We start from the raw sequence: 244,782 nt of genomic DNA on the forward strand, positions 1-244,782 counted from the left end.
ACGCACATCTAGTATGAGAAAAATGAACCCGATGTCATTAAAATTATTTATTGGGGCGCCTGGGTAGCTCAGTCAGTTGAGTGTCTGGCTTCGGCTCAGGTCATGATCCCACAGTTTGCGGGTTCGAGCCCCGTGTCAGGCTCTGTGCTACCAGCTTGGAGCCCGGAGCCTGCTTCTGATTCTGTGTCTCCCTCTCCCTCTGCCCCTCCCCTGCTCACACTCTGTCTCTGTCTCTCAAAAATAAATAAATGTTAAAAAAAAATTTTTTTTAATTATTTATTCACAATCCCTGTAGTGATTCACTTATTAAGCCCTTGGAATAAATTATGCTTACTTTCTACTTCAAATACTGCAAACATTCACTCAATATAACTTTGTTATATATAACATCTAAGTTAGGTCATCCTTCCTGCTGTTTTATAATATGGGGAAGGGTAGACTGATCCCAAGGCATCATATCTTGGGTTGGAAGCTACTGTTGTTTGGCTATACTTTGAGGATGGTGTGGCCCAAATGGGTTGAGAGTGAAGACGGGGTCACCCTTGCAGGATCTTGATCCAGGCAAAGACTGGGGACACGCAGCTTAGACGAGTTCAAGGTCTTTGGCAATTGCATCAGTGTCCTGATCAAGAAATATTTACTCCAGGTTTTTGTCCCCACCCCTTTCCTGGCACGATCTGTGTTAGTGAACATATAAGTGACTACCTGTTGTAACAAACAACCCGATAAACTCATTAATCTCGGTAGCACAATACCAGAAAGTATTTTGTAGTGGTTCCATTTTTTGGTTTTGTTTTAGACTTTGTGGTGTGTGTTTCATGGCTCGGTCCTGTGCAGTCCAGATGGTTCTGTAGGCAGCTCATCTCCAAATGCTAACTCCCAAGATAGTTTCCAGAAAATGTGGTTTCTGGCGACATCTTTCTTCTGGGCTTGCAAACAGCCACCCCGCCGTGTCTTCATGTAATCTTTTCCCTGCGAGTGCACAGAGATGTGGCATCTCTTCCCCTTCTTATAAAGATACCAGTGCTATTGGATTGAGGCCCCAATCTTGTGACCTCACTGAACCTTAATTATTTCCGTAAAGGTCCTATCTCCAAATACAGTCACACAGTTCAGAGCATTAGCATATGAATTTCGGGGAAACACAATTCAGTCGGTAACAGCTGGCAACAATAATTGTAACAGTAACAACAAAACACCCAAGTAAGAGTATACAAGTATATTGCATTGATTTTAAGCTGTCTACAGGGTCACCAGTTAGAGAGGTCGTAACGTACATCAACACGAGAAATTAAGATCTGCATGAGGATAGATGCTTGCATCATAAAAAAAAAATGCAAAATCAGAAATATGTTTCAAGATTGTATGTAAGATATGTAATTTTTAAACTGCTGTCAACTTGATTATTGAAATTCCTACTGAAATTACTTAATAGGTTTCAAATTTCCTGTACGGTCACAACAGACAAAATATAGACTGTGCAATAGAAAATCTGAAATGACAGAAAAGGAAAATGCAGGTATTAAAAACCAACAACAACGACAACAACAACAAAAAACCAAATCAACTGAATTACCAAAAGCGAATACTTGTGATAAACACCGGGTGCTGTATGCAAGTGTTGAATCACTATATTGTGCACCTGAAACTGCTATTATACTGTATGTTTAACTAACTGGAATTTAAATAAATTTTTTTTTTAAAGCAAATACTGTGCGGTTGAATAATCACTGCCTCCCTTTCCCCAAAATCAGGATTAGGTCTTACTTTGTACTTATGTACTGCATTCAAAAGGATAAGAAGATAGTATTTTGATGTTTGAAGACAGAAAATAAAACTATCTCTGTCTCTTCCTCAGAAACCCAAACATTCTATAATAAATGCATTTTTAATTGACCACCCTATGAAATGTGGGATTTCGTTGCTGGTATAGAAGCCACGTGGTCTGGTTTCACGACTGTTCTCACTGACTTGGCTCCTTAGTCCCACTATAGGTAATATTATTGAGAAAAATGGTGGCATGAGTTTCAAAAGCATTTTATATCATGTCTGAGATAAGATATATTAATGATATAAAATATTATCTTTCAAACGAGGCAGAAGCTTAAAGAGCAACATAGGGTATTTGGCGCGTCAAGGGTCCTCCTGGGGGAGGAGCTTCCATCTAACTGAGGGGTCAAGTTCTTCGTCAAAGTCATCCAGCTCCTGCTCCTTGGAGAGCTCCAGGAACACCTGAGAGGGGCAAGAAATGAAGAGACGGGGAGGTCACGCTGCCTCCCGCAGCTCCAAGCGAGTGCAAAGCACGGGCACAGCTTGTACACTTCTGTCCCACGGATGGAATAAAGTCCCTAAAACGGACCCACCTGCTCCAGGGTGGACTGCGAGAGGCTGTACTCCTCCAGGTCGAAGCTCTGTTTAACTGCAGAAAGATGGGTGCACATGAGGGGTTCACATCCTTTTTATCTGGAGAGTTTTACCAAGCTATGTACAAAAATGTACATGCAAATAGATTTTAAAATCTAAAATATAAGGTAATAGATATTCTCGGATTAATATGGAAAGGCATGTGCTTGCTTCGGAAGCACATATACTGAACACAGAGAGGCAGATTCACCCTATGGTCGTATAACAAGCTGGAAATATTCTCCCATTGTCTTAGAGTTTGGGCAGGGCCACACAAGACTGGAACACAACGTAAGGGGCTCAAGGTCACCTATGCAGGGTAAGCTAAGAGATGGTTCCCTTTGGGCTAGAACACTACCATGTGCCCCTCTATGTCCGCCTTCCCTCTCCTTTACTCTGATCTTTGTTCCACAGGCTGACTTAAGAGGCTTTTTCTGGTGTTTTCCACCAGTGGCAGTTCATGAGGAGGGACAGAGGAGAGGGGGGCTCAAGGCCTTTATTCCTTCCTTCACTCCCTCCGTCACATCAACTTTGTGCCTTGATTGAAAGTCCCTGCTTCCCGCCAGGTGGAAATTCTACGTGATTCTACTCCTGGGTTCCAGCCACTGCTCCCTCTCTTAGTCTCTTTGGACCTAAGAATGGCAACATTTTTCCCGTTTCTAGCCTTGGGTACTTACGCTGAGCCTTGCCCCTTTGCAAATGGTCCCTTCATAGACCACACTTTGTCTAATTCCTTTTTTTTTTTTTTTTTACCATCTGTTATCCATGTAGACTGTGATTAAGACCTCAAACGAGCAGACACGTAAAAGGAAGAAAATAATGAACAGAGAGGTAAGACTAGAAAGCAAAGGTTTCTTGTGGACAGTTGCCGGATGTGGACAGAGAATGCAGTAGGATCGGCTTGCAATCTGGGCACGTGGGGTTGGTTGGGTCCTTGACTCATGTCTGGGAACATGTAAAGGATTGTGGACGGTGATGGCCCTGTACTTTCAGAGTGTGGAGAGGCAAAGGTGGTGCATCCCATGGGGGGTACCCCAAGAGACCTCTTGGAAGGGTAAGGGGATACCAAGAAGTGGCCCAGAGGCTGCAAGACACCCAGAGACCAAGAGGAGAAGGCATCGCCCACTCCAGAATGGAAGCTGTAGTCAGAGGTGGCAGACGGGAGGGGAGAGGGAGTCTTGAAGGAACTCACAAAAGCACCCTGTGAAAGGACCAGTGATTGATCATCTCTGCACAGGAGGCCCTGGTACCATTGTACAGCTCAAAGGGACTTAGATTAAGCAAAGCTTAATCTAATCAAGCATTGCTGTCATATTATTTCTTCTTCCCTCCCCTTACACTCCACACTGGAGAGGCTTAAAACATCAGCTTATGAGCAGAGGAGGGAAAAGTATAAGAAGGGGGTTAAGACCAACCATCCTACCTCCCTAGCTTCGGGTCTCCAAATATTAAGCAGCTCCGACCTGGAGTGGGCATGGGAGGCTGGAGTATTGCAGTCTGCAAAACCCCAGAGTGATCTGATGGCGTGGGAGAATGAGTGTGTGTAGCACGACAGAGGAATGGTCATGGGCATGCATTGTGCTTGCACACTATCGGGCCCACCTCATTCAACACATGTATTGCAGCTGAGAATGTGACTGTGTGTAACTTCACATTCGGAGAGAAAAAAAATGCTAACTTACATTTCCATGACACAGGGGAGCGGGAAGCTGTGATAAAAAGTTGGGTTTTTCCTCCAAGTGAGAACTTTACTGTTAGCAAATTAAACACGGCAGAAGGAACTCGAGGTGGGAGGGAACATTTTTAAAAACAGAAACATTAGAAGGCTCTTAAGAAAAGGCTCCATTGTACTCCAGGGAGGTGGCGTTCCTGGAACATCCCCCTCCCTGCTCCCAATTGGTTATGAAACACTTCATGTTGGTTTGAGTCTGTTGTGGGATTCCCTCCCACTGGAATGATGCAAAATTGATCACTAGGCCAAAAGGGCCCATTGTGAAAATGGATACATAGACCCTAGAGCAAGGGTGACCGGCAGAAGGAGAAAGTAAAGAGAAAAGCTATCTGGGGCGATCCTAACCTTGTGTCAAGGAGAAACATTTCTCTAAGAACTAGAATCCTGGGGCTTCTAATGATGGACAGGGGACAAGAAAGCACAGATCAAGAAGAGGGGGAGGGTGTTCAGCTTTTTATCAGATTTCGTACACTGGCGTGATAGGCAAATGCCGAGCCCGTGGTAGATCAAAGCAGTATATAAAGATCACCATCCAAGAGTCTAGAAAAGAATTATGGCTTAGCCCATATCAACAGAGAGGAACCTCCTTATCAACATCTAGTGCTGTTTAAGAGTACATACAGACAAAAACAATCATATATTGTTTGTTTGTATTTTTTTGTAAGAATTTGTGGACACTCCAGCCCCAAATGCCAACGATCTCTTCCCTCTAGAGCCTCATTCAATTAGGAGGGGATTTCTCAACCTTGGCACTAATGATATCTCAGTGTGATCATTCTTTGCAATGGGAGGGGCTGACCTGTGTGCATTACAGGATGTTTAACATCATCCCTGCCCTTGACCTGGGGGCGACCTACCAGTCACACCCTTCAACTCCACCCCCAGTTGTGACAGCCAAAGATATCCACAGACATTGCCAACTCACTCGTGGGTGAGAACCACTGGATTAAAAGTCTTAATCCTTTATTTATGGTATGGCAGTATGATTTCATGTCCGTGTAACTCTATGCTGGTTTTACACGAGATTTGAATTTCTCTGTTTTCCCGAGTCCTATCTCTCAATAGTCACTCTTACCTATCTCTAATTTGAAGAAAGCCTGTGATAAGGGTCGCACATCCTCAATAGGCAACCTATAGACCATCAGTGAGGAGTACCTGTGAGAAAGAGAGAGTGAGGTTGAGATTCAGGTTTCAAGAAGATAACCATGGACGAACGCATGTGGAAAAGGCAGCAACGATGTCGTCACCAATTTTGTATGCATCTGCAGGTGGACGCAGCCATCATGTGGCTGCTCCTTAATCAACAAGAAGTCACTTTACTAAAGCAGAAGCATGAGGCGGCTCTTACAGTAAGGGTCCCTTTTCCTCTTGGGGGGATTGGGAGACAGAAACGAGGAAACCGGCAGCATCTACACCTCAAGAAGGGAAGGAGCAGGATTACGTATCATCCCTCTTCGTGAGAAGAGAATCACGTTTAAGTAAAAAGGACTTCGTTCACCTCCAGGCTTCACTGTTAGGATTTGGCATTATCTCACCTACCTGAGCCTCAAACGCCATTACTGATAATAACAAAAATGCTAAGAGCCACCACTCACCGAGCTTTGACTGATGTCTAGTACTGGGCATGGGCTTTATACATTAATGCATTTAATGGGGATGGTTTTACCCTCTAGAAAGGATCGTGATGACCTAGGTCCTCGCGTGCATTGGGACCCGGCACGTGACAGAACCACCAGGAACATATGTGAATTCCCTTACAACAGTCAGCTTCCAAATCAGCACATTGTTCCCTTATTTCTTTGCTGGGGTATCCTTTGGAATTGGACCTTTCTCTAATAATTAAAGTACTCGCAATGACCATAGAGTTAAAAAATAAATAAATAAATAAAAGCTCAAGGAAAGCTTTTGTTTCTCTTCGCCATAATAAAAAAACACAACATATAGAAATAGGAAACGGAAAAACAAAACAATGAAACAAACTAACACCTATGTTTACCTTTCCTGCCGAGCAGCCTGGGGGAAAAGCCTCAGAATTTCACAGTGGAGGGGCTTCACTTGGGTGGGCGTCTTCACCTTCATCTCTAGCAGATAATCTTTGCCAAATTTGCTTTTCAGATGTTGTATGGAACCAATACATCTGGAGGTTGGAGGAAGACAAAGTCACGCAGGAGAAGAAGATGAATCTATTGCCGGTGAATTTCAGCCTCGGGAGGCCAGAGCCATGCAGAGGGGGAGCAGGCAGCCACTCCCGCCCCTGTATGGGGATAACCCGGTGCAGGGAAACGTGCTTTGCTCAGGTCCCACTGGAGACCAAGAGTGGGTGTGGACGGCCACCCACCTCAGCCTTCCAGACACCATGATGGCCACGCGGTCACACACGGCCTCAGCTTCTGCCATGTAATGCGTGGTCAGGAGGGCGCCTCTCTCCGTGTTCCTAAAGGTGGCCCGGATCACCTGCCTAAAGTTAGGTCAAGGGGCATGTTACCTAGTGGAAATGCTCAGGGCAAGACGAAAAGACTTGTAAACGCACCTCCATTGGCACCCATGAAGCAACTAGTGAATTCAGATTAGCAAGGAGTTTCGGAGGGACAACAGTCATGTAAATAACCAAACTATTGGGTAGAGTATATCATTCAGAGCATGGCTGGGGCTGAATGATCTTAGAATATTCCTAAGGACTTGGGATTTTTTTTTTCCTCCATAAGAACTGTGTATCAGGTGATGTTGCAGAAATCAAGCCTGAATAATAATAGGTGGGTTTGGTTGAGTATAAAAAGGGCCACGCATACCCAGAAGACCTACCAGGAAAACGAAATTCACTGAGTATTAAGGTGTTAGAATGATCTTTTTCTCCTGAATAAAAACTGGCTGTGATAAGACATTAGATCTTTCCCCCTTTAGTATTGCATTATCTGATAATGCGGTGTCTTTCACCTTATAAACAATGATTGTGAAGGTCAGTTGTTATAGAATTAATAAATTCACTTAGGGTTACTCATGACATCTCCTCACCACATGTGCTGCTGCCCCTCGGGGTCCATCCCCGTGGACGGCTCGTCCAGAAGCACCACCGATGGGTTTCCCAGGATGCTCAGCGCGAAGCACAGCTGGAACGAGAGGAACAGCGTGTCTGGGGCCGACATGTGGGGTGTGCAGAGGAACGCTGAGCCCCCTCTTACCTTCCTCTTTATTCCCTCGGATAAGGTCTTCACGGGCAGCTTCAGCTGGTCCTGGAGCTTGAGCACATCCGCCAACCTGAAGGGAGCGGAGCAAGTCAATCCATATTACCGCCACACGATGGGGAATATACGTAGAAGAATAGGCAAATCAGAGCAACCACTATATTAAGAGACATTTAAAAAAGAGTATTCTGAGTGATCGGGGTGCCTGGGTGGTGCAGTCGGTTAAACATCTGACTCTTGGTTTCAGCTCAGGTCATGATCTCACGGCTGTGAGATCGAGTCCCACATCAGGCTCTGTGCTGACAGCATGGAGACTGCTTGGGAGTCTCTCTCCCTCTTTCTCTGCCCCTCCTCTGCTCATGCTCTCTCTCTCTCTCTCTCTCTCTCTCTCTCAAAATAAATAAATAAACTTAAAAAAAAGTTTCTTTAAAAAAAAAGTATTCTGAGTGATCATAAATTGAAACTACCTAGGATACTTCATGAACCTTTCTTGGCGGTCAAATACATATTTTCAATGACTTCTTTCCATATTAAGAATAATATGAGGCAAACCATAAGAGACTCTTAAATACAGAGAACAAACTGAGGATTGATGGGGGCTGGGGGAGAGGGGAAAGTGGGTGATGGGCACTGAGGAGGGCGCTTGTTGGGATGAGCACCGGGTGTTGTATGGAAACCAACTTGACAATAAATTATATTTTAAAAGGAGAGTAATATGAACATTTTCTCTCCAGCTTAATGTGTGAGAACACAACACTGGACTGGCTTCTTGGTGACAAAGTCTTCTCCCACAAGAATGGAGTCATCAGTTAGGATCTGAATCTTAATCCTTCCTTAATGCTGGGTCAACGCCATTCCAACCACGTCCCTCCAGTAGTGAACGGGCATGTCTCCCCCCATGTACCGTGTGATGGTGACAGTGGCGTCCCCCTTCTTCAGCCCTCTGATGGCGGCAAACACCTCCAGGTGTTCCCTCACTGACAGGTTGGGCCAGAGCACGTTCTCCTGAGGACAGTACCCCAGGAACCCGAGGGAGGCTCCTTCGCCACTCCCTTTCAACACCACCTGCACAGAAAGTTCATTCTCACATTCAGTCCAAAATTGTGTATACCTGTGTCTGTGCACGTGAGGGCATATTTCAGGGATGCCCTTCTCTCACACCCATGGCAGCCAAGAGGGCAAAAGTAAATAAGGGATCACTTAGCTCTAGGAAAAAGATGGTAATGACGCCAGAAATCAAAAGGAAGACATCCCACATTGTCGTATCCCTCTACTGTAGTTTAGACTTTATTACCAAGTCCATTACCTTGATTGAGTTCAGGGTCGCTTACTTGGTTGTCCGTTGCTTGACTTCCTTCATTGATCCAAACATTCAAAGGATTTGATACTCATCGAGGATTCTATTTCCCCAATGTCAAATTAGCTATAATTATAGGATCTGTTTCACAAGTTTGTCGTAAAATAAGGCAGTGATCCTCAATTAGGGGCAATCCTCCTTCCAGAGGATATCTGGTAATGTCTGCAGCTGTTTTTGGTTGTTACACTTGGGTGCTGCTGGGATCGAGTGCACACAGGTTGGGGAGGCTGCTCGATATCCTACAACGCAGAGGACAGTCCCTCACAATAAAAATCGTCTAGTCCAAAATGTTACCAGTGCCAGGCTTGAGAAATCCTGTACTAAGGTAATAAATGAAAAGTCCTGGGCACTAGTCTGGCCCACAGGAACCCATAAATACCAATACATAGCACTTTTTTATTTTTATGAGCTAGTCACTGTGCCATATGATCGCATTAACAGGTCGTGTGTACCAGGGCTTATTAGGTGCCAGAATCTGAGCATCTTATGTGTTTTGAATCATTTTACCCTTAGAAAAACTGTATTTGACTCAGATATTAGTTTTATCATCCCTGTTTCACATAGGAGAAAACTAATGTGTGCATCGATTTAAAAACCTGGGCAGAAGGTCACACAAAGTAAACAGGGGGTTAAAGCTGGGATCTGCCTTCAGAATCCAAGCTCTTGACCTTGATGCTATATTCTCTCTCCCCAGTACAAAAGAGGAGACAACTAGTTAATGTGGGCTCACAGAACTTTCAATCTAGAGAGAGAAATGGGAAATAAAAGCACGACAGCACATATGGGGATGAATTCTAGCCCCCGCTTGATGCTTTCAAGGCAATAAATGTGATAAAGAATAAAAAGCGAAGATCCATTGTAGCTACGAGTGTAGTCGGGGAAAGTCCTTTTGGGGAGGTGAATTTTAAGTTGGCAAGAAGGAGGTAACCAAGTCTATGCAAAGCCGAAGGAAGAGCACTCTTTGCCAATGGAAACATCAACCCAAAGATCCTAGAGAGGGAAGGTGACCAAAGGCCAATCTGAGTAAGGGGTGAGCTGAGCCCAGATCTTGCAGGGCCTTTTTTGGTCATACTAAAGATTTTGGATCTTCCTATTTATTTATTTATTTATTTACATTTAATTTTTTGAGAAGCGGGGAGAGAGCAGGAGAGGGGAAGAGGGAGAGAGAATCCCAAGCAGGCTCCACGCTCAGCATGGAGGGCTCAATCCCACAACTCTGGGATCATAACCTGAGACGAAATCAAGAGTCGGACGTTCCACCGACTAAGCCACCCAGGCGCCCCAAGATTTGGGGTCAAATCTACCTGAAGGATGCTAAGTAGGATAGAGACATGATCTCATCTGCATCTTTTAAGGACTGCTTTGGCTGCCGTGTGAGGCAAGCGTAGAAATGGAAAGACAGCTTGGAAACCTCTGTAGCAAACCACACCACTGCACAGCCTCTCTTCATGATTGCTCCCTGGGCCCTGGATCTTGGCAATTCGATTCAATAAGCCCTCAGGATACAGAAGTCAAAACAAAACAAAACAAAGCAAAACCAAAACACCCCAAATCATTTGACCACGAATAAAGCTAGTGTTCAGCTTTACTGACCCAAACATTTCCTTTTAGTGACCCAAACATTTCCTTTTAGTGTCGCTACCTCTCATTCCATAAAAAAGATATTAGCGATACTATGTAGCCCTTGTTCAGCACCTAACTATTTTTGGAATTAAGGAGAGAAGTTGTTACTTAGTTCTCTTCATTCAAGGCATCAATCCATGGATTAATAAGAAAGGATCCTTTACGTGTTTTTAAGATTGTCATCGGTGTTCATTAGTTCATGCTTGTTTTAAGCGGCATTAATGGCCAGATTTCTGTGTGTTTACTGACCTGCCCTGAGGTTGGATTTGTGTCTCCAGTTATCATCTTAATCGTTGTACTTTTACCAGCTCCATTGTGTCCTAAGAACCCTATGACTTCACCTGAAAGAGATAGGTGGGCTCAGCGTTATTGCTTCAAATAATTACAGCGCAAACAAAAACAAATACTACTGGAGGGCTCACAACGTGTCAAGCTCTGTGTCAAGTGCCCGAATGTAGTATCTCACCTATCCCCCTCCTCCCTCCCACACACACCTAGCGTTGTTACTGGCTTCCTTTTATAGGCAAAGAAACTCAGGAGGGATATGTAAGCTGCCCATGGTCGTAGAGCCAATAAGATGCCGAGCTGGAATTGAAACAAATTTTGATCCCAGAGTCTGTTGCATTTAAGGGACCCTTGTCCAACATGTGCTGTTTGCTTGAATGCACAATGTACTGCTGGGCCCCAGTGAGTTCCCTCCTGTCCACAATCCCTGGATGAAATAAATGATATTACTTTAAAAGCTACCCCAGCCTTCTTAACAGGAAGACTGCCTCTTTTTGTTTTTTGGTGTTTTATTGTTTTTTGTTTGTTTCTCCCGCTGTTACGCTTTTTTGTCTATTTGCCTGTTTTAATAGAACAGACGTAGCTGTCTTCTTAGGCAAAGAAAAAAAACCCCACTGTTATATCATCACTGAGGCTTCTAAGCAGGATGGATGTGCCTGTGCCTGCTGACGAGCTGGCTGCTTTGTAGAATCATCAACAGAGGGCCCCATATTCAGGAATTATTATTCCCTCCCAAAGAACTCATCTCCAGAGGTCAAGCTAGCTCTGCAAACAGTTGAAACTGCTTTCTCCAACCTTTTTTAACACAGAAGGAGACATTTCTTATGGCCACTTTTTTCTTCCTCTTGGCAAAACAGTTCCTCTTCTTGCCCGCATACTCCTTCCGCAGACAGCTCGCAATGATGACCGGTTTCTGCAGAGACAGTCAAGTAACAACGGGCCTTTCTTCTCACCTTGAAATGAGGGAGTGTTCCACACTCCCTCCAGCCACATTTTTTCCCTGTGCAGAGTCATGACTCAGACAGGTCCTTTCCCCAGAAACTGCCATTTTCAAGTGAGCCCTCCCAGTCTGTCGCCCTGTAGGAGATAACATTTGCACCGTATCGCATGATCTGTCCTCGCCCTTCCTCTGGGAATAGGAATAGACACACCCACCAACCCAACAGGGTTGTTAAGACACACACACACGTACACACATGCACACAAACACACACACGCCCCGGATAAACTGTCTCCTCTTGCAGCAAGCTCTACTCAGCTCACAAAACTCACAAAGCCTGACTTAGGTTTTGTAATGTTTAGCTTTGCTTCCCCAAACTGCGACCCTGAAAACTAAATTAACAAATCTGTGTCTGCGAGCACGTGTGTGTATCTCCCTTGTTCTCTTATTGTTGTGGGCATTGCTTAGTCACTGATGTCAAGTACTGAGCTACGTGGGTGAGGATGAAAGAACCTCAAAGTGTTTTTCAAAAGACTGAGATGGGGAAGTAGCCCCCTTTCTTGGATGAACATGTTTAGTGGCTCGACCTCTTCGAAATCTGCAACCGTCACTGCATTTGTGGTTCTCATTCTTTCCATCTGAACATCTTTATCCTCCCCTTCGGGTTCTTCAGGGTTTGGACAAGTATCACTGCCTCTTGGAGAAATTCTAAAATCAAAACAGTCTGTTAATAACAGGTTTCCAGTTGAAAAGCTTGTCGCAAAAATAGTGAACATTCTGCAGAATGCTCAATCATTTGAATAGATGAACTCTGAGTACAACGCAGGCTCCATGTTTCTGCTCTCTACTGTCTGCCTTGCAAACAGCCTGGTTTCCATCAATGAGGCAACTGAGGCTACTCTTACATCATCCTTGCTTTCTGCCTAGGTTTAATTTTCCTCGTCAGTTGTGGCTTTTTTTTTTTTTTAGTAATAAAATAGTACATTCTCTCTGGCAAAGGATTTGGGGCCACCATTTGCACGAAAAAGGCACCTAGCAACTGTAATTTTGACATGGATGGAATTCTGAAGACCTTGCAAGAACTGTGGATTAAAACAGTTGGAATCAGGGATGCATCCCAGAAAATCCAGGGCACAGAATCACCAGTAAGTGAGCACTGTCTTTTCTTAGGAATAGGTCAGAATCCCCCATTCCTGATTGCTACCAATTCAATTCAATTCAATTCAATTCAATTCAATTCAATTCTTTGCTTCATCATCCCCACCACTGAGGACTGTGGATTCTCATCTCCCTCCTTCATACTGTTACAAATTACTGCTGTAAACAGATTTCCTAAAACGTGGCTGTCATCTTGTCATACTCCTGCCCTAACACCTACTTCGCACTTGAACTTGATTCATATTTTGTAAGTTAGGCGAAGTTTCCAAACCACACCCGTCTCGGTTTCCCGTTATGCAATCTGCAAAATCTCCTCTATGCTTCTCTATTCCAAAACCCTCCAAAATTTAGCTTCAATTTAATTTTCTATTATCATTTGACACAAACGTAAAGTTCTTTCCAGCTGCCTTCTCAAATCTATAGGAAGGTGGTGTTTATATAATTTTTTCTTCTTTTGCTCAGACTATTCTATCTTCCTGGATTGGCTACACTTAGCCATTATTTTAAAGATTTGACCTCTCATATATAACTTTCTTCTAGTATGTAAGTGAAATTATGGTATTCCTTAATTTTTTGGCGTCTTATGTGTGCTAATGTGGCTTCTCTCACTGTAGCAAGCTCATTAAAATAGCATGAATTATAATAATTTTGTATAGTACACAATTCCTAGAAAACAATCCCGTGCAGTAATTTTTACATAATCAACTTAGGCATATTAAAATGTTTTCCGCAATGAGTATTAAAATAAAACATGAAATTTTCTTTGAATTTTCTCAACCTGAACACAGGATCTTTTCTCATTAATTTCTTCCTGAACTTCATTTCCAGACACCGGAGAACAAAAACAAAAATGCAAAAGTGAAGGTAAGGCTAAGGGGAGAAAAAGACAATTAGTATTAGAAATCGCCATAAAAACAACAATTTCAGCGCTGGAATTTGTTTAAGGAGTTTGAGCATATGTACAAAGGTAGGTCTGATAACATTTTCACAAGTTTGAAAGAGAATCTAATGTCCAATGAAACTGTTTTCAGAGAAACCACAACAGACCAGGTAGTAGTAAGTTGGTACTAGGCTATTCATGCCATCTGAACTTGGACTTCATACTCAGTGTCAGATGATTTTTACACACATAGTGGTCCAGATTTTAAAGCCCATGTGTGCGTGCATGCGTGTGTGTGTGTGTGTGTGTGTGTGTGTGTGTGTGTGTGTGGTGTTGTTTCAGATGCCTAAAATGCTGGACTTTTAAGGGCCAATATCAAACTTTTTAACTCAATGCTAAGCATCCAAATGTGTCCCTCTCATGCAAAAACATTTAAATGGAAATGTATTCTTACTATTAGCAGGGCCAGAAATACAATCTGATGTTCTGAAGCTCCTAAATAATCCGTGGAGTCGGGAGAAATCTGCAAAATGAGGCAAAGCATGTTTAGATGAACCTCTATCTGTTCTTGAATCTCATCTCATCTAAGATAAACGAATGTCCATGAAATGACCTTGCCAGAGTTTTCTCTTGTGCATCAGGTAAAAGTCAATTTCTGTGTAATGTGTCTTCCTTGCTTTCAAGGTCACTCAGTGTCCTGTTATCCTGTGCTTGGCTCTAAGCTCAGATGCTTCTCTACACTGCGTCAGCAGGATTTGTCCTGACCCATCAAAGCCATGGGCAGGATTCATCTTAAGACAAACCCTCTCCCCTAATTTCACCTGCCTTGCTCTCTACATCTGCATTCCTTCTGTCTCTTCTTCTCCAACGGCCCTGGAACCCTTATGTTGCTCCGTCCCTTGCTCCACCAGCTCTGAGAACAGTCCTGACAACCCCTCATGCTAAAGACAAAAGCTATTCGCCTGGAGTTTTCCATGGTTGTCATTAGATTTACAATACGTGCATACATAATACACAGGCATAATACTTAAGGGCATGATTTTCACGAGAGTCACAATACGTTTTGAAACATCCCCCAAATCTTTAGTAAATAAAGAGTAAAGAGCCAATTTTGTTTCTTGAGCTGTGTTTCCCAGGACCTTTTTCTGAACAATTTTAAGCTAAGATAGTGAATCTCTACCACCGCCATCCACCGTCACCGCCATCCACCGTCTAGAAAAGATGGCTTTTTTTTTTTTTCTCATTGAACAGTTTGCCAGGACCCTGGCATTATTTCAAATGATCTTGCTCTCCTACGTGCCTTGGTCACCCACTTTCAATAACTGGACCACATCCCAAATCAACTTCAGACCCCCTAATCTTTGCCCTGTCTACCATGTTTTATTTTTTCAGCTTCCTTGCTCTACTATCCTTATTCCATGATATGGAGTTGGTGACCCTCCAACCCATCGACCCAACCCCTTTCTCACTGTCCACAAACCTCCTAATTTCCTTAACTGCGTCATTCCCTGGTCTGTTGTTACAATTCCTCCTTATACAGAACTGCTGCTCCTTTATCCTTCTCTTTGTCGGACTCACGCGGCAAAACACTAACCCTGATTGAATCCAATGCCGAGGAGGAGGCCATGATAAAACAGCAACAACAAACCAACAACAACAACAAAGCCATCAACTTTGCTGACTTCACGTGAAAAGTAGGGCAAGGAGTCTTTTAGTACTTCCCATCGGTGCTACTGACTACTTTCTGAAATGATTGCTTACTATTCTCCTCATTCAACTCCTTTTCCATCTCCCCGTTATTCTTTTTAGCAAAACCAGAAGTCGCTGTCTCTAGGCCCTGTACCCCTTCCTCATTTCACATTACCGACTAAGCTTCCTCTTGTTGGGTTTTGTGTTCAACCTCCATTGAGTTCTATCTTGTTAATATCACCAATGGCTTCCATGTAGTCAAATCCAGCGGTCTCTTCTCGGTTGTCAACTTTTAAGACCTCTGTGTTAATGGCTGAATCACTCCCTCCTTCCTGAAACATTCTTTATTGCCATCTGGCACACAACCCAGTGTACGGATGCTTTTAGTGTTTAAGGAGGGTTTCTGAGAAGAGATTCTGGCACACAACAGTCCCCCATTTTTTCTCCTACCTCATGGGCTCCTTCTCAACCTGACTTGCTGACTCTTCCTCTTCCCAATCTTTAAATTTTGGAGTTCAAGGCCAAACCCTTGGCCCAGTTTTTATACTGACTCAGGAGGTTATATAATCTGGCCCCATGGCTTTAGATATCACTTATATGCTAATGAATCTCAGTAACCACATGCTGAATTTCAGACTCCAACATCCTACCGGCTACATATTTCCCACCGCATGCCTATTAGGAAGCTTAAACCTAATATGTCTAAAATGAACAGAAAAAGCACATCTCATTGGCCTCCCACTGGGGTCATTTGTTCCCACGAGAGAGGGTTATCATGAGAATTATAACATTCCACTACTGTGGAGTTGCCTTTGACCTTCATGAACCAAGGCAGAACTTCCTTATTGACTAACATGACCCTTGCCTATGATAAGAGAATGGTCTCTCCAAAGACAGAGGCTTCAAGTATTGTACAGATAAAGACTCCACCTACATTTTTACAATGTTCTAAGCTATCTCCAATGGCCACGCATTTCATGACCCTATGGCAGGTGTGAAATTACTTACCTCGGAGAAAATGAATAGAGAGCCAATCAGTGTGAAAGGTGGTATTAATATGGTGCAGAGAAATAGCCCCAGAAATCCATATTCATTTAGATCCGTAGCAACTATCGAGAAGATGGTGATCTAAAAAATAAAGTGCAGCCTAATTTCACTAACGTGAAAGAATCTGAATTCTAGGACGTTTTCCGAGAGAGAATTCATCTCACGAAGGTTCCCATTTTCAACTTTTGCCTCCTAAGGCTATACTGCCACCATGTTTGCTTTCTTTTTTTTCTTTGTGACACAAGATTGTGTCACAATTCTGTATTGGAGTGACTGACATTTGTAAGACACAACAGGGCTTCTCAAATTCAACGCGTGCACACATCAGCTGGAATCCTTGCTGAAATTCGGAATCTGACAAAAGGGCTATTTCTTACACATTACTCTGGATTTTTTTTCCCATTTCACAGCAGGTCATAGACACCTGTTTGGGTTTAGGCACACCAGCTATTCCACCTTCATAGCTGCACAGTATTTCCTTGACTGGATGCGCAAGGATTCAACGGTTTTGCCTTCATAAAGTGTGTTGTTTCCATGTCTCTGCCCCTGTAAATGATGGTCTACACAAACCCTTGTAGATCGACACTCACCGTCTTCAAGGAAACGTTCTGAGATTCTGAGAAGGGTAAATGCAGGTTAACATTTATGTGGATTCGAATTTTCAACAGTTACTAACAGATAATTTTTCAAAACGATGGTGACGCTCTATTTGCTTATAAACCATGAATCCGTGTGTATTTTATGCCTCCTCACTGACGCAGGGTGCTATAGTTAATTCCTGCAGGTGTCTTTGTCTTATTGCTGATATTAAGCAAACAGCTGTATAAGCTTACTATGTTTTTTGGTTTTAGTTTTATTTTTAGTAATTTGTCCTTCCAGTGTTTATACTTTTTGCTGGGCATTTTTAAAGGAATTGTATGGTGTTTTCTTAATTCATGCAGTTTTCCTCTGTTGGTTTGATTGCTGCTCATACTGAACCATCATCACAATCTGAAATAAATCACTGGCCTGCTTTTCCTCTTCTTTCACCTTCCTTCTGGGCGTTTTCTTTGTCATGTTTTTGTTTGGGGGACTGTCCTTGATTCTCCAGGCTAATTTGATTTTTTTTTTTTTTTTGCTCTTTCTTAGAATTTGTTATTAAAGTTATGCTCACTTTATAAAAGGAACTATTACACTTTGTGGATTTTTAAAATATAAATATGTTATAACCATGATTCCCAAAGCTACACAATCTTCAGTGGTCCCGACCAGTGCTTTTATAGCATTTCTTATTTTCTTAAGTTCTTTATTTTAGCTTATTTCTTGGTTGGATTAGTTTCATCCTTAAACGGTTCATCTTTCTTCCACCAGCTTTATTGAGATATTATTGACATATAACATTGGGTAAGCTTAAGATGTACAATGGGATGATTTGACACACATATATATTGTGAACTGATTACCAAAATAAGGTTGGTTACCACATCCCGAACTTCACACAGTTACCATTTTGTTGTGACAATGAGCAGATTTAAGAGCTACTCTCTTAGCAACTTTCAAGTAAATGGTACAGCCTTGTTAACTATAATCATCATGCTTAAATTAGATCCCCAGAACTTACTCATCCGATAACGAAATTTGTACCCTTTGACCAATATCTCCCTATTTCCCTCACCCACAGCCCCTGGTAACCACCATTCATTTCTCTGTTTCTACGAGGTTGGTTTTTTAGGTTCCAGATATATGTGAAATCATACAGTATTTGTCTCTTCCTGTCTGACTTATTTCACTTAGCCTAATCTCCCCAAGGTTAATCCTGCAAGTAGCAAGATTCTTATGGCTGAATAATATTCCATGGTATGTATATACGACATTTTCTGTAGCTATTCGTCTGTCAGTGGATAATTAGGTTGTTTCCACGTCTCGGCTATTGTGACTAAGGCTACAATACACATGGGGTGCACGTATCTCTAAGAGGTAGTGATTTCATTTCTTTCGAATAAATACCCAGAAGCAGAATTGCTGGATCATATAGTACTTCTATTTTTTTTTAATTTCTGAGGAAACTCCATACTGGTTTCCACAGTGGCTGCACCAATTTACATTCCCAGTAACAGTGTAAAAGATTCTCTTTTCTCCATATCCTTGCCAGCATTTCTTATCTCTTCTCTTTTTGAGGATAGCCTTTTTAACAGGTGGGAGGCGATGGCTCAGTGTGGTTTTGACTTGCATTTCCCTGATGATTAGTCACATTAAGCTTATTTTCACGTACCTGTTAGCTATTTGGATGTGTTCTTTAGAAAAATGTCTATGTCCCTTACCCATTTTAAAATCAGATGATGACGGCGATGCTTACTTCGCTATTGAGTTATATAGGTTCCTTACGTAGCTCGGATATTAACCCCTTACTAGATCTATGGCTTGTACATATTTCCCCCATTCCATACATTGCCCTATCATTTTGTTGATTGTTTGGTTTTCTGTGCAGGAGCTTTTTTAGTTTGATATTCTCCGCCCCCCCCCCCCCCCCCCCGTGGATTTTGCCTTTAAGACATATATTCTTAAAATTATTTAAAATGATTTAAAAATAAAATAATGTGTACTGAATGCGTACTTACAATTAAGAAGAAAAATGACCAGACGCCACTATTTTTCCTCCCGTTGCGAAAAATGAATGAAATCACATATGTCAAGAAAACCAGGGAAGAGACATACCCAATACTACACAAGATCTGAAAACAGAAAATATTAAGGTTGGATAACATAACTACTATCCAGGAAAGTCGTCATCCTTAAGCCTCACCTTTCCAAACCATGCTATAGGAAAGGTAATGTGAAGTTCTTTAGTTTAAGATTAATCATGTTACGGCATTCATGAAATGCAGACTAATAAAAGTATCTCATAATTTTTACCACTTACCTGAACTAACAGGTTTTGAATTACAAATACAATCTCATCTGGGCTGAACACGTAATCCATTATTTGCATGAGAAGGAGGATTAAGAAGTAGAGTGAAATATCCACCAGTGCCTGGCCAAACCAGTAGGCAGAAGGGTAGAGGCCTGAAATCCGGAGCTGGGAGTGAGCTTTGCTCTGGTAAAGGAAAGGAGGCATCATCAAAACTGCTGAACAGTTGAGAAATTGCAAATACGTGGTCACAAAATCATTCACTTTTGTCCTGTGTCCCTTTCGTATATCACACCGATTTAGTAAATGACACGGCCACTTGCCATACTCCTCTGTCAGGGGGATCAGTGGTGTTCCGGACCGTATGGTGATGTCACCGTCCAAGAGAGAAATGCACTCACATAACCAGCTCACGCTCCGCCACTGAACGACTGGGCATTGCCTCAGTGAGAAAATTCCTGTTCTTTTCTTTGCAATGCTACTCTTCCTTTTGTGAGAACACAAATTGTACCCAGGTTCAAAAGATGTAGGTTTACAATTTCCTGTAAGACTCTTAAAATTTATGCTGGATGTGAACAGTCCATTTATAATTGGCATTTTATTTTAGGTCCAAGGAATGCTCTTCTAACAAGTCAATTTCATTACACGCTCTTTAGGTTGGCATAAGAAGACGTCTGCTAAAATTAATAACATAAAAATGGCCTTGATTTATTGCCTTGAAGTAAACTACATCTTTCGTTATTACACAGGAAAACGAGGAAGTTGATTTTGATATTGTGACCCACTATAAGCTACATCGTTGCAGTGACTGTCTTAACACAAGGCTTAAAATGTTACTTGAATGTTCCTAACAGTGAAGCACAAAAGTAATAAAAAATTTTAAATCTAAAATTGAATCTATGTAAAGACATTCGTTAGGAAAACAGTTGGAATGGAGACAAATATTCTGGAAAGGGGAATGTACCCAGAAAAAAAGCAGGAGAGAGAATAATAGCGAGGGTGTATTAGAGAGCTGGACATTTTCTGTTCGTTGATGTGTTTGTTTACTGAGCATACCATGTGCCTGACTTTGTGTTGGTCATGGGGTTCTTGGGGAGTTTGACTTGCAGTGAGGAAGGGGGATAAAAGCAACATGCAAATAAATGTAGCAAAAGCTACATAATCAAAATTGTTCACATTAAAATTTAAGAAGTGGGGTGCCTGAGTGGCTCAGTCGGTTGAGCGTCTGACTCTTGATTTCGACTCCGGTCATGATCCCAGGTTCATGGGATGGAGCCCTGCATTGGGTTCCGCACTGGGCACGGAACCTGCTTTGGATTCTCAATCTTTCTCTCTCTCTCTCTCTTTCCCTGCCCCTCTCCCGCTCTCTCTCAAATATAAAATAAAATATAAAATAAAATAAAATAAAATAAAATAAAATAAAATAAAATAAAACAAAATTTAAGAAGTAAAATTAAAAGTGTTAAGATAAGGATCACGTGAGAGCCTTTAGGAGGGAGATGAATTGGGGGCACCTGGGGGGCTCAGTTGGCTAAGTGTCTGACTTCGGTTCAGGTCATGATTTCACAGTTTCGAGAGTTCGAGCCCTGCGTCGGGCTCTGTGATGACAGCTCAGAGCCTGGAGCCTGCTTTGGATTCTGTGTCTCCCTCTCTCTCTGCCCCTCTCCCACTCACGCTGCATCTCTCTAACAAATAAATAAGCATTCAAAATTTTTTTTAAAAAAGAAGGGAGGTGAATTGTAATTAGTGTATCTGTCAGAGAGGGTTCTCTTGAGAAGGACCCGAGTTAGGATCTAAGCAGTGAGTGGGAGTGATACAGGTGACTGGTAGGGAGCATGGCAGGCAGACAGAATAGGAGAGAAGACTTGCGCGGGTACAGGTGATGCTCTCGGGAAACTGGAGAGAAGCCAGCAGGCTAGACACAGTCATCAGGTCGACAGTGGTGTCATCTCAAAATGGAGAGAGACATCCAGGTCCAGACCATGCGTGGCTTTTCAAGCTGGGCAGCAAGGGTTTCATTCTTACCCTTCGGTTTGGCAAGAAACCACAGAGGGGACTTAGGTAATCAACGTGGCCAGATGTGTGTTTTTAAGTAATTGCTCTGTCACACGCTGTGGAGAGTGGATACGAAGACTAACGAGGATCCACACACAGTGAACAGCGGGAGGCTGATGTGCTCGTTCAGGAGAGAGGTGTTAGTGGCTCTGACTAGGGTGTTGAAGGAGAGGGTGGGGGAACGTGGAAAGATTCTAAACATATTTCAGAAGCAAATTCCGTGACTTCGCCATTGGCCGGCTGTGGAGGTTAAGGAGAAAGCCGTATCAATACCATGGGACTGCCAATTAAATTTGAATTTTAGATGAATATCTTAAAAAAAAATGTTTACTACAAGTATGTTCCAACGGAATGAAGCTCGAATGAACCTTTAAAGGGGCCATCTTTTCCAACAATAAGGCAAAGTGCTGTGCTGAGTTGGTTAGGACTTTGACTGAGTAACTTGGTGAAGTTTCTGAAAGTGAAAACCATCCCTGAGTGGGGCATTGTGACGATGTTGGAAGGTTGTGGTCATCCATAACAAGCTCAGTGATGAAGACTGCCATTCCCTGTTAGCTGATGGTACCTCCCAAGCTTCCTGAGGTCCCAAATTTGTTTAAGAGAAGTAACCTTTGCTTCATATTTGTCAACCTTTTCTTAAAATGCCTGGCGATGCATTGTTGCAAGCACACAAACTGGGCTCCCCACCTCCGTGTAAATGTAACAATCATAGTGGAGAAGGGGTCTGTGAGTAACAGGAACACATAAGGACTTTGTTCACTCTTCTTACTTTATAGTCGCTGATGCTGCTCATTGCAATGTAAGGAGTAAAACAGGCTGCGACAGGGATCCAGAAGAAGGCGTTACTCAGGTACTCGTGGTCATAAGACACGTGCTCCTGAAATCGTGCAGAACACATGAGCCAATGGCGGTTGGATGTATGGTTCATCTGTACGTCACTAAATCATTCAAATAAGTGAATTGGTCGAACCCCCCAGAGCACTTCCCAAGGTCCCATTTGCAACTTCTCACCCACACTCTTTCAATCCCGTGGTGCAGGAACCTGGACATTTGGAACATATATCCTGCTTTACTGGGGAAGAGGCGAACTCCACGGAGTTGTACCCATTGGCTAAGGTCCCACAGCTAATAACTCGTGAGGCAGGCACAAAGCCTCTGTGCCTCTGACCTCATCATGATGGCAACATTTAGCCGATGTTTTAATAGACAACAGAGTGGGTGTGCTTTCAGTGGAAGAGCTATCTCGCTACGCTCAGCAACTGGGGCCAAATCAGTTCAGTCCAACATTTACTAAGAATTGTTCCTTTAGCGCAACGAGGTGTGGAAGTGGCAAGTTCAAATGCCTTCAGGGACCTGGCAGATATAAATTTCTTTTGCTAAACAGGTGGTGGGGCCGGGAGAAGAATGGTCAGCACACCTCTACATACGGGCAGCGAATTTCAACAATTAAAAATCCTATGCAGGGTAAGGAGGGCCTTGCGCTTTGCTAGAAGCCTTAGTTTAATATGGGATTAGTTGTCTCACTACACGGCACGTCATCTGAGGTCAGGTATCATGTGTTACTTCCCTCTCCTCTTAGCCCCGCCTAAACCTCAGTGCCCTTCTGAGCACATAAAAACTGCCCAAGATGCTTATGCAGAGATTCAGCCCCGGACACGGTAGAGAAGACACCAAGGACCCATTTCATATCTTTCCCTGTGGTCACCCTTGTAGGTTTTCCAGAGCTGGGAGATCTTTGGGAATGGAAAGATCGCAATTAGTCTAAACAGCCAGCCTCCTTCCTCGCAACTTGGTTTGTAAACGACATACTATGTCCATGTTAGATCATACCCCACCAAAGTCAGAGTTTTGTAGGGGCTCAGCCTGGAGGGACCCCCAGGGACACCGGACGTCACTGGGTCATTTGGTCAGTTGAGGACATGCAGGAGTGGCTGGTTAAGAACGCTCGGGAACGTCGAGCTCTGTGCTTTAGATCCAAGGGGGGATGGGCTTGCAGAAATGTAGGAGAATGCCAGAAGCTGGGTGGGGAAATCAGCAGGGGATGCCCAAAGAGAATTTATCAACCATGAACTCGAGGTCAGCTAGGCTTAACTACTTTGTAGTTAAGACATCTTTGGAAAGGCAGGAACTCAGGGCGGGTTATCTGTTCATTCTTGGGAGTGCTCTACTCTTGGCTATCCAGATTATTCACTAGCCTCTTCAAACATAATAGCCAAGGACACATATCATCACTTCTTTATGTGGCAGTTTCCTTAGATGTGTAATATAATAACGATAATACTGTCCATCTTAAAAGTCTTATTAGGACATTGAAATATGATACTACATGTAAATCACACGGTAAATGTTCCAAGTATCTGAGGTTAACTTGGAGCCTCCTGTTGTGGGGAATAAGTTTAGGAATTCTCTGAGCCCCACGTGGATGGGTTCACAAGGCATAAAGAATTACAAAGCCACAGGATGCTCACACCCAAGTTTGGGTAAACAAGATTAAGTAAATAGGTATCGAGAAGGCGGGGCAAAGACCCCAATGCAAGGGTATATGAGGTAAAGAAGATTAGGGATTCTGGACGGATACACCCCGCAATTTAGTACCATAGCAGAAAGCTGCTTTCACTGGAAGAAAGGACCAAATCAGGTAAACAGGTAAATAGGGCTATTGGCTCTGCCTGGTGAAGCTGCCCAGAGCTAATTAGCAAAAGAAAGGTACCTTGTTGACCCTGAGGTTACCTGCTTTATCTGTCTTATCCCCTAGGCTGGCTAAGATAAACAGACATGGCGCCTCCTGTCTGCTGTTAACAACCATCTGCCCGGCGGCAGGATTTTGTTTTGTATTGACCCAAACCCCTAACACCGTGTATCTTCCAAACCCCCTTTCCCTCACACCCACCAGTTAGTGTTCACAGATTTATTGTCTCTTTGTGCCCGTCCATCACCATGTTTGTAAACATGATCCTAATAAAAATGAAGCAAGGCCCTCTTAATCGGGGCTCTTGTCTTCTCCTGGACATTAGCCAGCTCTCATATTTTAATCCTGCATCCAGCTTTCTTGTCTAGCAAGACAAGAAATTCTAGACCCAAAGTCTATGACATCCTGTGAACAGGGAGACAGTTATTTCTGCTCAAGAGATTTCAGGAGGAAAGACTCTTGTGATGTGGTTGGAGAAAACGATGCCATAAAGTGCTTATGAGGAACGTGGGGCAGCCCTCATCACACCCCAAATCTCTATAGCTTTCCAACAGCGGGCAAGAGGCACTCAACAGTCCTCAGAGCTCTTTCTGAAGAGGCACAGGTTACAGCAGGGGCGGAAGTTGTTAAACTACCCGCATGATGGGCACATCAAACAATGAACAAGGGAAACTGGAGCGAACTTGGCAGTGAGGACATCTCGGCAGCAGCTGAAGGGAAATTCTGCTCGGCAACATCAAGCGCATCTTCATCTACAGAAGGGACGGGGGTCAAAGCCAAGCACTACTGGAGACAATCACACAGGTCACCAAGGCTGTGGTGACAACATATGTAGAAGCCAGCAGTGGCAGATGCAGCTAGAGAAGGAATCAATGTCTCCACCGCACCATTTCTTTCTGTCTTAATCTCTCCATCCTTCCTCCTGGCTTCCAACGCCAGCAACATTTTACTCAGAAGGGAGCAGAAAGAGGGGGTGGGGCAAGGCGTCCAGAGCAAGATCAACTGTCTCCTTTCTACTCCAAGATGTTAAACGATAAAAGGGGAAAATAAACGCCAAAGTCCACCGCAGCTCACCCACGCCAGTCCACATCCATTAGGTCAACAAAGTGACCCCGTGGTGTTTGAATTGGAAAGGACATTGAAGCTTTGGACAGCACGGGAATCATTCTTAATAATAAAGAGTGACCTGGAAACTACAGAGTATTCCCAAGGTATCATATCAAGAAGGTGAAGGGAAATTCAACATGGCGGGGTATTAGATCCGCACACCCTCCCCCACTGTGGAGATTCTGACTCAGGATGTCAGCAGACCTGGAAAATTATATTTTATTTTTTTAAATTTTTATTTATTCTTTATAAGTTTATTTATTTGTTTTGAGAGAGAGAGAGAGAGCATGCACAAGCAGGGGAGAAGCAAAGAGAGAGGGAGAGAGAGAATCCCCATGGTGACGGTGCAGAGCCTGATGTGGGGCTCGAACTCACCAACTGTGAGATCCTGACCTGAGCTGAAATCAAGAGCTGGACGCTTAACTGACTGAGCCACCAGGCGCCCCCAAGGGGATTATATTTTACACAAGAACTGCTTCTAGTTTTAATTCAGCCTGGCCTCTGATCTAGTCAAAGCTGAACGTTCTTTAATGGAAACTTGGTGCACTCCCCAGAAAAATAATATTAAGAGTAGTTGTGTTCATAAGCACAATTTACTGAGTGCCTGTGGTTTTCTATGTTTATGTGCTTATTATTGGTCTTTACAATAACTTGGTTAACTGAACCTGTTGCTTGCATTGCCTTATTTACTTCTCAAGAAAACTTGTGATGAAATTTTTATCTGTATTTTTCTGTGGATTGCTGACCCAAAGCCTACGGAAGTCGAGTTGTTACAAAGTCCACAGAGTCTGGTCTTTAAGACTGGCTGTTTCAATGAAGTCCCATTACCACAGATGTGACAGGTGGTGACAGATCTAAGAGGAGAGACCGTCATTTCCTTCTCCCAATTAATTATATTTTCTGCTGTTCCATTGACTCTAAGCCACCCAATTCAGGTTGCAATGTTACATAATCATTGCTAGATAGTGTGTGTCTGCATATATGTGTGTGTATGCATGAACGCAGAAACGTAAACTATACGTATTTAAAACGTACATGCATTCAGGGTGCCTGGGTGGCTCAGTCGGCTAAGCGTCCGAATTTGGCTCAGGCCATGGTCTCACGGTTCGTGAGTTCGAGCCCCGCATCGGGCTCTGTGCTGACAGCTTGGAGCCTGGAGCCTGCTTCAGATTCTGTGTCTCCCTCTCTCTCTGTCCCTCCCCTGCTTGTGCACGTGTGTGCGCGCTCTCTCTCTCTCAAGAATAACTAAAACACTAAAAAAAAAAAAAATTTAAAACATACACGTATTCAAGGACAAATTCACAAAAATTAACATGATATTGGGGCACGTGGGTGGCTCAGTTGGTTAAGCATCTGACTCTGATTTTGGCTCACGTCATGATCTGATTGTGAGATTGCTTTCCCTGTGCTGACAGCTGAGAGCCTGCTTGGGGTTCTGTCTGTCTCTCTCTCTCTCTCTCTCTCTCTCTCTCTCCTCTGCCCCACCCCTGCTCATGCTTGCTGTCTCTCTCTCTCTTCCCTCTGAAAGTCAATAAATAAACATTATAAAAACAGACAACCAAACATATTATGTCAGCATTTCAAGGGTGTTCTTGAAAACTTCTTAGGGCTCAAGGTAAATGAGATAATATTATACTTACTTCAAAATAAGTACTTCTGTCGGTCTGAATGCGCTCTGAAGAATTAAAAATCCCAAGGAGCCCATTGCTGATGATATCCATGAGGACAGGAAAGCAGTTCAGCCTTTTGGTGTTACATGCTATCGAGAATCTGTGACCCTACAATATAACAAACATGCATTCTAAGTCCTCAGGAAGCAAACACAAAATTTAACGAAGGGATATGGTAGAAAATCATTTGACGTATTGACAACACGAGAAAGCCAAGGCACCGGAAGTGATTAATGTCACCATTCCTCATATTATCTGATTAATTCCTGATATACCACGAGGGGCATCTTTGCTCTCTACTGGCCACGGCATCAGCCAGGTGGCTGTTGATGCCTAAATTCTCACAACACAAAATCCCTCCAGTGATTTTTAGCAACGTCACCATAAAAGTCCACAGAACAGCGTGTCTTTAACATGACATTAGGCTTTCTTTCCAAATGCGACACATTCATTTTATAAACTACGAACGTGTGAATCCTTGGAGGTAGAAGGCAGGTGGTTATTGTAACGAAAGTGTAGGTTTTCACAACTACGGATCCTGTGGTGGCAACGTCGCATGTAAAATCTCTTTTAAAATGACATTTTGAAATCATTTCACCGAGTATGTCAGTCAAGCCATTATGCTGTATACCTTAAACTGATACAGTGCTGTATATCAAGCATATCTTAATAAAACTGGGGGAAAACATAAGGTAAAAAAAAAAAGTTACATCTGTTTCTGTATCTATCTTTAAAAAAACATAGGACATATATATACATATACATAATATAATTACTTCTCCCGCAGATAAAAAGAATATACGAGGGGCGCCTGGGTCGCTCAGTCAGTTGAGCATCCAACTTCAGCTCGGGTCATGATCTCTCAGTTCATGAGTTCGAGCCCAACATCGGGTTCTCTGCTATCAGTGCGGGGGGAGGGGGGCCCGCTTTGGGTCCTCTGTTCCCCTCTCTCTGCCCCTCCCCCACTTGTATGCACACACTCTCTCTCTCTCAAAAATATACACACATTTTTTAAAAATCCGGCAAAAAAAAAATAAGTAAATTATTATTTGGGCATGCAGTTTTGCAATCATAAATAAATTATGACTTGCATCTTATCTAATTACTTTAAGCAATGTTTATTGATATTAAGAATGCCATTTTTTAAAAATTGTTTTTCTGAGCACACTGGTAACTAACTTGATTAAGACGTACTAAGGACTAGTTTGATCGGAGGTAATTTCTACTAAATATGTTTTTAAGTTTATTTGTTATTTATTTTGAGAGAGACAGGGAGAGTGAATGGGAGAGGGGCAGACAGAGAGAGAGGGGGACAGAGGATCCGAAGTAGGCTTTGTATTGACAGCAGAGAGCCTTATGCGGGGCTCAAATTCATGGGCTCTGAGATCACGACCTGAGCCAAAGTCTGACACTTAACCGACTGAGCCAGCCAGGCGCCCTGAAGGTAATTTTTAACTTTATTATTGGCATGGAAATTATTTCTGAAAATTAACTCTGACAAGTTGCCAATGGTCAAGCTTTGTGAGACTTACATGCCGTGATTTATACATATAACATTGTCTTTTCATCTTTTTTCATTTGTTTACTACAAGGATCTCTCCCCAAACTCCCATGGGGTCTAGGCAGATAATACACATAAGTGAAGTCGTGTGGAGAAAGAGTAACAGACGAATGAAGTCCAAGTCTAAACTGGGCAACTGTTTCACAATTCCAAATGCAGACTGCCAGAATTTGCACATGAAGGGTTTTTTCAAGAGTAGCCAGAAATTTCAACTAAAAAAAAAATTTTTTTTAATGGTTAGTTTTGAGAGAGAAAGAGAGAGAGAGAGAGAGAGAGAGAGAGAGCACGAGCAGGGGAGGGACAGAGAGAGAGGGAGACGCAGAATCCGAAGCAGGCTCCAGGCTCTGAACTGTCAGCACAGAGCCCAATGTGGGGCTTCAACTCACAAACGGTGAGATCATGACCTGAGCTGAAGTCGGACGCTTAACTGACTGAGCCACCCAGGCGCCCCATAGAAAGTTCATTTTTTATATGAAATACACCAATCTTAAATATTGCCAAATAAGGCGGTCCTTCTCAAACTTTGATGAGCATACTGATCCCCTGCAGATTTTATTAACGTGCAGATACCCAGTAGGTGTGGAGTGGGGTCTCAGAGTCTGCATTTCTAACCAGCTCTTAAGTGATCCACTGATGCTGATTCATGAACCACAAGTTGCAGGAAACTAAGGCATTTTTTTTTAAATATCAGATAGTTGAGGATAAATACTTATCTGAAGATTTGACTCATTTGTGTAGAGTTCAGCAGGTAAGACTTGAGCTTTTTTCCCATAAAAATATACAAAAGCCTCTTGTAAAAAATCGAGCACTGATTTTTTTTTTTGGTAACAAAACTGAAGTTCATAATAGATATTAATCAGATTTATTATTAGAGGATTCATCAAAATGACATTTGAGTTGAAATCCAATTGAGAATACAATTTAAATTAGTGATTCGAATGGAACACAGTAGGTAAGATTTAAACTCATTATTAATAATAGTGCATACAATTTAATAAAGAATGAAATCAAATAGCATTTCATTATATGTTGCTGTGTAAATAATTATAGTACAGCTTCTCCTCTAAAAATAAGAGATATCCCACCTGTTTGTGTTAAATCGGCCTTGTATGTCAGTTGTTAGGTGTTATTCCGATGGCATTCATCCCCCATCTTTGGTGAGATCAGAGCCCAACATACCTTGTCGTCACCTGACACAGTGATAGCACCATTGTATGATGGCTCGTTCGGGCCATTTCTAGTTCCAAAGGCATCCACTTCCAAAGCTATGTTCTGTTGCCTCAGTGAACGTACGAAGTTATCAATGTTCGACCCTACCATGAAGGTAAAAATCAAACGAAGCAAAAGTGAAGTCAAACAATGGTCAAGTAATATTTAAAAAAAAAAAAAAACAAACGCAAAACAAGACTAAACTAAATGGTGTCACCCAAAGCCTACCATGATGACCATCTAAGGATTTCCTTAGAAAGGCAGAATTGATGTTGTGATACCCAAATCCATTCTCATATCGAAAGTATAACAAGATTACTTTACCTAGAGTCTAGCTATTGACATAGAATTTCTGTTCATGTAGAAATACTACTCAAAATTACCATCATAATCCTTAAAGATCTTCTGTGTTCTTAGAAATTTAGAACAGATTTTTTCCCCCAGACCCCAAGAATGCATAACACTTAAAACGTGTTATGGAAAGACTTCAAAGATCAGTCAGTGACCTACCAACCACCCTTTTTGTTGCTTGATGTGATACACTTTAGGATTTAAGTAACCTCGCAAAACGTGTTTCTAAAAGAAACTCCCCAGTCTTGAGTTTTTCACTTTTTAAATTAATTTCTTGTTTGGCCTCATATGTGTTTTCTAAAACATACAAGACTTTATTTTTCCCCTCATGGTTTATGCTGCCCGGGGAATCCTTCAACAGGAGCGACACGGAAAAGTTACATTTGAGCCTCATGTTTACCTGTTTTATTGATGACCAGTAGGGGGGTCAGAGGAACTTGGGGTGGTTGTCCGGGAGAGAGGAAGTACATATTAGGAGCCAGTCCCCAAGAATAACTCTTTTGATATAACTCATAGAATAGATGTTCCAAAAGCTGAGGGCAAAAGCTGATGCCAAAAAGCAACAATCTATATGGAGGAGAACGCAGAAGAAAAAAATTCACCTATAGCGACTTTTGTAGACTTTTCAGTTTGAGTAGATAATGGGTATGATAATAGAAATACATTATAGACACTAACCAAACAAATGAATCATGCTTCCCACCTCCTCCCCGTTTCTTCTTTCTAAAATGAAATGGCTTCTACATATTTATGCTTGGCCTTTCTCTCTCTCTAAATGCCTCCCCCCAGCCTCCCCCGCTTTTGGAAATGTCATTCAAGCTCATGATGTTGGCTGAGTAGGACTCTTATTTATTTTTGAGAGAGACCTCAAGAGGAGGAGGGGCAGAGAGAGGGGGACAGAGGATCTGAAGTGGGCTCGTTGACGGCGAAGAGTTCCATGGGGAGCTCGAACTCAAGAACCGTGAGATCACAACCCGAGCCAAAGTTTGCCATTCAAGTGACTGAGTCACCCAGGCGCCGCTGGCTGAGTAGGACTCTTAAATCTCTCTCCAGTTCCCACTTCTTCCCTCTGTTTCCCTCTTGCATTTCTCCCTTTTTCTGGACCACCGTTGCTGGCAAATCACCAATGCCCAGGCGTATCACTACACTCTGAACTTTTTCCCCCTCCTGTTCCCAATTACAACATTTTCTCATAAACCCAAGTTCCAAGGACCAATCATTTTCTGCTCATTTGTCTCTGGTAAAGTCCCTTTTCTGAATGGTTGAAAATGTCTATCGTAAAAAAAAAAAATGTCTATCGTATCGTCATTATTACATGCCTAGAAACATTTTCTCTTCCCCTTTTCGAGTCTGGACCTTAATTATCTCCTTCCTGACCTCTTTCAATATTGTCCTCAATGACTGTTTTTCTTGTCTCCAGAGTCTTCTATTTCCAAACCATTTTGTGCTGTTGCCTAATTAGGTTTCCTGGCAATCTGTGCTAATGATGTCAATCACCTTTCCAAATAAAAACTAAAATGTCAGTATTTCCTCATTATTCACAAAGCCCAGCTCTTCAGCTGTATGTAATATAGCATCAAAGTTATTTTTACTTTTCCGTGTACTTTATGTTGTAATTCACTTAACTCGATACCAATCGACCTTTGGACCTTTCAGGTGGCTCCAGACTTAGTACTGCCCCCTCTGCCTGAATTTCCATCCTTCTTTCTTTCCTTAACTAACTGTTATGTTTTCCTACACCAAATTCAATTTCTCCCCCGTAGAAAATTGTTCTTTTCCGATGCTCATATTGGAGCATAATCTTTCTCATACTGAACACTCTGCTTGCCGATATTGCCTAATCTTGTAGCGTGGTTTTTAGTGTATGTCTAATCACCCCCCCCCCCCAGAGCCAAATCTCACGCCTGATTTATTTTGATAAGTGTGGCAGATATGCAAACATAGCGTGTTAGACAGAGGTGCTAACAAATGTTTTTTTCTCTGAATGAGTCCCGCCTGGAGAGTAGGGTTTTTGCAAGGACGTATTACTCAGCGAAGACCCCGAAGCTATAGGGAAATCAAGCGGGTTCCAGACAGCAGCATGAAGCTGGGGCAGAGACACAGGCTGGCACAGGGCTCCTTGGGTCAAGAGGCAAGTCTGGGGGATGGGACCTACGTGCTAACTGCCACGCTTCTGAAACACTATTTCAACCCTTTGGGGAGAGCAGGTTCTGTGTGAAATTAACAGAAACCCCCCAATCGGTTAACCTGGTTTAATTACATACCCACCAAAGTAATTAGAAATCGCTTTCTGTGTTGCGAAAGACCGTAAGCAAGGGCTCAGAGCACGGACCAAACATATCTGAAACCCTCAGGTACTCACATGGTCAACAGAGTTTTTTTTTCACTCTTTAACTTCAGGAGGCGAACTTTTGCTATGGCACAGAGCTGCTGCCTCCAGAGAGCCACGCCACTGATTAATTTCTTCGTCTCGTTAAAGGAGGACAATGCTTGCTCTAGCTCAACAAGGCTCCCAGTGTCTTTCGTCCCAGGACTTTGTAACTCTCCCCAAATTCCAGTGTCTATAAAACACAAAATCAGGAATTTATGCTGCGTCAGCTTAAATGCGCTTTACTTACGTGTTTCTATGACTGTATCTTTTCACCAAATGGTGTCAGAGTAGAAATCTTGGGCAAAGATGTGAATAACCTAATTCATGGCATTTCTAGAGCAACTTAAAAAAAATTTTTTTTAGATGTTTATTTACTTTTGAGAGAGAGAGAAAGAGACACAGAGTGTGAGTAAAGGGGGGGCAGAGAGAGAGAGAGGGGGACACAGAATCCGAAGCAGGCTTCAGGCTCTGAACTGTCAGCACAGAGCCCGACGTGGGGCTTGAACTCACGAACTGCGAGATCATACCCTGAGCCAAAGCCCCATGCTTAATTGACTGAGAGACCCAGGCACCCCTAGAGCAACTATTAAAGGAAACAAAGCAAAATAAGTAAGTCAGTAAATAAGGTATAATACAAGAAGAAAAACTAATGACATAATAAAAGAAATCTTGTATTTTATTAAAAAAATTCTTTTTGTAATCTTTATTTATTTTTGAGGGAGAGACAGAATGTGAGTGGGGGAGGAACAGAGAGAGAGGGAGACACAGAATCCAAAGCAGGCTCCAGGCTCTGAGCTGTCAGCACAAAGCCGGACATGGGGCTCAAACTCACAAACAGTGAGATCATGACCTAAGCTGAAGTCGGATGCTTAACCAACTGAGCTACCCAGGCACCCCTTGTATTTTCTTTTAAAAAAGCTTTCTGTCTACAGCTTTAAAGGGCTTCGTTCATTTTAAGGAAATCAATGAAAAGAAATCCATATTTAGCCTAGAAAAATCTACTCATTGCAAAAAGATAAGCTATTTAGTATTTCTGACTGAGGTGGAAAAGCTGGTATATATAGAACCCTCTCCAGTCACCGCCCCCCCCAGCCCCAAAAATACGAAATTGGTAGAGACAATACTTTTTTTAGTAGTCCTGATTGAAAATTAAAAACCAAAGTTACCTCTTTTGGAAGACAAGCCTAGAGCAACTGATCTACTCTAGACTTTTAGAAAGCAATAATCTATGTCTATTAAAAGTTAAGTATAACCATAAGTATATAACTTCAAAAGTGGATAAAAGGGAAAAAGAGGTGTTTTTTTAAGTTTATTTATTTATTTTGACAGAGAGAGAGTAGGGGGCAGAGAGACAGGGAGACAGAGAATCCCAAGTGGGTTCTGAGCTCATAGCAGAGCTCGAACACATGAACCGTGAGATCATGACCTGAGCTGAAGTCTAAAGTCAGATGTTTAACTGACTGAGCCACCCAGGCGTCCTGATTTTTTTTTTTTAAGTTTATTTATTTTGAGAGAGAGAGAGAAAGCATGCATGTGGGAGGAGAGAGAGCATGCATGTGGGAGGAGAGAGAGCATGCATGTGGGAGGAGAGGAGGGGCAGAGAGAGAGGGAGAGAGAGAGAATCCCAAGCAGGCTCCATGCTGTCAGCCTGGAGCCCATGCAGGGCTTGATCTCATAACCATGAGATCGTGACCTGAGCTGAAATCAAGAGTCTGAGGCTTCACCGACTGAGCCCCCCCAAGGATCCCCGAGAAAGAGGTGATTTTAAAAACCCGCTCAATCAATTAAAACATAGAAAATGAAACAAAATAAAAGAAGCTAGTAAAGAGTACGCCAAGTAGGATGACACATAAACCAGAAATAAGGAATTGCCTTAGATTAAGTAGAGACGACTTTCCAAGGAATGACAATTATTCTGACAGCAAACCTTTCAACAGCAACGATGGAACCTGAAGGCGTTGGAATAATATCCTCAAATTGATACGAGAAAAGTAACTGTCAACATGCTATACCCTTAGTAAGACATGTGGTACAAAATCAGCAACTCAAGAATGGGGGCCAGCATGGAGAGAAAAGGGAAGAAGGAGACAGAAGAGATACCTCTCTTCTCTGCTTTAAGTTTACCCAAGACCAGACTGAATCAGAGCAGCTCCAAAAGCATATAACCTCATCATTCAAAGTGTATTTTCAAGATAGGGTAGCCTACAGAAAGATAAAATTAAAGCTTCTTTTTGTTTTGCTTTTTTACCTGATTCACCAATAGCTGATTTCCCTTCTAATTTCAAGAATACCTCATTCAACGTTGTCATGGAAACACCATAATCCTCAATGCCCTGATTAGAGCATCTATCAAGATCCCTGTAAAGATCTAAAAGTAAGCACAAAAATACATCAAAAGAACATAATGTGAAATGAGATTGGTAATAGCTATATTCTTCAACAATAGAAAACGTGTGATAGGCCAACAGCATTCATAAGAAACAAAGCTATGGTACAGACATTCCCTTATTTCTAAAATAACCTAAACTACAATGTGTTTCTGAGTCTTGAGTATAAAATTGTAAACATCTGTGTTTCATTAGAAAACTACATATGCAGTGTTCTTCAAAAAAATCTTATGTTTTGTTTACTCTCTTTTTTAAAAAATTAATTCTGTTTGATTATGGGGAGTTTAATAAATGGACTGAATGCTTGTGTCCCTCCCACAGATCCATATGGTGAAACCCTACCTTCCAGTGTGATGGTATTAGGAGGTGTATAATCATAAATGAGATTAGTGCCTTTGAAAGAGTCACAAGAAAGCTGGCTTCCCCTCCCTGCTCCCTGCCATGTGGGAATACAAGGTGAAGTCAGTACTTTGCAACGCCCAAGAGGTATCTCATTGAACCCAACTGTACTGGAACCCAAATCTGACACCTCCCAGCCTACAGAGCTCTGAAAAATAAGTGTCTGTTGTTTGTAAGCCACCCAGTCTATGGTATGTGTTACAACAGCCTGAACTAAGGCAGGAAGTGTTCAGTCTTAAAACCCCATTAATTCAGGAATATTATCCCCAAAGCTGAGAGAAGAATGCTGTTAGGAATAACTGGTAGGCAGTTTAATAACACATGCAAAAGAACTAATGTTTATAGAGATAATTAGGTGCTATGCAATCATCCTTAGTTTAAAAATATATATAAATTAAAGGGAAAACAATGTATATAACTTTGCATTCACTCTCTCTCTCTTATCCAGTGTCTGACCATGACATGAAGATTACACAGAGTTCTCAAAGAAGGTAGGTCTTTTTAGGGATTTTGAAGGTTATTTTTTTTTTTTAAAGATACTGGAAATAATTTTTGGGTAGTTCAGGAAGGTTGGAAGTGGAATAAAAGATAATTCAAATATTGGGAGAAATGAAAGGTTTCTATCTTAACGGTGTGTTAGATAAATAAAAAATACAGATGTAGTCATGATTTCCAATGAGTTCTAAGGGTTGGTTCTTTTTCAGCCTTTTTCTAAATTGTGCACCCCTCCTTTGAAATGCATTTAAAACATAATCATGGAATGCTTGGGTTCGTGGGTTTCATAAAGATTTCTGTTTTCACAAGCATACGTGTATCCAAGACGTGGTGCATGCGTCCAAGAGTACAGTTACTTCACTGATTCTAAGATAAATACATTTCATCTTTTCTCAACATATTTGAAATGAGCATGCATCAGGAAATGCTGGCGTGTCATTTTATTTATTTATTTAAATTTATTCTCAGGTTAACTAACATACAGTGTAGTCTTGGCTTCAGGACTGGATTCCCATGATTCGTCACTTACATATATAACACCAACTGCTCATCCCAACAAGTGCCCTCCTCAATGCCCATCTCCCGTATACGCCATCCCTCCACCCCCTACCGCCATCAACCCTCAGGTTGTTCTCTGTATTTAAGGGTCTCTTATGGTTTGCCTCCTTCTCTGTTTTCATCTTATTTTTCCTTCCCTTCCCCTATGGTCATCTGTGGCAGCATTGTTTCCTTCCGTGTCTTTCTGGGTAGCACCTCCTACAGCTGAAGCTGTCTTAGATGCTGTGAACTTAGATGCTGTTCCATGTCAGGTGTTTTTCCAGGTGCTGTGTTTATATTTAATATTTTAATAATCGATTTAAGTATATTAATCATTTAATCCTCATAACTGAGGAACTACAAAGCTCATACTATCGCTATCCCCTTTTTACAAATAAGGAAACTGAGGTACAGAAGAGTGATATAACCTGTCCAGGATAACAGAGCTAGGAACAGCCTTGCTGCGATTTGAATCTCCCCAGTCTGGCTCTACAATTCCAGCTTTCAACCACTGCACTCCACCGTCTGATGCTATATTTCTATATTAGCCATGATTATTAATGCAGGCGTATCGATTCAAGCAGGTAGCAATGGAGCCAGTATCCTCCATTAAAAGTTGGCAAATTCCTTGAAGCCCAAGTACACACATATTCATGGTTACACTTCAAAAAAAAAAATGCAATCTACCTCAAAACTCTTGGCAAATGAAAGCATATTGGGAGACCAGGTAGAAAAGTGGGAACAGCAATGAGCTTCCGGGCTTTTGTACTTGCCTCAAAGTGGTGAATTTAGAATGTTTGGCAACACACAGGTGGATCGTCATTGCTATTCAGTTACTGAGATTACAACATTATGTCACGATGTTGATCATAAAACCATCTATCTGCATTTGGCATGCTATTCCTTTAGTCCCCGTTCAGTACTCTGCCCTCTTTTCACAGACCTCTCTTTGTCCAGACCACACTCTCTCATTCATTCCTGAAACAAATGTCCTGAATATTCCTAATTTTACCTTGATGTTCTCCTGCACCCCTTAACTGCACATATTTCCACTTGAAACATTGAGTATCTTTGGGCTCAGTTTACTCGTAAGTATTCTGGGGATACCGGGGCTAATATTAGCAGGGACTTTGGGGGATATTAAATGATTAATGCACAGTTCCATGCACTTAGCAAGCATAAAGATGTCAGCCATCATTCTTAACGCCGCTGTTATTGTTAGTAGCATCATTAAAAACCATTCCGTGGTGTCTACGTTCTGTTACCTGGAAATTTGTTTGTCCTTTCCAAGGGCAAAATATATACGAGCTTTTCTTCACTCTGCGCTGTTAATTTGGCCTCAGGGATGTGCTGCTTAACAAGTGATGTTATCCTGTCCGGATCGCACATTTCATTCAGGTGCAAACTGACGTTTAAAAAGAGTGTGTCAAAGCCATTTTTACCCACCACCATCTCTACAAACAATTGTGGTATGTTTGTCACTTCCTTAATATTTACGAGACAAAAATATACACGTAGCTAGGATCATGGAATAAGCAAGACTTAAAAATATGTAGTCCAGACAGAGTCCACAATGATATAGTCCAAACCGTATAATCTAGAGGCACTGGTGTAGGGATAATAACTCAAGGGTTATTCTCTGGAGGCAAGAGATGTATCAGCTAGATGTTGGCGGGGGTGAAGTGGAAGAAATGCCCGATTTGGTCTCCATCTATCCACAAGCTCAGTTTTGAACTTTCCCATTGCAATAAAAGGGTTTTGCAAAAACCACGAACATGGTGAAAACAAAGACAGAGGGGGTATGGTACAGTCATTAAGAACATGGTCCTATGTCCCACTGATATACATTCCAGAACTCAGGCTTAATGTCTTCCAGCATCGAGTTTCCCAATTTCCATCAAAATTCCATTCAGTTTTCCAATAGTCAGTTCTCAAAGAATCTCGAAAGACCGAATAAAATAAAGCATGCGTGTGATCATATCAAACCTTGCACCAAGTAAACCCTCAATAGATGTTATCTAATTTTTTTTTTTTTTTTTTTTGGTCCAAAACTTACTCAAGTCAAAGGTGATCTGCCTTTGTGGTGAGAACATATAAAGTTCTTCATGAATCATTGGGTTTTACACATTAAAAAAATTTTTTTAATGTTTTATTTATTTTTGAGAGAGAGAGAGAGAGAGAGAGAGAGAGAGAAACAGTGCAAGCGAGGGAGGGCCAGAGAGAGACACAGAATCCGAAGCAGGCTCCAGGCTCTGAGCTGTCAGCACAGAACCCGACATGGGGCTCGAACCCATGAACCTTGAGATCATGACCCGAGCTGAAGTCAGATGCTTATGGGACTAAGCCACCCAGGCGCCCCATCATTGGATTTTAGAAACACCATTTTTAGTCACACCCATTGAAATTTCCTGAGGCTATCGAATGGTGAGGGCATCACAGTTGACTTTGATGACATAAACCTGAAAAATCCATTTTAATTAAAACTATTCTGTGTTTATAAGGCCCTTATGTGATATGCTATCCAGGATCCCAAACAGAAAGAATACAGTACATTCCCTAGAGGAGTTAGGAGCATAACAGTAATATAAAGCACCAAATTATAGAAGAAGTGAGTGAGGGAAGTTGAGCTAAGTCAGTTAAGCACTTGGCACCTTGTCAAGTATTCATTCATTCAATATTTTTAGTCTTAATTGCAATGTGGGTATTATTACCACTATTACATCAATGAAATTACTGAGGATCAAAGAAGTTAAATAAATTGTCTAAGGCAACAATTCAAAATAATGTTTTCAGGGTTCCAGAAAAGAGAATACTTATTAAGGAGAAAATATTCAGAAAAGACCTTCAAGATTGAGGGGCACCTGGGTGGCTCACTCAGTTAAGCATCCAACTCCATTTGGGCTTAGGTCATGATCTCGTAGTTCATGAGCTCAGGCCCTGCATCGGGCTCCTTACGCTGACAGTGCAGAGCCTGCTTGGGATTCTTTCTCTCCCTCGCTCCGCTCCTCCTGTAAGTGCTCTCTCTCTCTCTCTAAGTAAATAAATAAAAGAATGGATAAGACGTGAACTTGGTTAAAATGGGTCGCAGGAGGACATGTCAAACAGACATCCCACTTTAAGCGGAGAGAAGACAACAAAACCATGGAACATACTTAGAAAACAGCGAGTGATTCATTTTATTTTATTTTTTTTAAGTAGGCTTCATGCCCAGCACGGAGCCCAATGCGGGGCTTGAACTCACAACCTCGAGATCAAGACTTGAGCTGAGATCAAGAGTTGGGCACTGAACTGACTGAGCCATCCAGGTGCCCCACAAGTGGTTCATTTTAGTTGGAAAGTATTGATTCCGTTGGATCATACTAAGCAATCATGATGGAATGATAGATTTGAACAGGTTAAACACTCAGACTAAATAATGGAGGGAATTTAACCACATTTAACCACTGAGGATGAAGTGATTTAAATTATGCTTTAAGAAATATTAATATTTTTAGTGGGAAGTATAGGAAGAGATTCACGCCACACCTAGAATCTTGGTCCAAAGATTCTGCCACTTATAAATGATGTGAGGCTGGGCAGGTTATTAAAACTCTCTGACATGTCAGAGGCTAATAATACCATCTTCTTACAGTTATCTGAGGGATTAAATATGATTATATGAATATTCCATACATAAATTATCGTAGCAAGAATGCAGAATACGGCCAACATGGAATAAGTGATAGACATTACTAAATAAGCATACTAATTATTATCAGGAAGAGAAGGAGATAGAAATGAATGAGGGGGAAGATGAAGTCAAGGAGAACAAAGAGGAGACTACTGAGATTGTCACAGTGAACAAAAGTAAGCATTGGAAAAATGATCAGGAAGGCCTGGAATGTCACTAAATTTCTCTTTGCAAGTGATATGTTGTGAAAACACTTTCCAAAAATTTTGTTTAAACTTAGCTCACTCATCCTTATATCCGTGCCTACGATCCTACCTGTTGCTTCATTCTTGCTAAGAAAGGTCAGTTGTGGGGTCATTCTAACACGGCTCTCTTGAAAAGGTCTTCATAATTTTGTAGCCTTTTCTAACCTACCGATACTGAGATCTCCTGTCCCCGACACGTTCCAACATGTCCCCAACAACACAGGCTGTACCTTAAATGGTAGCCGATGCCCCATTTTTTCTTCAGGAACAGGGAAGAGCCTGCACACTTCAGCCTCCCATTGGATATAAATACCTTCCTATCTAAGCGGAAAATAAAAACAAGAAATTGCATTACAAGGTAATTCTCTCATTGTTTATCAAAGAACAGATCCATCCATAAATAGTGTATTTTAGGAGCATGATCCACTCAGATACTTGCATTCTAATTCTAGTCATATGTAAGCCAGTTTCTTCATCCTCCAGTAACTAAAATGATACATTAGTTTATTCTCTAATCTCTCTAGAAAAGTTATCACACGATGAGAGGCTCTGTTTCAAGCCACCTGACATTCCTACTGAATAAAACAGAAGATATTTTTAAGAGCATGCTACATATTTACAACCGATGAGTTATTTTGCAACAGGATCAGAATCCATCTATGGGACAAGGTGCATGGAGATGTAGATGCTCAGAAGGGTGACAGCAAGTCTTCTGTCTTGGTTCATGACAGTCACACGCAAGGCAGTTGTGTTGGAATTTATCTACACGTACTGTGCACATCCTCCCTAATTTCTCACTAAGATACATGAAAGAAAACCAAGAACCACCATGAAATGACATGAATGGAACTTGAGGGCATTAGGCTAAGTGAAGTAAGTCAGAGACAGAAAAAGAAAAATACCATATGATCTCACTTATATGGGGAATCTAAAAAAAAAAAAAAAAAAAAAAAAAGAATTACCAGCCAGGATGTCAGCCTCATCCATAAACTGGGTACTGAAGAGAATGACTCTATCAGATTTCCTCTCTTTTAGAAGGTTCCATACGCGGTGCCTTGACAAAGGATCTGATCCGGCAGTTGGCTCGTCCAATAGTAAAACCTGCACCATAGAGAAATGTAAATCATTTTCCCCTTTCAGGCAACATTTTTTAAAAAAGAATAGACGTGTAAATGTATTTGGGAGAAATACCTTAGTCCGTAATTTTCCATTTGAACAGTTCGCTTGCATTTACCATTTGCAAATTCAGTCCAATTGAATACAATAGTTCCAGACTCCTCAATCTCATTCACCAGTAGTTTTGGCCCCACTTACCTGAGGGTTTCCTAAAATGGCAATCCCAAAAGTTAGTTTCCTTTTTTGTCCACCACTTAAATTTTGAGCAAGAATGTCTTGAATGTTTTCCATCTCCAAGTCCCTTAAAACTTGTTGTACCTAATGAGAGAGAAAGAAAGAAAGAAAGAAAGAAAGAAAGAAAGAAGAGTAAGAAAGAAGGAAGGAAGGAAGGAAAGAAAGAAAGAAAGAGAAGGAAGGAAGGAAGGAAGGAAGGAAGGAAGGAAGGAAGGAAAGAAAGAAAGAAAGAAAGAAAGATAAGGAAAGAAAGAAAGAAAGAAAAAGAGGGAAGGAAAGAAAGAAAGAAGAAAGAAAGAAAGAAAGAAAGAAAGAAAGAAAGAAAGAGAAGGAAGGAAGGAAGGAAGGAAGGAAGGAAAGAAAGAAAGAAAGAAAGAAAGAAAGATAAGGAAAGAAAGAAAGAAAAAGAAGGAAGGAAAGAAAGAAAGAAGAAAGAAAGAAAAGAAAGAAAGAAAGAAAGAAAGAGAAGGAAGGAAGGAAAGAAAGAAAAGAAAGAGAAAGAAAGATAGAAGGAAAGAAAGAAGGAAGGAAGGAAAGAATGAAAGAAAGAAAGAGAAAAAGAAAGAAGGAAAGAAAAAAAGGATGTTTAGTTTAAAACCCAACATTTTGTTTTAAAAACACTATTGGGGTGCCTGGGTGGCTCAGTTGGTTAAGTGTCTGTCTTCAGCTCAGGTCATGATCTCGCGGTTCTGAGCCCAAGCCCCACGTCAGGCTCAGTGCTGACAGTTCGGAGCCTGGAGCCTGCTTCGGATTCTGTGTCTCCCTCTCTCTCTCCCTGACCCCTGCTCGTGTTCTCTCTCTCTCTCTCTCTCTCTCTCTCTCTCTCTCTCTCTCTCCCTCTCTCAAAAATAAATAAAAATTAAAACAAAACAGCAGCAAAAAAAAAAAAAAACCCAAAACAAAAAAACACCACTATCGTTTTGCTGTTCGTTGCTAAGGGCCTTTTGCCGTTTACATGATGAACTGTGTAGAAATAGCACGTATACATCTAGAGTTTTCTAGATAAACAATTTCATGTTCATGGCTGTGTGATATCGAATATGTCCCTCTACCTCTTGTTCCACTTCATGTGGTTGAATCCCTTTTATTTTGGCAAAAAGCCTGAGATTTTCTCTCACGGTGAGGAAGCCAAATTGTACGTTGGTTTGTGGACAGACTCCAGTGAGCTTGCTGATGGTTTCCGAGTCCACCATTTCCGAAAGGCTGTGATTATAGATGGTGACTGAACCTAGAAGTAGAAAGGTTGATGGTTAGCGTGAGGATAACACTTGACGGTTAGCATCAGGACAACACGTTCATTTAAGATATTTTAAAGTGAAAAACAAGTGGAAAACAATCACTAGAATCTTCTATTTATTTTTGGGGGGTGGGGGTGGAGGGAGAAAGAATCTGAAGCCGTCTCCACGCTCAGCACAGAGCCTGATGACATCATGGGGCTCCATGTCATGGCTCCGGGATCATGACCTGAGCCGAAATCAAGAGTCGGATGCTTAACTGACGGAGCCACCCAGGCGCCCCTCACTAGAGTCTTATATGCAGATTTCCCTATAAGGACTACCCTGTTGACTAAAAATGTAATGCTCAAGATTCACTTGAACCAGTCGGAATGCCAATTAGTAAATATAAAGCTTTTCATCTTGAAATATTTACACCACAAAGATTTTCCTAATAAATAGGGCATACATTTATTAAAAGAATAATTTGAAAAAACCTGTAAAACTTTTCTCTTAAGTACCCGAGTGTGACTAGTAGTTAATGAAACTACGAACTATTGAAATGAACCAGCAAAACGAATTAGCTAATGAAATGCACAGTTCATTCGTTTGCCCACGTTCTTGCCCATAATTGTGTCTCACCTGACGTTGGGGACGACAGTCCACTGAGCATATTCAACAGGGTCGTTTTCCCAGCTCCACTGTGACCGAGGAGGGCAGTGATCTGGCCTTCGTATATGTCAAATACCAGACCTGGCATTATTACAAAAAAAAAAAAAAAAAAATCCCACTCAGAGCTACATATTAACCTTACGTTCTCCAAAATTTTTATAATTTCTTATAGCATGTGCATATTTGGCTAGCAGTATTCAAAATAAAATTCATCCCCAAATTCTTCCCTTTAAAATGGCATCTCCTGGGGCACCTGGGTGGCTCAGTCGGTTAAGCATCTGACTTCAGCTCAGGTCATGGTCTCGTGGTTTATGAGTTTGAGCCCCACGTCGGGCTCTGTGCTGACAGCTCAGAGCCTGGAGCCTGCTTTGGATTCTGTGTCTCCCTCTTTCCCTGCCCCTCCCCAGCTCGTGCTCTCTCTGTCTCTATCTCAAAAAATAAATAAGAAACAATAAAAATAAAATAAAATGCTATCTCCTATGATACACATTTTACAGCTGTAGCATTGTCATGGTGTATTATTACGTGATAAATGATTTTTTGGAGAAGAGCACTTTTCTCATTAAAAATGGGCTGACAATAAAGATCATTTAGGGGTGCCTGGATGGCTCAGTTGGTTAAGCGGCTGACTCTTGACTTTGGCTCAGGTCATCATCTCATGGTCATGGGTTCAAGCCCCACATCAGGCTCTGTGCTTATAGTGCAGAGCCTGCTTCAGATCCTCTGTCTCCCTCTTTCTGCCCCTCCCCTACTCGGACTCTGTCTCTCTCAAAAATAAATGTTCAAAAAATTGAAAAAAAATAAAGATCATATACTAGGACTAGGGAGGGGATGAGTTGAAAGTAAAGCGTATCATGACATAGTCATACATCTTTCAAACCCCTAAGGTATCTATGGCACACCTTGACTTTCTAAAACTGTTATATATTTTTTTAAATGTTTATTGACTTATTTTGGAGAGACAGAGACAGGGTACAAGCAGGGGAGGGGCAGAAAGAGAGGGGGAGACCTAGAATCCGAAGCAGGCTCCAGGCTCTGAGCTGTCAGCACAGAGCCCGACGCGGGGCTCGAACTCACAAACCGCAAGATCATGACCTGAGTCCGACGCTTCACTGACCGAGCCACCCAGGCGCCCCTCAAATTGTTATACGGTTTTTAACTTGCTTGGAAGGAAACATGATGTGTTCAAATGGAGGAGGGTAGTGGTATTTGGGACCCCCACGAAGACAATGCAACAGTGAGGCATGGTCACCAGATCAAACAGCCTTGTCAAATATGAAGTTAGTGTCTTACCTTTCAAGGCCTCTACTTTTTCGTGGTTTCCTTTTCTATATTCTTTTTTAAGATTTCTTATTCTGGAAAAAAGAGGAGAATGTCTTAAGGACATTGTAGAAGTAGATAGAGGATTGAGAAATCAAGTCTTTGGGGCTGTGAGAAAATCTGGGGGCTCTTTCCCTCACGCAGGCCCAGGTGGCCGGAAAGGATTTACTGAGGAGACACCAGCAAATGGCACGGTGAGCAAATTTGGGGCAGAGACCCGGGGAATTGAGGGATTTCTAGTTGTCTGGAAATACAGCAAGCAGCATTGAATAAAACACGGGCATCATCTCAGAAGGGAGGACGTTCATGCTGTGGATACCCTAACTTGGGTTTTCTTCCCATGTCTCTGGATGCCTGACTCCCCTTTTCTGCATCATCTGCCCCTTCCTTTTCATCTTATTAATCAGGAAGCAAGGAGGGGAGACACCAAGTGTGTCAGAGAAAAAGGAGATAAGCATAACAAGGGACACGATGACAGTGTCTGTTATAAGGCGAGGAAGCACAGAAAGAGAACAGCACAACGAAGAGAAAAAAAAAAGCAAAAAGAAAAAATGGAAACATGAAGGTTATTTATTCACTGATATTTGTCGTTCTGCATAAGATAGCAGTAAATGTAAATGGTGACAACGTTGCTTTTGACAAGGAGTGTGGCCTTTTGTAAGTACAGCAGCCCGGATGCATGCATGGTGGACCCAAAGAGGCCCCTGGGAAAATCCGTCACATCTGTGTTTTTCCTCCTAGGTCTCTGTTCCCTGACCTGTTTTCCATGTGCACTTTCACGCAATGTGTTTATTACCTGATGGCTTCTTTTCCATGGAATTCTGGAGACACTGGCTCAAACGAGTCATTAGGTGAAGAGTCTGAATCTGTTTCGTTCTCAAGGGCCACATGATCAGCCCTCTGGTGTAGAAACCAAAAAGAGGATTTCAGGAAAAACCAAGGAGAACGTCGATGTCCGTATTCACCTGCGCGAACAGGAGGCAATTGCATATCGGATCAGTCACCGCTTTAAGGATGAGTTGCCGTGGGACAGCTTATCAAGGCCGCTGCTTTGGGAAGCAGTTAGACACCCTTAAACCCAGTATCAAGCACTAGCTTTTCCATCTTGCTCTGATACAAGCACTAAGAGTATAATTATCCTTAATTTCTTATAAGCGTCTCTTTTTATTTTTATTTTGTTTTTATTTGAGAGAGAGAGCGAGCGAACGCATGAGTAGGGCAGAGGCGCAGGGGGAGAGAGAAAATTGAGGTAATTTTAAACAGGCTCCATGCTGAGCACAGAGCCCCACATAGAGATCGATCTCGCAAACTAGGAGATCATGACCTGAGCTGAAATCAGGAGTCGGAGGCTTAACCGACTGAGCCACCCAGGCATCCCACGAATCTCTCTTTTTAGAAAAAAAATCTAAAGCGTTGTGGTAGAACAAGATCTTAGAAAGCAATTCTCTAAACAAAGCGCAGAAGACCTCTGGGCTCATTTTAGAAATTTTGAAAGCGATGCTGGATAACTGGTATCCGACATATGGTAGAGAGATATTTTAAAGAAACGCACTGAGTGAAATTGCATTGAATTACAATTATGTTACTACTTACTGGGCAAAATTTTGTCAAAATACAATGTCAAGGCCAAATAGAGAAGAGCATCAAAAAGCAGCATGAATAGAGTCGCTATTATTAGGTACGGGTTGTCTGAAGAATCCAAATGGACGTTAGAATTCACGTCATAGTCCAAATGTATTAGCTGGAAGAAAGATACACCCATTGAATTTTAAAAGGGGAAATAGAGTAGTATTAAGAGTTATTTTTGTCTTGTTTCTGCTAAACACTGGGATTGAAAAGATAAACATAGTTCCTGTCTTTACAGAGCTCTAATCTATTGGAAGACATAGCAATGAAACCATCTAACTAAAAAGCGATTTGGGAAGTCAGTGGAAGGAGGTATTAAAGGCTTAGAGATCCATGGGCAGAAGTAGGCAAGTCCTCTGAGAAGTAAAAACTCAAAGGAGAGGCTGGCTGCCTACAGACTTCCTTCAGGTGTAGGATGTGGACAAAGGAGGCGTTCTAGACAGGGGACACCGTCTGAAAATAGAAAACACGGAGGAGCGAAAAGCACTTCAGTAGTTGGGCAGAAGACAGAAGAACATTTTTCTTATTATCGTGAGATACACGTAGCATTTTACGGTTATGATGTCACACCTGGAATCAGATTTGCTGAGAAGAGGTTCAGTTTCGTATACATCAGGCCAATTAGAAATAAAAATTTATTTCTACTGAATTCCTGGTTGTCAAATACTTGCGATAACATTAAAGGTCATGTCTCCTGAGCATTAAGTCAGTTAAATGTTCGCTGGGACAGCCCATGAAAAGTACAAGCTGGACCACATCCACAATACAGAATCAGTCTATATTTAGCGACTTAAAACCAAGCCACTTATGCTGAGAGAGAAAAATAAAACCTGTCCCATTTCTTAGATGTATCTGGAAGTGGGTGGAAATTTTGATGCTTAGAACACGTAGCATGAATTCCTCAGAGAGAATTGTTTTAATGTTTGTAAAAAACAAAAAAAATGAAATAGCTACATTAACTCTTACCTGGGCCATCCCAACAGTGAAAGCGAAAGGGCTAAGAAGACATAAGGTCCATTCCAAAAATGCAGGAAGATCTCTGTACAATGCAGTGAATCCCAGACTCCCCCAAAAGACAGTGAGGAGAAAGACAACCAAACCCGTAAGGAAAGGTTTCTTTATCAACACGCTCATCAGGAAAGCTAAAGTTATCTGAGAGGAGAGAAAAAGTTCAGGTAGTATGTAATTCTCTGAGAATCATCACCAGCATAATAAAAAAAAATTCATAATACAAAAGTATGTGATATCCATTCCTCCTCCCCGCCTCCCCCCGCCTCCCCAGACACTGTCCCATGCAAAGATTCAAATACCGTGAACAGAAACAAGTGTGATCAGAATCAGAGGGAAATGACTCTCTCAAAGAGAAGGAGAGGGGGGGAGAGAGAGAGAGAGAGAGAAAGAGAGAGAGAGAGGGAGGGAGGGAGAGAGAGATTAAATTCACCAACTCACCAAAGACAGGCCATAGAGGAGAAAGAGAGTGAAGATCACCACGAAGCCAGTTTGGACGACGACTTGGGCGGATGTTACAATAAGAGCCATCAAAGTGGCCACGATAAAGTTGAAGCCACCATACATCAACCCCCAGCAGAGCCTAGCACAGAAACTAAGCATCAGTTCAGAGGGCTGGTACTTTATCACTTTATTTATTCACGTACTCTGCAGATGATTTGGGAAGCTTACCATAAATCAAGAGTTAAGGGAATACAACAGCTAGTAGAGTAGAAAACTTCTCTGTCCCCAAAGGTCATAGGCGACCGGGGAAGGTAGACAATGAACAAGTAAACAGGTAAAATGGGTAGCTAATTGCAAAAGAAGAAAGAGACAGACTGGGTGATATAATGAGGTTAATTGGGAGACGTTTTCTGGGAAGACATCCATGATGATGTATAGTTTCTGGACTTCTTTCAGTAAAATATAAAGCCCGTGGACAAAAAAGCAGGTGATGAAGTGGGTTTCAGCAAACTTTTCCCCTGAAGAGCCAGGTAGTAAATCTCTTAGGCTTTTCAGACCATACAGTCTCTTAGAGCTACTCAGGTCTGCTTTTGCAGGACCGAAACAGCACGGACAACGTGCAGACAATGTGTAGACGTTGACATCTGAATTTCATAGAAACTTTTGTGTACCATAAAATATTTTTGTTCTTTTGATTTTTTAAGGCATTTTCGTAGAAGCCATTCCTAGCTTGCAGACGGTACATAAAGGGGCCATGGTTTGTTAACTCTTGATATCGATGACTAGATATAGAATAGATATAGATACAGATAGTCACACACACATAGGACATAGATAGATGCAGAAACATAGAGGGATATGAAAATACATTTTTCTTGCTCTCAACGGCAAAGTAACAGGAAGAAAATTCTTTATAGGGGGAGAGAATCAGCTTTCTAATCATACAGATGTGGGCTCAGGGTTTCTCTGTTACCTCTGTTCATTGTATCTTTATGATCCTGAGAGGTAGCTCTTTATTTTTTTTAATTTTTTTTTCAACGTTTATTTATTTTTTGGGACAGAGAGAGACAGAGCATGAACAGGGGAGGGGCAGAGAGAGAGGGAGACACAGAATCGGAAACAGGCTCCGAGCCGTCAGCCCAGAGCCTGACGCAGGGCTCGAACTCACGGACCGTGAGATCGTGACCTGGCTGAAGTCGGACGCTTAACCGATTGCGCCACCCAGGCGCCCCGAGAGGTAGCTATTTAATCTTGCTTAACTTCCTCACTGTCTGTTGAAAAATAATAACAGAATTAAGGGAAGTGTTGCACGTTATGTGGTTAATGTGGTAACTGGTTCATAACGAGTCCACAATGACCACTTGGTTTTCTTCAAAGTTTAAAATGCCATCATGTTTTTGAGAAGTCTTGCCTAATTGTAATGATTCCCTTTGCTCAATCACTCTATTTATCTGAAATTCTTCATCTCTCCATGTCCTACAAACTTCTAAATATCATTTGTGTGTGGTATTAATAGAATGTCACAGCCTTTTCCTATGGGGGAAAAGTCCTGATTTTTTTTTACCCCCTTCCTAATTGGATTTATTTGGTTTCTCTCTTCTTTTTAGCATATTGTTTGCTTTTCTCTGTCTGTAGATTTCTATTTTTTTAAAAATTTTTAATGTGTATTTATTTTTGAAAGAGAGAGACAGAGGATGAGTGGGGGAGGGGCAGAGAGAGAGAGAGAGAGAGAGAGAGAGAGAGAGAGACATAGGATCTGAAACAGGCTCCAAGGTCTGAGCTGTCAGCACAGAGCCTGACGTAGGGCTCGAACTCACGGACCACGAGATCATGACCCAAGCCGAAGTCGTATGCTTAACCCACTGAGACTCCCAGGCGCCCCTTCTATTCTTTTAAAAACACAGTGAGCAAAGTTTCCTTCAGTATTGAGTTACACAATTTTCATACAAAAAGAGAGACACCAGACAAAACTCCCATTCTAGACCAAACCAGCAATCCATTTTCTCCACTTCTGTACTCACTTAAACATTTCTGGAGGAAATAAATAAATAGAATTGGTATCAATTGGCAGCATTAAAACATGGGGTCTTCAGTTAAGAAATGGGCAGAAGACATGAATAGACACTTTTCCAGAGAACAGACACATGAAAAGACGCTCAACATCACTCATCCCCAGGAAGGTACAAGTCAACACCACGATGAGATACCACCTGACACTGGGCAGAGTGGCTAAAATTAACAACACAAGAAACAACGGGTTTTGGTGTGGATCTGGAGAAAGGGGAACACTTTTGCACCGTTGGTGGGAATGCACTCTGCAACACAGTACGGGAGTTCCTCAAAAAATTGAAAATAGAACTAATCCACAACCCAGCAATTGCACGACTCGGTAGTTATCCAAAGGATACAAAAATGCTGATTTGAAGGGGCACGTACTTGTAAAAGCATTATCAACAATAGCCAAATTACGGAAAGAGCCCAAATGTCCATCGACTGATGAATGGATAAAGAAGATGTGGTGTGTGTGTGTGTGTGTATATATATATATATATATATGAATATACATATATAGGAATATTACTCAGTGGTCAAAAAGAATGAAATTTTGCCATTTGCAACAACATGGATGGAACTAGATTGTATTATGCAAAGCGAAATAAGTCAGTCAGAGAAAGACAAATATCATATGATTTTACCCATATGTAGACTTTGAGAAACAAAACAGATGAACATAGGGGAAGGTAAGGAAACATAAAATAAGATAAAAGGAGAGAGGGAGGTGAATCATAACAGACTTGTAAATACAGAGAACAAACTGAGGGTTGCTGGAGGGGTGTTGGGTCGGGGGATGGGCAAAATGGGTGATGGGAATTCAGGAGGACACTTGGGATGAGCCCTGGGTGTTATGTGTAAGGGATGAATCACTGAATTCTACTCTGGAAAGCAATGCTATACTATATGTTAACTAACTTGAATTTAAATAAAAAAAAGAAATCTTTCCATTTGCAATGATGCGGATAGAGCTAGAATGTAATATGCTAAGCAAAATAAGTCAATCAGAGAAAGACAAATACCATATGATTTCACTCATGTGCGGAATATAAGACACAAAACAGATGAACATATGGGAAAGAGGGGAAAAGAGGGAAGGAAACAAACCACAAGAGACTCTTAACAATAGAGAACAAACTAAGGGTTGACAGAGGGAGGTGGGTGGGGGATGGGCTAGATGGGAGATGGGCATTAAGTAGGGCACTTGTTGGATGAGCCCTGGGGGTTACACGTAAGTGATGAATCACTGAATTCCACTCCTGAAACTCATATTGCACATACAATATTGCATATTTATGTTAACTAAAATTTAAATTAAAAAAAAAGAAAAAATATGCGGGATTTTCTTACTCAACTGAATAGTGCCTAACATTCTTTTAAAGACTACATGGCATATGTCTAGATCTATTCTGTATATTCTACAAATCTTGTTTACTATTGAGAATAACATCAGTGTGCAAAAAAAGCAAATTCAAACCATGACTTTTTTCAGTCCAGAACTCATGCTTTTACTATTCTGTATCTCAAATACACCCCTTGGCTAAACTCGTTAAAAATTTGTTGTTGTTAACTGGGGATTCACTCCTTGGTTTCTTCACTTACATCTACTGCCCTCTCAGACTGTGATCCTTCCCAAATTTCTATCGAGTGCCACCTAATATTCAGTTGACTTTTTGTTAAGCTCAATGCAAAGCACTTCAAATACATTCTCTTCTGTAATCCTCACAGCCAACGGAAATAGATGCTATGACCAATATTTCACAGAAAAGAACACTGAGGTTTAAAGAGATTAAGTAGCTTGCTCGGGGAGGTAACGCTCAGAAGGAGAAGACCCGTGATTTCCTGCCACCCAGGCCTCGGTTCTAACTTCCTCCACTCAGAAATCTCTGTGCTTAAAGAGCTTAATGGGCTTGTTCATTCAGTGTCATCAGAGTGTTGGTTCATTCAACGCATGGGCGATATCAACCACCCCATCTAATGAGACCTCTGAAATGTATATTTCATCAAACATTAGAAACCTCAAGTTCTCACACATTTGGGTTCACTCACGTATGGCAACTAGGGACTGAGAGCCATCATTTCTATTGCACAGTGACCCGGGTATCAGCAGACATCTATGGAATCAGGCTTTCTTTAATTCAAAGAAGTAGGAAAAGTTGCATTTACCAAACTTGCTTGAATCTATTCCATTCATTTATAATGCACTGCTTTCTGCAAGAATCAAGTTTAAATAGGATACTTCATAGGGAGTCCAATTGGCTAGCTTGCTGTGTTTATTTAGGTTGCGTGATAGATTGCACTTCACTTACCATGTAACTTACCAGAATGCTGACTCTCGAAGGCCCATCATTGTCATCAATGACTTAATGTATTGCCTTTCTTGTGTAACATTGACTGATACATAGTAAATGAAGGCAGAAAAAGAAATAATGCAGAAGAATATGAAAAAATCAGTCGCAACTCCTGCTTGGGCAACAAAAGGTAGTATCTTCATATTTATACCAGTAATTGACATCAGCTCTTCCATCACTGAGCGATTTGTCGTGATCTAAGGGAAGGTATCAGTGAACAAATTGTTATCATCAAGCTAATCATCACCTTGCACGTTGTCTCTCAGTTATAAGAAACGATGTGCATTCCACGTTTAAATATCCATGCTCATTCGTGATCTGGCCCCTTGTAGTTCCTGGAACTCTCCAAGTTTTGTCCTGACTCCTTAGAGCATGTCTATTTACCATCTTTAAGGGACACAATTCTACTCTTGCTCAAAGTCACCACTGAAATGTCACCTCTGTCAGTCATCTCCGCTGACATTTCTCATCAGAGTATCTCCTGCTTCGTTGTTTGCCTTGCACAGCATTTATAATTCCATCATTGATAGAACCTAATCTCTTATGACGACTCCATATCCATATTTCTATCCCCTCACTATCCAGCATCCCTGGAGAAAAGTGCCTGTATTGTCCTTATTTCCTGATCCTCAGGGCTTAGTGTCATGGCTTAAATACAGCAGTTGTCCAGTGCATTGTGCCAAATAAATTAAGTGGATAAATTCAATGATAAGATAGGACAACCCAATACAGCACCGTGCATCAAAAGTTAACTTACAGCGCGATTAGCCTTCTTTAACTTAATACTCACTTCAATGATAGCAGCATTAATGGCGGCCTGAAAAGCTATAAAGCCTTTCTCCCAGAACATTGAACCTTCACATGTGGTTTTTCCTTCCGTTACTTGACAGTGAGCTTTGGTGAAAGAAGAACACCACCATTTACAATGTCATTCTCTCAATTAGCCAAGAATGTTTTGTTGAGTTTTGCTCTTCTGTTTGCTTGTGCTAAGAAAGCGCTGATTTTTTTTTTTTTAAAACATTTGGTATTCACTGAATAAGAATCTCTCTTTCAGGTTATATTTAGCAGTAACATAGGAATAATAATAGCAAATATAATTTCTTAATAAAACAATATACCTAGAAACATAGGCTTTATTTAATAAGAATGAACCTTGGGGTGTCTCAGTGGCTCAGTCGGTTAAGCATCCAACTAGGGCTCAGGTCATGATCTCACAGTTTGTGGGTTTGAGCCCCGTGTCGGGCTCTGTGTTGACGACTCAGAGCCTGGAGCCTGCTTGGGATTCTGTGACTTCCTCCTTCTTTGCCCCTCCCCCACTCATGCTCTGTCTCTCTCTTCTCTCACAAATAACTAAATGTTAAAAAAATTTTTTAAAAAAGGATGAATCTTGGGGCGCCTCAGCAGCTCAGTCGGTGAAGCAGCCAACTCTTGATTTTGGATCAGGTCATGATCTCATGGTTTGTAGTTCGTACTGATAGTGTGGAGCCTGCTTAGGATTCTCTCTCTCTCTCTCTCTCTCTCTCTCTCTCTCTCTCTCTCTCCTTCTCTCTCTACCCTTCCCACACGATCTCTCTCTCTCAAAATAAATAAACTTTAACAATAAATAATGGGAAGAATGAATCTCATTTATGTTCAGAAATGAAAAGTACATGCTGGGTACAGAGTTCAGCTATCACATGCGACCTCTAGTGACTAATGACGTAATAGCAAAAAAAAAAAAAATTTCTAGTAGGAAAGTTACCTGAATGGTCTCTGTGTTCCTTCATCTTGGGGATTCTACTTCCCCAGAAAAATTTTAAATGGTATGAGAAGGTATCATTAAAGATGACTCTCACTGCATCTATTGAGTAGTTTAAATCCAATTCTTCCATGCTGTTCTCATCTGGCCACCCCGTGATTGTTCTTCCTGTCATATGAAAGAAAGAGTCATATGAAAGAAGGAGATAGCTAATAAGTAAGAAGATTTCTATGTGGTCCAAAGACAGCATGCCGTATTCAGTTATGCTTAAGTTATTTTAGGTGAAAATTCTTTATTTACTAAAGGCTGTGCTGGTCCTAAAAAAGACAGTTGTACTGGGGTTGGGGGTCTAAAATCTAGATAAAATCGGAGGTATGTGGCAATCACTTTGATTGCAAATAGATCACGCTTTCCCTGCAAAAAACACTTTTAAAACAATGGCTTAAAACACAATGAATTTGGAACAGTAGCATACCACTCCTACATACACAGATTTATCCAAAGTGGAAATACATGCTATAATTATAATATATAATTTCGTTTGACAATGGTGCCCCTGTGGCCAAACTTCCAAAGAGAGCGTAAAGTTGTTAAACTTGGAGAATGTTTTCTCAGGATAATTTGTTTATTCCAAAGATATAATGTAAATTAATGACTGTTACTGACCAAACCCAGGCCACTTAAACCACGCAATTTCCTGCAATCTGGCAGCTGCATCCAGAAACTTATCAGACTCAGGTCCAATACTTTCGTCAAGACTATAAGTGGTGTGTATTCTTTCTTCAGAGTGTCATGATTTCTGAATATCTGGCTGGTTTTGTTGTTGTTGTTGTTGTTTATTTGAGATATTAGCAGCCATGGGCGCTCAGTGCCTAGATCCAATAATTCAATGGCACTTTCAAAATGGTGATATTATATTCCCATCGTATGGTTTTTACTAGTGGAAAATGTTTATGGAACAGTACTTTCCATCATCTGTGTGATTATCCAATAATACACTTCATATAGAATAAATGCTGGTGTTTTCCCTTTATACACAGATTTTCATAATAGGAACTGATTTTGAACCATCCTCCCAAAGCAACATTTTTTCCTTTTAATACGTTACGAAAGCCTGGATTTCATGTATACATTGGATGTGATTCAACTCATTGCATTTATTATTCCTGTTGGAGCTCAGAGTATGCCGGGTTTGACCAGGGGGAGTCTCTTCCAGTTGACTACTGAGCCTTTCTGACAGAACCTTTTCTTCCTCGTAGGCTTCTATCTGGGGTGACAATATTCTTCACCCTGTAAATATCCCGTCCAAGACCTCTGCATCTCCTTTCTGCCAGAGCTGGGACTCCTGGGCTACCAGGACACGGAGGTGAGAGAAAGAGACTATTCCATAAGTACTTATTTGGTATATCCCACTTTCCATATATAACGGCTTCAGAATATATATATTTTTTATGTATTTGAAGAGATTTAAAAACCATGTGCTGTCCCACATTTCCAGAATCTTCTCACTAATATACATTTGAATAATACTGGACTGTCTCGTTTTGATACGGACTCTAATGAGGATAAAAGTTAATCCCAACATAAAGGGGTGTGTTTGGCAAAGACCTGCAGGAGAACATACCTTTCATGAATGGGGCCGAAGCCACTTTGTTCATGATCTCCTGGGTTGTTTTGGATTCGGGTGCGAACGCAATCACATAATTAGAATCGTTAAAATGATCTACACGTCCCAGATCCATTGCAGGCAATTGAGGAAAGTCATTAACTTGATGTAAATTGGAGGAAAGTCGGTATGCAAACAATACTAGAAGAAATGAGAAAAACCATTCCTACACAGCAATGAGAGAAAAATAAAGCAAATCAATAGCTGTTCAACCACAGATAAGTCATCCACGAACAACTTAAAACACTTAATTTTCTGTGTAGCTTTGACCAGTTTTCTCTCCCAGTTTCCAAGTGTTTCAATCTTCTTTTGTCTTTTACTCTGCATATTTTGAAATATGCGCATCCATGCATCAAGACAGAGTTATGGCATCAGGTCCCAATTATCACTGAGAATCTACATTTAATCACACTTTCATGTGAGTGTTAGAGGCTGGATTGCTTCATGAATGGCCTAATGGCTTATAGTCATGTTGAAACCCGAGCGTCAATGATAAAGAAGTGTCATATGTTATGAAATAGGTTACCAGCTTCCATCAACAGGAGGAAGGTCATATTTTTATCTGCTGCCACCCTGCATGTGGAAGAAGATAGTCCTAAAAAACCGCTCATAAAAAGAACGTTAAAAACCTTTGTCTTTGTGACAACATTCCGAAATGGGAAACGCAGCAGAATGCATTTGCAATCTGGCATTAAGAGCACACTTCACTATTTCCTTTCAATTCTAAACACATGGGAGTTAAAAGAAGTATATATCTTACTTACCATCTGATCTTATTTAAAAAAAATTCCTTTTTTAAGTGTACCCATCCCTTTTGAGAGAGACAGAGACAGCACGAGTCGGGGGCGGGTAGAGAGAGAGGGAGACAGAATCCCAAGCAGGCTCCATGCTGCCCTCGCAGAGCCCAATGTAGGGTTTGGACTCCCGAAACCACAAGATCATGACCTGCGCTGGAACCAGGAGTCGGATGCTTAACCGACTGAGCTACCCAGGCACCCCTGATCTTCTTTTAGTATATGTGTTGTCTATACCTACACCAAATGCATCTGTCTAGATGGATCAATTGATAGACACAATGCTTATGTCAAAAACAGTTAAAAGGTTGGAAGTAAAACACCTATATAAGGTAGAATCCAACTTTTATATTTATACTTATGTAATCTTTACTCCACGCAGGGGTTTTTGTATGCTTTATTTACTGCCAATCTAAGCATTCAATACATACTTGTTGAGACAACACACACACACACACACACACACACACACACACACAATGTTCATAAAATCAAATGTTAATAGATTAACCTTCGAACTATGGATATTTAGTGGGTGATTTAATTTTTTTATTATGTTTTTCTTAATTTACTTAATTTTTTATACAAAGCCCATCTGATCGTTCTCACTGGAAGAAAATACTCTCTTAATAGAGCAAAAGTTCAAAATGCCACTTTCTTGTCCTGTTTCTTTATATACCCATTATTTCTTTCAAATTGATGTTGTCTGTGTCCAAAGTATACTTGGGTAGAAGTGCTACAAGGTATCCTTTGAGTTGTTGGGTTTTTTAAATTTTGGATTATTTGTTGCATTAATTTTGGATTAAATTTACCTCTTTCTTTGACTTTGACCCTGAACTTTTATACCTATTCCTTCATGAGTTTCAAATGAGTTCAGATGTTAAGAAGTATGATGCCTGCAATGTACAGATGTGGCTTTATTTTTCAGGAAGCTTCTGCACATCAGTTATTTAAAGAATGCCTCCAGTAGGAAATCTACTAATAATATATTTAAAGGACTCTCAGTTAAAGTAATAGCAAAGTCCAGAATTTGAACAAAGAAATCCAGCCTGGTAGTTAAAAAGTGTATATATGTGTGTGTATATATATGAAACATTAAATAATGAAGATAAAGTGTGTACCACCCAGAAAACTCCCACAGTTTCCTCTTTGAAACATGAGAAGACGCTGAAGCATACCAACAAGGTCTCTCTTTTCATCCTCCATTTTTTAAGAAAGTTCTTGCAGAGAAGGGCGCACGTTTGCTGACCCACGCTTATGTGCCTCTTGCTCATTCTGCCCTGTTTATTTTGAAATAAGAAAGTAAAGTAAAGTAAGTGTGAAGGTCTGCTATAGGAAACGTGCAATCAAACCAAAAAAAACCATTGTAACAGCTGTTCTCAGCTGCAGGTATAGGAAAGGGAGCCAGAAAGCTAAAAACATACAAGGGGAAGTTGAAGCTAACTAGCGTGTCAATTATTTTAATCACCATGATAAACCTTTGACGTAGATCCTATTAGTCTCCCCATATTAAAGATGAGGGAAATGAGGCCCGCGGAGGCTGAGTGGCCAAACGCAGCGAATGATGGATAGCAGAATCAGAGCTTTATTCCGGAAAACCAACTTCTGGAGACCTCACTCTTAACCGGTGTGCCATGCTGTTGTCAAAATTCATCTAGGGGGTCGCTTGGTGGCTCAGGCCGTTAAGCGTCCGACTTCGGCTCAGGTCATGATCTCGCAGTTGGAGAGTTCAAGCCCTGCGTGGGGCTCTGTGCTGATGACTCAGAGCCTGGAGCCTGCTTCAGATTCTGTGTTTCCCCCTCTCTACCCCTCCCCCACTTGTGCTCTGTCTTTCTCTGTTTCTCTCAAAAATAAATAAACATTAAAAAAAATTTTTTTTTAAAAAAGAAATTCGTCTAGGGAATTTCCCACATTTCACCAGACAGGTGGTGAGGAGCTCTAGGAGGGATCCACTCAGACTACTTATCCATGGGCTTTGCTTTGTGTAGTAATTATCAGGAACTCCCAAATGCTGGAACATAAGGAAAGATTGATTACTCTCAGAGTAATCTCTGCAAAAGGCAGAGAAAATATACGATTTTTTAAAAAAGACAGCTTTATTACAATAAACAGAAGACAAGGTTTTAAATCTTCCATATAATGAACTATAGTTAAATTCAAGGAGAAAGGTAAGAAGAAATGAAAAGCCAATAATCCTACTTAAAATTCCCATCGAAGTCAGTAAAGAATATAAAATCTCCTATGATACAGAGAAAAATTTTTCAAAGAAAATTAAAACTCACTTAGAAACAATGAGAGAGATAAAACTACGTGAAGTAGAAACAAACAAACAAACAAACAAACAAACAAAGGATCCAAAGTAAAGTATTTGGTAAAGAGATACCCAAAAAGAAGAAAACACAGTTGCAAGAAAAATACATTGAAGAAAATAACATTGTGAAAAGTCCAATGGAAATTAATTTTTCAAGGTAGTGGAAAGATGCGTATTTCCCAAAAAAACTCTCCAAGTACCAAATACAATGACAGAAAATATCAAAAAGTAATGATTTTTTAAAATTAAAGGATAGAGGGGAAAGTTGGAATCAAGTTGACAGCATAGAGGTGTGGTCATGCAGGAAGGAATGAGTCAACAATGTATAATGGAACAGAAACCAGCCTGATATCTCCCAAGTGGAAGTGAGAAAATGATTTGCCCTTTTTCCTTTGAAAAATCTACCCAAAGGGACAAAAATAAAGAACACTGATGAAATATTTATTTGCGATAAAACTAGAATGATTTAACCCCAAACCACAGACACTCCCCCACCAAATTAAATTTTGCTTCAAATTAAGAAATGTACACAAAGGAGTGCCACAATGTGCTTATGAATCAAAAATTAATTGACAAAGTTAACTGAATCTAAATTATTAAGAGATCCCTGAAACCCACACAGTATTCTTTCCCTTGAAATGACCCGTAGGGTGAAAAGCCATGGCAGAAGCATGGCAGCTGGTTTCACCTCGTGGGAAGTCAAGGAAGGTGACGAGAATGTGCACGAATACAGTATTGTTGTTTTCTTCAAGTCCACAGCCGGGATACAGAAGAATGTGGAACATCTTTACACCAGTGGTAGAAACAACAATAACCCAAACAAAATGAAAACCACAGTCCCATGGCATGAACAAAAACCAACAGACGCAAGAAGACTTTGATGAACTGAATTGTCAAGAAAAACAAGCCCATGATGGGTGCAAAGAGAGCCAACCTTGCAGCTTCTGGACCGGGGGGACAAGCCCCTCATCTGAGTGTGGGTGGGGAGACAAGGTGTGTCCACGGCAAAGGGTATTTGCAGAGATGAGGAGGAAAAAAATCAAACCTTAGATGATGTACGTGTGGGATGCAAAACGTAGAATCTAAAAGAGTCTAAAATGCGAAGAATAAAAATAGCCTAACCAATTTTTCTTCACCCTACAGCCACATTGGATTTTCTCGGGAAAAAAAAAAAAGTGAAAGAGGTAAGAAAGGTCCTGAACAATAGAGAGAATCTTTGAAGTTCTGTGCCTTCTCGTGCTGTCTAGATTTCTGAGACCTTGTCAGAGTTGAACCCGGTGGTGTGAAAGTGCTCCTTGTTGGAAAAGTATGGACAGAAAGTTATAGTTATCGTGGTAAGGTCTGTTTGGTAAAGGGGTGTGTATGGTGTCATTACAGACAAAGTTGATTCTTGCAATGTGGTGGGACCCATTTTATTGCCAGTAGAAAAGATGCACCTAAAATAATTTTCAGATTCATGATGTTCTCTTACTTCCCCATGCGTACAAGTGGATAGGTGGGAGGTTGAAATAGGGATAAGGGGTGAGCAGACAATGGACACATGAATCAAATAAATTTGTAGTTGGAGTTCCTTGAGTTGGAAGCTCATTCTAATAGTATATTATCAGAGGCAACATACACCTATTTGTAGGCACCCATGTAGGCACTCTGCTGTTGTCAGTGGAAGTCCTCCATTTCCTCCTATTTATTTGCTCAACCTTGGCCTTGGGGGTAATCCGCACAAGGGCTTAGGCTCACAGGGAGAGAGGACTAGCCTTCAGGCTTACACACAGGTCTACCAGTCAGCCAGGCTGTTGGTTTCCAATAGGTAGGCCAAGTTATCAGCAACTCTATAGAATTGTTTGCAGAGGACATCATATACATAGAACCTATATAACAATAATTCAGGACATATCTGCCCAACAGCCATTAAATGATCTCTTTCAAACCTAGTGAAGGCAGCAGATTCTAGATATAACACTCAGTCTGGTAGTGGTAGTATGATGTAACTGTATGGTCGTCTTAGAGGAGCCCAAGAATTACTAGTATATCTACCATAATGAGTTACATAATTGAATTGCAAGAGGTCTATCTCATTATTTTCCCATCAGGAAGAGTAACAAAATTTCTCTGAGACTTGTAAAGCATGAATGCTCATGAATTATCTTAGTTCATAAAGAAACCATGAAGCGTAACCTTACTTAATAGAACCCAACATTCTAGGAGTGGGAGTTGGTCCAGGAAATGGTCCAACGGTAGTGGCTTGAGCCTTGGCACAAAGCTTAGAGCACAAGGTCGATTGGCCAATAAGATCTGGCTTTTCGGGGTGGTCGTGTTCTCCTTTCCTTTGGCTCTGTATTGAAAAGGGATGGAAACCATAGAGTTGTGTTGTCTCTTCCATCATATGAGTAATGAGGTTGTTTCTGGCTACTAGATTCATGGCCTAATGCTGATCTTATCCATGGGGTGAGAGCAAAGCCACAAATATTCTGGTCCCTACTGGTATTTAGGAGGTAACTCAAATGGGAAGATCACTTACTCAAGGCAGCCTCGGGAGGCATTGCCGGAGATAAAACCTAATCATTGTGTATTGTAAAGAGTATTGTGAATCTGCTCTTTCAGTCTGAAAGGCATGGAATAATTGAAGAGGAACGTGGTAGGCAGAATAATGGTTCCCTTCTAGTCCTGGAACTTGTGAATATATTACATTACACCACAAAGGAGAATTGAGGTAACGGATGAGAGTGAGGTTGCTAATCAACGGACTTAAAATCAGAGAGACGATCCTGGATGATCTGGGTGGACCCAAGTAATCACAAGCATCCTGAAAAGTGGAAAAGGGAGGTAAAAAAGGCAGCCAGATGAGGTGATGTTAAAAGGACTCAACCTGTTGCTGGCTTTGAAGATGGAGGAAGGTGGGCATGAGCTGAGGAATACGGCAGCCTCTGGAAGCTATAGGAGGCAAGAAAACAGAATGGCTCTGCAGAATCGAAGGCCCCCCTGCCAGCAGCCCGATTTTCATCCGGTGAGACTCACATCACACTTCTCACCTCTCAAACCGTCAGATGATAAATCTGTTTTGTTTCCCACCACAAAGTTCACGGTCCTCTGTCACAGCAGCAATGAAAATTAATACACAGAGCACAAAAGGGAGTCTGAGAGCGTGAAAACCGAGAACAAGACGAAGGCGAGGGCTTTAGGACACAAAGAGCTGCTTGTGGGACAAATGAGGGCGTGAATTTATGTTCAAAAACTGTCCAAAAATTAACAAAGGAATCCAGAAGCTATGTGGCTGAGTTCTTGACCATAGATAGCACCACCAGAGCAGGCTGTGACGGCCTGGAGATCCCAACTGAAATGACACTACGATGTCACCAATTAAGAAACCGGTACCCCAGTAAGCCATGGTATCTGAGAGGGTTAAATACACCGCCTACACGCCTACTCTTCTTTCTTTCTTTAGCAATGCATATGCTAGAAAATATTGATGAATACAAGAAATTAACATGACCTAATTGTCATGATTGTGGGTATTTCCTTCGGACTGTTAAGACTGATTTTTTTTTCCCGCTACACATCCTGATGTAAATGTCAGGGGGAAAAAATTACTATTCACCACAGTAGCACGAAACATCTAACTAGCTTACATTGCTCCGAATCGGAAGTTGTGTGATCTAGAAATAATAATGTGGCTCTGTAAAAAGCCAGTCACCTCCTGCCAGAAAGAACTCTTCATATTCAGAAAATAAGTACATTGCACGACAAATGAGATCAAGACTCCTATAGACGTAGTATATAAACAAGGTCAATGAAAATATTGCCCTAAGTTTTCTTGAAAATCCGCAGCCAGCTAAAACAATTCAAAACTCACTCAGAAAATCGTGTGCCCCCCCCCCACCTCCATGTTTACAAATACTCGGGCAGTAAAACTGAAAACAAACAAAAAAGAGTAAGTAATTCTAATAACTTGGGAAGCAGCCCCTATTTGCAAAGAAATGACAGAAAGTGACATTCCTTTCAATCCGTCTAATACCTTTTAGATAATAGATGCTATTTGTCCAAACACGCTTTAGTCATAGGGTAAAAATGAAAAAAAACCAAAACCACTTAGTTCCCCAACGGGTTATTTAGCCATACAATAGAAAACACTCAGCTGATTGGGGGAAAATCAAAACAACAAATAACTTACTGCCTTGAATAGTTTTCATCCAAATGTTTGGCATTCCCTATTCGAAGTCGTAAGTTATAGTTGTATATGCAAAACAATCACAATTTTAGAGATTAACTTACTCTCAGGAAAGCTGGGGCAAGAATCTAGAAACGGTTCATCCACATGTCTCTGCATGTCCTGGAGAAGAATTCACATTCCTTTTGGGTCACTACTACATCATGCTTTTAATTTCATGTTTATTGTGAATAGTTCCGTTTTAGAATGATTTCCGAAAAGGATTATGGTCTTAATTCAGCCAGCCTGCCAAAAACTCTCTGCTCACATCACATGGTGACTTCTCCGCAGTTTTCCATTTCTTTGTCTCCCAGCCAGCTCCTCAGCAGGGAGTTTGTAGTTGCAGATGGCTGGCTGGACGTATCAAAACATTAGGAACTATCAAACCAAAGAGAATCTAGTCTTTCTCAATTAGCTTTTTCATACAAAGCCCTAATGGGAGAGCTGGCCCCCAGCACAGTCTTTTTAAAGAAACGCAAGTAAAGAGCCAGTTCGGAGAAAAGCAGAGCCGGGAGAGGTTGAAAAAGAAAAGGTTTTAAAAAATGATAGCTGTAAGTATACAATCAGGTCAGAAAGCAACTCAAAATCTTCCACTGAAATTTAGCTCTTAAAACCGAGATACGGAAAGATGGCTGTGAAGCGATGTAATTTTTTTCAGGGTAAAACAATGAACTTTTATCTGCATCCCAGCTGCGTGCCAGCCGTCTACAGCATCTTCCTGGGAGGGCAAAATAGGAAAATCCTTTGAGCACATCCTATAAAAACACCTGCAATTCTCATGACCCACCAGCTTGCTATTTCTATAAGTCCCAGCAAACAAACCCCTTTCTCTGTAACCACCTGCTGGCTTTTATAGTATGTCCTGTTTTCCATATTTTTCTTTTCTTCTAATGCTTATTTATTTTTGAGGTGGGGGGGGAGAGAGAGAGAAAAAAAAAAAAAGAGAACGAGTTGGGGAGGGGCAGAGAGAGAAGGGGACAGAGGATCTGAAGCAGGCTCTGCGCTGACAGCAGGGAGCCCGGTGCGGGGCTTGAACTCACCAAACGTGAGATCGTGACCTGAGCTGAAGTCGGACACTTAACCCACAGAGCCGCCCAGGCTCCCCTCCATAGTTTTCAAGAAACATTTTGAACAGGTAAGAGGTGCCATTCTACCTTTTTTGAGCATTTCGTTTAGGTTGAAGACAAGGCAATTCCGAAACTCCTTGTAACGCACAGCGTCTATTTTTGGCTGAAGAAGAAAAGTGAAAAAGGACCACACTCTTTCTGCTTGCAGTCCGTAAGTCTGTTGGGTGCTTCTGCACTGTGATTGCTTTCTGAATACACAACGGAAGGAGAAACAATGTGCTGTGCACGCAGTTCTTAAACTGAATGGGCTCGTCTGCGTCCCATTGTCCACGATAATCACATGAAATCTTCCTCACCTACTTCCCATCCCTTAATGTTTATGCAATCATGTGTACTCTTTTGCTAATTGTGGGTCCAGAGATTGTTCAGGCAGCCAAATAGACGCAGATCGAACTCATTAATGCATGACACCATGGAAGTTTAAAAAAAAACTTGCTGAGTGTTTCTGCAAGCCTGCTGTCTTCTGTAGAAGATGCAAAATTATCACTTTTAATAACCTCACCAGCATTTTGTAAACAGTATCATTTAGGAAATGCATTTCTTTCTTTTTTAAGTCTATTTATTTATTTTGAGACAGAGAGAGAGAAAGCACGCACAAGCAGGGGAGGCACGGAGAGAGAGGGAGAGAGAGAATCCCAAGCGGGTTCCGCACTGTCAGCGCCGAGCTCGATGTTGGGCTCGAACTCACTAACTGTGAGATCGTGACCTGAGCTGAGACCGAGAGTTGAACATTTAACCAACTGTGCCACCCAGACACCCCTAGGAAATGTTTCTCAAGTAACTTTTTCTAAGAAAAAAACTTGTTGGCTTCTGGACTCTCTTTCTTCTTCCTCTCTTTCCTCCTCCCTCCCTCCCTCCCTCCCTCCCTCCCTTCCTTCCTTCCTTCCTTCCTTCCTTCCTTCCTTCCTTCCTTCCTTCCTTCCTCTTTTTTAGTTGAAGTATAGTTCACACACAATGTTGCATTGGTTTCCAGTGTACAACATAGCGATTCAATAAGTCTATCTGTTATGCTGTGGTCATCACAAAGTAGCTGCATTTGTCCGTACAACAGTCTTATAATACCATTGACTATTCCCTATACTGTCCCTCTCATCCCCGTGACTTATTCATTCCATAAGTGGGAGCCCGTACCTCCCACTCTCCTTCAGACACTATTTTTTTCCTTTAGAATCTTGGTTTCTTCCTTCAATGCGGCCACGTCGTAATCTCTCTACCTCTATAACAGAGCAACAGCACCGTCATTAATCTTCTTTTCAACATGTTCTTGATTAACCCTACGTCTTTACTCTTCTAAATAAGCTTCAGAATCAGCCGGCCGATTAAAACCAAATCCCGCCATTGGCATTTGGAAGGTGGAATGGCACCGATTTTATGCAAAAGGTAATTACTAAGCAGCCACATATGGCACCTACAATACGCAGGGCACACTTAAATATGAACACAATCACATAATAGTCTCCTCGGGTAGGTGCTATTTTACCGATGAGAAAAATGAAGCCCAGAGAGTTTAAATAATGTACCCAAATGCACACAGTTGGCGAGTAGCAGATCCTGGGTAAAAGCTCGGACCATCTCCAGTCTGTGGCTTAAATAACAAGTGCTCTGATGTCTCATTTGTGTGTGTGTGTGTGTGTGTGTGTGTGTGTGTGTGTGTTCATTCAATGATTCTCATTGTCAAGTAGTATTCCATTGTATATATAAACCACATCTTCTTTATCTGAAATCTGGCCCTTTGTAGCAACGTGGATAGAACTGGAGAGTGTTAGGCTAAGTGAAAGAAGCCAGGCAGAGAAAGACAGATACCATATGTTTTCACTCATGTGTGGATCCTGAGAAACTTAACAGAAGACCATGGGGGGGGGGGGGAAATGTTACAGAGAGGGAAGGAGGCAAACCATAAGAGACTCTTTTTTTAAAAAAAATTTTTCTAACATTTATTCATTTTTGAGAGAGAGAGACAGAGTGTGAGTGGGGGAGGGGCAGAGAGAGAGACACACACACAGAATCCAAAACAGGCTCCAGGCTCTGAGCTGTCAGCACACAGCCCGACGCGGGGCTCGAACTCATAAACCATGAGATCGTGACCTGAGCCGAAGTCAGACATTCAACCAACTAAGCCACCCGGGCGCCCTACCATAAAAGACTCTTAAATAGTGAGAACAAACTGAGGGTTGATGGGGGGTGGGGGCGAGGGGAAAGTGGGTGAGGGGCGTTGAGGAGGGCACCTGTTGGGATGAGCACTGGGTGTTGTATGGAAATCAATTTGACGATAAATTATATTTAAAAAAAATGATTCTCACCTTAGATGCACACATTTTACAACTCGCCTTGCCTTTTGCTTCATATATTTGGTGACAATATTCTCCAGTGCCAGAAACTTTATAGATTTCACGTGGTGTAAAGCATTCTATTTGAATTCTTTCCTGGCTGATTATAGCGCCATGGACTTGTGTATAGCCCTCAACACTGTGTGCAAAAGCAAGAAAAATAAAACCCCGATTTGCAAAGAATGAGGAGTGGAGCCGCCCAGCATCCAGAAAGAGAGAGAGACGGAGAGAGAGAGAAGCTGAGAACATCTGCTTGATTCCCAGGGACTTTGCTGTTGTTTTTTGTCCTTCCTTGGACCCAGCTGCATGGCTGTATTTGAGTTTTGGCAAATACTCTCCAAAACTTTCTCTCTGTCTTTTCTTTTTAAATATAAGAAACAAACTTGGTTCTGTTTTGTGCTCTCTCTTCTTTGCCTTGAAACATCCTTTGTGTGATATATTCCTGCCCTCGATGATTACTTCCATTTGCATTTCTCAGATATATTTTTACCTAATTCTCTTATCTGATTACAGGATGTCTCTTGGAGCAGTAGAATTTTGTTTTTCTTTTCACTGGTCTGCGAATCTTCTACTTTCTGTGAGAGATGTAAATCCCTGGGATAACCAAGTCATTTTATCCAGTCATCTCACTATGCAGTCTCCAAATTAAGCTTTCCTGTGGTTTTCCTGTTTCTCCATGTCTACTGATCACATTTGTTCTCTGTTCCCTTTCTTAGGTTCCACTTGTCCTTTTCTCGTCTCATGTGGAAAGCCCCAGGTAACAAGTTTCTAGTCTTTTATTCTACTAGTGATCACCCTTAAATGCTGACAAACATACTTGAACCTACCTTACTCTGGCAAGGGAAAAAAAAAAAATCAACCTAAGTCTCTGTCTTCCCCCCAACGACCTGCTATTTCTGTGCCTATGCTCCACCCCATATGGATAAGTCTGCCAGCATATCTGACCTTGAAACCCGAGCTCTACTCCTTACCAGCTGTGCAATGCCGAGCAAGGGACTCACCTGTAAGAGACAGAGAGTACGCTACTGTGCAAAAGAGTCTTTTAGGATTTGAAACTTTAGAATTTGGGGGTAGAGTAGGGATTAAAGGAAACAACACACGTAAAGTATTTTGCACAGCATCTAGCATTGAGTGAGCACTCAATAAAATGCTAGCTATTATACTCTCCACAGCCTTGGCAAAACTGGAACTTATGGGTATTTTTTTATTCAAGTATAATTCGCATACACATTTCAGGTGTACAATATGGTGATGTGACAATTCTGTATATTACTCAGTGCTCATCAAGGTAAATGTACTCTTAATCCCCTCTGTCTATTTCACACATCTTACCCTGGAAATTATAGTTATTTTTAAAAATTACTAATCTGATTGATAAAAAAAAAATAATACCACCTTAATGACTTACCGTACATCTCTTAGGTTACTTGTGACGTCAAGCATATTTTAATACAATCTCTGGCCATTTGTAAATTGACTAATAAGTTCATTCGTTTTTTTTCTGCCTGTATTTCTGTTGCTCTGCCATTCTGGATTTTTGTTTGTTTGTTTATGCCTTTGTTTTTGACTAAGACTGAAAATGTCTTAAATCATTTATTTTAAGAATAAGATGTTACGAGGAGGAGTTCAGATGGCAGAGTAGTAAGGGGACCCTGGGCCTGTCTCGTCTCTCGAACTCAGCTAGATCAACATCAAACCGTTTTGAACACCGAGGAAATCGATCTGAGGATTAATGGAACAATCTGCATAATTTGAGGGAGAGAAGGCGGCAGGGACATGGTGTGGAGAGGTGAATTGGAGAGAGAAGAGCCAGGATGCCACAGAGGGGAGGGAGCCATTTTCGCAGGGAGGAGAAATAAAGAGGGGAGACAGAGTAGCTCATCCCCCGGTAGAGGTCATATGGCCTCTCTGTGAGCCAAAGGCCCAGCAGGCACCAACCATCAAGGCTCCATACCCACACAAAGACTCCAGCGGAGGGCAGCAAACTCTGGCTCTGGCTGTGTGTTGCGATTTACCGTAAACTCTGAGCTGCTGCCACTGCATTGTGGCATGACCATTTCCTGGGAGAAGCCGGCCACAGCATGATGACACCCTCCCCCAGAAGATCACTATGGGTCTGAGCTGCAGGGGTTTCTCAAATGGGGTGTATTGAAACATAGCCATGCCTGTGATGAAACTCTGGAGGGAGATGCTGCTTGGTAGGCAGACAGCTCAGACACAAACAGAGAGAGACAGAAACAGGGGACATAGAAGAGGTGACTGATCGTGCACACATGAGGGCGCAAACTTCCTGCTCTGGAGAGTGGGGTGAAGTCATTTTCACCAGTTGCCCACCAACACGGATTGACCCCAGTGAGCTAAATTCCACCATCAAGTGGAGAATGGAGCCACTGCACCAAGCCCCACACCCCTGTGCCCTCCAAGCTCACCTCCACTAGGGCAAGTCCACCTGAGAATCAGAGCAGCAGGCCCCTTCCCCAGAAGACCAGCAAATCCCTTCCATGCACTTAGTCCACTGATCATAGAGTGCTGCAAAGTTTCAGCTCTAGGAGAAACTGGATCTAGCTTTATTTGTTTTTTTGTTTTGTTTTTGTTCGTTTTTGTTGTTGCTTTTGTTTTTATTGTTGTTTTCTTTTCTTTTGTTTCTTGGACACAGAAAGAGCAAAACTTTTTTAATTTTTTAAAATTTTATTTTATCATTTATTATTTCTTATTCTTTAAAAATTTTTCCCACTCTTTTTCTTTTCTCTCTCTCTCTCTCTCTCTTTTGTTATCAAGCTTCTGTCAACAAGCAGACCAAAACACACCCAGGATCTAGCTTCCTTTATTTGATTTTTTTTAATTTTTAAATTTTTATTTCATTCTATTATGATTATTATCATTATTTTCATTGTTTTTGTTGCTGTTTTCTTCCTCTAAAATGATAAGCTGGAGAAATTCATCTCCAAAGAAAGAACAGGAAGAAATAATGGCCAGGGATTTAATCAACACAGATAAAAGTAAATGTCTGAGCTAGGATTTAAAACAATGATTATAAGGATACTAGCTGAACTTGAAAAAAGCATAGAAGTCACCAGAGAATCCTTTTCTGCAGAGAGAAAAGAACTAAAAGTCAGGCCAAAATTAAAAATGCTGTAACCGAAAGGCAAACACAAATGGAGGCCATAAACATAAGGACGGATGAGGCAGAGGGGCGAGTCAGCTAAATAGAGGATAAAATTATGGAAAATAAAGAAACTGAAAAGAAGAGGAAAACAAAGGTCAGGGATCATGAAGGCAGGCTTAGGGAACTCAGCGATTTATTAAAACATAATAACATTCATATCCTAGGAGTCCCAGAAGATGAAGGCAGAGAAAATAGGGCAGAAGATTTATGTGAACAAATTATAGCTGAAAATTTCCCTGATCTGGGGAAGGACACAGACATCAAAATCTAAGAAACACAGAGAACTCCCATTGAGTTCAACAAAAGCTGGCCGTTGCCAAGACATATCAGTCAAATTCACAAAATACACAAACAAGGAAGGAATCCTGAAGGCAGCAAGGGAAAAAAGTACTTAACCTGCAAGGGAAGACAGATTAGGTTTGCACCCAGTCTGTCCATAGCAACTTGGCAGGCCAGAAAGGAGTGGAGGGATATATTCAACGTGCTGAATAGGAAATACTCTACCATCAAGGCTGTCATTCAAAATAGAAGGAGAGATAAAGTTTCCCAGAGAAACAAAAACTAAAGGAGTTTGTGACCACTAAACCAGCCCTACAAGAAATTTTAAGGGGGGCTCTTTGAGTGGAGAAGACAAAAAAAGAACAAAAGCAACAAAGACTAAAAAGGACCAGAAAGCATCACCAGACTCACCAACTCTACAAGTAACACAATGGCGGTAAATTCATATCTATCAATAATTACTCTGAATGTAAATGGACTAAATGTTCCGGTCAAAAGACATAGGGTATCAGAATGGGTATAAAAACAAGGTTTATCTATATGCTGCCTACAAGGGACTCGTTTTAGACATAAAGTCACCTGCAGATTGAAAGTGAGGGGACGGAGAGCCATCTATCATGCCAATGGACATCAAAAGAAAGCTGCAGTAGCCATATTTATATGAGACAAAGTAGATTTTTATTTTATTTATTTATTTTTTTAATGTTTATTTATTTTTGAAAGAGAGAAAGACGGAATATGAGTGGGAGACACAGAAGCCAAAGCAGGCTCCAGGCTCTGAGCTGTCAGCACTGAGCCCCATGTGGGGCTCAAACCCATGAACTGTGAGATCATTACCTAAGCCAAAGTCAGAAGCTTAACCAACTGAGCCACCCCAGACAAACTAGATTTTAAACCAAAGACTGTAACAAGAGATGAAGAAGGGCATTATAACATAATCAAGTGGTCTATCCATCAAGAAGATCTAACAATTATAAATATATAGGCCCCCAATGTGAAGCACCCAAATATATAAATCAATGATAACAAATGTAAAGAAGCTCATTAATAATAATACAATAATAGTAAGGTACTTTAACACCCCAGTTACAACAATGGACAGACCATCTAAGCAGAAAATCAACAAGGAAACAATGGCTTTGAATGACACAATGAACCAGATGGACTTAACAGATATATTCAGAACATTTCATCCTAAAGCACCAGAATATATATTCTGTTCAAGTGCACCTGGAACATTCTCCAGAATAGATCACATGCCGGGTCACAAATCAGCCTTCAACAAGTACAAAAAGATCGAGATCATACGTGCACATTTTCAGATCACAACACTATGAAACTTGAAGTCATCCACAAGAAAGAAATTTGGAAAACCCTCAAATACATGGAGGTTAAAGAACATCCTACTAAGGAATGAATGGGTTAACCATAAATTAAAGAAGAAATTTTAAAAAATACATGGAAACAAATGAAAATGAAAACACGACAGTCCAAAACCTTTGGGATACAGCAGAGGCAGTCCTAAGAGGGGAGAATATTGCAATTCAGGCCTATCTCAAGAAGCAAGAAAATTCCCAAATACACAACCTAGCCTTACACCTAAAGGAGCTAGAAAATAAACAGCAAATAAAGTGTAAAGCCATCAGAAGCGGGGAAATAATAAAGATGAGAGTAGAAATAAATGATGTAGAAACCAACTAAAACCCCAGTAGAATAGATGGACAAAACTAAGACTTGGTTCTTTGAAAGAATTAGCAAAACTGATAAACCCCTGGCCAGACTTATCAAAAAGAGAAGAGAAAGGACCCAAATAGATGAAATCATGAATGAAAGACGAGGGATCACAACCAACACCACAGTAAAACAAACAATTATAAGAGAATACTATGAAAAATTATATGCCAACAAACTGGGAAATCTGGAAGAAATGGACAAAGTCCCAGAAACTCACAAACTACCAAAACCGAAACAGGAAGAAATAGGAAATTTGACCATACCCATAACCAGCAAAGAAATTCAATCAGTAATCAAAAATTTCCCAACAGGGGTGCCTAGATGGCTCAGTTGGTTAAACATCCAACTCTTGATTTTGGCTTAGGTCATGATCCCACAGTTTTGGGGATCAAGCCCTGTGTTGGACTCTGCACTGACAGCACAGAGCTTGCTTGGGATTCTCTTTCTCTCCCTCTGTCTCTGCCTCTCCCCCACTTGTGTGAGCACTCCCTCTTTCTCTCTCAAAATAAATAAATAAAGTAAAAAAAAAAAAAATCTCCCAACAAACAAGAGTCCTGAGCCAAATGGCTTCCCAGGGGAATTCTACCAGACTTTTAGAGAAGAGTTAATACCTATTCTTCTTAAACTGTCCCAAAAAATAGAAATAGAAGGAAAACTTCCAAACTGATTCTATGAATCCAGCATTACCTTGACTCCAAAACCAGACACAGACCCCACTAAAAAGGAGAATTACAGGTCAATATACCTGATGAGCATGGACGCAAAAATTCTCAACAAGATATTAGCAAATCAAATTCAACAACACATTAAAAGAATTACTCACCATGATCAAGTGGGATTTATTCCTGGGCTGCAAGCCTGGTTCAATGTCCACGAATCAATCAGTGTGATACACCACATTAAAAAAGGAAGGATAAGAACCATAGGATCCTGTAGATGCAGAAAAAGCATTTGACAAAAAAAAAAAAAAATACAACATCTATTCTTTTTATAGGGGTACCTGGGTGGCTTAGTCAGTTAAGCGTCCAACTTTGGCTCAGGTCATGATCTCATGGCTTGTGAGTTCAAGCTCCATGGCGGGCTCTGTGCTGACAGCTCAGAGCCTGGAACCTGCTTCAGATTCTTTGTCTCCCTCTCTCTCTACCCCTCCCCCACTTGCATTCTCTCTCTCAAAAACAAATAAACATTAAAAAATTTTAAAAATATATTTGTATATTTATACAAATAAAAAATGTTTAATGTTTATTTATTTTTGAGAGAGAGACAGAACACAAGTGGGGGGAGGGGCAGAGAGAGAGGGAGACACAGAATCTGAAACAGGATCCAGACTCTGAGCTGTCAGCACAGAGCCCCACGAACCATAAGATCATGATCTGAGCCAAAGTCAGATGCTTAACCGACTGGGCCACCCAGGAGCCCCAAAATCCATTCTTGATAAAAACCCTCAACAAAGTAGGGATAGACGGAACATTCCTCAACATCATAAAGGACATATATGAAAAAAGCCACAGCTAATATCCTCAATGTGAAAAAAAGGAGAGCGTTTCCCCTATGGTCAGGAACAAGAGAAGGATGTCCACGCTCACCATTTGTATTTAACATAGTACTGGAAGTCTTAGCCTCAGCAATCAGACAACAAAAAGAAGTAAAAGGCATCCAAATCATCAAGGAAGAAGTCAAACTTCCACTATTTGCAGTGGACATCATACTCTATGTAGAAAATCTGGAAGATTCCACCAAAAAATTGCTAATTCAGCAAAGTCACAGAGTATAAAAATCAATGTGCAGAAATCTGTACAACCAATACAACGTCGATACACCAATAATGAAGCTGCAGAAAAAGAAATCAAGGAATCGATCTCATTTGCAATTGCACCAAAACCAGTAAGATCCCTAGGAATAAACCTAACTAAAGAAGTAAAAGACCTATGCTCTGTAAACTATAGAACACTTATGAAAGAAATTTAAGAGGACACGAAAAGGGAAAAGCATTCCACGCTCATGGATTGAAAGAATAAACATGTTAAAATATCTATTTTACCCAAAGCAAACTACACATTCAATGCCATCCTATCAAACTAGCATTTTTGGCAGAGCTTGGACAAACAACCCTAAAATTCACATGGAATCACAAAAGACCCCAAATAGCCAAAGCAATTCTGAAAAAGAAACACAAAACTGGAGACATCACAATTCCAGATTTCAAGCTATATTACAGAGCTGTAGTCATCAAGACCGTATGGTGCTAACACAAAACCAGACACATAGATCAATGGAACAGAATACAAATTTGTCAACTACCCTTTGACAAAGCAGGAAAGAATATCCAATGGAAAAAAGATAGGCTCTTCAATAAATGGTGTTGGGAAAACTGGACAGCGGCATGCAATGAAATTGGACCACTTTCTTACACCATACACAAAGATAAATTCAAAGTGGATGAAATACCTGAAGGTGAGACAGGAAACCATCAAAATCCTAGAGGAGAACACAAGTGGCAACCTCTTTGACCTTGGCCGGGGCAACTTCTTACTACACACGATGATGAAGGCAAGGAAAATGAAAGCAAATATGAACCACTGGGACTTCATCAAGATAAAAAGCTTCTGCACAGCGAAGGAAACAATCAACAAAATGAAAAGACAGCCTACATAATGGGAGAAGATATTTGCAAAGGACATATCTGACAAAGGGTTAGTGTCCAACGTCTATAAAGAACTTATCAAACCCAACACCCAAAGCCCATACAACCCAGCTAAGAAATGAGCAGAAGACATGAATAGACACTTTTCCAAAGAAGTTATCCAGATGGCTAACAGACATATGCAAAGATACTCAACATCACTCCTCATTAGGGAAGTATAAATCAAACCCACGATGAAAAACCACCTCACCCCTGTCAGAATGGCTCAAAGTAACAACACAAGAAACAACAGATGTTGGAGAGGATGTGGAGAAAAAGGAACCTTGAACTGTTGGTGGAAATGCAAACTTGTACAGCCACTCTGGAGAACAGTATGAAAGTTCCTCAAAAAATTAAAAATAGAACTACCCTATGTTCCAGTAATTGCACTATTAGGTATTTATCCAAAGGACACAAAATATGGATTTGAAGGGGTATGTGCACCCCAATTTTTACAGCAACATTATCAACAATAGCCAAACTATGGAGAGGGCCCAGATGTCTATCAACTGGTGAGTGTATAAAGAAGATGTGGTGTGTTTATATACATATGTGGTGTGTGTGTAAATATACGTATGTACATTCCATTATATGCATATATACATACACACACACATCAAAAAGAATGCCATCAAAAAAGAATGAAATCTTGTCATTTGAAATGATGTGGACGGAGCTAGAATGTATTGTACTAAGCAAAATAAGTCAATCAGAGACAGACAAATACCATATGATTTCATTCATATGAGTACTTAAGAAACAAAAAAGATGAACATTTGGGAAGGTGGGCAGTAAGAGAAGAGAAAGAACCAAACTGTAAGAGACTCTTGATAGAGAACTCTACATGGGTTGATGGAGGGAGGTGAGTGGGAGGTGGGCTAAGGTATTAAGGAGGGCACCTTGTTGTGCTGAGCCCTGGGTGTTGTATGTAAGTGATGAATCACGGAGTTCTACTCCTGAAACCAAAAAATAAAAATATAAATTTAAAAAAATAAATAAATAAATAAAATTAAAAATGCCAAAAAAACCAAAACAAAACAAAACCATGTTATTGCCTTCTCACATCTAGTTTTGCTGATAAGAATGCTTATATAACTGTGGGGGCGCCTGGGTAGCTCAGTTGGCTAAACGTCTGTCTCTTGGTTTCCGCTCGGGCCATGATCTCACGGTTCGTGGCGGGGAGCCCCACGTCAGGATCCACACTGACAGTGCGGAACCTGCTTGGGATTCTCTCTTCCTCTTTCTCAATAAAATAAAATCAACATGTAAAAAAAGAATGTTTCTAGAACTCTGATTCTCATTCATTTATTTTGTTGTTCCTACTAGGATATGTTAGGATTTTCTCTTTAGTCAGAAGTATATGAAGGTTCATGCAAACGTGCTTAGGTGTAGGTTTTGGTTCTTGGTCCTACGTGGCACTCTGTGGTCACTTGTAATCAAAGAACTTGTGTTTTTGTTTTGTTTACGTTCTGGGAAATTTTCAGGTAATATTTTGGCCCAATACTGCTTCCCTTTTAGCCTTTCCATTCTTTTTTTTTTTTTTTTCTGGAAGTTTGTTGGGTATTTGAGATCTATTGTCTTTGTCTTGCCTTTGGCCTATCTACTGTCTTAAAACTGGAAAGTCATCCATTTTCATACCATGTACATCACTCCAACATATGATTTTTATTATGTCACTCCCATCGATGCCTTCACCGGCTTCTTCGCAAAAATACACAAGGCTTTTATCATCGGTCAGTGCTCCTCTCTCCAGCCTGCCTGTGCCTTAACCCTCACTCCAACTCCAGTCATAATTTAGACATGACCTTTGAAAAAAATTTTTTTACATGGTTATTTATTTTTTGAGAGAGAGAGACACAGAGTGCCAGCAGGGGAGGGGCAGAGAGAGAGGGAGACTCAGAATCTGAAGCAGGCTCCAGGCTCTGAGAAGTTAGTGCAGAGCCTGAAGTGGGGCTCAAACTCACAAACTGTGAGATCACGACCTGAGTGAAGTTGGACGCTTAACTGACGGAGCCACGCAGGTGCCCCATACGTGATTTTTTTTTTTTTTAATGAATTCGTGCACTGTATTCTCATTTACCTTTATTTGCTCTCCTGGAATTAACTCCTCCTCTCAACTGATCTTCCCATTATAACCTTATAAAGTTAATTATAAGGCCTGACAATTATAAGTAATAATTGATAATTATCTGTCTAATTCTTACTTGTCCTTCAGGTCTTGGGTCTGGCCTCCTCCTGGAGGAACCTTTCTGACCGTCCTACATGTGGATTAGATAGATGCCCTTCTCAGGTGTTCCCATGGCTATGGTAATATGTACCTCTTAATACTTTAATTATACTCATCTCTCTCCCACCATAGACTGTAAAAATCTTAGGGGTACTGTGGAATCCTCACCATGGTTCATATCAGAGAGCCTAAAACATGAAAGTTGCTCAATACATATATTTTGAGTTTCAGATGTAGAATATTGATGTGAGATAGGGAAGCAAAAACAAAACGAAACCCTCAGGGATTCTTTCTAGAAGCCTGGTTATGAAAGAAAGGCCATTGATTGGGGGGTAGCCAAAATGAATTGTCTGGGCCAAGGGTAGGTATCTTTTAAAGATGGTATTTTGGAGGGGAAAGTAAAAATGGAAATGCTGAAAATCCAGGAGAAATCGAGTAACAGAGGGAGCATTGCTTTTTCTTGGTGGGAGGTAGAAAAGGAGGGCCTGGGTCAGAACCCGATGAGACTCTGAGACTTGAGATTTTTTTTCTGCAAAGTGGAAAGCGAATTCTAAGAACAGACCAACAGACGTGCTTGGCCACTGAGGATGGTGTTAGGAGTTTTGACACCACTGTCAAAAGAATGGAAGACGTCTTCCTTAGGCATGTTAGCAATTTTCAAGTCATGCTGAGAGCGCTGCAGAGGTTGGTAGGACTCCTTAAAACAGAAGGAAAGTCTGTGAAGTTTGCCTCTGAACTGACGGCCCCAAATAGCGTATTTTCGAAAGTTGTTTACCAATGACTAAAATCATTGGTGGATAGATAAAGGTATCGATGGCTACTGAAACTAAGTCATGAATTACCTAAAGACTTGAAGATGCTTAACATGAGCAAGAAAGAAAAAAGTTCGTTATCGAACAAGATGAGTTATTCAAACTCAGGACATGAGCGTCCGTGCTAGTGTCTCAGTAACAAAAATAGCAATACAAAAAGTGTTGAATTTTGTAATATTTTCGCGATGTCATTCTTTTCACAAAAGGTAATTTGCTTACTGTATAATTAAATACGACTTCCTATTTTTATTTATATTCACCAATTTTGAATTTATAAAGTCGTTGGGTCTACACAGGTTTCTTTCCCACCCCCCCCCACCTCTTTTGTTTTATTTTACATAAGCCTGTTACGTCTGGGGCTTTTTGGACATAATCATCAATTATAAGTACATCACTCAAAGCTGTCGATAGATTTATAGAAGCTGCACACAGCTCATTGGGTTTGAAAGAACTGAGCAATATTGCCATTGATTTTCTCCTTGACTTGGTCGACAGTGGGGGAATATCTCAGGGGAGGATGTGCAAAGGGGGTGTGTTAGTAATGGTGGATGCCAGTCTCAGTGCGGAATGCCTGAATGGAGCCGGGGGAATCTGGTCTCCTTCTCTCTTACAGATTAGAAAGATCCAAGTCTCAAGCCACAACATTTTTGGCTACAAGTCTTTCATGTATATAGATTTAGATATGTGATTACATCCAAATATCCAGAAATTATTTACTATTATGTAAGAAGGTCAGATGCTCAGCCTTTTTGTAAAAAATAGTCGGTAAGAACTTCAAACAAAAATCTGTTCTGTTACCTAAAAGTATTTACAACGCACAATTGTTACTCTTCTAAACCGGCCCCTGGAGTACTTTTGCAAGTTTCCTGGTTTGCTTAGTGTAACACTTAAAAAGCTGGAGTAAATGTTGGAGCAGCTACCTTTTAATTGATCATTTGCATCGAAATAGCACATGGTATAATTTTAAAAGACCATCACAAGATTTCTACCAATAGTTGGGTGATGCTGATGTGTTTGTTCCCTCAACAAAGACTTAAAATGCATGAATAAAATATAACAAGAATAGAGATCAAATTCAAACAAAAATAAACACCCGGATGCCAGAAATGAGACAGGAAAACAGAGCTAAAATAAGATTGTTATTTTAAGCCAGTTAAATTTTAGGTGGTTTAGCAAAGGCTGATTGATAAAGCCAGCTAAAATATAATTCACGTGTAAGGATAAAACAGTCATATCTTTAAACAAAATCTGAGATTGTGGCTTTTTTAATTTTAATTTGTTTTATTTTTATTTTTTTTAATACTTATTTTTGAGAGAGAGAGAGAGACAGAGGGTGAGTGGGGGAGGGCCAGAGAGAGAAAGAGACAATCCAAAGCAGGCTCCAGTCTCTGAGCTGTCAGCACAGAGCCAAAGGTGGGGCTTGAACTCGTGAACCACAAGATCATGACCTGAGCTGGTCAGATGCTTAACCGACTGAGCCCCCAGGCGCCCCTGAGATTTCTCTTTTATAGATATCTCGGAAGGAACTAATAGACACCCCTCAAGGAGAAAAAGATTGAACAGACAAGGAAGTAGTTGGATGTTGAAAACTAATAATTATATTGATAAACTAAATACATATGATTTTGCAAAGTAATGATGACAAAGATTAACTCGTGTTTGGGGTGGGAGGGACATGTTAGTCACAGTAGGGACTAAAATATCAGGCAGCAATTATATGGAAGAAGAGAGAGGGATGATCAGAACTCAGTTCCCTTGAAATCTTATCATTTAGGATGAGGCCAGAAATCCGGATTAATTTTAAAAACGCATTATCCAATATGGTAGCCACTAGCCTGAGGTGGGTCTTCAAATTTAAATTTTAAGATTTAAACTGCTAAGATTTAAAATTAAGTTTCTTTACCTCTGACAGGTCAAACACTTTTGAAGTCATCTGGTTTCTAACAATAAGAAAAAGCCAAACAAACTGAAAATCAGTGATGTTTCCTGGACCCATCGGAGATTGAGGCTTCAGGGCAAACCACAGCCTTGAGATCTGGAATCCTAGGAGAGACCTACCACTTTTTACAATTCAGATATGTCATGCTTGTATTTAGGTCCCCGCGCAAATATGGCTTTCTTTCAAGGAGCTGGCAATATTCTTAGATGTGAAATACGCATTCCCCCAAATCCAAATAAAGCACCAAACACTGGGCTTCTTGTTTGGTCCTAAGGGTGGGAAGAAACAGTCACTTGTGGAGCATTCCATGGGGCTCCTGCCCAGGTTATTCCCAAGAATGTTATCATCAGGGCAGGTCCTTGGACCTTCGCTGGATTGATTAACCAGTCTTGGTTGCGTCTGTGCATCACCATTGCATTCGAATCAGTCCCAAGACTTCTCTTCAGTATCCAATACTATCACATCACCAAGACGGTGTATTTTTACCCTGGAGACCTGTATCAGGTCCGAATCCCTTCCGACCAAGTCATGGCAGTGAGCTGCTGAGTTCAGATGACCCGTGATGGCACAGTAAACGTGAACTGGGATCCTTTCCGTGGGAAAACGAACTATGGTTGGCTCTCTTCCAAGACTGAGCTAGAGAAGAAAGCATTTGGAAAAAAAAAAAAATCCCGGGGTACCTGTTGTGTTTTGTGGGTGGTTGAAGCCATGTCTGGAACTGCCGATGTATTGGACAGTACATCTTTATTTAAGCCTCAGTGGTCCACTGTTGGTCTCCATGAGCTATAAAGACTTTTCCAAAGGCCACACAGGGCTATTATACAGAGAATTCGTTGATACCTGTGCTCCAGCTGCTAACATGTCATTAATTAAAGAGGTAATCCCTTTGCCCACCAGGTATTCTGCATTGTTTTAGATTAACCACCTGTGTGGGCCCGAGAAATTCTAGTGGTTTCCATTTACTGTGCCCAAGGGGGACTGTCATGCCTTCTGTTTACAGTGTTAGGTAGGGGAAGTAATTGCTAGTTGGACGTAGTAGTCACCCCAGTGATACATTCAAGTAGAGGGGAACCAGCCACCTCACAAAAAGTTTGCTCAAAAATCCCAGTTTTCATCTAACCTTTCGCCTTAATCCCCTCCACCTTTTAATTTCTGTATCTTCCCGATCTAAATTAAGCTGCTGTGAAGGCATTACCCAGAGATTTCAAATCACAGTGCATTGGCTCCTGTGTTAAGGAGTCCCAGAAAAGATTTCTTCTCCTCCCCTTCAGCTCCCTGGCCATTTCATCCACACATGTGCGGGTGGCCTTGGGTCCCCACCAGGCTTGGCCAGAAGACTCTGCCTCTCCAATATTTACTTGGATTCATCTGCTTACCCAATACCCCAGGCGATTCTGGGTGGCGTTTCTCACATAATCTTTGCCGCCTGGCTTTTTGAATTCCTTCCAAGTGGGGTAAATGGAGAGAACTTGTCTGGGGGCCTTCTAATGTTGGGGGACCCATGGGGAGTCTCACTGGCCCACACAAGCTTCCATAATGCTGCATCAACATCTTTGTTTCAGTACCGTCTATGTCCGCCACATTCATCCCCCTTTTCAACAACCATCTAAGCCGTCCACACTGCTGGGTGGAGTCCCTTGATTCTCCTTTCTGTCTCTCCCATTTCTTTTGTAATTCCTTTGGTGACCTTGGTATCGGTAAGATCCAAATGGGGCAGCTGAGAGAGCAAAACTGATAAAACTTCTGAGACCATTTGGTTTTGCAAGAGTAGTGTCACATGGGATGCCCATGTGACAAGGGGCACCCTTAATCACAGCATTTACCATAACCTGGTAACAGGCATATTTAGTGGGTGAATATCCTAGTCACCATAAAGCCAATCCCACGTGGCTTGCCCACAAAGCACATCTGCCGCTTCATCTGAAGTGTTCCACTTGGCAATTGGAGGGGGAATCAGGCAGCCCTCCTTCTCAGGTAAGCACACCTCATGGTGGCTTTTATCCAGTCTCCTAGGAATCGATTCCTTAGGAATAACCTTCTGCGTGTCTGAATCACATATAACCATCCGGGGTTGTTCAATGGTGGACTACAGATCCTGTATCAAACCACACATGCTCCTCCACTCTGCACCATTCGAAACCAAAGACATAGCCCCCAAATTAGTTACCCCCGCAGTCCATTTTAGGAAAGGTTCCTCAGGAAGATGATAATGTGATCCACAAAATGAGACATCTCCTCCACACCATATCCCCCGGCTTTAGTAGTTTTCTGGTTTTGCTCTCCACCACTCTGACTACCTTTTTGGTGATCAGAGGGCTTAGAGGTAGTTTCCTGGCATAATTTCCCCCTCTGTGGGCAGCTTTGAGGCTAGTGGCCAAAGCTCAGGCTGATCCAAATTTGAACTTGGTCCAGCATCAAGTTCCAACTCAGAACTCTCTCTCATTTTAGCTGTTACAGATAATCTAACCAAGAGGTTGCGTATTTCGCATGGTCCTTATTTTGCATTTCCTTGGGTCTATTCTTATCTCTAATTCCACTGGTAACTTTTACCCTTAGTAACTGATCAAAGAGCTGTTACAGTTTTATACCACAAGTGCCTAGGTGGCCATTCAGGGATCAGCGTTCCTCATCCCTGCCCTTCTTTCTTTCTCTTTCCAAACCATATGTTTCCATATGTGCCAGAGCTGTTCTAGCAAATTCCATTTCACTGATACCAAATGTCTGGGAAAAGCAGGTTTGTTTGTTTTTTTCCTTTGTGTTTTCTTTTGCTTTCATACTTCACTTCTTGCCACCAAATGTGTGGGGATTTTTCCCCCCCATACTGACCAATTCTCCAACAGCAGCTGGGGGTCCTACAATTTGATTTAGTGCTGACACGATCTGTCTGTAGTGTCAGATCCCATGAGTTAACAGCCCTGTCTCACAAGACTTCCCCAAGTCCCATGTTGCCTTCTCTGATTCTGGCCTTCCAGCTCTCAATGGGGTTCCCATGACCCCATCCTTGGGTTTGACAAGCTAGCACAGTTCAAAGACCTCCAGTGGGGGGCGGGGGCGGGGCATGCCTGGGTGGCTCAGTCGGTTGAGCATCTGACTTCGGTTCAGGTCATGATCTCACAGTTTGTGGGTTCGAGACCCACATCAGGCTCTGTGCTGACAGCTTGGAGCCTGGAGCCTGCTTCAGATTCTGGGTCTCCTTTTCTCTCTGCCCCTCCCCCACTCACGCTTTGTCTCACTCTGTTTCTCAAAAATAAGTATGTGTAAAAAAATTTTTTTAAATAAAAGACCTCAGGGGAACACTTACTTACGTTTACTGGTTGATTATATAATAAATTGTATGATGAAGGATTCAGATGAATAACCAGATGAAGAGATACATGGGGTAACTTCTGGAAGGGTTCCAAGCTCAGAAGCCTCAGTCACCCAGGAACTAGGATGCACCCACCACCTTCCCAGCACATTGATGTTTTCACCAGCTTGGAAGCTCCCTGAATCCTATATTTTTGGGATTTTTATGGAGGCTTCATCAGATAGGTGTGATTGACTATTAACTCAATTTCTAACCCTTCTCCCACCTCTGGAGAATAGGGGTAGGGCTGAAAATACCAAGCTTCTAATCACGGTTTGGTCTTTCTGGTGACCAGTGCTGATCTTACAGCCCACCAGAGTCATCTTATTGGAACAAAAGATACTTCTATCATCCAAGAAATTCCAAGGGTCTTAGGAGCTCTGTGTCAGGAACTGGGGTCCAAGACCAAATGTTAGAAGGAACTGGGAGCAGAGACATTCTATATGTAATCTTATTATTATTTTTTTTGCAAGTAAATATAGAGAATTGTAGCCAAGATCAGCTTACCTGAAGCGGAAGCCAGTTGTGCCCAGAAGTGGTAGGAACAAGCACCTTAAATGGTAATTTGGTGAATTGTTGGAGGCTGAGTGAAGATTAGCCAAGAACTGGTAAGAACAAACACCTTAAGTGGTAATTTGATGAATTGTTGGAGGCTGAGTGAAGATTAGGTGAGAATAGGACGTTCCTGGGGTCAATAGTATTAGAGGGGTCAGAAGCAGGTGCATGTAACTGGCGGAGGGCAAAAGCTATGGGCATGGAAGGATACATCTACTGCTTGACATCTGGAATGAAAACGAGGGCAAGAGGGAAGAGATCCTCTGATCTCTCCCCTTTTCCACCTTTGCGTCTATTGTTGCTCTTTCCTATTGGATTGGTCAGACCCAATTGGAAGCCAACCATGAAAGCAGGGAATTGGTGATACAGTCCACAGCGGTCAGCCTCCCCTGGAAAGGGTACAGTAGGAAAATAAAGAACAAAACCAGCGCAAGACCTGTCTACAATAGAGTTTGAGATGATACAACTATTTTTCCTTTAAAAAAAAATTCCTTTTAGGGGCGCCTGGGTGGCTCAGTCGGTTGAGCGTCCGACTTCAGCTCAGGTCATGGTCTCGCAGTTTGTGAGTTTGAGCCCCGCGTCGGGCTCTGTGCTAATAAACAGCTCAGAGCCTGGAGCCTGCTTCAGATTCTATCTCTCTCTCTCTCTCTCTCTCCCCCTCCCCTGCTCATGCTTTGCCTCTCTCTGCCTCTCAAAAATAAATAAATGTTAAAAAAGTTTTTAAAAAAATTTGTAAAAAAATACCTTTTGTTTTATTCTGATCTCCTTCCATTTTCATACCCACGTATCTGCTTTGGAACATATTCCTAATAAAAACCCAAGTTTTCAAAAACAAGCATATCATGATGGTTTTAGCAAATCATGTCCAGTTTAATCTTTTAAAATATTCATACATCATCTGATATTGGTTATTCAGTACTTTGTAAACGTATTTCTACAACACTTAAGAACATTTATAACTTATAATGAATAGAAGCAAAGATTCCATCATATCATTACGTGAATGGTTATGTATGTTGTGGTCTTGTACATCTGAGCAAGACAGGAGAATTTATTGCCTGAGTTTTAGAAAGAATTTAAATGCAACTCTCATTATGATATGAATTTGTCTTTACAGGGTGCGAAGGATCCTGAATAAACAGTGCGATCATTTATCATGGATTTAGAAATATAATGTTCCAGATATAATTTTGATGTATGTAATATATGCAGATAAATATTTAATTGTATGAAAGTTTACAAAATGGATATGAAAAAGATTAAAGTACAAGAGTAAATGAACAAAGAATACAAATAATTAACACAAAATAAAATGCAAACATAGAAAACTAGAACTCCACCATAAGTTTAAAAGTATATTAAAACAATTCCAATGTTTTATCAGCAAATATGCATATATGTTTAATTAAGAAGTTATGTATACTATAATGATTCCACCCCTGTAAAAGAGTTCACTAAAGAAAGAAGTTGATTTTTGTTTTTTTTTTGGTGTGGAGAAAGTGTGCTGATTCTTTTATTCAATTTTATTCCATTTCTATATTTTTCTCCGTTATGCAAATGTTCTTCAATGAGTATCACAATTTGTTTTAAGTTATATAACATATCACCAAAAAAAAAAAAAAAAAAGGACATCAAGAATACTGCTTGGTATCCAAAAAATTTTCTGGTGATATTCAAAATGAAATAACTATTGCTTAAGGAAAAAAAATAAAATTACATGTAAAGCACACACATATTTTTTAAAATTTAGTAATAAAAATGATACATGCATGTGTGTATACAGATAGAAACACATGTACATATACATATGTAAGAGGGAAGTGATTTTAAAATAGCAGAAAATACAGTTGGCCCTTGAACTACATGGGTTTTAACTGTGCAGGCTTACTTACATATGGATTTTTTATCATACAGTACAGACTATGTATTTTTTCCTTATGATTTTCTTATAACATTGTCTTTTCTCTAGCTTACTTATTGCAAGAACACAGCATATAAAACATGACATACAAAATATGTGTTTCTGGTATTGGGAAGGCTTCCAGTCAACAGTAGGTTATTAGTGGTTAAGTTTTAGGGGAGTCAAAAGTTATACGCAGATATTTGACTACATAGGGGTTTGGCATCCCTAATCCCCATGTTGTTCAAAGATCAACTGTACACAAAAAACTGCTAATGAGTTGGTGAGAAATCAACACCTCCCATAATCACAAAATAACATATTCAAAAATTTTAAAATCTGAACAAATGCTGTGATGCCCCTATTTTCAAAAAGTATGTTTGAACTGCTTCTCCGATGTACGTGCTTGTTCATTTGTGAGTCCAAGGGACTCCTCTGTCTGTGAATTTCAAAACAATTTCTGAAAAGGTTTCAGAGGAAGACTCTTGGGTTTTACTTGTGTTTTACAGCAAACCCATAAACCTCATGCATTCCAAATGGGCGTGTAGCACAATATTTCAGCAAGGGAATTTTTTAGTAAATGTCATATTTCAAAGTTATATGCCATGTTTGAAGTTATACTTCAAAAAAATTCCAAATTTGTGATCATATTTTCACAATACCTGGTACCTGGTCTTTAAGTAACTTTATCAATACTTTGTATTGGCTTTATCACAGATTTTCTATCATTCCTAAATTTAAGAGGAAGAATGACTTTGAAATTTATTCATTTATTAACTAAACATACAAAACATACCTGATATTGATGTTAATGATTTTTAAAATTATATATACTGCCAATTATAACATATAACATAAGCTTATATGACACAAAGAATTAATAGGTTTGAGCTTTTAAGAGTCGTCTGAAGGAGAGAGGAGTTCCCATCTCATGGTTGTATCAATTTCTTCTTCAAAATTCCCCAGCTCCTGTTCCTTAGAAAGCTCTGAAAATACCTAAAAAGGAGACATAGCAGAAGGAAAAAGAATATCAACTTGTTTATTGTCTTCCAAATTAATAAGAAATATAAATGGTACTAGTGTGTGAAATTTACAGGAATGATACAAAACCATCAAAGCTGACCCACCTTTTCCAATGTGCACTGGGAGAGGCTGTATTCTTCCAGGTTAAATTTATGTTTCACTGGGAGGGGGGGTGAAAAAAAAGGCAAATAGCAGATGCTTACAATTTATTACTAAGGATTTTTTCAAAGGCATACAAAATAAAAATACACACGATTAAAATAAATAGAACATAAAGCTGAAAAAAAACGCTTGGTGAAAGAATGGAGTCACGAAAAGTCATAGTGTTAATATAAATGCAAATTAAGACTCTTAAATACAGAGAACAAACTGAGGGTTATGGGGGTGGGGGGTTAGAGGGATGGGGAAAAGGGAGATGGGCATTGAGGAGGGCACTTGTTGGGATGAGCCCTGGGTGTTGTACGTAAGCGATGAATCACGGGAATCTACTCCTGAAGCCAAGGCTACACTGTATGTTAGCTAACTTGACAATAAATAAATTTTTACAAATGCAAATTAAATTAATCTTGATAGTAGAGTTTTCTCATATTACATTTTGATATGGTTTATTACTTAGTATATATGTCTTGGGAGACGTATGAATTCCTTGAGGAACTACATAATTGATTGGTACATTCTTACACAGAAGGAAGATTTCAATCCCATCCCTTCCACTTTGAAAGGACCCAATACTTCTGTGTCACTGTCTTCAGTCAGTTTATCTGCTGTACCAAGCTCTCTGCTGGGCCTTCCCACCGGGAAATCCTCGTGAGACTGGTCATCGAATTTACATGTTCAAGTGTTCACAGTTCACTACTCACCCAGTGAGAATCTTCTGTGTGTGAGCCACCCTTGGAACCATAGGCAAAGGAGGGGCGAAAACAAAACCCCTGCGTTCTAAGGGCAGGAGTATGGGCCTTAAATAAATAAGGACTTAAATATGTAATAAATGATGATTACTACTAGGGAGAAAAAATAAATCAGGTAAAGGAAACAGGAAGTGCCAAGCACTCTTTTTTTTACAGGATGGCTGGGGCTGGCCATAGTTACCAGGTAAGAATTGAGCAGAAACTTGAAAGAAGTGAGAAAGCAAGGTGGGTAGTTAGGAAACAGAATTTCACGAAGCAGAATCAGCAAGTGCAAAGTCCTGAGGCAGGAGTGTGCAAGTCTGGTAGCATTTAGGAAGTACTGGGAAGTCAGGGTGTCCAGAGCGGAGGGAATAAACCTGGGATTCGTATTCTCTCAAACACGACGGGCCAGGTACAGGTCTAGACACTTGACAAACGAACTCATTTAATCTTCCCAATGACCCTGCCAGGTGGGCACTGATATTACCTCTCATTTCTAATTTTTTAAATGTTTATTTATTTTTTTAGAAAGAGAGAGAGAGAGAGAGAGAGCAGGGGAGGGGCAAAGTGAGGGAGACAGAGGATCTGAAGCAGGCTCTGGGCTCTGACAGCTGAGAACCCGACGGGGGTTTCGAACTCACGCACCGGGAGATCGTGACCTGAGCTGAAGCCCCACGCTCAACTGACTGAGCCTCCCGGGCTCCCTTACCCCTCATTTAGAGATGGGTCATCTTAGACCTGCAGAGATTCAGTGGCTTTACCAAGGTAGAGGGGCTGGCACAGGAGTTGGGGGTTTTCACCACTGTGCTGTGTGAGAAATTACTCCATGACAGTCTGCTGAAAGCCGATGAAGAGGAAGAACAGAGAATTTCCAGTGGCAAGAGGAGCCATGCACAATGCAGGGGACAGACTGAGCAAGAGACACGGACGGTTCATTCACTGTGACAGGAAGGCAGAACACACAGGCACAGAGGCAGGTCTCCTGATGGATGGGGGCCAGGTTTTCCGCTCAGGTCACATGATCTTATGGTGGGTGGGATGGGAGACTTGTGTCAGGCTCCAGGCTGACAGTGCAGAGCTTGCTTGGGATTCTCTCTCTCCCCCTCTTTCTGCCCCTCCCCTGCTCATGCTCTCTCTCTCAAAATAAACTTAAACAAAAGAAAAATATATTACACAATTATCTACCACGAAATTATTACCTAAGTCTGAACAGATTCTTCCAAAATTTTATTTTATAAGGATAACTCTTACCTGCCTCTAATTTGTGAAAGGTCTGAGATAGAGGGTACACATCCGCCAAAGGTATCTTATAGGCCAAGAAGGACGAACACCTGGGAATACGAAAAATGTCATATTTGATGTTGAGTTTCAAGGGGAGAAGATGACCATCAAAATAAATACTGATATTAACATCGGTTTCCTCTGAAGAAAATAAAAATAATGCCAGTTAACGTATGGCTTACGTATAGAACAAATAACATGACCGATGGAAAATCCTTAAAAGGTCTTTGGTGGCTGCCTGTTGGAGTGAATTCTCCTAGAAATAATGCAGCTTATCTGCATATATGCTCAGTGTATGTAAACCTTTCTGTTATTGTTGTTGAACACGGGCGTCTGAACTGATCCCTTTGCTTAGTTTAAATTAGGTTGCAATTAGGGGAGCCTGGGTGGCTCTGTCGGTTAAGCGCTGACTTGGGCTCAGGTCACGATCTTGCCGTTCATGAGTTCAAGCCCCGCGTCGGGCTCTGTGCTGACAGCTCAGAGCCTGGAGCCCGCTTCAGATTCTGTGTCTCCCTCTCTCGCTGCTCCTTTCCTGCTCCTGCTCTGTCTGTGTCTCTCACAAATAAATAAACATTAAAAAAAATTTTAATTAGGTTTTAATTAATTAACTTAATATTTCATCTTTGTCACTAGAAATCTAAGGGAAGGGGGATATGAGGTTCAGAGAGAGGGACAGACTAGGGAAAGTTCAAAAGGCTTTAACTATAAACTTCCCTGAGCTCTGAGGACAGGAAGAGCCGGAATGGATTCGGATTAGTGGCGTCTTGTTTCCACTTGCCACTTCCAGCTGCATGACGTCGTGCCTAGTCTCAGCTCATCCTCCAATGGCTGTCTGATGCCCCCGGCTGGCCCTAGAGCTGCTCACACCTCCAGGCCCGGCCCCTTTCAGCCCAGCCCTTCCTCTTCCAGCCTCGCCACCCACGGCCATCCCACCTAGATCGAAATCGCTTCTTGGGGTTGTAACACCAAGAGGCTGGAAGCAGGACCGGGTTACTTGCCCTGGCACAGCCTTAGAGAGTTCCGTTATGTTCACGCTGGGCTAAAATGGAAACAGCAGTTGCTGTCCCTGCTTCTTTGGCGTGCTCCTCTCTCCAGGGAGTTCCAAACTCAGTTCTTGTCACGCCTCCTCGCACCGTCCCCCACCAACAGGCAGGCATACACAAACACACGCGGACGTACAGGTCCACACACGCGCCTTTCTGTTCTCCGCTTTGAGGCGTGAAAACTCATTAGAGGGAGAATGTTTGATGATCTCGACTGCTGTTTGTTTCCTAGCGGGGAATTCACCCTAAATACGTTACATCTCTTAAACTGTAAATATTTACATCTTTTAAATATTTTCAGGGAGGTCTGTGGAAAGCGCATGGGGCCAACCATGGTCCCATGTGGGTTCCATGCAGGAGAAGTTCCTTTCCCCCAATTTTTCCAAGTCCTGTTTTGGGTTGGGGCCAGCCCTGGATGGCTGAGGAGGCTCATGCAAGGTGTCCTCAAGCCTTCCCAGGGGACACAGCTTCCTGGGTGGCTCTCCAACCTCTTGCAATCTGGAGGGGTCTGTAAATCGGTTTTTGAGGTCCCTAACTGTTATTATGAAGTCAAATCATCCTGAAGTTCTCACAGAGCAGAAAAGAAACCACTTGAGTGGGTAAAGCCAACAGGTTTTTCCGTAATCAGAAGCTCCTTCACCTTTCCTGCTGTGCAGCCTGTGGGAAGAGCTTCAGAATCTCGGCTTGGACCCAAGTCACCTGGGACGATTCCTTCACTTTCAGTTCTAGAACGTAATCCTTGCCCAGTTTGTTTTTCAGGTGTTGGATGGAGCCGATGCACCTACGGGCAAGAAGGAAAACATGTTGGAAAAAATGTTACTCCTTAAACTTCTCACATTATTCCTTTTTTTTTTTTAATACTTATTTTTGAGAGAGGGGCAGAGAGAGTGGTAGAGAGAATCCCAAGCAGGCTCCCAGCCATCAGCGCAGAGCCCAATATGGAGCTCGAACCCACGAACGGCGAGATCATGACCTGAGCTGAAGTCAGACACTCAACTGACTGAGCCACTATTACATTATTTTTAAATTTCAGATGGAGGGAAAGGGGCATCCCTGAGCGAACTGAAGGAAAGAACTCTAGGTGCTCACAGCGATTTCGCCCTTCCTGTGGGGAATCTTGTTCTGAGGGCCAAGCACAGACTCCAGAAGGACACCCACCTCAGCCTTCCAGACACCATGATGGCGACACGGTCACAAAGGGCCTCTGCTTCAGCCAGGTAATGGGTGGTCAGCAGGGCCCCCTTCTCTGTGTTTTTAATGGCTGCCTGGATCATCTGCCTGAAGCACATCAAAAAATTACCATTAAAAAAGGGGTAGAAAAAAAGAGAAATGGAGGGAGAATTGTAGAAAGAAAACACAGTTTAGGAATCATTTTTATCAGGCAAGTTTCTAATTAAAAAAGCAGAAATGTGCATATCGATTAGGTTTCTGATCATATGAAGTGTTTAATATTTTTAACGCTTTGATATTAATATTTAATATTTTTAGGTATGCCAACGGTATTCTGGTTAAGTATTTTTGAACATTTATTTATTTTTGAGAGACACAGAGAGACAGAGTATGAGCAGGGGAGGGGCAGAGAGAGAGGGAGACAAGAATCCGAAGCAGGCTCCGGGCTCTGAGCTGTCGGCCCAGAGCCCGACGTGGGGCTCGAGCTCACAAACCACCAGATCGTGACCTGAGCCGAAGTCAGACGCTTCACGGACTGAGCCACCCAGGCGCCCCAAGGGTTTTTTTCTTTTTTTAATGTGAATACCACATGAAGATGATACAACATCAGAGAATCTATGTGTTAAATATTTATTTTCCCAATTATACCGATTATCTCCACTAGATTAGAAATGAGTGGATTTGGTGTCCTGAGATCAGTTTAAAAACACAACTTTTGCATAAAGGTTATACTCCTGGCTCTGAGGGTTATGATAATGCTCACCACATTTGTTGCTGCCCGCCTGGATCCATGCCCGTCGATGGTTCATCCAGAAGCAGGATAGGCGAATTTCCCAGGACGCTCAGCACAAAACACAACTGAAAAGCAGAGAGGCACCTTATTTCGCTGCTTCCATCATACCGGCCCTCAGAATAACATCACACATCACACACACCTTTCGAGTGGCTCCGGCCGTCAATTTCTGCACCGGCACATTTAGCTGTTCGCGCAGGGTGAAAGTATCCACCAGCCTGATGGGAAAAGGATGAGAATATCAGCGCAAAAGAGGATGTTTGGAAAATGTGATCCCACAGAAGAGTAATAGCTTTTGGAGGGAAGCCTGGCACTGTTCTTCTGAAACTCGAACGATCGGAGAGAAGAACAGTTCGTTTTGGAACATGGAAGGCTTTTCATCTGGTAAAAAGTCCTAGAGGGTAACTAGAATTTCGAACTTGGAACTGAAACGGATGCTTATTCGTGATCATTCATTTAACACCGTCCATTATTATATGCATTTTTGTGTTTTTTAAAGATCCCTCAATCAAGGACGCAGGAAACAGCTCCCGTCCTCCAACCCTGCCCTACCACTGACACTCTCTGAAAAGGTGGAGGCGTTGCTGCTTCTCTCCATTCCTTATTAGTGAATTCAGCATCAGTGGTACAGCCTCCCTCCCTGCCTTGGGACCGAAAGGAACCAGATGACCTCATTTTACCGTGAGATGGCAACAGTGGCGTCCCCTTTCCTCAGCCCTTTGATGGCAGTGAACACCTCCAGATGTTCCCTCACTGTCAGGCAGGGCCACAGCACGTTCTCCTGAGGACAGTACCCCAGGAAGCCCACCATGCTGTCTCCCTGATGACCCCAGCCTCTCAGCTCCACCTGAGAAAGTAAACCGGTGTTAGACCCACACGCCGCCTTTCCTCTCATCTCACGATTCCCCAAGACACCGCCACAAAGCTAAAAAATACCGCAAGTTTTTGAGCATCGACAGACTATTCTCAGATTGAAATCATAAAGGCTTTGTCTTTCTCTGTCTGACTCATGTCACTCATTTCACAGTATACCGTCTACGCCCAACCACGCTGTTGCAAATGATAGAGATATTGAAATCATTATATTGTATACCTGAAACTAATTTAACACTGTTAACTGCGCTTCAATAAAAAAGGGCTTAATTAAAGAGATAAATAAACAGACAAAAATTAAAAAGCTAAAAAAATGAATACAATAGACATCGGTTCATACATTTCTTCTAGAAAATCATTGAAGCTGCTAAAAATAGAGTCTCACGAAGATACAGCCTGCATTTATCACGAAATTTATAGTTTGGGAATAAAAAAAATCATTCTTCCATTCTTTACTACCTCTCCAGCCGTGGGCTTTGCGATCCCAGAAATCATTCTAATAGATGAACTTTTACCGGCACCGTTAGGTCCTAGCAATCCCAAAATCTCACCTGAAAGAGAACCACTGATTATCAATCTGGGAAGTGAATCATCACAAACTCCACGCACGGCACTATTTTGAAATTGATCACATACATGCAATTCATGTCGCCAAACCATGTCCTTTAACTCCTATAATTGTATGGAATAATAGTGAAAAGCTTGTGGGTTTGATGTCAATAAGTCTTTTGTCTCCCAGATTACTTTTTTCGGGGAAAAATGTGCCAGGTGCTTTTCGGTAGTAGGCACCAGATGTTCTGAGACCATGGTTGAGTGATCCCTAAACTTGGAAAGGCAGGGACATTTTTGTCCATCCCGAATTCCCCCACCTGCATCCAAGCCACCATTGTCTTTCATCTGAACTGATATAAGAGCCCCTTAACTTGTCTGGCACCCATATTTACAAGCCAATAATAGCCAATGTGCAATTTTTTTGCGACACTTAAGCGCTAACAAAAAGCTGGCTAAAACCTCTCTGGTGGCATTCTACTAACTTGGTATAAAAATCTCAACCCGTGGCTGTATTTCGCAGAGTGGCATCTAGTCTGGCCCTGCTCCCGACTCGGACTTCCTCTCTCCCATCTGCGGCTGCATCACTAGTCTCTCCGTGCCTCGACCATTCCAAAGGCAACCCCAGGTCTGAGTTCCTGCCCGTGATGTTCTCTCTCCCTGGGTGCTCTTACCTCTTCCTGTTCGCATAACTGACACCTTCTTATCACCCAGGTCTTGGCTTAAACGTTACTGCTCTTCCCTAGGGTCTTCCCTAACCCTAAGTGAATGTAGCCCCAAGCTGCTCATGCCATTTCATGTATCTGAATGCTCCACATAGAAATTGCTTGCTATGTGCTGGGGCGCCTGGGTGGCTCGGTCGGTTAAGTGGCAGACTTCGGCTCAGGTCATGACTTCATGGTTCATGAGTTCAAGCCCAGCGTTGGGCTCTGGGATGATAGCTTGGAGCCTGGTGCCTGCTTCAGATTCTGTATCTCCCTCTCCCTCTGCCCCTTCCTTCCCCCTCAAAATAAGCATTAAAAAAAATATATATATATATATGAAAGAAATTGCTTTTGTGCTGACACTTTTCTTGATAAGTTAGTTTTGTTTTTTGATCCTCTCTTAGGATGTAAAATCTGTGAGGATAGGGACTTGCCTATTTCTTTCATGATTATATTCCAGCACCCAAAGTAGTCCCTGGCATGCTTAAAAAATATATGTTGAATGAATGAATGAATGAATGAATGAATGAATGCTTCAGCAAGTACAATGGTGCCTATAAGATAGATGTTCAGTGGGTACTTTTAAAATAATGGTGAATAAGCTTAAGTGATTCTGCCAAACCTTTTTTAACACAGAAGGAGATATTTCTTGCTGCTATTTTCTTCTTTCTCTTTGAGAAGCAACTTTTCTTCTGCCCTGCATACTCTTTGTGGAGACAGCTAGCAATTATGACAGGTTTCTGGAATAGAGGACAGTGTGATTTTCCTCTTAAGCTTCAGAGATGTTATGTTCCTATGTTCTCACTGCTGGAATCTTTCTTACTCTATGTCATAAAACAAAGTATATTTCAGATTGACAGTAATCAAATCAATACCACTTGTTTCAAATGTAATGTGCATTCGTTGATGTCAACAATATTTCTTGCTTCTAAAATTAACACAGATAGCTTCGTGGAAACTGGCTCATTGCCTTCCCAGAAGTGCCCAAGCTCACGGGCACGTCATAACATCTGTCTAGCAGATAAAAGAGTAACCCTTTAAATCTTAATCCCTATTCAGCATTTTATAACAAATCTCACCTAAATTCCCCAACTTGGGAAATGTTTGGTTTTGAAATGATAGCTCTACCTATCAAAGCCCATTTTTCTCAAAAGGGGAATAGCACCGGGGCTCCTGGGCGGCTAAGTAGGTTGAGGGTCCCACTTTGGCTCAGGTCATGATCTCCTGGTTCCTGGGTTTGAGCCCCGCGTCGCACTCTGTGCTGACAGCTCAGAGCCTGGAGTCTGCTTCGGATTCTTGTCTCCCTCTCTCTCTCTGCCCCTCCCCCACTCACGTTCTGTCTCTTTCTCGCTCAAAAATAAACATTAAAAAAAATTTTTTTTTACAGTGGAATAAAACCATTATATTCTGTGTTCTCCTTTGACCTTGAGGACACCCCAAAGAAGCGCTTGCATATTTAAGAATTACGAAAAGGCACTGAACTCTGGGGCACCTGGGTGGCTCAGTCAGTTAAGCGGCCGACTTCAGCTCAGGTCAGGATCTCACGGTCTGTGAGTTCGAGCCCCGCGTCGGGCTCTGTGCTGACAGCTCAGAACCTGGAGCCTGTTTCGGATTCTGTGTCTCCCTCTCTCTCTGACCCTCCCCCGCTCGTGCTCTGTCTCTCTCTGTCTCAAAAATAAATAAATGTTTAAAAAAAATTTTTTTTTTTAAAAGGGCACTGAACTCCAAACTTTTGCTATGAAAACCAGCATATCGCCCTCTATTCTCAATAGCTCGTGAATATAGGGCCGTTAACATCCACTTTGTCACTTGCTTTTCTACCTCCTCTGAGAGTGAAGTGGCCAGGGCAGTTGCCGTTCTTATTCTTTCTGCTTTCACATCTTCATCCTCGTCACCAGGTTCTTCTGGATTGGGTTGAGCACCTCTATTTTGGGGGGAAATTCTGTGGACAAAACGAAATGTAGGACAGAGGTTTCTTCGTTATGAACGATATCCTTCAGTCAGCAGCTCTGTGATCGTGCCATTGTCCTTTCTTTCAGTAAACTGGTGATGATGATCATGGCCCTGTGAATACACTGCTTCCGCTTTCCCCAAGAGCTCCCATCTCTGTGGCCAGAATTGCTCCCTTCATGCCCTCCGTGCTGTTGCCTGTCTTTCACTTAGAATCTCTGACCTGTGCCAATGTGCTGACAAATAACTGCTGCTGCTTTCAAAATCAGGTCACCTACATCTTCTCTGTTGACTCTGAGCCCAACTTAAGGACACCTGACATTTGCTTCAGCATCTTTTACTGTCTGCCTTTCCTAGAGCTCTTCTAGAAGGTCCCTGTTATGAAACACTCTGGGCTACATTCCTCAACCAACTCCATCCCACCTTCTCTGTTCAAGGACACGTGGTCACCTGAGAGGAGAGACTGGCATATCTGAGTACTCATTAAATTCCGGAGGAACTGAAAACTTCCCTCCGCCGATGAGTGACAGAGAGTCCTGTTTCCAGGCAGTAAGTCAGCAATCCAGTGACCATCGTGAAAATCAGCCTGCTGCGTACGTTGTCAATATAAACCCACGCCAACAGGTCAGTAGTGCAGCCACTACGTGGGCAGGTTCAAATATGATACTAAGTTCGAAATTAAGTTGTCTCCCAACCTGAAAACAGGATCCCTTCGCGTTATTTTCTTTCCCCATTTCGCTTCCATGCATCTCAGGAGAAACACCAGTATCAACGTCTGAAAGTAGGGCTAGGAGCAAAGAACAGCGGTTACACGTCGGCATAAGTTCACAAATATCATTTAAGCGTCTGAATTAGATTGGTGGCCTTTGTCTTCAGGTAAAATACAGGTGAATCATTCTTACAAATCCGGGGAGAAGGCCGGCTGTCCGGTGACCATCCAGCTCCATGCCTCCTTTCTGCTCACAACCCACATCCTGGCTGTCAGCCGAATTTATCTGCTCTACCTTCAAAATCACCCGGAACCCAACTGCTTCTCACTCCTGCCTGTGCTGCTCCCCTCCAGGGTCCAGGCCGCCATGATTTCTTATCATGATATTACAACACCTTGCTCCCTGGTCCCCTTCTCCTTCTCCTCCCTTTGCTCCCAAAATCTATGCTCAACACAATAACTAGAACTACTCTTTTACAACATAAGTCTATAAATAAACTTAAAAGCAAAAAAACAAAAAAACACAGGGTGCCTGGGTGGCTCAGTCGGTTAAGCACCTGCCTCTTGATTGTAGCTCAGGTCATGATCTCATAGGTTTATGGGTTCGAGCCCCGCATCACACTTTGTATTAGCAGCACAGAGCCTGCTTGGGATTTTCTCTCTCCTCCTCGCTCTCTACCCCTCTCCCACTCACACTGTCTCAAAACAAATTAACTTGAAAACAATAAAATAAATTAAAACATAAGTCCAATCATATTGCTTTGCTTAAAACCCTCCAATGAGTCCTCAGTTACTCAAAGAAAAGGTAGTCCTTAGAGTGACCCAGAATGCTCTGTGTCAGCTCTTTCTGTCCTCTTTGCACTTTACCCCGTGACCTCTGAGATCTTCTCTTGTACCCTTCTCCCCTTGGTCACTCTGCCACAATCACACTGGCCTCCTTGCTTACCCTGGGACAAGCCAGGGTCCCTCGTGCCCCTATTACAGGAATGCTCTTCCCCAAGCTCTCCCTACAGCCTGCTTTCTTGCCCCACCTCCAATCTTTAGTTCTCAATCAGGCCTTTCCTGACTACCCATTGGACACAATATATACTATTTATTTTAGTTTATTATCTGGCTCCTTCAACCAGAATATAAACTCTACAGGGGCAGGGACTTCTGTCCAGTTTTGCTTCTATGTCTGGAAAAGTAATGACACGTTGTATCCAGAGACAGTAGCTTTCTTCAGCCCAAGCATACCAACAAAATCATCTTTCCCTTTCATTTTTATTATTCAACGTTGCCCTTTTTATCTCTAATGCAAAGGACTGAAGTTACATTGAACCTGTGTTTCTTACAAGCTCTCTCAAATTTGGAGGTGGCATAAACAGGATAAATAAACATAAAAAGTTAATTTTATATTAAATTCTGGACTTACCCAGTCCACTCAGGCATATAAAAACTAACTCATGATTTGGATTCATGTCTGAATTGTCTTATTCTGAGACTGTATCAAAAGGGCTTTCAAAGCTGGTACCCGTCAGATAAAACCAAATAGTTATTGTAGTAAATGGTAACTATAAAAAAAAAAATAGGTAAAGAGGTAGAAAGGCCTTCTTACTATTAGGCATACTAGAAGATCAACTCCACTCAGATCAAAATGGCGGTCCTGATTGTCTGAATGGTACGCCTGGGCTCTCTGCAAAGACAAAAAGAAAAAGAGCTAAGTGGAAATTCATCAGCTTTATGATTTGCATTTAAATAATGAAATTCCAATAAACCAACCAACCAACCAATCAATAAAATGAAATTCCACAAATTGCATATTTTCAATGCAAGCATCAAGCTTGATTCCTCTGTGTGCCCCGGTGACAAATATTCCACTGCAGGGAAGAGAGGGGACCGCTACTCAATGCTGTCTCCCAGTGAACAGGTGACCTATGTCTGTTCTCTTTTCCAATCTTTTGTTGTTGTTGTTGTTGTTGTTGTTTAATCTTTTGTTTTAACATTTGCTTCAGGTCTACTGAAGGCATCACAGAGAGAGGATCCTTGTGAAAAATAATAGGGATTGACAATATTTGTCCCAAATGCCCCTCAAGAGCCTTTTCTGGGCCCCTTCCTACCCTGATGGTGACTTTCCCACCATAATAGTTAGCCACATCATGCTATTCTTCCTTCATCAGTCAGTACGTTCAGAAAGTAGCTCATTCCTCCTAAATAACATACGACAGATATAAGTTAGTGTGGTTCACTCGGCAGGTCTGCTTATATTTTAGGGGATTGCTTTAAGCAAAGGAAGGGATTTCCAATTGAGAATTCTAAGTGTTCCTCAATCAATGGAAAAGTGCTTTTGCAGACAGAGGGCTTCCCAGGGGCCCCAAGAACATGAGGGATTAGGGCAGCTTTCTCTACTTTCTTTGAAGTATCATCCAGGATGATGTGGGGCCCTAAAGAGCATCTTCCTGGCTGAGCTACCCAGCACATCTATCTCCTCGTGCACTTCTTTCCATTTGAATCCCACTTTCTTTAATGCCTCCTGGTCTTTCCTGTTTCAGTGCCTTTGCCTCCCTCCACAGAACATGCTTACCTTCTGCCCCCCTCTCCTGCTAATTAATTCTGACTCATTCTTCAGGATCCTGTGGAAGCATTGCTTCCCCCAGAAGAATCATCTGACTCTCTAGATCATGTCAGCTGTGCTTTGTATCTTGCCCTTGGCACTTTGCCCTTCTCTTTTGGAACTTTTAAGCCTTTTGCACTGAGTCGTTTCACCAAGTGAATGGTGAAAGGATGAATTGTGCTATCTTGCTCATCAGGTGTCCCCAATGACCCGCACAGTACCTGACACAGAATACTGTTTCCCAAAGACAAGCACAGGGTCCAACACAGACCACTGGTTAATGTGTATTTTCGAATGAATAAATGACCCTGTATATGGTTTTATCCTCACAATGGATAATGAATACCTATTAAACTAGGCAACGGTTTTCAATCTGGCATTAGATTTGAATAGCATTTGACAATGCTTATGTTTTGCAAAGTGCATATGGCAAAACTTTATTGAGGTTAATTTTTCATGCCAGGAAATTCACCCACTTTAAGTATACAATTCAAGGATTTTCAGTAAATTTACAGAGTTGGGAGAGCATCACCACAATTCACCTTAGTAACATTTTCATCACCCCAAAGAGATACCTCATTTGCATTTGCTATCAAACCCCATTCCCAACCCAACCCAACCCCAGGAAACCACTAGCCTGAGTTCTGTCTTTACGGAATTGGGGCAAAGCACTTTAATAGGCTGCATATTCAAAATTAATGACATATTAACGGTTAATATTTCTTACCTCTGCCAAAAAAGCTAGAAATTCACCCATGGTGGATGAGGGAATTAATATCATGCTGGAAATCAAGACAGGTAAGTTGAAGTGATTCATTACAAGTGTGTCAAACATGATGGTTGAGGTCTACAAGGCAAGTGAAGATATATTACAGGTCAGACATATACAGTCCATTGATATTGGGGAAAATATTTAAAATGTAAATGTTATCATCTATATCAGAATTTCCCCACATACAGATTTACCACTTTCAGATGGAGAAGGGAAGGGAGGGGTTTTAGTTAATGAGAATAAACGTGACTGTGAGCTCCCCAACAGAAACATTTTACATAAAAACCTGGAGATTAAGGCAAAGACTTCCTAAGAGTGCATTAAGTGCAGTCTAAGACAATAAGATAAAGAGAGAAATCACCCTTTTACAGCTAAGGTAACAATATTGTGAATGTATAAAAACCTGCATAAGATGAGAAGCTATATGGGTAGTTACTTTGTTTTATTTTTTTATTTAAAAAAGTTTTTGTAATGTTTTGTTTATTTTTGAAGGAGAGAGAGACAGAGTGTGAGTTGGGGAGGGGCAGAGAGAGAGGAAGACACAAATCCAAAGCAGGCTCCAGGCTCCAAGCTGTCAGCACAGAGCCCGACGCGGGGCGCAAACTCACGAGTCCTGAGATCATGACCTGAGCTGAAGTCTGATGCTCAACCGACTGAGCCACCCAGGGTCCCCTATGGGTAGTTATTTTAAAAAGTCCATACTGCCTCCTACCTAGACTAATGCTTTCTCAATGTCATTCCTGCTCCATTTACGCCCCATTCCAAACAGATAATTTTATCTGCATTTTGATTACACTGATTGATTTTGAGACTCTGCATTTTGATTACAATGGACTTATTTGCTTTCAAAATACTGGTAAATGTGGGATGAGGGATAAAGATGATTTTTCATTGTTCTGTTTTAAGGATCAGTTTATTAGCCCACAGTGTGTATGGAGCACGATATTGAACATTTTCTGGATCTTATTAGTGTGAGAATTATCATAAAAATAGTAAAAGTTGTAGCTATTAAGTTCGCTGAATATCACACACATTAAGAACCTGGCATGCGTTGTTTGTTTTAATGCTCACAACACCATAATGTGGTCATTCTTCCTATCCCTTCCTTGTATGGGAAATCCAGGGTTTGGAGACCATAACTAACATCCCCAAGACCACACAGTCAGTCAGTGACAAAGTCGGAATTCAAAACCCTATGTGTGTGTGATGCTTAAGTCTTTATATCAGAAAACTATACTGTTTAGTGGGTTACATAAGGGAATGTTGAATGGCTACTCAGTGAATTTAGAGTTTGGGGGGAATGGATAATCTACACATAAAAAACAATTGGGAATACAACTAAAGAAGTTGTAATCAAGGGTTCAGTAAGAGCACAATAAGCATTTTAGATGGCAAATTCAAAAAAATTTTCTCATTTTACAACCAATAAGCTAAGACTCAGTGTGCCAAGAAGAGAGGTTACCTCTCTTCTTGGGCTGACATCATGGGCACCATCATGGGCTGACAGGTGCTTCCTTATTAGACAGGTACCTAAGAGACCCATGAGGTACCACACCCTGTGGGCTATGAGAACCCACTGGACTCCAGAAACAAATTGACAGCTGACTGTGGCTTCACTCAGTGATGGAGAGGCCTCGCCTACACTGTCCTTGCAAATATACCCAAGATCACAAAAGGACAGCTGCACTCCCCATCGTCCGATACATTTCTATATATGATCTGTGAGTGATAATGAATGACCTGGAGTGGTTTAAATGGATACTAACTGCGTCGTGCAAGATCGGTTCTCGCAACACACGTTGCCTCAACACATATTTCGAATAAAATGATAAGTTCTTTGTACCAGGCACAGAGGTATTGCAAAACAGCTTGAGGTCTGTGCGAAGATGGACGGTGCATGGCAAATCAAAGAGTTACGCCCAAATCAAGATGCTGATCAGAACAGACTTTAAATTAATATTGTCAACCTTGCTGCTACCTCATACCTTGTGACATGTGTAATGATGTGCGTGAGGTTGGAGGCGTCAATTTTATTCTTGAGTCGCCAATAGTTTGTGTGTGACCTGGAAACAAGCGACTCATTTTTCCTCCTCTATAAAATGAGGCGAATGATACCAGATAACGAATTTTTTTTTTAAATCTGACGTTCCAATATTCCATAAGTATGTAGCTTCTTTTCACTGATAGAAAAATAAAATGCTAGAGACCAACACACTGAAATAAATACAGATGAGAAAGGAAAAGGGAAAATAATCAGAAAGTATAAACCTGTATGATACTGGAATACTAGAGTATACATATATTTTTTACATCTTGGACAAAGAAATCTTTATTTTCCAAAATTTACTTTGCCTCTGCAATACTGCCTCATCTAATTTTACTCTGTAATAATTCAAAAATAGTTGGCAGCAAAGGAAAAAGCCACCCAATCATATGTAAATATATTTCTATTTGAAAAACAGTGTTTTAGAGCTGCGTGTTCAATTATCTGCTATAGCCCTTTATTTACTAGTTGGTTCATACCACAGTGTGAACGTCTTAACCATCACGTTATTCCACAATCCTAATAGGACAGGTGATTTGCACTAGCATGACTTTGCTTAGAAAGAGCAGAGTCAAATTTCTTCATTCGTTCATTTATTCACTTGCAGCTGAAAAATTATGCGAAAGAATTTATATGACAATGCAGAATCTATTTTGCCTTCTGCCATGTTTTGAAGGAAATTTGCCTTCACGAGACTTTCATTATTTATATCTTCCCCGCTCCCTAAGCCAAGCAGTGACAGCTATTGTTCTGGCAGATTCTGGTGTATCGAGTCTGGAAAGCCTTCATATTCTGTTGAACTGATACCCTTTGGGGGCACCTGGGTGGCTCAGGCGGCTGCGTGTCCAACTTTGGCTCAGGTCATGATCTCTCGGTCTGTGAGTTCGAGCCCTGCGTCGGGCTCTGTGCCGACAGCTCAGAGCCCGGAGCCCGTTTCAGATTCTGTGTCTCCCTCTCTCTCTGCCCCTCCCCCGCTCATGCTCTGTCTCTCTCTCTGTCAAAAATAAAAAAAAAAAAAGAAAGAAAAAAAAAGAAATGATACCCTTCGAAATCCTAGAACTTGGCTGACAAAATTCTGTCCACATTTTCAGCAACCTTGGGCATTCAGTAATCTTTCATTCATATTGACCAATAAGTTCTCTGGCGTAGGTACAAAAACATCTCCAATCTTGGAAATTATTAGCGTCTGAGGTTCAAGGATACCTTCTTGAAGCCTGTAGAAATGGACTGTGACATTTGACAGTACAGTCCATTTTTGCTGACAAATGTTACAAAGCCATTTTTTGTTCTAATGTCACCAGGAAGCCCTGTATTCTGAAGAACCCATAAACTCAATAGTAGCACCTTGCACTTCCGGTCTTCTGTAAGGTTCTCCAGAAACGCTGGTCAAAGGGTTGTACGTGACTTCTCCAGGAAGGTCACTGACTCGGAAACATGTAACATTTCCTCTCCTTTCTACAGTGTAATCGAAAGGTATTACTTTTTTCCCATTTCTCAAGGCAAAGGTGACCATATCTAACGTGACAGTGAAAGTTTAAAAAATAACTGTCTCTCTATCAATAGGTTTGTACGTGTACTTACGATAAAGAAGCAAAATGACCAAAGGCCACTATTTTTTCTCCTCTTGCGAAAAATAAACGATATCACATACGTCAAGAAGACCAGCGAAGCTGCATAACCGAGCGTAATCACAGCCTGAAGATAATACAAACAGTATCAGGGTCAAACCCTGAAGTATTAACCGAGGGAAAAATTAAATGACAAATCTTTTAAAATGTCTTATTGCACATGCACTTTGAATTTTTTTTGGTTTTAGTTGATGACAAAATGAAAATGTGTATGTCTTCTTCATAGAAAATATCAAGCGTTATAATTTATAAGATATCGTCTATATGGTGTGTCACTTACCAGGGCAAACACAATTCGACTTGTGATATAAATGCTCGTGATGTTTGCGATGTAGAAAATTAAATACATTGAAAGGAGAAGAAAAACGAAGAGGCTAATATCCACCAGTGCCTGCCCACACCAGTAGGCAGAAGGGTAGAGGCCAGAGATCCATAGCTGGGACTTAGCTCTCCTCTGATGAGAAAACAGGAGATACACAGATTCAGTTGAAATCCAAATCCAAAACAAACACACTGGGGGAGATTTTAAAGATAAATGGAATCAAGTCATTGTAGATCTTCTAATAATTTAATTATGCACATACTATTTAGAACCCGAGGTCTAAAGAGCCAATTCCATAATGGCGGCCATTGTGAAAACATGTTTTATTTTATAGGTTAGATTCTCACTTTAACACATGCCTAATGAATAGAAAAGCAGATCTCATAATGATCAAGGCATAGGCCTCCTTCAAGAGAGATATTGTTCTGTGACCTGAAGGACAATACCCATTACCCAAGTATGTTCTGGGAGTTCCAGGCTCAGAATAGGGATGGTGATTCAAAGTTCACCTGGCCCATTGGCTAAATCTGATTTAACTGTTTTGCTTTGGATCACAGACAGGAACAAATACAAATACAACCACAAATTTTATCTTTGTAAAATATAAAGTCAAATATAATTCAGGGCCCACTTCAGGGTCTACACCAAAAAGAATTGAAAGCAGGGTCTCAAAGAGATATCTGTGTCTATCACAGTAGAAAGGGGACGTAAGTCTTCAATCTGGTCCTCAGCGTGAATATCAACGATTTCTTCCTTTTCCTTGGGAAATAACGCAGTTGAAAGTCGTATAATAATCCCCTTTGAAAGTTTACATTAATTTGAGTCCCTGTAAAATTATTGCATTTTTCCTGAAATTTTGAAGTAAAAGATACTTTGTGTTTTGGAACTAAACTTTCTGACTTGATAGACATAACGCTTAACTATACTATCTAAATTAAATGCATGTTTATATGTTTTCCTCACAGGGAAACATTTTGAACACACACCATTTAGAACACAATTTCTGAAGTCCCCGCAGTTCCCCCCACCCCCCTTTCTTACTTTGTAATCGCTGACACTGCTCATGGAGATGTAAGGGGACATGCTGCACACCACCCAAAATAAGAACATGGAACCTTCTGGCAGCCCAATCCAGAATAACACGTAATTCTGCAAATGTAAAAAAGGCACTTTAAACTGGTGAATGTTTTAAAAAAAAAGAAAGGAACAAACGCTAATTATCATCCAGAATACGCTTTTCAAAGTCTTAGAAAATCAAAATAAAAGTGTATGCCTAGTTCAGCAACATCTATGCATGAAGGTGGGAGGGGAAACGATGTCCGATCATTTAACGTGAGGCTTCACCTTCTAGAAGAAAACAAGAAGCAAAATATAACTCGGGACCCACGTCAGGGTGTACATGGAAAAGAATGAAAGCAGGGTCTCCAAGAGAGATCTGCCCACACATGTTCATAGCAACACTATCCATAATAGCCAAGACGTGGAAGTAACCCAAATGTCCATCAAACAGAAGAAGGAATAAACACCGTGGGGTATATATACATACAGTGGAATATTATCCAGCCTTTAAAAGGAAGGACATCTTGTCACATGTTACAACATGGATGAATTTTGAGGGCATTACTCTAAGGGGAATAAGCCAGTCACGAAAAACTAAATGCTACATGATTGTCCTTATATCAGGTATCAAAAGTAGCAATAAATTAATAGAAACAGAAAGGAGGACGATGATTAGCAGGGCCTGGGGGAAGGGGAAAATGGGCTGCTCTTGTTTGATGGGGATGAAGTTTTAGTTCTGCAAGACGAAGAAGTTCTGGCGATCTGTTTCACAATAATGCAAATAGACTTAACACTACTGAACTATATACACTTAAACATGGCTAAGAAGACGAGTTTTATGTTATGTGGTTTGGCCACGATACCAAAAATAATCATTTGGGAATTACAATCCTGGAAACACAGATTATTCCGTTCTGAGTCACACGTCTTTCTCAGCAAACCCGGTGATAGATGTGTGAAGACACCAGCGTCTAGTCAGATGTATTCTGAAGATGAAGATGGCCCTTCGTGCCACCAAGCCAGTGGGCCAGGAGATGAACTTTGAGTCACTGTCCCCAAACCAGTGTCTGCCCGGGGCTGGGTCTATGCTCAGGCAGGGTACAGGCCTGCCTCTTGGGTATAATGACAGTTCAGCAGTACGGTAGGCTAACTCAAAATAATTCTACCACTCTCCACTTTACTTAAGGCTTGAGGGGCTTTGCCCATCCGTTCAAATATTTCACCAGGTGGGAAAATGCCTCACTGTTTTCATAAGAACGGCAGAGAGAAGAAAGGTATGTGCCGCTGGGGAGGCCTAGGAGAGGAAGCTTGGGGCCTTGTCTATTCTGATCCTGAATAAACAAGTAATGACATTTAGAAACTAAAAGATCAAGAGGGGATAACCTCTATCTCTTTCTACTGCCAGTTGATTCTACTTTCTGGAGTGTTCCCTTCAGACCACCCTACTCTTGCACTGTGCTGGCTCTCACAGTTAGTGGTGGCTTCACTCATAGATGCATGTGTCCATCGCTGGCCTCTCAAGTATATTCTGTCCATCTTCTCTTTGCACGTACCCCCAGCACCACTAACGCAGAGAAGCCAAAACTGAATTCAACCCCTTTGTCACAAAATGGGCTTCCCCTTTTGATGGCTCCATTTTTTTTTTGAGAAAGAGATAAAGAGCAGAAGCGGTTGGGGGATGGGCAGAGAGAGAGGGAGAGAGAGAATCTCAAGCAGGCTCCACGTCCAGAGCACCCGGGGCTCTATCTTACAACTGTGAGATTATGACCTGAGCCGAAATCAAGAGTCAGATGTTTAACCGACTGATCGGTGGCTCCATTTCGAATCCTGTTTTTTGTGCTTCCAGTCTCCTGGCTTGAAATAGTTTGAGTCAGCTCTTAAGAGATCCCTCTTGAGTATCAAAGTCTGACCAGAAAACCATTACCACCTTCAGTACTTAGAAAGAAAACAATCATGCACTGGTTACATGGGTGGACAGAGCAGAGAAGCCAACATGGATGATAAAGCAAGAAAACACCGTCACTTCTGGGCTGGAGGGGCAAAGGAAGGAAGCAATGTGACTGGAGACTGGACCCCTTGCTGCAGGGCCCTCTTGCTCTCCCACTACTGCTTCCTATTGTCCAAATCCAGGCTATAGCCAGCTGACAAGGAGCCGCGGAAATGTAGCCTGTGCACATCAGATACCCCTGGGATGCAGAGCAACTACGGGTTGATGAAGGAATTAATCAGGAGGCAGATAGCCCAAGAACTGGTTGATTCTCCTTCAGATCCAGCTACTATCCATTTAGTCAATGGGGGTCCACCAACAAAGTATATGAGATTTGCAAGATTCTAAAGCTGTTTTACAAGTGTTCTTGATTTCCGATTTAGCGTACACACACACACACACACACACACACACACACCCTCACTCACACTCTCTCCAATACACTTCTGCAATCAAATCTGTATCTTTGCAGGAGATTCTCTAGACTATGACAAAGTCTTGAAAAGTTCCCCCATGAGCACTCCCTGATAATAACAAGAAAACAAATTGTTATTTTGTTAGATACGGTGTTTAAAATGTTAGGACAAAAAAAACCCACTTTAGGATTAACAATCAATTATGAATATCTAAAAGCTAAAGAGGGAGCACACTGGTTGCTTGCCAAATTCCTAATTGTTCAGAATGAGTAAATCCAATACTTACAAAAGGATATGGGCTTCTCTCAATTCGAATATTTTGTGTAGAATTAAACATTCGAAGTAGTCCGTTGCTAACAATATTCACGAGAATAGGAAAACAGTGCAGCCTCAAGGTATTGCACACAACTGAAAATCTATAATCCTTTGAATAAAACAAAGACAAAGTAACGCTAATTCCAAATCACTAAAGAACAACAAAAACGCTTTCATATTAATATTCTCAATACGGTTGACCCTTGAACGACACAGGTTTAACCTACACAGTTCACTTACACGAGAATTTTTTTCCGATAAATATAATACAGTAGTGTGAGTGTGTTTTCTCTCCCTTATGACTTTCTGAGTAACATTGTCTTTTCTCTAGCTTACCTTATTGAGAGAACACAGTATATAATACATAGAACACACAAAGTATGTACTAATCGACTGTTTATCTTATCAGTTAGGCTCTGGTCAACAGTAGGCTCTAAGGAGATAAATTTTTAGGGAGTCAAAAGTTATACATGGATATTTGATTGTGCAGGGGCTTGGCGCCCCTAACACCCATGTTGTTTAAGGGTCAACTGTACATGAAAACATCTTTAGGGTAGTTAGCCATTGAATAGGATTCCTTAAAGTCATGGTTGGTGATTATAAGGTCTAACATTTTATTGAATCCGAATAATGCAATTACATTTAGCTACTTTCATATGTAGAAATCATCTAATTCCAAAGTTAAGATAGGAAACGTTTTACAAAAGCTCACTTACATTTCACAGTTTATTCAGTAATGATCCCCAAATGCTTTTAAATCAAGTTGAGTGTACTAGCTGGGTTGATGCCGTTTTTAAAACAGTTAAAAATGTAGCGCTTCGTTTTTGTCTTTTTTTTTTCATAAAAGTAAAAGCAAGAGACAAGAAGCAAACATACCTTTTGTTTACCGGAAACTATGATAGCTCCGTTGTATGACAGGTCACCAGTGCCATTTCTGTTTGCAAAGTCATCTACTTCCAAAAGTATATTCTGATGCTTCAGTGACTGTATAAAATCTTCAATGTTTGACTCTAGTATGAAATCAATAACAGAAGCCCACAGAACGCAAGAACATACATGTCAAGTCTTTCAAATAAACCACAACACAATTTAAAGTCAATACGTACACAACATTATGCAAAGTCATGTCTCTTTGGGCATCACAATAATGAGATTAGCCCACTCTACCATTTCCTATTTATCAAATCTTGTGCTGCGATGACTTAGCTTTACAATTCTTTTTAGGGCGAGTTAACATGTAACTATTAAAACAAGATTATTTTATGACTCTTGGCTACAAAAAATATACTTGAACTCAATAATTTGTGGAAATACAATCAGTACTTCAGATGAGCCAGCCTAAAATGGCCAATAATAATAATAATACTTCCCTCTCTGCCTTATTCTTCAAAAAACAGAAAAGTAAACATATCATATGTGTCTGTTAACATATACGTATATTTTATGTACTATCTATTACCTATATATATTATATATTTCAGGAGTACACATTATATTTTAAATTATGTAAATTAAGATCTATTTTATATAATATATTAATATATATTAAATATGTATAAATATAAAATATGTTAATATGCTTTTAATAAATAAATAAAAATAAAATTATATATATGTGTGTGTGTATATATATATATATATATATATATATATATATGTCAGAAATGAAAAGAGTGCCACTATCAGACCAAAGTTTTTGATATGCCCCTAAAGAAGAAAGCAGATGAGATTTGTTTGACAGAGAAAAACCCACAGCCTATTTCCACTATAAAGGAAACACCAATTTCCAGGATATCTAAACTCAGAGTGGACAAATTCAAGGGGGCAAAGTGGTCTCTGAAGCCACAGTCATGCTCATTAACCGGTCAACCCCACCTGAAACAAAGTGCCCACAGTCCTCTCCCATGTTCCACACGGAACAGCTGTCCCCAGGAGACAAGTCCCCAGATTTACTTGTTAAGAGATACTATTTGGGGAAAACCGCAGGGCAAGATTGAAAGTAACTCCAGACAATTAAAAGGACAGGATGGAATGGAAAAAGAAACAAGGGGGGATTCTCGTTTTTTGCTCATTTGGACTTCGAAATGGAGTTCACACTGGGACTCAGAAGGGGTTCTGGGATCAGAAAACTCATCTGGGTCAAGCCCCAGATGAATTAGGATTCCCACCAGGTGGGAAAGGAAACGTGTACATAGAAAATAAGCTTTCCATGCATCCTGAGAGTGTGACACTCCATTTCCACAGTCACCTGAGGAAGGAAACCTTAACGGTTACCCACATTCACTTAGGCAAACAGGGCTTCTTTGATTTAAAGATGAACATCTTACCAAGAAGCATCATATTTTGAGAAAAGAGGAGCAAGACGGCATAGAAGCCTCAAACTTAAATCACAAAACACCTCACAACTGAGTCCAGGGAAGGAAAATAAAACAAGTTAACCCAAGTATATTGCTCTTAGAACAACTGGAGAGGAAGCTTTACACATGAGACAACAATAGGCGGAAAGACAAAAATGAATAGGCTGGCAGTCATAGCCTGAAAATTTCTGGATCTTAGAAATAAAATATACACCAGTAGCAAGACTTCCCATTTTAAGGTAGCAGAGTGTATAAAATTTACTTTCTAAAACCAAAATTGAAAAGAGAATGAGAAACAGAAATTAAAAGGCCACCTTTGTTTAAAGAGGAGAACCTATAACCCCAGGTCACAGACATATATGAATATTGGGATGGACTGGGTTACTCATCAAGAGAGGACTCCTATGCTGAATGTGTGTGTGTGTGTGTGTGTGTGTGTGTGTGTGTGTGCGCGTGTGTTTGACATCTTAGGCAGAAACAAAATCTTTCTCAAAGTTAAATAAGAAGTTAGACAAAACCAATTACCCATAATTTAGAATAAATAAGAGCCTGGGTACCAAGCCGTCTTCAGGAATCTTCCTAGATCCTATTGGAGGGGCATAGGGTATAAAAGTGTTTCTTTTCATGTCAATCAGTGTGTATAATATTTCTGGAACAGGTTAGGCTGCGGCAACGAAGAGATTTCAAATAGAGTGGTTCAATCAATACATAAATTTATTTCCCTCTCACATAATAGCTTGGGGTAGTCGGGGAGATAGGTAGTTCTTCTTGAACTAGGTTAACTAGTGACCCACATTCTTTCTGTCTTATCCCACCATCACTATCATCTCCAATGTCAGAGCAAATATGCATAGTTCCTCAGCTGTTTTCTATAAATGAAGTCTAAATGCACATTTTCTTGTCTTACGATTTGGTTTTTTTCCCCTCTCCATAAAAATAACTCAGTTCTGGATTAAAGTCTTGTGTTTCTCTTCACCTGTGTTATTGATGATCAACAAGCTGGTACGAGGGTCTTCGGGGGGTTGTCCAGGAGAGAGGAAATACAGCTCAGGTTTAAATTCCCAATCACTCTTTTGAAATAATATGGCATAAAGTATCTTTTCCACAACCAGAGGGAACACTGCAATTCCAAATACCAAGAGTCTACCAATAAAGAAAAAATAACCATGTATCTGTAGCAATTTCATTTGCCGCCAGATATTCCACAAATATTTGTTGGGTGCCAACTCTATGCCAGCCATGATTACGGCCGCTAAAATGTTGAAAGTCAGACCTTAGCATGCCACACAGTACAAAAAGGTGTTGCTGTATAAACACCAGGCTGTCAAACCATAAAAAATTAAACAGACCTATGTATAAGGCCAATCAAGTGCTGCCATGCAGGCATTTCTGCTGCTGTCAGTAAAATGAAATGTTGTATTTATCCATTTTCTGGCAGGAATGTTGGGTACCATGTTCTAGTTTTAAATTGTCTTCTGACTCAACCCTCTCTTGAAACTCACTAACAAAACTGCGGTACTCTGATACTCACAAGGTCAAAAGCTCTTTCTTTCCATGTTTTAACTTCAAGAAACGGAGCCGTGCTATTGCGCAAATCTGCATTTTCCAGAGGCCCAAGTCGCTCATATTCTTCCGCGTTTCAGGGAGAGAAGACCAAGCTGGCTCTATGTCATGTAGGCTTTCTGTGTCTCTTATCACCTCTGCTTGTTCAAAATCTACACGCACGCACACACACACACAACACATTATTAATGCCATCCTTGGGCATCACAGTTTTCTCTTTTTAGTAACATTAAAAATTGTTTTATGATAGTTACAAAGGAAACAATATAAGAAACGAATTATATTTATGACATCCACATTCAATGAACTGAGTGATAAAATATAACTAAATTCATACCCAAAAAAACATTCGGTAAAGGGTGACCTCATTATGCCAAGCCTTTGATAAGGCATAGAAGGTTCCGTATGTAACAACATTCTGAGGGATTTCAAGAAATATTCTCCATAGAAATAACCAATCATTGATGCCTACATGTTGGCTAATAAGCTGTCAATAATTTTGAAATGGAGGCAAAAGATTACCGGCTCTGAAACCACCAGACGTGGACCTGATTCCCAAACACATGACTTATAAGTATCATTATTTGGGACCAATCACTCAAGTGCTCTTAGGTGTAGTTTTCTCCTATGTAAAATGATGCCAATCGCATTTTTTTGGGAAAGGTGATTGTAGAAAGCTAATGCACTATATCCATACATTGATCCAATTTTCAGGCATAGCATCTCCATCAATGACTGCTTTTATTATTATCACCCATCAAAATACATAGGAGATGATCCTGGCTTTTTCCCCATTAAGACCTTGGTGGAATTCTGTACACGGACAAGCTAAGAACAATTTTGGGGAGGCATCTGCTCAGACTTCATGACCTTGGTCAAGACAATTTCACATCCTCAACATATCCAAGAAGCAGCGAGCGTCTGGGGGATGGGTGAAAACTGCTGACATGGGAAGCAAGTTGTCCGCAAAATTTGTCCAAAAATTTGGTATATTCCAAGAAGGGAGCTGTGTTCAGTCCTAGTAATGATGTTAGAAAATAATGACAGCCTTTTCCAAACAGCAGAGTCAAATGTGGAATTATTCACATTCTTTAGTGTAAATCATGCATAAGACATTATCAAATACTAAATGAATACATGATTATTTGGAAACTGAGTTTCTGTTATTTATACAACAAATCTACCTTGTTCGATAGTTGGTTTTCCTTCCAGTTTCATGAAGACGTCACTCAGAGTTGATGTGGAAACGTCATAACTCATCACACCCTGGTCAGAACACTTATCAAGATCACTGAAAAGGTCTAAGGCAACAGATGGGAATAGATACATTTTAAATACCACATTGATAACAAAACCCAGTAAACTAATGCTTATTTAGGAGATGATCCAGAATGTTGTTCAGAAAATATATGTCTTTGGATTATCACAGTAAGCAAAAGCAACATTTTATTAGAATGTTCTCTGAAATGAGTATGTCAGAACTTTCCCCTCTATCCTCAAACCATCTGTACTCTACCTTCTATTCTCAGCTCATGAATTCCAGAAAACTTTGAAGAAATACGAGCAATCAGAAAGAACATTATCTTCTCCCCTCTACACCACAAATCAATGTGTATTTCTACCCATATTCTGGGTCTTCATTCTGTATGGGTGGAAGACGTATAGCTGTTCCCACCAAGGCTACCTCTTTGACTTGTGTTCCCAATTCCATCCCATTCGGGCATCTTGAAGACTTCCTAAAGCAATCGTCCCCCCTTCTCTGGCCTGTATCATCAATTTCTCCTACATCTACTGGGCCATCTCAAACAGCAAGCATAATGCTGTAAAGTCATCCAGTAAATAAAGACAAGTAACAACAACAACAACAAAAACCTAATCTCCTTCCCACTCCCCCACCCCCACCACACACGTGTACCCATGGCTCAAAGATTTGTCTACTCTACCACCTTCAATTTGTCACATCCTATTGAACTGAACTCCTCAAATCCAAATGCTACCCCTATCCTTCCACAGAAGCTGTTCTTTCCAAGGCCATCAGTGATTCCAATTTTTAAAGTCAATGGACAAAAGTTTTATTAAAAAATTATTTTACGTCTCCCTGCTCCATCTCTTTCTCTGTCTCTGTCTTGGTCCAGCTCAGTGACATTCACAGCTGTTGACTACTTCCTCTTTCTACAAACGTTGTTCCCTTTGAGTTAGTAAAAATGTACATATTCTTTTGTTTTTCCTTCAAGTTCATGGGGGGGGGGGGGGCTCTTGATTTCCACCATTCTCTGACTCTTCCTCTACTCTGTCCTGAGGGCTCAGTCCAAGGTCACCTTCTCTTTCCATACACTCAAATCCAATCCCTTTGCATTAAATCCATCTGTATGCTAATGATTCCCAAGTTCAATTCTTACTTTGAGTGTTCTCTGATGTCCAATATCCTATAATCAAATGTATAGTCCTTGACCTCTCCCCTTTGAAATCTAAAAGCATCTCAAAGCAAACTTGCTACAACAGAACGTCAATTCCTCCTTCTCATCCTATCCAACTGTCTCTCTCCTCATTTCACAATAAATGACACCACCTTCCACCTGGTGATTCAAACCAAAATTCTAGAAGTCCCGTTGGATTTTTCACTTTTCCTGATGCTCCACAGACTGGCCAACATCCAGATTCTTTGACTTTATCTCAAAATATGTTTCAGGGGTGCCTGACTCTTGGTCTTGGCTCAGGTCATGGCCTCACACTTCCTAAGTTCAAGCGTTGATAGTGCAAAGCCTATTTGGGATCCTCTCTCTCCCTCTCTCTCTGGCCCTGTCCTGCTCATGCTGTCTCTCTCTCTCTCTCAAAAGAAATAAGTAAATAAACTTAAAATATATGTGTGTTTCAAATCCACCGACTTTTATCCATCTTTCAACCAGTACCATGGTAGCCCAATGATCATCATCTTTCACCCATCACATGGCTGGTCTCCCAGTGTCTACTCTTCTTCCTCTATATCCAGAGTGCTCTTGTATAGCCCGAGAATGAAAATATAAGTCACATCACATCATTCCCTCATTTAACGACTTCCAGTGGTTTTTCAGTGCATTTAAAATAAAATTCAAACACCACATGACAACCTCTAAAGCTCTATATGAGTGAGCCTCTATCTACCCCTACAACCCTACCCATCCTCAGTTGCCAGTGTCCTCCTGCACTCATTGCACTCCAACATCTCTTTCCCTCCTCTGCTTGGAATGCTTTTGATCATTTTCTTCTTTGGGACTTCTGACACTGTATAAACCCCAGACTGACATTCGTCATCTTTGTAACCCATATGGCCTTGTTTCTTATTGTATTATAAAATTGTAACATAGCTTGGCTTATTGTGTGTGTCCACTTCTCCCCATCCAATGGAATGTAGGGACCCTCTGTGAGGGTAGGGACTCCTATGTCTTATTTAATTCTGCATCACTAGTGCCTCGAGAAGTGTCTTTTCTTTAGTAGTTCCCAATTAATATGTATTATTTATCTCTTCCATAATTTGTACAGGACATATGTGTGCCATTGGACTTGCAGAGGCTGGGGACTCTGGTGTGACATGTTCTCATGGTGGCGTCAGCACATAACTCACTCTTCTCCTTCCCCAACCAAAACAGAAGGTAGGTTAGTTGTATCTCACTGGACGTTAGTCCCAGAACAGAATAACATAGTACATCCTGGGGACGTGAGAACATCATCTTCCACCTCCTACAAGGACACAGAGAGCTGCCTTATCTGGGGGGTGAGACTAAATCTGAATTCCTGAGTATTTGCTTAATAAGATCCAGTCACCCAAATGAGTCTGTGTAAATCAGCCCCGCAGAGAGTTAAACCTTTAATAAGCTAAATGTTTAAACAAAAGGGAAGCTGCTTAAATAAAAAAAGACTGAGATATATCTCCTCATTGTTAAGACAGGGAAAACTCTAGCACCCACCTCATAGAATAGTTGTGAGGACTCAATAGTTGATATGTCCAAAACTAGTAGAACAGTGCCTGACCCGCAGTAAACATTGCAGAAAGAGTTAGCAATTATTAGAATTACTTATGGAACAAATCCTAGGTTGGGACTGCTACCCAACACACGGAACCCAGGGGGAACACTTTTGTGGAACAAATAAACTACGGGGTTTTTTTCTTCCTGCAAAGTAAATCTATGCACAATTAAATTAAAATACAAAAGGGAATCTATAGCAGACACCCCGATACCCCACCCCTATCTCTTCTGTACTCACTTAGACGCAGTAAATCTGCTTATTAACACCTGTCTGATGGCATTTTTTTCTGGGCTCTGAAGTATGTTGAGTTCATGTTGAGCACAAGCCATATGGGTTAGAAACGTAATGCTCCTGGAAGCAACCCTTCACTGATGAAGGATAGGGAGCGGTGAATAAACACCCCAGCTTTGTCACCCCTCTGGTGACATAACTCCAAGCCCCTTGCTCGTCGATTCATTTATTTATGCCAGTGATATTATATCTCACATTCTTATTGCAAACACCTACTCAATAATGCAAACTTCCCTAGCTTCCTTCCATTCCCTCTCTCATGTCCCATTTCCTGCTGGTGTTTCTAGACATCAATTACCAAACATATTGCACTAAAGTCTTCATCTCGAGTTCTGCTTTTCAGAGAAACCAAATCCAAATCCACTTAAATAATGAAAACTGTAAGAATGGGGTAAAGACTTGTTCCCAAATTTCATTCCACTATAATCGTACTAAAGTTACCTGGAAATTTATTTGTCCTTTCCACAGGCAAGGTATACACAAGCTTTTCTTTGTTTTCTGTTTTTAATTTAGCATCAGGGATGTAATGATTAATGAAGGATGTTATTTTTTCTGGATCACATATTTCATTTCTGTACAAACTAATATTTAAAAGAAAAGATCATTGATTTGTATTTTCTCTACTGCTGTCACAAAAGAAGAGCTTTTATTGAATACCTAGCCTTTGAGTACCGCTTTACTTGGCTTTAGGGGAGGGACAAACGAAATGAGTAAAATAATAATAACCACAACAAAAGTAATAATAATAATAATAATACCATCAGTTTGACAAGTCTTATGACCTATACAGAGAAGGTGTATAAATTCAGAACAACTACAGATAGACAAACAAATACATGCTGTAATTGAAACTATACTTCCAGTAGGAAGATAAGCAGAGACAGGTGAGAACATTAGGCAGAAGGAATTGCTTAGGGAAAATAATTACTATACCAGACTGTGCAGGTATCGGGAATTAGTGACTAACAGAGAGGTTTGGCCTATGTGTGTGTTTTGTTTGGGCATAAGGTTTTTAGGTTTGGGTTTTTTTTTTTTAATTCTTTTTACCTAGACACACTTTCTGGTTAGACACGGTACTCTTCCTCTCTGCCACCAGATTTATTCCCACATTTGATACTAGCTTTTGAAACTATTTCATTTTGTGCCCAATGAAAGAATGAAACTATGTTCCAGGATTGTATGAATCAGCCAGGGGGAAGTGGAGGGTGGAAGAAGACAGAGGCTGAGGATGCCTTTAGGATGCACAGAGCAGGTACCTGGAAAGTGGCCCAGCCCTCCTGGGAGCTGTCAGCCTGGGCTTATAATCTTGCAATTTTGCATATCATTAGCATTACTGGAGATACAAGGAGACAGGAAAAACATTCGGGGAGGACTAGTCACTGGTTTGGCAAATATGGAGCACAAGGACAGCTGGCCCTCATAATGGTCTGCCTTTTTGATATACCACCATTGAAAACGCAGATATGCGTACATCCAATCTACCCCCAAAGTCTTTACCTTAAGTGATATCCAAGACCCCATTTTCTCTTCAAAAAGACGGAAGATCCTGCACACTTCAGTCTCCCATTGGACATGATCACTTTTCTATCTGATTAAAAAGAAGCAAGAAAGAAAGGATGTTGGGAGTCATTTTTTCCCTCACTAGAAAATACAGGTGAGGAACCAAAGCTCAGATTTCCAAAGGAAAAGTGTTCCACAGGAAATGAATATATTGAATACGCCTTTAAAAATTTGAAATACCCATTAAAATTGATGCATTTAAAATGAAATTCTGAATTCTAGTCTATGTCTGCGCCCTCCAATAATTCTTGGAAAAAAAAAAAATTCCCAGAAATTACAGTGGCCCATTTTCTATTCTGGAGGCCAAACAATAAGTGGATATGTTTCAACCCCACATATGTTGATTTCAACGTTTAGACTCATTGAAAGCTAAAACAATCACGGTTTTTTTTCATGAGCGGTCATAATCCAGTCGGTGTGGAGTTCTATAGGGTATTAGACTCCCCAGACGGCCATGACACGGAAGGTTCGCCGAGGTCACGGGAGCACAATGCTTGCCCTAGAGATACACATTTCCCCAATTCTTTATCGTAATACTGAGATAACACCAACAATTACCAGCCAGGATGTCAGCCTCATCCATGAGATTGGTACTCAAGAGGATCACACGGCCTGCTTTGTGCTCCTTGAGGAAGCTCCACATTCGATGCCTTGAAAAGGGATCCAACCCAGCAGTTGGCTCATCTAAGAGCAAAATCTACAGAGGATGACAACGTATAAAATCTCTCTCTCCCGCAGTAACTATTTCCACATGGTAGCATGGAGAACAGTAAACAGCAAATAATAATAACTACCCAGCGTTTATGTTCCAGAATGCTTGCAATCGTAGTTTACCAGCGGAGTCTCTCTTGACACATTACAATGACACCTCTGCTACTTGTAGGGGTCAAAGGAGACCCCGACTTTTTACTAATATTCAGTCCACATTCCACGGCACGCATCGCCACACTTACTTGAGGATCTCCTAAAATGGCAATCCCAAAGGTCAGCTTTCTTTTCTGTCCTTCGCTTAAATGTTCAGCGAGGTTGTCCTGAATGTTTTGTATGTCCAATTCTAATAAAATCCTTTGTACCTACGCAAGAATACACACAACACTTAAAATCCAAGATGATGCGGACTATACGATTTTAACCGTCCACGACAGCAGTAGATCTGTATTTTTTACTAGGACCTCTTTGCCTAAATTTTGTTCCTGACCAGGTAGGTAAATCCCTGAGGGGAATTCTGTGGTCATGATTTAGCTTGGCAAATTTACCCTGTTAATCCAAGGCATGGTCCTTTACCTCTCGTTCTACCTCCTGTGGCCGAATCCCTTTTATTTTAGCAAACAGCCTGAGGTTTTCCTTCACCGTGAGGATGTCAAATTGAACATTGAATTGAGGACACACGCCAGTCATCTTTCTGATTTCCTCCAAGTCTTGCGTCTCAGAGGGATTTTTATTATAGATGGTAACTGATCCTAAACACAGAAGTCAAAAATAATTTAACATTGGGAAGAGAGAGTGTTTATTAATGCTTAAGATCTTCTACAGGAAAACATTGGCATTATGTCCACAAATATCTAAAATAATGACTTTGTAAGTTATCAACAACTCTGGATTAACCTTAACATAAATATATGTTCAGGGTGGTCTATATTTTCCCTGGAATATCACATAACAATGGAATAAGGATAATGCTTTTCACGAAAACCTGGGAAACATGAGATATATTCAAAATCATGGAGTCTGGCAAGCAATTTAGATAAACAAACAGTATTTGCTCTTACACAGTCAAATTTAACCTTAAAATAAGAAAGGCAACATATGACCTCATTCTATCACTGCACATATTGCCTTTGAGAAATTTCTTTTTGCTCACCTTCTGTTGGAACAGACGATCCATTAAGGATGTTTAGTAATGAAGATTTGCCAGCTCCATTATGACCCAGAATTGCTGTGATTTGCCCTTCATATATGTCAAGGAGTAAGTCTGTTTTTAGAATAGAATATTAACATTAAAAATAAGAGGGCGTTAGAAAGGGCTTGGTTCTAAACATAGAACAAAAAATTAATTTTAGTTGGATATTCTCAAGTCTTTCAACAGTTTATCCAATATTCTCCTGGCTGCTAAAATAACATGCTTCCTGTACAGTATTTGGAAATACAACCACCTAAGAAGACCAAATTAATTACAATTTCAAATATTAACATTGGAACACAATTACTTCCATTGTATATGCATGTGCATATGTGAACATGTAAATATATATACAGATTTTGATCATATTCTGTATTCTTTTCTAGCCTACATTTCAAATATTAAATGATAAACATTTCTCACGACATTAATTACCTTTTAAAATATATCAACCAAAAATTATATTTTCCCCTGTTATAAATTTTCTATTCTTTCATTACAAACATTTTGCACTTACAGGTCAGTAGAAGAAAGTCATTCACCTAAGAATCCTTTCCATTATTATTTTTTGTTTGTTTTCTCTACCACCAAGTGAAAACCACATTCTGTTTTGGAAAGTCGTTGGATGAAATTCTTAAGAATTTTATAATACATTAAGTCTAAAAGATCAGGTTCCTTCAGTTAAATTTGTGACCTACTTTCAGACATTATTGAAATTAATTAACAACTGGGATGAATTCCAGTTCGTTCATTTTCTATCTGGATGACCTTGGATGAACTAAACACTATGAGGTTCACTTTACTCAACCATTAAATGTACTAGGAATAATAATTACATGTAAAGCGAAAATTCTTCCTATTGTAATCCAATCCATTAAAACACTCACTTATGATTCGTTTCAAAGATTCTAAAAATCATTGGAAAAATAAGCTCCAATAATTAAGAAAAATGAAAGAATAGTAAGAAATTAGTCTTGGCCACATGATATTAAAATTATTAATGATCAAAATAATATGTTAGTATTGGAGAACTATAATAATTAAAGTAATATGTTAGTAATAGAGTAACACCAGTGGGATAAATATAATAATTAAAATAATATGTTACTGCTTTAGGACACACTGACTATGGAATGTAAAAGAAGCCTAAGATGGACCAAAGTAAACAGAAAAAATAAAGATTAATGAAACAGGCTTTTAAATTCATCAAAAAGATGAATTAATTAATAAATAATATTGGGAGAACTAAACAAGCACATTAACAAGTTTTACATTTACTGTTTATAAATGGAAAAAATGACGTTTTCAAAAGTAAGAGAAAACTGATGATCTCTATCCTGGAACTGACCCATATTAACTGGAAAAAAAGAAATACAAACCTCAGTTCCTCATCTGCAAAATGGGAGAGATACTATTTATCTGACAGGATTCAGTGAAAAAGTCAGTGTAACTCACTTATCATTGTTTCCATGGAAGTCATCTAACTTTAAGTGTTCCTATTATTACTGCTGTTGCTTTTAATTATTGCTTCTTCCCACAAGTGTATACATTTTTATTACCTTGGAGGGAAATGATTTGAAATATGCATAAAAATCTTAAAAATATAGTCCCTTTGAGTTATCTGCTTTTAGAAATTTGTATCCACAATTATACTCACAATGATTAAACAAGAAAGCCTATTATGGTGGGTTTTTTTTTAATGTTAATTTACTTGTTTTTGAGACAGAGAAAGAGAAAGCGAGTGGGGCAGGGGCAAAGAGAAAGGGAGACAGAGGATCCAAAGCCACTCTGAGCTGACAGCATAGAGTTCAATGTGAAGCTCATGGAACTGAGATCAGGACCTGAGCCCCTGCTGAGCCACTCAGTCACCCCCTAGTGTTTTTTTTTTTTCTTTTTATGAGAAGGACAAAATTGGAAACAAGCCAAATTTCATTCACTAGGGTCAGTCGATTGAGGTGTCCACACATGGGAATCCCATTTAGCCACTGAAAGGCAGGCTGCAGGTAAGGACTTCAAAGCGTGTTCCCAAAGGTGTTCCAAAGTTGCTACAGGAAGTAACTGCGAGGGGAGAAGGTTGAGAGCATGCAACTCCCCATTACTTCCCCAAGAGCCCCTGGAACTGTTGATTTCATATAGCGTTTCTACGCAGTGATTTTCATCACTTCTAATTTTTTAATTTTTTTGAAGATGTTGTAAAAAGTCGTTCATGGTTATTGACGAGTACAAAAGTGGTTCATAATGCATGCTGGAAAACTGAAATGACAAATTTGAAAAAGACTTCAATGTATCCTTGGCGAAAATTCAAGAAAGAAACCACAGATCGAGATGGTATTGGATGGGAAAAACCTGGTAGGCGGCGGGGCGGAGAACAAATTTGCTGACACGGGTACAGAAAATTCTCAAAGTGAGAAATGACCTCAGAGGGATAAGTGAGACTGAGTTAAGGCACACTACGGACTAAAAAGTAAATGCCATGAACCTTAGGGAAGGTCTCTGGCTCTTCTTTTGTAACTTCTCAGGTTTCCCGTCTCTTGTAAAAATCAGTCACATTCTTCCTAAAAATCATTACTAATAAACACAGGCTGTCCTCTATAAAATGAGGCCACTAACTTGGATCTTACCTAAGTATTTGTTACAGAAAACTATTTGTCAGAATCTGGTATCAGTTGCATTGGTTCATTCAAACTTCTGTGTTTGCCATAGAGATGGTCACTTGTGAAATTTCATTCATGGTCAATGGCGTTACTCACCTTGTTGTATTTATTTTTAATATTTATTTATTTATTTATTTATCTATCTATTTATTTATTTAAACTCAAGTTAATTAATTAATTATTTAAACTCAAGTTAATTAACATAAAGTGTAGTCTTGGTTTCAGGAGCAGATCCCAGTGATTCATCGCTTACATATGACACCCAGTGTTCCTCCCCAAAAGTGCCCTCCTTAATGGCCATCATGCATTTAACCCATCCCCCCGCCCACCTCCCCTCCAGCAATCCCCAGTTTGTACTCACCTTGTTTTAGTTAATCTCACCAGTACATAGAAACTATATAAATTCCCTGGCTAGTATAAAAAAATATATATCAATTTTACGTCTAGATGGTCTTTCCTCACAGTGCAAATAAAATACAACATTGTTTTTAGCAAGCCGTCTTTAAAAACAAAGTGAAATCATACCTTTCATTGCATGGCCCTATTCCTGTAAATTAGTGAATCCATGAAACACCTGGAAGGATTTTATAGCCAGTTCTCAATCACAGTTAATCTCCAAATGGTGGAGTTAGCTTGTTTGTATTCTGTTTTCTTTTTCTGTTTTGCTCGTGTGCATGTGCTCATTTTTCATGTGGAATTCTCCCCATTTTTTGCAATAAAGAAGTCAATGAAACAATGAAACGTTTCTCTTTACCTTTCAGTGCTTCTATTTTTCCAGACTTTCCTGTATATTCTTTTTTGACGTTTTTGATTCTGCAATGACAGAAGTAGTGTTTACTCAGCCAACGCAGAAGTGAAAGCAGCAGAGGTCAGGAACAACCCCAGTCACGGTGACAGATACACCAACCCCCTTATGTGAAATAAGGGATGCTATAACCAGTCTGCTCAGAAAGACAGAGACTTGCTTTTGAGTAAGCATTTTCCCCAAGAGAGAAAATAAAAGTCGCTTTAGAAAAGTTACAGTTAAATTATTAATGTTTTGCTTAGAGAAGCAGAACACTTTAGAATGGTTCTCAGCTTCTGTCTTTGGATGTTTTCTACTCTGTACACAATCAGCTCGTTAATCCGCACTCTTTAACTCTCCCCTCTCACCCTCTCCCATGCCCTCCCATCCCCTCCCACCCCTTTCAACCTTGTTCATTAATCAGACCCTCTGTCACCTGCATTTTCTATAGTTTCCTCTCTGATAGCTTCTCTTTGGCCTGTACTCTGCTTTGGATACAATCAGATTTCTCTCCTCCTCTTTAAAAAAAAAATTTTTTTTTAATCTTTATTTATTTTTGAGAGAGAGAGACAGAGTGCGAGCAGGGAGGAACAGAGAAGGGAAACACAGAATCAGAAGCAGGCTCCAGGCTCTGAGCGGTCAGCACAGAGCCTGTTGCGGGGCTCGAACTCATGAACCGTGAGATCGTGATCTGAGCTGAAGTCGGATGCTTAACCGACTGAGCCACCCAGGCGCTCCTCTCCTCGTCTTATTAAAAACAATATTTTCCGGGCACCTGGGTGGCTCAGTTGGTTAAGTGCCTGACTTTGGCTCAGGTCATGATCTCCTGGTTCATGAGTTTGAGCCCCTTTGAGCCCCGCAGTGGGATCTGTGCTGACCGCTCAGAGCCTGGAGCCTGCTTTGGATTCTGTTGTCTCCCTTTCTCTCTCTGGACCCGCCCCCCCCCCCCCCCCAAAATAAACATGAAAAAATGTTTTAAAATTTTTTTAAAAATAGGAGCAAATTCTTTCCATGTCCATTTTCTCACTTCCTCCTCGATCACTCTGAACCCACTATTCTAGTGAACCTCCTCATACTGAAATCATTAGTGGCCCCCTAATTATTAAATGCAACAAAGACTTCTCTTTCCTTACTTATTGGATTATGGGTCGCTATTGGTGTTGGTGTCCTGGTTGAAAATGTCTACGTTCAAGGTAACATTGGATTTACTGGCTTTCTTCCTATTTTCCTAAATGTTTCATCTCGGTTTCCTTGTAAGGTCCTCTTCTTTTGCCAGACACATTATCTTGGTGTTCCACAGTGTTCTCCAGGTACATGATGGTCTTCCCATTCTTGACTCTCTTGATGGGTGATCTTGTTGATTCTCATGGTTTTTACACCAACCTAATGCTAACCCTATCCTTTCCTCCCAGCATTAGGCTCCCACATCTAAAGGTTTCATTCGAATATCACACACACACACACACAACACACACACACACACACATACACACACACACACACCCCTCTAAATGGGTAATGACCAAACTTGAATGAACATTAGAATCCCAAAGGGAACTAATGCAGGAAGAGGCAGGAACCAGGCTCCAACAAGTTAGAGATGTCATGACTACATAAGATCATGTACGGTGGCATCTTTAATTCAAAGGGAAATAATTTGGTCAACCGCTTTTCTGAGCATGGATCAAAATTAAAGTAAGGACAATTATTCAACCAGGACACTGGCAGTGGGTGGGGTTACACCAAAGAGTCAGGAAATATAAAAGAGAAAGGCTTAAAATGGTGCTGAATCTGACCACAGTGGGACACCCATTGAAGTGGGGTTTTAATGTGTGTGGGGTTTTTTTTTTTTTGAGAGAGAGAGAGAGAGAGAGAGAGAGAGAGAGAGAGAGATCATCCATGAGCAGGGGAGAGGGGCAAAGGGAGAGAGAGAATCTTGAGCAGGCTCTGCATGGGGCTTGATTCCACGACTCTGGGATCATGACCTGAACCAAAATCAAGAGTCAGATGCTCAACCGACTGAGCCACCCAGGTGCCCCTTAATGTTTTATTTTACTAAAGAAACTTCCCTTTAGGAGCAGCCGGTTGTTTTTGGATTTCAGAGATGAAGATAGCCATTTGGGGCAGACATCCTGTCTACGCTCTGGGAATGTTGCACGAATGGGCTAAAGTTATAGGAATGGACAGTTGTGCATACAAGTGATCCCAGAGAAGGAAAAATTGGGAGGAGGCAGTAATGGGTGAGAGGGAGCCAGTTTTGAATAAATATAGATATTTTTACATAGCCATGATCTTGATTCTGGTTAGAGCTCTGCATGAATTCCTCTATACTTTCAGATATGTATAGCTTACAGGCTGCTAGGGAAAGAGGAAGTGTCCATTGGCATATAAAGGGGAGACCACCTGGGAAAAAGGGAATCATTACAGTAGTACCTTCTAGATCCATACAACATATTGGGATTGATTGTGATAGTGTTGACACTTGTCTAGTGGTGGGGAAGGCAAGGGTTTCCCTAAGAAAGGGTCGCTATGAGGAAAGAAGAGTTAAGACTTATGCGCTGGGAACAGTGTCTAATGTTGAGTGGTAAACAGTCAACTTGAGGCTGTCTTGAAGCCCCAGAACCTGCTTCACTGATGACTGAAATGTACAGAATCTTGTCACTGAAGAGCTACAAGGTTGGGCACCTAAGCCTGGTTTGCTACTTTGGTGTGGATCTGGGGTGAGTTGTCCTGCAGTGGAGTCAAACGCTTTAGTGTAGAGGTCTTGGATCAGATGACTTTTCTTTCCTGATTTGTTAGTGGCTCCAACCTCCACTTTAGTAAATAATCCAGACCAAGAGACAGGGACCTCCAGAGTTAACACTGCATAGATGGGTCAGGTTTGGGAAGTAAGGGGAACAAAGATGGCGGGTGAGGACATTTTACTCTTCTCTCTTTTGCAGAAGTAGAAAAACAAACATCTTTTGATCTACATAACTAACCTCAAGACTTTTTTGGAAGATTACATCTGAAAGTTATTATAATTTGAACAGTAATAGAGTTTATTTTTTGTGTTCTCAACCAGTGAAGAGGAACTGAGGACATTGAGTTTTGGGGGATTATTCCTCACTTGGCCTTTCTCTTTCAGATAGATGTTTTCAGGTAGGGGCTGTGGCCCCTCAGGAAGCTTAACAGAAAATAGGGTCTGAATTAGAAGGATGAAGTTCAGGTATGTAAGTTCACCTTATGCTCTTTGTCTTAGGCAGAAATAGATCACTTCCTAGCTATAGTGCCATTTTATTCCTCTTCCTTCACCTCCTGACATCTCTACAGTAGCCAGGGCTAAGAGAATAGACAGACTCTGGATTCCCATCCTGGCTCCCCATTTATGAATGCATGACATTGGACAAGAGACTTAACCTTTCAGAACCTCACCTTTCTCATTTATAAAATGGGCCAAATAGAAGTGCCCACCTTACAAGCTTTGGTTGAGTATTAAGTGCGTGTCTGGTTCCTAGTAGGCACTATGTGAATATCGGCTAAATAAGTGGTTTATATTTAAAACCCTCTGGTTCTTCAATTTTAGGGCACATTAGAAAAACCTATAGGGCTTCTTAAAAATCTGCAAATTCTTGGGCGTAAGCCCATACTCCCTGAATTAGAATCGCTTGAGGTAGGATCTGATGGCAGAGATATTTTAAGAACTCCTTATATGAATTTCAAACAATCCTACAAAGTAAATATTTCTCTTGTTCATTACAGGGCGGGAGATCCAGAGAAACTTACACATTTTTTTTTCTCAGATTACACATCAGATGAGAGGGCATTGTGGTATTGAAGTCTAAAAGTTTTTGAGTCCAAGTTTCTTACTTCTTCCATTATATCACATAAGCCAGACAAACTATAGAGGAAGGAATTTGGAGAAAGAAAAGAGTAAGCATGAAAGAGAGACATGAGACAAAAGTTAGAAATAGGGAGGGAGACAAGATGGCGGGTGACGTGGTAACATTATATGGAGCGAAGCAAAGAGAATTTTCCTTTCAAGGAGCAATCAAGAGCCGTTGGTGGTCATGTGGAAGAATTCAAAGTGACATTCACAAAGACAAATTTCTTCTTCAATATTTTGTTCAAGTTTGCCTTGCACCCATATATTGGTATAAGTGTGATTACCTGATGGCTTCTTTTCCTTGGAATTCTGGAGCTACAGGTTCGAAACAATCATCAGAAGGATGCTCAGGATCTATTTCTTTCTCAGTGACCTTATTATTAGTCCTTTGGTGTTGGAAACAAGATGAGTTCAGGAAAAATAATGGAGAGTAATGGCGTTCATTTCCACCTAATTCATCAAGAGGCAATACAATATTGGATCATTAACATTAGAACCAAGAGCAAAGAAGCCTTATTCAAAATAGTGCAGAGTGTCTTAGACTTAAGCATCATAGAGAAATTGTTTTCATTATAACTTCTTATTGTTGAAAAGAAAACTGGTCATGAAGTAAACAATGAAAATTCAAAGGAAATAATGTATTATCACAAAAGCCAAATAGTACCATAGAACTTTCAATAAATATACATATACAAAGGCTTGAATAAAATGTGGTCCAAAATATATTTAGAATGAATGAAACCGAACATTTAGGGGGGAAGGCCTTAATGTGGCACGTAAAAATAACTGGAAACATGTTTGTGGACTTCAGAAATCCCTTGATCGCAACAATACGACTGGACGTAGTACTGAAGTCCCTATGGAACGTGTATGTAAAGTACAGGAAGAAATTATATTTGTTCAGGATAAATACACTGTCATTTTCCAAATGTAAAACACAGAAGTAGTATTTGTTGCTAAGGGCTTTCAGATATTAAACCAGAAGTGACAGAAAGATAGGAACATATAAAATAATTGCATAGAAGCGTAGAAGACAGGGTTAAATACAAAGTGGAAAGAACATAAAAAGTAAGATAAATAAATAAGATTGTGCAAGAAAAAAAAGTGTTCTGATTCTAGCATGTGGGCAGGAAGTCTGCACTTGTGAAATTTTTGGTTGTTGGTAAGATAGAGAAAATTTAACTGGGTAATATAGTTCTGTAAATATGAACAACTGATTAAAAATTTTTCAGAATAAGGCTGAGAACGTCCTCTTTCATTTTTATTTTGTTACTTCCTTAAAGGATGGACATGTCACCTTGTGAAGTGGTCCTCCAAGAAGGAGAGGGAGTAGGGGAGAACCTGATTGTTCCAGACCTGGGGCCCTTTCTGGATGTTCAGTTCACACTCTGCCCCACATTCTTGTAAGAACTACTTACTAAACACCTTCCACCATACGATAGATCGACACTTGCCAAAACCATGTGGGGAATTAATTTGTTGCAGCTCATTTTGAAACAAGTCTTACATATCATTCTTTGAAAACACTTTCAGGGATTCTTGAAAAAAGTGCCATTATTTAATCCCTGAATATTCATAATGTGTATTATTAAAAGCAGAAGACTAATTGCTTTCCCATGAAAATTCCTTCAAACTGCTAAAACTATGAAGCAGGAATAAAGAACTCATTCAGTTTGTGATAGGAAATATTTGTTATTCTTTACTTCTTTTTTTTTTTAATTTTTAATGTTTATTTATTTTTGAGAGAGAGACACAGAGTGTGAGCAGGGAGGGGCAGAGAGAGAGGGAGACCCAGAATCCAAAGCAGGCTCCAGGCTCCGAGCTGTCAGCAGAGAGCCTGACGCGGGGCTCGAACTCACGGACCGCGAGATCATGATCTCAGCCGAAGTCGGATGCTTAACCGACTGAGCCGCCCAGGCACCCCTGTTATTCTTTACTTCTTTAAGTACATTTACATAACCTTAAGTAAAAACCTACAATGTGATCAACATGTGCAGAGGTCAAAGAAAAGCCACTTTTACTTACAGGGTAAGATTTTGTCAAAATATAATGCCAATGCCAGGTAGAAAAGCACATCAAAAGCCAATACAGAAAAAGTTGCTATCAGTACATAGGAGTCTCCTGAAGGGTCAGGAAAAATTACACCGTTCATAGTACCATCCAAGTGGATAATCTAAGATTCAAGCAAAAACAATAATTAATAAGTATTTAAATTAAACACAAAAATAATCCAGTGTGGCAGCAAGATTTATCATTTTATTAAACAGGTTTTTCAAGAAGCCCTTATAGTGAAGTTATTGGTGAAACTATTTCTATCTGACAACAAAGGAATAGTGGAAGGAAATACCGATTTTAAAAAAAATGTTCTAAAAGTAGGACATCTTCTTGTTTTCAAAAAGGCATTGCAATGTTGCAAAATATCTATTCTATGCAGCAAAAAGAACACAAGTTTTTGAAAGAATATGAAAAATTATTTGAAGCATCTTAGTTGGATAATGATAAGAGAACTTTTTCTAGTTATTACTGCAAATAAAGATATGTGTATAATTTTGTCATGTGACAATAGGTATAATGTTCTAGATGTTGTTCTAAGGCTTTTTATAATATCTCATTTAATCCTTATCATAACCTCATAAGGTAGGCCTTATTATTTTTTTCAATGTTTATTTATTTATTTTGAGAGAGAGAGGGAAAGAGGAAGGGGCTGAGAGAGAGGGGGAGAGAGATTCCCAAGCAGGCTGCCCATTGTCAACGCAGAGCCTAACGTGGGACTCAAACTCACAAACCATGAGATCATGACCTGAACTGAAGTCAAAAGTCAGACGCTCAACTGGCTGAGCCACGCAGGTGCCCCTAGGCTGTGTTCTTTTTATGTGCATTTTACATATGGTGAAACTGAAGCACAGAGAAACTGAGTGGCTTAACCAAGCAAAGTCAAAATCACGCAGGTGTGGCAAAGCTGAATTCAACACATGAAGTCCAGCTCCCAAGCCCAGTTCCTCACACTGGACAATATAAACCCCACTTATGTAAAATGTTAACGTTTCATGACAAAGTTGAGTTTATTCCGGAAATGCAAGTCTGGGTTGACATTTGAAGATCACTCTATGCAATTCAACATAAACCAGATTGAAGGAGAAAGTGAACTGGTTAGTAAAATAGGTGAGTAAAAAGCATTTGATACAATTCAATACCCACATATAATAAAGAAAGTCTCTTCGCAAACTGAGAAGATAAGCGATCTTCCCAAACCTGGCAAAATAGATGTACACATACCAATACCAAAAATCATCCTTTTTGTGAAATGTCGAAAGCTTTTCCTTTGCCTGCATTTCTATTCAACATTGTACTGGAGGTCCCAGTCTCCTCGATAAGGCAAGAAAAATAAGTAACTAGCATTAAAAACTGCAAAGGGAAAAAAATAAACTATCATTATTTGTAGACAGCATGATTATGCATAAGAAAATCCCAAGATAAAACCTAGAAAAATACTAGCTTTTAAAGTTTATTTATTTATTTATTTATTTATTTATTTATTTATTTTTGAGAGAGAGAGAGAGAGAGAGAGAGCGAGCGAGCATGGGAGGGGCAGAGAGATGGAGACAGAGAATCCCAAGCAGACTTTGTGCTGTCAGCACAGAGCCCAATGTGAGGCTTGACTTCATGAACCCATGAGATTGTGACCTGAGCCAAAATCAGGAGTTGGCTGCTTTACCAACTGAGCCACCCAGGTGCTCTTAGTTTTAAAGAATATAGCAAGGAAACTGGATACAGTGCTAATATACAGAAATCAGTTGTATCTCTCTACATTTATGACGAACATTTAAAAATAAGAATCTCAACACAGATGCTATTTATAATGGCATCAAACGTATTAAAAAAGGGATATAAAATTTGGAATAAATAAAAAAATGTGCAAGGCCCTCAATACTTAAAACAAATTACAAAGAGCAAATGAATGTGAAGATACATTATTCATGATCAAAAGAAAAGTGTCAATTTCCCTGAAACTGATTGAAAAAATCAAACTGCATCCCAACATGAGCAGCTTTGTACACACATACATATGCGTGTGTATCACTCAATAAGTTAATTCTAAAATTTACACCATTCAAAGAACCTAGAATAGAAAAGTCTCTCTTTGGAGAAGAAAATCAAGTGGTAAAACCGTTACCACCATATATCAAGACACATAAAGCAAAAACAATTTTAAGATAATGTAGCAACAGTTCAAGAGTAGACAGATGGGTTAATACAGGATTGGTTGAGCTCTGACAAAGGAAATATAGCAGTCTGTTCAGGGAAAGGATGGTCTTTTCAACAAATTAAGTGGAAGAAATTGGATATTCATGTAGAAAAATTAATATTGCTTCTACATGTAGATATCCGAAAGTTATTTTGAGATGGGTTTTATATCCAAATGTAAAAGTAGAATCAATTTAGCTTCCAGAAAAGAACATGGGAGACAAACTTCAGAAAAAAAATTTTTTAAGCTTATTTATTTATCTGGGGGGACAAAGCACATGTGCATATGTGCCACGGTGAGCTGGGTAGGAGCAGCGAGAGGGGACAGAGAGAGAATCCCAAGTAGGCTCCGTGCTGTCAGCTCAGAGCCGGATGCAGGGCTCGATCCCGTGAACCGAGAGATCATGACCTGAGCCAAAATCAAGAGTCAGAGGCTTAACTGACTGAGCCACCCGGGCACCCCTGGGAGAATATCTTTATGACCTTGGGGGAATGCAATGATTTCTTAAAGATACAAAAGCACTCTACAGAAAAGAAAACGCTCATTAAAAGCACCATTGAGCAAGTAAATATGTCAGCAACAAATGTCTCATAGCTCGCGTATGTAAGAAATTCCTACAAAGCAATAAGGAAAAGACTAAAAGTCAGTTTAAAAAAAAAGTGGGGGGGAAACCTGGATAGACACTTTATAAAAGAGAAAATCCAAAATGCCACTAAGTGTACGAAAAAGAATGAAATTTCATCAAACATCAGGAAAATGCAAATTAATACCCCAAGGATTTTTACTGCAGATCCACCAGAATGGCTACAATTTGGCAGACTAATAATACCAAATGCTGGTAAAGATTCGGGACAACTGTAACTTCGAAACATCTGGTGCAAAAGTAAATTGTTTCAACCGCTTTGGAAAAATACTTGGTAGTAGCTATGAAGATTAAGATATATGTATCCTAGATCCTACTATCCAACTCCGAGGTCTGTACGAACAGAACTGAATGCCCATATTCACTAGGGTAGATGCATAAGGATTTTTTGCAGCGTTAATAGTAGTCAAAAACTGGAAAAGATTTCCAGGCAACACTAAAAAATTAGGCTTAGGAACACACATTAGGTGGGGATGAGGAAGTGAAGACCACAAAACTTTTACCTTCAGGAGGAAAGAGTGGAGTTGTGGCATCCTTCTATTTCTTGATCTAGCTCATGAGCATTTTGATACACTTAGTACCTATTTGTTACGCTCTGTATTTATAGTCTTGACAACTTTTCAGATCTGAGGTTTCCAAAAGCGGTTTACACAATTTTTAATAGAGAATGCCTTCATTATATAAAGTAAAAACGAATATCGTATGATTTCATTCGTATGTGGAATTTAAGGAACGCGACAGATGCGCATAGGGAAAGGGAAGGAAAAATAAGATAAAAACAGAGAGGGAGGCCAACCATAAGAGACTCTTAAATACAGAGAGCAAACTGAAGGGTGCCGGAGGGGAAGTGGAAGGGCGGGGTGGGCTAAATGGGGGATGGGCGTTAAGGAGGACACTTGCTGGGATGAGCACAGGGTGTCATATGTAAGTGATGAATCTCTGGGTTCTACTCCTGAAAGCAATACTACACTGTGTGTGAACTCACTTGAATTTAAATAAATAATGAAAAAAAGAAAGGTGAATAGCTGCATATGAGAAACAAGAAGAAAATGCTTCCGAATGAAAATACACCTGAGAGGGGAAACTCTGTCTTATTCAAGATGTTCTTATTCAAACTTCCTTATGTGATGATGATTTGTCTACACTGGAATAATAACATTCTCAAATCTAGTCTTAGGCTAGAATTGTTTAGCATAAATGCTCCTAATTTGAAAGAACACTTAGGGGCGCCTGGTTGGCTCAGTTGGTGAAGCATCCGACTTTGGCTCAGGTTATGATCTCACAGCTCTTGGGTTTGAGCCCCACGTCGGGCTCTGTGCTGACAGCTCTCTCTGCCCCTCCCTTGCTCACACTCTGTCTCTTTCTCTCTCTCTCTCAAAAATAAGTAAACCTTAAAAAAAGAGAAAGTGTTTGCAACCATGAAGAGTTATGAAGTACCAAGTTCGTTTGAAAGTTCAATAATAAAGCAATTAACTAGGCTCCTACCTTACTCAATCCAGCAGTAAAGGTAAATGGGCTGCAGATACTCAAAATCCACTCCAGAGAGGAAGGGAGTTGTCTGTAATATGCGGCGAATCCCACGCCCCCCCAGAAGACAATGAGGAGAAACATAACCAAATTGGTGAGGACCGTTTTCTTTAGCAACACACTCATCAGGAACACTAAAGCTATCTGAAAGAGAGAGAAGACGTCTAGCCATTAAACAGCCATTACACAATAAATGGCCATTACACATTTACACAATAAATACAGATGTCTAGATCATAACATAAATATTTATCAGTGAGATGCTGATGAAGATATCAAGGCATCACAATGCTCAGTCCTTCCCTCAACCCCTTTGTAAAGAGGATCCTTATTTGCTCTCCTCAACTGCTAGGCATTAGTTGCTGAAGAAAGGGCAGGGGGAAAGCTGTGCGCGCCGAGGACAAGGATACACGTGCACGCTTGGAAACACCCAAAGAAACCACATTAATGTCTTAAGAAAGGACACCTATGTACCCCCTCCAGGAAACACCCTGGGAGGTGGGGGGGGGGGCGGTGTAGAGGCTCTTGCTTTATGAAGGAAGAGGGGTGACATGGGAAGAGAGGGCAAGATGGAGTGTCAGAGGGAGATACTGTGCAAGCCACCATGTTATGGGGAACCTTTGGGACGAAGAGACAGGTCCGTCCCTTAAGCGCATCCTCATGAACCATCTAGAAAAGTCTTAGAGTCAAAATATTTTTAGAGTCAAGGTTTTTTTTTCTTTTTGAGGCATTGTTGCATTAATGAAGACTTTATGCAAAAGAGAGGTCCAATTGTATTTCATACTAGATCAACTTCTCAACAACTCCTAGAGACTTTCTCAAGCAAGTACGCACACACCTGCACACAAAGCGGACACGAAGGAAATAATGAACTGTAATGACCTCCAGAGAACTTCATTTTTACTACATCTAGCTACGACCTAAAGCAGAGAACGTGGTAATAAATGTATACACTTACCAAGGACAAGCCATATAAGAAGAAGAGTGTACATATGACCATGAAGCCTGTCATGACTATAATTTGCGTAGATGTTATGACAACTGTAATGATTATGGAAATAATGAAGATGAAGCCAGCATAGATTAAGCCCCAGGAGAGCCTAAAAGAAGACAAAAAGTTATTTCAACTATTTTAACTTCATTAGGAAATAGTTAAAACCTACCAAAAATCTAAAGAATGATACAATGTTTACCGTTCTATCTGCCTACTTAGATTAGTAACTAAAATGTTATTAATATTACATTGGTAGGGCTGTGCTTCTGCCTCCTGGCTAAGCATCAGCTCTGCACCCACTTATTGTATAAATAGAATGAACACCTGCATACATGGCATCATCTTGTATGTGTTCTGCTGTTGCTCGTCTACATCAATGGACATATATTCATATTCATCAATGGACATATATTCACTGTTGTATAATAATATTTCATCATATGACTATATCCTAATGTTCTCCTGCCCATGGACTTCTAGGTTGTTCCAATTTTTGTCTCCAATTTTTATTTATTTGTTGTTGCCAAGACCACTCTCGTACTTATCTTTTTTGGGAAAATGCACAAAAGTGTCTCAAAGGGGTAAATGCTGAAGTAAAGAGATTAAGCTCTTTGTGCCTTCAGCATTATAACATATTACTGAGGTGTTCTGACCGTAGAAATGGGAGGGAATATAACTAAGCTGCTGATCATTCAGGGAACCACGGAAGCCCCGGGGGCAGAGGAGAATTGGACCGTTCTTGAGGATTTCAGCCGGCTGGACCTCCACACTCCCTAGTAGTAGAAAACTGAAATTTCATAATTCCTCCAGGACCATTCTTTTCTTGCTATTCCTGTTCATGTTTCCTTTTTTGAAAGCTGATATAAATGAGGGTACAGCCTTAAGTGCTCATTCTGTGTTGTTTTAGATGTGCTGGGGTTCGCATTTTTATCAGGTGGTTAGTAAGAAATAGTATTCAGTCTTAGATCTAAGAGGACCACACAAGGTGTTTGAGTCTGGGCTTCCTGTTTTACAGATAAGTAAACTGTAGGTCCTACTGTTACTTCATGGGCCTATTCAAGACCCACCGAATAAATCAGTAGCCAAGCCCAGACGACAGTGCGCGCTCTGCTCAGTCCTCTTGCCTCTACACGAAATTGCCCAACTGAATAAGAATCCGGGGCGCCCGGGTGGCTCAGTCGGTTAAGTGTCCGACTTTGGCCCAGGTCATGATCTCGCGGTTTGTGGGTTGGAGCCCTGCTTTGGGCTCTTCGCTGACTGCTCGGAGCCTGGAACCTGCTTCAGATTCTGTGTCTCCCTCTGTCTCTGCCCCTTCCCTGCTCACACTCTGTCTCTCTCAAATGAATAAATGTTTAAAAAAAAAATAAAAAAAAATTCAACAGCTGAAAAAAATAGTGAGAGTATTAAAACCAGGAACTTGCATCAATATGCCCCAGAACAACTGGTTTAATTACTGCTTATTCGACTTCTTTTTAAAGGTCGTGGCATTACAGTGATTCAGCCTTTGTTGGAAACATCAGCATTTTTGGAAAGCATATGGCATTCTGCAGAATCCACTTCCTGAGTACAGAAGGGAACTGCTACAGGTGGGAATTAAAATTCTATACAGTAAGAGAATTACAAATGAAGGAACTTAAAACATTACCTAGAAAAGGGAACTCACTGCAGGGAATTTGGCGATGGGGGGGGGGTGTGGGGGGATGTTAATAAAGCTGTGAAAGCCTTCATGATAAAAACAAATCAATTCAGTCATCACACTTAAATAATAAATGCTGATGACATTTCACAGTTATTTCACATTACTTAAAAAAAAAGGTTGTGATACAACTTATTTCCAGTAGACACCCTGTACTTGGCAAAAACATTTCAGATTTGTTTTTTCTTTTTTAGTTTTAAGGATATATATATATATATATATATATATATATATATATATATATGATACACACACACACACACACACACACATATATATATTTGTTTTGCTAACTTTACGTTACATGCATACTAAGAAGCATTTACCCTGAGAATGAATCCACATGTAAATATCCAATACCTTTCTGATTTTAATCCAGAATTGACTTGTGCCCCCCCATTCTCAGGTGACTACAGGGATATTGCCCCACAGGACATCCTCTGAACTAAAAAACAGTCCTATTTACACAGAGTCCCCCTCTCTACCCTCCTAACAGACTCCATTCATTCCTTTGCATTTGCCAAAGTTTCACTGCAAACCACTCTTTTTTTTTTTTTTCATTTCAGAAACACATTTTCCTCTTTTTCTGTTTCACAATTAAGGTATGTTAGAATCAAAACTCTCTCTGTTAATCAAATATACTTGATAGAAAATTTAAAATTTCCTAGACCATAATGTTATTTTAGGGAACATGTGACTTACAGATGATTGTTCAGTAAATAATTCCTCACCCATTCCAAATAGTTCCATAGCCACAAAGAGTAATTTTCTTGATGTGGGGACTATACAAAGACACATTTCCCAGGATTCAGTATTGAAAAATGTTAGTTTTTTTTAAGTTTATTTATTTATTTTGTGAGAGAGAGAGAGAGAGAGAGAGAGAGAGAGAGACAGGGAGGGGCAGAGAGAGAGAGAGGGAGAGAGAGAATCCCAAGCAGGCTCTGCACTGTCAGCACAGAACTCACGAGGCTCAAACTCATGAATGGTGCGATCATGACCTGAGCTGAAATCAAGAGTCGGATGCTTAACCAGCTGAGCCATCCAGGCGACCTCTTGGAAGCTTAGAGCTTGTATGATTTGTATTTTTATCTTCTAGTCTTACCCGTGATCATTCTGTGAGATCCTTGTTTCTATTCTTCAATCATTTGTTATTATAATACAAACACACACATACATAGACAGATAGACACATACATAAATATACGTGTGTTTAAATATATGTATTTAAAAACATCTAAATCATTTTTGAATGAGTCAAGATACAAAGATATCAATATATGAACAAATGTCCTTATTGAGCCCTTCCAACATGCCACCCTAAATGCTATATGCACTGGGCATATTTTATAGGACATCTCAAGTCCAACACATGGTACTTAAGTGCTGCAAAAAAATATATTCCTGCTGATCAAACCTCTGAACACAAGCTAGCCATTATAGGATCATACTTTCTTCAAGTATGAGGAAGTGCAGAGAAGTCAAATGATAACCATGGGCAGACCAAGCAGGAGGGGTGCAATCGGGGCCGCTGCATTGGAGTCTCAGCTGTGGCACACAGTTTTGGAAATAATGACACGTTTTTACCATTTCCTGATTTCTGATTATTCGTCGCACTGCTCGAATCAGTTACTCACCAGAAGGCTGAATCTTGTAGACCCATCATTTTCATCAAATCCTTCCATTTTTTCCTCTCTTTTGTAACGTTGAGCGATATAAAGTGTATCAATGGAAAAAAGTAAAGAAGGCAGTAGAAAATAAACATCTCCTTTTGAAGAATGTTTTTATGAATAAAAGGTAAAGTCTTCATATTTATAGCAGTAACTGACATCAACTCTTCTGTCACAGAGCGGTTTGTTGCGATCTAAAGTGGGGTTTAAACAAGGAAAATCATTATTGGAAAAAATAGGAACTGAACAGGCTATGGTGAAATCCACACAAGCTTATGAGGGCTAGACCAACATCAATTCCCTGATTTTAATATTGTTCTGCGGTTATGAAAGATATTACCGTTAGGAGTAACTGGGTGGTAGGTACACGGACCTCCATGTACATTGGTTTTTGCCATTTCCTTTCCCATCACTCTGAAACTCCTTGAAAATTAAAGTTAAAAACAAAAGCAATGGGTTCCTTCGCCCAAATCCAATCTCAGCCTTTGTATCCCTACTTCATTGTACAAACGTATGAAAACCTGAGCATATATCACCTTTCACCCAAATCTCGATACCTGTGGAACGAGTTTATGTGAATTATTAGAACTTTTCTTACTTGTATGATAGCAGCGTCAATGGCAGTTTGTAAAGTCACAAATCCTCTATTCCAGTATTTGGCCAGAGAACAGGAAAAGTCACCATGCATATTCCAACAATGAGCTACAAGCACAAAGGGAGGCGATACCATAAGCGACGTTAGCCGATGGACGTCATTAGAGAATAAGAAATGAGAACCCAAGGGAAAACAATCTAGAGGAGTCTCCACCAGTCAGAACTTATAACCACATAGGAAAAAAAAAATACCAAATAAAGTTCTTAATGAGGCCAATTTTATTCTCCGAGACTGTAGTATGCATAGGAAGTCTTAGACATGAAAAGAAGGTGAAAGCTGGGGCGCCTGGGTGGCTCAGTCAGTTGAGCGTCTGACTTCAGCTCAGGTCATGATTTCACAGTTCAAGAGTTCGACCCCCCCATCAGGCTCGCGGCTGTCAGCGAAGAGTCCGCTTCGGATCCTCTGTCCCCTTCCCTCCGCCCCTCCCCTGACTGTGCTCTCTTGAAAATAAATAAATACTTGAAAGAAGATGAAAACAAACATGCCACTCCTACCATGCTGGATTCCCTGCCGTGCCTCAAAATGCTTACCGTAGTCTTGTGCTAGAACTGTTTTTTGCTCATATGCTCATATGCTCTGTCTCTTGACGGATCCATGGCTCACTCCTTCCCTCCATCCTGATCTCTTCTCAAAAGCGATCTCAGCACAGAGGCCTCCCCTGGCCACCGTAAATAAACATATCTGGAAGAGCATTCGGGCTCTATCTTGCAAGCCTGCTCTATTTTACTTTGTTGTTTTATCGCCACTTGGCAGAGTGCATCATTTTTGTCCCACCCCCTGCCCCCGACTGGAATGACTCGTGCAAACAGGCTTCCCTCTGTGTTTTGCTCACTTTCATCCCCAGGGCCAGAACAGTGCAGGACACAAAGAAGACACTCAGAGAATGAATGGGAAAGAACCGATTCTCTTAGTCACATCAATTCTGCTTCCCGAAAGGCCCTCAGACCCATTCACTCTCCTTCTCAGCTGCCGCCAGTCATGTCCGAGCTGCCTTTGGCTCCCTGGTATGTTTGGCTGTGTTCTCCCCCACCGCTCTGCAACCCATGCCCTGGGCCATATCCAGAGAGCTCCCTTAGGCTTGGGGGTCTAATCTCTTCTCTGCCCTAATTAAAGTACCTCAATGGCTCCCCAACACCCTAGGTTTGTAGGACGTCACGGGGTCCAGCCCTTGGGTTAACTTCAGCCTCAGTCTCCTGTCACATTCCTTTCCATGTCCTCTGTTCAGCTATACTCATCTTCTTCCATGGATACAAACAGATGCCCTTGGCACCTCAGGACTTTCACACCTGCCCTTCCTCTGTCTGAAATGCAACGCTTTTCCCACCCCCATGTGCCAGTCCTTCTCATTTGAAACATCACTTCACCCCATAAGACTTATCTCATCTCACAGCTTATTAGGAACCCCTGGTCTAAGTCTCCCACCCGCTCAGCACCTCTCTTTGCACTTGTCATGAACTCATCAATGTCTGCCTTTCCTGCTGACCTGGAACCTCACCTGAGGCCAGGACCTCTCCGTCTGGATCACCCCGCATCCTTTGCAACATGCCCCTGTGTGCTCACTTTATCTCCATTGGATGACTCCATCATGTTTTATTGTGGGAAGGTATGATTGCCCTCGGAATAAGTTCAGCGATACAATGTGCTCTATCTACTTTATCATGTTTTATCAAAAGCGTCTCTGTTGCCCATCCCAACCTATTCCTTAGGTTGAAAACATGGAAAATACCACAATGATATTTTATATGGAAAGTCACCTGTGAAAAGATCTTCCTTCAAAAATGGAATGTTATATCCCTGAACAAATTTTAGCTTATAAGAGAAAGCGTCATTAAAGATGATTCCCACCAGGTCTGCAAAACTGTCTAAAAGTAGTTTATCCATGGATTTTTGATCTGGCACTCCGATGAGTCTTCTTTCTGTGGATGACAAGGTAAAAATAGACAGAGAGGGTTGCACACTTTCACCGCAACGGAATGTGATACCGAACCGTGTCATCAGATTGGAATGAAACTAAAATCATTTTCCACTTAAATGAAACTTATCTCAAAAGGCAGGGAGGGCCTTTTGAAAAAAAAAATGGTTTAGATTCTAGACTCAGGAGACATGCATGAGAACTGAGTGTTTTCTTTTAGTAATGACAAGTATTATGGCAAATTTTAGGTATAGAGAAATATTATACTAGGGTAAGTATGCATATCATACTTAGAGTAGAGTAGAGTCAGGGGATTCCAGATTTCAGGTTTACTGAAGCAAAGACACCTCATCTGATTTTTGCCTTATGTGGGAACTAAGATTGCCAGGTAAGTGTATTTCTCACAGCCAGCAAAGTCACCTGTGAGAAATCGAGGATTAAAGAGCAGACTACCAAACTGCACCCACCTTGCCCATGAGTGAAATACACATTTGATCTTAGTTATCTCAGTTACATAGTGATTTCACTTAGAGTGAAGACCTTTAAAGATGTGTACAAAGTATACCATATGCAGACAGAGTGTCTTTAGATTAGCCATCCTTACTTTTCATAGTTCTGACATTATAATTTAATAGCTAGATTTAATTTCTTTTATTTCGGTGTTTTTTTTTTTCCTGTGTTGTAAATCTTAATCACTGTATTTCCATGTTAAGGGCACCCGCACCCACAAATGGCATATTCTCCTAGACACTTTTCTGCAAATCTGAAATTATAAATTTATTGTTTTAAGTAAATTCCAATAGAAATGCAGACCTCCCTAATTGGACCCCCATCAAGCTGAAAGGCTTTAAAAAACTAATTGTTGCAAGAGAAAGAAAAAACTAACCAAATTTGTAGGCTATCTTGATAACCTAAATAATTAGCATGATAGATCACTGTCAGTTCGAATTCAACATGTATACATCAATTCAAAAAGATATGAAATAATACCAGTAATTCTTTGTTGCCATTAGTACACCTACCTTTCACAAAGGGAGCAAATGTCGTTTTATTCACTATCTGCTGTGTTATATCAGAGACGGGTGTATACACAACACCTATAGAGTTATTAAAGTTATCTGCCCTTCCCAGAGCTTGGGGAGGAATTTCAGGAAAATATGTCTTTTCTCTGAAGTGTGAAAACAGTCCCATGTACAGTCCCAGAAGTATTGGGAATATCCATTCCTATAACAGGAGGAAGAACGAATTTAGATTATATTCTCTTAAAAGCCTCAGCCAATACCAAAGACTGTTGAAGATAAATTCTGATTTTGCCACATAGTTGGCTTCTCTTTGCTCTCAACTCTTCAGAGCAAAGGGAACCCAACAAAAGATGCACACCGAGATAGTTGCCACATAGATCATTCTCCAACACTAGAACTAAACTTTTGTATTAAATCATGAACTACTGCAGAGGCCATCATAAAAACCAACAGGGTGACTAATAGGATGACACTTCTTAGGCCTGGGCATCGGACTTTATAGTCTCTAAGACACAGAGGGTCCCAGATAGAGTTCATGATGGCAAATAGCAACATTTTGGTCAATTGTCATATTCTTGTATTGGAAATCAAAAAAAAAAAAAACACGAAAAGGAACTGAGTGCTGGATATTGCCCAGTGGTTCACCAATATCAGTAATCTCTTCCTGCTTAAAACAATGCTAGACCACATTCCCAGCCTCTGGGAATGAAGTCAGACCAAGCGATTGAGTGATTGAGTTCCAACCATAGAACATGAGCAGAAATGATATGCAACCTTCAAGGCCTGACTTGTGGAACCATGCAAAACCTATATTCTGTCTCAGTCCCTGTACTTTCTGATGTTCTGACTAGATTCAGACGATCCAGGGGAGATCTCCAAGGCCTAGGGAGATGGCAGAGTCCCTAGATGAAGGAGCTCGGGTCCCTGACTGACTGTATGGAGAAGATTCCTTCACCTACCAGACCCACTTTAGTTTCACTGTCAACCTTATTTAGACTATGAGCAAAGTGAAAAACAAACTTTTGCTGAGTTAAGCCTCTGAGATTTGGGTCAATTACCTGTAGATGGCCCACCTACCTAATGCAACTGACAATCAGTGGTGGTACTTGGTCCGTAATTCGTGGAAATAGTCTTTACGTAGAAAATTTATGGCTTTGAAAAGAAGTGCCCCAAGTTAAAATTTCTCAATTTCTGCTGGGGCTCTTTTGATTATTTCTTTACTCTAATTTTGTTACATATGGTAGCAGCTTTAATAGCTGCTATAATTTCCTGGGGTGCCTGGGTGGCTCAGTCAGTTAAGCATCCAACTCTTGGTTTTGGCTCTGGTCATGATCCCATGGTCACGAGACTGAGTGCTGTGTTGGGCTCCATGCTCAGCATGGGATTCTCTCTGTCCCTCTCTCTGCCCTGCCCCTCTGCCTCTCTCTCGCTGTCTCTCCTTCTCAAATAAAATGAAATAAAATAAAATAAAATAAAATAAAATAAAATAAAATAAAATAAAATAAAAAATAAAAATCAGGGCACCTGGGTGGCTCAGTCGGTTGGATGTCCAACTTCAGCTCAGGTCATGATCTCAGGGTCTATGAGTTCGAGCCCCGTGTCCAGCTCTGTGCTGACAGCTCAGAGCCTGGAGCCTGCTTTGGATTCTGTGTCTCCCTCTCTCTGCCCCTCCCCCACTCGCTCTCTCGCTCACTCTCTCTCTCTCTCAAAAATAAATAAACATTAAAAAATTTGTAAATAGTTGCTAATAATTTCCCATACAATTAAATTCTCATTTATTCTGTTTTTTTTTGTTTTTTTGTTTTTTTTTAATATGAGGAATATTCTTCGTCTTTGCAATGCTACGTTATTTTTCAGGGACTGCTATGAGACTCAGTTTGACAAGTACAATTAGAGGCAACCTCAAAATCAATGAATCCAGTCTGCTACTTAAAATATAGAATAAGAGCATCGTTAGGGGATAAAAAAAAAGAATAAGGTGAGCTGCAGAAAGAGGGAAACTTTCAAACATACCAATAAGCTCTCTCTTTTCATTCTCCATTTCTTAAGAAAATTCTTGTGCAGAAGTGCCTGAGTTTGGTGGTACACACTTTTCTGTTTCATATTCATTTAGCTTTGCATTGAACAAACAAGGAGAAAATTAACAAGGTGTGAAATAAACCAGAAAAATAAGTGTAATAAGAAACATCTTGGGGAGAGTGGCGGAAAAGCAAAGAGAAAAAGCTTGATCATCGTTTGGTGGAAAATATTTCCTGCCTTTAAGAACTACAAAAAATGAGTTTAAAATATCATCTTAATAACACATGGCTGCAAAATTTTACATCACATATAATCACTGCAAGCTGTTTGGGAGAGTGGGTAACCATTGGGACATAGTGTTCAGTATCACAATTTTCCCGAAAAATAAAGAGCAGAACAATGGAAAAGATATTGTTAGTTTTCAGAACCTGTAAGCCACTTCCCATGTTTTTACCTCTTATACCAGAAATTCCACTATATGAATAGAGTAATTGAATTCTATCTCATCCGATTAATAATTTTTGTTCTTTGCATTTAAATAGAAATACCAGAGCTAATCAAATTAACCAAAATTCTGATTATTTCAATTCATTTGAATAATTAATTATGCCCAGTAAACGTAACCTCAGTGGACGCTTTTCCTGTAGCATTTCCCTTTCAGATGAAACTGAACAGCTTTTATCCAAAAGAGCTAGGCTGTGAGATAGCAATTCAGACCCAAACTACCTGAAACTTGATTGTGAGACACAAGAAGGACAGAAGAACTCATCTCCATTTTCTGAATTCAGAAGTCCTGGAATAACTGAGGAAACTAACAAGTAAGAAGAAAGAAAGAAGAAAGAAAGAAAGAAAGAAAGAAAGAAAGAAAGAAAGAAAGAAAGAAAGAAGAAAGAAAGAAGAAAGAAAGAAAGAAAGAAAGAAAGAAAGAAAGAAAGAAAGAAGAAAGAAAGAAGAAAGAAAGAAAGAAAGAAAGAAAGAAAGAAAGAAAGAAAGAGAAAGAAAGGAATCCCATGGAAAGTAATTTTCCCCAAATGCAAATAAGCCAACAGAGACGATTTTTTTTCAGCTTTTATCCTCTCAGAATTAAATTATTTTGGATTTGCATAACAAAATATTCAGACAATTCTCCCTCACCTAGTACAGAAGCAGATTTTACTATTTTCCTTTATCCTGCTGTTCTACCTGCACAATCCAAGTTGGTTGGGAATAAATTGGAAAATTTTATCATTAGGTCTTCAATACAATACATATGAGTATTTGGAAACATCTGAAAAAGAGACTGATTTTAAGCAGTGTCCACCCACATATTTGCCATAGCACAACTAAACAGCTCTACTTACCGTCTGGAAAATTACTCTGGAAACACTGTCAAAGCACAGTTCTGTTTTTGTGTACAGCAACAATGAAAATTTCCTTATTTCTACTTCTTCATTTATTCCTTACATGGGTGCTTTCCCCGGGCTGCTTTGTGAAGGGGTGGGGGGGTGTAGTCAGACCAAGCTGCACATAATGAACTTGTTTTGTTTTCTGCCTTTTCTTCCCTAAGCCAATTATTTGCAGGGAAATGATGGTTCAGTGGTTGGCTGGGAAGAAAACAAACCCTGTGTTTGTGCACTTGGCCTTTCAACTCCAGGGATGAGGGGTAAAACGGTAAACAAGGAAAACAGAACTAGCCTGTCGAACATGATGAGACCAAGATGGGGAAAGGGCAATAAATAAGTAAAAGCAACCACTAACCAAAGTGCTTAAATGTGTATGAGAAATCTTTAGCTAGTTTTTTTTTTGTTGTTTTTTTTTTGTTTTTTTTTTACTACTGATGTTTAAACCCAACTGCCAATGACATATTTGACTAATGTATACTAAATGGGCAGAATGTACTGGAACTGAAGGTTTTTTTTCCTAATAAAGCTAAGCAACCCAGAGTCTGCCGTAGAGAAACACCTAATTTGGACAAATGAAGAATTGTGAACAAATTCCTTTCTCCTGCTCTGTTCATAGGGAATGCAGGATTTCAGAAGGCTCATAAACAAAATAAAAGTAAGCAGATTGCCAAGGACTAAAAAACATATAAAAAGATTCAGGTCAATTTTTATGCATGAAGACTGGGGAAAAAATAAAATGTATTCAATTCCCATTGCATAGTCTATCTCAGTAAAGAGTTGCAAACTTTTCTTGACCTGCCAAAGTAAATGGCAAAACAGGAAGCCAAAGTCCATGAATTGGGAAATCTCAAATATTTGACATGGCTCCGAATCCACAGATGTTAATAATCATAAAGTTGAGAGTTGTTCTGGAAAAGAAGAGAATAATTTAAAAATATTTAAGCCACGGTATTATATATATGTATATTTCTCTCCTTGGTAATTAGTTCTATTTTTTTTAAGTCAACAGTGAAATATCATATGTATTTTACATTAAAAATTGGCAAAAACAAAGACAATAAAGATATTCTAAAGGTCTCACGGAGGGGAGGGTAGAGGGTCAAAAACACTGCTAAAATTTTGTATCAATAATAGGCCAATGATCCAAACAAAAATTCTGTTTCTTTTATATCACCTGGAATATAATTCAAGTTTTTATTAATTTTGCTGTCCTTGTTGTCATTGTTGTTTTAGACCCTATGTACTCTATTTTAGGAATCTATTTTAGGAATTTTCACTTTGCTTACAATGCATTCAAATTCACACTACAATATCAATAATTATGTTGATTAAATATATTTTATTAGTTTCAGTTCTTACCACTGTTACTTATAGATGCTTTGTGTCCCTCTTTCTTGACCTATTTACTCTGATTTATTTTTATTTAGGAGGTCATTCTTATTTAAGCCTGAAGATTTCCCCATAAATGGTAACCTAATATAATGAAGTACCCAACCAAACTCTGGCTATATGGAAATGGTGGGTAAAATATATATATAAAGTATATATATATATATATATATATATATATATATATAGTCAGATATATAACCAAGGTTTAAAAAGAAATAAGAAAAAGGTAAAGGAAAGAAACCAAGAAACAATGGAAGAAACAATAAGAAAGGAAGGTACTTCCCCAGGTATTAAAAATGAAAAGAGAAATTAAAAACAGAACTATGAATGGTATGCCAGCAATCAGCTGTCCAAAGAGGAGTTTTAATAACCTTGCGACCTAGACTCGATGGTTTACAAAGCTGGATTTCATATCTCTGCATGAATCCAGAAGCTTCACAGGACTGCTCAGTGCTAGAAATAAACAGAAATTAGCAAAACCACCTATTACCCCGAGGAAGAGCAAAGATGTGTATGTTTAGCCCCATCTCTGGGTTAAAAAATACATATACTCCATAGAAAATAAAAAACCCAAACATGTAGGACATGCCAGATACAGGAAATGGGGGAGGGAATCTTAATTTATTCTTCCTGTATGGTAACATGTCTAGAATATAACAAATGTCATAGTAGTTAGTTGCATTCTGAAGCCAAACTTGGGTTTGAATTCTGGCTCTACCACGTGTCAGCTATGTGACTTTTCACAAGGTATTTAACCTTCCCTCCCCCTTAAAATGGAGATAATAACAGGATATGTATGTATGCATGTATGTATGTATGTGTGTGTGTGTGTATAGTTACTGTAGAGATTAAATTTATTAGTACAAGTAAAGTTCATAAAACAATGCTTGGAAAATCATAAAAACTCAAAAAATGTTACTTGTTTCTGATAATGCTCCTCCTCCTATCCTTCCTCCTCCTCCTCCTCCTCCTCCTCCTCCTCCTCCTCTTACTATTACTATAAATCTGGAGCCCACAGAGAAGATGCAAACAATTCTATAGAGATGTGTCCAGGATTCAGGGCACAAACCAGTATCGTTAAAGAAAGATTCCTCCTAGCAGCTAAGCCCATAATCAAAAGTCCACCATGAAAGAGAATCAGCAGGCCAGAAAAAAAGGGGGGAGGGGGTTACTATTAACAACTGTAATAACTGAAGATAATAAAAATTATGACAGAGTCTATAAAATATATATTTAAAGTATTAAAAAAGAAATGTGAGATAGTTAAAATAGGAAGCAATGACAAGGAAGACTAATAGGAAAACAGCCCATTAGAACTTATAGATATTTAAAAGGATTAATAAAAGTTAAGATTAAAAACATAATGGATAAGTTTTATATCAGATCAGGCACGGCTGAGGAGACAATTCATAAACCAGAAATATATCTGAAGAAATTTTATAAAGTTTAGTGCAAAGACAGAACAAGATGGAAAAATACTGAAAACAAATTAAAAGACATGAAAGACATGTCTAATAGGCATTTTATAACAAGGAAAAGAAAGAGAATAAATAGGAGAGAAGATGGATGAACATTTTCCAGAATTGATGATATGAGCCCTCAGATTTAAAAAAAACCATAATGTGTCCTGTGAAGAGTTAAAAACAAAAATCCAACAACTAACTATTTTGCAGTGAGCTTTCAAAACATGAAAGAAAATGGAGAGAAAGAAATACTCAAAAACAAGTAGAAAAGACAAGTTATCAGTTAAAGATTAACAGTTAGCCAAAGGATGCCATAAAACAATGGAATAATGTTGTCAAAGTGCTGAGAGAAAATGAATGGTCAACCTCAAATTCTATACTCAGCTAAATGTGCATGGAATAAAGATCTCAGCGAGAATTGGCTGAACTAAAAGATGTACTTCCATTAAAAATAAGATTATTTGGGGGCACCTGGGTAGCTCAGTTGTTTAAGTATCCAACTCTTGATGTCATCTCAGGTCATGATCTCATCATGATCTTGAGATCCAGCCCTACATTGGTGTCAGCACAGAGTCTGTTTGGCATTCTCTCTCCGTCTCTCCCTCTCTCTCTGCCCCTGTCCCACTCACTCTCCTTCTCTCTCTTAAAAATAAACAAAATAAACATTAAAAAAATAAGACAATTTTAAGAAAACAGCAAGAGTTGAGTCTCAGAAGTGTTTATAAATAAGTTGCCAGTACTAATTATCTACTGACTGTACACAATATTTTGTGGAAGAAGAGGCAGAACCTCCCACCAACCTATACATTTCTTCAGTCTCTGTTAATGGAATCTTAGAGGTGTCTATAATGTTGCAGAGCTTTAATTGCTAGTTAAGAACAGAGACAGATTGGCACAGGAGCAGAGAATGCTGGTGATTTTCATATGGGTACTATGCCATTGGTTTTCTCAGAGTTTGCTGTGGGAGCCTAAAGTTATCGGGATTACTGTCCTTCTCAACTCTTGGTCACGAGAAATCCTCCCATTTCATTTAAGAAGCGGTCCTTATGGGCCATGATCTTACAGATAATGCAGGCAAGGGGCAGTCATTTGGCAGTGTGTTCATAAGCAGGGGAGGGGGATGACAATGGCATCACGTGGACAGGTGCGAATACTGGCCTTATGTAGGAATGTTGTTCATTCACAGTAATGAGAAGAAAGAGTATATGGGGTACATTGAAACCTGGTTGGTTGCTGAGATTGCGAAAGCTCGTGAAAACACTCTTCTAATTGCTTACACGTCAATAGTCAAGTGGGAAGCAAGGTCTTCTGCTGAAAGTAAGAGCGGGGAGAGAGAGAGAGATGTCAGAGTCTGAGAAGCAAGAAGACATGACAAGTAGGTTAATTAGTCCTCCAACCCAGTTCAAGAGTAAACAGATTCAGGGGATGAAGTGCAGTTGCCAGGTAGAACTAAGGCTCCGCTCGAAGACAGGTTGTAGCCATTCATTTAAAGTGAGACTAGTTATTTTGTTCCTGTGTACTCTCCACCAATGTTCATCTCCCTAATACAGGTTTAAAACCAAGATTGGGGTTTTTCCAGGCAATTATGATGAAGAGTGAGAGGATCAGGCCTTGATGGTATATATATATATGGGAGTGGCTATTGGCCAAGGTAAGCCTTTCTCTTGAAAGGCTCTAGCTTCCTAAGAGGAGATGGTAGATGCCTCTTCTTTCTTGCCAACTTTATTTGGTCCATTAGCTCCCAGATTATACTTTCAAATCCATGGCAGAGAGCTGAATCAGTGTGTCCTGAAAGGTTGTGAACTTGGGGAAGCTTGGCTGTCTAAGATGATAACAAAGCTTTATTGAGGTAAACACACACACACACACACACACACACAACAAAACAAAAACATATGTAGTTCATGATTCATTTTCTAAGTAAACAAAACTTTCAGGTAAACTTGAAGTACAAGTTCTCTGGAATTTTAGCTACAGCAGTACTTTTAGCTTTATTTTTTTTTTAAGTTTATTTATTGATTTTTGAGACAGACAGAGAGAGAGAGAGAGAGAACTAGAGGGAAAGGCAGAGAGAGGGAGAGACAGAGAATCCGAAGCAGGCTCTGCCCTATCAGCACAGAGCCCAATGCGGAGCTCAAACTCATGAAGCATGAGATCATGACCTGAGCTGAGATCAAGAGTCAGACACTTAAGCGAGTGAGCCACCCAGGCACCCCAGTAATTTTAGCTTTCCATTTCTTCTCCTTTTGCATGTTTTCTTCTTATTAGTTTCTCTATGTTGATCATTTGCTTTGTGAAGAAATAACCATTGTGTACACAAAAGTACCAATTGTGTACATGTACCCAATACACATACAAATACCCATTTTGTGGGCAGAGTGGCTAGAATCCACTATTGGGATGAGACCAGCATTACTCTAGAACAAAATCTCAGCACCAAGAGTTTGTGGACCTCTCCATAGAGAGGCGCCAGGCACCAGCCATGTCTGTTCTTGCTCAGACCTCTGGGACGGAACTCAAATGGTCCCTGGCTGGATTTGGTATTGCTCTGGCTCATCTGTTGCAATCGCTAGTTTGGAATCCCATGATGTAGCTGCAGCTGCTAGAGGCACCCCCATCTCCCCAGGAGCTGCCAAAAAAGAGATAAAGCTGTCCTTAGAAAAAGGAAAGTCAGAAGCTCAGCAAGCACTCCCAAATGTAACTAAAGCAAAATCTGAAATAGTATTTTAAGGTCTTCCTGTTTCTGAAGTTCGCTGTGTTTCTGTCTTTAGAAAACTTCGCTGATGATTCTACTAAGGTTCAGTCTGTTCCGAAGTCCAATTCTTCTCATCTGACTGATGATGTTTTCCACTAATGGCGCATATTGTAGGGGTCTAGATCGTGTAGCACAGTGGTGGGTTGTTGGTGGACCCTCGTGGCAACTGATTCGGTCAATGTTACCTTTTTTGTAACCTTTTGTGCGTGTGGTGCCCCTAACGTACTGTGTGATCGTCACATTGACAGTGTTAACCAGCCACGGGGCCTGGTGAGACTTTTTTTTTTTTTTTCCCCTCTCTGCTCTTGAGATAAACCTGCAGAGTACATGGTGCAGACATGGACCAGTGTCCCCACATGCAGAGGAGAAACATGGCTGAATTCTTATAATCCAAGCACTCATTTTCCATGCCCACCACCACTACCAACCTGCTCACACATGTTATCTTTTTCCGTCTCAGGACACTTTTAGTACAATTTCATTATAGATTGAGGTTTACCGATTCGTTTACACTGAATGCATTTCATGTAAGGTCTACCCTAACGTCAAAAGGGAATGTACAATAATTAGATGAATAAACTGGCCCCAATTCCAGTTTCTAGGAAGTTTGCCTGTAGACCAAAATGCCGTTGATGGAATTTAGACACTAGTGACCTTTAATTCCAAAGGGCCTGGGTATCCTTGACCTTATTTTCTTGACCTTTTCCTTCCGTTACTACGTCTGTACCTCCCTTATGGGGTCTGCAGCATTGTCCGCTAAACACAAAAGCTAGACATGAACGTTTTTTTTTAGTTGCATTCTGTATTTACCGCAAAGGCTCATATGGTAGGTGGTTAAATATTTGCCGAAATGAAGTAAATGTTTAAATGTACATATTTCATTCCAAAATGTTTTATTTTGAGAAGAAACAAGAAAAAAGAAAATTAAACCGCTCAAGAGAATATGTATATAAAGAAATTATAGAGAACCCCACGTCAGGCTCTGTGCTACCAGATCAGGATTGTTCAGGATTCTCCCTCTCACTCGCTCTCTCTGCCCTTCCCCTGCTCGCTCGCTCTCTCTCTCTCTCTCTCTCTCTCTCTCCCAAAAATAAATAAATAAACTTTAAAAAATAAAAAAAAAATTATAGGAATAGCCTCTCAACAGAAACCCTACTGTTGGCCCATTCCAAAGTTCACAAGGGTCTTAGGTTATAACATAATGGGTAAAGTCGCCCCCTCAATCTCCGATAGCCTCTGGCAATTTTGTCAAATATTCAGTATCACATTAACCCTTGGGTAAGCTTTCAAAGTTATGGACTCCTTTATGTCAGCTTCCGCTATAAAATAATGACCTTGGCATCTTTTGTTTCTTCGTCAATAAATCTGTGGTCGATTTATGGCCACAGAACTCATAGATTTTGGGGGTTGGTGTAGCATCTTGTGTTTACTGGCAGCTGCCTTGTTGATTTCTTTAAGAACATCATGCATTTAACAGTCGGTTAAGTGAGATTTCATATACTTAGGAGTATCACTGAACTCATCAGGAGTTATTCATGGCATTTCTTTAATCTTCCTGTTTTCGTTCCTTTGTTCATTTGGGGGTTTCTTTGTGGCTGTAGGTGTCTCAACTTTGTTTCTTCATGGTCAAGATTTGATCTCTTAATACAGCTCTAGGTATGTTACTTGAGGCAAATGGGGACGCCTATTTTTTTTTTTTTTTTTGAGATGTTCCACATCTTTATAATCTTCTTCAGGGGATTCACAGAGCCCCTTCCGCGAACTGTCAGTTTGTTCCTGACATGGAGTTGCCAATTCCAAGTTATTTATTAGCCCATTTGTTACAATGATCTCCTCTCCTATTTCATTTAACATCGTCTTCAAGGTAGGTTCTTGGCCACAGTTTCCTAATGATGGAGGTTATTCTTAATCTTTTCATGAATATGACAGCACAATTATTCTAGATCTGAAAAGGCCAGCCTGTATGCCTCTTGAACCAGTCCAGGAGCAAAGTCCAAAGTTACTTTTTTTTTCCCTAAGTTTATTTATTTTTAAGAGACAGGGAGAGACAGAGCGCGAGCAGGGGAGGGACACAGAGAGAGAGAGAGAGAGACTCTGAAGCCGGCTCCAGCTGTGAGCTGTCAGCACAGAGCCCGAACCGGGGCTCAAACCCTCAAACTGTGAGATCGTGACCTGAGCCGAAGTCAGATGCTTAACGGACTGAACCACCCAGGTGCCCCCATCTATGTATCTCTCCATTGATTTTTCAACTATAACTTTTTTGGTACATTCAAACATTAAAATAATACATAGATTGCAAACAAATGACATAGATATATAATAAACTGGGAAAGTCTGATGCTCATAGTATGTTATTAAATAAGACAAATACGAAACAGTAGGTATAATATTACCTGTGGTGTGAATATGCGTGAATGATACAAGAATGTATTAGCCTAGCCGGAAAAATCTTTTATATTCTAGACATGTAAACATAGTATGATTTTCTTTCAAATAACAGGTACTATGTGAAAATTACTTTAAATTATACTTAAACAAATTTTTTTAACATTTATTCATTCTTCAGAGTGAGAGAGACAGAACATGAGCGGGGGAGGGGCAGAGAGAGAGGGAGACACAGAATCCGAAACAGGCTCCAGGCTCCAGGCTCTGAACTGTCAGCACAGGGCCCGAGGCGGGGCTCGAACTCACGGACTTCAAGATCATGAACTGAGCTGAAGTCGGACGCTTAACCGACTGAGCCACCCAGGTACCCCTTAAATTATACTTTTAAAAATTAAATGGATTGAACTTGCCATTTTAACCATTTTGAAATATAAAATTCAGTGACATTAATTGCATTCATAATACTTTGCAACCATCATTACTATCTAGTTCTGAAACTTTTTCATTACCCTAAACAGGAATTTATAACTATTACACAATATCCTTCATTCACCCACTCTCTCAGCTCCTGACGACCTCTAATCTACTTTCGGTTTCCATGAATTTTCCTACTGTAGATATTTCATATAAGTGTTCATATTCATACAATATTTGTATCTAGTTTATTTCAAGCAAATTTTATGTTATACATGTGTTTACATATATTTACTTTACAGCATTTTTTTTTAAGTTTATTTACTTTGAGAGGGGGAGAGAGAGTGTGCAGGAGGGGCAGAGAGAGAGAGAGAGAGAGAGAGAGAGAGAGAGAATCCCAAGTAGGCTCTGCATTGTCAGTGCAGAGTCCAATGCAGGGCTTGAACTCACAAAGTGTGAGATCATGATCTGAGCCAAAGTCAGGAGTCAAATGCTTAGCCGGCTGAGCCACCCAGGGGCCCCTATTTTACCATATTTTTAAAAGATCAAGTGAATGGAGACATGGAAAATTTCTGGGCAATAAATGCCCATTTGTGTTACTTACAATCATTGGTATTTTTAAAATTATTATTATTTGAGAGAGAGTGCCCAAGTGGGGGACAGGGAAGGGGGGGAGGGAGAGAGAGAGAATCTTAAGCAGACTCCACATTCAGCGCAGAGCCCAACACAGGGCTTGATCCCACAACCCTGGGATCATGACCTGAGCCAAAATCAGGAGTCTGGCGCTCAACCGACTGAGCCACCCAGGTGCCCAGTAACCATTGGTATTTTTAACCTAATCCAGAGTAATCCTGCCAGATCTTCCAAGGCATTTTCAATGTGAGGAGAATCTGTGTTAAAAGACATGAATTCTGTGTATGGGTTAAACTCTATCGGTTTTATGGAATGTGCCAAGCATCGTACTTACCAGCTTCTTGCTGCTTCTTGAAAACTGCCTTCCTGAGGGATGAGGGCCCAGGCTGTTCTTAATGTAAAGTTGACCATAATTTGTATCATGGGTGCCAGACGATAGCACATTCAGCCTATGTGTTGTTGGTTATAAACAGCTCAGCTCAAATAGAGACAAAGCCAATCACAAGCTTTGATTCTCCAGAAATGGAGCCGGGCAATACAGACAAAGTTAAACAGATGCACAGAGAAAGGCAATGAGGTAGGAAGGACAATGGAGGCCATGGGATAAGTTAAAGATAGAGGTAAGCCACAGCTTTAAGTACGCAGAAGTAGTTGAGAAAACTAACTGGGGGAAGAAGCCCATATTTCAGGAAAGGCAGAGCTGAGCAAGAAGCTGAGCATCATGGGTAGAGTAAAATCCACAGTCTCCACTCTTATATGTATTTTTCTGGCTTAGCTAATACAATACACTCTTCTAAAGAGTCCTGTGGTTGTCTTGAATCCACAGTAACCTTCAAGCTGTCTCTTTCGGAACTCTCTTTCTTCTTGGATAGGCCGGGATTACAACAAGCCCCTCATTACCTGGATTAAGGTACGTGATTCCATTTCTTACAAGCTGGAAAATCCAAGGAATACAGAAATCACTACCAGGAACGAGGCTTTGTGCAATAGGAAATCACCAACAATGTAGACCTTTTGTGATTAGTTAAGACACTATGGCTGGAAAGCATTGAGAGGTCCTACCCATTCCAAAACTATGTTTTCCTGGTAGTCACAGCATGTGGCCAGAGAAGTTGAAGTTACGAGCAATGACTGCAAAGCAAAACTTTAAGGAATGAAACATACTACACTTGAATGATTTTCACCTATAGAAGCAGGAAATTTACAAAGTTAAAGTCCAGAATGCCTGCCTATTCAAAGCAGCTAAAGAAGGTTTGTTAGAGGAAGTACTTTCATCTGATAGCTAGCAGCACCCACTGCCAAACAGGTGCATCAGAAGACATCACAGAACCTTGCTGTATCCTTTTTGGTCAAAGCAAATCACTGTTTGACCAGAGTAAGGACATGGGTAGAAAGTGGAAGGTGTTATTTTTTTACCAAGCTTCTCTTTTTGACCAATTGTGATAATCCATCCCAGATATGAAGCAAACCCGAGAGTACCACCTTTTTCTCTGGATGAGCCATTAGGACCTGGAAGAAAAGACTCATACAAAAAAAAAAATTCCCTGGAGGATCACAGATGACATAGGGACGTGAGACAGTCTCAGATGCTGGGTGGTGAATAATCAGACCTAGAGGATGAGCTCACAGGGTTAGGCAGAATTAGAGTCTCAGTATGGGCACTAGTGACATTTTGAGCTGGATAATTCTTTTTCGTGGAAAGCCGTCCTGTGGATTGTAGGATGTTTAGCAGCATCCCTAGCCTCTACCCCCTGGATGCCAGTAGCAACCCCCTGTTGAGATAATCAAAAACAACTCCAAATAATGCCAATTGTCCCCTGTGTGTGTGTGTGTGTGTGTGTGTGTGTGTGTGTGTGTGGTGGGGGGGACAGGGGTGACTGCCCCCAGTTGAGAACCATTGAACTAAAGCAACTGAAGAGGTGTGGTAATCTAGGGATAGAAAATGACTCATCTAATGAAATCATAAATATATTTCTTTGTTGGTTTTAATGATGCAACGAATTGAATGGAATTTCCGTTTTAAGAAAACTAGAACATTACAGAAAAAATGCCAAATTTGTATGCATTCTAATTTAATTTTAGGCACTCCTACAAGGTAGGAGGATGTGCCTCTTTTATAAATGACCCGTGGAATGGCTGTTTGTAGGAATCAAGGTAAGGGGCCAGTTCTACCTTTAAGTCAAGGCCAAGGTGAAGGTTAAGGAACTGACACAAACCACAGACCAGACAACAGGAATTCAGCAGATGAAGGAAGTCAGAGTCAGGGATGAGCACGACATTAAAAGGTCCTGTGGGGGTTTCAGAAGCTTAGGATAGGTACTGAACTTTTCTGTTGGTCAGAGAACAAAGTTACCCAGATTTCATAGAGCAGAGAGCTATTTGTTGATATTGGAACTGCTTACCCAAGACTGTAATAAGAGAAGACTGAAGAGAAGTTCGTCACAGCTTTATTTATAAAAGATAAACTAGCATGTAAGCAAAAATGTCAGATAATAGTAAAAAAAGTTAAGTAAAACCATGATAGTACATCAAAGGAATCCAATGCAGCCATTTCATAACCCAAAGGCATTACAATGATATGGGAAATGTTCATGAACCGTGAAGTGGAAAAACATAGGAAATCACCATGCCCACTGATGTCAACTTTGAGAAGGTACTCATGAAAAGAGCATTGATGATAGGTAGCTAAAATATTTATGCTGGTGTTTTACTATAGGTTACTATTATCTTCGTCGATATAATTTCTATATATCCTTACATGAACATATCCTTATGTTATAATCAGAAAATTTAATTATATCTAAAGGTTATACTGTGTCATTTTATCCACCAACTTATTAGATCATCTTATGGTCAATATTACATTAAGTTGGTATCTGAGTAAATAATGCTTTAAAAAGAGCTGATCTATTTAAAGTTCAGGTTCAAAAATACAATGTTTTATTCATAAAATGTGTTCAGCATCCAGCCTTATTGGAAATAATAAAAAAGTGGACTAACATTATGATTTTTGAATTAATATTGAGCACAAAATAGGTCTTACTAGTGATTAGTATAATGTCTGATCATGTTACACTCACTATCTTTCCCTATCTTTGCTTCTCCCCTCCATTCTAGAATGTTGAAAGCCATTTAAGTTCTTAATCATTATTGGTTGTTTAAACTACTGAATGTTTTTGTTTGTTTGTTTGTTACCTGTGGTAATATGGCAGATCGTTCTAGAATTCTGGAAACTAATAATGTAGTAGGACCTAAAACCTAACATTAGGAGACTCGGGGTTTTAAGGCTCTTCTTGTGGGAGGAGTTTCCATCTAACTGTTGTATCAACTTCATCATCAAGATTTCCCAGCTCCTGTTCTTTAGAGAGTTCTAAGAATACCTAAGTGGGAGAAAATAAATAAGGAAACACACATGTCAGGGTGTTTCTGCAAGATGGATACACACAGAGTTTCACACAAAGGCTCCCGGATGATGCTCCCTGGTTTAAAGAAAGCTCACCTGTTCCAAGGTAGCCTGAGAGAGGCTGTATTCTTCCAGGTCGAAGGTCTGTTTCACTGCATTTCAAAGGGACTGACATGAGTGGCTTACATGTTTTTCACCAAAAGTGTTTTCAAAGTACATAATATAAGCAGTAACCTCAGGTCCATGAGACACTTGAAGATACAGGCCAAGTCATTACATTTTTTGGAAGGTTAACTTAAAGAAAAATGTCGATATGACCCAACAAAGAAGAGTAATGCATGAATACATAAATTGCCACAGACTTTTTCTTCGAAGAGCTCCTCGCGTCCTATTTTGGTATTTTGCCTTTTGATTCCTACATATGTATTATTGGACTCCAAATCGACTGGTGGGTATTGTTGGGTCTCTATATTTATAAGAATCTATGGAGGAGTACCCTGCATGCAGGTACCATTTGAGTGAATCCCATATTTCTACACGTCAAGGCCTCATCAATAGCCAGTGTGACCTCTAGTCAGTGTCTCTAGAACCAGTTCAACCCCTCCCCCCCCTTCCCCCCACCGATCCTAACTTGTCACATCGCAGCCCTGTGTACTGTCCTTCTCGGACCTTCATTTGAGCCTCCTCTCATTGTCTCCACATTCTTGCTCCCTACCCCTCTGACTATGCTAAACATGGAGATGCAAGAAGTTTCCCTCAGTATTCTCTGGGACATGTTGATAATTATCCTCCAATACTATACAATGGAACCAGGAGAGAACATTCTGGCTTCCCGGCAGCTGAGTTACCTTGTTAGCAGAGGAAAAATCAGGGGGAGTAAACCTGATCCTAGAGCCACCACTGCATTTCCGTCAGGGCTTGTAAGACTAGTCCAGTGGAGGTTGTCTAAGTTTTGCCTGATTATACGATCTTTCCACTTGAACTCATATAGTATATATTCCATGTAAAAATACGCACGATAAAGTCTAAGTATGTCTAAACTTACCTGCCTCTAATTTGAAAAAGGCCTGAGACAGAGGGCGAACGGCTTCCACAGGTAGTTTATATGCCATCATGGAGGAATATCTGGGGGAAGGAAAGAGTCCCACTTATCACAGTGTTATAACAGTGGGGAGAAATTGATGGCCAAAATAAATTTTCAAAGTTTTCTTTGAGTAAAAGTCTAAGTAGTTTAATTTGATAGTGCATGAATCTGAGCCGAATAACTTATCTTTAGTCATAAAAATCTGGTCGCAACCAAAATCTGGTTGCTCTAAATTTAATGTTCAAGATAAATACTGAAAAATATCTCTGATAAAGAATCTTTCATACTCAGCCTGTGCCGTCTTTCTTACCGTATTAATGCCAATACCTGAACATGCTCCCTGGAACCTTTTCATAAAACTTTCCCCCCTGCATTTAATTTCCAATCTTTCTTATGATATTGAAACCCGCCAAACTATCTCCTATTAAAAAACTTTTTTCTTGACCTCCAGCTTCCCCTTTCCCAAATAAGTTCGTCCATGACCTCCATGTGGTACAATCCAGTGAACATTCTTTAGTTCTTATTTTTTAGACTTCTCAAAAGCATTAAATGCAGTTGTAGACATCCTCCTTAAAACTAACACACACACTCTCTCAGCTTCTTAAACAACCAATATCTGTGACTTTCTTTCTGACTTTCTAGACCTATTTAATACCTTAGCTACTAGCCACATGTAGTATTTAAATTTAAATTGAGGTGCCTGGGTGGCTCAGTTGGTTGAAGCTCTGATTTCGGATCAGGTTGTGATCTCACAGTTCATGAGCCCCACATCGGGCTCTGTGCTGACGGTTCAGAGCCTGGAGCCTGCTTCAGATTCTCTGTCTCCCTCTCTCTCTCTGCCCCTCCCCTGCTCACACTCTGTCTCTCTCTCTCTCAAAAATAAATAAACATCAAGGATTTTTTAAATTTAAATTAATTAAAATAAATAAAGTGTAAAATTCAATCCCATGGTCACACTAGCCATGTGTGAAGTGCTCCATAGCCACATATGGGTATTGGCTACCATTTTGGACAGCACAGATATGGGCATTTCCATCATTGCAGAAATTTGGTAAGATAGTGCTGTTTTAGACACACTTTAATAATTTGTCATAATAGCTGTTGTGGTGATGGTGGTAGTTTCCCCACCAGCTTTTCTTCCTCAATCCAATCTCAACACAGAGAGTTCCTGGTGTTTCATCCTAGACCTTCTCCCTTTTCTATGTCCCCTGTTGACTTCACCCATTCTCCTAACTTAATGGTCTTCTATATAGTAAAAATGCCCATCATTGATGATTGCCAGACCAAATCTCTCAATGACCTTTCACTTTTCTTCTGAGCCACAGGGCTACATCTCAGTATTTTGGCATCTCCACTTGGAGATGCCACCCTTTACACATCAACGACATGAGCTTTTTCCCCCACTCTGCAGGTATAAAGTTCATTCTTGACTTAAGTTCTTTACACATTCTGTGTTCTCTTCTCCCCATTCTTCAGCAGCCAAACTCTGCTCAGTTTTAAAGTCCTACCTTAATGTCATTTCCTTATTTCTTTGTATCTTCATTTGCTTAATATCCTCGTCCCCCAAAGATGGTAAGCACCATAAGAATCTTCTCTATTTATTGACTACTCGATACATGGTCTCCAGCATATAGTAGGTATTCAGTAAGTACTATTTTTGAGAAATTAACAGAATAAATATATTTAAAAAACCCTGTAAATCTTTCTTTTTTTAATGCTTATTTATTTATCTTGAGAGATAAGGAGAGAGTGCCAGAAGGAGAGGGGCAGAGAGAGAGGGAGAGATAGAATCCTAAGCAGACCTCTGGCTGTCAGTACAGAGCCCACTGCAGGGCTCTATCCTATGAACCATGGGATCATGACCTGAGCTGAAATCAAGAGTCAGATGCTCAATTGACTGAGCCACCCAGGCACCCCAACCCTGTACATCTTTCAATTCAACTCCGCTTCATTCTGCTATTCACGTGGGTTTGGTTATCCTTGCTTGTAACTCATAGCTGACCACACACAAATTTCAAAGAACCATAGGGAGGATTAAATGTCCTATAATCAATTAATTTAGGATTGGCTCAATCTTTCTCAAGAATATGTATGTGTGTGTTATTGGAGCTCTAGACACAATTTTATATTCAGTAAAATGCTACATAGGTTGACACATAATTTTTATTGTCTATTAAAAAACATTAAATTCATGGTTTAGTTCATTCTCTGTTCCTATTTTTCAAACCATTGCATAATTTACACATCCATGCATATGCACACACACACACACACGCACACGCACACACACACCCCATCCACCTTTTCTGAGATATGAAACATCCACTGAAAATAGCTTTTCAATTGCTCTTTTTTCTATATATCCAAGTGACCTCCAAACAACTTGTTTTGTAACAAACAAGCCAGCTCTGCCTTTCTCTTCCTCTCCAGACTCATCCTAGACTAAATTATGTGTAGTGGAAAACCTATACACTTGCCACCCGAGCCAAAAACGTCCTTTACCTTTCCTGCCGAGCAGCCTGCGGAAAAAGCTTCAGAATCTCCGTGTGGACAGGTTCCACCTGAGTGGGGTCCTTTATTTTTACTTCTAGAATATAATCTTTACCAAACTTGCTTTTCAGATTTTCAATGGAACCAATACACCTAATCCAGGGAAGACAAAAAAAGAGTTGAAGGAAAAAAACAAACAAAACACTTATCTTTTAATTTCTTCCTCAACTGCAAATGCAGAGGTAGATATTCGATCATGGATCAAAAGATATTCGATCATAGATCAAGGAGCTGAAGAATACACGCTGTCACAGTGAACTGCAATTCTCCCTGAGGAACTTGGGGGCCGAGTGTGGTCAAGGATGGGCACCCACCTCAGTTTTCCGGACACCATGATGGCCACGCGGTCACACACAGCCTCAGCCTCTGCCATGGAGTGGGTGGTCAGGAGAACACCCTTCTCTGTGTTTTTAACAATGGTCTGAATTGCCTGCCTACAGATAAAGGATGGGATTGTTCACATTTAGAAAGTAACTTGGATATGTAAGACACGAATCACTGGGTTCTACTCCTGCAGCCAAGATTACTACACAGTATATTAACTAACTTGGATTTAAATTTAAATAAATAAATAAATAAATAAATAAATAAATAAGGTAAGTAAGTAAATAAATAAATTTTAAAAGAAGAAAAACTAATTTGGGAAAATAGATGAACAGAAAGAAATAGGAAGACTAAATAGAAAATTCCGTATTCAGCCACAAGAAAAAAAAATCTTTGCTCTAGAGAGAAAGAATAAAAATTGTACTGCATTATGTAATTATATTACAACATTCATTGGCTTCATAGCATGAAAAGTTGGGAAATAGTGAGTAAAACAATGTTTGTTTAAAAAAAGCTGGAGTACAGAGAAACATCACATTGTAGGATTTTCAACAACTGAAAAATAAAAGAAAAAAGAGGCAGAGGAAGAAGAGTAAGAAAAAGAAAATCCAAGCGAAGACATTCAAGATTCTATTCGATTCTTAACGTGTCTAGTTTTCCTTCCCTGGGGAATTTTGAATACTACATTAAGTTTCACTGAATTAAATAATAGACGATGTGAGCATCAAAGATAAATAGAGCAAATGTAGAAAGAATATTAGCTCCAGACTCATACTACGTAATCTGATGTCCCTCACCACATTTGCTGTTGCCCCTCGGGGTCCACCCCTGTGGATGGCTCATCCAGAAGCACCACCGATGGGTCTCCCAGGATGCTCAGTGCAAAGCACAGCTGGAACGAGAAGGAGAGGAACAGCGTGTCTGGCACCGACCCGTGGGGTGTGTAGAGTAACACTCAGCCCCCCACCTACCTTCCTCTTTACTTCTTGGGCTAAGTCCTTCACGGGCACTTTAAGTTGTTCCTGGAGCTTGAAAGCTTCCACCAATCTGACAAAAAAAACCCGACACTGATTTATACACAAGGCACATGTTCCTACCTACACCAACGATATAGAAAACCTTAGCACCGTCCACCTGAAAACAGTAGGCTGAAGGACCATTAACATCATCACAAATGCATAAACTTATGATTTGGTTCTTATTCAAATTTTCAGTCATTTGAATTTCCGTGAAAATTAAAAGATCTTGTTTATGATCTCCTTTCCATATTTAATCAGGAAATGACATGTTCCTCCCGTCTTCCCTCCACAAAGCTTCCTTCTGTACCGAGAACTACTCAGAGCAGCCTCCTGTTTGCTCATTCCTTTCACTGCTGCGTACAGCTCCAGGTGGTCTTTCCCCGTAAGACCGGGCCACAGTGAGTTCTCCTGAGGACAGTACCCCAAGAACTTGACGGTGTCATCTTCCGGTTGCCTTGGAGATGTTCTGTAGCCTTCTAAAACCACCTGCATCGAACAAGAAAAGTCAGATCCGCATCCAGCTTTGGCTCCAATCCTCCCTCTACTGAAGGAGATAAAAGTGGCTCCTCGAAAAATGAAAAACAGAATTATCATATGATCCAGTAATTCCACTACTGGGTATTTAACCAAAGAAAACAATAATACTAATTCAAAAAGATATACACCTCCCTCCATGTTTATTGCAGCATTATGGACAATAGCCAAGATGTGGAAGCAATCCAAGTATCCATTGATAGATGAATGGGTAAAGAAGAAAGGACAGATAAATTATATATATATATATATATATATATATATATATATATAAAATTATATATATACATATATACAATATATATAATTATATATAATTATATATATAATATAATATATATAATTATAATATATAATTATATAATTATATATTAATATATATTAATTATTAATATATAATATATATAATATTATATAATATATATAATATAATATAATAATTAATATATAATTAATATATAATAATAAATATAATATATATTATATATATACATTGATAGATGAATGGGTAAAGAAGAAAGGACAGATAAATTATATATATATATATAATTATATATATACATACATACAATATATATAATTATATATATATAATTATATATATACATATATACAATATATATAATTATATATATATTGTATCATTATATGTATTATATATATAATGGAATATATATAATGGAATATATATTATCTTATCTTATATTATATTATATACATATTCTATTATATATATTCCATTATATATAATATATATAATGCTATAATATATATAATGGAATATATATAATATTATATCACATATATTATATTAAATATATAATGCATTATATGAGATATATTATAGCATTATATATTATATATAATGGAATATATGTCATATTATACTAGATATATTATATATACATTATATATTATATATTACATTGTATATTATATATAATAAATTATATATTACACTACATATTACATTATGCATATTATATATTATATTATATATTACATTGTGTATTATATATAATAAATTATATATTCTATAATATATATTATAATACATATATTATATTAAATATATATTCCATTATATATTATATATATTATAGCATTATATATTATAAATAAAGGAATATATTATATTACATATATATTATATTAAATATACATTCCATTATATATTATATATTATAGCATTATATATTATATATAATGGAATATATATTATATTAAATATTATAAATATTAATATATTATATATAATATATTAATTAATATACTATATATTATATTAATATAATATAAAATATATCATTGTATATTCATATATTAATTAATAATTAATTATAATTATATAATTATATATAATTATAATAAATCATCTATTTATTCATTTTCTAAAAAATCATTTGATCTGCTGAAAGAACAATATGAGGACGATATTGACACTGCAAATGAAATTTCCCCTGGCAATGAGCTTGTCGCGTACCGTTCCTGCAGTTGGCTTTGTGTCTCCTGTTACCATTTTAATAGAAGTGCTTTTACCGGCTCCATTGTGTCCCAGCAACCCCAACACTTCACCTGGAAGACAGAGTCGTCATTGACGATATGATTTGTACTTCAAAGTTTGACCAGCCTAAATTCACTTAGCTTAGTAATATTTCGAAACAAAAGAACATCTTCCAACAACCCCTTTGTAATTTTCTATATTGCAGTGTGAATGGAAAGACTTTGGATTTATAGTAGAATGGTTTGGTCTTCCTGATCCAAGATGGGGTTTCTCACCATTTGAACTGGGACATGATTTTGAAACAGAAATTGTTTCTCTGCCAACATGTCAAGTATCTTTATAATTATCTGTTAACCAAGATAGGTGAACAGTCTCAAAGAATGGAAATTTTCCCCTTTTTCATAGCCCCAAATCTAAATAATAAGGAACATTCTAATAAAGGGAACGTTATCCAAACCTTTGTTAACGCAGAATGAGATGTTTCTAATAGCTATTTTCCTCTTTCTTGTTGAAAAGCAATGTTCCTTTTTCTCTTTATACTCCTTGTGTAAACAGCTTGCCACTACGAGTGGTTTCTGGAAAACATGACAAAGCATGATTTTCCCATTAAATTTCAGATATTTTGTGCATTCATGTTTTATCTTTCATGTCCTAGGCTATGAATCTAACCAGATTTTGTGACAGTGATAATTCAGCCTCTTTCTTTCAAATGAAATGCCTAAATGTATGTTCATGAATGAAGATTACTTTATCAACCACGGAGAAAACCAATTCCTAATCAAATTCATGTTTGCGTTATGCCATTGGCACTAACTTCTAGTTGATTTCTTTAAAAAAATTTTTTTTGTTTATTTATTTTTGAGACAGAGAAAGACAGAGCGTGAGCAGGGGAGGGGCAGAGAGAGAGGGAGGCACAGAAACCGAAGCAGGCTCCAGGCTCTGAGCTGTCAGCACAGAGCCCTATGCGGGGTTTGAACTCACTAGCTGTGAGATCAGGACCTGAGCTGAAGTCGGTCGCTTAACCGACTGAGCCACCCAGGCGCCCCTCTGGTTCATTTCTTATTGAAATGAACTAGGTGTAAATTCACCTGCTGATTACCGTTACTAATGTCACAATTCGAGATGAGGCAAAATGAAACTGCAAGTCTTGCAGAAGACGTGAACTTTTGTTAAGGTTGATAAAAATATCGGAGAATGTGTTGAATTGCAGTGACGCATGAAGACGTGGCCGGTGAAGACCCACAAAAAACCGAAGAAGAGAAAACTAGAGGAGTCATGATAAGATGCATACTGCAAAAGATGCAATTTAAATATGACATACACATGCAATGTCACAGAAACAAAACCAAGCTGCGAAAAGAAAAACCAGGAGTTCAGCTCTCCAGGACAAGCTACCGAGCTCAGAGTTTTGTGAAGGGTCAAGACACTTGTCACCTCATCCGGGTTCAGAGTAGTGAGTGCATTTGCTGTTCTCGCTCTTTCAGCTTGGACATTCTCATCTTCTTCTTCTGGCTCTTCTGGGTTTGGATGATTTTCCCTACTTCTTGAGGAGATCCTACAGAGAAAATGAAATAACGTACCATTCGATTCTAGCTGTACCACCTTATCAAGAGAACGTACGTAAGCCTCTATACTTAAATGACTGTCCTTGGCTTTAAGAGAAAAAAAAGTGATTTACTACCAACAAGATTCCTTCTGTAGGTAGCCAAGTCCCTTGAAATATTTTCTTTGATTATTGTCTTTAAGACCTTCTATTCCATCTGTCAACGGGCTCTCTAAATTCCCTCAGATGCACACTCATCAGTGTTTCCCGTCTGCCTCATCCACATTGTGCTCACATTACATCATCAGTGATCGCCAGAACTGGCTTCTCTTCTCTTTCCAAAACGGTCCACCCACATACTGAACGCACCAGCTCATTCTCACGTCTCCTCTTCGGGGACTGATACTTGCTCTTGGCAGGAGAAAAACAAACTTTGGTGCTTCCCCACTGCTAAGAGAGAGGCACGGAACAAACAAAACTCAACTTGCCTAAAATCTGTTAAGACCCAGGACTTAGAAATTATGCATGCCTGCATTCAATCTAATGTGGTTTGGGGTTGGTTTGGTGTTTATTTTTTCCCCAGAATAACGATGTCCAGTTTGCCCTGCTAAGAACTGACTAGTACATCTATCATAATAAATTGATGTTAAATGTACTGTCACCAACATTAAATATTTAAATTATACTCAGATGTTAAGAAATGTTCTCCTGACCTGAAGACTGGGTCTTTCCTCATTGTTTTTTGTCCATACTTCATTTCTAGACACCTTATGACAAAAAGGAAAATGATACTCTGAAGGTATGGCTAAAAAGTAAAGAAGGAACATTAGAATTAGCATCATCATGGGATTCAGATTCAGTGAACAATATTTGCCTTTCCTTATGGAAGATTTGATCATTTTCTTACAAATTTGACAAAAATCTTACAAAATACTTCGGACAGGAGTTTATCCAAACCAACCTTCCAATAGGGGAGCAGGAAAAACCCTAAAAGTCCTGCATTAAATTAAAACACACACACACACACACACACACACACACACACACACACACAGAAAAGCTGATGAGATAGTAGGGACAGTTTTTTAAAGATATAAGAACTTTTGGGCTCCCTGGGTGGCTCAGTCTGTGAAGCATCAGACTCTTGGTTTTGGCTCAGGTCATGATCTCAGGGTTTCATGAGTTCAAGCCCCACTTTGGGCTCTGCATCGACACTGCAGAGCCTGCTTGGGATTCCCCCTCTCTCTGCCCCTCCCCAGCTCACCATCTCTCTCAAAAATAATCAATTAAAAAGAAAAAAGATAGTAAGGGCTTTTTAAGCCCGATCTCAGTGGATGTAGGGGGTAGGCTTGACATCAAAGCATCTCTGCTCCTGGAGTTAGTTTTCAAACTTCAGATTTCATGGCACGTCCAGGAGAAGAAGACAGGAGAAAGTACACAACTCTAGAGTTTTCTTCCAAGCAAGGAGTAGAATAGGTGGTTTTTTCACTAATAAAGCACGGGTCTCAAAGGGTTTTACTCTTAGGGAAGGACATGAAGAACACCCAGGAGGTTTGTAAGATAATTGCCTTGAGTGTCAACCACGGGGAGTGAAACAGAATGAGAAGCCAGCTTTTACACATATTTGTAGCCCAAATTCACATCATCTGAATGGTCCAAAACACCTCAAGCCTGGAATTAATTAACTAATTAATTAATCTTTATTTTTATTTACTTTAGAGAGCAAGAGCATGAGCCGGGGAGAGGGGCAGAGGGAGAGAGAGACTCTTAAGCAGGCTCCCTGCTCCGTGTGGAACCTGATGCAGGGCTCAATGCAGGGCTCGATCCCACGACCCTGGGATCACGACCTGAGCCGAAATCAAGAATCAGATGCTCAACCAACTGAGCCACTCAGGCCCCCAAGCCTGGAATTTAGTTAAAAGCACTACCAAACTAGTAGCTATCCAAAGAATTTGGCAGAAGCATACAAATTGGAATAGATATCCCAGAAACAGACCCTGTATACATGGGCATTTTATATATGAACAGAGGCGTCCCTGAATATCAATGGAATGGCACAGGCTTTTCAATAAATAGTTCTGGACAACCGAGTATCTTTAAAGACAGAAATGAAATAGGACCTTTCCCTCACAACACAGAAATAAAATCAAGTGCGAGTGACTGAAGACATAAATGGGTAAGAAAATATAAGTCTTTTAGAGGACAACATCAAAGAATTTTAAGTAACCTCAGAGAGGGACAGATTTCTTAAATATGAAATATGAAATAAAATCCATTAATTATCTTAATAGATTTAGTAAAACTATTTGATTATTCTTGATACACACAACCTTTGATAAGATTCAAGATTCATTCTTGATAAATACATAAGCAAACAAAGACTAAAACCTCTAGTAAACTAGGGATCGAGTAATACTTTACACAGTTAATAGAATGCTTCATCGTTAAGTACTAAGATGTTTCCAAGTAAAATCATAAACAATGGAAGGATGCCTGCCAGTAACAGCATTAGGTCCCAGGGTTTCTGTGTTGTGTCACCCAGAGCTGCACATTTTAATGAATATATGTCTTAACCAAACAACTGTAAAACTTTAGGATTTGTTAGTGGTCAATTAAAAAATAATTGAATATGTAACATCTTTGCATATATTTAGAAAATAGGAAAGATACACATTCAATATACAAAGACTCATGTGGAAATGGATATAATTTTATAAATTTATAAAAACTTGGGAAACTTTCTCCCTCAAGAAACTATTCTTCTGCCATTAAAGAGAAAAAAGAGGTCTGTAATCCATTTTGTTTCCCTTTTCTGCCTCAGTTACCATATGCACAGAAATAACACTTATATTCTATCTCAGTATCTTTTCCCAGTATAAAATTCCACTTAATTTTTCACCTTTCTTTTTCATTATTCAAATTAGTTTATTTTTTCATCCATACTTAAATGATTTTTGGCCACATAGCATTCTTTATAAATCACCACAGGCAATCCAAATTGTCTTTGGATACATATCATGTCAATAATGTATAAGAATAGCAACCAAGCTGGGGTGCCTGGGTGGCTCAGTTGGTTAACAGTCCAGCTTCGGCTCAGGTCATGATCTCACGGTTCGTGAGTCTGAGCCTCGGGTTGGGCTTTGTGCTGACAGCTCAGAGCCTGGAGCCTGCTTCGAATTCTTTGCATCCCTCCCTTTCTGCCCCTCCCCCATTTGTGCTCTCTTTCTCTCTCTCTCAAAAATAAATAAACACTTAAAAAATTAAAAAAAAATAACAGCAACCAAGCCTTTAGTATTTCTGAACAGCAACCAAGCCTTTAGTACTTCTGGTGTATATTATACTGTCATTGATTCCATATAGAAAAATATCCTTATGTTTTACTGTCATTATATTTGAATGTAGAATATAATAGAATATAGTAAGAGCGAGTATTTTTAGGATACTTAAATTTGCCGTTATTTAAATAAGACTAGGTGTATTACACTGTTACGAATCCTAGGCAATACACATTCAGGTAGAAAATTTTTCTTACTATTAAGATTGTTAAGAGAATGCTCTGATTGCCTTCCTTTATTTCATCATTCACACTTTCCGAGTTTCTCACATACACATAAAATACCTGTTGAAGAAACACAAGAGTTAAATGAAGTTTCCTCTGCTTGATGCATATAAAATTTGTGCACTAAATATGCAAACGTTGAACTTGAATTTGTTCTCTGTTACTAAAGTCTGTTGATGAGCTGACATCCTTCCTTGGTTGTAATCTCCAACACTTTCTGCCTTCCAATTGTATGTGGTAGGGATTGGCAGATTTCGTCTTCTATTTTTTCATCTAGACTGATTTTATTTTTGACACATAAATATTACATATTTTGTTCGATGTATGCTAACATCTATGAACATTCTCAGTACTGAGAGGCCTTGCAGTGTTCTTCCTGGTTACAGTTCTGTCATCATTATCCTCACCTCCTTCTAAAAGCCAGCCGACACTGATCAGAATGTTAAACCCCAAATAGCGGGAGCTGTTTTGCAAAATAGCTAGAAATAGACGTGTTAAGTCTTACAATACGACTTTTCACAATTGTAAAATACCTAGAAATAGGTATTTTTTTCACAATTGTAAAATACCTAGAAATAGATGTGTTAAGTCTTAGAATAAGATAATTATTGAAGTTAAGCACCACATTTAGTTTTGCATTTCCCTCAGTTCCATAAGATAGGTAAACGAGAGGGAGTATATAATTCTCATTATTCTTTTTACTAAAAGTGAATGTTCTCAGAAGAATCTAATATTTTTTCTGCCAATAAATGCTAAAAGGGATATTTTAAAAATTACTACCATTTAGTGAGTGTCCACACTATGTGAGATCCTGGGCTTGGCAGAATACATATATTACCTTCTAAGAGCAAACATTATTTCAATCTTTTTATAATAGATATTTTATAATAAAATACCCTTGACTATAGTTTTGCAATTCTGATTCGTTCTTCAGATGAATATTTTTTAGCTGCCTCCTATTAAAAATACTATTTAATGGGGCGCCTGGGTGGCTCAGTCGGTTGCACATCCCACTCCGGCTCAGGTCATGAACTCATGGTCTGTGAGTTCGAGCCTCACATCGGGCTCTGTGCCCACAGCTCAGAGCCTGGAGCCTGTTTCAGCTTCTGTGTCTCCCTCTCTCTCTGACCCTCCCCCGTTCATGCTCTGTCTCTCTCTGTCTCAAAAACATAACTAAATGTTAAAAAAAAATTTTAAAAAATAGTATTTAGCATTAATGATTTTTAAATTTTTTATTTTTTATTTTATTCTATTTTATTAAATGTTTATTTATATTTATTTATTTAGAGAGAGAGAGAGAGAGAGAGCGCATACATGTGTACCATGGTGGAGGGGTAGAGAGAGAGGGAGAGAGAATCCCAAGCAGGATCCACGCTGCCAGCACAGAGCCTAATGTGGGGTCCATCTCATGAAGTGTGAGATCATGACCTGAGCTGAAATCAAGGGCTGGGCACTTAACCAACTGAGCCACCCAGGTGCCCCTAAGTTTTTATTTTAATTTGAGTTAGTTAACAGACAGTGTTATATTAGTTTCAGGAGTACAATACAGTGATTCAATAGTTTCATACATCACATGGTGCTCATTAAGAAGTGTGCTTGCACAGGGCGCCTGGGTGTTTCAGTTGGTTAAGTGTTTGACTCTTGATTTCAGCTCAGGTCATGACCTTATGGTTTGTGGGATTGAGCCCCATGTTGGGAGCCTGCTTGGGATTCTCTCTCTCCCCCTCTCTCTCTGCCCCTCCCCCATTCATGTGTGCATGTGCTCTCCCTCTCTCTCTCAGAATAAATAAACAAACATTAAAAACAAAAGGAGTGCACTTGCAAATTTCTTTATAGTGGGAGTGATAAAGTCCAGAACTGTGATGTAGATGACATTTATCAACAGTTGCCCCCAAATTCTCAGCAGTGCTTGGTTTCCCCCAGAAGTGCTTTGTAGCAACATGATTTCCTTCCCTTACCAATCACATCTCCAAAGCAATTTATTGACACTAAGTGGCATGCAATCAAAGAGTGCAATATGTCACATCTCCCATGTGATCTGATATTTAGGAAAAGGGACTCAAGCACAGTCATCAACTTTATTCAGTTTTGCAATCTTAGTTTCAGAACTTACCAGCATCGAGTAACTCCTAAATTTTATACTTGTTTCAACACTGGGCAAAGATTTCATTAATGGGCTACATGGTTAAGGCCAGTCACACAGTAGGTAATATTGCTTACCTCCATAAAAAGTATGAAAAATCTAATTAAAGTGTAGAAAGGTATTGAAATCATGCATAGAATTAAACTGGGGTCTTCAGGTTTGGCTGATGATTGGATGATGAGTAAAAATATGGAAATCTAGAAGAAAAATATCCATAGGTATTTTAATTTTCTCAGTCGTACATAATATTTTAAGCTTTTTAAATGAATAATCTGTTTTCCTAGGAGATATTCTCATTTTCACTTTATATATAGCAATATTGCTAGGTTTTCCTCTTTAGGAAGCAAGAAACTATCATTACAACTGAAACACAAGTTTATAATATCTAAAAGATAAATATCTTTTAAATATCTAGAAGATTTTGCACTATCTGATATGGATAGAGAGTAACAATAAAAGAAAGGGATATTACATTATTTACCCTGTTCATCACCAAAAATCCTCATATGCTTTTAGCACCAGCGTATAATTTAGAATTAACTAATGATATGACTTGGACTCTTAAAAGAGAAAAGGACAAAATAAACGTTGAGGTATTTATTGCCGTATGTAAGCAATAGGAAAGATATGAGAATTATCCATTTTGACACTAAGGTAGGAATAGTGAAAGGTTGAAAACATCCTGGGAGGAATGAATAAGTCAAGGGGATAAAAGGCACAGCAGAAGAAATATAGTCAATGGTAAGGTAATAGCGATGTATGGTGACAGAGGGTAGCTACCCTTGAGAGCATAGCATAACGCGTTAACTTGTGGACTCACTATGTTGTTCACCTGAAACCAATGTAACGTTTTGTGTCAAGTATACTCAAAACAAAATCCTCAGAGAAAAATAATATGGACAGCACCATACATGGCAGCCCATATTCCCAAGTCAGACTACTTCGGTGGTTTCCTAAGTGGACTCCCTGGATCCAGTTCTCCTTTCGCCACAGACCCATGGGGCATTCTGAAGAAGGATTTGGTTTGGTTTGAATAAGAATCACTTTCTTTTACATATTCCATATAAGTCCTCTGATTGCAAAGATTGTTTTGCTCGAGCAAAGTGTCTGGCACTTTGTAACAGAGAAATGCAATAAATATCAATGAATGAATGAATGAATGAATGAATGAATATTGGAAAGGCAGGAGGATTTCTATCTTTATGTTTTTATTCATCAAATAATCAAAAAGGATACATATTTAAAATTTTTTTAAATGTTTATTTATTTTTGAGAGAGAGAGACGGAACCCAAGCAGGGGAAGGGCAGAGAGAGAGGGAGACACAGAATCCGAAACAGGTTCCAGGCTCCGAGCTGTCAGCATAAGATATGTGAGCAAGATGTGACCTGAGCCAAAGTCAGATGCTCAACCACCTGGGCCACCCAGGAGTCCCAAAAAAGATACACATTAAGGGTTCAATTTATGCAGATCACTTTGTGGAGTGGTATTTTAGTTACTACAGTTGTAGGAATAAAAGAGGGTGAAAGACAAGAAGAGGCTAGAAGCTGTTACTGAGCATTTACTGTTTACCAAGGACTTTGATGAGCAGTTGACTAGCACTGTGATGGTCAATGTGCTTTGAAACAGTCAGTCCTAACCCTTTAAAGTATTATGGTTATTATATATATTTTCCGAGAGTCAGATAAATGAATTGACTTGCCCAGCGTCTTACAGCTATTCAGTGCTAGGTCAAGGATTCAAACCGGGGGCTGTCTGGCTCTAGAGCCCAAACTCTTAACCGCTATACTTTTATAGGAAGATAACCGGCCTTACATCAAGTCAGTGGACATGACGTCGGCTGCCATGATACATATGAAACACATGATAGAACAAAAACGCATATAAATAATGTTTCCTCCACAAGCACCAGACACATTTTCTGGAGGAAAAAGCAATATCAACAGAAACAGGTTCACTAGTTTATTTTATAACCTTGTATCAGAATCTCCTTGAAGATTTACTGTTCATGCCATTTATAAGTAATAAAGGTTCTGCTGTAACAAAGTATGCAGCAATATATCTTCAGTTATAAAAAACTGAAGTTAAACCTTCTAATTCTAAAAATGCAATTAAATAACTTATCTTTGACAACCCTACCTCTCTTCTCTTATTCCCTTAATGCACTAATTACCTCATCTATCTTGTCCCAAACATCAGAAAAATAAAAAGAATCCTTTCATTGGATCTTTCCTCTGGCAAACAATACCAACAACATTACATTTAAAGGAGTTGTAAAACACTTCCTATTTCTACTTCCCCATTCTATATTTATTCTTCCATCTGCTATAAACTGGATTCTATATTCACTGCTGTAAAAAACTGAAGTTTTTTTTTAAATTTTTTTTTAACGTTTTTATTTATTTTTGAGACAGAGACAGAGCATGAACAGGGGAGGGTCAGCGACAGGGAGACACAGAATCGGAAACAGGCTCCAGGCTCTGAGCTGTCAGCACAGAGCCAGACGCGGGGCTTGAACTCACAGACCGCAAGATCATGACCTGAGCCTAAGTCGGCCGCTTAACCGACTGAGCCACCCAGGTGCCCCAAAAACTGAAGTTTTAAAAGTTAGCTGTGGACTTCTACCTGTAGAAATATAGAAGAATAGGTATCCTGAAAGACCTTACCCGTGCCATCTAAAACACATGTCCTTTAAATACACTGCTAGTCTCGGGGAAAAAAGCGAGAGAATTCTTTGACAGGAAACACAAAGTCTGAAACCTAACTTGGACTATTAAGTAAACACTACATCTGAGCTACCAGGGAACAAATGTGCATTCCAGTTCAGGGATTGAGAGGTCCTTCCCTCCAAATACCCTCGATAGAATAAGTATAGAATAAATAACCCTCTTTAGGGGTATTCCTTGCAACCCCCATATTAAGGCATGACGCTCTAAGATGGTGAATGCCCTACATGGGCTCTACACTGTACTTCTTGCAAAAGTAATTGAAAATTCTTCTAGGATGAAAATATCCCCAGTATAAGATCTTGAGAGTTCCATACTTAAAGGTCAACTAAATATGTGCACCCAGCTAAAATAAATAAATAAATAAATAAATAAACAAACAAACAAACAAACATTCAAATATACAAAGCAGCCAGCCACAAGTGGCTGGGGGGGGGGATGGAGTTTGGGGGGGGGACAACCAACAACAGATTATAACTATTTGAAGACTGTTATCATTGTCAAAGAACAAGTACAAATATTATTTTAATTAAATGTATAAGTAAATCAAGTGTGGAATAAAGAGCACAAAAGCAAGTAACAAGAGATCATGAGAAACCGCTGGACATATCTGAAATAGAGCCAAATCGTTTTAGAAAACAAAGTTGAAATTTTAATAAGTTGATCAAAGATTAAGCGTGACTCAGAAATAGCTGAATCAAAAAATAAGTGAATTGGAAGGAGAGTCTGAAGCATTTCCCAGAATGCAGCAAGGACAAGGACATAGAAAGTTTGAGCAAAATGCTAAGAGATGTGGAGAACAGACTGAGAATAACACTAATACTATCTCAGTAGAGTCCAGGGAGCAAAAAATAAATATTTTATTCGCACTTTCATAAGAGAGGTAATATTTAAAGAGGTGCTGGCAGAGAAATTCCTGAAACTGACAAATGAATTCACAGATTCAGATGGCAAAATTCATTTGAAAAAAATGTTAAATACAAAGAAATCCACACCTAGAAACAATGTAATGAAATTAAAGGTGCGAAAGTCAAAGACCTTAAAAGTAGTCGAAGACGAATCCTCTACAAAGGAATGGCAGACAGTAATACATCTCAATAGCAAAAAGGTCAGCAAGAGGTTAGTGAATTTAGGTGATAAGAGAAAATAATTGTCAGCCAAGAAATTTATATGCAGTAAAATTAACTTTTAAGAATGAGAGTGAAAAATGGCTCTAATGAGAATAAAAAGACAAAATTACATGTGTGAATGGTGGACAAATGGTCAACAAAAAGTGTCTACAAATATTTTTTAACTTCTTAAAATAATAATGTTTATTTATGAGATTAAAAATGAGAGAACCAAACACTAGAGAATATCATGTAAGTAGGGTGAGCAATTATTGATCATAAAGTCTCCAAAATACAGTGTTGGAAGTAATTAGGATATTGATTAACTTTAGGCTCCATTAAGTTTGGCATGGGGAAAAGAAAATCAAGGATATTATGGGCTGAGTTTTGTCCCCTCAAATTCACATATTGAAGTTCTAAGCCCAGTAGAACATGATTGTATTTGGAGATGGGATCCTTAAAGAGGTCATTAAGATTAAAGACGTCATGGAGGTGGGCCCTAATCCAATGTAACTATTGTCCTAATAAGAGGAAATTTAGACACACACACACACACACACACACACACACACACACAAGATCACAGGAAGTCTCTGAGAGATGATGACCATCTATAAGCCACCACACAATGCACATCACAAATACAAAGCCATGAGGTAAAAAATGGTATCACCAAATTGAAGTGTATAAACAATCACAAGAAATTCATTAAATTAAACGCATAGATTGTCAGATTGAATTTAAAAATGACAACAAATAAAATCCAACTATATTCAGTTGGCAACAAACAGACACGAAAGCATGACACCCAAAGGTTGAAAGTAAACCCGTGGCAAAACGATTTACCAGGCAAAAGCTAAATAAAAGAAATCTGGTACACCTATATTAATATCTGACATATCGACTTTATGACCAAAAGCCATTATGAGAATAAATAGGGCCACTACCTAATGATTCCAGACTTGAATGATCAAATAAAATATGGGTTTGAACAACATGGGTTTGACCTGTGCAGGCCCATGTATACATGCACTTTTTGTTCAATAAATGCAGTCCTGGAAATGTATTTTCTCTTCCTTATGATTTTCTTAATAATATTTTTTTCTCTAGGTTGCTTTGTTGTGAGAATACAGTATGTAATACAGATACCATAATAATATGTGTTAATCGACTGCTTATGTTATCGGTAAGCCTTCCAGTCAACAGTATACATCTGGGGGGGAGTCAAAAGTTAACACGCATAATTGCGACCATGTAGAGGCCTGGTTCCCCTAACTCCCATGTTGTTCAAGGGTCACCTGTAGTCTCAAAATATATAAAGCAAAAACTGATTAAATGAGAGGATGAAACAGACAACCCTACCTTTATATTGGGATGAATAAGGGGAGAAAAACTAAACAGATCAAGGACTAATTCCAATAGTTAAGGAGGCGTTACCTCGTTACGGCATTTGACTATTGTAGCACAAGCACTTATAAAATCGACCCAACGAATGATACGATTGGGTACTGCAAGGAGGATACTTAGAGACTAAGAAGCAATTTAATAGCCTTTACGATCTCTGCCGGCATACTGAATTCTCCAACTAGCTGTATTTGTGACATTCCTGTCCACACTAAATCCAAACCTTTGGATATTACCCACAAAGACCAGCCACTGTGACTGTACCAGCCCCAAAGAAGTAAGATCTTGGCTCTCTTTACCCTAAACCCTCTGCCCTGTCCCCACATACAGGAGAAGGGGAAACCCAGAAGCAAATAGAAAAATTAAAAGGGTAGACCCTGCTCCCTTTCTTACCACTGGTCCCCAAACTAAAGGCATGCCTGAAGTGGGGTTGGGGATGGAGCTTTTGAGATTAAAGCTATGATTTGGACTTGGCTGGCCTTTTAAGTGAATCTTAATGAGCTATTTTACTATCTGAAATGGTCAGAAAGCTATGATATCTGCTCAAGATGTCAACAAGGCATAGGGAAGAGAATACAGCAGAGTGCCTAATGTAATAAATGTTTTTATTTATTAATCAAACTTTTCCATGTTTATTTGTTTGATTACATTACTAGTCAATATGGTCACCTATCACACTTTTTTTTTTTAATAAGTAGAATTATTCAGGAGAAAAACTACACTGAGTCGAGAGGCTTGGGTTCAGGTGTGATTCTTTTAAGTTCTTCCCACTCTGTAAAATGAGGGGACTGTCCCAAGTGATCTAGTCTTTCAGGTGAGCCCTGCCAGGGTTTCTACAGATATTTTGGTTCTCTCCAAAGAAACAGAGATATAAAAGAGAAACCTCAAAGAACAGATGGAAATAGGAGAGAGAAAATGAACAAGAAATACTGAAACCATGAACACAGTCCAACAGTAATGGAGGTACAAAAGAAGTGATTCCATTCTCTTCTAAGTAACGTATTTAGGGGTACCTGCATGGCTCAGTTGGTTGGGCACCTGACTTTGGCTCAGGTCATGATCTCATGGTTTGTGAGTTCGAGCCCCGCATTGGGCTCTGTGCTGACAGCTCAGAGCCTGGAGCCTGCTTCACATTCTGTGTCTCCCTCTCTGTCTGCCCCTCCCCCAGTCATTCTCTCTCTCTCTCTCTCTCTCTCTCTCTCTCAGTCAAAAGTAAATAAACATTTTAAAATTTTTAAGTATTTATACTTAACTTTGAATTCTTAAAAATAAGCTTTAAAAAAATTTAATATAAATGTGCATATGTATGCATAGATACTTACAATAAGAAACCCGAGACACCAAAGGCCATTATTTTTTCTTCTCTTGCAAAAGATGAATGAAATCACATATGTGAAGAATATAAGAGAAGCTGCACAACCAACTATGCAAACCACCTACAAACAATATATTTAGTGGCAAGATTAGAGATGGCAGGTCACGTATGGGACGGGGAACAGGGAGATAATGAGATCATAAGGCTGTGTAAGGCCATTTTCTCACACACGCCTTTCGTTAACGATACAACGCTAATAGAAGTGAATGTTTGTTTCTATTATATTTTGGCCTGGTGAAAAAAATGATCACTTACAAGAGCAAACATGAGCACCAGTGGGAATCTGACTTCCAAAACCGTGAGGCAGTTAATTAAATACACCGAAAGAAGAATCGAGCAGTATAATGGAATGTCCACAAGAGCCTGTCCAATCCAGTATGCCGAAGGACACAGGCCTGAAATCCATAACTGAGACTGAGTTTTTTGCTGATAAAGAAACAGAAGGGATACAGAAGAGTTTGAAATGTTGGGTCGAAAAGGTATTTTGTTTATGCGAAAATACAAACTTTTAATACATTTTAGAAATAGCATGTTGTAATTTTTTTTGTCTGTATTATTTTATATAGTGAATCTGAGCTTCAGTAACTTTCTAACCCAGGTCTAGGTAATCAGGCCTCAGGCAACTAATACCGTCCCAAAGAAACACCGTGTCACTGTGACTGCAGAAGGGCATGTCTCTAAGTATCTGATGTCCAATATGGGAATATACAGCCATTGGCTCAACAGGAAAAGTCTGGATTATTTGTAGAGTTGATTTACTCTTTGATAAATTTACTCTTAGATAAATGAAAATGATGATAACATAAAATTTTAAAGCTTGATTTACAAAAGTGTTGTTAAAAGTTCAGAAACATGGTGTATCTTACATTGGACACTCTATTTAAAAAACACACACACACATTCCTTTTGGAACTGTGAAATAACAACACACGGTCAAGAAGCACCACACTTTCACCTCTAGAGTTGATTCAGTAGGATTCCCTTAAAGGTGAGGCAATTTCATGGTGTTGAATAGTGAATTTTCTGACTCCTTTGACATTGTGATTAACCATTTGACAGAATCTATAATGAGACTAGAACAACGACATAATTTATGTGTAGACACATTTTTCTTGAAGAACTATCCTGTGTGTATACAGCAGTGAAATTCTAATTTTTGAAGTCAGAGAAAATCATCTTTGTCCTCCTCCCCTCCCACACCCCCTCTTACTTTGCGATCGCTGAGGCTGCTCATGCCAATGTAAGGAGAAAGGCAGTTTGCAAGGACCAGCAAAAATAAAGGCCCATTCACAAAACCAAATTCCACTAAGACGCCATTCTGGAAGTTCAAAACACACCTGTAAGCTATTGAAATTGTTACATATCATGCAATCAAACATAGTCGTAAGATATGAGATAGTGAGAACTTCAGAATGGAAGCATATACCTAATTTAAGAAGCAAACACAGACAGGGGTACCTGGGTGGCTCAGTCAGTTAAGTGTCTGACTTTGGCTCGGGTCATGATCTCACAGTTTATGACTGCTGGGCTGTCTGCTGTCAGCGCAGAGCCCGCTTCTTCCGATCCTCTGTCCTCCTCTCTCTCTCTGCCTCTCCCTCATTCGTGCTCTCTCTCAAAACTAAATAAACATTTAAAAAAAAAAAACAAGCAAACACAGGCAGAAGTGGCCATGTTTTGCTACCCTAAATAGCAGGCTCCATTCCCAGGAACTGCACGATATCAACAGAAATTCAAAATCTGAATTCATAGGCATGTATCCAGAGATTGTGAGCAGGTTCTTTTTCATATTTACATCTAGTAATTGTTAAGCAAAGACATATACTCTTTGGAGCTGCACTAATAGTCTCTGAAGCAGAGAGACTGCTTGTTCCGGTTCCCTGCTTCCAAGTAGATGAATTATAGATAATAGCCTCTAAAACTCTTGAACTTGAAGCTGTTCTTGTCCCTACCTGCGAAATATAATTAGAGGAGGGCAAATCTTTCCTGCGTAAAACACTTTTGGACATCTAGAAATATTTAAATTACTCTTTAAGGCATGGAAGGGTCTTTACTATAAATCTAAGTTGTTTTTCAGACAGGGTAATGTATTACTGTTATAACAATGGACTGGGAAAAAAGAAAAAAAGAGTACAGAAACGGCCTTATTTCATAGGCAAAAAAAAACTAGAGGTGCCATTATATTAATTTCTTACTATAAAAATTTCATTCTCTACAACCACTATGCATATACTTGTAAACATTCACCCAATTTCCACCATTTTTCCCTTTTTTATCTACAATAATTAAACACACCTGTTAGGAATTACTTGAAGGCTGAGGACAGTTATTAAAATCGTATATAATCAAAAACTGCACTGTATCTCATAAGACACAAAACAGAAAAGAGCCAAGACCCAAAAGGACACTTCAGAATTTAAAACAAAAGAGAAAAAATGGGGCGCCTGGGTGGCTCAGTCAGTTGAGCATCCAACTCTTGATGTGGCTCAGGTCATGATCTCATGGTTCATGAGTTCAAGCCAGGAATCATGGGCTGTGCTTGTGCTCTCTCTCTCTCTTAAAATAAGTAAGTAAACTTCAAAAAATAAATAAATAAAATAAAATGATAGAGAAAACACCACAGAACTGTTAAATAATCATAATTTTAGAGTTGGATTGTATATTCTCATAAATTTCAGTGTGATCTATCCGTCTATTTACTCTCCACATTTTCCCCCCTTAAACAAGGAGTTTAGTTTTATTTTCTCTGTGCATTTGCAAAACACTTAGGACCAATGCTTGGTGAGTTCAAGCCCCACACTGGGCTCTGTGCTGGCAGCGAGGAGCTTGCTTGGGATTCTCTCTCTGCCCCTCCCCCACTTGTTCTTGCTCTCCCCGCGCCCCCCCCCCCCCACAAATAAATAAATACACTTAAAAACAAATAAAACCTCCTGTGAAAAAAAAAATTACATTAAAAAAAAAATGGCCTAAGAGGGATTAGTGCCTTAGCTCTAGGGAGCTACAGCAACTGTGACTGGTCCAAGTAATTGAAAAAATATCGGGAAAATAGAATAGGAGGCAAGAGAATGAGAAATCACTGAGAAAGAGGGCCTTGAAGTGGGCCACCAGGGGGAACTGGAGGCCGGGGGTTGGGTCTGGATGGAGGGAGGGGCCCCCACTGGTAGCCACTGGGTGGGGGTTGCGGAGGCTTAGTATATCCACGAGGAGGTATCACTGGAGTAGGTCCATGCATCCCAGGTGGGGGCATAGGACCTGGGTGACCCATGGGAGATCCAAACGGAGGCCCTCGAGGGGGCATGCCCTTTGGAATAGGTCCGGGATGAGGCACTCCAGGTGGCCATCGGGATGGTGGCTGTCCCCCGCCCCCAGAGCCTGGGGGCCCAGCATGGGGGTGTCCTAAGCCATAAAGACCACGGTGGGCTGGCTGCATCTGAGACACCCTTGGATGGGGCATCCCACCTGGTGGGAATGGGTGAGGACGTGAGTGTCCATGCCCAGGATGTCCAGCCCCTGGGGTTCCTGCTGATGGTGGGCCAAGTCCTCCAGCTCCAGGAGGCACAGGTGGTGGGGGCATGGCTGGGGGGTATCCCAGGTGGAAGCATTCTAGGAGGCAGCACTGTGGTGTTGGGGGGAGGGAGGACCCAGGAGGAGGCATGCCTGGTGGAGGAAGCCTGGACCCCAGTGAGATACCACAGGATTGGGGGCTGGGGGTGGATGTGGCGTATACTTTCTACACTTGCTTTAGTCAATGTATGTCACATACTCAATAAACTCCCCTAGGGAGAAGTGATGTAAGATTAAGGATTTGCATTTGAAGCTTTGTAAGTGTTCTAGATTTCTAAGCAAGTCCATTCATTCACTGATTTTAGAAACTATGTATTAGGTACCTAGTTAAGTGTGAAGAGTTATTCAAGACAGATTCTTTAACAGACCTATTATTTTTCTCTATTATTTTACAGTTTTCAGTGTCTTTGGATCTTGGCTCTTTTAATGTTCTATGTCTTGGGGAGCTGTGGATAATTTTGAATAGACAAGATTTTATTTTATTTTTTTCAATGCATTTATTTAGTTTGAGAGAGCACTCATGCAAGCAGGGGAGCAGCAGAGAGAGAGGGAGACAGAGCATCCCAAGCAGGCTCCGTGCCGACAGCACGATGCAGGTTCGACCCCACGAACCATGAGATCATGACCTGGGCAGAAATCAAGAGTCAGACGTTCAAACACCTGAGCCACCCAAACACCCCGATTAGATAAGATGTTAGACTGGAAGGATGAGGCCAGTGATAAAACGAGTCTCTAAGTATCAGGTAGACACTCAAGAAATATTTGTAGAATGAATGAAAAAGGTCAGGCTTCTGTTCTAGGCACTGAGGAAACAGATTTAATCCTCACAATAACTATATATAGTAGATACAATTATATTCCCCATTTTATAGATGAAGACAGTAAAGCAAGGAATGGCTAAGAAAGTTCCTAATAAATAGCAGAAACAGGACTCAAACTCAGGTGGTAAGCTATAGAGTTCTCCCCCTTTATCCCTCATTAAATAGTCTCTTATATAAGTGAATACTGTACTTACAAAAGGAAATGTGCTTCTCTCTGTTTTAATAAGTTCAGTAAAGTTAAAAATTCCAAGAAGGGCATTGCTAACAATTCCCATAAGAACAGGAAAACAAGTCATTCTCTTGGTATTACACACAACTGAAAATCTGTAATCCTTAAAAAAAAAAAGACACACAAATATAAGTTTTAAATTCTTAAAGCAATCATACTTTCTGTACAACTTATAAAGGACCAGGGTGGAATTAGGGTGAGAAGGAGACTATTAGTTTTTCTTTGACACTTCAATCTTTTTGAATTGTTGTAAGAATGCATTATTTTGGTAATCCAAATGACTTATTCTGTAAATGAAATAGATGAACATTCACTAACATGAAAGGATGTCAACGATTTATATTTTATGTGACAGAAAGAGTTTCAGGGCCCTCTAATACAATTCCAACTTAGGAAATATGTCTTAGAATATGAGATTGTTCTAAAAATAATGTATTTTTATAAAGGAAAAGTGTGTAGAAGACATTTACCAAACAACAGTTAGAAATATAATATGGGAAAATAAAGAAATGAAATTATTTAGAGAATTTTCCCTTCTGTATTACATATCCCAGTAATGTTTTAATTTCCCTATTAAAAATGAGTTGCTTTTTTTCTGCTTTATGGAGGTGTAATTGACAAACAACATTTTAATCTACTTAAAATGTAGTTCATAATGATTTGACATACATATATATTGTGAAAAGATTCCTCCCATCTAGTTAACATTTCCATCACCTCAAATGTATATGTGTGTGCATATATATGTATGAACACTTATATATAATATATATGAACATTTAAGTTCCACTCAGCAAATTACAATTATACCTTACAGTGTTATCAACTATAGTTTCCACATTACACATTAGGTCTTCAAACCTTATTTATCTTTTTTTTATGTTCATTTATTTTTGAGAGAGAGAGAGACAGAGTACAAGTGGGAGAGGGGCAGAGAGAGAGGGAGACACAGAATCTGAAGCAGGCTCCAGGCTCTGAGCTGTCAGCACAGAGCCTGACGCGGGGCTGGAACCCACAAAACGTGAGATCATGACCTGAGCTGAAGTCGAAGTCAGACGCCCAACTGACTGAGCCACTGAAGCGCCCCAAGACTTATTTATCTTATAGCTGAAAGCTTATACGCTTTTACAAGCCTATCCCTATTTTCCCCACCCTTAGCCCCTGGCAACCACTTTTCTACTTTCTGCTTCTAGGAGTTTGACTTTTTTTTTCTACTTATAAGTGATACCACGTAGTATTGGCCTTTCTCTATCTGTTTTGTTTCACTTAGCCTAATGCCCTCAAGATCTATCCATGCTGTTGCAAAACATGCATTGCTTTTATAACAAATAAAATCATTAATAACGGTGCCTGGGTAGCTCAGCTGGTTAAGCTTCTGACTCTTGGTTTTGGCTCAGGTCATGATCCCGCAGTGAATGAGTTCAAGCCCCACATAGGACTCTGTGCGGACAATGTGGAGACTACTTGGGAATTTTCTTGCTCTCCCTCTCTGTGGCCCTCCTCCCATCCTCTCAAAATAAATAAACTTTAAAAAATAAAAAACAAATCACGAATAAAAGATGATCCCTTTAAGAGATAGAAACGTGTGCTCTTTAAAGGATTACAATTTCATACTTTAACTCAACAAGGACTCAAGAGTTGAGTTGCTTCTCTATAGATCTCAAGTATTAGAAGGTGGCAAGACCCCATTCATGATTCAACAGTACATGGATGCAAACATACCTTCCGGTCACCAGACACTATGATGGCTCCATTGTAGGAAGGATCATCGGAGCCATTTCTATTTCTAAAATCATCTACTTCCAGAAGTATATCCTGACGCTTCAGTGCCTGCATAAAGTCTTCAATATTTGATCCTAATGTAATCAACGAAGGAAGGCAGAATAACATCAAGGAAACCAACGTCTAAGCTTTAAAATAGCAAAGATGTCTCCTCACGTTAAGGAATGCCCAGGATAACATGATAAGGACCTTCACTCTCTGAGAATATCCTGAGATTAATTCCGATGCTGGGACGGGACAATGAAATGTGGTCTACTGTCTTGAGTGCAACAGACTCCTTTCAGAAATATGTTCGCGGATTTTGTACTTTTTTGAAGGGAAAAGGATTTATTCCTGAGGGCTAGATTTGCAATTCTCACAGAAATAAAACTTTTTATTAGCGATTTTTATAAACTCTGCCAGATGTCTGTAATGTTTGTAGCTACAAATACTATACACAAAATACAAACCTCCTAAGCTAGGCTTGTTCTACTGATGATACAAATCGGTCCTACTCATTATCTAACCTGTTGTATGTGGCCAACTCTGCAGTGATATTTACTGTACGAGGGACCCATTCAAGACATCTTCATGAGATGAAGGTAATTTGATATTATCCATTATGTCCATTACTTTTCTTGGTTTGAAAACATGTTATCAACTTCCTTAATTTGAAAACAAAGCAAGCTCTGGCACACACACCGCCTCTCCCCCTTGCCTCTCAAGCTATTTTTAATATAGGTCTTTTTTGCTGCTCGGGTTTGTGTTTCAAAAGATCTTTGATGATAAAAACCAAGAGTAGATTTAATCCCTATTTCTCACCTGTATTGTTGATGACCAATAGACTGGTAAGAGGAGTCTGTGAGGGTTGTTCCAGAGAAAGAAAATACATACTGGATGAGAGCTCCCGACAATGAGTGGAATGAGATAACGCAACCACTATCTTCACAAAAATGGTAGGGATTAAAGGAATACCAAGTAGTAGTAACCTAAGTAAAAGAAAATTAAAATGCAAGTCTAAAACATCTTCCCTCCAACTATTTAAGTCACAAAACATGCCATAGAAATGCCAACTTTTGGAAATTCAACATACAAATATGGCGGTTAGTTACATAAAATGACAATGACGTTAATCTGAAAGAGGGCTCAAAATTTTTCATAAATCATATCATACTGCGAGATTTCCAAGGATAATAAGAGCATCAAAAGAGAAGGTGAAATCCAAGTGGGTTCCTCTGGTGGGTTCGCTGGTTGATCAGGACAACAGGGAAAACATTGGATGGGATATCGGGAGCCTCTAACAGCCTATCTGCATAGTTTTAAAGGGAAAGAAGCCTTATTTCACACTGCCCTCAAACTTGCAATGTGTACAATTTCAAGTACCATTTTAACTTGCATCAGCTGTTGTTTTGTGTATACTTTAATTTTCATGAAACTAGATGCCATATTTAATGCACAGTTTTCAGGTCCTAGAATGCATTCTTCCAGCTCAAACTACCAGTTGGAAATCTCTCAAGTAATCCTTTTGTTTCTCTAATTAAACTTGGTGAGTCCACTCTTTGCAACGACTTCTTTCGCATCAGACTTAGGCTCTACCACCTTCTCCCTTCACAGGGGAAAAATGAAGTCCAAACTCTCGCTGATCTTATCACCTCCCCTCCAAGGACAGAAAACATTTCCATCCCCTCAGTCTGTCCTTCTGCTGTAATAGATGTTATCTCTGCTCACAACCAAAGCTCAGTTCTTCTCAATACTGCTCTGAACCCAGACCTTTGCCACCTGCCCTGACACCTTGCTTTGTTAGCCCATCTTTCATTGTTTTCATCCTATTGGCATATTCTTACCATGGCTGAAGCATTTTCTAATGTCTCCCATTGATTAAGGGGGTGGGGGAGGCAACAACAAAGAAAAAGAAAGAAACTTCCCGACTTCAATCTCTCTTCAGCTATTACCTATCTTTCTACTTCCCTCCATGGCCAAGCACCTCGAAAGAGTTATCTATTTTCAGATCTTCTCGCCTTAAAACCTTTCATGACTTCCCTTTTTGCCAAATACGATTGATGCTTTCTGCTCTAAACTGGGGTTCTCTCCCTCCTATTTACTAATCCCTTCACGTTTTCCAGTCTTGGCTCAAATGTGACCATTTCAAAGAGGCCAACACTGATCACCTTATTTAGAACTATAACGAACCCCTAACTCCCACCAGCCCTTCCCATCCCTTTACTCTATTTTGTGTCACCTACCATATAATTTATTTAGTTTCTATATTTGTTATTTGTTATCTTTTCCTCCCAGCCAGAACACCATAGCACCTAAAACAATGCCTAGCACATAACAAGCCTCAATAAGGATTTGTGACATAATAAATGATTAACATATTTATTGTGTAATTATTTAGTTAGTATTTTTCCTCCCCACACGATATAAGTCTAAAGGCCTTTTCAGTTGTACTCACTTCTGTAGGATAGTACTATAAGCACTGGAAAAACATTTATTAAACACATGAAGAAATTAATAGACTTGTTTTCTTCATGTTTGAACTTTTCTGCTCATATTCACTAGAGAGATTTAAAGTAGTCTGATACTGGGGTGCCTGGGCGGCTCAGTTGGTTTGGTGTCTGACTCTTGATTTCGGCTCAGGTCATGATCTCACGGTTTGTGAGTTTGAGCCCCGCATCAAGATCTCTGCTAACAGTGTAGATAGAGCCTGCTTGGGATTCTCTCTCTGCCTCGGTCTCTGTCCCTCCCCTGTTTGTTCTCTCTTGCTCTCAAAATAAATAAATAAAGTAGACTCAACAAAAAGGAAGCCATCTGATACTTACAAGGACAAAAGCAGTTTCCTCTCATGCCTTAACTTTAAGAAGCGAAGCCTTGCCATTGCACACACCTGTCGTCTCCAGAGAGTTCTGGTACTGATGGCCTTTCTCAATCCAGGAAGAGAGCAAGGAGCCTGTTGCATTACAGACTCAGTTCCAGCATCCCTTGTCTCATTGACTTTCTCCTGTTTCCAAATGCCAACATCTGTAGCCATGTAGTAAACCATTATAACGGGCTGCGCTATTTGTACTTTCTCTTTAGAAACTTTGAAAACGACACCAGAATGTTTTGAAACAGTACTTTTAATAAGTTAAGCTACTGATATCCATAACTCTTACATTGAAAATGTGTCCTTCAGACAAATATAATGGATCCAATTCCAATGAGTGAGTATATTAACTTTTGAGACTGAGTTAGGCTTCTTGGGAAGCATTTATTCTTTCAAACCAATAGCAGCGTATTACCAAGGGATTTTTGCAGAGCGAGTTTTATGCGAAAACATGAGGATAAATGTATGTAACTGAGTTTCTAAAAGGTCTGCTCTGTCATCTGGAGCTCCTCCACAGAATTACTGATGACTGACACCCCAGTGACTATTTCAAGACACTGGTTTTAAGGAATAGAAAGTCCATGAAAGACCTCTTGTTCAAATCCCACATATGCCTCGTGGCAGCTTTTATGTCTTGGCTAATCACTCAACTTCTCCAAATCTTAGTGTTCTCCCTGCATAACACAGTTATGATGGGAATTAGGAACAATGTAATCCAACAGCTGAGCACAATGGCTGGCACATAGTTAGCCCCGAAATGCCTCTAATGATTATTATTACAAACCGAACTAAGGGAACATATCATCTTATCAAGTTACCTGTTGTTAATACATTAATGAGAATTAATTTATGAGCTAAGTAAGAGTACATTTTTATAGAGAATGGCAGGTAAGAGACAAAGCCAGGACTCATGACATTAGTAGGAAGCTATTGATGATAAAGGACAAGTGGGCATTGCAAAGGGATGTGAGTGTTACTGCCATAAGAGGGAGACAAATGTTACAAAGTAATTACCCAGCACCAGGTCTGATAATGTTAGATATAAAATAATTACAATACTTTTAGGGGCGCCTGGGTGGCTTAGTCAGTTAAGCGTCTGACTTTGGCTTAGGTCATGATCGCGTGGTTCATGAGTTCGAGCCCTGCATCGGGCTCTCTGCTGTCAGTGTGGAGCCCGCTTTGGATCCTCTGTCCCCTTCTCTCTCTGCTCCTCCCCAACTTGCTCGAATGTGCTCTCTCTCTCTCTGTCTCAAAAATAAATAAACACTACAAAAATTTAAATAAAAATAAAATAACTATGATTCTTTTAAAAGCAGGCAACTCTATTTTATACCTAATAACATTCTAGGCAGAATTCCACATAAAAATCTACAAATATGACAATACATGGTCATTTTCTGTTTTTTTCTTTCTTAATTTTCTGCTAGACATGCATTATTATACCTGGCTCATCAATTGTTGATTTGCCTTCTAGATTCAAGAAGACTTCATTCAGAGTTGTCATGGAAACATCATAATTCATTATGCCCTGATTAGAACACTTTTCAAGATCCCTGTAAAGATCTAAAAAGAAGAAAGTAATAAATTAATGCAATTAAAATTGCTGATAAATACACTGAAATCCTAAAGATCACTCAGAATAGATAAATCTAAAAGCATTTTCAAATTAAAGCTGCCACAATAATCCGATAAGAACATCCCCATGTTCTCTGGTCCTTCAAATCAATTTTATTATTTTAAATCTCTTTTTTATTTCAGAAGCTTTAACATTTCTTGTATCACCATGGCCATGTGTGAGTATGTATGTCTACTTAAAAAGTCATCAAGAGGCTCCGGGGTGGCCTCGTCAGTTAGGCATCTGACTTTGGCTCAGGTCATGATCTCGTGATTCGTGAGTTCAAGCCCCGAGCTGGGCTCTGTGCTGACAGCTCAGAGCCTGGAGCCTGCTTCAGATTCTGTCTCCCTCTCTCTCTCTCTGCTTCTCCCCCACTCACACTGTCTCTTTTTGTCTGCCAAAAATTAATAAAGGTTAAAAAAAATTTTTTAAATAAAAAAAAATAGTAAGGCCTTATTTAATCTGTGTCTCTAACAGAAATGAAAAGTTTTTGTTCTTTCAGAAAAGAGATATTTCAAAGCTTCATTGAATGCTGACGAAGAGAGCAAATCTGGGTTTCTCAGTGAAATACATTCATGGAAATTTTAGTTGATCTCACATGAAAGCCATGTATCTGATAACACACTTCATTATGTTGAAAACAGGAGGCAGAGCTCTTAGGAATAAATATTTTCATGGGTATAAGCTTTCAAATCCAACTGACAGGAGACAGAATGCATGGACACTTAGCTGTAGTCTCTGCGACCATATAGTAAGTTACCTGGAAACTTGTTTGTTCTTTCCAAGGGCAAAAGATACACAAGTTTTTCTTCACTTTCTGCTCTTAACTTGGCATCAGGGACGTGCCGCCTGATGAGGGATGTGATTCTCTCCAGATTACACATTTCATTCCTGCGTAAACTAAGGTTACAAAAGAAGCAGAAGTCTTTTGAATTCTTCTCCAACACCATGGCTCATCACAAGACAGTTTTCCATTCAATAATTTGAATATATTACAGGCGTCTCCTGCTAACTTCAGGAATCAGGTTCCCAGAAATCAGATATTCTACTTCCAAGTGCTAAATGGTAGCCTTGTTGGAATTATTTTAAATGGGAAAAAATACAGGTATTACATGTCAATCCCAAACCCCCAGCCAACTTCCTGAAATGTAACCAAAGTAAGTTGAAATTTCAGTATACATATGATATGGATAGATAGCAGGCTGGTATGTAAATACATATGTGTGTATATATATATATACATATATATATATGTGTATGTATATATATATATGTATGTATATATATATGTAAATACATATGTGTGTATATATATATGTATTTATATATATATATGTAAATACATATATATATGTGTGTATATATATATGTATTTACATATATATAAATAAATAAAATATATATTGAGATATGTACATATAAAATCATGATAGGATGTAAAGTACATGAAACATTACTTCTGGATCATTAAAAAATTAATAGGGTCTTTAATAAATAATTGCTTTTTTTGTAGCAAATGGCTTCTATTCATGCTAATAACTTGCTTGTTGATATGCTGTGCTTTCTAAATTATCCCACATGGTATTCTGACATCAAAGTTGATTCTGACGCATAAAGATGTCTTGGAACAAAATTTCAGACCTTCAGGGCCAATTGTTTCATTAAAAATCACTTGCTTTTTCTGGGCGGTGGGGGGGTGGGGGGGGCGGCGCCTGGGTGGCTCAGTTGGTTACGCATCTGATTCTTGATTTTCGCTCAGGTAATGATCTCATGGTTTGTGAGTTTGAGCCCCACGTAGAGCTTTGCACTGAGAGTGCAGAGCCTGTATGGGATTCTCTCTCCACACCTCCTCCTCCACCCCCCACTCCTCCCACACTATGTCTCTCCCACTCTCTCTCTCTCTCTCTCTCTCTCAAAAAATAAACTAAAAATTTTTTTAAATTACTTGCTTTTTGAAAACATAATTATAAATTTTTATATATTAGCCAAGAAATGTTTTATTGAAAGATATATAAGCATTTGGAAATCTACATGTTTAAAACCAAGAAACAACCAACAAGGAACATGTCAATCAGGGAGATACATTGTACTGTTTATTGTAAATCAATTTCCACCAAATATTAGGTTGGTTTTCTTATACCTCTAGAGGATTACATGAAATGCCACCCCTTGTATCGACAGTCATATTAAAGAGCTACACCCATGGGCGCCTGGGTGACTCAGTCAGTTAAGTGTCCGACTTTGACTCAGATCATGATCTCACGGTTCATGAGTTGGAGCCCCGCGTCAGGCTCTGTGCTGACAGCTCAGAGCCTAGAGCCTGCTTTGGATTCTATGTCTCCCTCTCTCTCTGCCCTTCCCCTGCTTGCACTCTGTCTCTCTGTCGCTCAAAGATAAATAAACATTAAAAAAAATTTTTTTTAAGTTACTCCCAGAATACATTACCTTAAATGATATCCAATACCCCATTTTTGCTTCAGAAACAAAGATGACCCTGCACATTTCAACTTCCCATTAGACAGAAACACTTTCCTATCTGAGTAGAAAGAAAGAAAGAATAAATTATGTGAATTCCTTATATGGGTATATTTTCTGCTCTGGAGACCAACACACTGAATGGGTTTTTCAGTATGAATGTAGTCTCATATGACTGAGCTTCTGGGTACAGCACCATTTCTCATCCCCATGCCTACTTTGAAGCAGGACTCAGAAATTCACTGTGTCCCTCACGGGTTATCCAATGGCATAAAACATTACAAGGAGGCCCAATCTTCAACTCTCCCTTCGTGCACATACTTTACTATGTAACTTTGCAGTGTTCTCTCACCATGATCAAGGAGATCTGCTCTACCCCTTGATATCTGCCTCCACCATGCAATTTTCTTTGGCCAATGCCATGTTAGCCTACTTTGGCCAATAGAGGCTTGAAATGGGCTTATGCATTGGGACTTGGTCTCTAGAGCCTCAGTCCCTGCCATGAGAATGCCTGGGGTAGTCTGCTGGAAGATGAAATACATCTAGAGTGGGGCTGTCACCTAAGTCACCTTAGGTTATCCAACGGGCCTTGCCAATGGCCATTCAACTACCAGACATAAGTAAGTGAACCCAGTCAAAGATGGGAAAATCTCTCTAAGTGAGCCCACCCTAAATTGCCAACTCTCCAACTTATGCACTAAATAAATGCTTATTGACTCAAGACACTAAGTTTGGGGATGGCTTGTTTCATAGCTTTATTGAGGCAGGAAGTAGTGGACATGGAAGTCAAGTATATTTTAAGGAAACTTAGTATAGGATCGTACTGCACGTCAGACAGTAAACTTTCTCTTCTTTTCATGGCGTCGTTTCTGACTTAATTTGTTCCAGATTCTTCTTCCATACCCTTTTCTGGCTCACTGAAACTAGTCCTCCACCTGCCACTATGTCTTAGGCAGAACATTCTCCAATATTGCATCTTCGTACCCTCGATTAGTGAAACAAAGATCCTCTTAAGAAGGCAACGAAGGCTTGTAAATTTAGAAAGTTTTCCCAGCGAAAAGTTTTTTCTACCCAATAACAAAAAACTATATGAAAGTTAATATTGGAGTTTCAAAAAATTTTAAATGTACTTGTGATTAATGTAGACAGTGAAAAAAGTTACAGACAAGAAGATACATCAAGCACGGGTCTAAGAACTCAGGGGGAGTGCTTGCTTCGGCGACACATATACTAAGAACTCATGGGGAGCTCAGCATTCCTCTGAAGCAAAGTGCATCTTTAGAATGTCATTACTCAAATGGACTTTAAGCAAGATTCTCTTTAAAAAAAAAAAAGACTATAGACAATATCTCTCATGTTAAGTCCTTAAATAACTAGTTAGAAGAAAGAAGCCAAGAATCACCAGCCAAGATGTCAGCCTCATCCATAATCTGGGTACTAAAAAGGATCACACGGTTTGTTTTCCGCTCCTTGAGGAGGTTCCAAACTTGGTGCTTTGAAAAAGGATCCAGTCCAGTAGTTGGCTCATCCAGCAGCAAAACCTACAGACGAGGAAGAGTATGAAAGTATCTTTCAGTTCCAAGTGAGGACCTTCAGAAAGTTGCATGGAAACCCATATAGTTCCTAGATTCAAATACAGCCTTCCACGGGATTCCCCAGAGGCTTGTATGGCCCCCATCACAAATTTCCTCTCATATTTGGTAGAGTTTAGACTTTAATGATAGCTTGATATCCTTCAGTACAAATTAATTTCAAAAAAAATTTTTTCCCTCTTACCTGAGGATCTCCTAAAAGGGCAATCCCAAGTGTCAGTTTTCTCTTTTGTCCACCAGTCAATTTTTTAGCAATAACGTCTTGAGTGTTTTGTATGTCCAATTCCATTATGACTCTTTTCACCTATCAAAAAAAACCCATCTACATAATACAAAATATTTTACTTCAGTTTTTCTAATAATTAGGAGAAATCTATTCTAAGAACTTCATCAACTTTATTTATGAAAAAATAAAGTAATAGTTAAAAAAAATATGGTCACGAGGTACGCCTGGGTGGCTCAGCCAGTTGGGCGACCGACTTTGGCTCAGGTCATGATATCACGGTTTGTGGGTTCAAGCCCCGCATCGGGCTCTGTGCTGATGGCTCAGAGCCTGGAGCTTGCTTCGGATTCTGTGTCTCCCTCTCTCTCTGTTCCAACCCCATTCGTGCTATCTCTGTCTCTCTCAAAAATAAATAAACATAAAAAAATTCTACAAATATGGTCAAGAGCAAAGTAAAGTATTTTCAAAGCCACCAATTCGAATATGTTCACCTACCTCTTGTTCCACTTCCTTGGACTGAATCCCTTTTATTTTAGCAAATAGCCTGAGGTTTTCTCTCACAGTCAGAAAGTCAAATTGAATATTGAATTGTGGACAAAATCCAATGTTCATTCTAGTTTCTTCCATGTTCGTTATTTCAGAGAGTTGGGTATTATAAATAGTGGCTGATCCTAAAATAGAAATTTTATTTTATTTCATTTTATTTTAATGTTTATTTTGAGAGACAGACAGAGAAACAGAGACAGAGAGTGAGCAGGGGCGGGGCAGAGAGAGAGGGAGACACAGAATCCGAAGCAGGCTCCAGGCTCTGAGATGTCAGCACAGAGCCTGATGTGGGGCTCGAACTCATGAACCGTGAGATCATGACGTGAGCCAAAGTCAAATGCTTAACTGAGCCACCCAGGCACCCCTAGAAATTTTATTCACCACCAGGATAGTAACTCTGTGAAGAGTGATAATATGGGATACTAGTTGAAGAAACCTCACATTTTATAATTGTATAATTAATACATTTAATTTCAGATTATTTAATTTCAGAAATTCAGATTATTCTCCACACAAATATCAGGGTCTATGGCAATGCCAAGAATACAGGGAACAGCAAACAATAGCAGAGGGGAGATACAAGCTTTCTCATGAATTTATATAAATATGAAATAAATATTTCCTATTCTAAATTATGCAACTGTGTAAACAGCCTGCTTAATCAGCCGCTTGTGAAACTATTTCCTTACCTTTCGTAGGAACAGACAACCCACTAAGAATGTTCAGCAGTGTCGATTTACCAGCGCCGTTATGTCCAAGGATTGCAGTCACTTGTCCTTCATATATGTCAAGAAATATGCCTGTTTTAGGATAAAAGGTGAAAAGTAGCCTTTGGACCATATTCAGATGGAATGAACCTTAAAAAAGTCACAAGAGTCAAATGTATCTTAGCACTTCATTTCACTGGTATTCGGAGATGCCCCCTGTAAGATGACGTATTTAGTTGTGTCTATTTATGAAGAAAAAAACCTTAATTTCTCTGGAGAAATTGGATCAAGACTGAGAAATAAATGTCTGCCTTTCTCCCTGCCCAAATCCTTTGAGTGTCAATGAATATATCAATTTGATGTTAAAGAATTGCCTTTGCTACCAGGAATAAAGCAGAGTAAAGAGAGTATTTGCTTCCTGGGTAAAGGAAAGCGGTGTGGAAGAACATTCTCACAGAGGCTCCCAGAGCGGAGACAGAAGGGCCAGATATAGAGGGAAGGGGTATTTATTCGATATTTAGAGGGAGGGTGGACCAGTTGAGGAGAGGATCGTAAAGTTTCCCCAGGCACTGGTCACTGTTCTGTTCCGTATGACAAAAGTATGGATGTGGCCTCTAGAGGGGGTCTGCTGGGACCCAGGACATGTCACAGGCATTTTTTTTTTTTATATGAGTGCTTAGGACTTGATCGTGTTTTTCTTTAATATTTGAAAAATTATCTGACTCCATGGAGAAACAATAGAGGTCCATTAGCATCCTAGAACTTTTAGAGATTCTCTAAAGATTGACAACAGATGGAATTCTATTGTCAGAGAATATAAAAACCAGGCAAACTGCTGCCCAAAACAGATGATGGAAAGTTCTCTGAAAGTAAAAACAATGCTGGTGATACTTCAAGCTCTGTTTGACAAATCTAAGTCACAGATTATAAACTTGCCTAAGTGGTGGGAACACAAACAGGCGCAGCCGCTCGAGAACAGTGTGGAGGTTCCTCAAAAAGTTAACAATAGAACTACCCTACGACCCAGCAATTGTACTACTAGGTATTTATCCAAAGGATGCAAGAATGTTGATTCAAAGGGGCACATGCACCCCAATGTTTAGAGCAGCACCATCGACAATAGCCAAATTATGGAAAGAGCCCAAATGTCCATTGATGGATGAATGGATAAAGATGTGCTGTATACACACACACACACACACACACACACACACACACACACACACAATGGAGTATTACTCGGCAGTCAAAAAGAATGAAATCTTGCCATTTGCAACTATGTGGATGGAACTGGAGGGTATTATGCTAAGCAAAATAAGTCAATCAGAGAAAGATAAATATCATATGATTTCACTCATATGTGGAATTTAAGAAACAAAACAGATGAACATGGGGAAGGGCAGGAAAAATAATGTAAAAACAGAGGGAGACAAACCGTAAGAGACTCTTAAATACAGAGAACAAACTGAGGGTTGCTGGAGGGGAGGGGGCTGGGGATATGGGCTAAATGGGTGATGGGCATTAAGGAGGGCACCTGTTGGGATGAGCACAGGGTGTTATATGTAACTGATGAGCCACTAAATTCTACTCCTGACATCATTATTACACTATATGTTAACTAACTTGAATTTAAATAAAATGAAAAAAATCCAGCATAATTAGTACAGTCCTGTTTTTTTAAATACTATATGTAAATATATTATCGAGGACTATCCCTCATAGCAGAAATGTGGTTTTTAAAAATTTTTCTTTTTATCTATATTCATCCTCTGATTTTGCACTATGACTATTTGTATTTTCAGGAAGCAAAAAAAAAAATTATTTTCATTAAAAACGTCATCGGGCGCCTGGGTGGCTCAGTCGGTTGAGCGTCCGACTTCGGCTCAGGTCATGATCTCACAGTCTACAGGTTCGAGCCCCGCATCAGGCTCTGTGCTGACCGCTTGCTCAGAGCCTGGAGCCTGCTTCAGATTCTGTGTCTCTTTCTCTCTCTGCCCCTGTCCCGCTCACACTTTGTCTCACTCTGTTTCTCAAAAATAAATAAATGTAAAAAAAAAAAAAATTAAAAAAAAATCATCAAAACAATGAAGTTTTTCTCTTTACCTTGCAATGCTTCTATGTTTTCAGGCTTTCCATCATATTCTTTTCTAATATTTCTGATTCTGAAAGAAGATTAAGCAACTTTGAGGTAAGTACATTTTTGGATAACATAGATTATGTTAACTGCCAATACTATAGTTTGCAATTGCACCTGAACCTCACAAGGTAGGGTGTTGCCTTCGTAATGGGATCCAAGGAGGGCAGTGGTAAAAGCTCATACCGCCCCCCAAAAGCTTTGCCCAGACCTGCTCATACCCTTATCAAACTGGGCATTTCATGTACTCCAGGTGTTGTCCTCAGTTTGCAAATGAAGAAAAAGCCACTATTGTTAGAAAGGAAGGAAAGAAGAAGAGGAATAAGATAGGAAGGGAGGAGGCGGGAGAGACTTTCCCTCAGTCCTGCACCCCTTTCCAGCTATTAGTTAACTGTTCATCTCCTTCATGGGCACATTTATCAAAATATAGTCTCGACTCTCTATTTCCATTTCTGTATCTCACATTTACTCCCAACCTAAAGCAACATAGCTTTTGACCCTACAACTCCATTGAAACTATCCTCAGCAAAGACACCAATGACATTCTACTGAATCCAACGGACATTTTCCAGTCATTGTTGAATGCATGCTGTATTAATGGAGCACCTGGGTGGCTCAGTCAATTAAACATCTGACTTTGGCTCAGGTCATGATCTCACGGTTCATGAGTTCGAGCCCCGCGTGGGGCTCTGAGCTACAGCATGGAGCCTGCTTTGGATCGGATCCTCTGTCTCCCTCTCTCTGCCCCTACCCTGCTCTCGCATGCTCTCGCTCAAAAATAAAATAAACGTTAAAAAAAAAAGAGATGCTGTATTAAGTATCTACTTTCTCCTTTCTTCTTTCAAGGCTTTATTTCTTTGGCTTCTACCTTCTTGATTTTCATATCATTCTCTTACTTTTCTGCTCAGCATACTTTATGGATTCCTTAAACTGGATTCCACACTATTCCACTATTTTTCTTATTGTCAAATCTCTGCTATACAATATTACCCACTCTCACTGCTTCAACTCTTACTTAGATTCTAATGATCCCAAGATTTGTGTCGTTATGCCTGTCTTCAAAGTCTCAAAGGTACAGCTTTTTTTTTTATTTATTTAAAAAAATTTTTTTAACACTTATTTATTTCTGAGACAGAGAGAGACAGAGCATGAATACGGGACGGGCAGAGAGAGAGGGAGACACAGAATCTGAAACAGGCTCCAGGCTCTGAGCAGTCAGCACAGAGCCCGACGCGGGGCTCGAACTCATGGACCGCGAGATCATGACCTGAGCCGAAGTCGGCCGTTTAACCGGCTGGGCCACCCAGGCGCCCCTCAAAGGTACAGCTTTTTGCTGTATCTCCTCACCTCAAAACCACACAGCGTATATTATTTTTTCCCTCTAAACCACCCCCACTTCAGTTCTCTATGTCATTTGGTGTTTTCAGCATCCACCCAGGAATACGAACTAAATGCCTAAGAAACGTCCACGATTCTTTCTTTACCTTTCTTACCTCCACCTGTGGCCCACACAAGTATTATAATTTAACCTTATGGATTTATGAATGTAACTTTATGAATTTATTTGAATTTATCCCTTTGTCACTTGTCCGTGACCTTCGAGTCCAGATTTTTGCCGTCTCTCACCTCAACCTCCGAACTTGACGGTCAGTTATCCATTCGCCTCAGCCTAGACCTTTGTCTCCAATGCAGAGGGCACACCAGGGACTACATTTCTCAGAAATCCTTCTCTGTATTGGACTTAAGAGACCTTGGGCAAGTGAAGACAGGCCATTGTTCCCTGAAGGTCATGGGGGCAGACATATGGGCAGACTCCAGATTTGTAGCAGCTGCTCAGACTCCTTGACAAACCCCGTTTTGCTGCCGCAGGTTAAGAAAACTGGTGGGCATTTGTCCAGAGAATCCCCCCATTCACAGCAGTTTACCAGCAAACTTGTCGAAACCCACCCATTTCCACACATCAGGATAAGGTCCTCAGTGGCTATGCCCCTGACTTTCTGGCTACAACTTTCTCGCATCTTCCTCTTCTATCTTTAGTACTTTTTTGAATTCTTCATCCCCATACCAAACCCCTTTACTTACACGGTATTTCCAGCAACTCCTTTTCCTGACCAACCCCAGACTGACAACCTCTGACCTGTTTCCACTTCTCCAGCTGTGTTGCCTTCAAATCCAATCCATAAAGCTGTCGAACAAAGGTCTGGTTGTCCAATTTGCCTCCCTAAAATTACTTGGTGATTCCCCACACTATACAGGGCAGCCTGTCCTTCTTAATTTGGCAGACAAAACCCTATGTGATCTGATTTGGCCCATACCTCTCACGATTTACTTCTCCTTCTTCTAGCCTTGTGCTTTGAGCTCTGAAATATCATTTTCTTGTCATTCTTCACACACACACACACACACACACACACACACACACACACACACATATTGTTTCTTGCTGTGCTATGTTGCTCACATCATACTCCCTGGTTGGAAGAACCTTCACATGCCCCACCACAATTTCTGTGACCAAGACCTTTTCCTCCCTTAAGGCTCACCTCAATAGTTATCTCCTTCTGACCTTTCCCACCACCCTTAGGCTGGGCTGAATGATCCCTCTCTCTGCTGGGTTATTCTCTGCAGTCATCTCTACTACTCTTTTTACTAATTATCTATATAACTGCCTGCTTTCCCCTGGGCTCTGCCTGTCCTGAGGTTGACGGCCGTCATTACTCTTTGAATCCTAGATCTGGCAGAGGGCTTAATGGATGATGAGTAAATGAATGAAGTAACTAATTTGCCAGCAGAAATAGTCTGACCCCGAACGATCGGAGGGGCTGGTTTGAGGCACGTTGGGCTACCAAGTATAGAAGGAGGAGCTGTCAAGGTAGACGACAGGAGAGTTCAGGTTTAGACAGGCTAGAGCTCTCGTATGTCCCCGGGAGTTCAGTTCATGTCAGAGTATTAATGCCAAACTGGATCTCAGACCACGGGATAGAATTGCTAGCAGCATCCACTTAGGAGAAGTGAATGACCACACAACCATACCCGTCTCCGTTGCTCCCTGGATGAATATAAGTCAGGGTTAGGGTTCTGAGCATTTACTGAACCACGTTGCTGAAAGATGAGCTTCTGGCCTGACTGATGGAACTCAGCCCTAATTTAACTTGTTAATCCAGGTAAAATTTCTGGTGTCAACACAGCTCCTGGAAGCTCATGGTAAGGGACATGATAACCTGAAATAGCTATATACGTTTTCACACAGGTGCACCGGCTGAAAAGACGACTAGCAACGGCAGAATTTGAGACGTTCCAGCTCCAGGAAGTAGAGGGTTTTCTTCCTGATGTTTCCATGTCAGGTTTAGTTTTCTCCTTTCTCTGTCGTCTCCCTGTTCATGTCCCCTCCTCCAAGATATATTTGCCAGTCACCGTTGACCTAACTGTTTCAAAATAAGTGAACTGATGCGAGCATATCTGACTGAATTTCTTTTGGATATTCCTAATAGCAAACAGTCATTGAATGCCTATTTTGGGCCAGGCACTATTCTAAAATCTTTACACATGGTAGCTCATTTACTCTTCATAGCAAACTTTCTACCAGTGTTATGCCCATTTTTAAGATACAGAAACTGAGGCACAGACCAGTTAAGTAATTTAGCTGGGATCACACAGTTAGCAAGCGGCAAAGCCAGGATTCAAACTGGGTGGTTTAAATCCACGGACCACGTTGTAATCACTATGCTCCATTTTCTTCTCAGTCAACACTTTTAAAAAAATAACCTCACAAGAATGGAATGTCTTTTAGGAGTATTTCTCAGTAATCTCTTTTAATCAAAGAAGCAAACACCTAGAAAAGCAGGCACTAAAACATGATGAAATTAGGAATCAGGAAGTCATTGTCTATGCATCTTCCTGGGTTTCCCTGAAAACCTTTACTAATGTTTCCCTCTGCATCATTTGTTATTTCTATGCCCTTTCAATCAACTGCACCCATGTGGATAAAGATACAAAACTAATATGTATCTGATTCCTATTACGTAACAGGCATATTTAATTATCTCACTGCTTCTTTAAATCCCTCGAGAAGTCATTATCCTGCTGAATTACATTACACTTTTCTGAGAAACGAAGAAAATGAGGTTCAGAGATCTCACATAGTTTAGCAAAAAGTTACCAAGCTCCGAAATCATGAAGAAAACTTTGACTTCAAAACCACAATCTGTACACTCTCTAAAGGCAGATAATCCAAGTTTGAAACATGTGTGTATTATATGCACTATATACGTGCATAAATACTTACCACAATGTGAGTGTATTAGAAGACAATGCAGAGAGGAGATTGTAAATGGTGGGGATAGAAAGTAGAAGACAGAAAATAGGGAAATAACTAGGGCTGCTGAATTTTGCTGCTGACACTATCAGCAGCAAAATTCTACTTTTATTTAGCTATTTGTTTATTTAGAGAAAGAGAATGAGAGAGAGAGAGAGAGAGAGGGGCAGAGAGGGAGGGAGAAATCCCAAGCAGCCCCACGCCCAGTGCAGAACCCGACACGGGGCTCGATCTCACCACAGTGAGATCATGACCTGAGCTAAAATCAAGAGTCAGACGCTCAGCCACTTGAGCCACCCAGGAGCCCCAGTACTTCCTTTTAAAACGATGAATGAAAGAAATTTAGAATGATGGCAGAAATACCTGAAAGAATGGAACTTTCAAAAGCACATCATCTTTAACATTTGACCTGTGGTTGGTCCCTTCTACCTTAGTTCATTACAATTTTACCTATAAGTGTACATAATTGGTTAGTTACCTTATGGCTTCTTTTCCATGGAACTCCAGAGGCACCGGTTCAAAAGAGTCATCAGGGTAATGCTCGGGATTGATTTCGTCCTCAAAGACTTCATGATGAGTGTTTCGATGTTGGGACCAAAATGAAGACTTTAGGAAAAACAGTGGTGAACACGGGTGGCCACCTTCATCTGATCAATCAAGGCACATATTGTTATACACTGAATCAATCATCTACATCAGTAAAGAAAGACATTTGTCCTAGTGAAGCCTGATGTCAGTTTTTTCTATACATTAATAATTTATTTTTTCCGGGCTTAAAAAAAAATTTTTTTTAAAACATTTATTCACTTTTGAGAGGCAGAGAGAGACAGAGCACAAGCAGAGGAGGGGCAGAGAGAGAGGGAGACAGAATCCGAAGCAGGCTCCAGGCTCTGGGCTGTCAGCACATAGCCCAACACGGGGCTCGAACCCATGAACAGTGAGATCATGACCTGAGCCGAAGTTGGCTGCTTAACCAACTGAGGCACCCAGGCACCCCTAAAGTGTTATAAGGATTTTAAGTTACGACAGTGTTTTGGCCTTTGATGAAGTCTCAGCTCTGGTTCATCAAAATAAAAAAGCTTGTCAAAGAAGATAAAGTGGTAGCTGTTGGAAATCGTATGAAACATCAAGGACTTCCTCATTCTCGGGATTTCCAGACACTTGGATGTTTATAAAGAGAAGTTGTGTAAACTGATTCCTGCCATAGTATATGAAGAAGTATTTTTATAACATAGAAAAATGAACATTGAAAATAATGAGTCTATCAGTCACTATAAATCCAAAGCCAATCTTTTCAAAGCCTGAAGAATAAAACAAAACAGAAAAAAATAGTTATTAAGAACAGACAGGGAGACAAAAGGCTGGATATTTGCTGGCATATAGGAAAATGGTAAAGAGGAAGAAAATTAAAATTAAGGGATAAGAAGTGGAAAGATGGGAAATATTAAAAACCTATGGGGAAAATGAAAGAAATACAAAGCAAAATGTTTCATTTATTTTATTTTATAGAAAAAAAATCTTTTTTCAACCAGAAAGAGAATCCTTAAAGTTTTTAATGGCCTCATGAAATTACACAAGGATTTTCATCAAGGCGGTTCATATCATTCCAAGGCAAAATGGATTTTATGTATAATTGACTAAAAATTGTTGGACATTCAAATGGACTTACATTTTAATGGTAAGAAAGGAGAATAGAGCAATAATTAATACGAATTTCAGCTCTGGATCTAAAGATTCGAAGTAAATAAAATGAGATGGCATTTTAATGATGTCGCCACAAAATGGGAACTTATTCGTGATAGAAGGAGGAAATGTAATCGATTTCTCAGAGACTACAGGATAATTTAAACAGCAGAGAATCTTCACATCATGTTACACGACAAGCTATTACTAGAGGCAAATGTAAGGGGATAAACTTGAGCACCTACCACTGGAAAGAAAAGCTAGGGGGGAGCAGATACAAGACACAACTTCTAGAAGTGTGAAAACAGACAATGTTGGAGACATACAGAAAAATATATGGGGAAGGTACCTCTAGAAACTTGAACGTCCTCAAAAAGAGAAATGAAAAGGATCACGTGCTGTGGTTCTAGAGATATAATGTGGGAAAGCAGAAATGCTCAAGAGTGAAAATATGTAGAAACATCTAGAGCAGAAGCAGCCAGAAAGGGAAATTATACTGTGGAAAAGCAAAGGAAACATTTTCAAGATGCGGGGAACCAAAACTGAGAAATAAATTCATGTTATTCATAGAAATTATGGCATTTAAAAGGAATACCTCCGTAGTTGCATGAATTTTGTGTACTCCTGCTTTGCTGTCCTAGTTAAGTGGCATTCTCTCCACTCCCCCAGTAGCCAAGACCAGAAACAAGAACCACCCTGATCTCCTCCCTTTCTCACTTCCTCCAGCTCATATAGCATTAACTACCACATCAGATTGTTTCTCTCTCCTAAGCATCTCCTGAGTCTGTCCTCCCATCTATATTACACTGGTCTCCCTTTTGGTCCCCCCCTCTCTCTAACACAGATTATTACGATGTCCACGTGCTTTGAGCCCATTCTCCACACAGCTGCCAGAGTGATCTTCCTAAAACACAAATCTTATCAGTGAAAGGTCCTACAGAAATTAGATCAATCTATTTCCTGCACCAGAGGTTCTAAGGCTCTTGGATTTCCTGGGCAAACAATATTTTTTTAAGTAAATATATTGCATTCATTAAGGACAGTTACAAACCTTCTATCTTGCTATGATCGCCACTGCAGAAGAGAAAAACCTATTTTCACTGCAAAAATATGGATATTTAAAGGCTATACTCTCACCACGCGGAAGACAACTTCCAAAGGAAGAATTAAGGGACAAAAATAAGTTTCACATGATTTCTCATTTCAGCAAAAACAAGAGAAAACATGGTCAGGCATGACCACCAATACCGGCACTGCTCTGGAGAACCAAATCCCAAATTCTGCACGGGACCTCTTGAGATGGCAGGAACAGACACCTACAGAGGGACTTCCTCGGAGGTTAACCTCAGCATCTTCGGGATCTTTCCGTGTCATATTGCCCTGTGTATAGCTGTGCACAGACATGTGTATTTGGAGAAAATCTCCCCTTCCAATTTCTTGTTAGCTTGTTATTAATCCCTACCCTAAAACCACATCTCACAGCCCATCTATGCACTGGCTCTACCTAACGATTTTTAATTTCCCCTCCTCTACGGCTTTCTCCCATTGCCGGGTACACATACTCTTCCTTTAGGCTCCACAAAATTTTGTGCGATCTTGTCCACCAGGTAAACTTTCTCATCCTTGAAGCGCAACTGAAATTCTTTCCTCCAACCTTTTCGTGACCCACCAACTTTAGGACTTACCCTATCAGAGAACCTTGTGTTATCCCCTCCTATCACGCTTCCTATGCTTCATTTACTTACTAATTTACAGAAGCGTTTCCAGCGCTAACTGTGAAAGACTGCTGGCCCACATAAATTTTAATAAGCAGTTATGTGTTAAACAGGTACACAGATGAAACCTGATATCTCATTCGTTTCAATTTCACGGGAAATTTGGGCATAGGAAAAGAAGTATAAGTGTAAAAACATTTAAATATAACCTACTCTCAAAGCGTGGGTTTGAAAGATGTTGATAGAAATTTGGAGTAAAGGAAACATAGAGTACCCAAATAAAGGGAAGTGAGATTGAATCAAATTTATGGGGCAAAAAAAGGAGGAAGAGGAGGAGGAGGTAGAGGAAGAGGCTGAGGAGAAGCGGAAGGGGGGTGGGGAGAAGGAGAAGGAAAAGAGGAAATAGGTTTTTCATTTGAAGCTGAGGGGAAAAAAAAGAGGACATTCCCGTATTCCTTCATCTTATGTTTCTTGAGAACTTCTTATGCATGAGGTGGTCTCTAGATGGAAAAACACATTGTTTATCCTGAAGAAAGTTAAAATAGGAAGACAAACATATGCATTTATTTATTTCACCAGAAATTTATTGAGCACCTACTATGTGACAAAGACTACTCTAGACGCTTGGAGATACCAGTGTAATGAAAAGCAAACATTTTTTTTCCTCAGAGGATTTACATTCTAGACACAAAAGACAGGAAGTAAACAATAAACATAATGAATATTGAATCCTTGGTAAAACAAAACCAAACCCCAAGCAAAACCAAAAAATCAAAGGGGGGTGTTCAGTCAATTTCAAAGTTTTAATCCAAGTCCTGCTAACTCTGTTCTTGGACCAGTCATAGAACCTCTCCCGACCACTGTTCTGGCGTTCTCTAAGATGTGAGGCCTGTTCCAAATGCTGAACTAAATACTGACTGCTAAAATTTCTGGTTATATTATACATAGGAAAGGGAAAAAATTGAATTCCATTTTCCTGGACATAAATCCTACTTATTGTGCCTTCCCGTAGTGGAAGATGGAGGCTAGGGGAGTGCCTGAAAAGAAAAGTAAGCTAATTATGAATGCATAGAGAACTTAATAAGAAAAAAGTAGATATTTACCTATTAAAATACAAATTAAATTCTAGATGGAAATATCAGAGAAAAAAGTATTTTTTTAAGTTTCTTTATTTTCAGAGACACAGAGAGCATGAACAGGAGAGGGGCAGAGAGAGACAGGGAGAGAGAGAATCTCAAGCAGGCTCCACACTGTCAGCACAGAGCCCTAGGAAGGCCTCGAACCCACGAACCTTGAGATCCTGACTTGAGCCGAAGAGTCAGATGCTTAAGCAACCGAACCACCCAGGCACCCCCAAAATTATTTTAAATGTAGAAAAAACACAAAAATTGAGGACAAATAGGTAATACGGTACAGAGTTGTGACAGGGGATAATTAACTTCAGAGCATTAACAACGATGTCTCCCTGGATTCACAAGACGGAGTTCCGACTTTATCTACGAGGCTCCTGGGCCTGGCAGGCTAAACACAAATTGACTCGATAAACAATGGGAAAAGGAGAAAATAAGAAATTTCAAAGGAGAAAAGATGATGAGAAAATGGAGAAGAGCCTAGCCCCAGTTTAGCTGGGTACACTTTGAAGAGTTCCGCAAAAAGGAATTTTTAAAACCACTGCCATGAGTGCAGACATCAGGAGAGCAGATCTGGGAGTTCAAGGTCCATTTTGCAGGCTTGAAATGACAGTAAATTTTTCTAATTACTCTTTTCTTTAAATGTTTATTTTTGAGAGAGAGAGAGAGAGAGACAGTATGAGCAGGAAAGGGGCAGAGAGAGAGGGAGACCCAGAATCGAAGCAGGCTCCAAGCTATCAGCACAGAGCCCCTATGTGGGGCTCAAACCCATGAACCGTGAGATCATGACCAGAGCTGAAGTCGGATGCTTAACCGACTGAGCCACCCAGGTGCCCCTCCAATTATTCTGACACTAGAATCAGCCAATTTTTGACTGTGACCTGCACAAGGCAAGGACACATATTACCTTGGTTTTCAGGGGTTCCATATACTATATGCTACTTTTTGTTCAAAGAAGAAATCTCATTTAATTTTAAGAACTTGTTTATTTATAAGGGTAATTTTGCCAAATAATTTCGAAGGCAATTTGCTGAATGCATAAGAAATACAGTGTTTCAAAATGATAGATGATGAAATTTTAAAATGAAATTATACTAATGGCATGAATAAAAGGCATAGGGGATAAAATCCTAAAATAATAGTGTAACAGAGATGAAGAACGGGAAACAAATAAAAGTCTGAAAGGAAACTATAAATATTTTAAAAATAGAATACCTGGATTAGAAACGAGGTAAAGAAAGACACCAAAATAATAGGGTTTGAGGGGCACCTGGGTGGCTCAGTCAGTTAAGGCTCTGGCTCTTGGTTTCATCTCAGGTCATGATCTCACAGTTGGTGAGTTCGAGCCTCACATCAGGCTCAGCGCTGACAGTGTGTAGCCTGCTTGGGATTCTCTCTTCCTCTCTCTCTGCCCCTCCCCTGCTTGGGCACTCTCTCTCTCTCCCTAAATAAATGAATAAAAAAACTTAAAAAAAAATAATAATAGGGTTTGAAAAGGACAGACCTATTCATACTCTGACACATGAGAAGGAATTATGGATGACTACTACAGTTTGTGGATTTTATGTGGGCAAAAGGGAATAGAAGTATATTAGTTCCCGGGATTATATATGCATTCTATGTAGGAATTTGGTAATAATTTGATAATAATTTAAAAGTCATTTGTAGAGTTTATTTTACTAATTTTTGTAACACCATTAAAAGCATTCTCATTAGCCTGATTGTAAAAGATCATAAAAAGAGGTGTGCCTGGGTGGTTCAGTCAGTTGAGTATCTGATTTCGGCTCAGGTCATCATCTCCAGCTTCAGTGAGTTCAAGCCCCACATCAGGCTCTGTGCTGACAGCTCAGAGCCTGGAGCCTGCTTCAGATTCTGTGTGTGTCTCTTTCTCTGCCCCTCCCCTGCTCATGCTCTCTCTCTCTTTCTCTCTTTCAAAAATAAATAAACATTAAAACAAAATCAAACTGACTGGGTGGCTCAGTCGGTTAAGTGTCCGACTTTGGCTCAGGTCATGATCTCATAGTTCGTGAGTTCAAGCCTCATGTCAGGCTCTGCGCGGACAGCTCAGAGCCTGGAGCCTGAAGATTCTGTGTCTCCCTCTCTCTCTCTGCCTCTCCCCTGCTCATGCTCTTTCTCTCGAGAATAAAGAAACATTAAACATAAACATTAAAAAGGTCATAAAAAGAAGGAAAAGAAGAGGTCATCCATTAACTTTATTTAACTGTGTTTTTTCCTTCGTATTCTTGAGATGCAGAAGAACAAGTTTCCTAGAGCCAAATATTAGCAAGAGTTGTTTAATGAACTATCTTATCGTCCATTAGTTCAATTCAAGCACTAAAAAGCATCATCATAATCAATAGCTGTTATAGTTATTTCTTTCTCTTTCCCACCTACAACACACACACACACACACACACACACACACACACACACACACACCCCTACCTTTATAAAAAATAAAACCCAAAACAAATACAAGTTATTTTTAACCAAAATGTTTTAACCAAGCAATTCTGGTCAGACCATTAAATAGTGGGATGAAAACGAGGAGATGCTATTCTTTTGAAACTTTTTCCTTTTCTCTGCCATCAGAAAGGCTTCTTAAATTACAGGTAGACAAATATTAAGACATTGCCTTACAAGAAGCAGAATTGCTTTAAATTCAGCTTTAACCACAATATTACTTACCAGGCAAAGCTCGCTCAAAATATAACATTAGTATCAGATAGAGAAGAGCGTCAAGTGCCAAAATGAAGAAAGTAACCATCATTACGTGTGACTCTCCAGAGGGATCAGGAAAAGTAACACCCATCAGGTAATAATCCATGCGTGAAATCTGACATTAAAAAGAATAAAATAACAGTTAGATGAACCCATAAAGCTAGAGGATTTTTTAATTAAATGGTGCTGCCTAGACAAATATAATTCATATCTTAATAGCCTTTTTTTTCAAACACGCACAGTGAACTTGTTAGTAGTATTGCTTTTTACAAATAAAATTGTCACAAGAGTGGGAAATGCTATAGAAGAAAGTAAAGCAACCAAAGAATAGAAACTTAACGGACTAATTGATTATCACAGAAGGTTTGAAGAAGGAGATTTAGAGAAGTGGACAAAACTACCATATTCTAGGAAGAGAAACTCAGAGTGGGCAGTGAAATTAGAAGACATTTAAAGGAAATATAAAAATGCTGAGGATAAGATATTGTGGAAACATTATAGGATCAAATAAGTATTGAAGACTTGAAGAGACTAATTTTAAAGATAATAAAGATAATAGCTCGCATTCCCACAGCATGTGTCAGGGACTGCTCTAGCATTATGCGTGTACAATAGCATGCTCAGCCCTCATATTTACCCCCATGTATAAAGGTGACTTCTACTCACATCCCCATTCTACAGATGAAGAAAGGGAGGCTACGGAAAGCAAGGTTACCCAGCTGGTACGTGGGCAGGGCTGAGCCTGATTCCTGCACTCGGTCTCCACTTATTACTCATTATTACTCATAACCTCCACACTTAACTGCCTCTTTAAAATGGGCACACAAATCAGGGGCCTCTGCGTGGCTTAGTCAGTTGAGCGCCCGACTTCGGCTCAGGTCATGATCTCACAGTTGGTGAGTTTGAGCCCTGCGACGGGCTCTGTGCTGACAGTGCGGAGCCTGCTTGGGATTCTCTGTCTCCCTCTCTCTCTGCCCCTCCCTCACTAGCTCTCTCTCTCAAAAATAAAAACATTTAAAAAAATTTAAATGGGGACACAAATCAGTAAAACTGCGTGGTCGGATACCAGGCAATTATTTTTCTACTCTATATTTTCTAGGATTTTACAAATGATCCATGTACCTTGTTTATTACTTTGATGAGAACTGACAACAGAATACAGCAGAACTTCTTGAAAAAGAAGTTTCATGAAGTACCAAAGTTTCATGAAGTTTCATGAAGTACTAAGTTTCATGAAGTACCAAACTCTTCAATTTTGAAAATCTAATAAGTAAAACCGTAAAATCATTGTGTTCTTTACCTGAGCCATTCCGGCAGTGAAGGCAAAGGGGCTAAAAAGACTTAAGATCCATCCCAGAGATGAAGGAAGTTGTCTGTACAATACAGTGAATCCCAGACATCCCCAAAATGTAGTGAAGAGAAACCCGACCAAACTGGTAAGGACAGGTTTCTTTATCAACACGCTCAGGAGGAAAGCCAATGCTATCTGAAGGAAGAAAGAAGAGTGCCAATTGGTATTTTTTTTCCCTTTGGGAATCATTTCGATTAATCAGTTGCTCCCATTGTCAACAAACTCTCTCAAAACATATAGAAAACATGATATCAAATTAGTGACTATACCATACCAACATCCTGAAGAAACGTCATTTGTTCACATATCTGAGACATGAAGCAGGTAAAGAGACACGTGTTGTCCACTCACCAAGGACAGGCCATATAGGACAAAGAGTGTGACGATCACCAGGAAGCCAACAATCACTACAGTTTTGCTCAGTGTTATGATCAGAGCCATAGCAATGGACAGGATAAATACGAAGCCTGCATACATTAATCCCCAGGAGAGCCTACGGTAGAAACAAGTTGTTAATTCAGAATATCACACACATACAAATGTTTGAAGAGGCAATAGAACATGCACAGTGGTTGTGAGTTCAAGTTCTGAGAGCAAACACACCAAGGTCAAATTCACTCCAAAACTGTGGTTGTGCACTCTCTAACCATGTGATTATGGGCAAGTGACTTTTCCTTTCTCACCCTCATCTATGAAAGGGAGTGAAACATGGAAGCTGCCTCATAAGGGCAGTTCGAGGATTAAACAAGATACTGTGCATGAACCCTTAAGCTTTGCTGTTATTATAATTACTTCCCAACTGTTGAACGAATTTAAACATTCATATAACGATGTATAATCTGATTCTTGCAGTCAAGTGACTAAAGAAATATGAAATGGAAATACATTAATCTCACATTTAAACTTCCTTATACTAAACTTCCTTTTGGTATAAAACTTTTCGTAATGTTTAATCGAAATCTCTCAGATTTAAGTAAAGCTCATTTTTTATTCATTTTCTTTTGTCCTCCTGTGACTTTTGACATTAACCAGTCAGCACATTGCTTTTACAAATTAGAAGACCACAGTGCACCTAGGAAGCACAGAACTAAAATAAGGCAAAAGGTCTCATGGGTGTTAGCACTGTACAATGGTGATCCTATATCACCGTAGCCAAAGCATGGTTGTTTGTGAAAATTTGTGGGAAAAAATGGAAAGGTATGTTTAAACACGAAAATAGCTCTTGCTTTTGAAAACTGACCTTTCATGAAATACTAATAAACTGCCAAGTACCTTTTATATTACGTAGACCTTTCAGCACTTTGTATAAATAATGTATTTGAAATCCTTTTTTATAATCTTGTGTAGTACATAAATTAAGTTGTTACTATCACTGGTGAATAGCATTTTCATGTATACAAAAGGTAAGCTTGAATGATTATAGACTTTTATCCAAAGGATACAGGAGTGCTAATCCATAGGGGCACATGGACCCCAATGTTTATAGCAGCGCTTTCAACAATAGCCAAATTATGGAAAGAGCTCAAATGTCCATCAACGGATGAATGGATAAAGAAGATGTGGTTTATGTATACAATGGAATACTATTTGGCAATGAGAAAGAATGAAATCCTGCCATTTGCAACAATGTGGATGGAACTGGAGGGTATTATGCTGAGTAAATATGTCAGTCAGAGAAAGACAGATATCATGTTTTCACTCATATGTGGAACTTGAGAAACTTAACAGAAGACCATGGGGAAAGGGAAGGGGAAAAAAATAGCTTCAAACAGAGAGGAAGGCAAACCATAAGAGACTCTTAAATACAGAGAACAAACTAAGGGTTGATGGGTGGTAAGGGAGAGGGGAAAATGGGCGATGGGCATTGAGGAGGGTGCTTGTTGGGATGAGCACTGGGTGTTGTATGTAAGCGAGGAATCATGGGAATCTACCCCCCAAACCAAGAGCACACTGTATATACTGTATGTCAGCCAACTTGATAATAACTTATATTTTAAAAAAATATCCAAAGCATATAAAGAACATGACTTAATATTAAATACAATCTGAGGGAAAAAAATGATTATAGCTTTTCCGGCAAGGAAGTTCCTCAAAAAACTAACAACAGAACTACCAAATGATCTAGCAATTCTAGTTCTGGATACTTATCTGAAGGAAATTAAAACCCTAACTCAAAAAGAGATCTGCACCCCCATTTATTGCAGCATTATTTACAATAGCCAAGATGCGGAAGCCTAAGTGTCCATCAATGGATGAAAGGACAAAAAAATGTGATAGGTAAGAGAGATATCTATATAGACATACAGAGATACGCACAACAGAATATTATTCAGCCAGAAAGAAGAAGGAAATCTTGCCATTTGCGACAGCATGGATGGACCTTGAGGGCATTATGTTAAGTAAAGTAAGTCAGACAGAGAAAGAGAAATCTTACATAGTCTCGCTTATATGTAGAATCTAAAAGAAAAAACACACACATAACAAAAAACAAACTCATAGATACAGAGAGAACAGATTGGTGGTTGCCAGAGGTGGGGGTGGGGAGCAGGTGAGATGGGTGAAGGTGACCAAAAAGGATGGACAAGTTACAAAGTAAGTCATGGGACTGTAATACACAGCTTAGTGACTATAGTTGGTAACATGCTATTATCTACTTGAAAGTTGCTAAGTGAGTGGATCTTTAAAGTTCTCATCACAAGGAAGAGATTGTAAACCTGTGTATGTAACTAGACATACTGTGGTGATCATTTCACAATATATACAAACATTGAATCATTATGTTTTGCACATGAAACTAATATAATATTAAATATCAATTATATCTCAATAAACAAGATCATAGTCTTCCTCTCATGCTCTCATTACTTGCTTTGAAATTTTAAAAATCTTTTATAAGACTAAACACCTAACAATCTTATTCAATTAAGTTTTGAAGACAGGGTAAATCTTCATACGTGGAAACATCTACTCCTAATACTTAAGAGTATTTTTTTTTTTAAAGAGCTGGTCATAGATTGGGGTAAAGAGAACTTCGAAACATGACGATTAGTTAAAAAGAAAAGAAATGAGAGACAATGGACAATATTACGTTCAATGAGTTAATAAGAATATTAGAATATGTAAATTCCAATACATGTATAAAAGCATGAACCAACTCAAATACAATTATTTCCTATAATACATGCTTTTGTCATTTATAAATCGCGAGTGGGAATATAACATGGTATATCCACTCTGGAAACCAGTTTGGCAGTTTCTTATAAAACTAAATTACCACGCAAGCCAGAAATCATACCACCGGGCATTTACCTCAGAGAAATGAAAACTTATGTTCATATAAATAGCTGGACATCAAGGTTCATAGCAGCTTTATTTGTAATACTCCCAAACCAGAAACAACTCCTCTCTTTTTCAAAGGTTGAACAGCTACACAGAGGTATGGCCAAACAAACAGAGATATTGCTACAATGGAATAGTCCTCAGCAAGAAAAAGGAGCGAACCATTGATAAATACAAACTTGGATGAAGTGCTTGGAAATTGTACTTGGAAATTGGACTTAGTGGGTGGAAAAAAAGCCCCAAAAGGTGATGAACCATGTGATTCCATTTATGCAGCATTCTTGAAATGTCAAAATTATAGAAATGGTGAACAGATTAGTGGTTAGCAGGGGTTAGGGGTTGGGGGATAAGGAAGAGAGTTGAATGTGGCTATAATAATGGAACAATGGAACTGTTCTGTATCTTAACTATATCAATGTCCATAATTTAACTGTATTATGATATGATACGATAGTTTTGCAAGATGTTATCCTTAGGGGAAACTGGGTAAAGAGGACATGCAATGTGTTTCTTAAAACTGAGTATGGGGGCACTTGGGTGGCTCAGTTGGTTAAGTGTCTGACTTCAGCTCAGGTCATGATCTCACAGTTTATGAGTTTGAGCCCCGTGTCGGGCTCTGTGCTGACAGCTCAGAGCCTGGAGCCTGCTTCAGATTCTATGTTTCTGTCTCTCTCTGCCCCTCTCCCCCTCTCTCAAAAATAAATATACATCACAAATTTCTTTAAAACTTTGTATGAATCGGGGCACTTGGGTGACTCAGTCAATTGAGTGTCTGACTCTTGATTTCTGCTCAGGTCATGATCTCAGGGTCATGGGACTGAGCCTCCCATCAGGCTCCGAGCAGAGCATGGAGACTGCTTAAGATTCTCTCTCTCTCTCTCTCTCTCTCTCTCTCTCTCTCTCTCTCTCTCCTGCTCACTCTCTCTCTCTCTCTCTCTCTCTACAATAAAATTGGAAAAAACTGAGTATGAATCCACTCCAAATGAAATGTTTAATTAGAAAAAATTGTAGTTACTTGTAGAACTAAGACTACACGATGTTTTATTTATTTTTTAATGTTTTTATTTATTTTTGAGACAGAGAGAGACAGAGCATGAGCAGAGGAGGGGCAGAGAGAGAGGGAGTCACAGAATCCGAAGCAGGCTCCAAGCTCTGAGCTGTCAGCACAGAGCCCGACGTGGGGCTCGAACTCACAGACCGCGAGATCATGACCCGAGCCAAAGTCAGACGCTCAACCGACTGAGCCACCCAGGCACCCCTACACGATGTTTTAAAAGGAGAAAGTGTGTTTTGTATTCTGTCAGTATAGATGCATAAACTATAAACAATTGGGGGGGATTGGGAGAGACTGTTGGAAAACAGTACTTTGTTTTCAGTTAGTGTACTGAAGTAATACTATTCGTATGGTTAGACCCATTATATGTATATTTCTGGATAAAACAAATGAATAATTAGGGATATTCTAATTCTCACCTTCTCTGTATGTCTCAGTGCAAAGGAAAGGAGACCTAGTAGAAATACAGGAGAGGTTAAGTAAATGCTTTTCGACTATATTTGACTTGTAATTATCAGTATGAATTCATAAGACATTTATCTTTAATTGTGTGTGTTATTCCATATGAAAATGTAGAATACATATCATTATTCTATCTCTTCTGTTGACAAAGGCTAGAAACAATGACCAATCCAATAAATATCCAAAAAACATTTCTAGTATGCAATGTTCTTTTTTTTTTTTTTTTAACGTTTATTTTTGAGACAGAGAGAGACAGAGCATGAACGGGGGAGGGTCAGAGAGAGGGAGACACAGAGTCTGAAACAGGCTCCAGGCTCTGAGCTGTCAGGACAGAGCCCGACGCAGGGCTCGAACTCACGGACCGTGAGATCATGACCTGAACCGATGTCGGCTGCTTAACTGACTGAGCCACCCAGGTGCCCCCAGTATGCAATGTTCTTGACATACTTTTGCCAACTAAAAGAAATCTTGCCACACAAAGTAGCAAGAAATTTATTTTTTTAAAAATCCATTTGGAATCTTGTCAAAAAGAATCTGAAACTAACCTTTGACTCTCTTTGGCCAAAGATGGGACAATTTAGGGTTCAATAAGAATAATAATTACAGTGGCTTGAATCCTATTAGGCATATTCAGATCCATGAGTTTTTAACGGTATTTAAAAAATCAGTCATCTTTGAAGAATGTTAGGGGAACAGCTAATTATTATCTAATAAAGGAAAAAAATCAAGCAAAAAAATCTGTTTTCAATCATTTGTTTTATCCCTTTGTTTCCCTGTTCTACCCTCTTAAAAAAAATTAGTCCCAATAGGAGCTAATCATAATTCATGTATTATTTAAACCAAATTCTCTTAATTGTTAAGATAATTATGGCTCATAGAACTGAAATTGCTAGAATTTCATATAACAGATATGTATGGTTATAAAGAGAGTGCTGTAAATAATTCTCATAATCTATTCACAATGTTTTATAGAAGAAATTACTCTGGAGATCCTTTGAAATTTCTGCACATATTTTGAATAATCTGCATTCTTGAGCCTTATTTGGGTTAAGTAGATTATAGCAAACTTTGTGTGTAATCAGGGAGAAAACGTAAGAGTGTAAAATATACAAGAATGTGGGGACTTTATAAGAAATAAATCAGTTTTACTCCAATAACTGGGATGCCTGCATTTGGTAATGGTATTCTCTTGGAAGTTAGATTGTCAAAGCCATACTTTTTAATTCATAATATTTCATTTTAAAAATCTCTTTTCCTTGTCTTTGATGAGAACCAGGGTGAAGAGCATATTCACAAACATTCTCCCCAATAGCACACAAGAGTAGCCAATTTTTAAAAATCTCTAGCCAATGTAAATCCTGCTAACCTGGACAGTTCTATATCAGGAAAACCTTCTGCTGTGTTTTTTCTCCATTTGAGGCACTTAGAAAGTTGGATCCATACGTAACATTTTTCTTTTTCTTTTTTCAAAAACACTAAAGACAATATGATATGCATTTCTGTTGGCACATTTCACTAACAACTTTTTCTATCAAGGGAAAAATATCACCTTGTCACTAATTTCCTTTTATTAATCTTTTTGACTTATGTAGCACAGTGGTTAAAAGACAGGATTTTTCTTAGGTAAAAATCTTACCTTTCTGTGCCTTGGTCTTCTTACTTGTGAATAAGGATCATAGCACTATGAACTGTGAGTGATCCCTGGAATATGTTAAGTTCAATGTTTGCTTCTATGACTGTATTATATGCTATCTCAAAGTGTATGGGAAAAGGGTCAATAGATAAATGGAGACAGACAGAGTCATTTTATTATGCACCTTGTGCCTTATAAGCGCCAACAATGTCTGTGCTAGGTACTTAATTATTTTTTTAATTTTTTTAATGTTTATTCATTTTTTGAGAAGGAGAGAGACAGAGAGAGAGTGGGACAGAGGATCCAAAGCAGGTTCTGTGCTGATAGCACAGAGCCTGACGTGGGGCTCGAACTCCCGGACCGCGAGATCGTGACCTGGCTGAAGTCGGACGCTTAACCGACTGCGCCACCCAGGCTCCCCCCAGGCGCCCCTTTTAAACCTTTTTTCTAATGTTTATTTTGGGGAGAGAGAGAGAGAGAGAGAGAGAGAGAGCATGAATGGGGGGAGGGACAGAGAGAGAGGGAGACACAGAATCTGAAGCTCCAGGCTATGAGCTATCAGCACAGAGCCTGACACGGGGCTCGAACGAACAAACTGTGCTATCACTACCTGAGGCAAAGTCGAACACTTAACCGACTAAGCCACCCAGGTGCTCCTGTGCTAAGTACTTTAAACATATTGTCTCATCTAATCCTTTGTCCCACCCAAAGAATATCTTTATTGACCACCTATATGAATTGGTTTTAATAACATTGTGGTAAATTAGTTTGCTGTTCAATTTTTCACTCCCTTCTTCCCTGTTTCACTTCCATGAAGGGATATAATTAAATGTATCACTGATCTTGGGCTTGGCTATTTGGCCTGTTTTGGTTTTGGAGTGGGCAGAATATACTTCTTTGCCTCTTGACTTTGGATTTGTCCACATGACTTGCTTTGTTGGATGGAATCTTATCAAATATGACTTGAGCAGGAGCCTGAAATGTGCGTGTGCAGTGAGATTTGCTCTCTTGCACTTTTGCGATTAGAGGAGAATATGTCACTATACTGCTGACCCATGGAGGTTGAGAGGCACGTGGGCAGACTTGGGTGAGACCTAAATGTGGATCCACACCCAGCCAGGCCCAGACGAGATCTGCCAGCCTCCAGCCATGCCACAGACAAATGAAAGGAATGAATGATTGGTGTTTGAGGTTACTGGGTTTTGGGGTGCTTTTTTTTAGTTTATGTATTTACTTTGACAGAGAGTGCACACGCGTGTGCTGGGGAGGGGCAGAGAGAGAAGGAGAGAGTATCCCAGGCAGGCTCTGCACTTATGGAGTCTGACGTGGGGCTTGAACCCACAAAATGCAAGGTCGCGACCTGAGCTGAAGTTGGACACTTAACCGACTGAGCCACCCAGGCGCCCCTTAGGGTGTTTCGTTATACGGCATTTTTCTGGCAATAGCTAATTGATAACAAGCACCCTATTTCCTATTCTTCAACTCTGGGAAACATAAGCACAGTCCTTACTTATTTTCAACTGCCAGCATCTTAAAATGCAACAGAACTGAGCGAATTACTTAATTGAATGCACACAAGAAAAATTCCTGACTGCATCTAACTTTCTTTTATAACCTAATGGGTTTCTCTGTTTTTTTTTAAGGGGTGATACACAGGCAAAGAAGCAACATAACTCACCAGAATGCTGACTCCCGGAGACCCATCACTGCCATTAGCTTCTTACACTTCTTTCTTTCCTTTGTAACATTTAATGATGTAGAGTATACAAAAGGGGAGAAATAAACTATACAAATAAAAATAAACCATGTGTTTATAACTTCTCCCTTAGAAATGAAGGACGGCATCCTCATATTTATTCCAGTAACTGATGTCAGCGTCTCCATCACAGAATGATTTGTCGTGAGCTAAATTGGGATGTTAAACAGATGCATTACCTTAACTATAGAAAGATACATTAGCAAAAAAGAAAAATATATTGGAAAACCATACACATTTTCCTTCTTTCCATCTTCAGTATTTGCATATTTCCATTGTTTAAGATATGGTGAACTATGAATATCATGAGAACAGTCTTGATGACTTTTGGGATTAGTTGACATTACTTCTAAGAGCTGTTTTAGACGTTGCTTGGATGTCTATCATGCTATGATAGTATACTATGATCGGTGATGGAGTGATAGCAGGGATCCACAGGAACACTCCTCACCCTCATGAAGCTTTATATTTCATGGGGGGGGGGGGCGAGAAGGAAGGGGAGATCTCAGATAACTCACTGCACAATCAATTGTTTGATGATACTTGAGCAATTGCCTTAACAGAGAAGCAGAGTGTGCTGTGAGATGAAACACAGGCAAGGCTTCCCTGAACAAATGACATTTATGTATATAATGATCTTACCTAAATAAAGCTGGGGGGCGTGGGGAGAGTTGAAGATAGAGAAAAAATCTGGGCAGAGGAAACAGCATGTGCAAAGGAAAGGAGTGTAGAATGTCGGAGGCACAGGAGACAGGTCCTTGAAGCAAAGCTGATGGCAAGAGAGTGGGAGGGAGGGAGAGAGGAAAAGAGGGAGAGAGAAAGAAGATGGGGCCAAAGAAATAAACTACTCCCATAGGGCAGGCAAAAGGTGATAAAAGATAAAAGACGGCAAAAGCCAAAAAATGGCTTCGACTAGTGCTGGTGGTGGAGTTAAGTACATGGGTTTCAGCTTAGAATGAACAGGGCTAGATGACAGATTGGATGTAATGGGTGAGGCAGAGGAGATTTTCTCTGATAATTGCCCAGTTTCTAGTTGGTCAGCTAGGTGGGTAGCTTTGGCATTCACTGAGATAGGAAGACTTTTGAAAGGCTCAGCCACATTAAGAGAAAAATACTCATATTCAGCTTTGAACATACTAGTCTGAATTGATTAGGAAGCATCAAAGTAGAGATATTCTGTAAGCAGATACACAGAACGAGAGCAGAGGTTAGCCAACTATGGTCCATGGACCAAATCTGGTCCACCACTTGTTTTGTAGATAAAGTCTTATTGGAACGGAGCCATGCTCATTTCCCTATTGTCTATGGCTGCTTTACATTACAACAGCCGAGTTCAATACGTGCCATAGTAAATGTTGGGCCCCAGAGCCTACAGTATTTATGATCTGGCCCCTTACAGAACAAGTTTATGGGGCACCTGCGTGGCTCAGTCAGTTAAGTGTCTGACTTCAGCTCAGGTCATGATCTCATGGTTCGTGGGTTTGAGCCCCGCGTCGGGCTCTGTGCTGACAGTTCAGAGCCTGGAGCCTGCTTCAGATTCTGTGTCTCCCTCTCTCTCTCTGTGTGTTTCTCTCTCTCTCTCTCTCTCTCAAAAATAAATAAACATTAAAAAAATTTAGAACAAGTTTTTTGGTTTGCAAGTCGACTTAATCAGCCTGTAAACTGTAATTAAAGTTATGGAAATGAATAACATTGTTTAGAGAAAGGACAGAGGTTGGAGAAAGATGCCTAGGTTAGAACCGTGTGGAACTACAGATATAAGGAAGCATGAGTATGAAGTTGGATACACTGGCAAGAAGACTGAAAAGGAAGGGCTAGAAAAGTACACGAAGACCAGGTAAAGGCTATATTATTTAGTTAAAAGATCAATTAAGATAAGGGATGAAAAATGTCAGCCATTAATCAACATGGGAGTTGTTACCAACCTAAAAAAATGCCATTCGGGTGGTATGGTGTGAGACAGAAGTCATTCTGAGTTGAGTGGGGCCTACGTGAAGACAACTCTTTCAAGAAACTTAGCTGTTAAGAGGAGGGAGCTAGAGAGTACTTGCCTGAGGAGGAAATAAGGAAAGGTCCCGATAATACGTGGAGAAATTAATAATTTTAGATCCCAAAGAGAAGACTCTAGAGGAAAGGGGGAAGTTGAAGAAAGAGGAGACAGAAGGGAAAACCCATTGAGCAACCTTCCTGATAATGTTGGAAGGAACAGGATTCAGCCTGTGAATTGAGGAAAGACATTAGAGAGGAGGTCGAAGGAAAAGGATGGGTGTCGTGAGTAGCGGGTCTGTAGTTGAACAGGCTTTGCATCGGGAAGTTGGGGATATTCCCATCCGTCAGCTTCTTTTTCTCTGGGAATAAGAAGCAGAGAACAATCCCCTAAGAGTGTGGGGGCGAGGCAGAAGAAGATAGGGAAATACTGAAGATATGCTGAAGATATAAAGCAGATAGAAAATACCGAAGATATAAAGCAGATCGCTTAAGTTTGTCACTTACTTCTATAATTGCAGCATTAATCGCAGTTTGAAAAGCCACAAACCCATTTTGCCAGTATCTTGTCACGTAACAAAAAATGTCATCATGCATATCCCAACAGTGTTCTTGAAGGAAAGACAAAAACATGCCATCATTGTGCAATGCCATCAATCCATGCGGATTAAGACCTTTCACTTTGGCTCTAGAGTGAAATATCTACAGGCCCGCTCAGAGCCCATGGATATACAGTCTAGAGCATGTTTAAAGCATTTCTGCAAAACTGGCAGAAAGAAGCGTATTAGGGCACGGTGGCCACAATCATTGGACTCCTCCTACAGGAAAGACTGATCACTAAGTGCAGGAATAAAAAGTACATTACTTTTTTTTTTATTTGATCAATGTTTTTATCATTCGTTACCAACTGGGGATTTGATGAAGTTGCAAAACAGATTGTATAATTCTTCTATAGTTACCTGAGTATTCAGAGTGTTCTTCTGCAATTGAGAGTCCATATGCCCAATTCAACTTCAGCTGATACGAAAAAGTATCGTTAAACACAATTCCCACCATTTCATGATGGCTTTCTAAAAGTACCGTATCCATCATTTCTTTATCAGCAACCCCAATGGTTTTTCTTCCTGCCACACATGAAAAAATATGAAGAATCATATCAGCTGGTCACTAGAGAACACAAAACCAAGTTGTAATTGTTTATTAGGTGTCACATACCATCCCTGAGTAGGTGCAAAGTAGCTACTGAAAGTCTTTCCTATTGTTTCACACTCTGTAAATATGTGAAAAGAGGTAAATGACATAATGTCTTTTAAAAACCAGTAGTTACAGTCCACCTACAGGTTCTTTGAAGTCAAGAACAGTTTTTAAGAATTAAGCTCACAACGTTCATAAGGGATGAGTTTATAATCTGTAGAAGTAATCCATCCAATAAGTGGATAATTAATCCATTACTAGTGGAAGCTTTGGAAACCTCTGATGTCCAATTTATGATCTCCTTTTTAAATACTTTTTTATACTTTCGTGTATTATGTTCTAAAATTTTTACTAATTTTAACACAGTACTTAGAGCTCACTCAGTATGATGTCTGCATGAAGAGGAGAACATACTCAATTTCATAGTGTAGCTATATCTTTCAAAACTCATCTTTCCAAACATGAAGCAAGGCTGTGAAATTAAAAAAAAATTTTTTTTAATGTTTATTTACCTTTGAGAGAGAGAGACAGAGTGAGAGCAGGGGAGGGACAGAGAGAGAGGGAGACACAGAATCCAAAACAGGTTCCAGGCTCTGAGCTGTCGGCACAGAGCCCGACGCGAGGCTTGAACTCATGAGCCATGAGATCATGACCTGAGCCAAGGTCGGACGCTTAACTGACTGAGCCACCCAGGCAGGTACCCCAAGGCTGTGGAATTTTTATGAGGACAATGCTAATTTCACTGCTTTTCTCTAGAGGTATACAAATAATGTCAAGGCCCAAACACGAGTATTTGGGCTGAACAGCACAAGTCAGACAAATGTAGAATGAGGTGTCATGAGAGGAGCTATGACTGGAACAGGCTGGCATGACAGCTGAATTGGGGGCTTCTATTAGAAAAGGATAGATGGACCCACTGGGCCATGAGACTCCAAGGACTAAAAGCAGCAGAGAGCTGGGGCGCCTGGGTGGCTCAGTCAGTTAAGTGCCTGACTCTGAATTTTGGTTCAGGTCATGATCTTGCAGCTTGTGAGATCGAGCCCCGTGACAGTGGGGGAGTCTGCTTGGGATTCTCTCTCTCTCCCTCTCTCTTTGCCCCTCCCAACTCACATACTCTGTCTCAAAACAAGTAAATAAACATTTTTTAAAAAGGCAGCAAAGAGCCTACACTGTGCAGGCGGGGAGACTAATCCCTGTGGCTTTTGGAAATGCTTCCCAAGTTAAAAAGAGATGTGGTAAATGACCAAATAGGGGAGGCATGGAAAACCAGATCAGGGTAGAATGAACCCTGTTCAGTCAGAGCACATGGCCGATGTGGGTAAGGGAGACAGGCAGAAGTCAGAGATCCAGAAGCTGCCGTGAAGAATCACAAAAAAAACGGAAGAAAGTGGTCGGGGGTAAAAAGCGAAATCATCTAGAATATGGTTCAAACTTGTTTTCCTATTCCCACCTTACTTTTTGGAGTACAGAACATATACTAATGATGACCCACAACAGCACAGATTTCAAGGATGAGAGGGCTGAAGGGAGTGTGTGTGATTTGAAAAACCCCAGGTTAAGCCGATGTCACTTCTCACCCACCTACCCTCACCTGTAACCCTACACCAACCCCCACGTGGCATATAGAATAAAGGTCCTCGCCCCAGTTGAGAAATACTGACCCATAGGCTAGGCAAATAAACTCAATTTGCACAATAAACTTCAAGTTAAACATGTGCAGATTGCATAATAATGAAACATTGGGCAACACACCTTTCATAAATGAAGCCGAAGACATCTTATCGATTATCTTCTGTGTCATGTTAGTGACTGGGGTATATGCCACCACCAGATCAGAGTCATTAAATTCATCCACACGTCCCAGGACATGAGGAGGCTGTTCAGGAAGATGGGTCGCTCTGAAGAGTCCCGAAAAGATGCAAAAATATAGCCCAAGAAGCAATGTTATTGTCCATTCCTCCAGTACACAAAAGAAAAAATGAGTCAAGTTATGATGTGGTCCAGATATCAAGAAACATGCAAACACATTTGAGGACAGAAAGTACTATCATTGAGCATTGAGTTTCATTTCTCTCTCCGACTTTTGCCTTCCCCAAATACCAATTTCAAAAATACACAACTTTGAAATCATATCAAACACACCCATTGATCTTAACCCACTAACACAGCATCCCCAGTAGTGAGCCACTATTGAGTGTATGCCCTCATATGTGATGCAATATAAGTGCATAGCATCACATATGAGATATTCCTGCCAAAAATGTTCAACCTGAAGCTAATCCCATCTTTCAACCTAATTTTCTGTTTAAAGAAACGTAGAAGGCAAAGGAATGAATTAAATGACAGCATGAGTAGCAATCAGATAGATGCAGAACATGAATATTCAACAAGGTATGAGATGGTCTTATTGATTCCTGGCTTATCGAAACCAACTGTAAAAGTTTTTCAGGAAATTTTAGAAAATTGAACTTGAGATGATCATATGCAATTTTGGTGAATTTTGTGAAGTGTATTAGTGGTTATGTAGAATAGGTTTTTAATTCTTGTAGGTTCTAGCTGAAGTATTTTTTAAATGTTTATTTATTATTTTTTGAGAGAGAGAGAGAGAGAGAGCACAAGCTGGGGAGGGACAGAGAGAGAGGGAGACACAGAATCGGAAGCAGGCTCCAGGCTCCGAGCTGTCAGCACAGAGCTCAATGCAGGGCCCGAACTCACAGACCGTGAGAGTATATGACCTGAGCTGAAGTCAGAAGCCCAAACCACTGAGCCATCCAGGCGCCCCATATCTTGAAGAGGAGAGACACAAAGACAAAGAAGGCAAAGATGGCAAGAGGTCAACCCTCGTCAACTCTGGATCATGGGTCAATAGGATAGGATGTGGCTTTATTTCTACATCTTGAAATTTAAAACATTTTTGATAAGTTGCCTTTAAAATTCTGGTGACGCGATTATCAAAAATGTACCCTTCATCGATACAGCAGCTGAAATACTAGAACTGAATTGTTTCAAGAGCTCTCACAGAGAAAGCAAACAACAATCTGAACTCTGCCAACTCCCGGTGAAATGTTATTTGCTATTTTTAAACAGAATACAGCCTCAACGTGGCCAAGGCAGCCCCAGATACATCTCAAGGTAACATTTAGCAAATGTCTTCACCCTAATGTCTATGCCCTTATGTGAGGAACTCAACAGAATGCAAAGATACTGACAGTCAGAGATCGATCTGGCTGCTCCCTGAAACCACTCTGTGTTTACAAAAAGCATAGTCTTGAAAAGATCCCAAAAGAGTTCCCTAATTTTTCCTCATAGATTTTTTTCGCTCAGCCCTCCTAATTAATAGAATCTTAATCCAAACATCCCCGTAGAGTACAATGGTTTACTCATTTAAAATCTATCTCATTTTGCCTAACTTGTTTCATTTTTTCCCCCTAACACTAAAGTTGGCTCAAAGTAAATCAGAAACATAAATCAAAGTAATGAAGTAAATCAAAGTAAATGAAACGTTACTTTGTTTTTCAGGAGCTATCATCTGAGTCCTTCAGTTAAATCTCATCAATTCACCATAAGTATTATCCTTTTCTGTAATATATCTTATATCTTATTCTGCAATATTTGTAAAATGTTTTATTTAGAACTCCAAATCAACTAGCCTGTGGAATGTGAACATAAAAAAGCAACACAAACAGCATAATACTAAATGATGGTTTTCATTCACTAAATACGGGAAAATAGACATTGTGACCCATACCGATAAGCTCTCTTTTTTCATTCTCCATTTTTTAAGGAAATTCTTGTATAAAAGGGCCTGAGTTTGTTGATACACGCTTATCTTTTTTTTAATCATTTTCTTCTGTTCATGGAAAGAGAGGGTGAAGTAAATATTGCACAGCAGTAACTAGAAGGAAAAAAAAAAGACCCAAATAACCCCAATTACAGAAAAGCTTCTGACCACTTTGAAAACATAGCTTCAAGTGCATTAACTTGATTGCATTAACTTGATGCCTTATTTGACTCTGCAGAAAAACATTCAGTAGGTTTTTGGTTTGTTTTTAAGTATTACGTATTAACAAACGTAAATTATCTTGTCAGCGGTTAAGTATTTCTCTCCAGGCTCTCATGGCAATGGGTGATGATGGTGGCAGTATAGGAGATCTTTCCTCTCTTGTCTCAAAAGTAACTTTTTTCTGCCAAATCTCAACATTACAACAATCTAAAGTATATCAGGGAATAGGATGTTAGCGATGTTTAGAATCCAAAAAACACTTTGCTCTTTACTTAAAGAAAAAAAAGAATAAATAAAACCATATCCAGTTTTGGTGTTTTTTTGGGGGGGGGTTGCGTTTCTTTTCTTTTTTTTTGGTCAGAGAATTGCCCACCAGCAGTCTGCACATCGAATGGCACACTTTTGCATGCTTATTTAATATCTAGGTAACCACTGAGTAAAGCAAAGTCGAATAACAATGATAGTCATTCTTAGAACCCAAAGAGCTAATTTCTCCTCTTAAATTCATGAGTCCTCTTTTATGTAGTAAGAATGTAAGACAAATACAAAGGGAAACCAAAAACATGTCAGTGTATATTATTGAAGTAATTGATTTGTAATCACCATGATGTATAATAGGGATCCTTCTGTATTTTCAATGTGAAATTCCAGAGATTGGAATTTGGCCAGTATCAGAACTCTGGTCGTTTAAATTAATTTGAATAAATGTTGATGTTATACATAATAACAAGATTCAGAGAACTTGCTCTGTTTCTGTGTTTTTTTTTTTTTGATGAAAGAAAAGGTAAAGCTATAAATATCAAAATAATCTATAAATTCTAACTTGAGAAAGTTTCTAAGTCAAAACATTTATCTTCGAGGTTCTGTTTGAATAGCTCAATAAGCTACCCACAAGGACATTTTAAAAGAAAAAAGAAGCCACGGGGAAAAATAACCTGTCCTAATGCCAACACACTTCCAAGAAGTAAAACTCAGCAAATTCTCAAAAGGCTAACCAGAGACGTATGAAGCTGACCCCCTGAAAATTAATTATATTCGTACACACTTCTGAGTCTCTCTTCCATTTTACTATCATACTAAAAACACTATATAACTGAGTTTAAAAAATTAAATCACTCATCAGGTCTACCATATAAAACATACAATAATTTAGAAATATCAGAACAATAAAATAATTTTAACAATGTCAATCAAAATGTTTGGCATTGGCTATATGTACACTTTACGCCTTACTTACCTTATGCAAAGTGGAATGTAATCTGACTTACTGTCAGGACAATGCGTGAGGAGCTTAGAAGCACCTCGGATTCACTATTCTCTTTTTGTCTAGAAGAACAGCTAAGAATCCTTCAAAAGCTCTTCTGCAAATGTTTGCCTGTTTTAAAACTGTTTTTATTCCATTTGGCCTCTGAAAACAGGTCACAGCCTATGTGGAAAAATCCTGCCAAATGTTTTTTACTTGATAAGTTGTTTTTTTTTTTTTCCTCCCATGTGTTTCTTGCCCAATTACTCAGTGGGGAGTATGTAGTTATGGATGGTTGGCTAAGCATGGCACGTGGTATTTGTTTATTGTTCTTTCTGGCATTCACGAAAAAAAAAATGATCAGATTCTAAAAGGAAGAAAAACCCACGGTGCTAAGTTAGTCTCTATGAGCTTTTAAGGATTGAAAATTAGACACCCAAGTCAAAAAAAGAGCAGATTAAAAAGAATAGAAGTTGGGCAGATGGAGGGTAGACGAGGGATGATCATCTCAGAAATCGGCATAATTCACATGATGAGTCTTCACCTAAAACTTAACTTTTGCACTTCAGCTAAATGGCCCCTTGTACTGACTGGTTTCCTATGTGCTAGAAAGTATGTGAATAGTAAATTTCCTTATTTACTATTGAAATTAAACCTATGAAGTATGAAATATTACATTTACAACCATTTTACAGATTTGAAAAGTGGGGCTTAAGGGTGGAAGTTATTTGCAGATGTTCAAATACAGGCAGAGCCAACATGTGAGTCTACAGCAGGGTTTGGACCCCAGCCCCTCACTCTCAACTACCACTACGAAAATTATGCTAATCGAAATGATAGCGAATACCTGTTTTCATAATTTAATAGTTTAGGCAAGATGGTGGACCTTGAATGATTGAGTTACTTTTTTTTTCCAGCTGCACATAAATTGGACATTCTCAGATTGTAAATAATCCTTGTTTATCAATCCTGAAAATCTCATTCCATGATTTTTTACTGTCAGCGATACATTTCCTGGGATGTATACAGGAGTTAATAACCATTCATGAGAGACAAGGACAGAGGGGGTACCTGGGCGGCTCATTTGGTTAAGCCTCTGACTTCGGCTCAGGTCATGATCTCACACTTTGTGAGTTGGGGCCCCCACGTCAGGCTCTGTGCTGACAGCTAAGAGCCTGGAGCCTGTTCCAGATTCTGTGTCTACCCTCCCTCTCTGACCCTCCCCCACTCACACTGTGCCTCTCTCTCTCTCTCAAAAATAAATAAACATTTAAAAAAATGTAAAATAAGGACAGAGAAAACAGTGAAGCTGAGACTATCATACGCCTTCTTAGTAACTCCGTTTAAAAGATAATTTATTTCCACAGTTTTAGGGATTTTAATCTAAAATATGGTGCAGTGATTCACAAAAATAAACTCAAAATGGATAAAGGACCTGAATGTGAGACAGGAAACCATCAAAACCCTAGAGGGGAAAGCAGGAAAAGACCTCTCTGACCTCAGCCGTAGCAATTTCTTACTCGACACATCCCCAAAGGCAAGGAAATTAAAAGCAAAAATGAACTACTGGGACCTTATGAAGATAAAAAGCTTCTGCACAGCAAAGGAAACAACCAACAAAACTAAAAGGCAACCAACGGAATGGGAAAAGATATTTGCAAATGACATATCGGACAAAGGGCTAGTATCCAAAATCTATAAAGAGCTCACCAAACTCCACACCCGAAAAACAAATAACCCAGTGAAGAAATGGGCAGAAAACATGAATAGACACTTCTCTAAAGAAGACATCCGGATGGCCAACAGGCACATGAAAAGATGCTCAACGTCGCTCCTCATCAGGGAAATACAAATCAAAACCACACTCAGATATCACCTCACGCCAGTCAGAGTGGCCAAAATGAACAAATCAGTAGACTATAGATGTGGAGAGGATGTGGAGAAACGGGAACCCTCTTGCACTGTTGGTGGGAATGCAAATTGGTGCAGCCACTCTGGAAAACAGTGTGGAGGTTCCTCAGAAAATTAAAAATAGACCTACCCTGTGACCCAGAAATAGCACTGCTAGGAATTTACCCAAGGGATACTGGAGTACTGATGCATAGGGGCACTTGTACCCCAATGTTTATAGCAGCACTCTCAACAATAGCCAAATTATGGAAAGAGCCTCAATGTCCATCAACTGATGAATGGATAAAGAAATTGTGGTTTATATACACAATGGAGTACTACGTGGCAATGAGAAAGAATGAAATATGGCCCTTTGTAGCAACGTGGATGGAACTGGAGAGTGCGATGCTAAGTGAAATAAGCCATACAAAGAAAGACAGATACCATATGTTTTCACTCTTATGTGGATCCTGAGAAACTTAACAGAAACCCATGGGGGAGGGGAAGGAAAAAAAAAAAAAGAGGTTAGAGTGGGAGAGAGCCAAAGCAGAAGAGACTCTTAAAAACTGAAAACAAACTGAGGGTTGATGGGGGTGGGAGGGAGGGGAGGGTGGGTGATGGGTATTGAGGAGGGCACCTTTTGGGATGAGCACTGGATGTTGTATGGAAACCAATTTGACAATAAATTTCATATTTTGAAAATAAAATAAAATAAAATAAAATAAAATAAAATAAAATAAAATAAAATAAAATAAAATAAAATAAAATAAGGTGCAGTGAAGTGTTTACAAGGTTAGGAGTCTGAGACCTACATTCCAAATCTGTCACTCATCAGCTTGGCAGGTGACATGAAATCCCTGGGTCTCTGTTCCACATGTATTATGGGGGCTGGACCTTTTCTGTTCCAAACCTCTGCACTTGATACGTGCTTGGGTAGTACCTCTTTGAGCTCCCAATTCCTCCAAACTTGGATTTGCAAGCGCCCACACATCAACCCGGCCCTCTTCACACACTTCACGGATCTTTTCATCTACTTCTTTGTCTTCCTGCTCTCCTGGGGTCCTCAGCCCTACTTCTGCACTTTAGCCTTTTCAGTACGTAAACTTAACCGTTTTGCTGAAAACTCAGAGACCACAGGATACTAGCTTCCCTCTCACTGTCTCTACTGCCTGTGAACGTCCCAGAGGAAAGTGGGCCAGTCTTTGCTAAACTCAATCCCACCGCACAGTCTCTCAACCTAGTCTTATAACCTACTCTAAAATCCAGCCCCCTCTTTATTTTATGACTTCTAACATAGTTATCTTCTCTCCTCCCTCCTTTTTTAAGACACCCCTGATAATTAAATACAGGGAAATATTTTCCACTGCCTTCTTTCTTAAGCTACCTAATCATATAAACTTCATAAACTAGCTCATCTCACATTCACTGCCCAAATCCCCATGATATTACTTTCTTGGGGCGCTGTGACAAGGTATCACAAACTGGGTGCGTTAAAACAACAGAAATTTATTCTTTCACAGTTCCAGAGGCTGGACGTCTGAAATCAGGTGTCGTCTTCCTAGCTCCTGGTGGTTCCCTTGGCTTTGCTATTTAACACCTTCCCTGCCTCCATTATCGCGTGGGGTTTCCTGTGTCTGTTTTGTCCCCATTTCTTACACATGGCGTCCGGTCATACTGGATTAAGTGCCCACCCTACTCCATCATGATATTAATTACACCCTCAAAGATCCTATTTTCCAAATGCAATCATATTCACAGGGGTTGGGACTTCAACACATCTTTTGGAGGCATACAATTTAACCCATAACAACCACGTATGCGATACACAGCCCCTCAATGTTTACATCTCATGGCCATTCTACGGTTTTCCTTGCCATCTATTCATTCCCACGAAACAGCTCTCAAATCAGCTCTTGCCAATGGCTTCTGACATCTTGACATCATCATATTCAATAACAATCTCTCATTGTTTTTTTTTTTTTTTTAACTTTTCTGCAGCATTTGACACTGTTAACTCTGTGCTAGGAACTCTGTGAGACAATGTACTGTTTTCTTCGCTGACTGCTCTTTTTCCAACAGTCCCCAATATATTTATGTCCCTTGGCACTTTGTACTTCAAGTTTTGGCCTTTCCTTTAATAAACATATCCACCCTTTCAGCCTTATCTTAGATCTATGTTTCTACCCATGACCTCCTTGTACTTGATCTATTTCATTTCAACGCGTCGAAACTCAAGTCTATCTATCTTCCTAACATACTTGGCTCCCTTGATCTCATCTCTCACTAGATACACAGTCCAGAATTTTAACATTTGTTGTGGTATCTCTCTCACTCCTTCCCCATCAGTATCAATTTAATCACCCAGCCCTACTGGCACTTAGGGGCTTATGTATATCTCTAGGAAAGGCATTATTTTTGTCTTGAATTTAGTTCTTTTCCTGAACTGTAGAGCTGGAGAGATGAACTGGCTGTCTTCTCAGATTCATCTTTTATGGTTACACCAAAAGCTAGCTTCTTGAATTGTCTTCTTTTGTGGGTTGGTCAATGTTTAGGTTTTTAATTTCCATTGTGCATCCCAGGGTTATTTCTTGCATAAGGAATAGTCATTCAAATTTCTTTAGAAAAGTACCTATATTTTAAAAAATTCATTTCCCTTCTCTCTTGTTCCCTAATATGGATTATATGACTTGTTATTGTTTGATCTTTTCTTTTCTTTTTTTTTTCAATATATGAAATTTATTGTCAGATTGGTTTCCATACAACACCCAGTGCTCATCCCAAAGGTGCCCTCCTCAATACCCATCACCCACCCTCCCCTCCCTCCCACCCCCATCAACCCTCAGTTTGTTTTCAGTTTTTAAGAGTCTCTTCTGCTTTGGCTCTCTCCCACTCTAACCTCTTTTTTTTTTTCCTTCCCCTCCCCCATGGGTTTCTGTTAAGTTTCTCAGGATCCACATAAGAGTGAAAACATATGGTATCTGTCTTTCTTTGTATGGCTTATTTCACTTAGCATCACACTCTCCAGTTCCATCCACGTTGCTACAAAGGGCCATATTTCATTCTTTCTCATTGCCACGTAGTACTCCATTGTGTATATAAACCACAATTTCTTTATCCATTCATCAGCTGATGGACATTGAGGCTCTTTCCATAATTTGGCTATTGTTGAGAGTGCTGCTATAAACATTGGGGTACAAGTGCCCCTATGCATCAGTACTCCTGTATCCCTTGGGTGAATTCCTAGCAGTGCTATTTCTGGGTCACAGGGTAGGTCTATTTTTAATTTTCTGAGGAACCTCCACACTGTTTTCCAGAGTGGCTGCACCAATTTGCATTCCCACCAACAGTGCAAGAGGGTTCCCGTTTCTCCACATCCTCTCCACATCTATAGTCTACTGATTTGTTCATTTTGGCCACTCTGACTGGCGTGAGGTGATATCTGAGTGTGGTTTTGATTTGTATTTCCCTGATGAGGAGCGACGTTGAGCATCTTTTCATGTGCCTGTTGGCTATCCGGATGTCTTCTTTAGAGAAGTGTCTATTCATGTTTTCTGCCCATTTCTTCACTGGGTTATTTGTTTTTCGGGTGTGGAGTTTGGTGAGCTCTTTATAGATTTTGGATACTAGCCCTTTGTCCGATATGTCATTTGCAAATATCTTTTCCCATTCCGTTGGTTGCCTTTTAGTTTTGTTGGTTGTTTCCTTCGCTGTGCAGAAGCTTTTTATCTTCATAAGGTCCCAGTAGTTCATTTTTGCTTTTAATTTCCTTGCCTTTGGGGATGTGTCGAGTAAGAAATTGCTACGGCTGAGATCAGAGAGGTCTTTTCCTGCTTTCCCCTCTAGGGTTTTGATGGTTTCCTGTCTCACATTCAGGTCCTTTATCCATTTTGAGTTTATTTTTGTGAATGGTGTGAGAAAGTGTTCTAGTTTCAATCTTCTGCATGTTGCTGTCCAGTTCTCCCAGCACCATTTGTTAAAGAGACTGTCTTTTTTCCATTGGATGTTCTTTCCTGCTTTGTCAAAGATTAGTTGGCCATACATTTGTGGGTCTAGTTCTGGGGTTTCTATTCTATTCCATTGGTCTATGTGTCTGTTTTTGTGCCAATGCTGTCTTGATGATTACAGCTTTGTAGTAGAGGCTAAAGTCTGGGATTGTGATGCCTCTACTTTGGTCTTCTTCTTCAAAATTACTTTGGCTATTCGGGGCCACATGCTTCCAAAATTCCATATGAATTTTAGGATTGTTTGTTCTAGTTTCGAGAAGAATGCTGGTGCAATTTTGATTGGGATTGCATTGAATGTGTAGATAGTTTTGGGTAGTATTGACATTTTGACAATATTTATTCTTCCAATCCATGAGCACAGAATGTTTTTCCATTTCTTTATATCTTCTTCAATTTCCTTCATAAGCTTTCTATAGTTTTCAGCATACAGATCTTTTACATCTTTGGTTAGATTTATCCCCAGGTATGTTATGCTTCTTGGTGCAATTGTGAATGGGATCAGTTTCTTTGTCTTTCTGTTGCTTCATTATTAGTGTATAAGAATTCAACTGATTTCTGCACATTGATTTTGTATCCTGCAACTTTGCTAAATTCGTGTATCAGTTCTAGCAGACTTTTGGTGGAGTCTATTGGATTTTCCATGTATAATATCATGTCATCTGCAAAAAGCGAAAGCTTAACTTCATCTTTGCCAATTTTGATGCCTTTGATTTCCTTTCGTTGTCTGATTGCTGATGCTAGCACTTCCAACACTATGTTCAACAACAGCGGTGAGAGTGGACATCCCTGCCATGTTCGTGATCTCAGGGAAAAAGCTCTCAATTTTTCCCCATTGAGGATCATGTTAGCTGTGGGATTTTCATAAATGGCTTTTATGATCTTTAAGTATGTTCCTTCTATCCCGACTTTCTTGAGGGTTTTTATTAAGAAAGTTGTTGAATTTTGTCAAATGCATTTTCTGCATCAATTGACAGGATCATATGGCTCTTATCTTTTCTTTTCTTAACGTGATGTATCACGTTGATTGATTTGCGAATGTTGAACGAGCCCTGCATCCCAGGAATGAATCCCACTTGATCATGGTGAATAATTCTTTTTATATGCTGTTGAATTCGATTTGCTAGTATCTTATTGAGAATCTGTGCATCCATATTCATCAGGGATATTGGCCTGTAGTTCTCTTTTTTTACTGGGTCTCTGTCTGGTTTAGGAATCAAAGTAATACTGGCTTCATAGAATGAGTCTGGAAGTTTTCCTTCCCTTTCTATTTTTTGGAATAGCTTGAGAAGGATAGGTATTACCTCTGCTTTAAACGTCTGGTAGAACTCCCCTGGGAAGCCATCTGGTCCTGGACTCTTATTTGTTGGGAGATTTTTGATAACTGATTCAATTTCTTCGCTGGTTATGGGTCTGTTCATAACTTTCTACTTCCTCCTGATTGAGTTTTGGAAGAGTGTGGGTGTTTAGGAATTTGTCCATTTCTTCCAGGTTGTCCAGTTTGTTGGCATATAATTTTTCATAGTATTCCCTGGTAATTGCTTGTATCTCTGAGGGATTGGTTGTAATAATTCCATTTTCATTCATGATTTTATCTATTTGAGTCATCTCCCTTTTCTTTTTGAGAAGCCTGGCTAGAGGTTTATCAATTTTGTTTATTTTTTCAAAAAACCAACTTTTGGTTTCGTTGATCTGCTCTACAGTTTTTTTAGATTCTATATTGTTTATTTCTGCTCTGATCTTTATTACTTCTCTTCTTCTGCTGGGTTTAGGCTGTCTTTGCTGTTCTGCTTCTATTTCCTTTAGGTGTGCTGTTAGATTTTGTATTTGGGATTTTTCTTGTTTCTTGAGATAGGCCTGGATTGCAATGTATTTTCCTCTCAGGACTGCCTTCGCTGCATCCCAAAGCATTTGGATTGTTGTATTTTCATTTTCGTTTGTTTCCATATATTTTTTAATTTCTTCTCTAATTGCCTGGTTGACCCACTCTTCTTTAGTATTTAACCTCCATGCTTTTGGAGGTTTTCCAGACCTTTTCCTGTGGTTGATTTCAAGCTTCATAGCAGTGTGGTCTGAAAGTATGCATGGTGTGATCTCAATTCTTGTATACTTATGAAGAGCTGTTTTGTGACCCAGAATGTGATCTATCTTGGAGAATGTTCCATGTGCACTCGAGAAGAAAGTATATTCTATTGCTTTGGGATGCAGAGCTCTAAATATATTTGTCAAGTCCATCTGATCTAATGTATCATTCAGGGCCCTTGTTTCTTTATTGACCGTGTGTCTAGATGATCTATCCATTTCTGTAAGTGGAGTCATAAGTCCCCTGCAATTACCACATTCTTATCAATAAGGTTGCTTATGCTTGTGAGTAATTGTTTTATATATTTGAGGGCTCCTGTATTCGGCGCATAGACATTTATAATTGTTAGCTCTTCCTGATGGATAGACCCTGTGATTATTATATAATGCCCTTCTTCATCTCTTGTTACAGCCTTTAATTTAAAGTCTAGTTTGTCTGATATAAGTATGGCTACTCCAGCTTTCTTTTGACTTCCAGTGGCATGATAAATAGTTCTCCATCCCCTCACTCTCAATCTGAAGGTGTCCTCAGGTCTAAAATGAGTCTCTTGTAGACAGCAAATAGATGGGTCTTGTTTTTTTATCCATTCTGATACCCTATGTCTTTTGGTTGGCGCATTTAGTCCATTTACATTCAGTGTTAATATAGAAAGATATGGGTTTAGAGTCATTGTGATGTCTGTAGGTTTCATGCTTGTAGCGATGTCTCTGGTACTTTGTCTCACAGGATCCCCCTTAGGATCTCTTGTAGGCCTGGTTTAGTGGTGACGAATTCCTTCAGTTTTTGTTTGTTTGGGAAGACCTTTATCTCTCCTTCTATTCTAAGTGACAGACTTGCTGGATAAAGGATTCTTGGATGCATATATTTTCTGTTCATCACATTGAAGATTTCCTGCCATTCCTTTCTGGCCTGCCAAGTTTCAGTAGAGAGATCGGTCACGAGTCTTATAGGTCTCCCTCTATATGTTAGAGCACGTTTATCCCTCGCTGCTTTCAGAATTTTCTCTTTATCCTTGTACTTTGCCAGTTTCACTATGATACGTCGTGCAGAAGATCGATGCAAGTTACGTCTGAAGGGAGTTCTCTGTGCCTCTTGGATTTCAATGCCCTTTTCCTTCCCCAGATCAGGGAAGTTCTCAGCTATGATTTCTTCAAGTACACCTTCAGCACCTTTCCCTCTCTCTTCCTCCTCTGGAATACCAATTATGCACAGATTATTTCTCTTTAGTGCATCACTTAGTTCTCTAATTTTCCCCTTGTACTCCTGGATTTTTTTATCTCTCTTTTTCTCAGCTTCTTCTTTTTCCATAATTTTATCTTCTAGTTCACCGATTCTCTCCTCTGCCTCTTCAATCCGAGCCGTGGTCGTCTCCATTTTATTTTGCAGCTCATTGATAGCATTTTTTAGCTCCTCCTGGCTGTTCCTTAGTCCCTTGATCTCTGTAGCAATAGATTCTCTGCTGTCCTCTATACTGTTTTCAAGCCCAGCGATTAATTTTATGACTATTATTGTATATTCACTTTCTGTTATATTGTTTAAATTGTTTTTGATCAGTTCGTTAGCTTTCGTTATTTCCTGGAGGTTTTTTTGAGGGGAATTCTTCTGTTTCATCATTTTGGATAGTCCCCGGAGTGGTGCGGAACTGCGGGGCACTTCCCCTGTGCTGTCTTGAATAACTCGCGTTGGTGGGCGGGGTCGCAGTCCGATCTGATGTCTGCCCCCAGCCCACGGCTGGGGCCACAGTCACACTGGTGTGTGCCTTCTCTTCCCCTCTTCTAGGGGCGGGATTCACTGTGGGGTGGCGTGGCCCATCTGGGCTACTTGCACACTGCCAGGCTTGTGGTGCTGGGGATCTGGAGTATTAGCTGGAGTGGATGGCCAAGATGCACAGGGGCGGGAGGGGCAGGCTCAGCTCGCTTTTCCTTCAGAGAACCGCTTCGGGAGGGGCCCTCTGGCACCAGGAGGGAGTCAGACCCGCCACCGGAGGGATGGATCGGCAGAAGCACAGCGTTGGGTGATTGCGCCGTGCGAGCAAGTTGCCTGGCAGGAACTGGTTTCCTTTGGGATCTTGGCTGGGGGATGGGCGAGGGAGATGGCGCTGGCGAGCGCCTTTGTTTCCCACCAAGCTGCGCTCTGTCGTCCAGGGCTCAACAACTCTCCCTCCTGTTGTCCTCCAGCCCTCCCGTTCTCCGAGCAGAGCTGTTAGCTTATAAGTTTCCAGATGTTAAGTCCCACTCACTGTCAGAACACACTCCATCCGGCCCCTCCGCTTTTGCCAGCCAGACTCGGGGGCTCTGCTTGGCCAGCGAGCCGCCCCTCCGCCCCGGCTGCCTCCCGCCAGTCCGTGGAGGGCGCACCGCCTCGCCGTCCTTCCTACCCTCTTCCGTGGGCCTCTCGTCTGCGCTTGGCTCCGGAGACTCCGTTCTGCTAGTCTTCTGGTGGTTTTCTGGGTTATTTAGGCAGGTGTAGGTGGAATCCAAGTGATCCGCAGGAGGCCGTGAGCCCAGTGTCCTCCTACGCCGCCATCTTCCCCCCGTCTTGTTTGATCTTTTCAAAAAGAACAGCTTTAGTTTTAATGATCGAAACTGTTATTTTATTTTGACTCATTGTTTTTACTTTCATCATTATTATCTCCTCTACTTTATTATGAAATGTCTTAAACATATAGGATAACACAGCAGAATGTAACAAAATCCCAGATACATATATATGTTCCTCAAACTTAAAAAGTTAGTATTTTGTCACATTTGGTTTACTTGATTGATTGATTGATTGTTTTTTAAGTTTATTTATTTATTTTTGAGGGGGGAGGAGCAGAGAGAGATGGAGAGAGAGAGAATCAATCCCAAGCAGGCTCCACGCTGTCAGTACAGAGTCCAACAAGGGGCCGATTCCACGAACTGTGAAATCACGACCGGAGCCAAAATCAAGAGGCAGGCACTTAACTGACTAAGCCATCCAGGCGCTCCTATTTATTTATTTTTTAAAACAAAATAAAAAATAAAACTGTTTAAGTTAAAGAAAAAAAATTACATGTACATTTAAAGTATCCTTTGTAAAAAAAAAAAAAAAGTAAACTCCCTAATCTTAATCTGTTCCTTCAGCCCAGCACATCTTTTCCCACTCATTTTTGCTTTATGACTTATATATGAATTTCTAAACAGAATATGCCATTATTTTATGGGTTTTTAAATTACAAAAATAATATAATGCTGTATACGTCATTCCGCAACTTGCCTTTTTACCTGATTTTACTTTTATTTTATATATCCATGTCGATCCATGATGATCTAATTAATTTTTTAAATTTTTAAAAAAACGAATAAAATACAATAATTTAAAACTTACCTAGTGGGGCACCTGGGTAGCTCAGTTGGTTAAGTATCCGACTCTTGATTTCAGCTCAGATCATGATCTCACGGTTTGTGAGTTCAAAGCCCCACATCAGGTTCTGCGCTGACAGCATAGAGCCTGCTTGGGATTCTCTCTCTCTCTCTCTCTCTCTCTCTCTCTCTGCCCCTCCTACTCATGCTTGTGCGCTCTTTCTCACTGTCTCACTCTCTTAAAAATAAACAAACATTAAAAATTTTTTCAAATAAAACTTACCTATCATTGGTCATTGAGGCTGCATAGTTTTTCATTCTTATAAACAGGCTGTTGTGACTTCCTGGCACCTGCCTCCTTCTGTGATGGTCAACAGAGTACGGAGAGCACATCCCAGAGAGTGCATTAATGTGAAGTAAGAAAATATTAGAACTTGTTTGCATTTATTTTTCACCAAAAATATTGACTTACTAATATTTGATATATGGATTGAAAATGGTGCTTTTAATCAGTATAGCTGTAAATCGGAAATGTCTCGTGGAGCCTACACGAAGTTTCTGAAATATGAGGGGAAGCCCTACAAGGCTGAGGTGTTGATGGTGATCCATTTATCTATTCATTTCTCAGCATTTGAATCACATAAGGTTGGGCGATTACATAGCTTTACACATTATACTATCTCCGTTTAGCCTCAACATGACTTAAAAGGATTTCTGCAAAAACAAAACAAAAAGCCATAAAACGTGTATTGCAAAATTTTTTAATAATGCAGAAACAGGTGAAAAATAGGAACATTGCACTTCAAGTATGAGTTTCTTAGATACCACATTACAAGGTAAAAAGTGTGACCACATATTCGTAATTGACAAGAACGATTTCATCTTTATCTAAACCTATGGAGTTTATAGTTTATTGTTGTGAACATTTTAATAATATTAACCCAATAAAACATGTACACAGTGTTGATAGTTTAAAAAATTAAATTTACAGAGCGCCTGGGTGGCTCCGCCAGTTAAGCATCTGCCTTCAGCTCAGGTCATCATCTCACAGTTTGTGAGTTTGAGCCTCACATCGGGCTCTCTGCTGTCAGCACAGAGCCTGCTTCAGATGCTCTTTCCCCGCTCTCTCTGCCCCTGCCCCACTCACTCTCTCTCTCTCTCTCTCTCTTAAAAATAAACTTAAAACGTTTTTTTAAAAGGCTTTAAAAAATTAAATTGAAACACATACATTAAGAGCGCATGATACAAAGTCATTTTACTAATAGAGTATAAGGTCCTGAGGGCACCTGGCTGTTTCAGCTGGTACAGCATCAGACTCTTGATCCGAGAATTGTGAGTTCAAGCCCCACATTGGGCATGGGCCTACTTAAGAAAAAAAAAGAAGTAAAATCTCAGATGTAGGAACACTGCTCTGGATGTGGGATTTCTTGGTCATGATGTGTGTACAGCTTTATCTTTATTAATATCATCAACCTGACATCCAAAAGTTTTTAAATACAGCTTTTAACCGACACCATATGAAAGTTCCCATTTCCCTAACTCCTCGAACACCTTCCACTAGATGAATTATTAAAATTTTGAAAAATCGTATGTGAAATAATTGTTGGTTTGCAAACTCAGGAGCTTCCCAGGTGAAATTTGAAACTGGTGTGGTGGACAGAAGGAAGGCAAGGAGAGACTGAAGACAGAGGCAGGCCACTCCAGATGGGCAGGAGGCAGTATTAAGAAGAGAGCTTACTTACCAGGCTTGTTCTGGGCGCCTCAAGACCAGATCTCTGAACCCGCTACCAGAATCTTGAACGTTCATATAGAGGCCTTAACGAGGTTCTGACGTGGACACCCTCCAGAGGGTCTCAACATATAGCTTTCTCAGGGCTGCATCCTTGAAGACTGCTCGGGCAGGGGGGCAGCTGATGGAACATACAAAGTTTAGGAAGGAACATAGAAAGGACGGAGGAGGGTGTGCAGAGCCTCTGATTGCCTGAGGCCAGCCAGCAGGTCAACTGGTCATCACATCCTTCCGATGACCTCCTCCACCAAGAATATCTGATTTTTGCATTTGTAGCTTAATTTTAAAAGAACTTCTTCATCATGTTGAATTCCCCCCTCCCCAACATGATGAAACTGTTTATCTGGGTCCCTTCTACATCCTTCAGTAAAATGTGTATGTTTTACCTTAAATGTCTTTTCATGTCTTTTGTAAAAAAAAATTTTTTTTTGGCCATAGCATAGAATTTCCATTACTAACTTAATAGGATCTATTTTTAAATATATTTTCTACTTAATTGTTGCCTGTGTATAGAAGCACTATAAATTTTTTATGTTAATTTGAACTTCACTGAACTATTATTTATTCTAACTATAAATTTAAAAAAATTCTAAACAACACATTTATCTGCTACTAATGAGTTTTACAATATCGGTTTTGTAACCATCTTTACAACTCTCTGAAGTTGAATTCCTGGCATAAAACCCACTTGTTTCTAATATAAGCTCATCCTCTGACTGTTCTCTTTTATAGCACCCTGCTTCTTTTTCTGGTGCTGAATTAAGTCTTGTAGCTCGTATTTCCTTCTACAGTCTCCCTTTCCTCCAAATTGCCTTTTGTCCTGTTTGTTTGGCCGTTAATTTTAAAAGCACACAGCTAAGCTACACTCAGACTCCTGGCCTACAGACACTGTGAGTCGTTGAATGTATGACATTTTAAGATGCTAAGTTTTGGGGTGATTTGTTACATAGCAATAGATAACCAATACAACCCATCTATTTCTCTGTTATCTTCTAATATACTAGAATCCCTTTTAAGTCAAGACTTTATTGTTTACCTTGGATCCACACTCCTAACCTAGTGTTTGGGCCAACGCAGGAATTTAAAAAGAAATGAAGATGTTGACTTTAATCACTGACCACTAAGTGTGTGGCTGAATATCAGGGCAGTCCGGGGGCATTCTGCTATGTAGCAGCCTCCTTCTCCCAACATAACACACGTCTCAGAATGTAAAACTCCTTTGCCACAAGAAGTCAATCTTCTAATGATGCACTCTTCACCGATTTGTCTTTTCTAGTGTAAATGACTAAATAGCTTTAGAGTGGAAATCAGGTAGGGTTAATTTTCAGAAGCCCCTCAGGGAAAGGTGCTCAACCCTCCAAAGTCTGTTCCTGAACTGCCTCCTTCCTTAGACCACTCACAACTTTTGTGCAGACCCCTCAGGCTTCACTGAGTTCAGGATCTTCTCAAATCAGGTGATTCTGATACCCATTGAAGTTTGAAAAACCAGTGTTTAGCTAAGGCAAAATCCCATGTCTCTATGCTTTTTTCACAACTGACCACTTTTGACGGGTTATCCTCTAGTGACTTGGCAGGAAGACAAGACAAATAATAAACCTTCAGTCACTACCGGCCACCTTTGGCAACACACACCCTCACATGCGTGTGGGAGGTGTGTGCACATCCAGAGAGATCTACCTATTACACACATTGCCTTTACTTTTGTTTATTTCTTTACTTTGAAAGAGAGAGAAAGTGGGCAAGCAGGGGAGGGACAGAGAGAGAGAGAGAGAGGAAGAGAATCCCAAGCAGGTTCCACACCCCATGCTGAGCTAGATGCGGGGCTTGATCTCACGATCGTGAGATCGTGACCTAAGCCGAAATCAAGTGTCTGACACTTAACCAACTGAGCCATCCAGGTGTCCCTCTCAGACATTGCTTTTAATCAGTGCATTCAATGTAAGTGCCTTAGAGCAGAAGCCAGATCCTACAAAAGGCTTAGCGCCATTCTCTCTGAAAGGAAGACATCAGGAACACAACTTCTGAAGTCACACGGCCCGGATTCAAATCCCATCTGTGCTTAGAAAGTGTTGTTGGGAAAATCATTTAACACCTCTGGCCTCAGATTCTCCAGCTATAAAGGGGAGGGTGAAAATAAAGATCCTTATTTCTTAGGGTTGCTGCAAGGATTAAATACTATATCCAACACCCGTGAATATACACTCAAACTTTTGCAAGTGTCAGGATCACCTGGAGAGTTTGCTTAATTGCACAGATGGCTGGACCCCACTCTTGGAGTTTCTGATTCGGTAGATCTGGGATGACCTGAGAATTTGCACTGCCCAGCAGATTCTGGCATAGCTGATCAGAAAACCAGTGGTCTATAAAAAATGCATAGAACAACCGAACGGTGCCCTGCACAGTAAGCCCACAATACATGTTAGCAATTAGTAATTCTAAAGCTTAGTTCTTAACCTATCAAGTCTCTTCTAACAGCAGGAGTTGTTTTGCTTTTTTTTTTTAAGTTTATTTATTTATCCTGAGGGAGGGGGAGAGAGAGAGAGAGAGAGAGAACATGAGTGGGGGAGGGGTAGAGAGAGAGGGAGGGAGAGAATCCCAAGCAGGATCTGCCACCAGCACAGAGACTGATGTGGGGCTGGAACCCACGAACCGTGAGATCATGACCTGAGCCGAAATCAAGAGTCAGACGCTTAACCGACTGAGCCACCCTGATGCCCTAGGAGTTATTTGACTTTTAAAATTCTCCTATTAAATGACACTTTAGTTTTGACTCATGTTGATGCTTTCTCCCACCTGAGAATCATCATTGAAATTCTTAATTGTTTATATGGGGGGAAAAATAAGCTTAATTTTTTCAAATAGGTGACTATTGTGAATTTTACTATTTGAAACAAAATAAGAGGTAAAAATCAGATTAGAGGCTGGGTATCTTTATTAACAATGACACCCCCAAACACCTTTTCTGGCAGTTTCTTTTTACCATCTCTGCCCATCTCCCTCCCAATTATCCATAACATCTACTTCCAAGAGAAGAGAGAACATAGGATTCCTTGTCCACCTTCTGGAGAGTACCTGAAAAACTTCGTATTTTGTGGCTCCTTAAAAGGAACAAAAGGAGGGATTTTACAATCCAGCCTCAGTCTCTGTCTAGCACACACTTCCTGTCCTTTCTAACCTTTGGCTGCTCTGCCTTCTTCCATTTGACGAATGGCCAGGACTGTCCTCTAGCTCACCTTTCACTTCTTGTTCTTTGTTCAGACATCTTGAGTCCTGCGGTCTCCTCACTATTTCCCAAAGGAACCAGCACAGGGATGACCACTGGCCTCAGTAGAGTTCAGCCTCAGACTTCCCAGTGCCTTGCTGGCTCCAACTTGGACTGTCCTTTGGCCATTGCACTGGGTCTGGGGAAACTCCCCTTCGGCACAGCCCCCTGCTGCCATCTGGCGGCCAGAGGGGTTCAGCAGTTCAGGATTTCGCAGCTTGTTTTGTGCTGCTCTCAGCAGGCACACCTGGCGGGATTGGAAACTGTGTTTCATGGCCTCTGGAGGGAGGGAGCGGATGGGGGTGGTGGTGGGGGACTGGACCTGAATTGTAAAGTTTGAGATAAAATGGTTTTGAATTAAAAAAACCCTCAGCATTGCCACATTTCCAAGGTGAGATTCATTCTTCCCCAGCTCAGAGCTCTGCGTTTAAATTGTAAATTGTTACCTAAATTCACTTTCCGTTAGACTAAAATGACCAAGAAACTTTCGGTGGCTTTTTATACAACTCAGTTCTCATCTTTTTTCTCTCAGTGGTCTGCTGGATAGGCTTTTTATCTTCAACTGCACGAGGGTCAAGACCAGACCCTGGGTTTGCATCTTATATATACAACATATAACAATATATATGATTCTAATGGCCATAAGTCAAATAGAACTTTAACAGTTCTAACCTTGTAGTTCAAAATGTAAGCAAAGCTATACTGACATGAGGATCTGCCATTCTGTCTTCATAGATTTCTATGTTCACCTAATATTCATAATGTAGGCCTGAAAATAGGGATGGCCCCCAAAAATAAAGTCCTAAACTGGGAACTTATTAAGAAGTAGGCTAAGAATAGCAGATAAACACCTTAACACGTACTAAGAAAAATCACAAAATAATCAAAATCAAAGATTAACTCAAAATAGCACGGAGTGAAAACTTCATATATGCACAAAGACCTTAAGAACAAGTCTGCAGATAGTGTATCAAATTCTGAATGCTTATTTCACTTTTTACTTATTTTTGAGAGAGAGTGCGAGTGAGCGAGGGGCAGAGAGAGAGGGAGAGTGAGAATCAACCCCACCAACACCTTGAATGTGGACTTCTGGCCTCCAGAACTGTTGAGAATAAATTTCCGTTGTTTTAAACATCTCAATTTGTGGCACTTTGTCATGGTAGCCTTAGGAAACAAATACTACGCATTAGAATAGTTCTTATCCGAGCCAAGGAAATGTGTGAGTTATGCCAGCTCTCCTATTCCAATTATATATTCAGAGACTAGAGACATCAACACCAGACGGACCTACAGATTAGGAGACTATGAACTGGATCTAGGCCAGGATTTTATTGATTACTTGGCCCTCCAGTGCCTCCCAACTATGCCACAGTGCCGTGATGCTTTGGGTCTCTGTGTCAACTTCTATCCTGTGGCCAATACACCTTAAAATATTTGAGCAGTCCCCCTTTTCCAGTGTAGTTACCTGGATTAATGGCCACAGATCCCTCTGGAGATCTAGGGGGATAGATACCATGTACACTTGCCATGATATTGCCACCTGGGTGCCCAGTAGTGTCGTGACTGCTGGCCGACCATCAGCTCCCAGGACAGCCTCCACTAACTTCAGAACAATGTTGGTGTGCCCCTCACCAGCACATTCCCTGTCGCTTTCAGTTTCACCCTCTACCATGTTCTTCAGTCTCGTAAACCTACTCAAGCATGCCCAGTTTTCTGAATCTTTTCACTCCTTTTTCATCATGTCCCATAGCTTCTTAACATTTATATGTGATATCGTATGGGCCACTGCTTTTTTTAACGTTTCTAGGAGCTATCTTAGCAGCATGTTCACCCCTCCTGGGGTTCTTGCCAGGGAGTCAAAAATGCTGCATGCCCCAACAGTGCTCCCAAGTAGTCTTTCTTATCTAACTTTACGTTCAGCACCACTCCATCAAGTATCCTCAGAATCCAATCCAATGTACGCTCTCCTAGCTCCTGTGGGTGTATGTGGCCAAGTACTATGGCTCCCGCGTGGCACTGCCCCTTTCTCCTCTCAGCAAGCCCAGCACAATCTGGCCAAGTAATTTTATGACTTAACCTTGTCGGTTGTAGTCAACAAAAAGAAAATATCAACTACATAATAATTACACAGGAAGAATAGTTTGGTGAAAAAACATTACTAGCCAATACATAAACAAGAGAATTAGCATTCAGTATCTTCTCTTACAACTATGTGAAAGACTTCATATTAATAGGTAAGAATTGGATAAACGGATCCAAAATAATGATGTCATCCTGTTAGTAAAGAACTACAAACCAAAAGGGAAAATAAAATGGCAACCTGAGTGAGGGATTCATTTAGCTAGTCTCTGAGAAGGGCACAGTACAGTCACAACATGGAACTTGAAAAATCCTATTATGAATTTCAGAGAAAACTAACGATAAAACTTAAGCGACATCTTGTCTTAGAGAAAAATATTGGGTTGCAAAAACCTGAAACTTAGGGCACAGTTGAAAGCTCAAGGTCAAAGCTTGAACATAAACGAAGGGCCACCTGGACAGTTGCCGGCTTACTCTTTGAAGGTAGATCCAGATTTTATGCTCATACCAGCATTTAGTTGACTTCTAAATGGATAGCCCGTTATCCATTCCAATCATTAAATGAGTAACCTAACCAGCATCCACATCTTAATTTCAAGTTATCAAGAGGTGAACTTTGGTGCCCTGAGACAACCCTTTTACTGGTAAATGTGTAACCTTGGGCAGACATGTGTAGAGATGGTGAAAAAAAAAATTACAAGTTATTGTGTTGATACTTTTTGGAATCCTGCATTTATTTATGTACGTGGGGGAACAAACCTAATCATGTAGTTTTGTGTATATTGTCCATTTTTAAGATGCTTGAAATTAAGTTTATTTGCTTAATTTTAAAAAAGGTGATTAATTCGATTTGCAAGCTTAGGTTCTTGGGAAGAAGTTGTCCATTACATTTAAAATCTTGTCTGTGTTTGGGAGAACCAAAGTTATTCAAAAATTCTTAGGAAACTGATAAATACATAAGTAGTGCCAAGTATGTGGGAATAACTCAGTCTGTTCAATGTAATAAAACGTAAGTGAAAGTGATTGCCTTGTATTTTTACAAAATAGGTTTGAGACAAAAAGATCTATAAGAATACCTAGTTTACACTTAAAATATGAATGTGAACTGAGGCGCCTGGGTGGCTCAATTGGTTAAGCGTCCAACTCTTAATCTCAGCTCAGGTCATGATCTCAAGGTTTTGTGAGTTCGAGCCTGTCAGGCTCTGTACTAACAGCACAGAGCCTGCTTGGGATTCTCTCTTCCTCTCTCTCTCTCTCTCTCTCTGCCCCTCCCCAGCTCACTTACACAC

At 40.0% G+C, this 244,782-nt stretch overlaps 3 protein-coding genes and 1 pseudogene across 15 annotated transcripts; all 4 read right to left on the minus strand.

The window, feature by feature from the left end:
• Positions 1 to 1,204: 1,204 nt before the first annotated feature.
• ABCA9 (ATP binding cassette subfamily A member 9) lies at positions 1,205 to 72,225 on the minus strand. Of its 7 annotated transcripts, none has more exons than XM_053212486.1 (39): positions 72,136 to 72,225; positions 57,343 to 57,444; positions 55,329 to 55,511; positions 53,708 to 53,872; positions 52,757 to 52,860; positions 51,937 to 52,163; positions 47,561 to 47,702; positions 47,078 to 47,263; positions 46,079 to 46,226; positions 45,282 to 45,450; positions 44,459 to 44,520; positions 43,136 to 43,246; positions 42,332 to 42,507; positions 41,244 to 41,363; positions 40,892 to 41,030; positions 40,160 to 40,250; positions 37,280 to 37,419; positions 34,445 to 34,564; positions 32,188 to 32,386; positions 30,226 to 30,392; positions 29,445 to 29,578; positions 26,675 to 26,812; positions 22,008 to 22,115; positions 19,196 to 19,369; positions 18,894 to 19,007; positions 16,258 to 16,377; positions 14,015 to 14,083; positions 13,459 to 13,550; positions 12,110 to 12,230; positions 11,378 to 11,495; positions 10,547 to 10,638; positions 8,222 to 8,382; positions 7,315 to 7,390; positions 7,148 to 7,242; positions 6,474 to 6,593; positions 6,132 to 6,272; positions 5,211 to 5,290; positions 2,364 to 2,419; positions 1,205 to 2,232 (listed from the first exon to the last, which is right to left on the minus strand). In XM_053212486.1, exons 2-39 carry the CDS (start codon positions 57,368 to 57,370, stop codon positions 2,134 to 2,136), a joined length of 4,785 nt encoding a protein of 1,594 aa, XP_053068461.1. In that variant the 5' UTR covers positions 57,371 to 57,444; positions 72,136 to 72,225; the 3' UTR covers positions 1,205 to 2,133. The 7 variants fall into 7 exon arrangements, with proteins under 7 accessions (XP_053068461.1, XP_053068457.1, XP_053068459.1 ...); XM_053212482.1 differs by having other exon boundaries at positions 55,329 to 55,536; positions 72,136 to 72,154; XM_053212484.1 differs by lacking the exon at positions 72,136 to 72,225 and adding an exon at positions 62,745 to 62,902.
• An 11,495-nt stretch (positions 72,226 to 83,720) lies between these two features.
• On the minus strand, positions 83,721 to 143,729 carry ABCA6 (ATP binding cassette subfamily A member 6). Of its 3 annotated transcripts, none has more exons than XM_015072665.3 (39): positions 143,593 to 143,729; positions 142,247 to 142,346; positions 140,234 to 140,435; positions 139,054 to 139,215; positions 137,243 to 137,346; positions 136,612 to 136,838; positions 133,246 to 133,387; positions 132,246 to 132,431; positions 127,897 to 128,044; positions 126,156 to 126,321; positions 121,977 to 122,035; positions 118,530 to 118,640; positions 117,953 to 118,128; positions 117,622 to 117,741; positions 117,227 to 117,365; positions 116,606 to 116,696; positions 115,550 to 115,689; positions 111,997 to 112,113; positions 110,781 to 110,964; positions 110,226 to 110,392; positions 107,769 to 107,902; positions 106,864 to 107,001; positions 104,157 to 104,264; positions 103,074 to 103,247; positions 102,747 to 102,860; positions 99,077 to 99,196; positions 97,354 to 97,431; positions 95,743 to 95,834; positions 94,919 to 95,039; positions 93,720 to 93,837; positions 92,304 to 92,395; positions 91,652 to 91,818; positions 91,114 to 91,189; positions 90,942 to 91,036; positions 90,167 to 90,286; positions 89,649 to 89,789; positions 87,936 to 88,015; positions 85,902 to 85,957; positions 83,721 to 85,770 (listed from the first exon to the last, which is right to left on the minus strand). In XM_015072665.3, the coding sequence occupies exons 2-39, from the start codon at positions 142,340 to 142,342 to the stop codon at positions 85,669 to 85,671; spliced, it is 4,863 nt and encodes a 1,620-aa protein (XP_014928151.1). In that variant the 5' UTR covers positions 142,343 to 142,346; positions 143,593 to 143,729; the 3' UTR covers positions 83,721 to 85,668. The 3 variants fall into 3 exon arrangements, with proteins under 3 accessions (XP_014928151.1, XP_014928152.1, XP_014928154.1); XM_015072666.3 differs by lacking the exon at positions 143,593 to 143,729 and adding an exon at positions 143,387 to 143,519; XM_015072668.3 differs by lacking the exons at positions 83,721 to 85,770; positions 85,902 to 85,957; positions 87,936 to 88,015; positions 89,649 to 89,789; positions 92,304 to 92,395.
• Positions 143,730 to 145,159: 1,430 nt separating this feature from the next.
• LOC128313407 (spindle and kinetochore-associated protein 1-like) lies at positions 145,160 to 153,099 on the minus strand (annotated as a pseudogene).
• A 2,008-nt stretch (positions 153,100 to 155,107) lies between these two features.
• ABCA10 (ATP binding cassette subfamily A member 10) lies at positions 155,108 to 238,418 on the minus strand. 5 transcript variants are annotated; one of them, XM_053212401.1, is made up of 40 exons: positions 238,106 to 238,418; positions 236,647 to 236,724; positions 223,569 to 223,715; positions 221,573 to 221,777; positions 219,586 to 219,750; positions 219,134 to 219,237; positions 216,563 to 216,789; positions 208,748 to 208,889; positions 208,346 to 208,531; positions 207,013 to 207,160; positions 200,275 to 200,443; positions 195,451 to 195,509; positions 193,330 to 193,440; positions 192,590 to 192,765; positions 192,056 to 192,175; positions 191,682 to 191,820; positions 190,250 to 190,340; positions 188,565 to 188,704; positions 187,633 to 187,752; positions 186,146 to 186,344; positions 184,146 to 184,312; positions 183,285 to 183,418; positions 181,528 to 181,665; positions 178,162 to 178,269; positions 177,207 to 177,377; positions 176,899 to 177,012; positions 170,417 to 170,536; positions 168,170 to 168,256; positions 165,351 to 165,442; positions 164,490 to 164,649; positions 163,552 to 163,669; positions 163,074 to 163,165; positions 161,364 to 161,542; positions 161,009 to 161,084; positions 160,835 to 160,929; positions 160,028 to 160,147; positions 159,666 to 159,806; positions 157,125 to 157,204; positions 156,176 to 156,231; positions 155,108 to 156,056 (listed from the first exon to the last, which is right to left on the minus strand). In XM_053212401.1, exons 3-40 carry the CDS (start codon positions 223,662 to 223,664, stop codon positions 155,958 to 155,960), a joined length of 4,944 nt encoding a protein of 1,647 aa, XP_053068376.1. In that variant the 5' UTR covers positions 223,665 to 223,715; positions 236,647 to 236,724; positions 238,106 to 238,418; the 3' UTR covers positions 155,108 to 155,957. The 5 variants fall into 5 exon arrangements, with proteins under 5 accessions (XP_053068376.1, XP_053068375.1, XP_014928155.2 ...); XM_053212400.1 differs by lacking the exons at positions 236,647 to 236,724; positions 238,106 to 238,418 and adding an exon at positions 225,061 to 225,294; XM_015072669.3 differs by lacking the exons at positions 236,647 to 236,724; positions 238,106 to 238,418 and adding an exon at positions 225,061 to 225,293 and having other exon boundaries at positions 164,529 to 164,649.
• Positions 238,419 to 244,782: the final 6,364 nt, after the last annotated feature.

This window comes from Acinonyx jubatus, chromosome E1 (assembly GCF_027475565.1).
Source record: "Acinonyx jubatus isolate Ajub_Pintada_27869175 chromosome E1, VMU_Ajub_asm_v1.0, whole genome shotgun sequence".
In the NCBI taxonomy this organism is placed as follows: Eukaryota; Metazoa; Chordata; class Mammalia; order Carnivora; family Felidae; genus Acinonyx; species Acinonyx jubatus.

Coding starts and splice junctions, on each gene's coding strand:
- ABCA9 (XM_053212482.1), bottom strand. Junction 41,031..41,243: donor CCATTTTAGGAAACCCTCAG/GTAAGTGGGGCC, acceptor TCTATGGTGCAG/GTTTTACTATTGGACGAGCC. Junction 10,639..11,377: donor CTCCTTCTGTGTTAAAAAAG/GTTGGAGAAAGC, acceptor TATCTCTTTCAG/GTGAAGTCATAGGGTTCTTA.
- ABCA6 (XM_015072665.3), bottom strand. CDS start 142,342: ATGAATATGAAACAGAAAAGTGTGTACCACCAAACTCAGGCACTTCTG. Junction 136,839..137,242: donor TTGACGCTGCTATCATACAA/GTAAGAAAAGTT, acceptor ACCCCACTTTAG/ATCGCAACAAACCGCTCTGT. Junction 85,958..87,935: donor CTTTCACAAATTAGAGGCAG/GTAAGAGTTATC, acceptor CCCCCCTCCCAG/TGAAACATAAATTTAACCTG.
- ABCA10 (XM_053212401.1), bottom strand. CDS start 223,664: ATGATTAAAAAAAAGATAAGCGTGTATCAACAAACTCAGGCCCTTTTA. Junction 184,313..186,145: donor AGGAAACTGCTTTTGTCCTT/GTAAGTATCAGA, acceptor TCTTTTACTTAG/GTTACTACTACTTGGTATTC. Junction 159,807..160,027: donor ATGGTGTCCGGAAAACTGAG/GTGGGTGCCCAT, acceptor TCCCTGGATTAG/GTGTATTGGTTCCATTGAAA.